The 288358-nt window shown below is 45.2% G+C and overlaps 1 protein-coding gene and 1 non-coding gene across 2 annotated transcripts; both read left to right on the top strand.

Moving 5' to 3' along the window:
* Window positions 1–777: 777 nt before the first annotated feature.
* On the top strand, window positions 778–917 carry LOC146859827 (U4 spliceosomal RNA). The gene has a single exon (XR_014979413.1). It is a non-coding gene; the product is annotated as a U4 spliceosomal RNA (small nuclear RNA).
* A 72135-nt stretch (window positions 918–73052) lies between these two features.
* On the top strand, window positions 73053–275718 carry NTPCR (nucleoside-triphosphatase, cancer-related). Its single transcript, XM_085643571.1, has 5 exons — window positions 73053–73204; window positions 130858–131020; window positions 137572–137668; window positions 165303–165512; window positions 275324–275718. The coding sequence occupies exons 1-5, from the start codon at window positions 73171–73173 to the stop codon at window positions 275390–275392; spliced, it is 573 nt and encodes a 190-aa protein (XP_085499697.1). The 5' UTR covers window positions 73053–73170; the 3' UTR covers window positions 275393–275718.
* Window positions 275719–288358: the final 12640 nt, after the last annotated feature.

Below are 288358 nucleotides of genomic sequence, written 5' to 3'. Positions count from 1 at the left end.
AAACCAATTAAGCAATGCTTGTAGTAAGTAGCGCTGCTGTTCTGGAAGAAACTGGAACTTCGTACTGCTCCAAGCTGACCGGCTTTCCATGTAATTTTATTTATACCGCTGCTGTCTGGTTGCCAAAGGTTTATTGGGGACATGTCGGTAGCTGGTCAGAAAGCAACTCTGCCCAGTGCTCTCTATTGGCTTTTTGTTGCTTTCTATTCAGTGGTTGTATTTGTTTTAGTCTGTCCAACTACTCTTTCCTCTCCCATGAAGCATAGACCCCTACCTTCATTGTATTAAGGAGAGAGGTTCTACACCCGGAGTCCGCTCACCCCGGCGAGCCTTGAACAGTCTGGGCTGCACCGTGATGGTTTGTCACATACCTACATTCACTTCAGAGCGGCTATAAGATGTCCCAAGTTTGAGAGGAGCTTGAAGGCGCTTACCTTCCGATCCTTTATACCGGCTTCGCTGGCCGAGACTAGAGCAAGCCTTCCTAACGTAAACCTTGCCTGCCCTGAGGGAGCAATAAGCACCCCACTCAGTCTCCTGAAGAGTTCTTATAATTGCACCATAGGAATTCAAGTTCAAGGCGTGGGCACGTCCTCTGTACCAACATACCAAGAAATGCTAATTAGCATATGAGCCCCCAGAATCCTCTGCGCACATCACGTTCTTTTTATGAGGCTTACAGGTAATAGAGTAGTACAGTTCAGAGTATTCCAGCTCGCAGTAAGAATAATTGTTGTCTGTCTCTGGGTGATGTGTATAGACGACATTTGTTTCTTTAGCTTTGCGCAGTGGCAGTATCGTAGTTAATGAGGTGTAACAGAGGCATGATTATTGCTTATTGAAAACTTTACCCAATACCCCGCTGTGGCGACTTGAAATATAGTCGACATTGCAATTATTTTTGGTTTCCACGGAGGCTGATAATACTTGTCTAAAACAGAGAAGACCTAAATAAATCGTTCTGAGTTTATTCAGAGATTACAGATATTATACCAGTATGTTAAAAGTTATTCATATGTTTTTAAATCAAGCTTCTACAAATTAATACTTTGTAGCGTAATGTATTATTTATACCTCTGTGTTAGCACTTCCAGGTGGAATTTGTGACCTCCCATCTTTGGGCACCAGAGGTGGCCAATAGCCGGCGGTAGAGCCCTCTCTTCTCAGTAACCAACAGCACCGGACACCACCGGTAGCTGTGTGCCTCTATCACCGACCCCCGGGGTTACTCACAGACTCTCTCACAGACACTCAGACTCTCTTACAGACACTCACACTCTCTCACAGACACTCTCACAGACACTCTCACAGACTCTCTGCGCCTCTATCACCGACCCCTGGGGTTACTCACAGACACTCTCACAGACTCTCTCTCACAGACTCTCTCTCACAGACTGTCTCTCACAGACACTCTCTCAGACACTCTCTCAGACACTCTCTCAGACACTCACTCTCTCACAGACACTCTCTCACAGACTCTCTCATAGACTCTCTCACAGACACTCTCTCACAGACTCCAACAGACACTCTCTCACAGATACTCTCTCACAGACACTCACACTCTCTCACAGACACTCACACTCTCTCACAGACACTCTCTCACAGACACACTCTCACAGACTCCTACAGACACTCTCTCACAGACTCTCACAGACACTTTCTCTCAGACTCCCTCTCGCAGACTCCCTCTCCCACTCTCTCACTGACTGACTCACTCTCTCTCACTGACTCACTCACTCTCTCTCACTGACTGACTCTCTCTATCTCTCTCACTGAGTGACTCTCTCTCTCACTGACTGACTCACTCTCGCTCTCTCACGGACTCTCTCTCTCTCATGGACTCTCTCACGGACTTTCTCACTGACTGACTCTCTCTCACTGACTGACTCTCTCTCTCTCTCACTGACTGACTCTCTCTCACTGACACTCTCTCTCACTGACTGACTCACTCTCTCACTCTCATTCACTCTCACTGACTGACTCTCACTCTCACTGACTGACTCTCTCACTGACTCTCACTCTCTCAATGACTGACTAACTCTCTCACTCTCACTGACTTACTGACTCTCTCACTCACTCTCACTGACTGACTGACTGACCTTCACCCGCCTGTTATTTATGCCCCCCATAACAAAAAAAAACACAAGCAACCACTGGAACAGACAGATACAAGTTGCTAGCATTGAAAGGACAAAAAAAACTCAAGACGTTATTTTTAATACTTTTTGAATATGGTCGTTTAGTTGTACATAATGCTTTTTTGGTCATATCTAAGGTAACAAAAATGCTTCTGACACTTCTTTATTATAACTTTTCAGCATGCTGCAAACTTCTGAACAGCATAGGTAAAGTCAATATCTCTGGCTAAACACTTATAAGTTCCCAAAGGCGAGACCTATTGGCTATGCCAATGCTTGTTTTTCTCTTACTGAAGCTTGAGAAACCATGTTCTCGATACAGCTGCTAATGCTTGTTGCACAAGAAAAGCGCTTTAGGTACAACAAGTCTGTTTAGGCCGAGGTGAAAGACCTCTGGGGTTGAAAGATCACGGTTCGTCTTCTTAGAACGCACTGTGGCGGGAACGAGGCACATTTCGTGAAATACAGGGACACTTATTCATCGCTTGAGGCCGCTTAATCACGGTGTTTGGCTCCAGTGTGCCTTTCACTACCAGTTACCGGCCTTATCGGTTTATGGCCGCTATCTCGTGTATTGCTGATAACCAGTGAGCAATATACAGGCTGTGACAGGACCTGCAGCGGAACAGAGGCGAAGATTATCGAGTCAGCAATTAATACCTGATTAATAGCCGAAGCCAATCAATACTGCAAGTAATTAAGAGTCAATAGGAACATGGATCATCTCAGACAGCCTGGCTACACCCAGACGAGCTGCACTGCCAGAGAGAGGTTACTCGGGCCTCCTCCATGAAAGACATATGCATGTAGTATCTGTCACCAGGAGGCCTTTATAGACATCTAAAACAGAATGAGCCATTCCGCTGTGTCCAATGTCTCTGGCTTTTATCTCACTGATAGCGAGATTGCACTCAGAAAACAAGCCCAAGACAGTAGCCATCATCTCCGCATTCCGCAGCTTTCTACCAGTGAGCAAAGATGAGCAGGATAAAGAGACTCTGTGCACCACGGGGAGGCAAGCAAGGATAGATGCTGTTCTGCCCTATACACCCACATCCCTTCCATATACACCTTGCACATGCAGAGGGTGTTATTTACCCGTGAAATGTGCATATCATCCATTGGAAGGGACTAGAGCAGTATAGATTCAGGCTCATTGCCTTCCCTCTCGTTTGTAACCAGAGCACATTTTTAGCTGGACTTTGCAGGAGCAGCATCAAACATCTCTGAGTTAGAGACGTGCCTAGTGTTTATGGAGTAGTCAGTTCATGAATTGCAATCAGGGTCCACAACAGGTTCAAAATTAGCTGACTGACAGAATGGCAGTTTTCTCTAAAACTATGTTACTCAATATATAATTAAATACTCATCTCTTCTTTTTGCTGCAAAAAATCAAAGAGAATAATTCAGTATTTCACATACATTTTCCAAACAACAGTCCCCAATTCATACACAACACATTTTTTTCCTGAGAATTACACAAAACTAAGCATGCTTCATATGCATAGAAAATGGTGACGATGCGTAACATGTTCTCATACTGCCATTTCACAATTCTTTTGACATTTACAAACGACTCGGCCTTTGTCTCAGGCAAAATCCCAAAACACTGGATTTCCTGATTAGGGTAAGATAAGTAAACCCTAATTTAAGCCCTTTACATGTCAATCAATCAGGTATTACTTATGGAGCACAGCTTGTCACCCAAGAGGGTATTCAGGCGCTTGCGGTGGGTATCAGTCGAAGAGCTAGGTCTTGAGCCTTTTCCTGAAGTCGGTCAACGAAGAGGCAGTGTGGAGGTGGAGGGGGCATTTCAGACTTTGGCAGCGAAATAGCATCCTCCAGAGCAGCATATGCGAGGTATATGTGTGAGGGTGAGGTGTGAGAAGCAGAGGTTCCTGGGAGGTTGGTGGAAATGCAGGCGATGGGTCATTGGAAATGGAAGGCTTTGCAGGCATGGATCAGGAGCTTTGTTGGACTTGGCCCTTTTTGCAGGGTCATCCCTAAACTTTTTGCCTTTCTCCTAGCCTTTTTTCTGACATGATGTTGGTGGTTTTAGGACTCTGGGTACTTTAGCACTGCTGTCCAGTGTAAAGTGCGTGTGCTCTCTGTGGTAAATATGGTAAGATTGGTCTACACCTGTTTGGCCTATTTAATTTACCTGTCAGTCCCTTGTAAAGTGGTATCTCATATACACAGGGATGGTGGATTAAATGCTACTAAGGGGCTTGCAGAGCTGATTGCGCCACCCACCAAAGTAGCCTTTCAAACCTATCTCAGTCCTCTGCCATTGCAGGGCCTGGGTGCGCAGTGTCATTGCCGCTGTGACGTGGCACCTAAAGTGTGTGCCATGTCCGTGACCCTCTTGTTACTACATGTCAGTCACCCCTAAGGTAGGCCCTAGCTAGCCCTATGGGCAGGGTGCATTGTAGGTAAAAGATAGGACAGGTACCTTAAGTGTGTGACATGTCCTGGTGGTGACAAACAGCCATTTTGGTTTCTCACCACTGTGGGGCTGCCCTCCCATAGGAATGCATTGGGGATTCCATGATAAGTGTTTCAGTGGTAATTCTTGATATGAGAGGAGCAGCGTGGTCAAGTTTAGTATGTTTGAAATAGTAATAATAAATGCTACGCAATGGTGTGCGCAGATTTATTATGACTATGTTAGAAATGCCACTTTTAGAAGTTGGCATTTCTGTGTGCTATGTGTCTGCCTACCTGATGTGAATTGATTGCATGTCTGGCTTTTGACTGACATGCATGTCTTGCTGGTGAGGTGTGTGTGGCTCCAGGAGTGGCTGGGTGAGTCAGCACTAGGCTGAATGGGACACCTGCATTTGGAGTAGTGGGAGGCGTAGTCCCTGGTCCCTGAATAGGCCTGTGCCTAGCCCGTACAATGCTGGCTCCGCCCCCCCTTTGGTGTGTCTGATAACGAGCCCCCACCTGACAAATGGGAAGAGGAGCCTTGTAAACAAAGTGCTCCAATTCCCCCCTGAACCAGTTGCATCTGGTTCCCCCAAACCCTGTACTGCAGACAATGGACTGTGTGATATAAATGTAGGAGCTGTGACCCCATGTTTGGCTGTGCTGTTCCTGGGCTACTGGGGAGTGCTGCCGCTGGGGGCCCAGGAGCAACCGCCTTGGGGGCTTGACTCCCTGCTGGAGGACTCTGTGTGCTGGCCTCCCTGGGCCCAGCTGTGCCCCTTAGACCTTTTCCTTGGATTTTACAGGACCTTTTGGCTTCTAGCGCCTCGTGAGCACTATACTTTCATTACCCAAGAGGAGAGGGCTGGGGCTTTGCATCGCGGAGTTGCATCTCCTTTAGGGGGAATCCCGATGTGGGAATTACCCCCGCATTAGTGCCCAGCGGAGTGGGAGCCCACCCCGCTATATGCATATTTTCAGGGCGGGTGCCCAACCCGCCTTCTGGTGCCTTTGGAGTGGGTGCCTACCCCGCGTTTCTGCAGTCTAAAGGAGCTGGTGCCCACCCTGCTGTCATGCTTATTTCACATGTGCCCACCACGCATTGAGGATCTGTTTGACGAGCGGTTACCCACCCCGCTGTCATGCTTATTTCGCGGGTGCCACCCCGCATTGAGGATTTGCTTGACAAGCAGGTGCTCACCCTGCCTGGCTGCCGAAAAGAGGAGCCGCCGAGAGAAATCACCGCCACGACCCGGGACAGCCAACTCAGGAGTCAGGTGCCTGCTGCCTGATGGTGGGCGGGGCCAATCCACAGAAGCAGAGGCCGCCAGAAGGGAGGAGAGGGACGGCAGCTGAGCAGCGGGGCTCCCGTGGTGAAGGGAGAGCCCCGCGTGTGCTGCACCGGCCAGAAAAAGCGGCTCCCCGCCTTTGCCCCAGTGAGAGAAACGAAGAGAGAGGCTCCAAGGAAGGCGGGACCCACCGAGGCACATTGTCAGTGCCTGGCGACCATCGAATGACCAGCGAAGCCAGCAGAATCATCCACTGAGCCCCGGTGAGTGGGGGCTCAGTTGTAACCCTGTTGGGGGGGGGGTGTCGGGGCACATTGTCGATGCCCGCCCTACGTGGCCTATCTGAGGACCCCGTGAGTGCCCGTGTGGTTTTCACAGCTGCTCCGCCTGATAGTGGGCAGCTGCAGCATTTGGGGGCACTTTTGAGTGTATAGAGTCCCCGAGTGGGGCTCAGGCGGCACAGTAGTGCCAGTGCCTCATTTTGTTTCTCAGTTGCGCCGCCGTAGTGGGCAACTGCAACTTGGGGGCATTTGTGTTTGCAACAGAAGAGGGGTGAGAATCACCAAAGCGCAGTGCACCCTTTGTGTTTGCTGCTGAGGCAGCCAGGGTGCCTTTTGCGAGGTCTCTCTTAGAGCCCTGACATTTCTGGACAGAGGTCATTTGAGCTCAGAGGAAGGCCAGTCGAACTGGTGTAAGTTTAGAGTGATACCAATGCATAATGTGTTTATGCCCAGTTTTCAGGCCTACTATATTTGCATAGCAGGTTCACGCAAGATGCAATGTTAACAGTCATGACTGGTTGTTTTACTGGAATGTGATGTGACGTATGTCCAGTGTTTAGGCATAATGTGTTTAGGCCTAATGTGATGTTGCATAATGTATCTATGGTGATGAATATGACATAATGTGTTTATGTTTAGGATGTTTATGCATAATGTGTTTATGCTGGTGAGGCCTAATGCGTAATGTGTTTATGCTAATGAGGTTTGGACCTAATGTGATTTATTGCCTAATGTCATGCTATGATATTTTAGGATGGTGTCTAATGCTACTATGATAATGCTTAGGCCATTATGGTACCAGTAGTTACTGGTTGTGTTTTGCATTTACTTACCTGTTCTGATGGTTCTGACCGTGTCTTGATTGCCCTGGTCCTGTATATAATCTCCTGTGAATATTGCCTAGTGCCAGTTGGCACAGTGTAAATGTGTGATTATGTTTCTAATGTGTTTATGATAATACAAAGGCTATTTTTGATATAACCTTGTGTGGAGTTTCTTTTGTGGTGTACCTAGTGAGTTGCTGCTGTGTGTGTGTGTTGCGCAAACGCTTTACACATTGCCTCTGGGATAAGCCTGACTGCTCGTGCCAAGCTACCAAGGGGGTGAGCAGGGGTTATCTTCAGCGTGTAACTCCCTTGCCCTGACTAGAGTGGTGGTTTCTGCCTGGCTTTGGCGCAAGCGAATCGGGAGCCAGTGGAGGTCCTTCAGGTGTTCAGTGATGTGGGTCCTCTTGGGCAGATTGAGGATGAGTCTGGCAGCTGCGTTCTGGATCATCTGGAGCCTCTGCATGAGCTTGGTGGCGATGCCTGCATAGAGTGCGTTGCTGTACTCCTGTCGGCTGTTGATGAGGGCCTATATCACCTTCTTACTTGTGCAGATGGAAAGCCACATGTAGAATTTGTGGAGCGTGTGGAAGCAGGCTGAGGAAACAGAGTTGACCAGATATATCATGAAGAGTTCATAAGTTGAGAATGATACTGAGGTTGCGGGCATGGTCTTTCGGCGTGGGGGTGGTCCGAGGTCCGATGGCCACCAGGAGTTGTTCCAGAGGGCGTTGTTTCTGCCAAAGATCAGAACTTCAGTTTTGTCTGTGTTAAGCTTCAGACAGTTGTCTCTCTGGGGTCTGTTGAGAGCGAGGGGACGAGCTGCATGCTATCGACATAGGAGATGATGTTGATGTTGTGCGATCTGACAGTGTCTGTGAGTGGTGTCATGTAGACGTTGAAGAGTGTTGGGCTAAGGGATGAGCCTTGGGGGACGCCACAGATGGTGTGCTTGCCTTACGAGGTGAAGAGAGGGAGGCATACTCTCTGGGTGTGATGTCTGATTCCAATCTACCGTAGTCGATCGATGAGTGTGTGGTGGAAGACATGTTGAAGGCTGTGGAGAGGTTGAGTAGGCTCGGTGCAGTGGATTCTCCTCTGTGTAGTAGGGTGCGGATGTCATCCATGGCGGTGATCATAGCTGTCTCGGTGCTGTGGTTGGCTCTGAAGCCTGACTTTGATGGGGCTAGTAGGTTGTTTCTCTTCACGTGTGTTTGGTGAGTTGGAGGTTGGTGGCTTTTCTCTAGGACTGTGGAGGGTAAAGGAGCAGTGAGATTGGATGGTAGTTCCGGAGCTTGCTATTTTTACATAAATGTATTTAATTCCTTTTAGTATCCAGATCCACACAACTGATATTATGCCCTAATGATGACCTCCTAAAATTCATTGTATCCCCTATGACTACCTTAGGTCGAAATGCGTTGGCAGCAACTTAAGGAACGAAAGGGAGCATTTTCCACATTACTTGGCTATTTCAGTAAAAGAATCCTCAAATGAACTATGAAAAGTTTTTTAATTGAATAAGCGGCAATGATAGCATAAAATCTGTGTTTTTCATTCTCATGTTTTAATAAGGAAATACACTGAATGTTTTGAGCACGTGTTTGGATTGGTTGCATATAGCTTATTCATATCATAGCTTTTTCTGGATCCTTGATGATGTCTTGATATTATTTTGTGATACTTTTTGTACATTGTTGTGGCTATCTTTGTCCTTGGAAGGATAGGATTTTACAGGAGCCAGTTAACTTGATGATAATGATTGAATGTTTGTAAATAAGAATTCAATGAATTCTAAAAACACACTGGATTGATTTGTATGTTCTGTTTTCTGCAATAATTTATTGATCTATGTCCAAGTGTGGTTCTGTTATTAAATTTATCTACAAGATATAGCACATTCCTGTCCTTTTTGCCAGCGCGCAAGCAGGATCCGGGCACCAACGCAGGCACCCTTGCACCATGATGCAAGTGTGTTTGCGTTGTTGGTATGGTTTTTTTTGTGCAGAAAGGGACACCTTCCTGCACAAAACAATCAAAGGAGGCATTTCTTGTTCTATGTGTGCTACAAAATGCAGCACATATGTAAAGAGGAAAAAACGAAGAGAAAAGTAAGAATTTCTCCTCGTTGCGCCTGCTTTGGGAAGGCATTAGTATTGGGATGCCCCAAATTTATGCTATTTTGTAAATGTGGGTCAGTGTAAAAAACGTTGGGGCATATTAACAAGGGCTTTTTCTCCGCTTTTTTGGCTTTAAAAGCCAAAGAAGCGGAGATAAAAATATCGCCCTATCAACAACAGGGTGCGAACAAGCAAAATCGCATGTTAGCACCCTTTTGCACTACGCTTCCCTTTGCATCTCTAATGAGATGCAAAGTGGGCATTCCAGAGCAAAATAATAGGAGAAATGTTGCTAAGCGACATTTCTCCTATTATCAAGCTTCACGCTAACCCTGTTAGAGACTAAAAAAGCAGCGCTAACCACGGTTAACGCTGGTTTTTTACGTCTGCTAATTTTCAGATTTAGCCATGTAATCCAATGGGAGGTGGATTACATGGATAAGTCCATAATGGGCTATCAACAAGGATATCCCTATCCTTGTAGTTTTATCGCTGCATTATCAGCGATAACCTCCCAAAATGCCGCTATCGCTGGATTTTTTATCGCCTAGGCAGTTAGCTTTGTTAATAACACGATAACCAGGCGATATTATCCAGCGATAGCGGGCGTTAAAGAAATTAACGCTAATCGCCCTTAGCGTTAATTTTCTCTGTTCCTTGTTAAAATGCCCCCATGGCTGTTGCATGGGAACACCCACAGCAACACTCATAAAACTCCCTTGCCACATAGAGTAAGGCATTGTTTTACTCCATATTTTCAAGGCCAAGAAAAGCCATGGTGGCTTTGCGTGGTCTTGTAAATATGGGCTGGCACACTGCGTCTCCAGAGCATCACAAAAGTGACGTTCCAGCGGTGTAAAAGTACTGCAGGGGCTTTGTAAACATTATCCAGGGTTTTGTTTTGTGTTACGGAGTAAAATGTATATTTCCCCTCTCCTTCCACAGAATGTCCAAATTATGCCCTCTCCATTTAGTTCCTAATTCCACCCTCACTGAATTTGGTTGAATTGGGTGCAGCAGACCACAAAACAGATAGTAGATGTCTTAGGGGAACGAGACATGCCAGGTTTGCAGAGAAAATTCCGAATTTTGCCATATGCTCCAGAAATTGTGAGTAAATTTAGCACACATCCCTGCTTTCAGGCAGGGTCGAGTGAACACAGATAGAGGCACGTTTCATATGTTCATGTGAAGAATTGCTTTGTAGTTGCTAGCAGATAACATTTTTCTTAACCACAGATGATACTACATTAAAAGTATCAGTTAATGTCCCCCTCAGTTTTTCATTTTTTGAACTAATGATACTTGGTGGGGGCTGTCAGTTAAGTCACTAACTGCCCGTCAGTCGATGCAAAATTGCAGTCCTACTTCTATGTTCTTGGGATGCTCCCATTTTTTCTTTTCAGCATGTAGTTGCCTTGAGGAATCTGCGTGTGCATCTGTATCTATCTATCTAGGCACGGCTATAGGCGCTAGCTGCACCACAATTAGATTAGTCACAGCCATACATGTACGACACAAAACCACTTGCAACATAGGCCATAACGGGCTCACACCTTCCATGCATCCATACACCAGTACTAATTGTTGACTCCTATCTCTCACTCGTCTCTGCATTTCACACATAGAAGCATAGTCAGGACACTGCACGAGCACTGGTCATCGTTTACCACATTAAAGTTAAGACTCCCAGGGGCATGTTTACTACGAAGTGGCCGAGCATGGTGTTAGCCTCCTTGGCTTAACGCAATGCTCCGCAAATTTAGCAGCCTAGCGCCAACGCAGGCACCCTTGCACCATGGTGCAAAGGTGTCTGCGTTGGGAGGAATATTGTTTATGTGCAGAAAGGTGTTCCTACCTGTACATAAACAATCTTTTAATGGCGTTTTGTCACTTCCATGTGTGCAGCACATATAGAAGTTACAAAACGTCATTTTTTAAAAAAAAGATTGTTTATGTGCAGGAAGGGTCACCTTCATGCACATAAACAATCAATGCTTTTGCTGTTTCTATGTGTGCTGCACAACGCAGCACACATGAAAACAGCACGCTTAGAAACAGCAAAAACAAGGAGATATAAAGCATTTGTCCTTGTTACGCCTGTTTAAGACCAGGATTTCCCTGGTCCTAATTTTAGTACTTCCTCCTATTTACACTGCCCTTGTAAATAGGAGGCAGCATCAAATTCAGTGGGGGTTGCGGTTGAACGCCCACCGTAACACCCATCGCCCTTCCCTTTCCGGCTAAGTATAGCGTGAAAGGGTGCCTTATTTACAAGGCAGCGTTAAGCCACATTATTCAACTTTTTGTTTTTACTGATTTTTTTACACATAAATACAGGAAGAAAACAATGTGTTTCCTGTCCGTATCTATTTTAAAAAGTGGAAAATAATGAAAATTGTGGTTGTAAAGAGTACATTTCCATGCTGTCTGTTGTAAGTTCCAAGACAACAGATGAGCAGATAGTTAGCACGGAGAGTTAAAAAAACAGGTTAAGATATCTTTAAATACAGGCATTGGTTAAAATAAATTACCTGTTGGTGTAGTGTTTTGCTATTTTTGGCTACTAAATGTGTAAAAACGTGACAGGCATGAAATTATGAATGCATGTTGATCAGTTAAATAAATGTGAAAATGTACCAATTATGACTCCACTTCTTCGCAACCCACAAAATAAATATGGTTAAATACTAATATGATGGGCAAAACAAAAATGTGGATAAATACAGATGGAAATGTTGAAAAAAATAAATACCATAAAACCAGGAACCCTAATTAAAATGCAGTCGATGCTGCCATGGAGCAGCGTGCTGCATCTCCAAAAGCTCTCTTGCGCCTCCTCTGGAATTTGAGGCCACATATAAATGCCTCTACAAGCAATATGTAACAATACAGCAAGAGTTATAGCCTGAGGAGACAGAAAAACAAGGATATACCGCCACCTAGTGGCCCCATACAGAGACATTGTTTTCTGCAATGGTACATACAATTCCTGTTTCCTTTTCAATCCATCAGAATATAATGTGTGATTCAATTTACCTTCTAGTCTCTTCCCACCTCTTCCCATCTACACACCCTGTTGGACTGCATGGCCCAATGTGGCCAGTGATGATGAATGTAGGAGATATGTCATAGAGTGGGAGTCTGCATTACCCGCTGGCGCGGGGGACAGAGATTTTTTAAAGCATGGGCAAATGGGTTCTGGCCTAAGGACTCAGCCTATAGGGGCACCTCTGATAGAAACAGTTGTTTTCTTCAGAGCCTTGCTCTGATGAACATGAATAATTAATAAAACGATTTTTTTAAATACCATTTTACTATCATTTATTTTTAACGTGAGAGATGTGTGAGAGTCTCTACAGGCGCATTTTGCAGAGAAATATTGGGGGAGATTTACGCTGAGTTTGCCGCATCACAAAAGTGACACACAATCTTTTTTTTCCAATTTACTTTACAGCGCTAAACAATGTGAAAGTAACGCAAAGCAGCGAAGACAGCAGCTTTGCATTACTTAGCTCCTTGGGGGCGTACCATGGGTGGAGCTTGGGCATTCCCATCCAACCACCCAAGGTTTCTGACACCAAGCCCAATTTACTAAATAAAGTTGACAGGGTTTGGAAAAGTGCGGACTATAAGGCAGCGCGCCATTAGGATGCGGGCCCCCGGGATCCCGGTCACGCCCCCGTGGCTCCTGGAGGGATGATCGACGAGAAGTACTTCCGGGTCAACACCGACGTAACTTCCTGCTGGGGCCGGTAATGGGGGGGGAGGGGGCGACGGGCCTATTTAGGGTGCATTGCCCTGCCCCTCGTCCTCTCTTCCTTACTGCGCTGGCCCCGTGTGCTATGGACTGCGCGAATCTAATGAGTGAATCGATGGGCGTCGGAGTTTCTCTTTCTTTTTTTCTAGTTCTTAGTGTCTTCCAGGGCAGTGAGCGTCGGGAAGCTGGCCCGGTTGGGAAAGGTTAATCAGTGAGTGCGATAGCAGCGTTCTTAGCATGTGACAGGGTTAGCCTAGTAGGGTGGGGGGACTGCATTCCATTGGCATGGGTGAGTCCCCCAGTCTTCCCCTACCGCCTTTGTTGTTGTAAGGCAGTCCGATTCGGGGATTGCGTCGGGGGTCTTGGTTGGGTCATTTCCGGGCGGGAACCGGCTCATGCGGGTGCCCGCTTGCTTGGCGAATAGTTGCTGGCCAGAGCTCTCGAGCATAGACACTACTACGGGGGCTCAGGTGGGATTGTTCGGTCTTCCTCTGGCTACGCAGTTCCATGTTTGACTGATTGAGGGTAAAACGCTTTCTAAGCAAAGCCCACAAGCATCAAGAAACAGGCCTCCTGGTTTTTCTAATGTTTTCCCAGGTGGCAATACATCCGTTGTGGGGAATAAGCATGGATAACTAGCGTCGCTTTTGTTAATTTGGGCTGAATGAGCGGGTGTACTGATTCCAACAGTGAGTGTGGTTGTGCATTACGGGCTTAGGTGGTGAGATGCTGGCTTCAATGTCGGGGTACCTTCCCCCTACATTACCAACCGCAAGATAGTTCCCCAATTAATGCTTAAAGGAAATTGCAGCCTTTCAAATAAACTCAAGCAGCTGCGAGGAAATCATGTCAAATTGTGGCATAACGTGTAACAGTGTACAGACTAGGTGGCTGCACTACAGGAAAGCTAGTCCCTGTCTGCCAGATTTCGATCATGTGGCTAAGTGAAAACATCGGACTTGGCACACCAAGAAATAGGGGTGAGCCCCCACCCACCTTTTTGGGATAGAGTTCGTCAGGGACACCCAGCAGGTGGGGATAGGGCCTAAGCACTTGATAGTCATGAGGGTGGTCGTTCGGTAACGCAAGGGGCGACCGCAAGTGCTCCCATACCGTCATTACCAATCGGTGGTTAGTTAATAATTTAGCCAAAGTGGTTGGTGCCGAAATTTATTTGAGGACGTTTAGTGCGCTACATGGCCTCGGTGTGCACTACGAGGGGATGGTCATGGCAATTTGTATATTAGGCTTCTGTGAGGGGGCATCTCCAGCATCGGGTTGGCATATATAACGCAAGGCATAAGGTTGAAGAAGGGGATGAGGATGCCTAAGCAGTAAGGGCATCAGGAACTTCGGGCGTAGGAGATCAGAGTAGATAGTGAACACCGAAACGGCGGAACAGTGAAGGGGGAATACTGTCCTAGATGCACACGTTAGGGGTCTTACAAATACACTGCCCATGTTCATCCCTGGTTCCCCTCCCCTCGGCTGCATGATTGCCTCCTGTGGAGAGCGGTCGGGGGCTAGGGTGGGGCTACGGAATTTACGCAGGCACGCTTGCTGGTGGGAGCAATCTGTGTTACTTGCTTTCACGAGTCAGAGGCGCCTTTATCATGGGATACGCCATGCGTACCAGTGTTTATTGGGCAGCATGTTCTGGTTACGGAATTCCTTTTCTATCACCTTCAGAGGGCCAGTTGGTCGTCTACCTTTCATGGGATAGTTGGGGAGGTATTGTCCGGCGGTGCCACTCATCTAAACATCAGTTAATCCGGTGGGTATTAACCGCACCTCTTCTGCGTTCAATAATTTGAAGGCTGAACCCAGCTTACTGCAGGCTCAGACATGTTATGTATTGATGGCGTGATGTCGTTTACCATGGCCGGGCCAGTAACCCTCCCCGTTCATTTTAACAGTGCATGCGAGGCACTCTTACGTAGCCATTCAATTTTGGTTTGAGTCTCTGGTTCAGCCAATAAGATGGATTAGCTGCTGGTAGCGGGTTCGAGGGTACAATTCGGGTGCATGCGGGTAGTTGGCGCTGCCCCATTCCTTGCGTAGGGTAGATGCAGTCAACCCGGCCATGATGGGGGGTCCTCAGGAAAAGGCTGAATGTTTGTGTCCGGGTATAGGGGCGGGCACTGGGACACTGTCAGTTTGCTGTTTTGTGTCCTGAGCAGCGATATCAGTCTGAGAAGAGGCTTTGCTGATTCCAGCTGAACACATAACAAACACGAATTCAGGGGCTATTGGGCCTCCATTCAGGCAGCAGCTCAGATAACTAGGTTGTCAACCTCCCTTTCGGGGGTAGGGGTCCGGCCCTATCACAGTCGTTAGGACCCTTGCTCCGTGAGTGCACTCAGAAGTCATGACTGGCAGTGCTTGGGCATTCCAGGACCTTTGAGTGTCGGGGGGGAGAGGAAAGCCCCACCCCCTCCTTTGCCCTATCGGAGGCCCACTTGGGTGGCGTATTATGGGGATCACAAAGCAGGCTTCGATCTTAGGTGAGAGCCCAACAGAATGGGGTCACTTTCTTCGCCAAGCTTAGGGGCCTCAGAGTGAGGGCATTGGCTTCTTAAGGAGCATGATCTTAGCGAGATAGCAAGATACATGGGTGCCCTCCACTCAGGGGCAGGCCTCCGGCAGAAGTACCTTATTTCCCACTGCAGGTGCAGGGGCATTTTAGGGGGTTTTCAGCAAACTACAAGGGGCACCGCAACTCAGGGTAATTGGGGGGGGGGGGTCTGCAGTTCCTAGAAACTCTGTTGGTATGTAGACAAGCTCACTTCCTAGGGGAGGTGCTTACCTGAGCATACTAGGAGGGGACGGTAGTTGAGCCCGAATCTGCTCAAGGCATGCATGCATGCCCACATGTCAGGGGCAGCCGGGTGCAGGGTTTGTGCATAGCATCTTTGGATCTAGCCCTGTATCGCTCGTGAGCAGTGGCGGAGTGAGTTGAAGCTGGGGGCTGTGAGAATTCCTCCCTCGGGTGAATGGCTTTGTAGACCTTCAGTTCACACACAGCGACAGCTGGTGGAAGAGCGCATGTGCCATGGGGGGCTGCAGTTTCCTGGGTGGGATATCCTACATTAAGAGGTAATAATAAGGGTGGACTGTGTCCCCGGGCCACAATGGAAGCCCTGTAGGGGTTGCCCACATTGGGATATGATGTGTCCTAGATAGCGTGGTCCCTTAGTGCCGGGACGAAATTAGGGGCCAGGACTATGGTCAAATAACACCATTAATGATTCGGCCAAGTGCTAAAAGGCTGGAATGGCCTAGCAGTGCCCGGGGCAGGGGCCTACCTGGTACTGCGACCACAAATTGGGCATGGGAATCGTATGGTTTGATGCAACGGTGGGCACGTGGCTACCTGGGACCCTGACTGATGGAGCCGGGCGTCTGAATTGGACATGGCTCTGAGGCGGTGCATTATTGGAATTGGTGGTGCAGCAGTGGTCTGGTGGTGGGGAGGGCGAAGGGCGGTTGGCCCTGGTCACCCTTGTGGCGGTAATGAGGCCACATAAATTGCCATTCATTGTTAAGGGGACTCCGCCTGCATACACCCTAGGCCAGCACTGAGGGGGAGATACAGTAAAGCTCACCCCAGAGAGTATGGAGAAACCGGCAGGGGGCAAGAGCGCCAGTTTATAATCTAGGGCATGGGGCATTCCCCCCCTGGTAATTCCCTATGAGCCCCGATGGGCAGCCTGGTGGTGGAGGGGTGGGCCCCTCAGGTGGCGGACAAGGACCAGAGGGCAGGGGCTCTCCTCTCAAGGACGCAGGTGGGTTGCACCTTGCGTGGCTCTCAGTTGGGGGGATGCGAGCCAGAAGGCCCCTTAGTGCTAGAGCGATAGAGAACATTCTTTGTCGATAAAATTAAGTTCTGTCATTTCTTTGGATAAATTATGAAGTTATGATCAACATAAATACGGAATGTCATACAGCGATCAAAGATGATAAATCTGTCGTATGAAATTTGAATCTTAATTGATTATATATATTGTCATGTTTATATGTGATGGTTTATAATAAACATGGCCTCTTTTACCCACAGATCTGGCGTCAAAGTCTTGATTTGTGGGTTTGATGGGGGCGGGGTCGGGAACAATCTGGGGGTCCTTGTCCTATGGAAAAGCGCGGACTATAAGGCAGCGTGCCATTAGGATGCGGGCTCCCGGGATCCCGGTCACGCCCCCGTGGCTCCTGGAGGGGTGATTGGTCACTGCGATCGACGAGAAGTGCTTCCGGGTCAACACCGACATAACTTCCTGCTGGGGCCGGTAATGTGGAGGGGGGGGGGAAGGGGGCGGCGGGCCTATTTAGGGTGCATTCCCCTGCCCCTCGCCCTCTCTTCCTTACTGCGTCAGCCCCGTATGCTATGGACTGCGTGAATCTCCCACCCACCCATCCCTATAGGTAGAGCTAGGGAAGGTGTTGGAAGTGGAATGAGGAGTGGCGGTAATGAGGCCACATAAATTGCCTTACATTGTTAAGGGGACTCCGCCTGCATACGTCCTAGGCCAGCACTGAGGGGGAGACACGGTAAGTTCACCCCACAAAGTATGGAGACACCGGCTGGGAGCAAGGGCGCCAGTTTATAATCTAGGGCATGGGGCATCCGCCCCTGGTTATTCCCTACGAGCCCCGATGGGCAGCCTGATGGTGGAGGGTGGGCCCCTCAGGTGGCGGACAAGGACCAGAGGGCAGGGGCTCACCTCTCAAGGACGCAGGTGGTTTGCGCCTTGCGTGGCTCTCAGTTGAGAGGATGCGAGCCAGAAGGCCCCTTAGTGCTGGAGCGATAGAGAACATTCTTTGTCGATAAAATTAAGTTCTGTCATTTCTTTGGATAAATTATGAAGTTATGATCAACATAAATACGGAATGTCATACAGCGATCAAAGATGATAAATCTGTCGTATGAAATTTGAATCTTAATTGATTATATATATTGTCATGTTTATATGTGATGGTTTATAATAAACATGGCCTCTTTTACCCACAGATCTGGCGTCAAAGTCTTGATTTGTGGGTTTGATGGGGGCGGGGTCGGGAACAATCTGGGGGTCCTTGTCCTATGGAAAAGCGCGGACTATAAGGCAGCGTGCCATTAGGATGCGGGCTCCCGGGATCCCGGTCACGCCCCCGTGGCTCCTGGAGGGGTGATTGGTCACTGCGATCGACGAGAAGTGCTTCCGGGTCAACACCGACATAACTTCCTGCTGGGGCCGGTAATGTGGAGGGGGGGGGGAAGGGGGCGGCGGGCCTATTTAGGGTGCATTCCCCTGCCCCTCGCCCTCTCTTCCTTACTGCGTCAGCCCCGTATGCTATGGACTGCGTGAATCTCCCACCCACCCATCCCTATAGGTAGAGCTAGGGAAGGTGTTGGAAGTGGAATGAGGAGTGGCGGTAATGAGGCCACATAAATTGCCTTACATTGTTAAGGGGACTCCGCCTGCATACGTCCTAGGCCAGCACTGAGGGGGAGACACGGTAAGTTCACCCCACAAAGTATGGAGACACCGGCTGGGAGCAAGGGCGCCAGTTTATAATCTAGGGCATGGGGCATCCGCCCCTGGTTATTCCCTACGAGCCCCGATGGGCAGCCTGATGGTGGAGGGTGGGCCCCTCAGGTGGCGGACAAGGACCAGAGGGCAGGGGCTCACCTCTCAAGGACGCAGGTGGTTTGCGCCTTGCGTGGCTCTCAGTTGAGAGGATGCGAGCCAGAAGGCCCCTTGGTGCTGGAGCGATAGAGAACATTCTTTGTCGATAAAATTAAGTTCTGTCATTTCTTTGGATAAATTATGAAGTTATGATCAACTTAAAGACGGAATGTCATATAGCGATCAAAGATGATAAATCTGTCGTATGAAATTTGAATCTTAATTGATGATATATATTGTCATGTTTATATGTGATGGTTTATAATAAACATGGCCTCTTTTACCCGCAGCTCTGGCGTCAAAGTCTTGATTTGTGGGTTTGATGGGTGCGGGGCCGGGAACAATCTGGGGGGTCCGTGTCCTATAGCATCAGAAAAGTGTGTCTTTTTGAAGTAGGCCCAAGGCAGGCGAAATTCTTTAATTTCTCCTTCATTCTCCGACTTTGTACGTGTGCTGCACTGTACAGCACACATACAAAGAGGGAAAAGGGTTAAAGTCAGTCCATGCATAGTATTTTGCACTTGAAGGGCCCCCTTTCATTAAAAAACCTATGATAGACTCACTGAGACAGCCTGCACCATAGCGCAAAGGTGTCTACATGGCGCAAGCAGAGCCGGACTGGCTGTAGCGGGCACCGGGCGTTTTTGCCGGTGGGCCGCCAGGGTGGGGGCTGGTTTTGGGCCCTTGGAGGACGTTTTTGTTACTGGGGGCCAACAAAATTGGCACCCTGTAACAAAATTGGCCGAAACCGGCCCTTGCAAACAGCTCGGCCGCACCCTCCTAACACCCGCAGGGAGGGCCTGCCGAGCTGTTTGCCAGGGTCGGTTTCAGTTCCTAGTCCGGCCCTGGGCTCCAGGCAGCTGACTGCAGCACGGGTGCAAGGGAGAGGGGTGGAGAGTGCCATATTTCAATAAATTTGGCACTCTCCTCTGCTTTTCACGCAGCACAGCATTTGCGGCTGCTTCACTGTGCTGCATGATAAAGTGGTAAATCTGCCTGTTGTCTTAATGATTCATTTAACAGCCATAAAAAAGTTTTTTACATCAAAACAGGACCTCTCATATGAAAAATGGGTGCCACAGATATCATTTGCAGTAATATTTATTAGCGGCTTCTGTGTTACAATATTAAAACCAGAGGCCACTATCCCTGAATATCGGAAGTAAATACAATTAAGAATTTGGATGAGAGCGCCTCTTCACTGCCTGTAACTTGGCAAAAGAGGGCATGACAGAGCTGTAATTGGATCATAAAGTCAACTTTGTTTCAAACAGAGGGTCCTAAAATACGTTTAACACAGGGCCCCCAAAATCCTTAATATGTACCTGACAGGGGACTCACCCACATTAATTTCCTGACCTTTTCACACCTGGAGCTTCAGTTATACCCTTAAACACCTACTGCACCTAGAAGCTGCTAAAACATAGCATCCCTCACAAAGCAAGATGTTATGGGAGGAGAGGAGATGTGGTTTAAAGTTAGAGCTGCCTACAAATATGCACCGTACACCTTTCGTGTAAAGATGTATGTTTCTCACGAAAAGCACTCTGATGCCATTGGGTCAAGTTCGCTCTCTATAAATAAATGCAATTGAAAACAGCAATAACTGGGGTTCGCAAACGTAAAACAGATAAGGGGTTGTCCAATTTTTTCACAAAGCGTTTAACCTCATACAATGAGTTGACCGGAGACTGAGATAGTTTAAAAAAAACAGAATAACAGAAAACATAATTACATAATAATATATGAACTACAACTTAATCACCCCAATAATCTGAGTACAGAGCTTGATGTTAAGACGGGTGTGGTGGATTGGTACTGGGAGGGTGGAAATACAAGGAGACTGTATGATTGTAAATGTTAACATTCAACATCTGGCCACAAGCTTATTATTTGGGAATCTGAGCGCCCGGGTGAAATCTGGTAACATTGTTCTGCTGCCTTTGGGCTTGTTCTACAAACCTAATGATCAAGCAATCTGGGTTTCTCTTAGGGCGCCTAATATCCCCAGGGGGGGATACACGCAGCCCCAACAGCATCAGACAGGGGCCCGATGAACCTGTCCACTTTTCCTGGTATATTATCTACATACAACCGTTTGATTTTTTGCAGATGTAGATTGACTTTGAGAATGCTCCCTCTCAGTGTGAGCCCAGAGAGGAGGTGCTATAACAGGGAGGACGACTGGGGAAGAAGTGCCTTTGAACACCCCAAAAGTAATTTGACCATACTTAGTTGGAATATTGCAGGGTTAAGCTCATTATTAGAGGATGAACGGGGGGCGAACCTATGCAAAACATTTGGGATATTGTGTTTTCAAGAAACCTGGGATACAGAGGGGATTTATTGCCTTCTGGGCTAATGCAGAGGCCTTCGTGCATGGTAGAGCAAAGGGGGGAGCCTGGCAACATTCATACGTTTAGGGCTAGATTGTTGCACAGAACAAATAGCATTTGATTCCAGAATTATCCTGGATGTGTTATTATATTTTCCCAGGATCACTGACATAATATCGATACCAACAATATCGAATACAAACAATATCGTTGTCAAAATATCGAGTACAATAATATCGAGTCACAATACTTATTTATAAATAAACTATAATATCGAGTACACAATATCGTCTAAATAAAATATTGTATCTAATAATATCGAATTCATAAATATCATTAACAAAAATATCGTCAAACATCAAATTATAGTGTAACTAACAAAATTATCGAAAACCATAATATAGACAAGCAAAATATTTGATTTTTCACTATATCGACTACCTAAAAACTGCTAAATAAAATATAGTTTTAGCAGATAATGTACATTAGCATTATAACACATGACTAAACACTTAAATAACATGAGTATTTTTTTACAAACACATGTACATATAAAAAATCAAATATCATACACAATAAAACTTTAATTACTAACATAAAAGCTTTTCAAATTATCATACTTGCATTATATCAAACTCAAAACAATCTTTTATACATTTAAAACTGAAAATAATAACATCACTTTGTACTAATAAGCTACTAATTAGCGTTTCCCTTATATGGAAACAAACAGCCAAAACAATAAAAAAGATTCATGTAGACCAATGAATATCCCCCTTTTTAAATTCAACCAATGAAATGAAGCAACTAATTAAATAAACACTATAAAAATACTACATTTCTGCATCACTTTCACACTACTAACCGAAAATAAAGAGGAATGTGAAACGCTGCTCAACTGTATCCTGAAAGAATATTTCTACGCCAAAAGAATTTTTCACAACTACACAAGTAAGTTAAACTGTATTTAAAGTATAAAAAGACTACTAAGCTACAGCTCAAAATATTTCTAACACACAATTTACTATCCTTTATTTAATTATATTCATGTCTCCTCTACAGATATTTTCTAAACACAACAAGATATTTTCTACATACCCACCAGTCAAATATTGATCAATGTAAGTTTTATTTCTTTTCCCTCACACCTAGAAAAATGATTAAAACAAAATTTTCTACAATATATTTTATTTCTTTTTTATCTCCTCTACAGAAAACTACAAAACCATCCAAAAGTATTTTCAACACAAGAACCTACTTTAAAAAATAAAAAAGTAAGTATATAATTCACAATCATTAAACACCTTGAAATAGCCACCCAAACATAACTTTTCCCATAAAACCCTATCACATATAAAAAAATTAATACAACTATTAACATCTTTTTTTCTCTTACCAACAGAAAATACTTCTTCTAAATTGAACAGGAAGCTTGAAACCATCTTCTGAACATTTGTGGGCACATCAAACTAAACATTGTAAGTGTATTCACTCAAATGTAAATATATTTAACAAATATGTATCATTTTATATATTTACAACATTGTTTTTTTAATCTCCCCTAGCATAACACAGAACAACATGACTGAAGGTGCAGAATTTATAATGTCCCCAAAAAATAAATTGTTGTTATGTTATATGGGGTATGTGTATACACAAGAAGAGCAAAATGGTCTCAAAATGTTTTGGAAGTGCAGCAAATACTACTCAAACAAATGCAATGGTAGAGCTATTACTCAAGAAACTACTGTTCTTTCAGTAAAAGAACATAATCACCCCCCCAATATAACTGAGATTGAGGTTAGAAATGCTCTGAAAAGTATTAAAGAAGCAAGTACTAGTACTGATAAACCCACCACCCAAAAACTCAAAGAGGAATTATTAAAAATACCTCAACATGCATCATGACAATTACCCTCAATACTTTGTTTAAAAAGAACAATTTCCAGACAGAAAAAAGTAACAACAAGTACTCTACCTACCCCTAAATTCTTCGAAGAAGTAGTAATTCCCCCAGAATTAAGCATTACTCACACTAAAGAACCATTTCTTTTTTTTGATAACAAATGCCCTGAGAAAAGAATAATGATGTTTGCTACCACAAACAATTTAGTGAAATTACAACAATGTCACACCTGGATGATGGATGGAACTTTCAAAGTCTGTCCAAAACCATTTTACCAACTCTACACAGTGCATGGATTGTACCAGCATTCTAACATTCCATTCATCTATGCCCTATTACCAAATAAACAGCAGACTACATACATAGATATCCTAACTAAAATAAAACAAGAAACCAATAATTATAGTCCACAAAAAATAATTACTGATTTCAAATTAGCCATGATAAATGCTATACTAAAATATTATCCACACTCAGCAATACAAGGTTGCTATTATCATTTTAACCAGAGTAGTACATTCGCCTACCAGGTTAAAAAACTAATAGCACTAGCAAATGTACCTGTAACAGATGTAGCAGAGCACTATAATATTCTAATAGAAAGCCCCTATTACAAAAGAAATGAAGACAAATTAAACCAACTCCTAGACTACTTTGAGGACACCTGGGTGGGAAGATCACACAGATCAGGGCATAGAAGACAACCAAAGTTCCACATTCCTTGGTGGAATGTCTACCTAAGTACCTTAAATAAAGAAGCCAAAACAAATAATAGCGTTGAAGGATGGCATAATGCCTTCCCAGCAACTACAACCAGAGGAAAACCTACCCTACAAAAACTCCTGGAATGTATACAAAAAGAACAAAGCTACCAAGAAATACAGATGCAACAATCTGTAACTCAAATTGGTCCTAACTAAGCAAACTAAACAAATGTTTGAGCTACTACAAAGTCAGGTCAGCCTATACCCATCAACAAGAAGCCTAGACTACCTATCGCTAATAGCCAAAACCATCTTATAAAATACCGATCCACAGCTAATAAACTAAATTAGTTGACACAACAAACACTTACACACATATATTAGTACTATATTTCCACAAATAATATGTATTTGTCATATACAATATTTATACATATATTAAATATATATATACAATTAAATATTATTTCTCAAAATATTATATATATAACAATAATTTATAATAACATTTCCCACCCAAACAATTAACAAAAAAGAAACTTACGATTGATTGAGCCATATAAGATGAATGCCAACAAGTAATAATCCTTGCATTTGTCTGTCAATCCATGGTAATAATAAAAATGACCCCAAAAAAATGCAAAAATTCAAGAGGTCCAATACAAATCCATCCTTGACAAATCCAATAACTCAAAACCTTCAAAAATCCGAAAAAGATATAAAAATGTTTAAAAAAACGCTCCAGAAAATCCCGAAAAAAGAAAGTGTGATAACTTTATTAGTTGAATCAAGTAAAACACACTTTAATAACAAACAAAACGCGTCTCTCTCTCCAGCATAACATCCAAACACTGAAAAACACGAAAATGTTTCAAAATAGTAAAAAAACGCTCCAGGAAATCCCGAAAAAAAGTGTGATAACAATATTAATTCAATCAACTAAACCACACCTTAAAAAAAAAAGCGTCTTTCTCTCCAACGGAACATTGATGAAAATTAACCTGAAAAAAAGTGGAAAACCTACCCACCCACACAAATACACCCAAATACATTCATAAAATACTATAACATCAGTTTAAAACAACACATATTTACTCACATTCTGAACTATAAACACTAGGGTGCCGATTCCGATCCTGGACAAACCGGGTACGAACCGTCGGACGGACATTTTCTCCGCCCGACTCGTACCCGGGAAAAACACCTTACAAACCCGCAAGTACGAATCGTACAGAAACACCATTTCCGTACGAATCGTAAAAAACACCGACCGGCAAAAAAACACATACAAATCGGATCCGGGACACCGCGTACGCGACATTCGCACGGAGTCAGGCATCGTTTTACGGATCAGCAAGTACGATTCGTACCCACAGCACTTCGCACGGAAATGTTTTTACGGGACCCAAAAAGTGCCGGAAAAGCTAAGTACGCCGCGATGCACCACGAAAAGGGGGCCCGGTACGCACCGTACCCCCATCCCTACACGTCCGCTCCGTACCCCAGCATCCCCCATGTCCGCACCATACCCCCACCCCCCGTAGGGTAGGTATGGAGCGTACTCCCACCCCCCATAGGGTAGGTACGGAGCGTATCCCCACCCCCGTACGTACGGAGCATACCACCACCCCCCCGTATGTACAGGGCGTACCCCCCGTATGTACGGTGCGTACCACCACCCCCCGTATGTATGGGGCATACCCCCCGTATGTACGGGGGGGTGGTGGTATGCCGCGTATGCGGGCACATGTTTGGACGTCACCATGCTTGCCATGGGAGTTCGCTCCGTACGGTGTTTTTTACATACGGTTGTGCATTCGGACAGACGGGATGGATCGTACTTGCGCGCTCGGACTTCAGTTTCCCGATTCGTACGTAAAACTGTCCGGGGACGTGTCGGACACTCTTTCCAACCCGAGGACGTGTCGGGGAATTTTCCCAATGCGATTCGTATGGATTTTTTAACATACGGATCGTACTTGCCAGTTTGTACGGGACTTGTACGATTCGTACGTAAAAAAATCCGGATACGATTCGGACGGGGAATATTTTTAACGGATTGGAATCGGCACCATAGTCTCAAACACTAAATCACAACACCTGACTAAAACACAACTAACACCTACAACACACCACAAACACGACGATCTAACAAGAAATATACTATATATATCCTAACTACACTTAAACATAAGTATTTAGTAACATATAATACTTAAAATTCCCCTTACCTTACTGAACGCGACGCAGCTTCCAACCGCGAGCTTCTCCACTCCAAAATGACCCAAAAGAACATAACGCGGTTACAAAATAGTCCCAGTAAAAAAAAAAATATCTGCTTAAATCACTTTAAAAAAAATAATACAGTGAAGAAAAGCATAGTAATGAACTGTAATCATTACAAAAAAAATTCTTAATCTTCAAAAATTACTTTGTAATTATTTATACTTAATAAAATTATATTCATAATGAATATAAATACATATGTATTATTATTATAATTCATTACTTTGCTTTTATAACTCTACACATTATTAAAAATTCTTATTAATTAATGACAACATTCTAATAAAAAGTACCTGTTAAAAAAAAAGATTTTGACATTATGTAAAAATTTTATAATTAATAATATTAATATTTGATATAATAATATTATTAATTAAATTTAGGATGACATGCCATAAGTATATCATTTTGTCAATTTGTAAATATTGTCAACAACACCATTATAATCTCAAAACATTATTCTGAAATAAAATAGCCAATGATTTATTTTATGTATAAATGCTATAAAACATTTTCTAGAGAAATACTCTAAATATAAGTTTTTTTAAGACAATTGTTAAAAATGTTTATTTTGTAAATGATCAATACTTATGTTATAAAATGTGATTATATCAAGAAATGCTGTTTTCCTTAAAACATTACTTAAATTAATAAAAAATATTATTTTCATAAAGTCTACTAATGTATACTCCATTCTGTAAATAAAAATAACAAAAAAATCTTTCTACTTTCTTCCACACAAATAAAGCTTGTTCAAAAAAAAATGTCTCATTATTGTGTAAAAGATTTATTAGTATATAATGTTTTACTTACATATATTTTTTAATAATTATTTATTTTTTAATATTCTAATAAATAACTATTTTCAAATATTAAATAATAAAATATACTTCATTGACACAATACAAATACATACTAACTGCACATAATATACATATCTTATAGTAATAAAATTTGAATAAAATATGTTATAATATTTCTACAATTAATAATATAAATGGTTTAAATCCCCACAAAATTACATAAACATAATATAAATCTTAAAGTCAGGGAAGGTGGTGGACACTAACCCTATATAATTTACTAATACCAGTACAGATTGATTAATGTCAAGAAAGGTGCTGGACACTAACCATATATAATTTACTATTCCCACTCCACTTAACATAAACTCAAGAAAGTTGCTGGACACTAACCCTACATAACTTACTATTCCCACACCAGTTATGTTAAAGTCAGGGAAGGTGATGGACACTAACCCTATATAATTTACTATTCCCACTCCAATTACATTAAAGTCAGGAAAGGTGCTGGACACTAACCCTATATAATTTACTATTCCCACTCCAGTTAACATAAAGTCAGGTAAGTTAATGGACACTAACCCTATATAATTTAATATTCCCACTCCAGTTAGGTTAAAATCATGGAAATTGCTACACACTAACCTTACATAATTTACTAATCCAACTCCACTTAACATAAAGTCAGGTAAGGTGCTGGACACTAACCCTGTAGAATTTACTATTCACACCCCAGTTAACATAAAATAATGGAAGGTGCTGGACAGTAACCTTATATAATTTACTATTCCCACTCCACTTAACATAAAGTCAAGGAAGGTGCTGCACACTAACCCTATATAATTTACTATTCCCACTCCAGTTAACATAAAGTCAGGGAAGATGCTGGACACTAACACTACATAATTTACTATTCCCACTGCAGTTATCTTAAAGTCAGGGAAGGTGCTGGACACTAACCCTATATAAGTTACTATTCCAACTCCATTTAGATAAAAGTCAGAAAAGGTGCTAGACACTAACCCTATATAATTTACTATTCCCACTCCAGTAAAAATAAAGTCAGGGAAGGTGCTGGACTCTAACCCTATATAATTTAGTATTCCCACTCCACTTAGGTTAAAGTTAAGGAATGTTCTGGACATTAACCCTATATCTAACCTACTATTCTCACTTCACTTAACATTAAATCCAAGAAGGTGCTGCACAGCAAATATATATATAGTTTACAATTCCCACTCCAGTTATTTGAAAGTTAGGGAATTTGCAGAACATTAACCATATACATTTTACTATTCCCACAGAATTATTTTTTTATTAGTGGTAATATACTAGTCAGTAAACATATATAAATAATAATTCACAACCCAAACATTATTCATTTATATTGAAATACAATACTATAGAAATTAATAAAATATCATTTAGAGTACATCACTATATTCCAATGTAAAACATACATTTTACTACTCTATTATTTTGTTATTTGTGATCTATAATTATAAATATTACATATTTTTATAAAAAATATACCCACCTTTAGCCCTTATTTACCCATTATCCCAGTCCTCTAACTAAATTTTTTATTAAAAATTATAATTAAATTCATCAATATATAATATCAAGATTACTATGCATTTTACAATTTTTTAAAAACTTGAAATTATAAATTTAAAATATATAATTTCTAATTTAAATATAAATTTTGCTTTTTTATAATATTTATATTTATAAATTTCTTATTTTATATCGGAGTTTATACCATTATTTTTAAAACACTCCCCACCTTCATCCCCTATTAACCCAAATCCTGCTCCTCAAACAAAATAATTACTTAAAAGTTTAATTAACATTTATAACTCTAAATTCTCAATCTTTCTATAAATTTTCAAATATATTTTTCACATTTACTTACAATTTTAAATGATATAATTTCGAAATTATTTTTAAATTTCTAAATGTTTAATTATTTAAAATTCTAAATTTTGTAATTTATATGTTAATTTATATAAATATTTTTTAAAACACTCCCCACCCTTATCACCTAATAACCCAACAGCCCGCTCCTAAAACATATTTTACATAAAATTATTTAAATTAATTAATTATAATATTTAAACAATTTAAGTAATAATACATAAAATATAACTTTTTATTAAGTCGATATATAGCAAATCGATATTTTACACATTCTATATATTATTTTTCGATATTTCTCACAACACTAATAAATCGATATTATCTACAAACGATATTCCTACATCGATAATTTATACTTCGATATTTTAAACATAAAAATGTAAGCGATATTTATTACTACGATATTCTATACTTCGATATTAGGGAAATATCGATATTTGGACTTCGATATTATTCTTATTCGATATTTCCAATTCGATATTATGTCTATTTACCATTTTCCCCACAATGAATGGGGTGCTGGTAATCAATATTTATAATTCACCATCTGCAAAGATAGCTTTGGACATAGAGCTGAGAAGTTTTTCTGATAAAACACTATTAGAGTGGTCCTTTTCGTTATTAGTTCTGCGGGTTGGAGATTTCAATTTACACCCTTGCAAGACATGTGTTGAGTAGAGGAGGGATCAAGCCCATAGTGAGATCAGTGGCATTGCACAGGCCCCCGCAGTGCAGGGGGGCCCAGAGCTGCAGGAGGCCCCCTCAGCACAGTCCTCTGTCCTGAGAGCTCCGGGTGTAATCCACAGCGGGGGCCCCTCCATGTACATTGCAGGAGGGACCCCTCAAGATCCGTTACGCACGTGAGTGAGATCTGGCAGCAGATACATTTTAGGCACTCAGGTCAGGGAGATAATTTTAACCTTTGGGTCTCAGAATTTTACTTTATCAATCTTTTATCTTAAGAAGAGCTTGTCTTCCCTATGGCAGTCCCGACTTTTATGGGTAGAGGTAGTAATACAAATATCAACTATATTTTTGCGCTTGATTCAGTCTCTGGTGGGATTTAGATAGTATGGAGTATATTTAGCGACCATAACCTAATTACGTCAGAATTTGGTTGGTGTGATTTTACAGCTAAGTCTCCAATCATCTATAAAGACCCACTTACACTCAAAACACAAGGGAGGCTAAATGCAGCCCTTAAATCAAAAGCAAGGTCACAATGCGCCGCAAAAGTGGCTAGGAGAGCTAATGCATTCGCTCGCAGGAATAGAATAAGTGCCCTGTAGAGAGAAACATGGGATAAACTTAAGTAGGCCTGCAGATCTAGAAACAGCGCAGCCTTCTGAAAAGTTGTTAACCAGCCATTATTTAACGAGGGAACAGTACCGGATTTAGGCCTAACTATACCGGCGCAAAAGTGGGTAGATCATTTTGGTCACATATATGCGGGTGACATCAACTTTAATCCTACAGTTCCTTTGGTCAAAGAAACTACTATTTATTTTGAGTTGCAAGAGGTGAGGGATGACATATTGGAATTAACACCTGGGAAGGCTCCAGACCCAGCTGGAGTTCCAGGTGACCTTTCTAAATCATGTGTAGATCTGTGGGCCCCATTAATTACCCACCATTTGAATGTGGCAGCACGAGGCGATATTCCCTCATCATGGAAGCAATCGGTTATAGTACCTATTTTTTAAAAATGGAACTGAGCGGATCCAGTGTGCTATCATCCAATCTACCTGATAGAAGCAGAAGTAAAAGTTTTGGGTAGGGTCTTGAGGAAGCGATTAACAGACTTGGCTAATAATAAGAATATCTTGTCAGAAATTCAATATGGGTTTAGACCAGGTCGAGGCACCATAGAATAAAACTTAAATGTATATCTTTTGGTCAATAAATACACAGTAGCCAAAAGGGAAAGTATACATCTAGCCTTCATGGACCTTGGCACAGTGGTGAGATCTAAACTGTGGTCTGTGCTGAGTGACATGTGTGTGGCTGAGACCCTAGTGGCCGTTTTACATGATTTGCGCACAGGGCTTGAAGCATCAGTATGATACGGCCCACTGGGTGAATGTGCTGAGCGCTTTAAGTTAGGAAAGGGGGTCCGGCAGGGATGTATTTTAGCACCTATGGTTTTTATTGTATACATTAATCAATTAGGTCAGTTTTAAGGGGAACACTGCAACGATGTGCCAAAGGTAGAACATAGAATGGTCCCTGCCTTGCTGTATGCAGATGATTCTGTTCTTACCTTCCGCACAGCTAATGGCATACAACTTTTGTTGTGCCGATTTGACAACTTTATGGAAAATCGGGGCCTACAAAATGTGCTATTCTAAATCATTCACTATGATAATAGGACCTCGAAATACTAAAACTAAAACCTACGCAATGAAGGATCATTTAATTTTCTTGTAAAAAGACTCGCAGCCAACGCGTTTCGTTCCACACTGGAACTTCTTCAAGGCTGAAAACATGCAACATGACCACATTTAAATAACAGCAACACCACAGAACATCACATGACACAACGATATATTCTATCTGGTAGTTGATTATTTTATATCTACCAGAGACGAAAAGTACATCAATTAATAAGAGTTGCTGAAAAAAGAGATGAAAAAACGGACAAAAAAGACAATTTTACAAAAATAGCAACATTACAACATATATATCATAAATAAATGAAGTACAAGACAATATTTATTTCACATATATCTTATACCATAAAATTACTGCATACACGTATATAAACAAAAGGTATATATACAAAAAATTAGGACATCGTCAGCACCGATATTAAGGTACCTATCCCTAGTGTATGGCTGTGAGGAATTGATTTATATATGAGGCAAGAAATCATTCCCCAGAAAATAACCACAAAACTACTATACAAGAAGAAAGAGAGAAAGAAAAGAAGGGGGGGATAGAAAATAAAAGAAGAGAGGAAAAGAGAGAAAGGAAAGAAGAAAATATAAAGGAGGGATGAAAAAGAAAAAAAGAAAAAAAGAGGGGAAAGGGGTGGGACGCGACGGGGAGAGAGGGGGAAGGAAAGCGAAAATGAAAGAATGTGTGGGGGGAAAGGTTAAAACCCAGTAAAAGTAGTCAACCAATAAGCAAAATGTAAGAAAAAACATCAAAAAACTAGCTTCTGTTGGAACAAACCATGTAGTTAACAAAGCAGTGTGATGGTATCCCACATGTGTGGGGTTATGAATATAAATAAAAAATATAGCAAAAACGAGACAGCCCAATATCACAAATATGACGTGCTAGTAGTGTCTCACAGTAATAGGCGTGGACTTACCATGGAGCCGTCACTCTGATCACTATGGTCACCTTTTACAGCTACCCATGCTGTCGCGGTGATCCTTCCTGTTTCTAACTCGAATATTAGACGAAGCCGCATTATTTTCTTACCATTTGTAAGTCCACGCCTATTACTGTGAGACACTACTAGCACGTCATATTTGTGATATTGGGCTGTCTCGTTTTTTTTACAAAAAAGTATCAGAGGACTTATATGCACTGGAAATATCCAGTAAATATAAGCCCAAACCAACGGAGAATATCTCCAAATCTGATAGACTGGCCTTAAAACAACTTAGGGAGGATACTACAGTTGTGATACGCGAAGCAGATAAGGGCGGCAATATAGTCATTATGAACCGCCTTGACTATCTGGGTGAAATCAATCGCCAACTTAGCGACACTTCGTGCTATAAGCGCATTGCGCATAATCCAATTTCCAATTTAATTGTTAATATCAATGCCAGGCTCAGTGAGTGGAAAGATGTTTGCCTCATTTCTGAGGATGAATACAGATACCTCAGAGTGGATTGTCCATCATATCATTGTATTTATGCTTTACCTAAAATACACAAGGGGGGCCCCTTTCCACCGGGGAGACCTATTATCTCTGGAGTAGGTTCATCGACTGAGAACCTTTCTAAATTCGTGGACACGAAACTACAAAAATATGTGGTGGACCTTCCGTCATATATTAAGGACAGTAAGGACATCTTGGTAAAATTTAAAAACTTCCAATGGTCAGAAGAGCTTTTGTTTGTCACCTTAGATGTCACGAGCTTATATACTTGCATTGATAAACAATTTGGTATTATGGCCATGCGCTCTTTCCTGGATAGGGAAGGCGCGGATTTTTACCAACATAATGAAATGATTGTCGAAATGGTTGACATTATTTTGATGAACAATTTTTTCCTGCATGATTGTAATTGGTACCAACAGACCAAGGGCGTTGCGATGGGTTCCGGGTTTGCTCCCTCGTACGCTTGCCTCTTTATGGGGTGGTACGAGAAAGAGCATGCCTGGGCCCGGGTGGCCTCCCCCTGGACTGAATTTATTGTGTTCTGGGGGAGGTACATCGATGATGTCATCTGCCTTTGGTCGGGGTCTGTTGATATGTTGCACCAATACTTTAATTATCTTAATGATAATGTGTTTAATGTCAGATTTACCATGTCCTATCACAAGGATAATATCAACTTTCTAGACATAAACTTTTACATCAAGGATGGGGTGATACAAAGCAGATTATTCAGAAAAGAAACGGCATGTAATGCGCTGTTACACGCATCCAGTGCCCATGCCAATTCGGTTATTAATAACATCCCCTATGGCGAAATGACACGCATTCGGAGGAACTGCAGTACCGAGGAGGATTTCCTTTACAATCTAAAGACAACAAGGAAAAGATTTGAAAACAGAGGTTATAACACCAAAGTACTAGATAAAGCTGAGTATAGAATCCTTGGTAAAAATAGAGACTCCACACTACTTGACGTGCCTAAGGCACTAAAGAAAATAAAAACTGATAACAGATTGAGATTTGTTACCAAATACACCACCCATAGTAACGGCATTTTTAATGCCCTACGAAAAAACTGGCATCTCCTTTCCTCTGTTGCAGGATTAAAAGACTCCATTTCCGAAACGCCTGGCATTACATATAAAAGAGGTACCTCCTTGAGAAACCAACTATGCCCCAGCTATGTCATGTCCCCCACAAACAATGCTAATTGGATACCTGAAAAACCCAAAGGTTTTTTTACGTGTGGGTGTTGCAACATTTGTGGAAATGGAAAGAATAAAACCAAGTCTTTTTCACACAATAGTCCACGGGTTTACACCATCAGCCACTTTATTAACTGCAATACGACTTTTGTGGTTTATATTCTGGGATGTGATTGCAATATCATATATGTAGGCAGCACCATAAGATGTCTAAAAACCCGCATACAGGAACACAGGAGGGCCCTTCTGAATAGGGACACGAGATATCCCATTACTGAGCATTATAATGCCAAACATACTGGGGCTAACAATTTTTGGTTTTATGTCATTGACCATGTACCTCTGGGTAAGAGGGGTTCTGATCGGGGACTGGCACTGAGAAAACTAGAATCCAAATGGATTTGCCGTCTACGCGCCACTATACTGGGACACAACTCCGATTCAGAGATGCATTATTTTTTGTAATTCAAATATAGCCTCTGTGATTCTCCCCTCCGCCAAATAAAACATTAATAAACTACCACACTGCCCATGGACTCACAATCGTGTGGGGGATAAGCCTTTGTTGCATATAACCAACCTCGCCCTAGTTGGGCAGATATATGTGGGGTCCTCTCTTCTTCCTTTCTTTCTTCCTCTTTTTCTCTTTCTCTTTATTTTGTATCATTATTATTCTTCTTCTCTTTTACATATTATTTTCTACTTTCCATTATTCACTTGCTATTTTTTCCCTAAGTAATTTTCAATTTCAGCTATTTAATTTCATCCGTGTAAACTTTATAGTGTTTATCTCTTCAGCATTTTTATTTTCCTTGTAACCATCTTATTACGATGGATTAGCATGTCTTTCTTCTCTTTTTTCCTTTTATAGATTCACTTATTATTATTTTTGTTACATATGCAGTTCCACATGCTTTGCTCGATATCTGTATCTTATTCACAATGTTTATACATTCTTTCCTTCATGATGTTCTTCAAATTCTATGGGCGGGGGTTTTTATTCTGCAGAGGATGGAATTTAAACATTTGTTTGATTTATTCTTTTTATTGTACTTCGACCCTAGTCTGCGGTCGTGACTCTTGCATTTTTCCATCCTGTACCACTTCTCAGATGGCTTATTATACCAGTCCATCATGGCGGCTGGATTCTACTGTGTTTTCTCTGTATCACATGATTCGTGATGTCAGATGCCCCAAGACGTCAGGTGACCGACTCTCCCTATGCGCGCCTGACGCTTTACTTTTAAACATGGCCCGATGCTGTTTCCCCCAGCTTCCGGCACTTTGCTGTTACTTGTTCCGAGGACGGGTTGGGGACAGTGGATTCCGAGGTACGAGCGGCTTGGGTTCTGTGTATTTTTGGATTTTAATAGGAGCAACTTAACTTTTAAGCAGATTTGTCTTTAGTCATTTTGTGACGGTTTTCTTCCTTATACGCTAGTTCTTACATAGAAACGCATGCACTGCCACTTCTTGGATGGTGCGTGCGTTATGTAACGATTAGTATTTCACTGCAGGAAGTTTCCCCCCCTATTAGTGCACTGATATGTGTGTATTGTGTTCTTGGGTGGTGCTCATATTGCACAGCTGCCGCCGAGTGATTCACCCCTCGAGATTCGCTTATCCCAGCCGACTGTTTATTTTATTTTATTTTTGTTGCTCCCTCTCTCCTTCGCTACTATGGCGTGCCTTGTGCCGTTTTGAGATGTATGTTGGATATGTTCTCCTAACGGGCATTGCGTGGTGCACACAGCAGGCGTTTGGGTGCTTACTTCTGATAAAACTCTTTACTTTTGGCATGTTACTTGCACTCAAGCATTTGAGACTTTGTGTACCTTTTTGTATTACATATTTATAAATGTGTTTTATTATTGTGGTACCGTTCGATAAGATTTGTGTGGGCGGACCCCCTCGAAGTTTGTGTTTATATATTTTTAAAACATTATCGGCTACTTGCACCATATATATATTATAAAAACTGTTCTTAGCCTAAAGGTGCAAATAGCATATTAATTTCACGTTATACTTTTCCTTTTAGAATATTGGAATCCTTTGAAACTTGTGTGCTCGTATCATGGAGCCGTCTCTCTGATCACTATGGTCACCTTTTACAGCTACCCATGCTGTCGCGGTGATCCTTCCTGTTTCTAACTCGAATATTAGACGAAGCCGCATTATTTTCTTACCATTGGTAAGTCCACGCCTATTACTGTGAGACACTACTAGCACGTCGTATTTGTGATATTGGGCTGTCTCGTTTTTGCTATATTTTTTATTTATATTTATAACCCCACACATGTGGGATACCATCACACTGCTTTGTTAGCTACATGGTTTGTTTCAACAGAAGCTAGTTTTTTGATGTTTTTTCTTACATTTTGCTTATTGGTTGACTACTTTTACTGGGTTTTAACCTTTCCCCCCACACATTCTTTCATTTTCGCTTTCCTTCCCCCTCTCTCCCCGTCGCGTCCCACCCCTTTCCCCTCTTTTTTTCTTTTTTTCTTTTTCATCCCTCCTTTATATTTTCTTCTTTCCTTTCTCTCTTTTCCTCTCTTCTTTTATTTTTCTATTCCCCCCCTTCTTTTCTTTCTCTCTCGCTTCTTGTATAGTAGTTTTGTGGTTATTTTCTGGGGAATGATTTCTTGCCTCATATATAAATCAATTCCTCACAGCCATACACTAGGGATAGGTACCTTAATATCGGTGCTGACGATGTCCTAATTTTTTGTATATATACCTTTTGTTTATATACGTGTATGCAGTAATTTTATGGTATAAGATATATGTGAAATAAATATTGTCTTGTACTTCATTTATTTATGATATATATGTTGTAATGTTGCTATTTTTGTAAAATTGTCTTTTTTGTCCGTTTTTTCATCTCTTTTTTCAGCAACTCTTATTAATTGATGTACTTTTCGTCTCTGGTAGATATAAAATAATCAACTACCAGATAGAATATATCGTTGTGTCATGTGATGTTCTGTGGTGTTGCTGTTATTTAAATGTGGTCATGTTGCATGTTTTCAGCCTTGAAGAAGTTCCAGTGTGGAACGAAATGCGTTGGCTGCGAGTCTTTTTACAAGAAAATTAAAAGAATACTTCAAAAAATATTGTTTGGACCTGGACTTTTTACTGGTGCACCTTCCTCTTCTGCTCTATCTTACACAACTGGTCTCCAGTGGAGTCGATCTACGGCGTGCTCCTGGAAGATTTGTGCACAGGAACTGAATTTTTAACTAAAAATTTGGGATTTAAAGTGCTTAACTTATGGTCAGCCGTAGTTTGTTCTTTTGCATAACGCAATGAAGGATCATGTTATAGGAAAGGAGGATAAATCCTGCTACTTAGGCATCTTGTTGGATGGAAAATTGTCCTCGGATTCCTTATGGAAAGCACACATCCAGTCTTTTAATAGGGTCGCCTTCAGTATTGATGCCTTCCCTAGGCAACTAGGCTAGAGCCATCTAAAGTCTTAATTACACCTTTATAATGAAAAAGTGTGTTCCAACTGTATCCTTTGGTGCGGAGATTTAGGGCTATAAGTATTCTATTCCTATACAAGTGGCTGAAATGCATTTTTTGAAAATCTGTTACAAATTCAGCAGAATGTACTTGCAGAAATAGTGCATGATGAAATAGGTGCAGGCTTTATTGATGATTGGATACATTTGTGCCCTATACTTTTATGGCTTCGATATGGGTCAAAAACAAATTGGAATTCAACAGATTGATTCTGAGAGATTGTCTGAATATGGAACATTGCCTGCGAAAACCTTGATTAAGTTAAATAAAAACAACACTAACAAATTTGGGTAAACCACATCTTTTTTATTCTCCAGAGGCAATTTCTCAATCAGATATAGCATGGATTAAGAGAGGATCTAAGGTACATACTCATGAAATTAGAACCTTAGGTTCACAGCATAAACTTTGCTAAACACATTATGTTATGTTGAAATCTATAAAAAAAAATTGAACTTTACCTAAAACTGCCTATGGCGTTATGCACAGAAGGTTTTTAACATACTTCCATCTGAATATGTTGCCTCAACTACTAGAGGGATTGCACAAGACATCAGATCCCCCCCTCTTGTATATGTGATGTGTCTTCTGCACTAGACACTAAGCACATTGTTTTCATTTGCCCTAATATGCCGCCCTGCGACATAAATATATTCGTCCATTACTCAAGCCTTTGAATTTTCAGCAAGCCAGACCAGCTCTCTTATAGCTGCAATTTTTAGATAATATTAAAGTGTGTTGGTATTTATCCAGATTTTTAGCAGGGGTGTATTGCGCTTGTGTTTGCTATTGTAATTTTGTTGATTTTTATGCTATAGTCATGAATTTATTGATGTTTTTATTGTATTTTTATGATTGGTGATGCTAATTGAAATAAAGGGCTAATGAGTACATTACTATTGATTTGAATTCCAATTTTAAGGGTAAATAAATAAATCTTTGCCTAATATTAGCACACATACACTCTTCAGGCCTTTTAGGAGGCTTAACCCTCCTGCCCAATGAGCTAAACCTTTCTGGACCTGAACCCTCATGAAGATCAGGTGCTTCCCATTCTCAGGCTCAGTTTGCTCTGGGGCACTTTGGATATCCTCAGACTGAAGACTCACAGAAAACCTCTCACCAGAGCTGACCATCATATTGCCAGAATCTGCCATAAGTGAATTAGAGTCACCAAGGTCACCATACACCCTGCTTTCCATTTCCTCATCCAAAAGGTCCCCAAACGACCTCCTTCCACTCTGGAAGTCTCCTCTCTCACTCCTTCAACATCTTCCTTTGCAATCACAGTTTTGCCTGTGTGCTATACATGTCCATCTTCCACCATCACAGCATTATTCATCACCTTGACAACCTTTCTAGGTTCACTGAACACACAATCTCCCTTAGAAACTCTTTTACTAGATTTCCCTCATGGTTCGACACTCAATTGTTCCTCCTTCACACCATGTTTGGTAATGTGACAGATTTTATACTTGTCCTGTGCAGCATTAACTACTCTTCTAATGGCAGCTGGTTTCACTGGTTTCCCTTCATCCAACCAGTATTTTTCTTAGAATATGAATTGTGCCATCTAATAATAGCAATGGAGCTTTCACCTGTAAAATCTTGTTTGGTAGCCCTATACACCCACAACATATTTTTATTTCAGACGCTCAATCCTTACCAATACACTTCACAAGTTATATGGTTGCTTGAAAAATGTGATTCACTCTCTACGAAGCACCTTTACCAATGGGGTGATATAATGAAGTAAACTTGTGCCTAATCCAAGGAAAAACTCTAAAAATTGGACCATCTCACAGGACTTGAACTGTACAACATTGTCAGTTAGAATTGAAGTGGGTAGACTCTCTATCACAAAAATTCCATCCGAAAATCTTTCGCATGCTGTTTTATCAATTCTATCCATGATCTTTATTTATTTTTTAAAGTGAGTCAATCGACACAGTTATGTATTGTACGTGCCATCTTCCCAATGAAGCGGCCCCATCAAATGTAAAGCCCCATCTTCCCTAAGTAATAAAGGATGCTCTATGAGACAAAGAGGCAGTCTCACAGTGGCGGCTTCTCCGCTAAGGCCGAGTAGCGCCACCCCACAGGCTTTAGCAGTGAAAAAAGGAAAAATAAAATTATAATAACTCACGTTATTATCATTTCATTTGTTCCTGTTGCAGTGTCTCAGTGGGACGGGCAGATCTGGTCTGCTCTCAGAGCAGGGGGAGGAGTGGTGAGTATTATGTAAGTGCACATGAATGTTTGACCGGCTCTCTAGGGCAGGCCAAACATTCATGCGCACTTCGCATGTTCTCCATGCAGGCTGCATTACAGCCTACATGGACAACATGCTCAGGCTCCCATTCCCTGGCTGAGCGCTGAACCACGGTGCTCAGACCAATCACAATGCTGCATTGCATGGGGAGCCTGGGAGTCCGGGTGCTTCCTGCTTCCTGTTCCTGCAGAAGAAACCAGGAAGAGGACGAAGGAGAAGCGGCAGCGGACGGCCAGCCTGCCGGCCAGCAGGTATGTGATTTCTTTTTCACGTTTTTTAACCGTCATTCCCACCTCTCCACCCCACTGCTGCTTCCAGGGAGCAGCCACCCCAGCCGTCTCAAAGTCTTCTTGATCTTGTCAACATTTTTGCACTCCACATAATTGTGTTGCAATGCCCATGTGGCCTTCATGGCGCAAACAAATAGTTCTACAATTTAACTGGTGGAATCACTTTATTCCCACTCTATAACAAGCATTGGCATAGCCAATAGGTCTCCCCTTTGGGACCATATAAGTGTTTAGCCAGAGATAGTGGCTTTGTCTATGTCTTTTAGCTGTGTTGTAGAGCAGTGTGGCTTCTTTACAGCATGTTGAAAAGTTATAATAAAAAAGTGTTATAAGCATTTTTGTTACCTTATAGATAACCGAGAAGACATTGTGTATAGCTGAACGACCCTATTAAAAAAAGAATTAAACATAAAAAATGTCTTCTTTTTTTTTTTCCTTGTAATGCGGGCAACTTCTTCCTGCCTGACCTAATTCTTGTTTGTTATAGGTTTTTTAGTTGTGTTTGGCAAAAACAATTTAGGGTGGATGTTGGGAAACAGTATCTGAATTACAAAATGAGCAGTGGACGGATATTAGTGGGGAATCAACAGATGCCAGATCCAAGGACAAACTGAGGTGTTGGTGTGCTGGTGCAGAGGTGATGCTTAGTTGATACTGAGTGGTACTGAGGTGGTGCTGAGTGATGCAGAGGTGGTGTTGAGTGATGCTATGGTGCTGAGTTATGCTGAGGTGGTGGTGCTCTACTGGTGCTCAGGTAGTGCTAAGCTGGTGCTCAGGTGATGCTGAGTGATTATGAGTTGGTGCTGTGCTGAGGTGATGCTGCGTTGATGCTCAGTTGGTGCTGAATTGCTGTTGGGGTGGCGCTGTGCTGGTGCGGAGGTGGGGCTAGCCTTGTGGTGGTACACTGATGCAGAGGTGGTGCTGATGTAGAGGTAGAGCTGCGCTGGTGTTGAGGTGGTGACCCAATTGCTTACGTTGTGTTTTCAAGAACAGTGGTAAAAAACGTGAAAATGTTCGGTAAAAGTAAACATTTAAACCAAGCCCTTCTACTGTTATGCACACACACACACACACACACACACACGGGCGTGAACGGTCCATGTAGAGTGCGGAAATCCCTTATCCCTCTGCTTTCCGCACCATGCTGTGTTCTCTAGTAAACAAATTAATTTTTGTACAGACAAAAAATGCATGCATAAACCTCGCAGGAAAATGGCACCGCGATGAGTATTAGAGCTGTGTTAGTCATCAAAGAGAGCAGGGCAGATATCTATTTTTCAACGTCTCATACAATAAGGATTGCTGATGTAGAGGCAGCACCTGCATTGTCACACTGCACTCACATGCCCTACAAAGAGAGAACGCTTTGCTTAAAGCGCTATTGCCCAACTCCGCATTTCAGTCACTTCTGTCTGTGAACAAAAGGCATTGTTTCAGGTTTATTTTTATTTTTAAAAACTTTAATGTGAATAAAAGCTCTGCCTAACACCGGGATCTCCTGTGAGCACAGCAGAAATAAACCCACAGCAGGAAGTTGTGATTGATGAGAAATAATGACGGCTCATGGGTGTGCCAAGAGACCCAGGACCTGGTGTGTGTCTGCTAGATGTGTGGGTAGCTGGCTGTGTTTTAATTGTATGTATGCACGTCTGACTGTATGTGTGTGCGTACCTAACCCTATGTTTGGTACACCACCAACCTTGGCACTCTCTGGAGGCCCCATGTGTAAGATGGTAGCCAGTGTTCCAGAGACTGTTTGTACTCCAAAAATACCCAAATGCCAAATGTGTAGAGTTTGTGTGCATCATACATGCTAAAGAATTTCAGTAACTGATGGACTTCTTTGGTTTCTTTATATTGGAGAATAAGAGATTGATTTGCAGGTAGGTATGTACAAGGATGAACTGATGTCGACTACTACATGAGCGGAGAGACTGGCTGGTGGGACTCTAGTCAGCATAGCCAAACAACCATAGAGGAAGAGAGAAAGCAAGGGTGGTATTTAAGAGAAAGAAGACAGACATACATAGAACGAGCTGGGCAAGAGAGGAAGAGGTGTGTAGAGAGAGGTGGACTAGCACCCCAACAGAAAGACTAGCACCCACATCCCAAGAGACTTGCAGGTAGAGAGAAAGACAACGACAGAGGGAGCAGCTGACAGAATGCTTACAGCATGTGCTTCTGAGTCACTAATGCCATACTATGTTAAGAAAAACTCCCACCTCAACTATATCCTTTTACTAAAGGCTAATATAAGCTCTATGGGCTACCCACTGCTCTACATACAAACCAAACCTTTGTTTTTATTATTATTTTTTTCATTTTATAGTGCTGTTTAATTCATTTTTTTGCTGTTGTCTACGAAAATGTTTTTTATTCTAATATTTGCTTTGATAATACAAAAGTTAAAAACATATTAGTGAAAACACCAAACATTATTAAAGTGCAGAAATACATTTGTACACTTTCAATATACACATCATATTTGCATCATAGATAAATAACATTTACATACACATTAGAAACAATTCGTATAGCCACATAATCCAGGAAAATGGGCCCTCAAGAAGTTACAGGATGATACTGAGATTACCATCAAACTCTGTGACAAGGGAGGCGGGCTAGTTGTCATGGACACACAAGATTACAATAAAAAGATGCAAACTATTTTAACAGTCCCTGCACATTATAGATCAGTTTGTCCGTCCATGCTGTCCAAACTCAATATCCAGATCTGTACCTTCACCAAAAAAGCTCTTGAAGAAGGAGACATCCATCAGAAAGAATATTCATTCCTTAAATAAGATTCACCTGGTGACGCCAGCCCTTTATGAAGTACCTAAAACCCATAAAAATGTTCACAATCTGTCTTTGCTCCTGATTATCTCATCTATCAACTCTAGGACTGAGCCTCTGTCTAAATACCATGATGCCTTTTTATGCCCCCTGGCTCGTGACTGTCAGTCATATATCCGAGATACAGGGGACGTAATAGCTAAAATAGAAAACAGGCCATTCAATTCAGAATGTGAATTCCTGGTCACGTTAGATATCGAGGCGCTCTATACCAATATACCGCAACAACAAGCCATTGAGTCTGTAGCAGCTCTGCTCAGTAGAACTACAAGGGAAAGACCTGATAAGCTCATTGTAGAGGGCCTTGAGATAGTACTCTGGAACAACTGCTTTGAGTTCAAAGGTGATAGCTACCAGCAAATAAAGGGGACAAGCATGGGAGCGTCATGTGCTCCCAGCATAACTAATATTTGTATGGGCGAATATGGACGAAAGCACATATATAATGAAGCAGCGACGTTTTTTGAAAATGTGAAACTGTGGCAGAGATTCATAGGTGACATCTTTTCTGTCTGGGGAGGAGCAGAATGTGCCCTACAACACATCATCTCATGGCTCCATCTCAATGATAACAACCTTAAATTTACTGCCCACTAAACCAGTGAGAAATTAGAATTTTTGGACATACTGATCTCAGGCCTTACAGGAATACTACAAGTTGGCTTTTATAGAAAACCAACAGCCAAAAATACTATCTTACAACATGACAGTCTCCATCCAAATTGCCAAAAGGGCTCCTTCCCGTTTGGTGAATTTTTAAGGATTAGGCGCAACCGCTCGAATATCAAAGAATATGATGCCCATGGTGAGCAACTCAAAAAAAGACTTCTGGACAGAGGGTACCCTAAATGCCTCAAAAGAGCTAGATATTATAATCGAGAGGCTCTCCTCTCAGCAACCATCAGAAAAAGGAAGATAAATGTGTATGTGAATCAATCACTAGACTTTGAACTTCAAAGTGAAAAAGATCTTGGATAAAAATTGGAACATAGTAAATGCTAATGATGATCAGGACAAACTACAAAGACCTGTAGTAGCACACTGCAGGGATGCTAATCTTAAAGACAAGCCGGCACACACCTGGGACAGACACAGAAATAATCTAACCCAGAGGTCCATTACGGGCCTACCGCTGATCAGGGGTAACCACAAGAGTGGCACTTGCTTAGCATGTGACTCAGCTCTAGTCACAGAACACTGGGACTATAGAGCCCATATGGGTACCCTAAAGGATATGACCAATTTTAGGAGTCACAACGTTGTGTACCTTAAAAGTTGCCCTTGCAATTTGGGCTACATTGGCGAAACAGGCAGGAAATTCAGGATTCATTACTCAGAACACAAGTCTGCGATCAGGACTACAACATTTACCTTAGTAATGGTCCAACATTGTTATGACCACAAACACACAAAAAATGACCTCAAATGGCTCATCCTAGAAAAGGTGAGACGTAAATTAGGCAGCTCCGTAGTTGAGACATGCAAACAGAGAGAGACCTTTTGGATATTTACTCTCAACACAGTAAAAGAAGGGCTTAATGAGGAAAAGTAACTTGATCCCCACCTACTGGTAAGTGCATAGCCTCTACCAGTAGATCAGAAAGCAATATACATTATTTATATAAGCTGTATCCACTCATAAGATAAAGCTAGGGCGATCCACCGTAGCCGGATTGGGCCCATTACCTATTTTGTCGTGCCTTACAATCTTCTGTTGGCTTACACTAAGTCTATGTACTAACATATAGAAGGACCAGTACGTAGATATGCATATTGCATACATATGCAGGTAGATACTTTGGATTAACCTTGCCCTTAGTATACATATATGGCTACCTGCGGGAATCGAACGGTGTACGGTTCCTACTTACAGATTTCCATCTACGCTGGATTCAGGATTGGCTATAGGTGGCTATAAGCGGTACATCTTGTTGCCTGTAAATGCTCTTGTTTTACTTGGGATATGTGAGAATTCCAATACTGCTCAAAATGGTGCTGGGGGACTCCACTTATGATCACACTGCCAGGCACATAATGTGGCTTCATTTATACAATAGGGGTTTGTAACCACTGATTCACAGTGGCAGTTAGGGGCGGCATCATTAATTAATCTGTTTCACAAGCCATTTCTCGTTAGGATTATGTTCATGCATCTTGCAGTAGGTATACCTATCACCCCATATACCACACAAAGTGGACCAATCAGCAGAGGCAGTGTCATGTTGGATCATACCCGCACTCAGGTGAAGGGAATCTAGAGGCGTTAGGATGCCATTATATTCTTTGGTGATTCTCACACTTTCCAGGACATCCTCATCGGTATAGGACATTATTAAGTGATCTATCCATCCATTTTTTTCTAGTATTATTTTCTAGAACTATTGTAGCACGCCGTTTCTTACTAAAGGGAATTACAACCAGGACATTCCATGTACTGACTCGGATATGCCGATGAAGAAGCACATACTGTAATCCTTGGTCTATCCATCTGCAAGCCATTCTTCTATCGAATTAGAAGGCTGACATTGTGCACCGTGGTTGAAATTACAGTGTATTATTACTTTAAATTCAGTGTAAAACGCTCAGAGTAGCCCTAATGAGTATCTTTTTCCATGCCAACAGTGTTCCATATATTGCGTTCGGACTCTAACCAATGGGCAAACATGCTATGTGGATGATTGAACTGCCCCCCCTCCCCCCGTCCCCCCTCACCTGACGGGTAAAATAAAATTCAATCTCTGCAAACACATCTTTGTGCTTTGCTTAGGAGAAACTGCCCGCCAACAGATTTAGCACATCTATCAATTGCATCAACACCTGCACTCAGCTTCCCCCACCACAGATTGTCCCCGCACTTTGACTGAATTACAAAACATGCGCCAGAGACCTCTGCTTAAGCCAGAGCTTGCACTTAGTCTGAGTGATACGCTCGCAAGTGAATTGGAAACATCCATGAAGGAAAAACAGGAATTCGTATTGGTCAAGTTCACATTTTTAAGAATTAGTCACTAACAGCACATTTAAATGTACAGATTGAATTTTACCTACCAAAGAGTGTGTGTATTTTGCTTAATGTAGATATTTGCATCGATTTTGAATGTGCATTTATTCTGGGTACTGATTGCACACAACAAATACAAGCGAGCGGCAACGAGAGGCTGGAAACAAAAAGTAGTGCATTGAAACAATATATATATATATGGACACTTGTGAAAGGATCCATGTAGCAGGGTCAATAGCCAGGGTGGTAACAAACCAGCCACAAGGCGGGACAAATGCACACTGTTCACCAATGAAAGCAATGGGATTTCTAAAGGCAATGCAAGCAGCCAACGGAAAAGTGGTGGGCATGTGTGGGTGTGCCAAACTTCACTAAGGGATTTCTGTGTGCCTCGCAGAGCAGCGCACGCGCGCTGACTCTAAGCTTGACCAAAAAACCATCCTTCCATACTCAATACATTACAAACTTCCCAAAAAGCTCTGTGATTGGAACTCAGTCTATTCTTTCCACTTTAACCAGTTTCTCCTCACTACTTGTAAAATACCACCTGTACCCTTAACGTCATTCATGTTCAACGGTCTTTTATTTACCCTGCTGAATGTCTGACACACACGCCATACTGAAATCATTCCACCCATCCACATCCACTTCCACCACAGGAACCAACATCCTACTGAGAAGTCAGCAGTTAAATATTGCCCTCCTGGTCCACACACTACATCATCCTAAAAATCCTGAAGTCACATGGATAATCTAGCAATCCTTGCAGAATCCTTAGTGAGGCCTCCTGTAGGGGTGGGCGGAATTTGCAGAATTGCGTTACGCAAATCTCCGCGAAACGGTAAAAAATCTCTGCGAAAACGCAGAAATTCCGCGAACACGCGGAATTGCTTGTTCGCGATGTTTTTTTCCTGTTCACAATTGCTGTTTGCGTGCTCGGGGAGAAATATCTCGCGAACACGCATTTTGAGATCGCGAACAAGCAAAAATTTCGCGAAATCACGGAAAGCAGACATTTTAGAAATTTCGCGTTCTCCGCGGAACGCGAAATTATGCAAATTCCGCAAATTCCGTGAGCGGAACGGAATTTACCGCCCAGGCCTAGCCTCCTGTAGTGAGTAATTTAATATGGTTTGTGGTCATATATAAGTACAAATCTTCTCCCTAGCTATATTTCTGAACATACACATACACAAACTAGTGTCTCCTTCTCAATTATCAAGTATTTCTCTTGACAGGACACAGAGAGTGTGATGAATGAGCAATCCGCACTTCTTCTCCACTTGCATCCAGTAAGCACTACTCTACCATTAGCCACAGAAGTCAGTGGTCACAAATGCGCAGTACAGGGATTGTACCCTTGCAAATTAGGAACTTTGCTAATCGCATCCTTAATTTCTTTAAAAGCAACTTAGCGTTCCTTAACCCAGAAAAACTTGGCTTTATTTGTCAACAATGACATCATGTGGTAGGTTCTGTCACAATATAGCCTTATAGTCCGCTGCCGATGGTTATACAAATTGTTAAAGGCCTTTTACCAGAGTTATAGGCCCGAGCTGCAGGGTATAGCCCAAGGCAAAAGGGCTATATTGCTATCAGAACATTACAACCACTAGAGATAGAATGTTTCAAAATAAAAAGGGAGAAACAGAAAGACAAACATTGGAATGTTGGAGTAGAAGGTTTATACCGGCCGTTCTAAGCCTGGAGCAACGTCATTGTCTTCAATGGAGCTCTCAACATTCCAATGTTCTAAATGTTCTCAATACATTTGTTGACTAGAACTCAGTCATTTCTAGAAATGACATAATATTATCCTTTGGCTGTAGCACTGTTGCCATTCTATATAGCCTCCGCTCATCTTTCTTCCAGCGTAATGCCATCATTGCTAGTGTTATGCCCAAACAAGTGGCATTTTGATTGTCACTTGCTAATTTCTCCCAAAAGTCCTTTTTTCCCCATAAATATCCTTTACGTTACACAATTTTGCATCATGATGTTTGTTGTCTTTCCCAGCCACCAAGATGCCATATTGGATGCAAACTCCCCCCAGCCTATCAGCAAACAGTACCATCAGCAACCTTTGGAAGACAGATCGAGCTGACGCGCGACTTGTTAATGCTGAAATGAAGAAGTCTTCAAAGAACGGAAAAGTCGGTCATCGGGAACTTTCATATTTTTTCTCAAATGTCTTTAGAAATGTTTTTTTAAACTATTTTTTGTAGTTTGACTATCACAAGCAACCAGTACTTGTTCAGCACTGTTGGTGTCCAGAACTATATGTACTGCCCTTTGATCCTTCTGTCCCAGGACCAATGGGCTTTCTGCAGCCGCATATAACTTGCACCATCCCTTCCTAACTTTAACCTTAAAAACAAGTGATCTATAACCCAGGATATCTATTTCTTCACCAGTATAACTTTCAGGGCTTTTATCAGATGGGTCTAGAATGATATCTCCCAATTATATGACTGCATTCATCATTTCAAACTTTTCTGGCAATGATCCCGTAAGGCGATCCTTAGTTTGCTGCCACTTGGAGTGGCCACGAAGAGTTTCTTTAAGCGGTGATGCAGCTCTTTACTTTTCTCCTTTTCTCTATTGCTTTTCCCTTCAGATATTTTGTTCACAATTTCACCTACGTTTGTGTTGGAAGGTTATAAAATGGCTTTTGCACACCTTTTAGACAATTCTGTATTTTTTCACTAGAGCTATTATGTCTTTTAAAGAAGAATTCAAACTGGCCTAAAGTATTTCTTGAATGCTTTGGTTCTTTGTATACAAGGCAACTTAATTCAGTATAAATTTGTCATGTGATGTACCAAACCTGCAGTTTAATGCTAGATTTTTAATGCAGACAAATTACCATCTATTGTCTTATTTGCTTCTGTTGAAAAAAGTTATAATGCAGAACTGCAAGGCATACAATTGGGGAAAATGTTCATCAAAGTCATGAATGACATTGGCAGAAACATCAGTGCCCTCTGTACCTCATTCTTACCTTTGTGTCTGATTGTAAATCCTTAGTCCTCCAGGACCTAATCTCCCCCAACAGTTGGTGTTTTTTTCATTTCAGACAATACCTTCCAATCATCTTCGATCGCTCTGATATAATTTAAACAAAATCTTTCTATTCAGACCATGACATAAGAGAGTGACATGGTAACAAAAGAAATTCTCTAGGTGGGTTTAAGTTTGTGTGAGGAGCAGTACTGCTGGTCCAACAACTCCTTAAGTACCCAATAAACAATAGTGGATTTAAACTACTTGCCCAACAATAAGATATTAAGGCCCACATTTATTATGAAGTTGCGTCGCTTTAGCACCACGAAATGGGGTGCATCTGCGATTTAACTCTTAAGTGTGATTTATCGAGCCGTGGGGCATATTATCAAGCCAGGCGATAAAATTATCGCCGCTTTAGCGGCAGAAAACTGCCAATAAAACGGCGATAATGGGATTGATAATATGCTCTATGGAATTCCAATTGAAGCCCAGTTTAGATGTGAAGGACGTCTAACATGGGCTTCAATTGGAATTCCATAGAGCATATTATCAAGCCCATTATCGCTGTTTTAGCGGCAATTTTCTGCCGCTAAAGCGGCGATAATTTTATCGCCTGGCTTGATAATATTCCCTTCACGCATGGCCACTTTACGTGGCTCTGAGTGTCTTGGTAATTCCAGAGTAGGGCAACGCAGCAGCAAATTGCTTGTTGCATTTCTCTGCCCCAGAAGGCGTTTTATAGGTGGTGCGTGGGTGTTCCCATGTACGACACCCATCAATTTTGATTCATTCCCAGAGTTACCATAAGTGGTAGACCTGGGAATGCACCAAAAGTGCTACGTCTCCCAGGCGAGGCATAATGAAAGCCACATGTTATTTCTCCTCGATTTTAACTCTTTCGATGTGTGCAGCATTCTGTGTTCTGATTGCTTTTATGCTGAAAGGTAAACATTCCTACACAAAATCAATTCTGCTTCCAATGCAGGCACTCTTGCACCACGGTACAACACTGCCTGCATTGGCGCTGAGCAGCACCTGTTGCGCTAGCGCTGGGAAAAGATAGAAATGCACAATATTATGTTAATATGACGCATTCCTGCCTATGTCATGTTGCGCATGCGCAGCATGGTGTCTTGCAGCGCCGCGCTGCATCACATATTGATAAATAATGACCCAAACAGCTTTGTTTTTTATGAGTTAGCTTGTTGTTCAACAGTAATTACACTAAACAGAAATGTTTATCCCCAAAATGACCACAAGATGTCACCCTCGTCACATAAAATGACCTCATTTTCATGATCCTCATTTTCGATTACATGTATATGATGAAAAAGGTGGCAACAATTCTGTTTGGCCCTTAGTGATTCCATGAGGGTAAAAATAAGTGAACCACAAATGGAATTCCATATTCAGATCACTTTCTGGATACTCATGGGAGGTAGGCCTGTTCTGATGCCCTTTACCTTTTTGGGGTCATATTTGAAATAGTGTGGCGAAGGATACAAGGGATGGTTTCATGAATTCACAGCTCTTTTTCGAGGTGTCTCTTAGCCACAGGTGTGCAAGGTGGCAGAGACATTGGACACGCCCAGGACGTGGTGCATGCCAGATTGGAGAGTGCGATGTTAGCGGTGATTACATTTATGACCGGTTTAAAAATTCTGGCTGTGTAAGGACTACAAGCATCTCGGAGGCTTACCTGTAATCAGCGGCGTAGCGTGGGTTGCCAGCTCCCGGGGCACGGCAAGTATTGCGCCTCCTACCCGTGCCGCGAGCAAAATGTAAAAAAAAAAAAAAAAATCGGCAGCAAGACACCTGCTGCCGGTATGTTTTTTCTTTGCGCCCGGGGCAACCGCACCTGTGGCTCCACACACGCTCCGCCCTTGCCTGAAAAAGGCTTTTAGTTGGTATGCCCCAACAATCGTACTCCCCCTTCTACAAGAACATTAGAGTGGCCATGGGTGCCATCTTTTTAGTGACCAAGCACGAACGTGGCTGGCTGCCCATGAAGCACTGAGCCCTTAGCCAATGCCAAGCCTGTCTGTGCTGGGAGGCCTGCCAGGACATACATAGCAACATGCCAGACAAGTGCAGCGCCTAGCATTAGATGATCGATTTATGGTGCATCAGCACACTGTATTGCACTGGGCCTCGATGATGGGAGACTCCCAGGACTGGAAATGGCAGTACAGAGCACCCAGGGATTTAGCTATCATTAGGACAGCAGGTGCAGTGGCACCGTGGCCACAATTTTATTGACTACCCAACTGGATGGCAGGGGTTCGATTTTCCAAGCTGCATTTCTCCGTTGAACGTGGAGGGCAGACCTGATTTTGGATCCACAGATTGACTGGCAAGGATCTCCTTGTAGACGAGGCACTGCCCAGGGCACCTCTGGGTGCCACACTCTTACTATGAGAATTACCTGCTCGAATGAGCAATTCACATATGATTATAGCCTTGTATTCACCCGGCGCCAGATGACGGCCATTGACCAGGAGCCTCTGGGCAGTGTAACCTCAACGCCCTAAGTGACTCAAAAGTAAATATACCTGAAAAGGGAATTTATGCACCCGTAATGTAAATTACAGAATTCTAGGCGGATACATTTGAATATCGGGGATGTTTTTCATTGAGTGATTAGGAATTACATCAAATAGACAGCGAGAGTGATGTCAAGTTCTCTGTGATGTCACTCAGGAGCCCGTCATAAAAAACATCCCCTTTATTCATTGTTATCCATCTACACTGTTACATTATATATTGGTATCCAACCCATCCACTACTGAGAAGAGTCTTCTCGAAATGTGGCATTTTAAATATATATATTTATAGATATCACCCAGTTGTTCTGAGTGACATCAATAGACAATGAGAGCGGTGCTCAAGTTGTCTGTGATGTCACTCAGAAGCTTGTCATTAAAAAAATCCCTTTTATTTATTGTTATCCATGCTTGCATGCTTGTATTAGGGCCAACTGCACCTATGTTATGCCAGTGAACACAGGCCCCATTAATATGCTGAACACTAATCCAAAAAGTCTTTGCTAAAGGATGAGCGTAGCGGTGGCCCCCCATTAGGGCAGAGGAGCACCACCGCCCCGTCACCAACAGCAAATAAAACAATAATGAACTGGTTTTAAAACCATTTTATTATCGTTTTACTTTATTTCCCCTGGACCCACCCCCAGGACTCTGATGAGTCTTGGGGGCGGATCCAGGAAGATGACACTGTGGTGGGGGAGGGGTGGGCACTCCCTTCACTGCGCAAGCGGGTTTGGCCAGCTGTCTCACGCTGGCCAAACCCTCATGCGCAGTGAAGCTTTCTCCAGCCCCAGCTGCATTGCCGTGGCTTCCATGCAGCATCATGATTGGCTGTAGTGCTGGCTGGCAGCCTGTCCCAGAAGCAGGAAGAGCGCGATAGAGCGGACGGCGGAGGCGGCGGCGATCAGGTAAGTTCATTTTTTTCTATGTTTGTCTTGTCTCCCAAACCCCTCTGAGCTCCCTCCTCCGGTTCGCCCCACCACTTTGGCAGGGGATGGGCCATTGCTGGATGAGAGCAGACATACTCAGCAGGTACAAATAACAGAGGTAAAATTAGATGTGCAAAGGTAACTGAACATGACCTGTTTGCGACAACATACACGTAGTTGCAAACCCTTATTGACTGATTTGCGCCCCACGACAATAAAGTACACACCCTTTTAAGTGTGGCCTAAATACAGCGTTAGCTGTCTTACCAGGCTCAAGTACAGAAAGAAAGGCTTCAACCCAATTTGTCCATTGGGCTGCCCAAATGTCACTCAAACTATTTTTCCTGCCACAACAGCACAGAGCACAGGACAATGGGTCAGCGAACTTTAAAAAAGGGATGCCTTTTTTTGCGAGTTTGCATTCTGCTTGTACATATGTATACATTCAGCGCCAGATGATAAATTTGAAGACCCTTGGGAAATTGACTCATTATCATAAACCTGCTTGGCATATTCACCTAACCTATGAAAAAGAACCACAAACCATTAAAAAATCGATAGTGCATATGCAAATGTATATGGCATAGCCATACCTTTATGAAGGACATTTGAAGTAAATGCATCTGACTGGAGAGAGACCTCTAGTAATGAAATGAGGTACAGCTTTGGGAAAGACTATTCAGGCTTTTTCTTCTGACGTAAGAGTAACACATTGCCCCCCCCCCCCCCCCCCAGGCTTCTCCATACCTATGACCTCCATGTTGCTTAAATCCATCTATGCCTAAAAAAAAAGAAATATAGCTTTTACGCTATATAGCTATATATATATATATATATATATATATATATATATATATAAATAATATATATATATATATATATCAGATTTCCTATGGAAACACGGTCCTAACTATAACTATCTACTGGCGACCACCAGTAGATAATATATATATATATTTTATTTTACTTACCGATGCAACTTGGATCAAAAAATAAAAATAAAAAAAACACCTATGTCATTAGGTAGATGTGCACATGCGTGTTGTTTGCACCCTAAAAATGTGGCAGGTGGACTTGTCATAGAGCTTTTTTTAGTTTACTTTTTAGCCATGCCTCACAGCATCGCTAAAATACACTGTAAAATCCAATAGGTCCCAAAGGTAAGAAGCATTGGCTTTACCAATGCTTGTCTTATCTATGGATTGGGGTTGGTTACACCATCTAGGGAAATGTGTCACCTTTTTAAATACCTGAATGCAACAGCCAACAACTGAAAAGCGACCAGCTAACCTTTCGAATGTATCACGCTCTGCCTTGCAGCATGCATTCAGCCATCTTACCAACTTTTTATCTGCATAAGCTAGCAACCTTTTGCTTAAAATGTTCACCTTTTCCACGCATTGAACCACATTCTTTCAGTAGGAGCTCGTCAACATTTATCCAGCTTTGACACAAACTTACCGTTTTACAGTTCTAAAGTGCATCTGTGTCACCAGTACCCAATCACCAATCAGATTTACAGATACTGTACCAATCATTAGCAGGTCTCATCCACTCTAGACAATTTTTAATATATTCATTATTATGCCCTGATTAAAGCTACAATCACAGTTTTATTTCTCAGTGCACTTAAATTTTAAACAATTCCATTATGGTATAGACAATGCATTTCGGGTCACGTATCGATCCCTCCACAGGGGTTTCGAAGCGTATGTGTCAGCGCCGGTCAAACCTGGCGAAGTGTCAGGTGTTAACCTATTTAAAGCTACCACACATAGGTGAGTACACAACACTCCTGTGAGTACACTGCACACATGCCAATATAGGTGCTTTCTTGGTTATGTAAGAAGCTGGCTTTGATTTCCTTTCTTCCCACCTGAAGATGCTTCTGCCTAACCTCGGAACCTATTTTAAGGCCCTGCAATGACTTAACTATTTTGTTGCTCTTATTTCATTTCTAGACCTATAATACCGAAGTTAAAAGAGCATCAAGAAGACAGAGGGAGTACGTATTAAGCATGGTTGTGTTGCAGGGATTCTGCACAAACACAGAACCATGCGTAGGATTATGGGACCTTAGTGCATAGGGACTGAGTCATCCTACCGCCTTAGTACCCATGAGCCCAGGACTGACTAGGTATAGTGTCTCACTTGCTCTCCTACTCACTCACAGAGATAAATGACTCCCCAGAACACAACACTCCCGCCTTTCTCAGGTATCGGTGTTGCAGAACACACCCTTCGCTCGCACACTTGTACTTGTCCACAGTAAGATCTGACAGAGAGACGAACAAGTTTAAAATATTTATTATAACTAACGTGCTCTAATATGTAGTATACTTGCCACAATAAGCAAGAAAATGCATAACACAAATATGGTCAGCATAACAATTTGTCCATAAATCATGAAAGGAGCTGTCATTATGAAAAGACAGTATAGCCCACCCTCCCTCCCCTTGTAGAGAAGCAGAGTGATTATATAATAGAAGGTCTCTGGGCGTTATCTGCAGACCCCGTACCTCAGTCTGTAGATGGTAGATCTAAATCATGCGTGCTGTTTTGCTCTTCTCCCTGGAAAGGTCCCTCTCTAAGTGTGTGCTTCCCATTCGTGTATACCAATAAGACCAAAGTACGTTCTCCCAAACAACAGCTGCATCGGTATGTTTTTTCTAGGTGCTAGGGCCTGACCAGAACATAATAACAAGTGGCATAGTTGATCAACCTTGCTCACAATATTCAGACAAAATCCCAGGAACCTGTAGAGTGTGAACACAGTGATTGGTTCTCATGTGAAAATGGCAAAAGAGGCATTTGCAAAATAAACTTGTGTAGTAACGTGCGCAAAGCAGTGGACAGTCTCTAGCGTGCTCATGCTAACATAGAAAAGACAACAATGTCCCCGTGGGCCATGTGACAGTTGCACGTTACCAGTTCTATCAATGTTAAGTATGGAAAAATGGTAATATAATTATATACTTTTAGGATTGCAAAAAATGACTCTTTCTTAAATCTAAATCAAACCCACAAATTCGAAAAATAAAAAAGTCAGAGGTATCTTTAGAACTGAATACCACTATAAATGCCAGTGCATGATCACCCTCATTAATTTATAAGGTACTTGAGAAATAGTATATAGATTAACTAAGAGTATTCATTAATATTATCACCTATAACACATGATCACTTCTCACCTGTACAAAGATAAATTGAAAAAACAAGCATCCGTGCAGTGTCCTCACAGGAGTGTTGTGTAATCACCTATTTAATTAGGGTACAATCAATATATTAAAAATTGTCCTTGTCATTATATCTCCCTACTACAGCCTTGAGAAAGCCCCTGGCTGGCATGCCATAGTAAAGGGTGAAACACAGGTTGGCTGCATCAGGATCAGGATCAGGAGGGTTTAACACATCTGAAACAAGTGTAACTTCCTGGATAAGTGGGCTACATCAGGACCAAAAGTGTATAACACTACGGAAATGTGAGTCAGAATATATCACAGTGAAGCAACAAGAATTGTATCATTCATATCTGAGTACAGGTTGATACCATGGAAAATTGTATGAAGAATCACTAAGGCACATTTTCACTGATTATAGACAATACATTTTTTTCCGACGAATACTCAAATTGAAGTTTGTCTCTCTGTAATATTTAATGTCTTTTTTTTTAATTCACATTTTTCCTTTCTTCTTTTCAAATACTAATCAATTGTGTTGTTATGTATTTTTCCCACTGGGACAATGTATACATTGGGACAAACACACTCCATACTACAAAAGATTTGCAGAAAGTCAAGTACTTTATACATTCCAGTGTTTGTTCAAAATGTAGTTTTGTGAGACACAAGGGCATATCTACAAGCCCTACTGCCAGAAGAGCGTCACTTTTTGTATGCTCCAGTGGCGCTGTGTGCTGGCCCATATTTAAAAGGTCTTGCAAAGCCACTTTGCATTGCTTTACACAGCCTTGTAAATATAGCCCTCTTTCATGCAGCATTCTGTTTAGAAGAGGTGTGTCATGGGTGTTGCTGTAGGTGTTTCCATGCAACACCTATAGCTTTCTGACGCTGCCCCAGATATACAAGGATGGTAAATCTGAGGCAGCACCAAAAACTAACGCCTTTCAAGGGGAAGCGTTATAGTGGCGCAATGAGGAGAAATACTTTTATTTGTCCCTATTTCTCCTCTTTTTTCTCTTTCTATTTTGCAACACACATAGAAGGAGCAAAACGGCATTCATGATTGTTTTTATGCAGGAATGTGTCCCTTCCTGCACAAACACATTAATTCCCGCAACACAGGCACCCTTGCCTTCATTGGCCCACAGCAGCCTTTTTAGCACAGGGGGGAGCACACAGGTGTGCTGTATTCCTGTAAATACGGCCCATCCTTGCATTTTTTAAATGGCACTGCTCAGTGCAGCAAATTTGCTTGCGACTCTGTGCTGCGCCATTGCATTGTAAATGTGTCCCCACAATTTCCAAGTTGCCTCAGTTCCCAGAAAGACAGAGATAAGTAAGTCTAGGCCGGACAGAAATGGGTGTATTCAGAGTTTGGTGAGATAGTAGAATTTTGCAAAAACTGCAGCTCTTGCAACCCACCAAAATTGTGGTTCCCCAGCCTCAGCTGTGGGAAGTGCGGATTATACATTACATAGAGCCGGCAATCAATTAAAGGCAGCAAGACCACAACCCCAGCATCACCACCCTTCATGCACCAGGGGTCAAGGTGCAAATGCATATTTTTCGTGTCTTGATGCTGAGCAGCGAAAACAAACATGCCTGGTGAACCCTAACATCAGAAGCAACGAATGTAGAGCAAAGGTGCTCTGTGGCAAGGTCATTGCCATTTTGTTTTTCAGAAATAAATTCCTTTTTCTTAAAGTGCTTCTACTATAATTTTGGCAAACAGAGCCTCTCCTGGGACCTGAGGTCCACCAACAGGGCTCAGGTGAGGCTATCTGCAGGCCTGGCAGGCCGGTAGACCACTCTCTGGGCTGTAAATAGACAACTAAGTGTAGAAAACCATAAAATACAATTGTCAATTGATAATTTATTTATTGAGCAGGGCGTGGATTTACCTTCAATGTCGTCTTGGGAGGAGGAAAAAGGCACATGTGACCTGCTTCAGGCATAGCCCCCACTCGGGCTACGCTACCAAAGAATTGGTCGCCCAGCGCTTATCTTTGGGGTCAGTTGATGTGGCATGTCAAGCCTTCCTAATGCACCCCAAGAGACACTTCTTGAGGTGCTGCATCTTACTATGAGGTTAGGAACCCATTGAAGAAAAGCCTACCTCCTTTCCTTCTTTCAAACTTCCAAAAGAAGGCGATAGATCCCTTTCCAGAGTGGCTTTGGCTGCATTTTATGCACAAATCCTACTATTTGTGCATGGACTTGTGGATGAGCTGACTGGACAGTGCATTAAAGGCTCAAAAGCCTTCACTTCAATGGTGGAGGCTCTCATGTTTCTAGGTCAGACCGCATGTGTAACACCGTCCAAGACAACACACAAACTGTAGAGAGATGTGGGTGGTCTCTGACCGAGGGGGCTTAAGTGGGCTTCAAGAGATCAGCAAGTGAATGGCGCCCTTCAAGCAAACAAGTGCCCCCAGAGCAGGGCACCTTAAAGCAACAGTAACACTGAGCATGTTTTCAAGGATTCAAGGACGCCAGCTCCTTCCTCGGCTTCACCCGGGCCCCCTCCTGGGACCCGGGACTTCGATCTGGAGCCTGCGAGGCTCTGGGCCAGCGCGGGGTAGGCTCCCGCCGGGCGCCGCTTCAGAGGCAGCCTTCCTGTCCCGGCCGGGCTTCGATGCAGCTCCGCCCACGTCCCGGCCGGCTGCCTCTCCCCGGGCCGCAGCAGTGATTTGGCGCAATCTTCTCCCTGCGGGGGCAACCCGGGGTAAGCTCCCGTTTTCAAATAAGGCGCCGATACGGGGTGGGCTCCCGTTCCATCAAAGGTGCATGCAGAGCGCCGCCATGACGTGGGGTAGGCTCCCGCGGCACTGGCAAATCAACAGTTCTCCCGGGCCACACCGCGCTACCGGGTCACGGGGTATAGCGCTTACCAAGAGCTAGGTAGCCCCCTCAGCTCCAGGACATAAGGCGATGCGCCTTTTCTCCGAGGCGCTCCACACGTAGCACCCTCCATTTCAAGCGCTAGGCAGCCCCCTCAGCTCCAGGGGCATCGGGCAGCTGGGATTACAACACTCACCAGCAGAGCACAATCCATGCCACTGTAGCGCCCACCGGATATAGCACTCCCCTTCCACAGGCAGCTTGTAAATAGCGCTCTCTATCCGCAGGGACTGCAGTCCGGGTCCTACGAGGCGCTTGTTGGCTCCTGCGCCCTTGGTTGAGGGTTTCTCAAGGGGAGGGGGAAGTTGAGTTGGTGGCTGAAGGCGGACTAATTAGTCTCTGCCCGTCGTCCCTGGGTTCTCCCCTCGCTGGGCCAGATCGGTGGGTTAGTTCAGGATCCCTCACTCACTTAAAAGGCAGCACCTAAGCCCTGTCACTTTCAGAGGCATAGGTCCCTGACTAAACCCTACCACCTAAAACTCCTGCGTAGGCTTCTCCAGGTCTGCGTTGCCCCAACTATAGCTTTCCCTCGCCCTGGGGACAGTAGAGGGGGGTAGATAGGCTCAGGGCCCAGCACACAGGCCCATGTGGCGGTAACCCCTGGCAGCAGGTCCCCTCTCTCTCAGGTCCACCCTCTGACTGTGCACATGGCAGCCCAGCTCCGCCCTTTATACGCCCCTCACCCCACCTTCCAGACAGTGCCAGAAGCTTCTAGAAGCGTCTGGGGAGACTGGCTCTAACTGGCCTAGGGGGAGGGGTAGAGCACCCTGGGTGCCAGGCTTCCCTCCAAAAGCTGGGGTTGCTGGGAAATAACCACTAGACTGTTAACCCAGCTCAGTCAAACGGCGCAACCACACAGCTTTGGCATCCATTTTAAGTTACATGTTTAAAATGGGGAAACTCAGTCTGCGTACATTATCACACAGCTTCAATCTTTGCATTTACACATCATGCGATTTCCCAGAAAAGCGAAAAATTTCGGGGAAAAAGGGCCAAGTCCAACAGGCTTGATGATAGGCCCTGGTGAATTCCCATAGGAGTCCATGTTCTAGTGTGAACATGGGCTTCTATGGGAATTCACAGGGGCATATTATCAAGCCATAGTTTCCTGCCGCTAAGGCAGTGATAATTTCAACACTTATCTTGGTAATATGTCCGTAGGTTTGCGCAATTGTTAGATTTGAAGATCTAGCTTTGCCAGACATGAAGAGTTGTTAAATTTGCAAGAGAAAATAGTACATGCCATGCGTTGACGTGGGGTGGGGGAGGGTGGTGGGTATTATTGACAGGGAGATGTGTGAATGCAGGTAAGGTGCCTTTAGATGACTGGATGGATTTCATGGTGCGCCCTGCATCGCATTTTGCAATGGGGGGCACACAACTAAGGAGCAAATTATCAGGGACGGCATTACAAATGATCGGCACTTGAGCGGCAGAGAACTGCCGCTTAAGTGGCGATAATGGTCTTGATAATATGCCCTGGGGAAATCCAATAGAAGTCCATGTTCTGGTGTGACCATGGGCTTCTATTGGAATTCTCCAGGGCATATTTTCAGGGCCATTATCGCCACTTTAGTGGCAGCTTTCTGCCGCTCAAGCGGCTATTATTTTAACGCCGTCCTTGGTAATATGCCCCATAATCCGTATTTTGGTGTGACATTGCATGTGTTGTCGGTATGCAGTCACTCATTACTTTCTCATCTTGCTGTACACAGTGCTGCATAGCATGTACAGGCAAGGGGGCATTTTTGTAGTACAGGCATGAGGTTGTCACAATGTCCCCCTTGCCTCATCACCACAGTTATCCAACTCTTCTTCAGAAGCCCGCAACTCCCATGTGCCAAAATGAGTATGCAGTGTGAATGTGACTGGTCACGTGCACGAGTAAGCTTGCCAGCGACAGGCTCAGCACACCTGCAACATTGCACATGTGTCTGGCTCGTGTGCAAGGTTGTGTGTGGCCCTCCAAGTCACACTTGTTGGCCAAGCACATCCTTGCACACAAGTCAGCCACATGTGCTATTTTGCAGGTGTGCTGGTCTTGCTGTTGGCATGCTTACACGTGCGCATGATCAGTCACATTCACACTGCATACTCATTTTGGCACATGTGAGTTGCAGCCTTGAGGAGATGATTTGTATATGGTTTGTGATGGTGCAAGGGGTGCATTTTGGCAGCATGCTGCGTCTCTATGTGATGTGGCATTTTGGTATGTGATGTGGCATTTATTTTATGGTCTGATGATGTAGCTAGACTGTGTTTTTCTGACGTTTCAGTGCACATTTCAATGTCAGTGTGTCCGTCAAAGTGTGTCTAGCAATGTTTATGTGTGTCAATGCCACCATGCACAGGGCTATCTGGGACCTGGACCACAGTAATTGTGGCTATGCAATGCTATTTATTATACATGTGTGCCATTGTGGCCAATCACCCCCGTCTAACCCACTCCATAGTTTGTACTCTCCCTGTGGTTGTGTCTGTTGACCTGCAGCGGTGTCCCTACCCGGCACTCCAATCACCGTCTCCTCAGTGATGACTTGCGCCACCATTTCTTCCTGCTCATCCAGCTTCAGCTGCGGCACGGGGCTACCACCTCCGGTGGCCATGGCTGCCCTCTGGTTGGCGGCCATCTTCTCCTTGGTGTTCTTCTTGCTGTCGTTCCAGCGCTTTTTTACCTCCTCCACAGTCCTCCTCTTCCTCTCTCCCACAGCATTGACCTTAGCTGTGATCTCCTCCCAGATGTGTTTCTTTCGGGACAATAGCACTGTCCTCCGTATAAACAGCTCCGGCTGGTGTTCAGCCACCAGGCTATACAGGACCTGATGAAGAACTAGGATTTTAATCCCAGCGGCGCAGGGGACACGCCCTCAGTCTTCGGGTTCACCTGTCTTAGAGTACAGAGACACGGGATTCTTCTGGTGACATCAAAGATCATATTTATTAGCGGCAGCCAGTAACAGAGATCCTAGAAGTACAACACGGTGTATGTTCTCAGGAGACTGCTCAACATAATAGAGCGGAGCGTCGTCTTTTATGCCAAAAACCACATTCCTGGCTAGCATCAATTACTCACAAACTTGACCAATCAGAGGATGATATTTACAGAGGCATCACATAACGACAAACCCACTTTCAGTTATCCAACCCACCGCCAATGACAAGGCATACATCCAGCATTCTTGCTCGAACAGGCCGACGGGCCCATCATAAAAGACCTCAACCCAAATCAATAATTAGGCCATAAGGCCATAAAAGTAAGGAGTAGAAACAGATGAGGAGAAAGATAGAGGGGTGTGTGCGCGTGCCATAGAATCAATAATGTCCTGCTCTTTGATCTCTATCTGACCAGCTGCTTAACAAGGTACTGGCTCAACAAGTTTAGCCTCGGGCAACAGGGTCAGTTGACTCAGGTCAAACTGAAGTCAACACGAGCTCAAACTAAGGTGTATGCGTCCCTAGAGGCTCGCTTGGCCACAGTCATCCTGTAGTAGTTAGCCTATGTGAGGGCAACCACAAAATGGCAGTTATAAACAAAATGGAACCCACAGGTGCAGACTAGATCGTTAAATACGCAGTGAATCCATCGGTGTAGCATGACGAAAATGCTTACGCGCACCGCACTTGTCAGTCGCGGTTCGCTGATACCAAAATCATCACGATACGACAACCTTCATTAAATGGGTTCAGAATTCACGGAACCACAGACCCTCCTTTTGCCCTTACATAGGCAATAACCTAAACTCACGTCAATCTGAATCCAGGTCTATGTTCATCAGATCATTAAGATGTTGCTGTAGCATCATCCTGGTACTTAGTAACTCTCTCTGGACAGGTCTCCTCGAACACGAGGTAGCAAAAAGGCCACATATTACGGGAGCACACTGTACACAAAGACAGAACAGGAAGAGGGTAGCTAATACCATCCCAATGACCATCAGGATCTTCCATCCCCAAGTGGATAACAATCCCCAGAACCATTCCATAATCGACCAATCTCCTTTGTCCACATGTATGGACTCGGAGATCTTATGTAACTTGGAGATGGCTTGGAAAACTGTCGGAGCATTATCTGGGATGAAAACACAACAGCTCGATTGGATCAATTTACAGACCCCCCCTCTATCTGCAAGTATGACATCCAACGCAACTCTGTTCTGAAGAGTCATAAGGCGATCCGACTGGAGCTCAGCAGTCAAGTTACTAAGGGCGCCGGCAGTTTCGACTATGGTGGACTCAATCACTCTGGTCAATTGCCATATGTTCCTGCTGTTAACCATAGGTCCCCAAAATGGCAGAAAACCCTTCACGGAATCTCCCAATTCTTGTCCTGCGGTATCTTCGTTACTGAAGACGCCTCTAACGACTCTCGTTTTGTGGTAATCTGCCGCAGCTGTAAATGTAGGGGGCAACAAGAACGAGACAAAACATGTGCCCGAGAAATCAGGGGGCAACCATGTATATGCTCTGTCATGGCAAATGAAGTAGGTGCCCTTAGCTGCTAAAAACGATGGGGAAGTCTGGGACGCAAAAACATATGTCTCAGTGCAAACACTCTTCCCTAGCTGAGCTCTAGGATTCTTGCCATTTCCTTGCAGACAGTAATGACCCCGATGGGGTACTATCTAGATCGGGGAGGATCTCTTCTCTCGCTGGTTCCCACTCAGACTAACTCCATATCCAGTGACGTTCCATCCGATATACGCTAGTGTCTCATCTCTCGGGATAGCCTCATAAGAGCTCATTCCTCTAATCATGTCGACTATTCCCTTGACCAGAGCACTATTCTTCGGGCTATCTTTCAGAGAACGTAGGGGGTTAACTTCACGGGCATAAATGAACATTGTTCTGTATGCCCACACAGAACCATTGTAGCTAAATGGCAGGGCCAGGTAAGGAATACCTTTCTCGGCAGTATGGGGCATAAGGCCACACACCCAACAATTAGTTGTGTTCACTACTAGCTGGTGTTGGTGCAGAAGCTGAACAAAGGAATTATTAGCGAATTCCATTATCCTAATGGACTCATGTTCAGGCAGAGGGTGAAAAGAATGCGAAGAAACAGTAGGAGGAGGCATAGGTTGTGTAGTGGGCATGAATGTCGCTTGAATAGAGAATGTCACATTCCCAATTAAAAACATTATTAAACTAAACAGTATAAACAGACATAATATTAAAAAACGTTTTCTACTCATTATTATACACATTTTGCTCTTGAAGCTCATTTTTTAGTAGGTCTCTCCATCTCGAAAAACTCCATCCTCTAATCGTGCTGCTCGCGGCGGATGGGTGTTCTGTGCTAAAGAATGCGCCTGTCGGTCCAGGGAACGCCCTGAGACCAACCAGAACCGTCGACCTAACGTCTTCGGCTTGCACTCCAAGGACTTGGCACCGCGACCCTACAGCTGAACCCGGATGGTGGTTCGAAAAACAAAAATCAAAAAAAAGTTTCTCGGATAGGAGCCAACCAAAAGAATAGCAAAGAAGGGACTCAGTTTGTCATTCGTCCCACGACTCTCGGTCGCAAGTTATAGCGCTCTTTACCAGGCAATGTCTGTTCTCGGAAGAGTAACTCAGGTTCAAAAGTGTTCAAATGATTTGAGGGAGGTACAACTCCTTGGAGAAGTTCGTCGCTCTCTGGCTCAATGTCTGTTCCAATCAAACGGGCATCGCTAACAGGCAGAAAACGAGGCACGGTCTCAGTCTCAGACTCAGGAAGTCCTCTTTGGACCCACCGGTCGTACGGCAGAGGCAAAGAGACCCTCTTACAATGTACGCCGTGAATCCAGTTCTTTTTACCGTGCACTCGTACCGCAGAACGGGTGGACAATAACACCAGATACGGTCCTATTCAGTGGGGCTGCTCGTTCCGGGTTCGCTGGAAGTTCTTCACGAGCACCCACGCGCCAGGTTCAAGGGTGTGCCCTGGATCTTCAGAAACCTGTGGCAAAGTATCATGAACCTGTTGATGCAGAACACGCAATTTAGCCGTCAATTCTTACAGGTAGTCAAGCAACACAGGGTGTTCTATCTCACTAAATTTTGTCGGCCGCGGCACTCCCCAAATATTTGCCGGGCGACCGAACACAACCTCATAAGGACTCAGACCCATTCGCGAATGCACAGTCATTCTTGTGGACAGAAGGGCTAACGGCAAAGCATCAGGCCATTGTAGACCAGTGCTCGCTTGAATTTTGGCCAATTTCAATTTTAACGTGCCATTGTAGCACTCAACTAGACCAGCTGACTGGGGATGATTGGCAGCGTGGAACTTCTGCCGGATACCCAACCCATCACACACTCTCTTCATCACTTGATGCCGCAGTCGTATCACCGTTCGGAAGTTTAAAACACGAACCATCAACCCATAATGTACCATCACATTCTGCAAGGGGAGTGTCCCTAAGGTCTATCCTCCCTTTCGTTTCTTCCTCAGTCCTGAGCAAACAATCATGCTGTTCTGTATCATTTGTCTCAGTTGAAATCGGCAACAATGTGGCTGGATTCAACGTGTTGCATCTTTTTATATGTACATGACTTGCTAACAAGGTCAATTCGTAACCTGACAATCGAGCACTAGTTAAGTGCTGTGTCTTGGTACGGTTCAACAAGGTATCCACTGCATGTGAACCATCACAGTCAGTGTATTGTTCATCACCAGACCAGCGGACTGTCGGATTGAAACAGCCGCTGCCGCTGTAGCTCTCAAACAACTCGGCAACGCTCTAGATACCGGATCTAAAGTCGACGAAAAATAAGCACATGGACGTTGCCTATCGCCAAACTGTTGAGTCAAAACTGACAATGCACATCCCTCTCTCTCGTGGACATACAATGTGCAATGTTTACTGTAATCAGGGCTACCCAACACAGGAGCTGAACACAGGGCGTCACGCAATTCTGAAAAACTCTTCTGACATTCGTCAGTCCAGGGAATAGGATTCGGGGTATCCTTAACAGTAAGAGCTATCAAAGGTTTTGCAAGCAAGGAAAAATTAGCAATCCACTGTCTACAGTACGATGTGATACCTAGAAATGCACGCACTTCTCTCTGTGTCGTAGGCAAACTCATTTTCGCAATCGCTTGGATTCTCTCTGGGGTCAATCTTCTTCCCTCCTTCGATAAGAGGTGACCTAAGTAGGTAACTTCTTGTCGGCAATACTGCAACTTCGACAGAGAAACTTTATGATGGAATTCAGACAAGTGACGTAACAACGACACAGTAGCCTCTCTACAAGTCTCTTCATTTTCAGCGGCGACTAAAAGATCGTCAACATACTGAATAAGGGCAGCACCATTGGGTAAAACCAACGAATCAAGTTGCGTCTTTAAAGCTTGACTATAGATCGATGAACTCTCACAATAGCCTTGAGGAGCGCGTTTAAACCTGAAGCTTCGGCCTCCTAAAGAGAAGCCAAAAATATCTCTACTCTCTGCAGCAATCGGGATGCTGAAGAAAGCATTCTTCAAATCAATCACCGAAAACCACGTGGCTGTAGCCGGAATCAAAGTCAGTAGAGCGGTGATATCAGGCACAACAGGAAATTGTGGAACAACGATCTTATTCACCTCGCGAAGATCGATCACAAACCTATATACAGGAGGCTGAGAAAAATCAGTTTGTTTCAGAACCGGCAAAACCGGACTATTGCACACATTACCTCTTGTTTCCTCAATCAAATCTTTCTCAATCAGATCAGAGAGGATCGCCAAAAGTGCTTTTTTCACCATCACTTGAGATACGATACTGTGGAATGCGTGGTAATCTAGCAATCGCCTTCAATGTCACAACATATGGTGGAATCTCCAAAAGACCCACATCATTAGGACCAGTAGCCCAAAGAGAATCAGGAAGAGAAGACAATTCAGCTGGAAGTCAGTCTTTAGACAAATACATCGGAGAGATCACTCTCTTTCCCAATGTAAGCTGTACTCCTGAAGGAGAACAATAAAGCGTCGCATACAATCTCTTCAACAAGTCCAAGCCCAACAAGTTCTCACCACAACCTGTCGTCAGAATGAGGGGTGCTTCGAAGTCACAAGGTCCAACAGAAAGAGACAAAGGACTAGAAATCGGATTGCTAACCGGGGCGCCAGAAAAACCTACTGAAACATTCGTTAAGCCAGACAAAGGTGCGCCAGGGAGTTTGGTGTGCATGATAGAACTTTTCGCAGCACCAGTATCCAACAGAAAAGGTTCAGACAACCCTGATGCAGTCACTTCAACATAAGGTCCACTCTGATCCACTGGAACTGAAACAACTCCCTTTCTTTGTCTGTGCCTGTCCTAGCAATCATTACCTTCCATACTTTCTCCTTCAACGTAATAATCGTCCGCATAATACTGAGCCGTCCTACCAGACGCACCATTCTATTGATCAAAACAATTCATTGAATTCTGCGGAGGCAAGGAACGCGCAATCTGAGGCACACCACGTCCTCGACCTCGCGGAGCTTGTTGAACACCTCAACCTCTCATAAAAGAAACACCATTTGTACGCTGTATTAATCTTGGGCAATTATTCTTGAAGTGACCTTCTTCTTTGCAATACGCACACTGATTGGGGCCTACAAGGAAACGCGGTTGAGAAGACTCGACCATTTGCGAGCTTCTCTGATAGTGTGGTGGTTGCTGATAATCACGCTGGGTATTGCGGGGCGGGTATGCTTGCTGCAGAAGAACCTTTGTCTTAAATTCCTTAATCTTTTTGTCCGCTTTCTCTATCTCATCTTTATTTCTATTCTCATAGTACTGGGCAGTAGCCAATATCTGCGCTGATGAAGAAACAGCCCAAGCACTTTCAGAATCCTTCAACCTATTGCACAACTCGGGAAGCAAATTATGCACAAACTTGTCAACGAACAACCTTTGACCACCTTCTGTACCCATGTCTTGACCAATGTGGTCTACAAATGTCTCTTCAAATCTAGTGAAAAAGTCGGACACAGTTTCGTCCTTCTTCTGCTTGCACGCAGACAATTTGTCCCAATTCACACGTGTAGCAGGCATCAAAGTCTTCATATAATCAATAATTCTACCAGGGAGATCAGCTATCACATTTTCGGGTTTAGCACCACCTATTTGTCTTTCATCTGTAGTTCTAAGATTATTCCATGTATCACCTAATTCCTGCACATGATCCGTATGACGGATCTTACTCCATATAGGCTGTGGAACAACATTCCCAAATAACATATCTATATCAGCCAAATTCATAACACAGGAACTCGCAGTTTGAGTTAGCTCCTTATAAAACCCCGCAGCATTTTTACGTGGATCAGGCTGAGTCTGCTTTAGAGCTAGTACTTCGGCACGCTTCCATGGAACATGTACCCAAACCCGCTGGAAATGTGCCAGAACAGGTGGATTAGCATTCGCATCACCAGGTCTCCAAACGGGAGGAACCTCACGCATCGGATATTGACGTGCCTTTCTCCTAACTGAAGAATCAGGCTCAAATAATGACTTAGAAGGAAAATCGCTCCTAAATGACAGCAATGTCGCGACTGCTCTTTTTTACGTCGAGACCCACTATAGTTCCTTTCTCGAACTCGGACTGCACACAGAACAACTCAGGCGGAGCCCGCCCTACCTCACTATCTTCCCACTGTTCACGGAGGAAAGAACACATCACATCAAATACATATCTTTGGGTCGGTGCTTCCCATTGATGGAAAACATTCGTAACACTCTCCAGATCATAGTGTGAAGGATAGTTAACCCATTTACGTGCCAAGTGATCCAGCACTGTCCGTTCATCCGGACCAGGCAATTGACTACGCAATTGCTTACGCTCTACAACAGGAGACATACCTAATGAACCCATTAGAGGGGAGAAAAAACTAGCAACCACATCAGTCATTCTCCGTCGGGCAGAAGGAGAAGGTGACAAAAGAACAGAGGACAAAGCGGAATGAGAAGGAACCGAAGTCGGAATAGTGACAGAAGGGGCAGACAACACAGGTATAGAGGTAGTAGACGAAGGAGGTAGCAAAGACGGCGGCCCTTGAGAAGGCTGCGCCGAAGCAATAGTAGTAGCCAGCAAAGGGAGAGCTGGCTGTTGAGGAACCGCTGGGGGTAAAACAACCGGAGGTTGCGCAACTACAAGTTGCGGAGTTGCAGTAGCACTCTGAGCATAAGGGGGTGGCGAACTTAATAGATGCGACATTAAAGGATCTTTCACAAGATCTTCCTTTTCTTCTTGCTGTTGAGGTGGCAAAACTGGATAACATTTGTCTACCGCTAATTTACGTTGCCTAAGCCTCTGTTCGCTTTCCTGCTCTTCCTCATTATCCCTAAACTGTATCGCAGCCTGCAGCATCAACATACCTTGTGCACGTTTATTTCGTTTCGCTAACTTAATTTCCTTTTGTTTAGATTCCTTTCGCCAAATGCGGAAGGAGTCGAACATTGCCGGCCGGGCTTTCTTTTTGAAGAGTCTGACTTCTAAATTATCTAAGATTTCCGTGTCGTAGCTACCATATTGGGGCCACTTTAGGACACCATCTTTCCTAGTATACCAAATCCATACCTCATTATACGTGATGGGGCCCTCGCCGTGTTTCAAATAGAGCTCATAGTTCGGAGTACCAATCGGAGGCACCGGACAAGAGTCCTCCAATCGGCAATCCTTTTTACAACCATAACAAAATATCTTTCCAAGTCTGCTATGACCAGGCATCTTCGCTCACTAGTCTAGCTTCAAACTTCAAGGGAATATCAGAAACGATAGCCTCGTGAATACACGAGTCCCTCGGCTTTGGGGCCTGCAGGTACCAAATCAAAGCGATCCCGAAGGATATCAAATCAAAGCGATCCCGAAGGATACCAAATCAAAACAATCCCGAAGGATACCAAAACAAACTGGGAGACGCTCCACTCATACTTAACTGAAATATCGATGACGTCGCCAGAAGACCCGTCTATCGTCTCGCTTTACAAATCATCAAAGGGCTCCAAGACAGGGCGACAGTCAGGGCAGCAGTCCCTCGTAGCTGTCGGAATGCGGGGAACTTCGCAGCAAAGACTTTCGGACCACAACGACATACAGGGGTCGATGAAGTGGTAGGCCTCCCTCCAGAATTTCCACACAAAGCTCCTCACGATCTTCAGGCTTGGACCGGTACCGCTGAAGTCGCCTCGAGTTGGGCGCCAAGAGAAGAACTAGGATTTTAATCCCAGCGGCGCAGGGGACACGCCCTCAGTCTTCGGGTTCACCTGTCTTAGAGTACAGAGACACAGGATTCTTCTGGTGACATCAAAGATCATATTTATTAGCTGCAGCCAGTAACAGAGATCCTAGAAGTACAACACGGTGTATGTTCTCAGGAGACTGCTCAACATAATAGAGCGGAGCGTCGTCTTTTATGCCAAAAACCACATTCCTGGCTAGCATCAATTACTCACAAACTTGACCAATCAGAGGATGATATTTACAGAGGCATCACATAACGACAAACCCACTTTCAGTTATCCAACCCACCGCCAATGACAAGGCATAAATCCAGCATTCTTGCTCGAACAGGCCGGACGGGCCCATCATAAAAGACCTCAACCCAAATCAATAATTAGGCCATAAGGCCATAAAAGTAAGGAGCTGAAACAGATGAGGAGAAAGATAGAGGGGGTGTGTGCGCGTGCCATAGAATAAATAATGTCCTGCTCTTTTATCTCTATCTGACCAGCTGCTTAACAAGGTACTGGCTCAACAAGATTAGCCTCGGGCAACAGGGTCAGTTGACTCAGGTCAAACTGAAGTCAACACGAGCTCAAACTAAGGTGTATGCGTCCCTAGAGGCTCGCTTGGCCACAGTCATCCTGTAGTTGTTAGCCTATGTGAGGGCAACCACAAAATGGCGGTTAGAAACAAAATGGAACCCACGGGTGCAGACTAGATCGTTAAATACACAGTGAATCCATCGGTGTAGCATGACGAAAATGCTTACGCGCACCACACTTGTCAGTCGCGGTTCGCTGATACCAAAATCATCACGATACGACAACCTTCATTAAATGGGTTCAGAATTCACGGAACCACACTGATTATCCTGGTGGCTGAACCTGGGGTTCCTCCTCCTCTTTTCCTTCCCTTGGCTCTCTCCCTGCTCCTCTTGGCTGACTGCGGGGTTCGCTGTGGTCTCTGTGCTTGGCCCCGCTTCCTCCATGTCTCAGGTCTGGTCTCTGGTCACTGGAATCCATTTTTTTTTTTTGCCTGCTTGGGGGCCTTTTATAGTGCATTTTCCCGCTTGCTGCATGCAAAATGCAGGCCTGTTGTCAATTGTCAGGCTGATTTTGGAGATAATTTTCTTATCTCTACTTTTCGCGGCTTAGCGTGCGTTTTTTTAACGCCGGCGCTAAGCAAGCGGCGCCTTGTTAATACGTCGCTACTGCAGCGATAAACAGAGGACTTCGACGGCGATAGTTTTTAGCGCTAACAGCGCTTAGCGATAATTATCGCTATTTGTTGTTGAAATGCCCCTTAGTCCCTGCTGCCTGGGAGGAACTAAAGGGGAAAAGGAGGGACAAAGAGGCAGGACTGACCACTAGCATGCAGTCATTTTTAAAGGGCACTGAAACAAACAAATTAGCCCTCAGAAGAAGTATATACTAAAGTATATACAAGAGGTCTCGAATGCTCGACCGAAAAAGTAATTCTGAATGTGCGCACAATGTGCTGAAAATGACAAGCACCGATGAGGGACGGCAAGTCAAATTGCCACCATTGCGACAATTAAAAGTGAGATTTTGCATGGCGTGCAGAAAATAAACACAAAAACTGCCCCCCATTGATGTGAGTGGTGTGTGGTGCCCACCGCTGCCATTGCACTGAGGGAGGGCAGAAGTCAAATTTCCGTGATTGTGACAACTGTGAAAGCTTGCATGGCGTTTAGAATATAAATGCAAAAATAACAGTTGATGGACAGAATGCAGAACAATGACATACATTCACCCCAGTACAGAGATCTGGGCCTAAATCCATCGTTTTTTTGATCACCATGCCATTCCAGTTTTGACCCAGCCATATGCAAATCAGTCTTGACCCTGTGCCTTATGGGAACAGTCCAGCCTGAACTGCCAAGCCAGGTCCTCCATGGACTGGAAACAAGCATCCTAGACCCGGTTTCAGGGTTTCACTTCTCTTCAGCCAGGATAGCTTAATTCCAGAGGTATGGAGAGCACGGGACTCACGTCCGAGCATACCCGTCCCACTCGGGGTGACAAATGCAAAAACAACAGTTGATGGACAGAATGCAGAACAATGTCATACATTCACCCCAGTACAGAGATCTGGGTCTAAATCCATCGTTTTTTTGCTCACCATGCCATTCCAGTTTTGACCCAGCCATATGCAAATCAGTCTTGACCCTGTGCCTCATGGGAACAGTCCAGCCCGAACAGCCAAGCCAGGTCCTCCCTGGACTGGAAACAAGCATCCTAGGACCGGTTTCGGGGTTTCACCCCTCTTCAGCCAGTATAGCTTGATTCCAGTGGCATGGAGAGCACAGGACTCACGTCTGAGCATACCTGGGCTGGACTGTTCCCATGAGGCACAGGGTCAGACTGATTTGCATAGAGCCATGTATGAACTGGGGTGGTGGAGTGAGCTAAAGAATGATGATGGATTAAATCCAGATCAGTTGACTGGGGGTGAGAGTTTGATTTGCTCAAACGCTCCGTCCATCATCCCCTTTGGTATCGCTTTGTTCGCCCTAAGTTGGCAGGGTATGCCCAGACGTGGGTCCCTTGCTCGCTTTGCCCCTGGATTCAAGATAGCATGGCTGATGAGGGTTGTGAACCCAAAACCAGTCCCAGGATGCTTGTTTCTGGTTCAGGGAAGACATGGCTTGGCAGTTTGGGCTGGACTGTTCCCATAAGGCACAGGGTCAGACTGATTTGCATATGGCCATGTATGATCTGGGGTGGTTGAGTGAGCTAATGAATGATGATGGATTAAACCCAGATCAGTTGACTGGTGGTGAGTGTTTGATTTGCTCAAACGCTCAGTCCATCATCCCCTTTGGTATCGCTTTATTCAGAATATAAACACAAGAAGCGCCTTTCATTGCTGCGAGTGGTGTGTGTGGCGCAGAACAGCGAAAGTCAAAATGCCAGCATTGCGACAAAGAAGCAAAAGTGAATGTGTTGTACATTCACACTTATGAATTATTTATATATAGTTTCTTCCATTTCCTTTATTGTTTTCTAGTTGTTCATTTGCATTATTTCCCCTTCTTCCTATCACATCCCTTATTGTCATGATGTCATCTTAGAACCCTGACTAGGTACTTATGTGATAGTTGGAATGTTGGTTATTCCAGCCTTTAGTCGCTGATCTGCGGACGACTTGTTCTCCTCTGTATGCCTGTGGGTCTTTATATTGTATTCATATTATTTTAATAAACTCTACATGATATCATCTACTTCGTTCTTCCTTCCACAACAGAATGCTTGCATGGCGCATTGGCGCTCAGAAAATAAACACCAGAAGCGCCCACCATTGGCGCTCAGAAAATAAACACCAGAAACGCCCACCATTGCCGCAAGAGGTGTGTGTGGCACCCACCGTTGCCATTGCACGGACGAGAGAGGGCGAAAATCAAATTTCCACCATTGTGACAATTAAAAGTGAAAGAGCGCATTGCGCACAGGAAATAAACACAAGAAGGGCCCGCCATTGCCGCGAATGATGGGTGTGGGGCGGGACAGCGAAAGCTTAATTGCCGACATTGTGACAAAGAAATAAAAGGATTGCACTGACGAGGGACGGCGAAAGTGACTGAGCATCGCGCTAGTACGTTCAGAAGCGTAGACTACCCTAGAACGCATCTAAGGACAAAAAGAAATGGGGCAAAAACGTTTTTGGCGGTATTTATGAGCCGAAAAAAATTCCTGCTTCCATAAAAAGAGCGTGCTTTCCCTTAAGTTTTTGAAGCGAGGACTGCTGTTCGGATGCCTGGAGGCTGGAGCTCGACCTTGGAAGTCGATGAATTTATCTTCCGGTCTTTTCTCAGTTTGGTACCCGGGGGACGTGCAAGGTGCCCCGAGGGAACTAGTCGGCACTAGTACCCCAGGGGAGCCAATCAGAGGTTAATATTGGTTTCGGTCTATAATGAAGTTTTGAGAGGGTAAGAAGCTGAAGGTCTCAGAATAATCGGGAGTCATGCTCAAACACGTTTTTCTCACCGGACCGCCAGGTACTGACAGCTCTTTGGTTCTGCTCTCGATAGACTTCGGTTCGGAGGTAGTGCAGGTGTGTTGTGCTGTCTGCAGATATAGGAGGTGGGCTCAAGCTGACCCATAACACTGAGCGAGCAGACCGGGGTGGAACTGGTACAGAACATTGGTCAGGCTGTAATTGGATAGCTAAGAAAGCGAAGAACCATGTTTGCATTTTGGGGCAGTTTTGAAAGACACGCTCTATTGGTGTTTAGGTATGGGAGACTGCTTGGATTTGATCTTGTTACAAGGCAAGGTTTGTTTTAATATCAGAGAAATTAACAATAAAAACCAGCCCAGCAGACCGCAAAACTTCCAACAAACCGGTCCACATACTGTCTGTCAGGCTAGACGTCGGGCAGTGTCTGATTGCTCCAAAGGTTAGACCGACCCTGGGTTGAGCAGACTAGCACAGCTGCTTTTCATTTGTGACGTAAATATCAGACTTGTTGTTGGCTCGCTGTGATATATTTTTCCAGTTGATTACGATAGGGGTTGAACTGCTTGATTGCACCGCCCCCTCCTTCGTTTTCCAAAGCTTATCGGTGGTCACTATGCAAACCAGGTCACTGCTGTCTACTAGTAATTTGGGTGTAAACAGTTTGTAGCTATATTAGAATATTCCAGTCCAAATGATAGGGCCATTTTGAAACCTTGTAAGAAATAGTTATCGCATAAAATTGAAGTTCACATTTTCAGAAACAGTTGAGACTCCATAAAAGTAGCCAATGAGAATTTTTTTTTGTTTTATCCGTATCGCTGACCACATGAAGGACAATCTGCTAAACTGTGTTGTCATAAATTTATTTTAAGTGTAAGGAGTTTTTGGACCCCATCGTTGTTATGATCTCTGACTTTAATCAGAGGAAAATTAGACACAGCATCAGCCCAAACACTTAAACGGAATAACATCAGTTTGGCAGAAAGCGAGATCTTTGCCTAAAAACTGTGTTTTTTGTGATTTCGTATAATTTTGTTCAGTAGTTTTCTAGAAATTAAGGTTAAAAAAATATATTTATATGAAGTCGTGGAGGATCCGCAGAGCTGACAGATCCCATGCCCCCCTTATTAAATTAATTGGTTCAGGAGGATGGGGCCTGAGGTTGCTCAGGGAGGGGGGCCACTCGTCTCTTCCACTAGTAAATACATTTTGCTTCCCCGAGGCCTGGCCCATACTGCCGATGGAAGGGTTAAAATATGTCTGAACCTGCAATTTTACATTTTTTTTTATTTTGCCTCATATCCTCTGTGAATTTGCTGTAAAAAATGAACTTATGTTTTTGGCCTGCTTGGGGGGGGATTAATTCTTCTAGGCTCTTCCACGGTGCCTAGGGTACCCCTACCTTGCCTCCTCTATCTTTTTAGGTCTCGTCTGGCGTTAGCAGCGCGCATGTGCTGCTCTCGCCATGTGTGGACCTTTTGGAATCAATACGGATTCCAAAGCGTTCACGCGGGCGTACAGAAGATGTGCACATTAGGACTGGATTCTTCACTGGCGGCGTGACACACTAGGGACTTTTTTTTGGGCTCGGCAAATGGGCGCGATGTGAGTCAAACGGTGGGGGAGGGGACCCGCTCGGGCCTGCAGCAGAAGGCCTCTATGCTCATTCCCGGGCCAGCTTCCTGTTTCTATTCTAGTCACTGCAGCAGAGCACGACTTCCTGCCTCCTCCTCTCCTATGCAGCTTCAGGGCCGTGCTTCCTATCACTAGGGCCTTTTGTTTCACACTAACGTGAGAGATCACAGGCGCCGTCAAAGCCTGGGCGCTTTGCTCAGGAGTCGCTGGTGCAAGCTGATCGTGCACATTGACACTGTTTGTTTGTAAAATAAGTGTTGAAGATCCTGATGAGGTAGATGCAAAATGCACTCTTACAGAAATCTCAAGGTTTCGTGTGAGGCAGATAAAGCTGGGCGATACTTAAAGTGCCACGGACTGTGCCCCTGCTCTGCCGAGCAGTTAGTTATCCGGGTTCTCTCTGGTGCTAGTCATCTCCATAGTGAATAGCTTAGGGTGGGATTTTGTTTTGGTTTGGAAAAGACATACTGTTGTCTTACAAATAACTTACAGTTTCATACAGCCCGCCCATTGCTTACCATTAGTTCTGTTTATTGTCACTCCGATTTGCTAGCGTTTTATATGAGGACTTTCATTGTCCAACCTGTGTTTGTCCCTTCTATGGAGCACATTCTCTTACTCTACCACCGTTTTGGTTGGACTGTATCCTTACACTGTTGACATTTAGGGAACTACTATTTTTTCTGTTAGCTAAAGTACTCTTTGAGAGATGTATGCTCTTCTATTGGACTTGTCGCTCCGTGTTGCTGTCGGTCATTGCAGACTCGGATGCCTCTCCCGTGTGACTCTCTGCCATTCTAACACTCTCCTTGTTGCTTTCCCCCCACGTTGCTTTCCCCTGTGTGCTTCCCCCCCTTGGCCCGGCTATTAATAATATTTTTTTGGAGAGTGAGCGGGTAAATGTAAATGTAAATGTATGTGTCTTGTAAAGCGCACTGCTGCCCTGAGGCGTCGTGGCGCTGTAGACCGCTGGGGAACCCGTCCTGGCTATCCCTGTGAGATGGTCCCTCCTGGGTATCTCCAAGGTGAAACCAGGCATCCCCAGCGAATGTGTGGGGCCGTTGTGGAGATGAGGCAAGCTAATGCCCAGAGTTGCCGAGTGTGTTCCTGGTTAGAGTAGGTACCGAGGCGAGAATTATCGAGTCCGTTTTGACCCTGGTCCACGACCCTGCCGCATCGGGAATTGAACCCTGGTCCCTGGCCGATTCTCTGCTTGCGGATCTGCCGCCTCTAACCAGTGAGCCACACCTCTCCACGTAGTGTAGAGGAACAGGCAGTAAATTGCTGCCGGGCCGTCTAAAAAACAAAAAAATCCCACTTTTATACTACTTATTTATTTTACCTCGGACCGATAAATAAAAAAAATTGCGTATTTCCTTTTATATGTGTAATTATGCTAGCACGCGCCCATGTTATTAAATAGGTTCACGCATGTGGGCAAGCAAGCGCAGTAAATGGCTCAGATGCAGCATGCGCCCTTGTTTTCCTTTTGGCAATGCTGTTCAGCATCTTGCCTATGCTGTACAACATTGCCAAGAGGGATTGAGAAAGCCAAAAGGTACCACAATTGAGACCTATTGGCTTTACCAATGCTTGTTGGATTTAGGACGCACATAGTTTGCACCTGATTTGAAACTCATAGCAGCACTTAAAATTAGCCTGTGTTTTCTAGAAGACAGCGTTCTAGTATTAAAAGGAAAATAACAGGCTGTGCTGAGCACTTGACCGGCATTCGAATATTTCCATGGTGTTGGCGTGGTTTCTTTTTTTTTTTTTATATAGCGCAAACTCGACCCGAAGGTAACAGAGCACTTGAGCACCAGCTGCATTACAGACGGACACATTCATTTAAGGCATGTGTAGATTAAGTGATATGTGCAGTCACAGTACAACTCAACAAAACAATTACATAACACACCACATACATCAATCCACACCACACAATTCCACATCAACAGAACAGCACATACTTAACACTACATACCACTCCACAACACAAAATATCATTCCACATAATAACACTTCATAACACACACTCCCACTCCACATAATTCCACTACACTGAATACATAATTAATATATATATATATATATATATATATATATATATATATATATATATAAATATATAATATAAACTCCAAGAAAAATGGAATGTCGACGCCGTGTCGTTTGGAAAATAATTTTATGTCTGTTGAAAAGAGTCAGACGCGTTTCGCCTGCGCAGCAGGCTTGCTCACCAACAACTGCACTAAAGTTTTTTCCCACCATATACACTCGTGAATCAGTTCCGTGTCACATGGTAAACTACTGCTATAGACAGTGAAGACATACTCGTAGTTTTCTGAATATCGCGTAAATTAAACTTGTTTACGTTTTTTCTCTCAATATGTCGGAAATTCAGTTATGTGGCTAATACACATCATAATAACAGAAACCGTAATCATTTCAATACTCAATTGATGCTGAAATACATTTCTTTGGTGAAATTGATTATTGGCGTATATGTTTAGAATGACATCGTAAACTTTCAAATGCTGTTATAAGTGGCTCATATTATGACCAGACCAATAATTATTGTTGACATTTAATGTCTCTAGTGAGACTAATCAATTGCCCAAGAATGGCAGAACAATGTCATTCAGTAGAGTCGGTTCATCGACGACCTCTTCGTTATATGGAAGGGGGATATCACCAGTGCAGAAAATTTTGTGAGGAGTTTACAATCGAATCAATTGAACTTAAAATTTACCAGTGTTATCAGCAGTGTAGAGGTAAATTTCTTAGATTTGACTGTGTATATACACAAAGGCAAATTGCACACAAAATTATTTCGCAAACCCACTGATGGTAACACGTTACTACACGCCACAAGCTTTCACCCAGTTAATTTGGTAAGAAGCATTCCCTATGGTGAATGTCTTCGAGCCATGAGGAACTGCAGCATTAAAGATGATCTGGAGGCGGAAATTGAATGTCTTAAAAACAGATTTTCTGCTAGAGGATACTCAGAGGAATGCATTACCTCATCTGTATATAGATCCACAAAGCAATCAAGGGAAGAACTACTCTTTAAATCCAGCAAGAAAGAGAGCAGGAAGACAGGGCATTCCCTTTGTAGGATGATAACCACATTCAACAACCAACACAAGGAGTTACGCCATATTTTACAAAAACATTGGCATATTATCTGGAATGATCCAATTTTAAAAAAATGTGTTCAGAGAAAACCCCTCATCACCTTTAGAAGGGCTCGTTCGTTAAGACAAGCACTAGTCAGCAATATGTTACCTTCTGCTACACAGTCTAAGACCAAAGGCACATGGTTAACCAGAAAAAATGGATTCATTAAGTGCACGAAATGTAAGGCCTGCACTTTTGGGAAGAATACCACCAGTTATGTTTCCGGCTTCACGAAGAGGGAGCAGAAAATCAAGGGACAGTTCTCTTGTAAGACAGAGTTTGCTGTCTACGTGCTACAATGCCCTTGTGGCTTGAGGTACGTAGGCAGCACTATTTTGCAGGTGCATAAGCGGGTGCTACAACACCTGCGGGCTATAAAGAATGCGGACCAATCTTATTCGGTTGCCCGTCACTTCAGTCAAGTGCACAATAAAGATGTGAGTGGTCTGACATATTTTGTCATAGAAGCTGTACCAATCAATATTAGAGGGGGTGATCGGCAGAAAACCCTTCGAAGACTAGAATCTAGTTATATTATTAAACCTAATACAAAAACTCCTATGGGGTTAAACGTGGAAGAAGATTTACACACGTACTTATGAACACTCTTCACGATCCTACATTCCCTTTTTTAAATCTGCAAAAGATTTTAATTGGTTTAGGTTTTCACTTTTTCACAAATATGAAATAATGTGAAGATATGTCAATATGAGGCAATACATACATTGTGGCACACACTCAGGAACTGCTAGGATGTTGACAGACCTTTGTGCGCACTGGCGCGTTGATATCTTTCAGAAAAATAGTATGATAACCCACTGGGGTAGTATCATATGTAATAAATGTTGAATATTTGTGACGCACTAACTAATGTAGAAGGACCAAAAATGTTTATTTTGCGGCACGAGCCGATTGATTAGTCTCACTAGAGACATTAAATGTCAACAATAATTATTGGTCTGGTCATTATATGAGCCACTTATAACAGCATTTGAAAGTTTACGATGTCATTCTAAACATTTACGCCAATAATCAATTTCACCAAAGAAATGTATTTCAGCATCAATTGAGTATTGAAATGATTACGGTTTCTGTTATTATGATGTGTATTAGCCACATAACTGAATTTCCTACATATTGAGAGAAAAAACGTAAACAAGTTTAATTTACGCGATATTCAGAAAACTACGAGTATGTCTTCACTGTCTATAGCAGTAGTTTACCATGTGACACGGAACTGATTCACGAGTGTATATGGTGGGAAAAAACTTTATTGGAGTTGTTGGTGAGCAAGCCTGCTGCGCAGGCGAAACGCGTCTGACTCTTTTCAACTGACATAAAATTATTTTCCAAACGACACGGCGTCGACATTCCATTTTTCTTGGAGTTTATATTACATTACTGGACCGGGCTTCGGAGGTCCATCAACGTCGACGCGCCTTGCGTTCAGGAGGTGGCGGGTTGCAGAAGCAAGTTTGAACCGAATATATATATATATATATATTCACTGAAAAAACCATGGGTTTCACTCACGTTATAGTTAGGAATTAGCATTTAAAAAACCTTGCAAATTCACTGAAAAAACCATGGGTTTCACACACGTTATAGTTAGGAATTAGCATTTAAAAAACCTTAGAAATTCAATGAAAAAACCACAGGTTTCACACATGTTATAGTTAGCTGGACATTTCACTCGTAAAAAACCATTGAAATTCCCCCGTTATAGTTAGTTCAGCTAACTATAACTCGCGCGCCCGCAATGCACTACTGATGACGTCACATATTACATCACTCATGACATGGTCACTGACATCACTCATGACATCACTGATGACATCTCAAATGACATCACTGATGACATCATCCAGTGATTGTGTGTTTTTCTGAAAATTAAATATGTTTTATATTTATGTATATCTCAAGGTCAATGGAAGAATAAATGGGTATATAAGTGTCTAAATGGATGCTTTTTAAAAAAAAAAAAATTTGTGTAACTGACTGATTAAGTGTATCATAGTGAATACATGGCTTACTGAGTAATCTTTAAATATGAAAATATCTGTATCAGTTTCTTACTTTGTGTATAAGTGGCTGCATGGGTTGGTGAGTAGCTACATGAGTGTCTATATAGGTTATTAGTTGTTTTTTTATCAGTATGAGTGTCTGAGTTTCTGTATGGTTCGGTGGGGGGTATTACTTAGTGCATAGGTGCATGAATGAGTGACTCACTGTTTGTATGTGTTGAATACAGCATGTGTGCAGGACTGTATGGGTGGATGAGTGTGTGCATGGGTGTGTTAGTGAGTGAATGACTGTCTCTATAGTGTCTTTATGAGTACCTACATATGTTTTAAACTAGTATATGTGACTATTGGTGTATATAAGTGAGTATATGTGAGAGTGAGAGATTGGAAGAGTTCCTGTATGAATAAGTATGTGTTTTTATAAGTTATTGTTTAAAAGAGTAAGTATATGTAAGTTTCTGTAGAAGTAAGTGTGGTGGTGTGTGTATAACTGTATATGCAAGTAAATGGATGTTTGATTCTTTATTAGCATGAGTGACTATGTGTGGGAGTAACTCTATGGATGAGTGGCGTTGTGTAACAGGATGTATAGGTGTATGAATACATATGATGAGTGAGTACATGTATGAGTGACTGTAGAGGACTGTTGGTGAATGACTGTATGTGAATGTGGTTCTTAGAATTACTGAATAGGTTGTTGTAACTGATATTGATATGTTCATTATTTTGAACATTTTAGTTTCTATTTTTGAATGTGTGTTTCAATGGTTATATTAGGGGAAGAGGAGGTCTGCCACTCTATCACAAGGATGATGTCATCAGTGATGTCATCAGTGATGTCATTTGAGATGTCATCAGTGATGTCATGAGTGATGTCAGTGACCATGTCATGAGTGATGTAATATGTGACGTCATCAGTAGTGCATTGCGGGCGCGCGAGTTATAGTTAGCTGAACTAACTATAACGGGGGAATTTCAATGGTTTTTTACGAGTGAAATGTCCAGCTAACTATAACATGTGTGAAACCTGTGGTTTTTTCATTGAATTTCTAAGGTTTTTTAAATGCTAATTCCTAACTATAACGTGTGTGAAACCCATGGTTTTTTCAGTGAATTTGCAAGGTTTTTTAAATGCTAATTCCTAACTATAATGTGAGTGAAACCCATGGTTTTTTCAGTGAATTTGCAAGGTTTTTTAAATGCTAATTTTTTTTTTTTTTTTCTTTTTTTTTTTACATATTTTTATTTTAATTTTCTATCCTTTTTTAAAGACTATGGTTAAATTTTAAAAATTCTACAATATGTTTTTATTTTACCATTTTTATAAAATAAACAGGTAAGATTTATTAGTATAACATATTATTTTTTTTTTCCTTTTTTTTTTTTTATTTTTTTTTTTAACGTGCGCGTACGGTAAGCGCACGTCTTGCTTTAATTACGTTAGATTTCTACGCTGTTTGCGTTCATTTACGCAATTTGCGTAGACGCACGTCACGCGCGCACAGCACGTAACGCGTACGCTGCACGCGCACGTTACGCGGAAGTGAAGGGGCGTGCCTGTTTTGCGCATGCGCGCGTGCGCGTGTCTTTTTTACGCGCATGCGTACTTTTGCCGTAAGCGCTCCGTAAGCGTACCGTAAGCGTAACGTACGCGCACGGTAGATCATGTGATCAAGAAACAAGACTTTTGATTGGTTTTTACAACTTTCAGTTCTAGAACTCTCCTACACCACACCCATTCCCCTCATTTCTGCTTGTGATCCCTTAGGAGAAGGAGCTGGGTTGTCTTTGTGATACGATGGCAGAACAGCAGAGCCCTTCTGAGAGTGAGGCCAGCAGCACTACCTTGAGGCAGAGAACGAGGAAACAAAAGACCTCTTTCATATGGGAGTATTTTTCTTTTCCAGAGGGCCAGCAAAAGGTAAATGCACCCTTAGTGACTTGTAAGCTGTGTAAGCATGTACTTTCAAGAGGGAATCCCAACAAGAAGTATTCCTTCGGGAATCACACCATGTTGAGACACCTTAAGGATGTACACAGAAGGACACATGCTCGACATACTGAAGGTAACCCTTCAGTAAGTCAACCAAGCACATCCACAGCAGCTCAGCCTGGACCACCATCTGCAGGGCCGAGTCCATCTTCGGCAGGTCAGGTGAGCCCTTCATCTGTGGGGGGAGCATCTCCTTTTTCTCGTCCTCTGGAAATTAACCCTCGGTTTCTGAGGGTTGAAATACGGTGCGCCACTTGTCATGATCTAATTTGTCATAGGGAGACCAGTATTTCCCTAGTGAACAATAAAATAGATCAGCACATTTGTCGTACCGACTAATATTCCCATTCTTTCTTTCCTCTGTCCCTGCATGAACACAACGGCTCTTTTAAGAGCCAACCTTACCTTTCAACTTTTTTTAATATATTTTTTTTAACTTTTTTTTTTTTTTTTTTTTTTACCGTACGCGTACGGTACGCGTAATTATTATTTTTTTTTTTTAAAAACACTAAAAATCAATTATCACATTACAAGGTGCTTGAGAGACTACAATGAAAAACTGAAAATGTGATTGTGGAGAAGTGGAAAAAAGGGACCATGAAATTTTTGACTTACCATACCCACTCAAAAAAATATTTATTCATTTAAATTTGTTTTTAATTGCTTTAAAAATGGTTCTAGTTTTCGAAAATTTTCTATCTCAATCTGAAAAAAAAGAAAAAAGTATTAATATTTAATAAAACATTTTATAATACAGTACACATATTTACATATTTTTCCCCAAAAAATTTTGCCTTTTTTTTGCTGTTTTCAGAATATATTGCATTTCACTATAAATTGTGAAAGCAATTGCATTCATCATTTAACAGCGGGCAAAAAAAAAATTAACAATCTCAAAGATTGTTTTAAAAAAGCCCACAATCTCTTTTTGCATAAACATAACTTTATAGAAATGCATAATATTCTTAAAAAATATCATCTAATATCAATACTTATTTCTTTAAAATACCGTCTGATATTTTTGTTTCAGAAGTATAATCACAAAAATATATCTCAAATAACTCCACAATACATCTGGTTCCATTTCCTTTAGGCCAAATAGTAATTTTAAAATTCTTTTTTGATTAAATTTCCAATGGTAATCCAATAAAAATCTAAAGTTTAAATTGTACAGATCTCACCGATTCTCTGTAACATTTTGGTTTCCGAAAGATTTATTAATAATTAAATAAGTCCACAATAGAATTGTTTACCTTTCCGCATGGCCAAATAGTAATTTTAAAAATCTTTTTTGAATAAATTTCCAATGGCAATCCAATAACATTCCAAAATTTAAATTGTGCAGATGTTACAGATTTTTTCTAAATTTTTGGTTTTCCAAAGCTTCATTAAAAATTGAAAAAGTCCACATTAAAATTGGTTACCTTTCCATTAGGCCAAATGATAATTTGTAAAATCATTTTTTTTGAAAATTCCAATGGTAATCCAATAAAATGGTAAAATTGTTTTGTCCAGATGTTGCCAAATCTCTCTAAAATTTAGGTTTCAGGAAGATTAGATAGGAATTTGCTAAATCAAAAGGCAAACGTTGCTTAAAAATCAATTGGGAATCATTACACAGTGTCCAGCCTTTTTCACATTTAAGATAAACTGTGTAATGACCAGAAGTTACAGTAGGTCCATCATGGAAAATTATTGCAACTGTTACAAAAGTTTTTCCTGAAATTGATAATTGCTGTCCTGTAAACTTCTTTATTAAAGTATCTAATTTTGAACCATCAGCTTTACAGCGTTGCATCATTAACATTACATACTGTCCGTATTCCTTTAAAATTAACGTTGAAAACATGTCAGATTGACACTCACTGCATTCCATGCTATGATTAGCATCTTTAACTAATTTAGCAAAAGTGACTGTTTTACTTTCTGGCAATGTTAAATAAATAAACCTTTCAGAATCAACATTAGAGCCACATATATTATAACAGTTTTCACAACTATGTTCCCATTTATAAGAGAGACCAAATACATTTTCAATGGGAACCCCTTCTTCTTCCAGTACCTGAAGAAAAAACATCAAGAATTCCTGTGCGTCTTGCTGTACATTTTGAGAAAACTGTGTTCGTCCTGAACATACATCTAAAACTTTTCTAATTTCAGTAGCACTTTCTATTTGAGTTTTATCATTACTCAGCTTTTGAAAAGGGAGACTCAACTCAGAACAGAATCTTTTTCCCTGATTTACTATTATCTGCTCTTGCACACTTTCCAGATAAAATGCAACATTCAGCACTACATTAGCGTAGCAGTTGACACCAGAGCTATTTTCAAAATGACATCCTACAACCTGTTCTTCATTTTCCTTTTTCTTTTTGCTTGCAATTACATCACTCCTCTTTTTTTTCCTCCTCTCTACATCTTCATTACAGATATTCTCATTTCTCCTTTTACGAGAAACTACACGTTTCTCCAACACAGGATACTGACCTAAATGAGGAGCATAGCTTCTTCTTAATCTATTATACTCCTTTACACAATTTGCATCAGCACTAACTTTTGAGTCATCAAAGTCTATCATGAATAAACCTGATAATGTTTTCACTCGTGACAAAGCAACATATGCCATACCTTCTTTGAACACAGTTGAACCAATGTTCACAAATGCACAATCTACAGTCAATCCTTGAGACTTGTGAATAGTTACAGCATATGCTAGAGAAAATGGAAACTGCTTCCTACGTACATATAAGTCTTTCACAAGCATGAAACGAACTGAACAACGACAAATGTCTTTAACTTCTTCTATCTGATCAAATTTTATTTTTAAACATTCAATTCCATCTTTTTTCTGATAATTAATAAAACCCACAACTCTTCCCATAGCTCCATTAACTAAACCTTTTTCAACATCCAAATTTCTCCTTAAAAATACTCTACAGTTCATGCAAACATATAGATTTTTTTCTAATCCAGCTGTTTTGGAAATGTTCTTCTCTAGTGAATCCAATTTATTTTTCAGTGTGCCTGTTAATGTGACAGTAATTCTTCCATCCTCAATTTTGTCCACTGCTTCCAATTTCCTGATATCTTCCTTTTCCAATTTCAAAAGCTCCTCATTGAATATTGAGCATTCACGTAGAGTTGGCATTAAGCAGATGACACTTTTCTTTTCTGCAATGTTCTTGTATATGTTCTCTGCAACTATTTCTTCCTTTGGAAATAAATTATGTAGCAGCCGACTCTGTAATGCTTTCGTGCCAGCTTCAGTGAGTAGTCCAATTCTGATATCTTTCAGAATACTTCCATATTCTTCATCGTTTGCTTGCCTCATATTAGTAGTAAGTTCCTTGTACTCAAAGAAGGACCAAATATTTGCATTACCGATGCTTCCCAATGACTTCTTCGTGTCTTCATGTGTCACAGTATTAAACACTGGTTGTCCTTTAACTGGAGTAAGTTGCAAAAGATCTCCAAAAACTATGACGTGTTTTCCTCCAAATAACACGTCATAGTCTGTCTTCAGAATTTGCTGCATTCTTAAATGCACAAAGGCAAGCATTAAGTTTGATACCATGCTCACCTCATCAATAATGAGAACTTGCATCTTCTTCAATACTCTTGAAACTTCCGAGCATGCTTCTCCAGTTAGCTTGTTGTATTGTATTTTGTTCTCATGCTCCACTGGTAACATTAGCAAATGATGTAAAGTGATTCCTTTTATGTTATATGCTGCTAACCCAGTTGGAGCAGTAACCACACAAGACAAAGTAGAATCCATTTTTTGCTGTAGGTAGCTTCTGATGACTTTTATAAGGAAACTTTTTCCAGTTCCAGCTTGTCCGCTTACATACATCCTGATTGGATGAAATGATGTGCATGAGCACTCTTTTTTTTCATGTAGAAATCCGTGATCAATTTTGTTTCTGATCTCTTCATAAAATTGTTGCTGCTCTTCGTTCAGTTGTCTTTCCAAATTTTGTAAGTCTATAAATTCTTCTTGAGCTTGATTCATAGCCGTTTCCACTTCATTCATGGCTATTGATGCTTCATTTTCAACGATTGGTTGTCCTAGGGGATCTTGACTGAGTGTTCCTGAACTTTGGCTGTCCTGAGAACTGTCTCTAGCTATTTCTGCTGCAATTGTAGTTTCCTGTTCAATTTCTTCATTTAACATTTGCAGATAAGTTGAGAATGTACTGCATTGTATGCTGTCTTTGCAAGCATTAAAAGAATCTTCATAGCTATGAAATTCTCCCAGTAGTTCATCCTCTGTACGCCATGGTTTAAACAGCTGTAAAAGAGCCAAGTAGTAAAATTCCTTTTTGTCAGTAGTGTCGCAACTCAGCTTCCTGTGATTTATCAAACTTCCTTTTGTTTGCTTCACCAAACATCCTTCCTCACCAATGACTTTATATTTTCCATTGTTGATGTCTTCTGTGGCTTTCCGTGAATAAATGTAGTTCTGCAGCACTTCATAGAGACACATGTTCTCCAGATGATGACTTCTCTTGGGATAATATGTGTCCAACATGTTTGATTTCAAAATATCTGTACTTTCTGGGTCATTCTCGGCCAAATATTCAATTTCTCCAACAGATTTCAGTACCCGATTTCTCATTGCTGCAAGGCCTAAACTTGCCCAAATTATTCTTCTTGATTTCGAGTAGAGACTTGCAGAAGATAACCTATCTGAACATTCGTAGGATCCAATTTCTCGATGCGATAACATCTTCAAACTGAAACTGTACAGCTTCTTACTGACAGTTTTCTCGTGAGAAATCTCTTCCCACATTTCCTTCAATTCTGTTTTTTCTGATTTCGTAATGTAAGACGTTACATATCGAGCAACAGCAATGGAATTGTCAGCTACATACTGTATATCCATGTTAGCATTCCACATGGATAAAATGACTGGGTTGTAGTCATTTATATTTTTTGATTCTTCTTTTCTTTTAAGGTTGTAGGTATTCTTAGGTGATTTTCTTGTGATAGTATGTCTCACAGATGACATAAAACTGTTTACTCTTCCATTTGAAAGAACAGGTCTAGGAAATCCAAATCGACATTTAGTGTAGTATTTATCTTTGCTCTTGTATTTCCGTCGACAGTATTTTCCACACCGATGACTTTGGAAACGTAAAACTTGCTCCTTTAACTTTTTCTCTTCTGTGTTTTTTGGTATAGCACATGTTGCATATTCTTCAATGTAAGATAACACTGCTTCATCAGCATCTGTTCCAAACTTTGGGGCATCCTTGATCCACAACAGCATATGAATATGAGGAGCACCTCTTGCCTGGTACTCTTTTCTCCAAAAGAAATCCACTACTTTTCCTAGAGGTGGATTTTTTTTATTGCAGATGAACGACATCATAGCCTCAAATCTATGATTGAAATATCTGCAAACATTAACCAGATCCAATGAGCACAGTTCTCCTGCTGTCTTGTATTCGATGTTTTTAATGTTTGAATTTGCCTCTCGTAGAAAATCCAGTAAATCATCCCAAGCGTACTCAGCACAGCTTAGGGTAACGAACCATGTTGGTGTTCCTAAATTCCGTAACATGCATTTTAATTCACCATGGCGTCTGTACCAATATTCATTTGTCCCACGCTGACAAGCCATCAGATTGATCAGTTGTGTTTCCAAATGATCATCTCGGTGCTGCACTTTCTCCATAAAATCCTTAGCAGACACATTTTGTAAATGTACTCCACTTTTTAAAATGTGATTTACTGCATAAGACAGTGCAGACAAGTCGCTTTCAAATAAAAGATGGAACAAATAAGGAATACTTTGTCGAAATCTGGGATCTTCAGCATATAGTCTTGTAGTCCGATACTCAGAAGCTGGAATCTGTTCCGGACGTTCATCGTATCGTCCTCCTTTTCCTTTAGGAAACAGCTGGGGAAAACATCGAGCTTCCAAGCTCTCCTCCCATACACTCACGGGAGTTCCTTTTGCTTTCTTCATCTGAAACAGATCAATATTGTCTCCCATAACTTCTTTTGAATGAAGAGGATGTATGCTAAAATGTTCATAAATTTCTTCTTCCTTTGACTTGTCCACTTTTTCAATTTGTCCAGTTGGTGTTTCTGTGTCTTCTTGTAAATCTTCTTCTTCTTCTTCTTCTATATAAATTGATTCATACCATTTGTTATTCCTTTTCAAATACAAATTTGCTCTTTGTACTTTCCGTACATCTACCAGCTCCTGCCAAATCTTCTTATTCTTTGTAGGTACACCATTAACCAGAATAATTAATGGTTCAGTTTCCAAAGTATCCGCATCAATAGTTTCCATATTTTTTTTCAAATCCAAGGGCAAATACACCACTCTACCTTTTAAACCTCTCAGTAAATCTGAAGGAGGTAATTTACCAGTTTTGGGCTCCATACGTACTATGGTCTGGAACGGATGAACACATTGAATGAGTATAGACTCATATGTATTTAATTCAGAAAGTTCAGCAGGAATAGCATCCAATTCTAAATTATTATGTACAGCTCTGGTCTGCATTCTATTTTCCTCTAACTTGTTGTAACAGTATTTACAAATACGCTGATCTTCACCCAATTCAAAACAATTTTCAAGAAATATATATGTGGCAAAATCCTTCCACTTATAATTATCTTCATTTTCACTCTTTCTGTAGAGATCAACATTCCTAGTTTGTTTTCTATAATGAGTTCTGCGGCAACAAATACAAGTAATATTTGGTCTTTCATTAGAGATTATTGCAAATTTTGTTATGTGATCATTAAATGTCTTACTTACAGAGGGTTCTACATTCTCTTCCACTTCTTCCTCATTTACTGTGTCCTTTTCTGCACTGTTTTGTTCAGGACCAAAGTAACAAAACTGAATTTCATCAACAACCTTCTCTACATCTGATACCGATCCACGGAACAGAGCCCTATTCAATTCATCTAACTTTATTACTGGACTTTTAGCAAAATACAACCGTCTCACAAACTTTCTCATTTCAGTATGATGAACAGCCAGCATCCTAAAATGATGGAAAACACTATTACACACTTTTCTAGATAGACAAGCCAGAGAATGACCCTGCAAACCAGTATTCTCTCTCACTCTGCATGGATCTAGACTTTGAAGCACCTTAATCTTCTGTTTTACACTTTTTTTACTATATTCTCTTAGAAACTCACGAAATTTATCAATAGATTCCTGACGCACAGTGCAAATACTACTACAATTCCAAGTGTACACTGGGGCTTTAGGACGTCTCCCCATAGCCTCATCCGCCATCACTTGTACCTCATCTCTTGGAACCATTATCTCCTTCTCCATTATGCAACCATTTTTCACTTCGTAAGCACGACCTCTGGTGTCAACTGCATGCAGCAAACTATTACTTTGAAAATAGCTCTCTTCATTAAAAAAAGGTTCACTACTTGAACTATGCATCCATTTTCCTAAAAACACTTTACAAAAGTTTGTTCTGTTCACTACTCTTTTCCTTTTGCTTTGTGATTTCAGTACATTAACCATTTTATCTAATGTACGCATCCTATTCAAAATTAAAATGAATAGTTTCCTTTTTAATTCTAATGCCTTTGCTGCAATGGCTTCAATTTCTTTTTTTCTCTTATAAAACTTAGCCTTTTGCTTATATTTCTTCACATCCTTTATCAAATTGGACATAACTCTTCTCTGAAACATTTTTCTACGTATCTCTTTAAATGCTGTTTTTCTGTTTAAGTTAATCTTTTTAGTTGCAGAAGGTATATTTGCATTAACTAAATTCTCAATTTTTTCCTGTCCTTTTCTATTGAAAACATTCTTTCCAGTACAGACATTTTGTACATTTTTCCTTTTTTTGAATATGTTCTTTAAAAAATTTTTTGTCTGCTTACCAGAAGATTTTTTCTTTTTCCCAACATGAGCATCTCCAACTAACTTAGGTCCTCCAGTTGTCTTCAAATATAGGTTTTTTCTGTGGTCTTTCTTTACTCTGGATTTTGTAGGCATCTTAAATTTTGTTCACTGCTCTTCAGCAATACCTGAAAAAAACTAAAAAAAAATTCCTTTATTTTATTTAAATATATTACTACATTTTTTATGTTCTTTAGAAATCTTAAAATACTATAAACCCCTTTCCTATAAATGAAAATCACAATAACACCTTCACCAATTAAATATCTAAAAACAATTCCTGTGTGCACACAGAGTCATGCTTTGAAATTAGGCAGAAAACGAAATTTCTTTGCCAATTGCAAAGCATACTTTCTACTACTTTTTAGGCAAGTGATAAACACTTTTACAGACTGACACATTATGAATCCACTTTTCAGATTCTTAAAAAAGCACATGTCCAAACTGCTTTTTCAGACCAGCACCATGTGTAACCTGGGTAACTGACTACACTCCAGCAAGGGCAACCAGCCTTAGTGATGCTGAATGTATTTGCATTACTGACTGAAACCTCAAACCCCACTCGCTTGTGAATACTGTGCATGATTCCACAGGGTAAGCAGCTGGGTGTGTGCTAAGAGTCTGCTTCTGCACCAAAAAATGGCTCCCCCTTTCCATCTAATGCAACTGTGAAATCACCAGAGCAATACGCAATAAATCTCTGCCTGTAATTCCTATATGCACACAGAGTCATGTTTTCACATTAGTCACAAAACGAAATTTCTTTGCCATTTTGAAAGCACACTTACTACTCTTTTTTTTGGCAAGTGATAAACACTTTTACAGTCTGTCACATTTTGAATCCACTTTTCAGATTCTTAAAAAAGCACATGTCCAAACTGCTTTCTCAGACCAGCACCATGTGTAACCTGGGTGACTGCCTACACTCCAGCAAGGGCAACCAGCCTTACTGATGCTGTATGTATTTGCATTACTGAGTCCAACCTCAAACCCTTAAAGTATTCTTTATTTTTACCAGTACACCTTAATTTATCGTGAAAACATAGTCCATATTATTTTACATGTTCCTCACATTTAAATTTCTCCCAAAACAGAAAATAATAAACACAACTTCAACAAAAGGAATTCCATTTCTATTATTCATTTCTTAATTTACCATATACATCCCCTCTCAAACTCTAAACTCACCTTTAAAATTAGTTAGCTGTGAAAGAAATGTGGCACTCAAACAGCAGATTATCAGAGCCAGGATCTCTGTTCTTTACACCTCTCTCCTCTCAGCAGAACCAGATAATGGCAAACTTTCCCTCTCTTTTTCCACACATATACATGTTAATTTCAAATCTCAGTGCTTCCCCCTTTTTTTCAAATGTAATCACACATTTCTATTGGTTGAAAACCAACCCTTTTCCAAAAAGTACCCTTCCCCCAACTTGACTTCTGCCTAGTACCCTTCCCCCAACTTGACTTCTGCCTGCTACCATAGCAACAGCTCATGGAACACTGCTGTGTGGAGTTAGGTCAGAAGTTCACCAAACAATGTTTCAATTCCACAGAGCAAGAGTGCTTGACTTTTCAAACCTAACAGCAAATCCATAGTACTGTTCTTTGGTAACACATTTTTCTGTACCAATACAAAACATGCTTCTATTAATTTACACATACAGCCTAGTTTTTATTCTAGAATGGTATGAAACAGCCAATCAGTTCTTTTTTTTATGAAAAAAATATGTATGCCTCCATTTCCAAACTGTCTTTCATTTCTTTTTACCATTCTACTGAATTACACCTCCTGAGTGCATCCAGTTCTCCTTTGAAGATGTTCACAGTGTGGATTGTAGGGCACAGCTATGTCTTCTGGAGTGAAAAGTATGCAGAGAAAACAGATATGGTGAGAGACCTTGCTTTGCCAAATGTAGACATTAAATGGATTGGTCAGAGAGGGTTAAAGTGGCACCAATTGATGCCATTGGTGAAATCCTTCATGCAAATCCAACACCCTGACCTCAAAATAGTGCACTGTGGTGGCAATGACCTAGGCACTTTGACTGAGGTAGGTCTGGAAATGCTTATGAAGGACACCTTTGCACAACTGTTTTCACTTTTCCCTAAAACTGCCTTTGTGTTTTCTAACATATGCCAAAGGCAAAAATGGAACTGGTCCAATCATTTCTGTCCGCAGATTGACAAAGCAAGAAAGCACGTCAACAAATCTGTTTCTGCTTTCCTCCGTGACTATGGTATGGGTTCCATTTACCACAACAACTTGCGTTACGACATGCAAGACATTTATAGAGGAGATGATGTGCACTTCAATGATGAAGGGAACAGAGTCTTCCTCTTGAACCTTAGACTCTGCATCGGTACTTACTTGTAGGTACCACTAAAAAATCACTTCATAAACACAACGGCTCTTTTTAGAGCCCCCTAATATCTAAACTCTTAAATCTGCATTTCATTTATTTTATTTTATTTTTTTTCTACCGTACGCGTACGTTGAGCTTACCGTACGCGTACCCCGCGATTTTTTTTAAAATCAATAAATGTTTTCTTTGTACTTTTCTGTCCTTCTTTGACCCCCTTACAAATGTTAGGGGGTCTGTAACTCTCCTCCTTGCCCCCTTTTCAAGATATCACTCTTTTTTTTCTGAGTGAAACACACGAAATGGCGGCCGCCGCTTCCTGGTTTTGACCAATTCGAATGTTTACTAAGATCTAAGAGCCAATCAGAATCGCGCTCGCGCACGCCACCGTACGCGTACGGTAAGCGCACCGTAAGCGCACCGTAAGCTGGCTCAGATGTATATATTTATTTAAAGGCTATTTTCTCAGAATCTACTGAACAGATTTACACCAAACCTACAAAAGGCACTTCCTTGACCTGAGGACTACCTCTCTGCCAAATTTCTAGTAATTCTGTTCAGCCGTTCGGGCTGTAGCTGTGTCTAAAGGTCCTATGGAAAAATGCATGGGAAAAACGCGTTTTGGGACCCCCCTTTTATCTCAGCCCCCGCTTGATGAATCCCCCCGAGACTTTCAGGGTAGGAGCGGAGCGTAGCGCCCCACCTATTTTGAAAAATTCACGAGGATTCGTCAACCGGCGCCAAAGTTATTCAAAATAGAATGTTGCGGATTTCCTATGGAAACGTGGTCCTAACTATAACTACCTACTGGCGACCGCCAGTAGGTAATATATATATATATATATATATATATAAGGTCCGCAAAGCAATGAAGACGCGCTCTCAGGACTCCAAGGAGGATATTTATTGCAGGTACAGGTTACGCGTTTCGGAAGACAAGCTTGTCTTCCGAAACGCGTAACCTGTACCTGCAATAAATATCCTCCTTGGAGTCCTGAGAGCGCGTCTTCATTGCTTTGCGGACCTCATCTGAAATTGCCAGCTGTGCCTTACTGGCTTTACGCGCCACCGATCCACGGGCGAAGCTTCCAGGAAAGGTGAAACTCATTATATTATATATATATATATATATATATATATATATATATATATATATATCAAACAGCTCACCATGCCACATAATTCCACTACACCAATCCACTTACCACCACACAGTTCCACGCCACACAACCAACTAATCCAATCCACATACTTCCCCTGCACGCCACATACATACACTCCATAACGCATAGGTAAAATTCATTTCCATTTACAATGCCGATAGCTCTAACCCAAACAAATGTGAAACCGATTGCATTTCCAATGCTTTTGTTTTTTAGACGCTACGTTTTCCTTCCTGTTTTAGCACTCTATCAGATTGCATGTTATTCAGCTGGCTCCATCGTGTTGTATATTCCCCCTTCGAACCCTTTCCTCTCTTCAGTGTCGCTACCTATGTTGGTGTCCGGTTGTTGTTTTCCCCTACTCACTCACTCACTCTCCCTCCCTCCCTCATTTGATTGTTGCCTTGCCCCACCCTCCCTCTTTCCGTTGTAGCCTGCTTCCATTCTTTTATTGTTGCCTCTGCAGCAGTCACAACCAACGCAACGTAACTTGCGTGTGAGGAGGTTTATGCTGCTACATATCGGAAAGGCTTTTCACCATAAGCAACTTGTGCTTCTTGCGGACGGAGAGATGCGAGTGGGATTAGGGGGATGACTGGCAGCAGGGCCGGCGCTAGGCTTGGGCAATGTGGGCTGCTGCCCAGGGCCCCACTTTCACCTTATCCACATTGGGCCCTGCATCAGTTGTTCACAGACCATAGCACACTTCTCACATGTATTTCTGCCCACACTGTGTGCTCCTCTTGTGCCCCCCCTTCCATGTACTATTTAGCAGCCAGGTGTGGCTCGGCCTCGCACTTCTAATGGCAAGGTAGATTATCTAGAGAGGTGGGGTGACAATTAACACCCTGCACAGAAGGTCAGGGGTGGGTTGGAGGAAATAGCAGCCACACTGTCTCTGCAGCTCATGAGGGTGCCTCATTTGTTGCCTAAGTCACAATCACTGCAAGGCCTAAGGAAGGGGCCCACTACCCTGGGCCTTGCACCACTACTTGATTGCTGCGAGGCCCAAGAGAGGGCCCCCTACTCAGGGCATTGCAGGGGTATACAATGGCTGTGTTACCAAGGAGAGGGGAACTTCAACCCTGGGCCTTGCAGTTATGGTATTGTGCTATGAGGCCCAGGAGAGGTGTGAACTTCCTGGGGCCTTAGCACTAGACGAGGGCTGCCACAGGCAGAGAAGAAGGGCCTCTCCTTCTGTTCCTCGCAGAGCTACAGAATGTCTGAGAGGCCTAGGAAGGTTTATAGATAGCTGCCAAGTTTTCAATCTGCCTATTTGCCATTTCCATGTTTTCGTTGTGCTCATGTGTGACATTTTGTCTAGTAAAAAATCAGTTGCACACTGGGATATGTAATTTTGTGTGCCAATTAAAGACGGGCTTCCCCGCCTTGGGATGTAAGTGATATTGGCTAACAGGGGCAGATTTGCCAGTGAGCATATATATAAATCTTATAGTTTGATGATTTAACAATTAGTTTGCGCCTTCAGTAAGGGATGGTCCATGCATTTCCTAGTGTGACAAAATGCAGTTATTTCCACTAACTTATGTGGAACAATGCAAACTGTGTAGAGTATTGAACGCTACTGATGAACATGGAAACTGTGCTCTATTCACAAAGGAAATAAAACATGGTTGATAGACGTTATTTCAAAAGGGTGTGATGTGCCTTTGTTTTTTGTGTATGGTACAACTTCTACAGGTTAACATACTGTCTAGTGCAGCAGGATAGATATCCTGCAAAATAACGACTACTTTGGATGAAAACATTATAGTTTATGCATTCCTATCTAGAAAAATAGATATGTTCTATACCGTGAGTATATTCTTTTACATTCAAATTATTCTCCAGTTTCAAAACCTCTACACATATGGGCCATAGAAAGACTGCTAAACCTGGCAAAGAAATTTGAGAATAATTTCTATTTTTCTTTTTTCATCAAAGTGATAAAGCTTTGTTTTTCTGGACCAGCTGAACCGCACGCCATTTGGAAAAATAGAGTGGAGCCTAGGAGACGGAGGTCATAGAGATCTTGGGGGGGCTATGGTGTTTGCCTGGAGATGCATACAGTTTAGCGTGCTTGGGAAGTAAGGAGCTGCATGGTGTGCTGGTACACGTGTTTAAAAAATTCCATTCACACTCCTGCCCACGCCTCAGAGCAGCTCTGCTCAAACAGTCAGTAGGACATTTGGTAATTCACATTACTGTGCAAAGACGAGCCGGGGTGTTTGTTAGCCAAATCACACAACAACAGTGCTAACAGAGGGAGGAGCCCTTATGTTATCAAGCCATAATCCTCAACCATCACCTATACCCTGAGAGCCATTTCTATATGCTGAGTTGTCGGCCTGCCAAATGCCACACATTTGCATGACTGCCTGCACCTAGCGCTACCTGGCAGACGCTGCTATTATCTTAATTGTCCTCGTTCTGTCGTTTATTTTACTTATAATTTGACTCACTTTGACCCCGCTTTTTAACTAGTTCAGAATTGCGTAAGATAGTCTCTAGTCGCCCCTACCTGTGCTTCTGCTCCCGGAGTCATAAGTCATAAGTCATAAAATTTATATAGCGCACTACATACCCAGAGGGTTTCAAGGCGCTTGGGGAGGGGAGGGGGGTTATTTGTCAAATATCCACGTTTTAAGTTGTTTTCTGAACGCTAGGTGATTCTGGGTGAGCACAATAATAATAAAACTTGGCTGCTTTCACCGCCATTTCGGCGGCCCGGTCCCCGCGCTCTGTTCGCCTGGGGCGCCATCTTGGGTTGGTTTGGGAAGCACTCTGCAGCCATTTGCTGGCACCGTCACGTGATCGGGCTAGAGGCTGTATCCAGAGCGCATATTTAAGGTGGGTGTGAGGGAACTTCGTTCTTAATATCGCCTGCACCTAGCGCTACCTGGCAGACGCTGCTATTATCTTAATTGTCCTCGTTCTGTCGTTTATTTTACTTATAATTTGACTCACTTTGACCCCGCTTTTTAACTAGTTCAGAATTGCGTAAGATAGTCTCTAGTCGCCCCTACCTGTGCTTCTGCTCCCGGACCGCATCCTTGCACAATAAAACTTGGCTGCTTTCACCGCCATTTCGGCGGCCCGGTCCCCGCGCTCTGTTTGCCTGGGGCGCCATCTTGGGTTGGTGTGGGAAGCACTCTGCAGCCATTTGCTGGCACCGTCACGTGATCGGGCTAGAGCGCTACTTTATTGGTTGGTCATGACGCGCAGCGTGTACGCGCATCGGGGACGCCATAGTGACGCCGGAGTCACGCCAGAGTCCAGCCCGTCTGCGCCCGTCCGCGCTGAGGACGCGCTGGGTGGCTGGACTCCGGACTTGAATGGGGTTGCTGCCTCCTCACGGAGATATACGCATCAGGAGATGCTACGCCTGAAACCTTGCTACATGAGATGTTCGCACATCTGTGAACCAGACGATCTTCTTCGTCCCCTACTATGTGATTATCACTATACGTGTCCACCGGGCAATCCCGCTTCCTCCCCCTGTCACCTCCCATGTAATCCCCCTGTCGTTAATAGCCCCAGGACAGTGGGAGTAGAAGGCATATTGATCAATAGTCGCTCCTTGGTCAAAAATAAAATAATGTTTAGAGAGATGGTCTTGGATAGAAAGCCGGCATTAGTGTTTATCACTGAAACTTGGGCTAAAGATTCATCTGGCCCTGATCTGATTGAAGCGGTCCCGGAAGGATACTGCCTGGCTAGATTAGATAGACAGGGACGAATGGGAGGGGGGATAGCCATTCTCTATCAAGATCACCTGCAATGCCATACAGTGCCTATACCTGATCTTCAGGATGGCGTTCAGGCTCTCTTTTTTGTGATAAAGGAAGGGCGTTGCCCTCTTTTCAATGGAATGCTATTGTATCGACCTCCTGGCCCGAGGACCAACTTTTTGTGCAATCTTCTTCAGTACTTGGAGCCCTACTTTGGTCGAGAAAATCTCTCCATTCTTGGGGATTTCAATTACCATTTAGAAAGGCTTGATCTAACAGATACTTCGTGTCTTATTGATGCCCTGGCGTCTTGTGGACTCACGCAGCGAGTCCACGGGGCTACCCATCGTGCAGGCCATATTCTAGATGGTATCTTCTCCAACGACCATCGTTTGATTGTTAAGGATCCGGTACATCTGTCCTGGTCCGATCATCTTGCGGTTCCATTCCTGCTGGAATGCCCTCAGATGGATGGTAGCAAAATAGGGAAACACATCATGGGAACTGGCAGAAATTTCAGAAACATCAGTGCTGATTCCCTTACTCCTTGGGCTGGTAGTCTCTCTACCGCGGGCTTGGATAGTGTCCAGACCGCGGTCGGCCATTTTGAACGGGTTATTACTGAGGCCCTGAATGAACTGGCTCCATTACAGACCCGTCGTCGAGCCAGGAAGAGACCCTCTGCCCCATGGTACTCGGAATCCCTTAGACTTCTCAGGCAAGAAGTGAGGAGGATGGAGAGGCTTTGGCATGCTAGCTGGGATCTTAAGAATAAGGAAGCTCATAGGCTCCTGGTCAGGAAATATAAGGCTGAGATTGTGCAGGCCAAACAAAACTACTTCGTGGCCATGACAACTTCCCTTTCCTCACCGAAGGAGCTCTTTAGAATTATTGACTCTTTGGTCAACCTACAAACATCTGATCCAGTCATCCCCTCGCAAGATTTGTGTGACAAAATTGCTTCCTTTTTTCACACAAAAATACAAGATATCCATCTAGCTCTCGAGATATAAAAAGCTTCGATCAGTGGGCCCTCCGTATTGGTTGAGGGGGATAGGACCATATCTGACATCTCCTCATTGATTATTCTCGACTCCTTCCCCCGCTGGTCCTACAAGATCTGGAGATCTTGCTCGACAAAACTAATTCTGGCTCCCCCTTAGACATCTGCCCTTTGAAGATCATCAAGCAGTGTAGGGAATCTCTCCTACCGCCTCTACTAGAAATTATGAATCGATGTATGAGAGATGGCATCTTCCCCTTGGAGTGGAAGAGTGCAGTAGTTAAACCTCTGCTAAAGAAAGCTTCCCTTGATCCGGAGGTCCTAAAAAACTTCCGTCCGATCTCCCTGCTTCCAGCCCCTGCGAAGATGCTTGAGGCACATCTTAACAAGCATCTCGCTGCCTTTTTGGAAGGCTCGTGCTGCTTGGACTTTTCCCAACACGGATTCAGGAGGGAACATAGTACTGAGTCGGCCCTCACCATTGTGCTTGATAAGATCCGCACTAGAGTAGATGGTGGCCAGACCACCCTCCTGGTCCTGTTAGATCTAACTGCAGCCTTCGACACCCTCTCCCCCTCAATACTTATACACCGTCTGAGGGAGGTGGGGGTGAGGGACGCAGCTTTAGATCTGATGACCTCCTTCCTTAATGGAAGGGAACAAAGAGTCAAGCTGGGAGAGTTCCTATCTCCATCCCGACCGGTGCTCTGTGGGGTCCCGCAGGGGTCGGCTCTTAGTCCGACCCTATTCAACATCTACGTGACCCCACTGGCCAGATTAATTAGAACTTTCGGGATGGAGGTAGTCTCTTATGCAGATGATACCCAGATCCTCGTCTCTCTCTCCCATTCAGATGTGCCAACTGCCTCCAATTTTAGAACTTGTATGGAGGCAGTTGGTCAGTGGATGGTTCAAAATTCGCTTAAGCTGAATGGGGAGAAGACTGAGGTGATGGTGTTTGGAGGGAATCAGAACACCTGGTCAGCCAGCTGGTGGCCTGATTCGCTGGGAGTATGCCCTTCCCCCACGATATCTGCTAGGAATCTTGGGGTGATGATAGATCCTGCCCTGAATATGGGCGGACAGGTCAGTAGAACCATCTCTACCTGTTGGGGCTTAATTCACACCCTGCGAAGAATCAGGAAGTATCTTTCCCTACAGTCCAGAAAACAAATAGCTGTCGCTCTCATCGGCTCACGACTGGACTACTGTAATGCGCTGTACGCAGGGCTTAATAGGAGCCTACTACAGCGCCTGCAGGTAGTCCAGAACGCCGCCGCTAGATTTGTTCTGGATGTCCCCAGACGCTCCTCGGCCACTCTGGCTAAGAGAACACTGCACTGGCTACCGGTAGAATACCGAATACGGTTTAAAGTTTTATGTATGACGTACAGAGCCATTGCAAGGAATAATGACATGGGAGTTGGTTCTATCATCTCCCATTATATTCCTGGAAGGGACTTGCGTTCCTCCAGGAAATTGCTCCTGACAGTCCCCCGTATACGAAGAGCCAAGTGGGGTGGTAGGGCTTTTTCCACTCTGGCTCCTAAATGATGGAATGATCTTTCTTTGGAACTCAGGTTGTTGCCTTCCCTACAGAGATTCCGAAGCGCCCTCAAAACTTGCCTCTTCCTGCAAGCCTATGTGTAAGGTGGTACACTGATATTTTATCTCTTTTTAATAGGCGCCTTGATACCTGCGGGTTATTGTCTTGCGCAATATAAATTTTTAATCAATCATTTAATCATGACTGGATGCAGGTCTGGCGTGGATGCTGTAACATATTCTATAATGCGTGGCACTTGACAGGGCTGTTCATTGACTTGTGGCTTTCCATTACAGATGGCAACACTACTGCCTGTAGAGGTAGGTAAGATTACAAATTAACAAGGAGAGCAAAACCAAGGGTCTAGCTTGGCTCCAAGAGCCCTGCTCGAGGCAAGCCATAAATATGTTAGTCATGTATTTCGAGCAAAACCATCAAGTAAAAATACAAGAGTCTCTCCAAGTTTCTAAAAAGTGTATTTCTTTAACATAGCGGAAGAGTTTCACCTTAGCCCTCCATAATAGCATTTAAAGGTATTCTGGTTTTAGATTGCACAATACAGGTGCGAGATGGGCATCTTTTTCTCCTGTTTTACACAAAAGGTTATTGCTTTGTTTGTATTCTTCACGCACAAGGTTACACCATAGGTGGCACCCATAAGACATGAAAGCGTGGCTCGTTTTGGGCATGAGGGTTCAAGAGGACCTCGAGTTGAGCCAGTGCTGGGCTTCCGGCTTGAGCCATTAGTGGCTTGACCACCTCTACCATTGGTCTGTGCTTATGTGATATCAACTCATAAGGCTGCAGATTCCTACTTCATTTGGCAGCACTACTGCCCTGTGTATAATTTCTTAGGAGATAAACAAGTCAGTGGGGTAGTTCCTCTTATGGGGCTCATTCAACCCTATGTATTGTGGAATCTCTGGTCTGATCCTCAGAATCACAATGGACCTGAGTTGTCAGATCATGGAGCCCTCACACACCCAATAGAGTGTCATGCTTCATCATAGGGTACTCCTAGTCAAGCCTGCGCTGCAGTGCCTGACGGGCATGGGGGCTCTTTATCAGAGATCTTTTTGATCCTTAGACTCCGTTAGATTTCATGCATGTGAGGGGTCATAAAATAGGGCGGCGAAGAAAAGATGTGGTTAAAAGAGTCTAGGGAAGCCTAGGATTTTTAAAAATTATTAAAGTGACAGAGTAAAAAGAAAGGTGCTCTCTTGGGGTCACAGTGGGTCTTAATAGCTAATAAGTAGGAAACGTGATCGGGTTGACATGTTTCCTGCCCTGTTTGCTTGGAGGGTCAATTGGCATTTCATCAGGACCTAGTAATTAATCCTACCCTATGTGTAATAATATACAGACGCTTGCAATAGTAATGGGGTCCCACTTGAGTATACAATACTGCACCTGTGTTGATGCGGTGGGGTACACTCCACCTGAGAAAAGAAAAACGGAATGTGTGTGAATGTCAAAAAGGAATACCTTCATACTCGAGTAACCTTGGCACTTTCTATATGTCATGGTCATTATAGTTTAGACCTTCCTTAATGGAATATGTGCTCCATTGTTGAGCTACAAACAATTTATTAGTTAAAATCGTCAAATATGTATCAGATGATGCATTTTTCAGCAAATATTACAGAACCAGAATTATATAGAAAACATATGTAAACTAGGATATTTTGCCGTTCATGCTTGAACTGCTCTTGTGGAAAAAGGGAGGAGAAGTGCTGATGACAGAAGCTGCATGGCCAAGAGACATATGGTTTGTGCATCCACTTTTAAGTGTATTTCACCTGAAAGCACATGCCCTGTTTGTAGGCTTGCTGCATTTCTTCTCTTAATAGAGTGCAGCTGCGGGGTGATTGTGTGCCTTTGTTAACTTTAATCGCAGCACCCGTCATGTGCTGCAATTAACATGAAAACCTTTAAAACAAGCATTAGCATAGACAATAGGTCTCGCCTTTGGGACCTTATAAGTGTTTAGCCATTCAACAGTTGCATAACTAAATACTTATAAGGACCCAAAAGCGAGACCTATTGGCTATGCAAAGCGGCCGGGAAAGTGAAAGTAATCGCGGTAAAGCGCGGCGCGCGCACCCGCGCACATGCACTGTAGCTCTAGGCTGGCCTGGTAGCACTTTTTGGAGCCCTCTCAATAAGTCTCGTCATACCAGCGCATGCGCTGGGTCAGGCGAGACCTAAAAAAGGCACATAATCACCATGAAGCACAGCTCTATTAAGAGAAGAAATGCAGCAAGTCTACAAACCCAGCGTGTACCTTCAGGTGAATCTAAAAGCACGGTGTGCTTGGTGCTGCATTTCTTTTGGTTTATCTCTGGGAGGTGTATTGTATCATGTTGCTGTAGAGAAATGCTCAGTGAAGAGCTCCTACTGTTCCAATTTTTTTTAATCAGAAAAGTCGCTTTTCTGTTAGCTGCACAGCTTTCTTTGGACGTTACGGGCAGTGCAGCTCACTGATGATCAAAGGCCACAGCAGGGATCGGAGACGGACCCCCTTCATCCAAGTCGGTCCCTGGCTCGTGACCTACAAGGGCCGGCTGCAATGTCACACTGATCCCAGCCTGAGCACATCCGCCCCTCCCAGCCCAGTATTGTGTACTTCTGTTTAAAGTATTAATGTTAATCGCAGCTCGTGCCGGGCGCTGCAATTAACACGAATTCTTAAACAAAAGCACATAATGAGCCCCGCTCTCGGGGGATGTGTGTGCACGACACACACATGGCACTGCGTGCTCGGGGGCACCGAGGGGAACACTGGTCAGGAGCACTCGATTCCTTATTGCACAACAGTAATACAAACATTAACAAAATCCACTGTCTGAGCACAACTGGAGGGAAGGGGCATTCCTTTGAAATAGCAGTAGGTTACATTAGTTTAAGCAGTGCTTCCTCAGTACCATTCTACATTGATGGTAAACGCAAACATCAGTTAAGTCTCACCTTTCCGTCTCCCATCAGTAGGAAACTTTTGCATGTCGCCTGAGTGGGGGGACAACGACAATCCCCCAGCTCCCCACAAATACCGACCATTGAGGGCCATGGAGCAGCCAGAGGAATAAACTAGCCAATATGTCGGAGTGCTTTGTAAAGGAGTTATCGCATAGGGCGAAAAAGGTACCCCGTTAGGCTGCAAGAGAATCTTTGCATTTCTGAAACTCGTGTAGTAACCCCTCCCACAGGGCTTCTATAGGGACCTTCCGCAATCCCTGGACCTCCTCCTGTCTCAGTGTCACTGCTTCAGCCTTGCCGCATTTAATGGTGGTCACATACTAGTGTTGCATATTCGAGAGATTGTGTGCTTTCCAGTGCATTGCTATGGACCGCAGGGCTATGAGGAGGGACAGGTCTAGGAATCTATTATTTACCACATTCGTTTTCTTTCATGTGAATATGTCCAGTAGTGTCCCCTCCATAGTGAGGAGTACCTCCTGACCCGACACCTTGGATTGTGCTGCAGTAAATCCTCGCCATAGGATCAAAGCCGCGGGGCAGATCCAAAGCATGTGTGCCAAGTTGGCATTCGATGCCCGGCAACAGGTGAAGTATGGCTAAAACCTAAACACTCTCTATATAAGCTTTCATGGGTGCGATAGGCACGTTGTAGGTTGTTGTGTTGTATGTATTGGAACTTGGCATTTCTGGACACCTTCCTTTGGTAGTGTAGAACCTTGTCCCATTCTTTGGACATGAAATCACAGCCTATGTCTTTTTCCCAGCAGCGGCACCTCGCCTTCAGCGCATCAGAGGTGGTGTGTGCTCGTGCAAACAATGTGATGAGCCTTTCTCCGTTGCCCATGATATGGAGAGTGTGCACTAGCGGGTGCTGTTCTGGTTCCGAATCCCACGGATCTGCATGACCTCGGCCAGAGGAACATCCTTCTCCTACTTCCCTGCGAAGACCTGGAGCTCTCTACCTCTACATCTCAGGCAATCGCCTTCGCCGCCTCAATTCAGGAAGGCCTGGCTCTTAGACTGAACTGCAGAAACCGCACCCTCCTCCAGGTGCCTTGAGACCCTAACGGATGATTGGCCATGCTCTATAAGAACCTTGATTGATTGAGTTCAAAATGCCTCATAGCCTTCCTATCTCAGCCACCTGCCGACCATGCGCTAGTAAATGACCAGCCAGTAATTCGTATTCCTCTCACAACTGGTCAACGGGGATTAGTACACCCTCGCGAAATAGGTCGCCCAGTCTAACCACTCCTGCTAATGACCAGGCCACCACTCCCTCTCGCCCAAATGTTGCACTGAGGGGCGCTATGTCGTGTAGGCTAACGACTGAAAAGTATGGGGGGTCGATGGCATGAGTCTGAGCCCCCTGCGGTAGCTCTCATAGGCCATTCCCATCCGGTTATTAGACTCCATGGGGGCTCTAGCTCGTGGGAGCAGCATGTTGGCTATTACTATCTGTGTCCGAGCTACTGATGACAGGACCAGCTCCTCCGTCAGTCGCTCTGGCAGCCATCTCACTGGCCACAGCAGTCGGGCTGCCAAATAATAATGCTCAAAGTTGGGTGCCCCCAGTCCTCCTTTACCTACAGGCAATTGCAGCTTCCTCAGTGCCACTCGTCTCCTTCCCCTATGGAAGGTCATCTAAAAAATGATTCTGTTCTGAGTCAAAAGCTTCCATAGTTGTTTGGTACAGTGAGGTGAAATGTGTTACCAACTCTTTATGTATTTCATGCTGAGTATATTTCATTATCCCATCTGCTAGAAATGGGGGTCTCTAGTTGGCACCTTTGTCTAAATAGGGACCCTTGTTCCTAGTCAGGATAAGGGAGTTACACTCCTAAAATAACCTCTGCTCACCCCCTCTGTAACTTGTCACGGGCAGTCAGGCTTATCTTAGAGGCAGTTTGTAAAACATTTGCACATAACCAACAGTAATACAGTGTAAGGACACCACACCAGTTTAGAAAAATATCCAATATTTTTATATACCTGAGACAAGACCAGTTATCAAAATTACCGTGAAATACAGTTCGATAGCTCCGTCTGGGGCTATCACGGCGTTGTGAACACATATATCCAAACCGTTCTGGCTGACCGCGGCGTCGCGGGCCAGTTACGGTGTCGGGAAGACCCACAGAACAGTACCTTTAGAAATGCAGGACATCGGTGACCTCTCGATGAGCTTCAGAAAGCACGGCGTTGGTTCCGGAGGTCGGTGCAGGAGTTGCCGGGCCCTTGAAGTCACACGTGAACTCCTCGCGGTTGAAGTCAGGAGCGCTGGAGTCGGGAGGCATCGGGTGCTGCGGTGCTGATGTGTGGTGTATGATGCCCTCAGGTCGCGGTGCGAGCAGCTGCTCAGTGGCGGCATCAGATGTTGTTGTCTGTGAGACCGGGGTCACGGTGCGAAGTGATGCGGTGCTAGGAGGTCACGGTGCAGGCAGCGGCGGCGTCGTTTCTGAAGCGCTGTCGTCGGCCGATGAACTGGAGTCTATAGCACCGGCATCATTTGACCAAGACTTTGGTGCGGGATGTGGGCGGTCGTCGTGTAACTTTACGAGCGGTGCCCTCGTACTATGCTGCAAGCAGCAGCGTCGTTTTCGGCATGGAGCGTCGTCGTCTGGGATACCAAGGAGGCAGAGTGCGGTGCCCACAGGTCGTGGTGCGAGCAATGGTACGGTGGCAGCGTCATCAGGCGTCATCGGTGAGACCAGGGTCACGGTGCCCTCTGCAGTGCCTTCAGGACACGGATTTGGCAGCGGTGTTGTAGTCGGCGTCGGGTTGATTTTTCTTCTGTTGCAGCACAAAACACACAGTCCCCAGTGCTGAGGGGAGAAGAACTTGAAGTCTTTGCTATTTCTGAGACTTCTTGAATAGGGGCAAGCTCTCCCTCAAGCCCTCGAAGAAACTTACAAAAATAGATTGCAGAAAGTTCAGTCCAGTCCTTTCACTGCCCAAGACTGAAGCAGCCACTGCAGGCCAACAGAGCAAAGCACTCAGCAAAGTGGTAGTTCCTCCTCACAGCTTCTCCAGCACTTCTTCTTGGCAGTCTTCTTGGTCCAACAGAGTTCTAAAGTTCAGGGGTTTTGGCTTCAATTTTTATAGCCCAAAATCCTTTGTGCTCTCAGGCAGAGAGTGTCTGTGCCCAGCCAGAATCAGTTCTGCCCTCTCTGGTGTGGCTTCATAGCATGAGGTGGAGACGGCATTTTCAGAGGCAGACCAGGCCCATTCAGGTGCAAGGAAATCTCCTTCCCCTACTCTAAATGCAGCCGAGGTCTATTCAGCCCTTTCCTGACCCTCCTAGACTATCTGGAGCCACTGCTTCTCCCCAGCCCGTGTCATCCAGAGCCCAGACAGTCAATCCACAAACCCAGCAAAGGCCTGCTGGATGGCTGAACAAGAGAATAGCTACCTTCTAAAAGTGTTATTTTCAAACCCAGAATGTAAAAATCACCTTAACTAAAAGATGCATCTTTAGATTCTGAGTTCAGGCATGCTAAACTTTATTTTCCTACCTAGTTCCCAGGGCCAGTTGTGTTTATAAGATGTTATACGCAAACTCTCAATTCTGTTCTATGGGGGACAGGTAGCCTTGCAATAGTGAAAAAGGAAATGGGCAGTAATTCACTATCAGGACATGCCACACTCACCAGGGCAGGTCCTACCTTTCACATACACTGCACCCTGCACACAGGGGTACCTTGGGCCTACCTTTGGGGTGACTGACATGGAAGAAAAGGGAAGGTTCGGGCCTGGCAAGTGGGTGCACTTGCCAAGTCAACATGGCAGTACCAGACTGCACGCAGGCTCTGCAATGGCAGGCCAGAGTTACATTTACGGGCTGTTTGTCTGGGTGGCACAATCCAGTGTTGCAGCCCACTAACAGCATTTAATTTACAGGCCCTGGCACACTCAGTGCACTTTAATAGGGACTGACAAATAAATCAAATAGGCCAATCATGGAAACATCAATCCATAACACATTTTACCACGGAAGCACTTGCACTTTACTACTGATCAGCAGTGAGAAATGTGTGCAGTAACACTAAGCCAGCAACAACAGAGTCAAAACCGGGAGGTCAGAAAGCAAAAACTCAGATGCCAAGTCTATCACCATCCTACGACTGTAATGCCACTGTGGACATGCAGGAGAGATTCTGCCGGATCATCCATACATGTAAGGTGCCTGAGCCGTCCGCTTTTGCAAGTGTCTTGACTGAGTGCGCGGCATAGTTCAGGCAACTCAGCCTTTCAATCAATTCTGCGTGCTTCGAACTAGCCGTTGCTAACCCTGGGGAGTGTGCTAATTCAGTGGATTCTTGCATCTCCAATGACAGCAGCTCGCACCCACCTCCTGAAGCTCTGCCTCCTCATCCAACAGCCCAGACCCAGACAACTCTCCTGCCCATCACTTTAAAGCGGTACAAAAGGGGGTGGTGATGGACGGAGCATCAGAACCAATCAAACACTCACACCCAGTCAACAGATCTGGGTTTGATCCATCACCGTTCTTTAGCCCACTCTGCCACCCCAGTTCAGACATGGCCATATCACTTTAAAAGCAACCCATTTGCTAGTGGTGAGGGTGCCAAAATAGTCCTCAGTTGCCAATCAGATAGATTCTCGAAATGGTGCATCCTCAAGCAAAACAGGTTTAAGACGCCACTTTGGAATTGGAGGCCACAGTGTATCCCACCCAACATCATGAAATGTAGGTTGTGATCCGAGCGCGTACGTCCTAAATATTCAGTTTATTTTATGTATGGCAATAAGTTGAGTGTGCTTAGGAATCTATCCAGCCGAACATGTAAAGTATGTGGAGCGGAATGGCAGTGTCCGCTAGCTATCTCTTTGTACGCTGATGATTTGGCGATATATGTCAGGGAACCCGGTTCTCATTTAGAAGTTCTCATAAAAGAATATGTGCGATTTGAATTGTATTCAGGCCTGTTAATTAATTGGGCTAAGTCAGTAATACTTCCGTTAAATGACAGTACAGTTCCCCATGTGATGGAATATCCCATGCAGTGGTGCAACGAGCCCATCAAGTATGTAGGGATCTGGATACACAGGGACTCCAAATTAGTTATACAAAATAACAATGGCAAATCAATTTCGAATCTGGAGGACCAGTACGGTGCTGGATAAGACTCCCACTCTCCCTTGCTGATAGAATAGCACTGATGAAGATGGTGGTGCTCCCTAAATTTCTATATTTATTCACTAATATCCCCATATGCGTGACACTCCGGTTCTTTGTCATGCTTCGATCCCTGTTAGTCCAACTAGCTTGGGTGGGACGACAGCCCGGGTTTAAGTGGGAGACGTTAACACTCCCGTATAATCAGGGAGGATTTGCAGCCCCTGACATCCAATTGTATTACTTATGTGCGCAAGCGCATTTTTTATTATTGGCGCCAACCTCCGAATTACATTCCGCACGTAGCTGTGGAAAGCGATGCGGTACACCTGATTCCTCTTAGGGCTATGATTTCTAACAACAATATTATTTTCACGTGTGGGGAAATCGACACAGTGCATGCATGGAAAGCACTTGGCCGTAGTGGGCAGATAGAACCATTATATGCTCCTGCCATGCCGCTTGAACATCACTCGGATATCTCAGTTGCAGGGGAGGTGGGCTCATTGATGACTTTGAAGGCAGCTGGGCTATGCCCGCTGGGTGACAAGTTCATAGACTCCTCTGAATTACAAGTGGAGGGCGCTATCTCCCCTGTGCTCCTTTTTAGGTCTCGCTCTCGAGACCTATTGTCGCCGAGATGCCTCTCAAGGGAGACAGACCAGGGCACGCGCAGCGATTGGGGTCAGGGTCTGTGGACGCGCCTGCGCAGACGCACACACACAGACACGCGCGCGCGCATAAACCCCGCCGCTGCCGACACTCCTCCCACCCTTCCCACCCTCCCGAAATATCATTTTCTGTTTCTTCCCCCTTGCACTCTCTTGCTGTTGGTCTGCCCTTCTCCGGTGATGCTCTTCACCTCCTCCGCTGCTGCTTCCGCTGCCCCGGACCCTCCATGCTTCTTTCCTTGGGTTTGTTTTGTTTATGTCCTACCTGGCGGGTTCCCGGAAAGCGCGTGACTCCCCCTGGTCACGTGTGACTTTACAGTCCAATTGCAAGACCCCGGCAGCAGGCGTGGGCCAATCACTAGCCGCCTGCTACATGGGCAGCCAATCACAGACAGACTGGGTGACTGCATGTCCTCTAACTGGCGCTTCAGCCGGAGAACGAGAGGACCATCCCCCGCACGCCCAGCTAGATTCTTCACCGAGGCAGGTTATTTGTGCCTTTCTGCCCTCTGTTCCACTCAATTTTCCCTCTTTTTTTGTGCCTTTCTGTCCTCTGTTCCACTCGTTTCCCTCTTGTTTTGTGCCTTTCTGCCCTCTGCTCCTCTCGTTTTTTCTGCCCTCTGTTCCACTCGTTTTTTTGCGCCCTTCTGCCCTCTGTGCCACAAGTTTTTCCCTCGTGTTTTGTGCCTTTCTGCCCTCTGTTCCTCTCGTTTTTTTTGTGCCCCTCGTTTTTTTTCCCTTTTGTGTCCCTTTTGCCCTCTGTCCCACTGATTTCCCCGCCGCTGTGGACCCCTTCCAACACTACACATTCACCTAAGGATTGTGTGTGTGTGGGTCGGTGTGTGGCTCTTTTGTGCCCTTCTGCGCCACTCGTTTTTGTGCCTTTTTTTGTGCATTTCTGTCCTCTGTTCCACTCGTTTTCCCTCTTTTTTTGTTCCTTTCTGCCCTCTGCTCCTCTCGTTTTTGTGCCCTTCTGCCCTCTGTGCCACTCGTTTTTGTGCCTTTCTGCCCTCTGTGCCACTCGTTTTTCTCTCTTTTTTTGTGCATTGCTGTCCTCTGTTCCACTCGTTTTTCCTCTTTTTTTTGTTCCTTTCTGCCCTCTGCTCCTCTCGTTTTTGTGCCCTTCTGCCCTCTGTGCCACTCGTTTTTGTGCCTTTCTGCCCTCTGTGCCACTCGTTTTTCCCTCTTTTTTTGTGCCTTTCTGCCCTCTGTGCCTCTCGTTTTTCCCTCTTTTTTTGTGCCTTTCTGTCCTCTGTTCCACTCGTTTTCCCTCTTTTTTTTGTTCCTTTCTGCCCTCTGCTCCTCTCGTTTTTGTGCCCTTCTGCCCTCTGTGCCACTCGTTTTTGTGCCTTTCTGCCCTCTGTGCCACTCGTTTTTCCCTCTCGTTTTTGTGCCCTTCTGCCTCTGTTCCACTCGTTTTTTTGTGCCTTTCTGCCCTCTGCTCCTCTCGTCTTTTGTGCCCTTCTGCCCTCCGTGCCACTGGTTTTTGTGCCTTTCTGCCCTCTGTGCCACTCGTTTTCCACTCTTTTTTGTGCCTTTCTGTCCTCTGTTCCACTCGTTTCCCTCATTTTTTGTGCCTTTCTGCCCTCTGCTCCTCTCGTTGTTTGTGCCCTCTGTTCCACTCGTTTTTTTGTGCCCTTCTGCCCTCTGTTCCTCTCGTTTTTCTGTGCCCTTCTGCGCCACTCGTTTTTTCCCTTTTGTGCCCCTTTTGCCCTCTGTCCCACTCGTTTCCCCATCGCTGTGCCCCCTGTGGACCCCTTCCAACACTACATATTCACCAAAGGATTGTGTGTGTGGGGCTCGGTGTGTGTGTGTGTGTGTGTGTGTGTATAGCAGCAATAGGTCTCGCCTTTGCGAGAGCTAAAGCTATTGGCATTGTAAATGACTATGCCATTTATTTATCTGTTTTCAAAACCAACGCATAAATAAAAAAGTTTGTCATTTACAATACCAATAGCTCCAACTTACTCAAAAGGCGAGACCATTGCATTGTAAATGCTTGTTTTATATGTAGTAGACTCCGAGCAGCACTTCGTACACTATACCCACACTTCCCAGAAGAACCAAGAGCCTTAGGAGCACTTCAATTGGCACTCGCAACACCTGCGTGGTATCATTTAATTATGCGTTTATACAATGCGTCACAAATTAATACACAAGCGCTGGCAGAGGGACCGCTGGCCAAGTGGAGCACCACTCCTCCAACGCCACTTAGTATGGAGGACTGGACAGAGTGCTGCAGCCTGACAGGGCAACTGAGAGCGAATGGTAACCTTCGAATTATACATTTTAAATATCTACACCAATTGTATTACACACCAGCACAGCTCTTTAAATTTGGCTTACTTGAGACAGCGGAGTGTATTAGGTGTAAAGCACCAGTAGCAGATTACATGCATCTAGCGTGGGTATGCCCTAAGATCCAGACATACTGGGAGAAAGTCATAAACACTCTTAATGAAATGGTTCAGGAGTGGGTGGAGTGTGCCCCTCAGGCCTGCTTGCTGGGACTGACTGAATCTGTGCACCTATCCCACCCCAAACTACTAGCAATTGCCCTCCTATTCGCAAAACTGAGGGTTTCAGTTCACTGGGGAGGGAGGGGGGGCGGCACCAAATTATGAGCATTGGATCCAAGACATGACTTATTGTCAGGATCAGCTTACATGTTATGCAGAAGAACTTCCACAGGCTTCCAGGCCCCTGGATGTGTGGGAACCCTTTGCTGTGTATTTGTTGTCCAAAGCTGCTGTATAATGTAAGCGTGTGAAATATATATCGGGAAAAGGGGCTTCGACATATTGTGCCCTGGCTGTGGGGGACTCTGGATTGATGTAATGAAGCTTTACATAAATAGTATAACAGATTACTCTGTATTGAACATGGCTATGTTATATTGTTGTTTATAAAACAACTACAAATAGGGTCTAAGGGAAAATGTTTAAAGACCTTAACGGATTTTTAATCCCCCTTTCTTAATATTTAATTACAATGAAAAAATCCGAGGTCTATAGCTAAGCAACTCTAGATACAATTCAAAAAAGTTGCCACTTAGCAATTGCTCCAGGAGATAAAAATTGAGTAAGCATACAAAATACCAAGTGCAAAAGGTGAAGGACAGAAAAGATGAGAGAAAGATCTTAATAGGGATAGTTAGCATCCCATCATTACACTCTCAAAGTGCCCAGTGTCATCATCTGGGGTACCAACCAACTCTTCTCGACAACCTCTTATAGCATAGAGGAGATATGAAAGAGTCGTATCCTCTTATCAAGTATGAATCAAGGAAAAGAGGAAAAAACTTACTGCTAAGATGCAGTGTAAATTTCTAGGAATTGTTTTTTTTAAGTGTTTTTTAAAATAGAATAAGCCAAAGACAAACAACAAGTATATATTTCTTGCTTGTGTCTAGTCAATCGCATTCCTATCTAAAAGCTGTGTATGAAAAAAATGAAAAAGAAGGAGCAGTTGTAAATAGTTACTGCTCCTGTTTACTGGTCGACATGTTTCAGCCTTCGGGAAGACTATCCCTGGCTTTCTTCAGGACCTCATTCACAAAACTTCCAGTGGTAGGCTTCGCAAGAAATAATGGGTTACTACTGTACCCTCAATAGCTGTCTTCAACTTCTCAATGTAAATTTTGATGTATTCAAACATCTGACAACAACAAAAAAGGTGTGTTTAAAATTTAGTTATACAATTAATCACATAGCATTATGCATCTGCGCCTTTTGACACCATTTACAAAGGTATCTTGAAAACATAAAATAATGCTTACCAATACATTTTGAGGAAAAGACCTCACCTCGCTTGGCACCAGCTCAAGTCAAGAGAAAGGCCCCGCTCTGAAAAATAAACATGAGCCAATGAGAAAAATGTGCAATCGCTTATTTCAAAAAGCAGAATGCAAAAAACGCTTGGACAGGTCCTTTTCAATATTCAAAAATAGGGCCTGTCAGAAAAACAACAAATGGCATTTGAGGACAAAAGTCCGCGGTCAGGCACAGAGGACAGTGCAACAACTCAAAATACTCCAAGGACACACCAAGAAAATGGAGAAAGAAATAGGGCCTATCTGGCTTATGATGTACAAAGAGTAGCGGCCCTAACAAACTAACAAGTCATCACTATTTAAGAGTGGGAGCTGCATCTTTTGGCAGCATGATTAAATAATTATTCGATCTCGTTTACTCATTAATTTGGGCACGGTAGTCACAGAAAAACAATAATAATGTGGTTGAAAAAGTATTTTAAATGGCACAGTAGATATTAGACAAAGTTCGAAACATGGTTTTAAGAAACATCCGTAACTCAAAAGCGCCAAAAATTTTTAATAAAATACGTTCAAATCATTTAAGAAAACCACAGGGAAGTGTTGTATATCCATACCTGTCCGTCGGTACCTCCGACAGGGACTCGTGCTGGGATGGAGGTACCGGACGTGACGAATCAGCTTACATTTATACCGTTACAAAGTATCAACAGCTGTAAGTAATCTGGAATCGAAAGCCGGTGGAACTTCCGGCGCTTGAAACATTACGTATGTAAAAACTACAGGATGACGTCATAATGGCTGGTAGTTGTAGTTTTTTGTGTCGCTGCGCGTTGTTGTTGGTATATTTACAGGACTTATGTTCAATTTTAACTGTGTTTACGTTGTAACATCAAATGGAGAGTGATTGGGTATAGCAGCTAATGTGGAGCCTAATTAAGAAGAAATAACCCCTGATGATCAAAAGTTATAAAAATTTAGAATTAATATGGCACATCTCCTGTATATAAACGCCTATAGAAGTAGATGAGGCGGGGAAAAAGACCGCCGATGTATATCATTATCATATATTTTCCGCAAAGAAAATATCAATGCTAAGAAATGGCGTCGCTGCTATCAATAACAGCTAAGGCGTGACGAATCAACATCCTGTTTATATCGTAACAGAGTGTCATCAGGTGTACAGGTTTTGTGATCGAAAGCCAGGGGAGTTTTCCACATTCGGTAAATGCGTGTGTGGAAGAACTACAGAGTGACGTCATCGTAACTGATACTGGTAATTTGCTTGTCTAAATACGTATTAGATTTTAAACAAGAGGAAAAATTATTTTGAATGCAAGTTCTTATAGAGGAGGCAGCGAAGAGACTCTCTACAATTATCAAATCAATTGTAAAACATGATTAAATTCTCAAAAGTGCATTATCTTAAACACTTACAGTAATATCATGTGAAGGTGTCAAGAATTCCTGTCATGCGAGGGGAGGAAAACGGTAACCAGCGAAAACGGACTACATCTCCCAGGATGCTTAGCGGTTGAGAGGTTATGTAAACAGGAGAGCTGTTACATAACTCAAGGAAAACACGCCCTTATGTAAACAGGAGAGCTGTTACATAACTCAAGGAAAACACGCCCTTATGTAAACAGGAGAGCTGTTACATAACTCAAGGAAAACACGCCCTATAAAGAGAGGAACCGGGAGGTACAACGCTGTCGGATATTGTGTTTACACCGACGTACCTGCTTAGTGAAGAGCAGTGTTCCGGAGTGGTGCTCCACTAAGGCAAGAACGGAGGTAGGTCGAGTCGTTACTCCCTGGGCCGTGTCTTGCCCCATCGTCACCTGTGAAGGACCCGGAAGCTCTACCGGATAACCATTGAGCTTCGCTTTTTGACTCGGCTGAGTCAAAGCGCAGTGGCGCTTTTGCTGGTTGGAGTCGTAACTCCCAGCCCGACCAGAGATACAGGGACTGCCAGCTGTAAACGCACACCAGGAGGTGTTTGCCGCGTTACAGACTCGGAAGTCCACGGGATCGATCGAGCGGCTGCTCTCGATTCAGTCTTCTTTGCTTGTGATTGGGGTATCGGTGACGCATCACCAGGAGGTGACTCCGCGTCCCGGTGCAGTCTGAGGAAGAGGTTGAGCGGCTGCTCCCTTCAGGTAGAGACCCCGGCTGGGTGTTTCCCTGACTCCTCGATTCTCCCCAACACTCTTCGTTCCCCTCACAGCCTACCGATTGGCATTGTCGGCCATTTCATTTCTGCCCTCTGTTGGCATACGCCGGGATCGGCGTATATGCAGAGGACGGTTAGGACCATCCGTGCTGTGGGCTGGTAACGTACTTAGCCTGGAGGATTCCAGTGACTATAACCTTTGTTTATTCCTTGTATTATTTTTGCCTTCATTAAAATAACTAAACCTTCACAAGTGGTTGCGTTCTCATTCTCGTGTCTGTTAAACAATCCTGAGACGTTCAGGGCGTTACAGAAGGACAATTTGCTAGATGTAAAAAGTGCTGATATCAGGGCTATGCCTATAAATAATCTTTTATAGGAAAAAATCCAACTTTGCATATTCTATTATGTAGTGCAGTTACTCCAGACAACTATATCTCTTACTTCTTGTGTAGAGACATCCATGGTATTGCGTCATTGAGACCGCATGCATCACTGGACAATTTGAATATCCATCTTTGTTCTCGTAAAAGCAGAAAATTGGACACATCACTGATATGTGGTGGAATGTAAGGTTTTTCTAACACAGTCCACTTAAAATCTTCTGCTTTGTGTCCCTGTTCGAAGAAGTGTTTAGTGAGATATTGTTGTTTATAACTGAAAATGCTCAATAAATTAAAAAAAAGTATGTGGAGCGGAATAGTAAGAATATATCCTGGCATTGGGATTACGGTGTCTTCACACGTCGGTCAGTCCCCAACTTCTTGCCTAGGCCTCTTGCATCTGAGCCCCTGTGGATGCCGTCATTCTGCACGGTGGTGGGAATGAACGGTCAAGGGCTATGTCCAGTATGCTATTAAAATCTTCCCCTATTACGCTGGGTATATTGCACTGTATGGAGAGCACTGATGACAGTGAGGTCCAGTAGGGCCACTGCTCTGTGTCAGGTGCATATATAGTGCCTAGCAGAAGGCATCTCCCGTCTAGCTTACCTTTAAGAAATACATATCTACCCTCGGAATCCATGATCACGTCTTCCACTAGGAGGGGGGTGCTTGGGCAGACCCAAATGAATACTCCACGGGCGAACGCTGAGTAGTTTGTGGCAAAGACTTGCCCCCGCCATCTATGCTGCAGCCTACTTGTTTCTGTGTCTGTTAAGTGAGATTCTTGGAGGAGGGCTATCTGTACATTGTACCATTTGAGGTATGCGTATACTGCGTATCTGCGGGATGGGGTGCATAAGCCCCGGACATTCCAGGTCATTATACGTTGTGTTGCCATTCAATCGGTATGATCAGACACTTAATTCGAGAGTGGTGGGCTGAGTGCCAAATAGTTTGTCTGGAAATAGCGTCCAGGGTTAGTATACTTTGGATGTAATAGGGCCCGGGAGGACCAAATATAAAACTCAACACCAACATGACAGTCTTGTAGTACCAAAAGAGCAGACCTCACAACCGTGCGGGGCTGCCCAAACTGTGAGTAGAACTCAAACGAAACAAAAAATCCTCCTTAGATTGTGTGGGAGCGGGAGTACGAAGTTTAGTCACCTGTTGTCACCTGTTGCTTAGAGTTATCAATACCCTCCATGGTGTCCCATGTATCTACAAGCGTGTACAACCACCCGAGCGTGCCGTCATCTGAGGAGGTGTTCTTCCCCTCCCCCCTTACCCTCATCCCCCTCCCAGCGCCCCCAGACCAACCAAAAGCTTTTATATTCTGTACTGACAACTATGAAATATTGCATAGGACAGCATACAGCCATTCAAACGATACAGTTCCCATTATATGAGTCCCTAGGCCGTTTGCGGGTTGACTTCTGGCTAATTTAGTTTCAGAGGGGCAAGCTATCGAGGAGCCTTCATCATCGGACGACCGAACTCATACCCCTTCTCTGTCAGAATCTTTGGTCAGGCCTGATATCTGTTCTGCCTCCCGTACAGCCTGTTGGCACTCCTTGATGATTTGCTCCAGGTTCGGCACTGCAATCAACTTTAATGTGCATGTTTCGCCAGATCTTCGTGCACGAGTCCTCTGACTGTTGGCCTGGGGCCTGAGAATTCCCTGCTGCCTCCAGCCAGTCCCAGGTGACCTGTGGTGTGTCGAAGAACCTGGTATTGCCATCCGTTACTATACCCAGCTTCGCTGGAAAAAGCAAGGAGTGTTGAATGTCCAGCTGCTGTAGTTGTTGCTTTACTGCTAAAAAGGAGCTGGGCTGACATTGCACTACAACAGCGTAATTGGGGAAAAACATCACTTTGGCGTTCTCTACACTGATTTCTTTCAGCTTTTGTGTTTCTCGCAGAATGGAGTCCCTGTCCCGGTAGTGGAGTACCTTGAAGAGAAACGGGTGGGGGTGGGACCCAGGAGCTGGCTTCCTCAGTGGAACTCGATGTGCCCTTTCAATCGAGAAGAATGGCGACAGGGATGTTGCTGGCAGGATTTCCTGTATCCATTTTTCAGTGAACCCCACTGCATCCTGACTTTCCACGCCCTCCGTCAGTCCAATGAAGTGTACAATGTTACACCTGGACCCTCCTTCTGCATCTTCTATCTTATCCTCTAGGTGGCGGAGCCTGTTTTCATATTCCCTCATCTGCTTCTCCAGTATGTTTGTGATTGGTTGTACTTCCGGTAGGGTTTGTTCAACAGTGGTGATGCGTTCTGATAATTTCTTGTGGTCCGCATGAAGGAGCATTCGATCTGCCACTACATTGTCAATTTTGGAATCCAAAGAGATTCTGGACCTCTCTATTTTGGAGTATCGCATCAAACATGTCACCCTGCTGTGAGGTCTGCGGGGTGTGAGAGTCCTGTTGGTCTGCCTCCATGACTGAGGAGGACCTGGTAGAGGTTCTGGAATACGTTCCCATGGTGTACCCCAATTAAGAGTTCCAGTGGTAATGGTCGTTTCTGCTATGCTCGCTCAGAGCTGTGGAGTCCACCCTGGCTGTCTGTCCTGATTGTGTCTGGTTCTCTCGTGTGAGTACAAGAGAGGAGAGGTTCTGCAGAACAAAAGTCAAGGGACTGTATGTTACAGGTAGGCTTGACAACACACCTGTCCCATGTGTTCCTGTAATTAAGTCCCGCTTTAATAATATATCTTTATAGAGAATGCGCCAGTTATGTGAAGCAATGACCTGGATTTACAATAGACAATTCCTGGCACCCCCTCTCCTTCCAGATGTCTTGTTGTGGGGATAGTGCCGGAAGTGTGAGAGGCCAAGGAGGCTGTTGTGTAGATTTCTCCTGGTATGTTATTTTCAGTTGTGTGCTCTTAATCTCTAGTCTGCCGCCAAATTCAGTGTCTCTTGACCGGCAAAGCCCCAGTCGCCTGCCCCTCGCCGTCCCCTCTGTTGGCAGGTGTTAATGCCCAGCATGCAAGTAGTAAAGTCTAGGCACATGCCTGGGCACGTTTTAAACCTGAGTGTTCCGCTCCAGTAATGGGAGCCATTTCTGATATCCAGTACCCAAGAGGCGCACCCAGGCTACGGTAGGTGCTGCAGTGACGCTCCTGCACGGGGCCAAATCCACAATCGTGTGCAGAAGCGGCTGTCGGTTCCAGTGCTACTTTCCACCGCACATACCTGTATCGTGTGTCTGTTTTCGGCTCTCAACCGCTCCTGCTCAGCTCCGTCGAACTTCAGACGGCTGTAACCTCGCGGCCTCACGGACTCGTTCCCAAGCCGCGCACGACTCCGCTCTTCATAGGGGCCCAGGTAAGCGCTAGCAGCCCTTGTCACATATGGAAGTGGCCCAGGGGAGGGAGCACCTCAGCAACCCCGCAACGCGAAGCCTCTGACAGCAGGTGGCCTCCGTCCGGGCTAGCGGTTTGTGCAGACCTGATGAGCTCAGCCCCCTCGCAGATCTGATGGTGTAAGCTGGTGCCGAGGTCTCCGTCACAGCTTCCACTTGCCGTACGGCCTCACGGACTCGTCTCCGCTCCGCGCACCACTCTGCTCTCCTCCAGGGGCCCAGGTAAGCACCCGTGGCCTTTATAACACATAACAGTGGTATGGGGGTGCTTCGGTACCTCTGCAACACGGAGCCTCCGACAGCAGGCTGCATCTGTCAGGGCAAGCTGTTTCTGTAGGTTGGATGAGCTCAGCCTACTCTCAAGTCCGACGGCGTAGCTTGGTGCCACGGCCTCCCACACAGCTTCATTTGCTGCGAGGCATCAGGCACAGCTCGGGTCATTGGGTGATTGTCCGCAGGCTGCAGAAATGTCAGATAATTCGGGTGCGCTGCAGAGCGGCACTACGGCATGTCCACCAACTTGCTCTGGCAAGCCACGCGCCCTTCAAGCCGGTGCTGAATATGGCTCATTTGGTGGTGAGCAAGCTTTGAACCAGCATATTCCTTGCCTCCGGTCCTGACATAGAATGAAAATTGTTCCTAACTGTAGTGTAGGAAAGTTTCAATCCTATTTAGGACACGACGGCGAGGATTATCCCACCTGGCAAGAAGGTTCTTTCCTCTTCCTGGAGCCCACTATAAGGAGTAACTACCAGGACTTTATGATGGTGTACACCTGTGATGTTATTTTCTGAAGAATCTGTTGATGATCTTTCTTGGCATTGACCTCTGTGGCTAGTCAAGATGTCACAACCTGGCCTGGTCCTTCTCTCTTATTTCTGGATCGGATGGTGCTAAACTGGAACAATAAGAAAGTAGCTGAGGATTAATTTGCATGAAGAAAGAGGGATATTGGAGCCAAGAGTGAACTATTACAGGCTCAACTGCATCCTGATTAGCTATCTTATAGACTGCAGTTGCATCATGATTGGTTGTGTTTTGGGCTATGTTCCCAGTGATTCATGGTTTTTCGCCTTCAGATGGAAAGTTAAAATTGTTGTTCTAAATAAGGCTGCTAAAGCGGAGAGAGAAGAGCATAATCCTCACCTCCGTGTCCTTATTAGACCTGAAAGAGTCCTTGCGAACGTTGCACCAGTGCGTTTGCTGGCTCACGAGTGTTAGCTATCTGGTTTTCGAACGTTGACAAAGCATGATAACTAATAGAAAGATTAACCTTGCTTTCGCAACCTGGCTAAAGACTAGTTTAATATTGACGTTTGATCAAGTATGTTTGTTGCAAGCCTATTAGGAAGCTCCTGTTCATGATAATATTGTGGTGCTGATGTAGATATTAGCTAGGGACTAGAAAAGAAGGAATTTCATCATAAAGTAACATCATCCAAACATTGCCATCTGTTATGTTCCTAATTTGTGTCATTTTTACATCTATGGCATTCATTCTATTCACCATTATTTAGATATCTGTCTTTACAGAGATCACAAGGTAGTTCAAGCCAGCTCCCATTGTTAAAAGTAATAACAGCAAAACCTTTACCAATCACCTCTTATGAAAGTGAGGCACTGAGCGGTAGAGATGCGGTAATTCTAAACACAATTCTTGTAAAAACATTTAGATCCTTTTTCTTCTCCCCTGCAAAGCCTCGCCGGCCCAGACAAGGCTAGATTTGGATTATTACATCAAAGTATCGCAACAAAAAAAACCTTATATTAACCTCTTTGGCGCTCATGACGAGCCCAGCTCGGCATGAGGCACAGTAGAGCTGTGCTCATGACGAGCTGTGCTCGTCCTAACTGTCGCGGCCCGCCCACGTGCTGTGCGGGAGAATCAATCAGTGGGCGGGGTCGTGACGAGCACAGCTCGTCATGAGCACAGCTCCACTGTGCCTCATGACGAGCTGGGCTCGTCACGAGCACAGTGCCACCGCCGCTGCCCCACCCCCCGTCACGCCGTGGGAGAATTACCCCCGCGTGGAAGGGGTTAAAGTTTGGAAAAGAATAAAATTAAACATTTCAAATCATCTATGCCAAGTCCTTTGGCAAGAAGTTCAAACAAATTCAAAATCGTGGAATCTTGGAAGTATCTAAATCTGGCATCCCATCCCCCCTTAGTCCTTTAACTCCCCCGGAGTCCTTTAAAAAAAACATCAATGGACTAATGAAAAAAATCTCAATGTTAAAAGATAGAGTCCCCTGCACCTAGATCACATTACTGGATGATACTGAATGAATATAAAATCCTTAATCCACAGCCCTATTTAGAGACTGGATGGTCAATGCAGCTAAAGAATGGCTTTATTAGAGCTCAATTTAGACTTCTCCCAGGCCTTGCTCACGCAATGCCTTGGCTGTGGATCACAAAAACCACATGTTGCAGACTGCAAAAGTGGAGAGGAAGACATCATTCACTTAGCATGTTTTTGCCCTGTGTTGGACTTGGCCCTTCCTGGAAGAAAGACGTGGGCTACTAAGGATACCTTTTAACCAGCTGGGAATTCGTACGTGCAGGCAAGCTGTGATTGCATGCTTTAAAACATCAGATACATCGCTAAACTGTGTATTTACAAAGTTCTTGAACCTAGTAACAGAAATATTGGACTCGCACAATGCTATCTTGGTTTGAATTTACTGCTAGTGACTGAATATTTATTTAAACATAGCTTAGAATTACAGTTCTCTTGTAGGGGATTTCTGTGTATAGTCAAAAGCACTTGAATAGTCCCGCCCACGTGCAGGGACCCCGGAGCACTTTCTTAGATATATCTTCTTAAGTAGATAGTTTTCGCCTTTCTTCAGGAAGGCCTGCAAAGACACTTAAGAGATAGGAAGATCATAATGCAGCCTAACTAAATAGGCTACACTGGCAATTACTTTATCTTGAAGTGAAAAAAGATAGCCAGTAAACTTGAATTTTGCAACGTTATGGATATTAATACACAGAGAAAACTCCCCTTCACACAACCCCTTTTTTCATGATAGAGATGAAAGGGTTGAACAGAGAAGCCCCCATAGAATGCCATTATATGTCTGAAAATAGTAGCCGTGCCTTTAGGAGTCTCCTGAGACCATCAGTATCCCATGATGCACAGCCAGTGGCAATTACTTTAGTTCTTTTTTCCGGCTCCTTTTAACAGGACCCTGGAGCATTGAGCTCAGCCAATTTTGGTGTTTTTCATCAAAAATCACTTCAGAATTTGACTTTTTAGAGTTTTACTCGACGTATTTTTTCTGACAGGAATGCCACAGTTTTCAGTCAAAAATGCCATCCCTTTTTGATAAGTGTCCAGACTGTGGAAGAAAGAAGGCCAAGTCTGACTCTCACAGAGTGTATATCCTTTGCCTGCCTGCTTCTCATGTTGTTGATGCCTGTTCCATTTGTAAAATCTTTTCCAGGCGCACCCTGCGTGTCAGGGAGAAGATTTGGCTGCAAGGTGTGGAGGGAAGAAGAAAACAGCTGGCCAAGTTAACATGTGGGACTTCAGGGCGAGGAGAGGATCAGTCCTCTACCAGAACTCTGTCTTCAGCCTCTGGGGGGCTCCCCAGTAGAAGAAGGGCTGAAAAACTATGCCGGGCCAGGTCGACTTCGAAAGCAGGTATTGCACCGACCTGCTCGCTGTCGACTCAGGGCTCTGGGTCGATACGACTTCGACGTTCCACGTTGAGAAGAAGATACGCAAAAGAAGTTGTGGAACCAAGGGTGAAACTCTCTTGTTTGCCATCGAGAGCCCCTACACCGAGGAGGTCGCGGCCGAGGACAATGTCGATGCTCCATCGCTGATCGACGGTGACTCACCATCGTCGGTCGTCGTCGAGTAATCACCGGCACTCGCCGTCAAAGTAATTGACGTGCACCAAAAAGAAGTCACCGACAGTTGCCGTCGATGAGTCACAGGTGATCAACGCCCAGAAGACACCGTCGATCTTCAACTCGATCGATGTTGAGTATGTCGACGTCGAAAGGAAGTTCTCGGTTGAGAGGACGTCGAAGGTCACCGTCGGCAAGTAGATCGACGTTGAGGGGGAAGGCTGGATCTTATGGTGAATCTATAGCTCCTTCCTTCCTTCATGTGGCTCGTAAGAAGAGGAGGTTAATTTATTCTTCAGATTCGGAATATTCAAGGACATATTCCCCAACTAGGTCACCAGCTCAGTCTTCACATCCACAAGATGATCCGCCGCCTCCTCCTCCTTTGCCTCCAACGCCACCTCCTCTGCCTCCTCCTCCACCGCCTCCACCTCCACCTCCTGGGACCACAACACCTCCTGCACCTCGAAGACCTAGGTCTAGGTCCCATGCGAGGGATTGTTCTCGCAGCCATAAACACTCCTCAACTCGATCTCATCGCCGACATCATGAGAGATCTCCCTCCTGACACACCAGGGGCACTTCCTCAACAAGTACTGGGAGATATTCCCCGACATTATTGGATTCTCCTCCTCAAAGAGTTTCTTCTATTGATGACATCACTACTTTCCAAGAGGTTTTGGTGCGAGGAGCTCCAAACGAAACATACCAATGTCCACTCCGATTCCATCAATCTCTATAATTTTTGAGATTCTATAGCAGAGACAAGCCTCTCGTCCATTGCTTCCTCTGGTGCCTGGCTTAATGGAACCAGCCAATGGAATTATTTCTCACTCCTTCTTCCATTAAATCAGCTCCTTCAAGACTACAGAAAAAGTATCGTCCTCCAAAGCAGGATCCCACTTTTCTCCGGACAGACCCTACTTCAGATTCTGTTATTGTAGTGGCAGCTAAAAAACAACATACTACGGCTCCAACATCCACAGTTCCAACTGATAAGGAGAGCTGTAAGATATATTCAGTGGGGAGGAAGGTATGCAACACAGCAGCGACCTCTATGAAGGCTGCTAGTGCCACAACCCTGGTGGGCAGGTACAACCGGGCACTATGGGAGTCTCTTCAGCAGTTTGCAGAACACCTACCTAGGGACAAAAGTGAGGATTTTAATAAAATCCTAAATGAAGGACTTTTGGTGTCTAACCAAGTTATTAGTGCACCGGTGGACACATCCATTCTGTCTGCCCATGGATATTGACACAGGGTGGCACTCAGAAGACATTCATGGCTTCGCTTAACCTCTCTGAAACCTAAAGCACAACAGTGTATCATGAATCTGCCTTTTTCAGGAACAACCCATTTTGGATCTCATGCGGATGAAGGGATGGCCCGAATGAAGGCTGAGATGGAGACACTGAAGGCTGTGGGTCTTGGAAAAACCCAAAGACCAGCGAAATCTTTCCACCCTTTTCAACACGGATACTCTTCTCAGAGGTTTCAAAGGTACCAGGACGACAGACCAATACACAACAGTCGTACCCAACAGTCTTTCCAACCTTTCCATAAACGATAATCAAGAGGAAGATCAGAACAGCAACCTGCACAAGGAAATAAGGCACCTGCTGGTTCTATGCCCTGAATCCTATCTTCCACCTCTTCTGTTACCCATTCTGGTAGGGGGAAGCATTCAACATTTCCAGGCAGAGTGGCAAAAAATAACACCGGAAAATTTGGTTCTGAATATTGTTCACAATTCATACTCTTTCATCAGCCCTCCACCATCAATCCCTCCAACACAGTCACGATTCCAACTGTGGCAATTACAAATGGATGCCGACATTATCTTGCAAAAAAGGGCAATAGAACCTGTTCCTCCTTTACAACGAGGAAAAGGACTGTATTCAAGGTTCTTTCTAGTCAAAAAGGACAAGAACGAGTTCAGACCCATTCTCGATTTAAGAAAGGCAAACAAGTAGATTTGAAGAGAAAAATTCAGAATGTTGGTGTTATACCAGATCTACCCTCAACTTCATGGGGGGAATTGGTTATGCGCAATAGACCTGCAAGACGCATACTTCCATATTCCCATAATAAGGAAGCATCGCAAGTTCCTGAGGTTCACGGTGGGGAGCAACCACTATCAATGCTGTGTCCTCCCATTTGGCCTGAAGTCAGCCCCCAGGACTTTTTCCAAGTGCATGGCGGTGATTGCTGCCCATCTGAGGAAGCACAAAGTGTTTGTCTACCCCTACCTAGACGACTGGCTGATCAAGGCATCCACGTGTCAGGAGGCTCAACTACATTTCATTTAGACCGCCAACCTTCTCCTTTGTTTGGGTCTTCACATCAATCAAGCAAATTCTGTCTCGACCCCTGTACCGTTGCCTTCAATACCTGAGAGCAACCATCGATACTCGCACGGCAAATGTGTATCCTTCGGAGGAGCGATGCTTCTCGAACCTTCAGAAGGCTCAGGCTCTCATGACCACATTCTTTGCAACTGTGAGGAAGGTCTCCTCTCTTCTGGGATCCATGGCATCTTCCTCACTCCGAATGCGCGTTTCCACATGAGACCTCTGCAGGAATGTCTGGAGGACCAGCGGGACCAGAGAATAGGAGATTAGGATGACCGGATTCAACTGTCACAACATGCCCTCCAGTCCATCAGATGGTGGTGTTTTCCCAACAAGCTCCTACAGGGGATTCCCTTCCACAAGGAGATACCGACGCAAACCTTAGTAACGGATGCTTCTCTTCTAGGCTGGGGTGCACATACAGATCACCGTCAGATTCAGGGCAAATGGTCCACAAAGGAATCCACTTTCCACATCAATCTACTAGAGCTACGAGCAGTCCATTTGGCTCTGAAAGCGTTACAGCCATCATTCCGTGCCAGCTCCCTACTTGTCCAGACGGACAATACAACAGCAATGTTCTACCTCAACAAGCAGGGGGGCTCGAGATCCAGACCGTTATCTCTGGAAGCCCAGACCATCTGGAATTGGCTCTTAGCCAGAAATCTGACCATAATAGCAGCTCACCTCCCAGGTGTTCAAAAAGCTCAGTCCGACGCTCTAAGCAGACTTCTTCAGAAAAATCACAAATTGGTATTAAATGACGATGTGGTGCGAGATATATTCAAAAGATGGGGTACTCCAGAGGTCGATTTATTGCCACCGCAAAAAACAACAAATGCCAGAACTCGCCTCAAAGTTCTACCAACCGGGAACTATGGGGAATGCCCTATGGATTAACTGGTCAGGCAGATTTCTCTATGCCTTTCCTTCAATTCCCCCTGATCCCAGCAGTCTTCATCAAACTCTGACAGTCACGGGCCAAGATGATCCTCATAGCCCCATAGTGGCCACGTCAGTGGTGGTTCACAGACCTTCTTCACCGCATCTCAGGCTGCCATGCATATCAGACCTACTAACACAATTCGGAGGACAGATGGTGCACCCCAATCCCTCATCATTGAATTTGGCGGCATGGCTCCTGAGTTAGTGCAGTATGGACACTTGAACTTACCTCAGGACTGCATGAACATTCTTAAGGAAGCTAAAAGGCCATCCACACGCTCCGCTTATGCGTATAAGTGGAAGAAATTCTGTATCTAGTGTTCATCGAAGAATGAAGATCCTACTTCTTGTCAGGAAGATATCATCCTTCTATACTTACTTCATCTCTCACAATCTGGCCTTCAATTTGCTTTCATTAAGGTTCACCTAGCAGCTCTGAGTGCTTACAGGAAATGCCCTTCACAAACCTCCTTTTTTTAAATCCCTGTAATTAAAGATTTCTTGGAAGGTTTGAAGAAAGTTTTTCCTCCCATCAGACATCCTTCTCCTCCTTGGGAGCTTAATGTAGTTCTTTCTCGACTGATGCAAGAGCCCTTTGAACCCATTCGTAAGGCTACTCTTCAGCATCTGTCTTGGAAGACTGCTTTCCTTGTGGCTATCACTTCTGCCCGCAGGGTAAGCGACATCCAGGCACTGTGTTGTCAAGAACCATACACGGTTTTCCATTCATCTAAAGTGGTCATGAGGACACATAGGAAATTCCTTCCTAAAGTAATTTCGGATTTCCATGTGAATCAAACTATTTCTCTGCCTACATTTTTTCAGCAGCCTTCTTCTCCTGCGGGGAGAGCGCTTCATTTTCCAGATGTTAGAACGGTTTTGAAGTTTTATTTAGAAAAAACTAAAGATAACAGGATATCAGATCAGTTATTTGTAAACCTTGGCTCTCTCCGTACTGGTCTAGCGACTTCCAAACAATCCATCAACAGGTGGATTGTTTCATGTATTCTGCTTTGTTACCAGACACAAAACTCTTGTTAGTAAGCCTAGGGCCCACTCTACCAGAGGAAAGGCTGCTATTGCGGCTTTACTTCGTAATATACCCATTTCTGAGATTTGTAAGGCTGATACCTGGAAGTCAGTCCATACATTGACAAAACACTACTGTCTGGACTCTGATGCCAAGGCAGATGCTCAGGTCGGACAGGTTTCCTGCGGAACCTGTTTGCTTAAACTTACATGTTAAATCTCTGTTTCTTCCACCGCGTGTGTGTTTATGGGATGTGCTTGCTAGTCTATTCAAGTGCTTATGACTATACACGGATATCCCCTACAAGAGAAGGAATAGTTTCTTACCTGTAACTCCAGTTCTCTTGTAGGGGTATTTCCGTGATAAGTCATAAGCAACCCTCCCTCCTCCCCAATGGAATAAACAGACATATTCATAACTTAGAATAGGCATACACTTCTCTACGCCTTCAAAAAGAACTGAAGTAACTGCCACTGGCTGTGCATCATGGGATACTGGTGGTCTCTGGAGACTCCTAAAGGCACAGCTTCTATTTTCAGACATATAATGGCATCCTATGGGGGCTTCTCTATCCAACCCTTTCATCTCCATCATGAAAAAAGGGGGTTTCTGAAGGGGAGTTTTCTCTGTGCATTAAACTCCACAAAGTTGCAAATTTTAAGTTTACTGGCTATCTTTTTTCACTTGAAGATGAAGTAATGGCCAGTGTAGCATAGTTAGGCTGCATTCTTGTCTTTCTATCTCTTAAGTGTCTTTGCAGGCCTTCCTGAAGAAAGGCGGAAAATATTGACTTAAGAAGATATATCTAAGGAAGTTCTCTGGAGTCTCCGCACGTGGGAGGGATTATTCAAGTGCTTATGACTTATCGCGGAAATACCCCTACAAGAGAACTGGAGTTACAGGTAAGAAACTATTCCATCTGCTGTTTAAGGAACACTCAAGTATTATTGCTGGTTTAGTAACCTAATTATAGGAGGTGCTATCTAATATATATATATATATATATATATATATATATATATATATATATATATATATATATATATATATATATATATATATATATATATATATATATATATATATATATGCTTAGTTTGCACTTTTTGACAGCATGTCTAGCATATGAGATGCTATTCATCATACATATTAATAAGATGATTATTGTTTACATTCTTGGCAGCAATTGTTGTCTTAGTAGTTGCTTGCATTTTACAAATTATGTTTAACAGCAATCCTGGACTCTTTTACTCAATTGTGCAAATTGATGGTTTGATTATTTTTTCCATATAAGAGGCCTGGGAAGCACTGTGCGAAGCAAGTAGATTAAACGATAATAATAAATTGTGGAGGTTAATAAATTCTGCCCCACTGAGCGAAGGCACTGGTCCAAGGATTGTGGTCGAAAACCCAGAGGACGACTGGATTAAACACTACTCTGCTATTTATGCTGCACAGTTCACCCCTAATTGTATGACCAACAATGATAATGCAGGCACCGTAAAGCTACCAGCTATTGCCCTTTTTACCCTAGATGAGGTGATTGAGACAATAGCTTCTAGCAAAGGGGGCAAAGCACCAGGCCCTGATGCTGTTCCGGTGGCTCTGTATAAAGCAAACATTCCGTTGTGGGGCTCAATTTTAACTATTGTTCTAAAAGCTTGCTGTACATCAGTATTCCACCCAACTTGGGTGAAATCTATAATAGTTCCCATTTATTAAAAAAAAGGGAATTTGTCACAACCCTTCCTGCTACAGGCCGATCTCGCTTCTTGCCTCCCTGGTCAAAACAGTTGGCAGAATAATCTTGAACAGATTACAAAAGTAGGCTGAAAGTAAGGGGGTGTTGAATGATTTACAATATGGGTTTCGCACTGGAGTAGGGACTATTGAACAGAGCCTCAATCTGTCCATTCTCATAGAGAAGTACATGGAGATCAAAGGCGGTAACCTGTATTTGGTTTTATTTTTACCTCTCCTCCGCCTTTGACTATGTAAATCACTCAAATCTCTGGGCAGTCATGGGTGAGATGGGTGTGGATTCTGAGACAATTTGTTTTTTATGGGACCTATACTCAGGTGCCAAGGCCAGGATTAGATATGGAATCCACGGCGAATGTACACAGTTGTTCAGCATAGGAAGAGGAGTGAGTCAGGGCAGTGTCCTTGCACCTTTTTTGTTTTCACTTTATATCAACAACGTGGGCACTGCTCTGGAACGATTACCAAAAGATATGGCCCAGGTGGGACACCACCCTGTGCTCGCACTTCTCTATGCTGACGACGCCGTACTGATGACGCGCAGCCCAATTTCAATGCAGCGGGAGGGTACTTAATGACTTTGTCAAATAAATACAGGATCTTGACCTACATGTAATCCAGACCTTTGTAGTGAAGTGTGGGAAGAAATCGGAGGGGGGGGGGGGGTCCCGAACTATGAGAATACAGGATACATCCATCGAATTTACCAACACTTTCTCATATCTTGGCGTGTTATTTGACAAAGGTGGATCATGGAGCCAAGCCATTAATACAAAGTCGCTGCTCTATAGAAGGGCCTGCATTGCCTTACGCAAATTTGCTTAAAGATTAGGTACTAATCCACCAAGGGAAATGCTCACCATCTATAAGGGAAAATGCGTTAGAAAAGCAGTTTATGAGGCAGGCATATGGGGACACGTAAACTGCACGACTATACAATTAGTGGAGAACGAATTTCTAAGATATTTACTCACCACTCCCAAATCCGCACCAACTTTTGTTTGTTATACCGAGTTGGGACTATCATTCCTTGCGGATTTAATTAAGATCCAACCGCTCCTGCTATGGCATAAAGTATGGACATCTGAGTATACAGTTTTGAATCTACTTGTCTAAACTCATTTAATTATACGAAAACTTCCTGGTTAAAGTATGTCGAATGTTTTTGTAAGGACCTAGGCCACCCTGAATATTTTAATAAGCCTGAAAGTTTAGTGAATTTGAACAGGAAAGATCTAAAAGCTGATTGCTTAGCACATCTGGAGAACCACAGGTTGTCCACGGAACTTGTAAAACCCTCAGTTCAAAGAAATCAGCTAATCTTAACCAGTTACGATATGCAACTATATCTGCGGGAGTTTACACACCAAAAGCATAGATATGTCCAAACTCGTTTCAGGATACCTTCCATTGCATGGTTACGTTTCCTGAACTAAATAACTGGTCCCTCATGTTATCGAATTGTCCCTGCGATCATGCCTCATGCCAGACAACTATGCATGTTTTTCTTTTTTGTAAATTTTGTAAAAAATGGAGGAAGCTCTACATATTAAGCTATTTGAAGCATCTAGACTTTCATAAATGTTGGCCAGCATAATTATTTCTACAATCACTATCAGCAATTAATATTTGCGTAAGAATTTCATCTTTTCTGTGGAGTGTTCTCTATGCTAGGAAGTCTGTTTTAACAACTCTGTGATATGTTGGCTATTGAAACACTGTAATGTACAGGTGTTGGATCGGCGGGCCCAGTTTTTAGGTTCTTACCATCTTGTATGTTTTGCTCTAGACCTTACATCTAGAATTTTTTAATCAACACGATCTAATATTATTTTTAGACGATTTTTAAGCAAATATGGTAAGCAATATTTTTATTTACGTAGGTCATTTTAAATATATTTTACACACTGTCTCTATATATGAGTTTATATGATATGTAATATACCTGAGAGTATATATTTAATACTCATATTGTATATTTGTATTGTGCTTTTATGGTCTAATATTTTAGATCGAATAAGATGATGATGATGATTGTATAATATGATTGTTTTATGATCTTATATTGTAAGATTTTAATTAATCAACAATAAAATGTACTTGACTGATAACTGCAATTACTCCTCTTTTATATACTCTGCTCCAGTCTTTATATAAAGCGTTCTTAAAGTTATAATGTGGATGTCTTGTGTGTATGTATTCTTTGGGAAAGGTATTCCAGTAACCCACAAATTCATAAAATATATTCCTGTCTGTTAGGATTGATCTTTACCCAATATGCATTATCTTCAGGCAAGTTGTGGGAGCCACAGCCTGACTGTCTACCCCGCTCATGGTGGGAAGTGGGTTCAAACTTGTTCTTGCCAAAGAGCTAAGGAAAGTCTAACTGACCATATTTATAGGCAGAGGTGGACCTGTGAAAACATATCCTGTTCCCCTGAGGCACATCACATTACACACATATCTAAGCAATCCTCTCTCTCCTCCCATAAAGAGAGAATTAATGCACAAGAGATCCATTGAGAAACCTCTTCAGAGGAACCCCTGCTTTAGCATGTCCCATCACAGGTAGGTTTTTCTCTCACGGGTCCTCTCAGACACAAATTGACACCTTCCAACAAATCTATGCTAGCTATCTTTCACAGATACCATAAGCTGAAATATTTGTTTTACCAATAACAAGACCAATAGTTTAATTCTGTTTTGTAGGAGTTGGAAAGACTACATTGGTCCAGAAAACAATTGAAGCACTAAAGTCCTCTGGCATTCCAATTGACGGATTTTACACAGAAGAAGTCAGACAAAGTGGGAAGAGAATAGGGTTTGATGTTGTCACTTTGTCTGGAAAGCGAGGAACATTATCCAGAGTGGGGTAAGATTATTATAGTGTATGTATTCAATGTCTTATGTAGATTTCATATCTTTATGTTTCACTGAATATTATACGCTGCAGTTCAGCATTATGGTACCAAACCTATGCCTTCAGCAGTAACAACTGCTATTATATATAATTTAAAAGTCTAACATATGAATATCTGAACTGTGGCTAGTTTTGTACACACCCATGAACTTGAATGACATCCCTAATAAAATCAGGCTTAACACACCCTACCTAATCTTGAAAGATAACCTAAAACAAATACACAAAGATTGTTTGAAAAAACACGTATATTCTCTTCCATTGTATCATCATATTCTTTTCAAACTTAACTTCTGTGTGTTAAACTACACAATCTCCTTCAAAGTGATCTGATGTCTTAAGAGTCCCTGCAATAGAAAAGTATACATCAATTAATCAAATTAGTATCTGTTTTTGACTTTGGCTAGTCCACCACACTTCCTTCTTTCATCCCCACCCTTATCCTTCCAAAGAGGAGGAGCGACTGCATAGCTTGGACCCCAGGTATGCAGTGTCCGGTGACATCAACTTCATTCAATTTGGGAGAATGAATAAACCACTTTTTAACCAAATGCTCCATTTTGCATAGGTTTGTCCTCTGTATCAAGATCTGATGTGTCTTGGTCAAAGAATACTCTCCAGAGGACATTCTTACCCATTTCACTAAGGCATGGCTGCTTAGCTAAGAATGTTGGAGAACAAGAGGAGACAAGCACCTTCCCTTCCTAAGCTGGACAGTCAGAGGACAGCTAGATCCCTTTATAAAATAAAAAAATGTCAATGCTAAAACAAACCCCTTCAATTCTGTCAACAAGAAGACTAAAACACTCTAAACACTTATTCAGAATACTCAGAGGTGGTAATAATTCCCCTCTCTCAATCAGATTTTATGACCCTTCTGTCAATTCGGAAAGAATGAATAATGTCTTTGATCAAAAAGTGAAATCCAGTGAGCTATTGCTGCCTGACCTCCCAGATGAAAATACATTTTGCTGAAAATCCATGGGTATATGGTACCATGTTGACTTAGTCTAGATTGGTGAATTATAAAAAAAAATATAATGAATGCCAAAAATTGTATCACTTCAAGGGATCCAGCACAGATGAGCATTGCTAAAGACTTGGCATTCCACCTGTTACCTCATTTGACTAATCTGGTGAACCTCTTTTTGAAATGAGGGGTGCTACCCGATTGCTTTAAGATTATCAAGTTACCCCATTTCTTAAAAAACCCACTGCGTATGCGAGGGATCTTAATAACTTTCACCCTGCTTCAGGTTTTCCCTTTTTTCTAAAATGTTATTGAGAACTGTGTTGCAACACATTATTGTAATGATTTATGTGATGAGTGCCAATCATGTTTCAGACAAGGGTGCTGCATGGAGACTGCCTTGCTCTAGGTAATTATTGACACACTCCACATCCTTGGTTTGTGTGGCTCCTTAAGCCTGGTCTTTCTCATGCTATCTGCTTCAGTTGATACAGTGAATTACTTTAAGCTCATTAAGACTGTAAAAACATGTATGGACATTGATGTCGTTCTCAGTGGGTTCACCTATTACTTGAATAATAAGCTGCATTATCTTGCAAGCACAGATACTTACATAGGACTGATACATTACTTTCGTAAATCCCCAACATTCATAAAGGAACTCACAATAGCACTATCCTTTTCCTGCAGCACTTCCAGATTTTCAAATTCTTTGCTTCCAGTCCTTCACATCACTACTTCACTGTCTACATTCAAGGCTGACCTGAAAGTTCCTCTCTTCCAAGCAAAATATTAAATCTGACGAAACTATACCTGCTAACCCAATTATACCTGCGACCCTGTATGGCTGCTTTTACTCTGACCACTTTCTGAAGCCTTTTTCAACTTCTCTTTAGATTACTCACCTTCCCACTCTACCTTGTACTCTAACTGCGCTCCACAAATGGACATAATACCCCTTACTCAACCCTGGCCTATCTCCGTTGCTTGAAATCAATGGAGACGTCAGATACACTATACAACTTACTTGGCCTACGCCAGGGGCACGCTAGTGTGGATCCATGCAGGGGTATCATTCCAACATGTGGGTGACTTAATTGATCCAGAGGGCAGATATATAGTGGTCATGAGCCGCCTGGAGGGCAGGGATGTAGTTATCATATATGCACCTATTACCGATCAGGACGCTTTCCTGACGGGTCCCATACTTAGTCCACCCAACCATAATGGGGGGGGGGGGGATTTTAACTGTGTAACGGAGCCCCAGACATTTAGGTATCACCCTCCGTTGCGAAACTCCCAGACCTTCAGAGTAGCCCTCACTTTTACAGACTGGCAGCTGGGGACTAATTGACTCTTGGAGACAGATGCACCCTCAAGCTCGAGATTACTACTTCTCGAGTTTACACGAGCTCCACATTCGCCTGGACACATTCCTCTGCACCCTTGATTTACATAGTCTGGTCTATTCCACAGAGTACTTTGGCCGAACAATTTCAGACCACAATCCTATACTCTTACACTTGCGATGGGCCCGTCCTAGACTCTGCATCCCAACATGGTGACTAAAACCAGAGTCATTGGAAGATCAGGTATTTTGAAAGATAGATAGGCGTAAAATAAGTCAGTACTTTGGGGACAATGCTGGCACGGCCTCATCTCCTCTGGTGGAATGGGACGTTTTCAAAGCGATAATTCGAGGCTAATGCATAGCAGAATCAAAGGGAGTTAGGAGCACTTTACTGGCGGAGATGCGCGACGTGGAATAAGAAATGTGGGACGTTGTGACCCTAGTCCTGGAAACCCAGACCTGCAGCATGCGCTCTTAGAAGCTAAGGAAAAAGTGGTGGCCCAGGTCGAAAGGCTCAGGTGCTTGACTTTAGACAGTATATGGAGCAACACATGCTGAATGGGATAGATCTGGATCCCTGCTAGCCTGGTTGGCCAACCCATCGAAGTGCAGATCGAACTCGAGATTAATGTCCTCCTTTCTCAGTATAACTAGGAATTACCCAAAAACATTGCACTGCACGATGCAGACGCAATGCGAGCTTTCCTGAAGGCGCTCCACCTCTCGCGCAAAACAGTAGAGGAAGTGGAGGAGCTTGGTGGGAACATCACTCCACAGGAGATAAAGGAGGCAATTAGAAATATGGCACGTGATAAGATGCTGGGAACAGTGAGGTTCCTGGCTGAATTTTACACGGCCTATTCTGAAGAGCTGTCTCCCAGGCTGGTGGACTTCTACAGTGCGCCCAGGAATTCTGAATATCTACATGATACCACCAGAGAGTTGCTCATAGTCCCCAAAGACAGGAAAGCAACGTATGATTGCACAACTTACAGACCACTCTTGATGTAAAAGATCGATTACAAGATCTTGAGCAGAATCTTGGGGACAAGGTTCCTCCCATTCATGACTAAATTGGTCCTTCCTGATCAAGAGGGATTCATACCTGGCCTCAACATGGCCCTCAATATCAGGCATCTCTTGTCCTTGTTGGAGGCTGATGGCTATGCCCATGAGGACACAGCAGTGTTTACTGTGGATATAGAAAAGCCCTTTGACAGCCAGGAATGCGGATATCTGTACGGTGTGATGTCCGATATGCGGTTAGGTAAGAACTTTGTGATATGGACTGAGCTGCTCTACTCAGACACAATTGCTAGGTTCTGCACGGAATTGCCCATAGCTGAAGGTTATACAGTGGACTGTGGGACGCAACAGGGGCGTTCACTGTCACCCCTGTTATTCGCATTCGCTATGGAGCCTTTGGCTGGCTACACAAGAATGGGGAACGGGTATCGGGGACTACAAGTTGGAGGACATTGCCACCGCATAGCTTTCTATGCGGATGATTTATTGATTTTCCTTAAAAATACGGTGAAGGACCTAGACTGGGCCAAGACCATGCTGAAATGCTGCTGTCCCTGTTGGATCTGAACGTGAGCTAGCATAAATCAAGATTATTCCCAATTGTATCCGTAGAGATCCTCCGGAGGGGTTAAATCAACTACAATGGGAGCCCCAATGCCTGTCTTATCTGGGTGTTAAGGTCTATCATGACCGAGCCAACCTGTGGGATGGAAATGTGGGGCTGGAAATCAGATCACTCATCTTGAACATGGAATTCTGCAAGATGTTATCGCTATCAGTGGCGGGCCATTTAGGTCTCTTAAAGATGGTGGCACTCTTGCACCTGATGTACTACTTTGGGATGCTCCCACTCTGGGTCCCACAGGCAGTGTTCCTCAAGCTTGATTCCTTAGTCATCGCTTTTCTATGGAGTAAGGTCCGTAGGAGAGTAGAGCTCTTTGTGTTGCAACGCCGTGCGATGGCCAGAGGTTTGACTTTGAGACATAATATATTGCAACCCAACTTCATTGGTATGTCCAGTGGCTGGTGGGTAGACGAGACCCGGATAAAGTCTTGGAGCCCTTTGTCGCAAGGCTTCCTGGCTTCACCAGAATGCTGCTGCGGTTGAGGTGTTTTTCAACCATGGACAAGGTGATCGCCAAGTGCTGGAATAGGTGCCTGCAAAAAGCACATAGTAAAATCCCATATTCTCCTGATCTGCCTATAACTATGTTAGCCGGACTGCCCCATGGTGGACACTGGGGGCGGGGGGGGGGGGCGAAGACTGGGCTGCGGTTGAAGCGATGATAGTGGGAGACTTATTTAGAGAGACAGAACTACTCCCATTTGAAGCGTTTCGCTTAGACTTCGACCTACCGTGGGGCCACTTCTGCCTGCATAGGCTGGTTACAACGGTGTTCTGTAAGCCCTTGAACACTGGTCCCGCTCAACCGCATGTGCTCAAAAGTGCCGCTATTTAGCTCTCTCTCTGCTGGCACTATTAAAACCTTTTTTTGCCTCTACAGGACAAACCCGGGCGCACTGACTGACTGATTCAGCGCCTGCAGTCACGCTGGGTGGCAGATCTGGGCATCCCCATCACTGGCAGGGATTGAGACTCCATTCTAGATAGATTAGCAACGTTATCAAGAAATACCCGAATTAAACTGATTAATTACCCCACAGAGCAGACCTCACTCCGGAGCGCATAAGTACATACTTTCATGTAGCTGATGCAGCTAGTCCACTATGCAGGGAGGTGGGAGCTGACCTTTTGCATAGTCTGGTCCTGCCCCTCGCTGCTTAGTTTCTGGGAGGAGGTCGCCCAGACGATTGCAGATGTTATTGAGAAAGATGTTCCTTGCTCCCCTGTCCATTGCCTCCTAGGTTGGTTCCCACACACTTCCAAGACCAAGGTCACGAGTACATTTCCGGGCCTGGCTTTTATATTGGCAAAGCGAGAAATCGCGAAGAATTGGAAATCGCCTGAGGGGCCTCGAGTTCCGTATGGCAGAGGGAAATGGAGAAGTGGGCAGGATGTGAGCAGAGAGTACTCCTGAGGGAAGCCAGGCAAGGGAAAGGCACTTTGGATAAGGCCCATGCCTACGAAGCTCTAGTGGATAGCGTCACTGACCCAGAACCCACCACCCCATCGGGCCACCCGCGGGCTCTTCTAGGCCTGGCACGCACTAGAGCTCATCACACTGGTAGGAACTTCACTGACGCTCCCCGCCCCTTGGCCCTACACTGAAGGGGACTGCACGCGCTGCTTAGACCCTGCCTACTTCATTGGTGCTGTCGAGGGTTTAATATAAAGTAACAGCAAATGTACGCCCCTCCAGGCGACTCATGGGGAGGGCTATGTTCAAGTTATATTAAGGGCTGCCTAATGGTACATGCTAAACGGTGCCTGTCTTCCCTTTGTATCCACATTTATTTTTCACGTGAAAAACTAATGTCTGTACGATGTAAGTAATGTAAAATCCCAATAAAAGGTGTTTTTAAAAAGCGAATGTGTGTTGTCTGTGCAGCAGTTGCAGCAAATAATACACTTACAGTAACCCAGAACTATCGGTGCGTGTTTTGTGTATGCTTTTCAAACAGGCATCACACGTCCATCCTGGACTGGATCAATCCCAGCAGATGGAAACTAATACAGCCGATTTCACCAGGACAACAAATGGCCAGGAATCCCACGATTTTAAAATGTATATTACACAACGAAGAACTTTAGCCCTGTTAGCTAGTGCTTGGGTTACTACTGGGATGTCATCAGACACGTACCCAGTTACGCATACATTGTTATTAGGATGACATTTGGTTCTCCCCTTTAAGGGAGGCCAGCATTGACAGGCCTAATAACTGTTCTTTTTGGGAAGATTGTACCTGTGACCAATGTTAATTAGAAGTGTCCGCAAGAACGTAAAGTAACTTATGTGCTAAACTTTTTTTTATCTCTTATTAGAGCACTATCAGTGGTAATCGCAATGTGGTAATTTTTTTAAGCTATTGTAAAATCTGGAATGTGAATGGGTTCATGAATTGGCCTCAATCCCTGGCTTGCGCCTTGTGCTAGCTCCAATAAACCGAGCCACTTGCTAATCCGATCTGAACCAAAAAGACTGAAGTATATTTGGTATGGTTTTCATGATACTAAACATGCAATGTATTTCTTAGGTCTAGTTCTCGAAGTGGAAGGCCGGAATGTCGTGTTGGACAGTACGTTGTGGACCTTTCTGCATTTGAGGACCTTGCTCTTCCAGTGCTGAGGAACGTGAGTAAAATGTTGACAGACACCGTTCTTTTTTAACAATTGAATGAACGAAGTACTTTTAAGTGCACTGGCCTCCTAGCGCTAGGTCGGAAGCATGGCATTTTTCAAGCGGCATGAGTAGCAGGTCTTGAGAGCGTTAGGTAAAACATTATAGATTTCTATCGATCAGTGACATTGGCAATATTTTTTTCTAAAAAAAAAAAAAACTGATTCATCACACAAAGAAATAGATTTGCAAATTTACATAAAATGGAATCACAGTAATAATAGTGCTGTATCACATATTTGTTTGTCTTGGGTCTCTTCTGTTCCTAATAAATGGGTTGCCTGCCACTTAGTGCCGGGATGGAAACTGCTTCTCGTGGCCATTACTGCAAATACTTAAAATTATTCACATTAATGCTGTATGTCTTGCACAAAGTTGCACCCTTGCAGTGCCAGCCTTAGGATATTGTGGGCCTGTGCAGATTATACTATACGGGCACCCCATGACACTAGTCAAATTGTTTTTCATTGCTAATCATTTTATTTTAGTAGATTGTTAACAATTACAAGCAAATTTTAACTATAAAAGTGCAGCCGTAATAAAATAGCTTATAATGCTACTTCATCCCAAAAGGGAACTTTCCTTGCTCTCTGACCTGCAAATTCTTTAGTCGAGAGTGTGTCCAGCTTAATGTTCAACTGATATCAGTGCCAGGCCAGTCAGCCGGTCTGGGACATTGAAGAGCAGAAGTAATTCTTAATAATTTTCAACTTTGAGAAGGATCATTCCCAGAATTTACTGTGACAGGAACTGTCAAAAACAATCTATGAATGATGTTTAAATTGGGATAAATGTCATGCAAGTGGTTGTCATGCATGTTTTTGAGAACAGAGAGCAGATGCAGTACATGCTTCATCTGTATCAGGATGGTTCTCTTGTACAGAATGTGGAAGCTTTTAATTTCTGTGATGAGTTCATCCCCAGCAATGTCTTCTTTAAAATATGTAGCTGCATCTTTGCACTTTTACTTGAGCTCTCCAGTTTCCAAAGGTTTACCTGATCTGACTTGGTGCACACATCCATATCTGTCATTAACTGTTACCATTTCTTCAAAGCGTTCTTTGAGTTTGCTGATTGCCTGATCAACAATGACATTGGAGTATTCAGTTTTGAATTTTCTTCTACTATAATTACTGGATCATCTTCTCCTTCATAATCAAAATATTGTGTCTTCCTTCTTGTCCTCTTTTCAATCTCAAAGCTGGTCTCCACTGGATCATCAAACATTGAGGCTATCTCAGAGGCAACTTCAATTGCTTTATCACATCCTGTGTCACGATACTCTCTCATGTAATCCCCAGTACTTTTCAGCAGAGCTATGGCAACATCTAAATGCATGTCAATACTTTGCATTATTTTTCTAACTTCATGAATTTGACCTAAAAGTTCAAACCGACAAGAAATGGAAATGAGTGACCTTCATTCTGTAAACTCTGGGTCTCAGAGAATGTCTGCCCATCAAGATTAGGAACAATCAGAACTTTTATTAATGCTCTGTGAAAATTGGGGGCACAGTTGAACAGAACTTTCATTCTCTCAAGTCTGCTCTCCCATCGTGTTTATGATGGCTTCTATACAACTGCAGTACTCACACAAGAGGTAACTATGGCCTACCTTTTTGTTGATGCAGAAAACGTGGTATATTCTCTGTAAATACCCAAAGAAAGGCAGCGCTGTAGTTGCTAACTTGTTACATTCCCTGGGAAATTTTCTGAAACATTTTCAGGCAGTCTGCTAAGTGAGGATGTGAAACATGCACACTATTGATGATGAAATTGTCGACTTTTTAAAATTCTGGGCAAACTTGCAGCATTCTGGTTATTGGCCCCTGAGTTTGTGGTTCTGAAGCCTTAGTGAGTTTCACTGAGGAGTCTATAGTACATTGAAAACACTTGGAAAGGTGGCAGGACCTGAACTACGGTGCCCTGTAGATGATGGGTAGATCCTACACCACATTCGACAGCTTGAGCTCCTATTCTAAGGTGAAAAACAGCTGACCTCACGCAGCCTGTGCTTTAAAATGTGCGACACCCCAGGCTACAAGCTAAAACAACAAGATCTGCATCATTCCTGATGCATGTTAAAATAAGTTGCTTGAACTTCTCACATTGCAAATGTTGGGGAAATGTTACTGGATATGAATGAATTGAGAAATGCGTTCAAAAATAGCTCTGACCCATGGCAGGGTGCCATTCACAATGTACAGTGCACACATCTGCTTTTTTTACCTCCTGTGCGCATTTGAAAACTCAAAAAGGAGCTAGCAGTGCCATAACCAGTGTTTACAGAAACCATGAAAAGCCTCCCGCTATCTGCGGGACATGTCAGTTTACAGATGTGCCTGAGGCGCACACACTCCCTTCCGCCTCCTTGCTCCATTGTTCGTTCTTTTGTTGCCTCAACAGCTGACTTCAGCTGAGAGCGCTGGCCGACGAGAGCACCGGCGCTGAGGGGCAGGCACTTTGACGTCGATGGTAAATTTATGTGACATTTTCTGAGACTTTTCGTCCCCCCCCCCCCCCCCCCCCAGCCAAATTGTGAGGACTGTGCGGGATCACTGACAGAATATCGACATCAAAAATATCGTGGTACAAAAATATCGATGCAAAAATATTGTTGTCAAGAATATCGAAGTCCTATCTACATAATAGTAAGTACAAAAATATAGAGAAAAAAAATCGTTCCCTAAAATATCGTTGCTAAAAATATCGTTTTTTTAAGTTTAAAAAATAATGTAAAATAAAAGAAATATATATAATTAAAAAAAATAGTTAGAATTATATGAAAATGTTTAAAATTATAATTATTACATATAGGGGCCGATTCCGATCCTGTAAAAAGGCAGTACGAATTGTCGTAGGGAGCGTTTTCTCCGTACGACTCGTACCAGGTAAACTCATCTTACAACCTAGAAAGCCTTTTTCTGTACGAATCGTACAAAAGACCATACCGGTAAAAAAAACCAACGATTTTGGTGCGGAACTGCTTTTACGCGAGGTCCGCACGCATTTAAGCAGCGTTTATCAGCCCAGCAAGTACGATTCGTCTCTACGTCACTACATACGGCTCTTTGATTACGGGAGCAAAAAACAGCCGGGAAAGCAGAATCCTATGCAACGGAGCCCCGGTACGCAACGTACAGCCATGAACCCCATCGTACGTGTCATCCAATGAAAATGTGCTTTCTGTAAATGACACTGCACTACTACCGCATGCTTTCATAATATATTTATTAAAAGTGAGTTTTTAAACATGAACTGAGAAACATTCCTGCCCATGCCCTGATGACAATGCTATTAGTAAACTAAGATTCAACTCAGGGGTCATGTTTGGGCTACATTCTTATTTTGCATGGAGAAAACATTTAGTCTAGTAAATCAAAGCAAATAGGTTTTTTGTACAGCAGGAATGCTGAACTCAAATATTGGAAGGTGATCTCATATGTGATTATGAAGAAAAAGGTTGTTCTGCAAAATAAAATATTTGGCTAGGATGACCTAATGAGACCAATTTATGGGTCAAGTACATTACAGTTAGGTCGAGTAGATTATTCAAGTTACTAGACCTGCAGATCTCGTAATATTTTTATGAATTTTCAAAGCCTGTATATAAATGAGCAGACTAAGTAAGTGTGCAATTTGCCAATACCAAAAAAAGAGAAATTTCAATGTAATCATTTTTACCACATGGTCAGTGCACAATACATATGTTAACTTCACAAATTCAACATCAACAGTTGTCCCCAAAATGGAAGAATCAAAAATAGTAGTAGAATTACCACCCAACTCTAATCTATATTGGTCCATAAATGTATGTGGTGACTACCATGAGGCTGCATTGCAAATGTCTTCTATTCATACACCCTTAAATGCACCCAGGATATAGAAATGCCTCTAGTAGATCTAATCTGATTCTAGTTGACTAACAAACCCTGAAACTCATAAGCAAGAAGAATTGTCTGCTTGTTCCACCTGCTCAGAGTGAAGTTAGATGGTTTGAGACCACTTTTTGCTGGACCAAAGATGACAAACACGCTGCCCAGTTTCCTGAAAAGGTCTGTTCTTTTGTCATATATTAATATAGCCCTTTTCACATCTACAAATGTAACCGTTTTGTCCTCTACTGACTTGGATAAATAAAACTGGCAAAACTAGTTCTCTAGATTGATGGAAAGGAGAATGAAAATTTGAAATAAACTTGAGGTTAGGCCTCAAAACAACCCTGTATGAAAATTTTTTGAGAAAGTGCTCAGATCTCAAAAACGATCCCAGTTCTCATATTCTCTTAGCTGATAAAATGACTACAAGACAAAAAAACATTAAAAGTGACAAATTTAAGCTCCACTTACTCTAGGGCAATGGTCTTCAAACTTTTTAATGCTTCGTACCTGTAGCGATCACCAGCGCCAGAGCGCCGACGTTGGACCAACAGAGAAGAAAGCGCGAAAGAAACTACGTTTCCCAGCAGGCCCCGGGGCGCAAGTCCCGGAAAGGGCTACTTAAGCACTTCCACGGGAAGCGGAAGGAGCTTGTCAACTGTTTTCAGTGGAGACCTGTGGCGGAGGGTATTCCCCGCCGGATTTCAGCTAGAAGACTTTTCAGCGCTTCGAGCAGAGGACAGCCCCGTTCCACCTAGAGGGTGGCGCCGAGTGGAGACGCTATTCGACACGGAACCAGCGAATCAGATAAGGTAACCCGGGAGAGACGCCTGAGAGCTCTCTTCCCGAGTCCGCTTCCTTCTTAACTTTGGTTACTCCGAGACCCGCACTCGTGTGCTGGTTCCATCCCGTTAGGAGACTCCGGACGCACGCGGTGCGTGTACCTTGTGTCCCCTGGTATTTCTTTACGAGTGTGAAGCAACACTCCTTCCCGGAGCACGATCGAGACTACGGACGCACGCTGTGCGTGTACGTTGTGCCCCCTGGTATTACTTACGAGTGTGACTCAACACTCCTTCCCGGAGCACGATTCGAAACATTGCGAGCCGTGCTCGCGTATTGTTTCGTTACCTACAGGACCAGCGGTGGCAGACATTCCTGTTTCCCCAAGAGACGCTATCGAGAACTTACCCCTCGAGGAATTCCCGTATTGCAGATACGTTGTGCTACTTCCCAGCCACCTGTGTCGTAACAGGTGGGTACTTTACCAGGAAAACGGGAAGCGGAGTCCGTCTGTGTACCGTTCATCCCTGCAGCATTGACTCTCGCTTTCTCATCCCTGCAGGTTGTCCGTAGCCCCGGAGAGTCTTCCTACCGTCCTGCCACGTCTCTGAAGGGATCCTCCTCCTCCCGGTCCTGTGTGTTTTCCTTTCCCCCGGAGTCCAGCCCTCGGCAGTCGAGTTCCGTTCTCCTGCCGGGGTTGCACTTCTGGGGATTTGGGGATCTTATCTACAATCATCGTCCCTGCTGAGCTCAAGACAGCAGGTCAGTGGTGTGTGCTAGTGTGAGCTACTGACAGTCTGACAGCCTTGACAGATTGACAAGCCCACGTTTGCACTCAGCCTGGACGATGGATACTAACGTGGTGCTGACCTCGTTGTTAGACAGCCTAACGGCGCTGCAGCAAGAGGTGCAGACCACCCGGTTAGAGAACCAGAGTGTACAGAGAGAGATGAGCTCGTTACGAAGGGAGGTGGCGGGTCTTTCGCGTAGGAGCCCCGGGGAAGGTTCATACATCAGACCAGCTACTCTACAACCACCTCCTGCCCATCCCGTAGATACCAGAGGGGGTTTTTTCACGGCCACTACATATCCCCCCACAACCGCAGACACGGTGCCCACGGTCCATGTATTGCAAAACACTGGTATCCCTTTAGCCCCCCCGGAGCGCTTCTATGGGGACCCTAAGAAGTTTGAAACCTTCCTGAACCAATGCAGACTGCATTTCCTTTGCAAACCAGCCGTGTTTCAAGGAGAAGCCGCTAAGACGGCGTTCATGATGTCTTACATGGGGGGTAACGCCGCAAGTTGGACCATCCCGTTAATGGAAAAAAATGATCCGGTGTTGCACCATTTTCCAGATTTTTGCCTAGCCTTAAGGAGATTGTTCGATCGGAAGTCCCACATGCTGTCTTTGGATCGGGAACTCCTCACCTTGAAGCAGGGATCTCAAGACTTACTGACGTACGTTACCACCTTCAATCGGTTGGTCGTAGAAACCGAGTGGCCCCCTGAAAAACGACTCACCCTGTTCTACCAAGGGCTGCGAGGGGAACTGAAGGACGTCTTGGCACAAGTGGTGCAACTACCGCCAACATGCGAAGAACTTATAGACTTAACGGTACAGCTCGACCACCGCCTCCTGGAGAGAAAAGGTGACAAGAGCCGAGGCGAGATGAAGTATTCTTTCCCAAGACCAAAGGACCCGGCGGGCGAACCACCGAAAACCGTAGAGGGGCCTGAGCCAATGCAGTTGGGTGGAATCAGGGGCCCTCTTACGTCCGAGGAAAGAGACAAACGTCGACGAATGAAGTTGTGCCTGTATTGCGGAAAAGGGGGGCATTTTATTATGGAATGCCGGGCCCGCACCCCGCTCAACAGCAGACCTACCATTCCCAGGGTACAGGCCACATTCAGACAAGATGAACCGGCGGAAAACTAAGAAGCCCAAGTCAGAAGGAGGTCTCTGAATTGGGTAGGACACAGGAAATGATCTCCTCTATCCTAGCGAATACCTTACAACCAGCTGTGGCTCATTTGAATCTGGGAGTATCACTATGGCTCACTTCCCGGGATGTGCTGGAAACGGATGCCCTGTTGGACTCCGGAGCAACGGGCAATTATATCGATCAGGGATATGCCCACCGACTCGGACTACCTTACGAGAAGAAAGAGGTACCTGAACTAGTCAAAGCGGTTGATGGGACGACCCTCTCTTCCGGGCCAGTGAAGTATCGGACGCGGGCTCTTCGGATGGTGGTGGGGTCGGACCATTACGAATGTATCCGATTTGACCTCATCGACGCTCCCCAGTTCCGGCTCATCCTGGGCATGCCCTGGTTGACGTTACACGACCCAGTAATCAGTTGGACTGATCGCACCGTCACCCTGACTTCAGTGTATTGTCAAGAACATTGTAAGTATCAAGAAGAAGAACCGGATCACGAAGAAACCCCAGCCACGCACTTAGCGGCAGTAGGTCCCCAAGAACGATACTGTTGTGCCATAACCCTGCCGGAGACCTATCAAGAGTATCGGGAGATCTTCGATAAACAAAAAGCGACTAGATTGCCTCCTCATCGGGAGTATGACTGCCGGATTGAGCTCATTGCCGGAGCAAACATCCCCTGCAGCCGGGTGTACGCCCTGACGGAACCTGAGACGCTATACCTCAAGAAATACTTAGACGACAACTTGGCATCCGGATTTATCAGACACTCTTCCTCACCAGCATCCTCCCCCCTATTCTTCATCCCGAAGAAAGACTGCGAAGAATTGAGGACGTGTATCGATTACCGCGCCCTCAATAGGATCACGATAAAGAATCGGTACCCTCTTCCCCTCATCCCAGTACTTCTGGATCAATTAAAAGGAGCACATTACTTCACCAAGCTCGACCTCCGCGGAGCATATCATCTGGTGCGAGTCCGAAAAGGCGATGAGTGGAAGACCGCCTTCCGAACTAAGTTCGGTCTGTTCGAATATCGGGTGATGCCTTTCGGACTCTGCAACGCCCCGGCGGTCTTCCAGTTCTTCATGGATGAGGTACTGCGTGGATATCTGGATGTATTCTGCGTGGTGTACATTGATGACATCTTAATCTATTCCGCTACCCTCCCAGAACACATCACTCACGTCCAAGCCATCTTGGAGCGACTGCAACAGCATTCCTTATATGCTAAACTTGAAAAATGTCTCTTTCACGCTCAGGAGGTCGCGTTTTTGGGCTACATCATCAATTCCCAAGGGTTCCAAATGGAAACGGGTAAGGTGGAAGCCATCACCCAGTGGAAAACCCCGCAGAATGTCAAAGCCGTGCAAAGCTTTCTCGGTTTTGCCAACTTTTATCGACGATTTATTCAAGACTTTTCGAGGATAATCCGCCCCATTTCCCAACTGCTACGGAAAAACGTCCCGTTTAAGTGGGGAGAGGAAGCAGACCGAGCATTCCAGATGTTGAAGGACAGATTCACCCGGGCTCCCATCCTACGTCACCCAGACCCACAACTTCCATTCATTCTAGAAACAGACGCATCGCAACACGCCCTGGGAGGGGTACTCTCACAGCGACATCCGGTTAACGGACAGCTCCACCCTGTCGCGTTTTATTCCAAGAAGCTTACACCCAGTGAGATAAATTACACTATCTCCGACAAGGAACTACTAGCAATCAAGAGGGCGTGCGAAGAATGGCGACACTACCTGTTAGGAGCCTTGCACACGGTGGAAATTTATACAGATCACCGCAATCTTCTGTTTCTGAAAACCGCAAAGGCGCTGACACCTCGGCAGTTACGGTGGACTTTATTCTTTTCCGATTATGATTTTGTCATCAAATACCGATCCGGACCTCAAAACGGGAAGGCAGATGCCCTCTCTCGTATCGGAGAATGGGGGAATGAAGCCGCCATAACCCCGCAGAATCCACCGCTCATCCTCACCGAAACCCCATCACCCAGTGAGGTCATAGCTCTCATTACTTCCCAAGACTTTCTCGAAGATGTGAGAGTGACAGTAGCGGACCTAGATGTACCCGCATGGATCCAAGAAGAAGCAGAGCACCGATCCGAAGTAGACGGACTAGCCTATCACTATCATGCACTATACGTACCACACAAGACCCAGCAACAACAAGTCCTGACGTGGAGTCACGATTCGGTCCTAGGAGGACACCTAGGAATCCATAAGACCATTGCCTGTGTGGAACGCTCCTTTTGGTGGCCCGGACTGCGGAGAGATGTAAAGGAATACATCCAGGGCTGTGCCATCTGTATGCAGGGGAAGGCCATTCATACAAAACCAGTGGGCCTCCTGCAAACCTTGCCTACTCCCCCACGACCCTGGCACACCATATCCATGGACTTCATCGTGGAGATGCCCCCCTGTGACGATAAAACAGTCATCTTGGTTCTGGTTGATCACTTAACGAAGATGGGCCATTTCATATCGCTGAAGAGGCTACCCACATCCTCAGAGCTCGCTATCGTGTTTCTCCAACATGTGGTCCGGGCTCATGGAATCCCGAACGTCTTGATAACTGACAGGGGCACGCAGTTCACGTCACGCTTCTGGAAGTCCTTATGCAACACGTTACACATAGAGGCACAACTCTCCTCCAGCTACCACCCACAGACCGATGGAAAGACCGAACGCCTGAATCAAACCCTTGAGCAATACCTCCGCTGCTTCACCCTGCAAAACCCCATACACTGGCCAACCTTGTTATGGGTAGCCGAATTCGCCTATAACAATGCCAAACATACCACACTAGGATGCTCTCCGTTTTATTGCACTTATGGGTATCACCCCAACATGCTTCCATTTGAATGGCCCGTACACTCCCCCATACCCAGCATCCACGAGCACCATGCACATCTCAGGGCGGTCCTACTAGAAGTCAAGCAAAATCTAGCCACCGCACAAACCATGCAAAAGACCTATGCGGATAGGAAAAGAACCACGGAGCCAGAGTATCAAGTGGGGGACAAGGTATGGCTCTCAACAAAAAATCTGCATTTAAAGGGGGTGGATAAACTGAAACCAAGATATGTGGGTCCCTATAGCATAGAGGAGATAATTAATCCCGTGGCTATGCGACTCTCGTTGCCTAGTTCTTGGAAAATCCACCCCGTTTTCCATGTGTCCCTGCTCCAGCCCTGTCCCAGCAGTACCCGTTTATCGTCCAGACCACCGCCTATTACCATAGACGGACAAGAATAGTACGAGGTAGAAGTAATTCTGGATTCCCGACAGGTGCGGGGGAGGGTTCAATACCTGGTCGACTGGAAGGGTTTTGGGGTGGAGGATAGGACATGGGAACCTGAGGAGAACCTACATTGCCCTGAGTTGTTGGAGCAGTTTCATGAAGAACATCCAGGCAAACCCGGACGACCGCCGAGTCGTCGGTCCTTGAGAAGGGGTACTGTAGCGATCACCAGCGCCAGAGCGCCGACGTTGGACCAACAGAGAAGAAAGCGCGAAAGAAACTACGTTTCCCAGCAGGCCCCGGGGCGCAAGTCCCGGAAAGGGCTACTTAAGCACTTCCGCGGGAAGCGGAAGGTGCTTGTCAACTGTTTTCAGTGGAGACCTGTGGCGGAGGGTATTCCCCGCCGGATTTCAGCTAGAAGACTTTTCAGCGCTTCGAGCAGAGGACAGCCCCGTTCCACCTAGAGGGTGGCGCCGAGTGGAGACGCTATTCGACACGGAACCAGCGAATCAGATAAGGTAACCCGGGAGAGACGCCTGAGAGCTCTCTTCCCGAGTCCGCTTCCTTCTTAACTTTGGTTACTCCGAGACCCGCACTCGTGTGCTGGTTCCATCCCGTTAGGAGACTCCGGACGCACGCGGTGCGTGTACCTTGTGTCCCCTGGTATTTCTTTACGAGTGTGAAGCAACACTCCTTCCCGGAGCACGATCGAGACTACGGACGCACGCTGTGCGTGTACGTTGTGCCCCCTGGTATTACTTACGAGTGTGACTCAACACTCCTTCCCGGAGCACGATTCGAAACATTGCGAGCCGTGCTCGCGTATTGTTTCGTTACCTACAGGACCAGCGGTGGCAGACATTCCTGTTTCCCCAAGAGACGCTATCGAGAACTTACCCCTCGAGGAATTCCCGTATTGCAGATACGTTGTGCTACTTCCCAGCCACCTGTGTCGTAACAGGTGGGTACTTTACCAGGAAAACGGGAAGCGGAGTCCGTCTGTGTACCGTTCATCCCTGCAGCATTGACTCTCGCTTTCTCATCCCTGCAGGTTGTCCGTAGCCCCGGAGAGTCTTCCTACCGTCCTGCCACATCTCTGAAGGGATCCTCCTCCTCCCGGTCCTGTGTGTTTTCCTTTCCCCCGGAGTCCAGCCCTCGGCAGTCGAGTTCCGTTCTCCTGCCGGGGTTGCACTTCTGGGGATTTGGGGATCTTATCTACAATCATCGTCCCTGCTGAGCTCAAGACAGCAGGTCAGTGGTGTGTGCTAGTGTGAGCTACTGACAGTCTGACAGCCTTGACAGTACCCCCCAGTGAAAAAATAAAATTAATTGGGCCTGCTCAGAGGTTTTCACAATTATTCTATTACATTGGCAATGTTTAAATATGTTTTGCCTTATTTAAACACACAACATATTTAAACATTGCAGTTACATTCTGTAACCGTTTAAAAAATGACATCCAAATACATGATTGTCATACATACTATTCTAGTCAGGCAGGCCTTACTAACCTGTAAAAGTATCCACAGTGTGAACATTATGGTGGTGGGGGTTTTGAAGAACATTTGGAGTCCCTTTCCTTTTGACATATACTCCCAGCTAGGATTTTAATGACAGAAGATGTTAGCGATGGCCCATAACAGAGGAGCTTACTGATGCTCATCCCCCCCTGCTTAAAACAGAGCACTGCTATCAGCATAATTCTTCTTTTAGCTAGAGCCTGGTGCCCCCCCGGGATCGATTGAGGCCCCCCAGTTTGAAGACCCCTTTTCTAGGGGCTGAAAATGTGGGGGGGGCTGAGGGGTCTTTAACAATAATGTTAAGTCCCATGATGAAACTGGACACAAGTCATGGTCTTCTCAGAGAAATGCTCTTCATCTTTCTGAATACCAAAGGTTCCAGATGACCTGAATGTGGACTCTTAAGGGCTTTTACCGCTGCCCAGTGAGCTCGGAGGGATGCAGTGGCGAGATCTAATTCAAAACCATCTGATAAGAAATCCAAGAACTTAATTGAATCCCCTGCTGCGCAGTTATAACCCCTTTCCATATATAATTTGTCAAAGCTTATTCAATACGTGGAGTATATTTTTAGAGCGGCTGGGTGTCTATACTTCTGGATAAATTGTACCACATCTGCAGAACAACAGCTGATTCTGCTGCTTGAAACATTTTCTGAATCGCTGTGAGAGAAGGAGTCTCTGACAATTCAGTTTGACTCTTGTCTGTTGTGGGTCTTCTCCTTAGCATTGCCTGGCCCGTTCATAGCGAGTATCAAAGAGATTGACAAAAGTTCCTACTTCCTTCCTGCCGGTCACTTTTATAAAACATATGCTGAAAACTTAATCCCTGTCTTAAAATCAACGTACGAGCAAGCCCGTGATTCAGGCACTCTTCCGCCCTCCATGCGGGAGGCTTTAATTACAGCACTTTTAAAACCTGGTAAGGCAGCTGATATATGTGAGTCTTACAGACCCTTATCTTTGATTAATTGTGACGTAAAAATCCTTGCCAAGGTCTTAGCCAATCAGCTCAGTCTTCTCATGACCTCCCTAGTGCTGCCTGATCAGTCTGGCTTCATACCAGGAAGAGCAACCTCACACATTGTGTGCACTCTCTTTTCATTATTACAAGACATCAACCCCAATCTGACTGCGGTGGCTGTCTTTTTAGACTCCACCAAGGCATTTGATTCTCTGGAATGGGACTATCTACAGACAGTATTGAGGCGCATGGGTTTCCCATCTTTGTTTCTCTCATGGATATTTCTCTTTTACAACTAGCTAATAGCGAGGGTTAAAATAAACAACAAGTGCTCTCCTTACTTTCCTATCTCCTGCGTCACTATGCAGGGATGCCCGCTATCCCTCTTGCTATTTGCTTTAGCTGTGGAGCCAGTACCAGCTGAGCTCCAACTGCATCATTGGGAGTATGTGATTTGGTATCTGTTAGATTTGGGGGTCTCTATTTGGCACAGGTAGGTACTTGTGACAAATAGGGACCCTTGGCTCTAGTCAGGGTAAGGGGGTACATTCCTAAAATAACCCCTGCTCACCCCCTTGGTAGCTTGGCACGAGCAGACAGGCTTATCTCAGAGGCAGTGTGTAAAGCATTTGTGACCACATACAGTAATCCAGTGACAACACTACAAATGGACACCACACAGGTTTTATATAAAAAATAAGTATACTTTATATAGATTTACCACAAGACCATAAACGACAAAAATACACAATCCTATTACTTTAAGATGGTAGTTTTTAGCTTAGTTTAGTTCAGTTCTTAAGATGCGACACTTTGCGTCAATGTACCTTACGATGCGTTGCGCTTCCACGACAAGCAATGTCGCAGCGATGGAAATGCGGCAAGTTCTGGTGCAAAGAAATAAAGACGTGAAGATCTTCCAGATGCGGATGCGAGAAGTTCTTGGTTCGATGCGTGGACTGCAGCGGCGACACCCTTGTTCAGAAGTGCGACAGCAACAGCTCCAACTGCGACACTCTTCTCCCACGATGCGTGAAGCTTCCGCACGATGCGACAACTACAGCGGCAACATCCTTGTTCAGAAATGCGATAGCAGCAGCTCCGACGGCGGCGCGCTTCTCGGGGATGCGAGGCGCTTTCTCTGATGCGGTGCAATACGACAGTTCCAGCGGCGACACCCTTGTTCCGAAGTGCGACGGCAGGCAACAGCGATGGCGACACGCTTCTTCCTCATTGCAAGACTCTTCTCTCGATGCGGTGCAGTGCGACAACTCCAGCGGTGACACCCTTGTTCAGAAGTGCGACGGCAGCAGCAGCGACACAATTCCTCTTTGTTGCGAGACGCTTCTCTCGATGCGGTGCAGTGCGACAACTCCAGCGGCGACACCCTTATTCAGAAGTGCGACGGCAGCAGCAGCGACGGCGACACGCTTCTGCTTCGTTGAGTCGCGCTTCCAGCACCTTGCGACACGCAGTCCCTCAGAAGGCCCAAAACAGCAGCAGGCACTTCCAAAGAACTCTGGGGAGCTGGGGGTTGAAGTCTGTTGTCCCTGAGACTTCAGCAGGAGGCAAGCTCTGTTCCAAGCCCTTGGAGATCCTTACAAGTTGAAATAAGCACACAAAGTCTCTTCTCCTTCCTTTGGCAGTCAGGCAAACCACTGCAGGCCAATTCCCCAAGCAGCACTTCAGCTTAGGGATAGTCTCTCCTCAGTTTCTTCAGGTTCCGCTCCTCCGTAAAGGTTTCTTCTTGTTCCAAAAGTGATCTAAATTCTTGGGATCAGGGTCCCACTACTTATATCCCAAAATCCTTTGTTCTCTGAGGGGAGAGGGGCCTTTGCCCAGTCCAAACCAGTTCCTGAGCACTCTGTTTACCAGACTTCTCCTTTCCTTTCACAGTGTAGGGCAGAAACATCAGACGCCCCACAGGAGGTGGAGCCAGCATTGTGGAGGGAAAGCCCAGCCCTGGAGCACTTTGTTGACATGATTCCTTGTCTCCTTTCACAGTGCAGGGCAGAGACATCAGACACACCACAGGTGTTGGAGCCAACACTGTGGAGGGAAAGCACAGCCCTATTCAGGTCCCAGGTGCAACTCCTCCCACTCATCTACATGGAGATCTCTCTATTCAGCCCTGTGCTGACTCACCCTGTCTCCGGGAATTTCCCAGCCCTGTCACTCAAACTCCAGACAGGAGAGGCAGGTTTGAATGGTTAGACAGGAAAATACCTACTTTCTAAAAGTGGTATTTTCAAACACAGAATGTTAAAAACCAACTTCACTAAAAGATGTATTTTATCATTCTGAGTTCAGGCATACTAAATTCGAATTTCTACCATGTTCCCTGAGTCACTTTAGGGTTATAAAATGTAATAACCAAACTGCCCATTCTGGCCTATGGAGAACAGGTAGCCTTGCAATAGTGAAAAACGAAAATGGCTGTAATTCAATATTAGGACATGCCACACACATCAGGGCATGTCCTACCTTATACTTAGAATGCACCCTGCCCTTGGGCCTACCATAGGGGTGTCTGATATGAAGAAAAGGGAAGGTTTAGGGTCTGGCAAGTGGGTGCACTTGCCCAGTCAGCATGACAGTACCAGACTGCACACAGGTTCTGCAATGGCAGACCTTAGACACATTTTACAAGGCTGTTTCTGTGGGTGGCACAACCAGTGCTGCAAGCCCACTAGCAGCATTTGGATGCACACGCCCTGGGCACACTCAGTGCACTGTACTAGGGTCTGACAAGTAAACCAAATCAGTCAATTATGGAATCACCAATCCATACATCAATTTACAATAGGGAGAGCATATGCATTTTAGCACTGATCAGCAGTGGTAAAGTGCCCAGAGTCATAAAACAGCCAACAACAGGTCAGACAAAATACAGGAGGAAGGCAAAAAGTTCAGGGATGACCCTGCAAAAAGGGCCAAGTCCAACAGTATCCTACTAGACATCTGTTGGTATCCCTTTACGCCGACGATATCACCTTATACATGAGAGACCCCCCAGGTGAGCCTCAGCCCAAATCTCCGGGAATTCATCAGCTATGGAGGGTGTTCTGGTGTTACGATTAATTGGAAGAAATCCTAGATCTTCTCCCTTACCCCCAACACCATTTCCATGCCCTTATCTCTAGAGGGCCGTATATCATTAATGAAGATGGTTATATTACCCAAACTGCTATACTTCTTTATTAATATCCTATATAACCCTGGCCGTCAATTTTTGAGATCGCTACAGATGCATCTCATCCGGCTAACTTGGGGAAGCAAACAGTCTAGACTTCGTTGGCATGTATTGGTACATCCTTTATCGAAAGGGGATTTGAAGCTTCAGATTTCAAAATATACTTTCTCTGTGCTCAGGCACATTTTTCTGCAAATTGCTTCCACCCTTCCCCCTACATGCCCCATCTGGCGATAGAACAGGGGTACATGACACCAATTCCAACAATCACTTTTTGGGACATGCCCCCAGGAAACAGGAACAGCTTTCACAACGGTGGCCAGTACCTCCACATCCTGACAGAAACTGTCTAAACGGATCAACTTACCCATGCTATATTCCCCGCACTTGAGGTATCGTAACAGCTCCCGGTAACACATTAAGCGAGTTGCAGACAGATGCTTTTGAGGGTTGGAATCCACACATGGGGGGACTTATATAAAGAGGGAAACTTCTTGAACAGAGAGGCTTTTTTCAGAGGCACTGCTCCAACCCCGATGGATGCATTCTTGTATATTCGGCTGAGGCATAACGTCAAGGCAGCTACTCCTGATTTCCCAAGAGAACCCCCCCACACTTACCCCTTGCATATGTTACTGCAAACACCTGACCTCACACACATAATCTCCCGGTTATACTAAAGAGTTCAAGGAGACGAAATGGAGGTTGGGGTACGATTGGGATGGGAGGCTGAGTTGGGAGTTATCCTCCGTGTAATGCTGTCAACAGACGGGAAAGATAACGGCCAGTAGCCGATTGCGCATAAAACACTATACGTATCTACTATACTTCAGCTAGGCTACATCGCTACTGACTACGCACCGACAGGTGTGATAGATGCGGGGCAGAGGGTGCTGACTTCCTTCATCTGGCGTGGACATGCCTCTCGGTTAATAGTTATTGGACACAGGTAGCTGACGCCCTGTTACAAATGATAAATTCACAGCAGCAACTCACGTCACTTGTGGCATTACTGGAATACACTGAGAATGTTGAGGCGTCGGCTAGACGCTACGTATTGCTTGGATGGTTACTGGCTAAACGAAGGGTGGCATGCAGATAGAGGCGGGGAAGGGCTTCCAAATTCAGGGAGTGGATTAAAGATTTACTGTTTTGCCAGGAATAAATGTCTAAATATTTTGAACTGTTGCCACCGTCCTTTAAGCCGAAGGACATATGAGATCCCTTAAAATCATACATGGTTCGAGGCATGTGGGCTGCTGAATTCATATCTGTGCATAGATCGCCGCCTAGTGTTGGGTCCGGATGTTTGCACGTTGTTGTCCTGGAAGAGTCTTCGAAGTATCCTTGGATAGGTGACTCCTCCCCTGGACTCCAGTGCGCATGGGCATCCTCTCCATCCTCAGATTGTTTTTTTCTGCCATTGGGTTCGGATGTGCTTATCTTGACTCAAGTTAGGAAAAACTCTTTTCAGGCCAAAAGGCCTCTAGTTCGCGTCGGTACTGTTCCCGATCGGTATCGATAGTATCTTTGTTAGTTTACTAACTTCCAGAACCAACTTTTTCGCATCTTACCCGACCATCGACCCGACATCGACGATGGAATCGAGGACACCATTCAAGCGGTGCCCTGTATGCAATGCGAAATATCCACACATCGACGTCCATCCGGTGTGCAACAAATGCCTTTCACCGGATCACGACGAATCTACATGCATGGCCTGTGCCCGATTTCGATCCAAGAAGACTCTCCGGAATCGACGAGCGGCGAGACTCGAGGTGCAGCAAGCGGCACCGGCCCCGGCCGACATCTTCAGCGCCGAGACCGAAGATGTCGAAGAAGTGGAGAACCTACCCTCCAGCCCCGCTTCCGAACATGACTCCGGATCGGAAGATGTCGACGAAACACTCTTTCGCAGAGATGAAGACGACACCGAGGTAGGAGACTACAATGAGGCCTTAGGGGCCGAAGAGAGTAGCTCCGATGACGAGCAAGGCCTACCCGTTCAGACTGAGGAAATCCCAGTGCAACAGTCTATGGCACCGGTCGAGGGATCGCCTTCGGGCCTTACCCAAGACCTATCCCGCAGTTCTTCGGCCCCGCCCTCGGGCCCGGCCTCGGACATTCAGCGGCAGCCATTAATGCCCAAACCGGCTGGTTTCCCTTCTTCGAAACCGAAACCAAAAGCTGTATTGGTTCAACTGAAACCGAAACCGAAAGTGGCGCTGGTCGGATCGAGGCCCTCCACACCTTCGACGCCAGCAAAACCCGTCGGCGCCGAGCGCAACAAACGAGACTTCGGTGCCGAGCTCGAAGCGGCCGACGTCGGAGTCGACATACGGAAAAAGACCTTCGGTGCCACCAAACCTACTCGGCTCCCGGCACCGACGCTATCGGCTCCGACCTCAAAGGTCAAACTACCTGCCGCGTCTCACACCGCTTCGACGGCACCACTAAAGCCACACTCATCGAAGGCGTCGACGGCCATTCCCGCCCCTCGACTCCACGACTCACCGGCGCCGAAAAAGTCCACGCCCGCCTCCACAGAACCGGTCGGCGCAAAGGAATCAAGGGCGCTCCAGGTGCCACCCGTTGCTGCGCAGCGCACCAAAAATAAAAATGTCCTCCAGGACACTTCGGGCTCCGAGCCAATAAAAGCTCCAACAGCCTCTTCGGCACCAGCCAACATTACTTTTGGCCTGCCACCATCCACGGCCCCGAAACTGTTCCAAATCAGGACACGGGTCACCCACACCACGATCACGCCTGCCGAACACTCTGCGGAGACGTCTCCATCGCATATCATCGACGCCGACACCGGCAGGATGATTATCCACAAAAGGAGAATAACTTCTGAGCCAGCTTTGGACTCCTTCCGGATCCCACTTAAGAGAAAGCTGCCAGTGGCTTCAGAACCAGTTCTTTACGAACCTTTCCATTCACCCTACCAGGATCCACAATCCTTCTCTCCCACACACTCCGACACGGATGCGTTGGAGGACTACATGGGTGACCAAGTCCCCTACCCCGGAGGGATGGACCCTGATGGCCAACAGGACCCTGATCAAGCTTGGGATGACCCTGTAGACCCAGGTGCACCTATGGATGCACAGGACCCGCAACTCTATGGAGCAAAAACATCTCCCACAGAGGACACTGCCGCGTTCAACGCTCTAATTGAACGTGCTGCGGCCAATCATGGGGTGCAACTTCACTCGGACACCATCGAGGACGACTTTCTCATGGATACTTTCGCATCCTCAGAAAGGAATATAAAGACTCTGCCCATGTTAAAGGGGGTCCTCAAGCCAGCAAAGGACATCTTCAAAGAACCCGCCAGGGCAAGAGTGATAAACCCCAGGATCGACAAAAAATACAGATCAACGCCTGGGGACCCTACTTACATTAGAGGCCAATTACCTCTGGATTCCATTGTCGTTGCGAATGCTCGCAAGAGGGCACACTCGCAAACAACAGGTGATGCTCCTCCCCCGGACAAAGAGTCCAAGGTGCTAGAGACCTCTGGCAAACGGGTTGCCGCCCAAGCAGCTAACATATGGCGCATTGCCAATACTCAAGCGCTCCTCGCTCGCTATGATCGAGCGCACTACGACACATTAGAGCAACTACTCCAACATCTCCCTGACCAATACAAAGAAGGTGCAGAGATCCTCATCAGGGAGGGACAACTGCTCACAAATGCATCCATTAAGTGTGCACTGGATGCCGCGGATACAGCTGCCAGAGCCATAAACACTAGCGTCATGTTGCGACGACACGCCTGGTTGCGAATCTCCGGATTCAAACCAGAGGTACAAAATAACATCCTCAACCAACCTGTCAACCCCGACTACTTATTCGGCCCGGAGGTTGACACTACCCTAGAGAAAATAAAAAAGGACACGGACACTGCAATGTCCATGGGGGCCCTACAGACGCAGTCCTTTCGGAGCGGCTCCTTTCGTCGCCCCGGAAATAGAGGAGCAGGTAGAGGACAGGGGTCACAGCAAACATACAACAAGGGCAACACACAAAACACCTACGATAAAAACACCCGGGGTGGATATCGTGGCTCCAGCACAAAGGGCAGAGGACGCGGCTACGGCAACACCAGGTCCTCTCCCAAGAACAAGCAGTGACGCCCTCTCCCTTCCTCCCGACCACATAACACCTGTCGGGGGAAGGCTACAAAGGTTCCTGTCCACGTGGAACTCCATCACCACGGACAGGTGGGTCAAAGATATTGTCAAATACGGTTACTGTCTAGAACTAACCTCCACTCCACCCACCATACCTCCAAAAAACCGTCCTATGTCCTCAGAGCACTTAACGCTCTTGCAGCAGGAGGTGCAAAGCATGGTTCTAAAAGGCGCAATCGAGGTCGTACCCGTCCACGAGCAAGGTACGGGGGTGTACTCCCTGTACTTTTTAATACCGAAAAAGGACGGGTCACTCAGGCCTATATTAGACCTGAGACCCCTGAACCAGTACATTCTTTCCGAGCATTTTCACATGCTCACTCTACAGCAAGTCCTCCCGCTGCTCAAGCAGGGAGACTTTCTGGCCACACTGGACCTCAAGGATGCGTATTTCCACATACCCATTCACCCCTCACATGAGAAATACCTCAGGTTCACTGTTCAAGGGCAGCACTACCAATTCAAAGTCCTTCCCTTCGGCGTGACAACAGCACCCAGGGTGTTCACAAAGTGCCTAGCTACTGTGGCGGCACATCTACGGAGGCAGCACATACACGTCTACCCTTACCTGGACGACTGGCTCGTTCAAGCGAAGTCAGCCCAGCAATGTGCCAGCCACATGTCCCGCACCATCCACCTCCTTCACAGTCTGGGGTTCTCACTAAATTACCCAAAATCCCATCTCCAGCCCGCACACGTACAACAGTACCTCGGTGCGACTATAGACACTCTGGCGGCCACAGCTCAGCCAAATTTAGTGAGAATCAACAGCATGCAAATGCTGATTTCCATGTTCAAACCACAACACTCCCTTCCCGCGCGAGTGTTCATGCAGTTGATAGGCATGATGGCCTCCTGCATCTTCATAGTCCCACACGCGAGACTACATATGCGCCCGCTTCAGGAGTGCTTAGCACGTCAGTGGAATCAGGCTCAAGGACAGCTGAAAGACCTAGTGTTGGTGAGCGGTCGGGCATACAACTCTCTGCATTGGTGGAATCCACAAAACCTTTGCAAGGGCCGACCGTTCCAAGAGCCTGTCCCACAGATAATACTGACGGCGGACGCGTCTCTCCAGGGATGGGGAGCTCATGTACTCCATTACACAGTGCAGGGACTATGAACACAACAACAAAAGAAGATGCACATCAACCTTCTAGAGCTGATGGCAATCTTCCTCGCTATGAAAGCATTCAAAGTACACTTGTGCAACAAAGTCGTGTTGATCCGGACGGACAACATGACTGCAATGTACTACATACAGAAGCAGGGAGGAACACACTCTCCACAGTTGTCTCATCTGGCTCAGAGCCTGTGGAAGTGGGCCATTCAGAGGAACATGTTCCTCATGGCAGAACACCTCCCCGGCAAGGACAACCAGATGGCGGATCTGCTCAGCAGACACAGCCACCAGATGCATGAGTGGGAGTTACACCCATCAGTACTCCAACCGTACTTCCAGCAGTGGGGTCATCCAGAGATAGACCTATTCGCGACAAGCGAACATGCAAAATGCCAAAGCTTTGCCGCCAGGTTCCCACATCCGCAGTCGCAGGGCAATGCGATATGGATGAACTGGTCCGGCAGATTTGCGTACGCTTTTCCCCCAGCACCGCTGATACCGCTGGTGGCACGCAAACTCAGACAACACTCACTGACACTCGTCCTGGTTGCTCCAACGGGGGCACGCCAGCCATGGTACACCACCTTTCTCGAACTTGCCGTGGTGCCGCATCAAAGGCTGCGGATCAAACCCGCGCATTTGACGCAGAACCATGGAGAGATTCAGCACCCAGATCCGCAACAGCTGAACCTGGCAATCTGGCTCCTGAAGTCCTAGAGTTTGGCTACCTAAACCTGCCACCTGACTGTATGGACATCATTAAGGAGGCCAGGAGACCCACTACCAGAGCTTGCTATGCAGCCAAATGGAAGAGGTTCGTCATTTATTGCAATAATAATGACATTAACCCGCTAGACGCATCCATCCAAAACATTATTTGTTACCTATTACACCTATACCGATGCAATCTGGCGTACACCTCTATACGTGTCCATTTGACCGCAATCTCAGCCTATCTACAAACCAGGCAACACCTCTCTCTATTCAGAGTGCCTGCCATCAAAGCATTCTTGGAAGGAATCAAACGAGTCATTCCACCTACCCACCCACCAGCCCCAATGTGGAACCTCAACTTGGTCCTCACACGCCTGATGGGTCCACCCTTTGAACCTCTACACTCATGTGAGATTCAATTCCTTACCTGGAAAGTAGCTTTCCTAGTAGCGATAACTTCTTTACGAAGAGTTAGTGAACTCCAGGCACTAACCGTCCAAGAGCCATTCATACAGGTTCACGCCAACAGGGTCGTACTACATACCAACCCCAAATTCATGCCTAAGGTGGTATTGCAGTTCCATATGAATCAAACTATTGAACTGCCTGTTTTCTTTCAAAACCCACAAACTGTCGCAGAAAGGGCGCTCCATACACTAGATGTAAAAAGGGCCCTCATGTATTATATCGACAGGACCAAACCCTTTAGAAAAACAAATCAACTTTTCGTTGCCTTTGCCCCACACCACAAAGGTAACGCTATCTCCAAAGCAGGAATAGCCAGATGGATCGTTAAATGTATTCAAATTTGCTATCAAAAGGCTAAACGCACTTTAACGATTCCCCCTCGAGCCCACTCAACACGTAAGTTAGGGGCCTCCATGGCTTTCCTAGGAAACATTCCTTTGCATGACATATGTAGAGCAGCCACCTGGTCCACTACACATACATTTACCAAACACTATTGTGTAGATGTGCAATCAAAACAGCAGGCAGCTGTAGGACAGGCTGTTCTCAAAACTCTTTTTCAGACCGCTGCAGCTGGCACCGGTAGCCACCGCTAATAAGAGGGCACTGCTATATATTCTATGCACAGATATGAATTCAGCAGCCCACATGCCTCGAACTGAATATTCTACTTACCAGTATGCATCTGTTCTTGGCATGTAGGGCTGCTGACATTCATATCGCCCTCCCTCCTCCCCGGCGCCTGTAGCAGCTGCAGCTCTCAGAATTACTGTAAGCATGGTCATCACTTTCTGTATCTACTCCATCACGGCCACAATGGCGAAAAACAATCTGAGGATGGAGAGGATGCCCATGCGCACTGTAGTCCAGGGGAGGAGTCACCTATCCAAGGATACTTCGAAGACTCTTCCAGGACAACAACGTGCAAACATCCGGACCCAACACTAGGCGGCGATCTATGCACAGATATGAATGTCAGCAGCCTACATGCCAAGAACAGATGCATACTGGTAAGTAGCATATTCATTATTACACTCTCTGGAACTGGGGGATGTCGATAACTCTGATCTCTGTTGAGACTGAGAGACCAGGGTAGCGCGGATTGGGTGGATGGCGGAGGGGTGGGACATTCACAGGTGGTTTCCGGGATGATCATTGGGGAGGCTGACCCACGGATGGCTATCGCTACAACCTCTTCTGCTTTCTCTAACTGAGAGAATACAGGATGGCGACAAACGGCCTAATATGGGCAAGACATGTAACCAATGAAATTATGTGCACACATATTATTCTTTGCTAATGTTGCTTTGCTGAGCTAGTGAGATTGTATTTTGTTAAAAATGCCAATGAAGAATTCTTTAAAAAAAGAAAAAAGTTCCTGCTTCCTTAGTTAGCAATGTGATTGGACTGTTGCCTAGCAACTACAGAGGCTGCAGGTAGTGGCGTAGTATGAGCGGGGCCACCGGGGCAGTTGCCCTGGGTGCAAAATTATTTGGGGCACAACATTTTAAATGAAAAATAATTTATGGTGGAATGGACTCAGGAAGTGCGAACGGTCCACGGGTTGAGGGATTAGGAGGCTCAATACTTCCCTTGCCCCGGGCACTGGCAACCCATTCTACACCGCATGCTGCAGGCGGCTCGTGTACACATGCTTATGCTTCAAGCAGCATTCTGAAGCAGATTCTTCAACTGTGAATACTGCCTTGATTTTTAAATCTCCCCACGTTTCTCTACAGCAGGACCTTAAATATTTAACGACTATGAGACTGATGAAGCAGGGCCCTGAGCTGTAAATAAACGGGCTCAATTTCAATCAGGGAAGACTGTAAACGAGTCCCTTATAGCGCAACCTCTTTGCCTGGCTGTCTTAGCCTGCTAGAGCACAGCCTCAACTAGTAGTGCTCAAAAACACTTTTACCTGTTTGATTGAAGGTCTGATCCCAGACAGCTGAAAAAACAGCAGGAAGGACTGTTAGACTTACCTTTTCTAATGTGACTCTAGAAGAAGAGGAAGTCAGCCATATTGAAGGAATGGGAAGACTGCTTAACTGCATGTACTTTTTGCTTTGAAGGGTCTTTCCATTGGAGCTAATGCTCACTTTGTTACGACTGTGACAAGAAAGGTGGACAAGCATGTTAGACCTGGCATCATTGGCGTGGGTTTACCCTGTATTTTTGCCCTTGCCTCCTGTTATTTTGCTGTGTGTTGGACATCATTTTTGCTGGTCTAGATGCTTTGGGTACTTTGCCACTGCTGTTCAGTGCCAAAGAGCAAGTGCTCCCTGTAAATTGTGTTTATGGATTGGTGATTCCATGATTGGCATATTTACTAGTCAGTCCCTAGTACAGTGCATTGTATGTGCCCAGGGCCTGTAAATCAAATGCTGCTAGTGGACCTGCTTAGCAACAACAATATGCCTCCCAGACCTTAGATTCAAGTTTTGTTTAGGAATAGGAATCTACACAAGTTTTCCTATTCAGGTTCACATAATGAACTCTTTGACTTGTATTAATTTTTAAGAGATAAGTGGCGCCCCGTGCTTGTTTCTCAAAATAACATCTTTAACACAAAATTCTTTGGTCAGGAGTTTGCCAAGTGGATTCTTATCATCGTTTCTTTTTTTTATATATACACACAAATATTCACATATGCAATGGTTATTTACAAGCTACACTGTGACAATACCAAACAAATGGTCTGTGACATCACTTGAGACAATGTATGTCACTGCAACTTACATGTATACACAAGTTGACATGTATACTACATTTACACAAATTGACACATAATTCAACAATGCATATATACACCATATATTTACAAATACTTCACACCTCGCAATTTTTGAGGATAAGTCCTAGATGTGATTAAGCATCTAATGTTTTTACAGGTATCCTTCTACTTATTGTCGTAGGGACCTGATTCCCTTAGGTCCTCCCTCCGATTTACATAATGACACTGTACTATGGCCCTTGGGAGGTCAGAGCTTTTGATATTATACTAATATATCGTCCTGAATTACGTATTTCTTTTATAGTGCCACCTGTGAACTGACCTTCGCAGGAAATGCTAGCTCTTGGCCTCAAAATAGGATACGCTGACGCGTTTCGACCTTCGGTGGACCTGGGTTGTTGTGTGGAAGGTCTTCTTCATGGCAAGCATTCTTATGGGACACGTATTCCTGCTCAAATGAGGGTTTGATCCTTAAGGTGAGGTCTGTTCTTTACATGGAAGGCTGTCTTCCATGGCAGGTATTGTTGGCTGTACGCCTAGTCAAGTGACTTCTGTAACTTTGTTTCAATCAATTGTACAGCCGCACACAATGCTTCTTTTCTCCTTCCGTTTAGGCTCCAACTGTTAATGCACTTCTCGAGGCTTGCTGTATTTCCAAAGCACTGATTGTGTCACCCAAATAAGCAGCCTGTAAATGTAACTCAGACTTGCCACTGCAGTGTCTGTGCGCAGTTTGGTACTGCCATGTCGACATGGCAAGTGAACCCACTTTCCAGGCCCTAACCTTCCCTTTCCTTACATATTAGTCACCCCTAAGGTAGGCCCAAGGTACCCCTGTGGGCAGGGTGCAGTGTATGTCAAAGATAGGACATGCCCTGATGTGTGTGGCATGTCCTGATAGTGAAATACTGCCAATTTAGTTTTTCACTATTAAAAGGCTATTTGTCCCATAGGATAGAATGGGAGTGCATTTATAACATCTTATGAATATAACTTCCCATTGGAACAAGATGGGTGATAAAGTTTAGGATGCCTGAACTCAGAATATAAAGATGCAACTTTTAGTGAGGATAATTTTTACATTCTGTGTTTGAAAATACCACTTCCAGAAAGTAAACATTTTCTTGCTGAGCCATCCTGTGTTCCTCTGCTAGGTGTGTGTATTGACTGTCTGGCTTTTGAGTGACAGGGGCTGGGGATGTGCATTCTGTTCAGACAGCCACATGAGGGGGGGGGGAGGTGTGTCCTGCCTTTCGAAAGTGGAGGGTGGAGGATGGCCCTATGTCAGGGCGGGGCTGAATAGAACTGGGCTGCATTTAGAGTGCGGGGAGGAGATTTCTTTCACACCTGAATGGACCTGGTCTGCCTTTGACAGTGCTGTCTACACCTCCTGCCAGGAAGCTGCACCAGAGAGGACAGAACTGGTTTTGGTTGGGCAAAGAGCTTCTCTGCCACCAGAGAACAAAGGATTTTGTGCTATAAAAAGTGGGGCCCAGACCCCAGACTTTTAGATTACTTCTGGGATTCAAGAGGAACCTTTGCCAAGGAGAAGACCATGAGAAACTGAGGAGAAGTACTGCCCCTTTGCTGTGTGCTGTCTGGGGTTGGCCTGCAGTGGCTGTTTCTGCCAATGAAAGGACCAGGACTTTGCTGTGTGCTGTATCTCCTGCTTGAGGAAGACCTCCAAGAGCTTGAAGTTGAGCGTGCCTCCTTTTTTTGAAATCTCAGGGATACAAAGACTTCACCCCCAGCTCCCCTGAACTTCCTTGCTGGGAGTTCTAACCTGCCAGGAGGTGCCTGTTGATGTTTTGGGCCTCTGGAGGTTGTTTCTGCTGTTGGCAGCTGGGAACGTAAGGCAACGTCGAGTAGCGCAACACATCTGCACCTGTTTCCGACGCATCAGCAAAGAAACCGACGCGGCGCCTGCCTGCAGCTTGAGAAATCGCCACATGGAGTGCACATATCTACGAAGGCCGAGATCACTGCACTGTTTCTGACGCAGGCCCAGCTGTGTGGCTGCAAGAACCATCGCACAGTGGGACCGTGGCTGCAGAGACCGATGTATCTCCGATCCTCACGCATCGTATCTGTGCTCCACACCTGCAAGAACACTGGGCTGCAATAAGAAACTGATGCATCACCTCCCTGCACAGTAAGAAACCGACGCATCACCGCCCCTGCGTGGCAGTAAGGCACCGACGCATCACCTTCCCTGGGCATAAGGAACTGACGCATTATCTTCCCTGTGACAGTTTCTGTTTGTGCGCGTGACGCATCCAAGGTACTTTGTGTGAAGAGTGTCGCATCTGCAATTTGCTTTGAACAGAACTGTTTCTACCTTTTGAGAGTCATATTTTGATTACTGTATTTTGGATTTTTGTTGTTTTGGTCTTGTGTAGTTTAGATAAAGATTCCATATTTTTCTAAACTGGTTTGGTGTCCATTTGTAATGTTTCCACTGTATTACTGTATATGTGCACAATTGCTTTACACACTGCCTCTGAGATAAGCCTGTCTGCTCTTGCCAAGCTACCAAGGGGATGAGCAGGGGTTATTTTATAAGCGTATCCACCCCTTACCCTGACTAGGAAGAAGGGTCCCTATTTTGTCAAAGGTACAAACCATTGCCAACTAGAGACCCCCATTTCTAAAAAAACAGGTAATAAAAATTCTTCCAATAAAAGTGCATATAATTTGTGGAAAACTCTTGTGTTTGTTTGTTGAAAAGACACCTGTTGTGTGTTGTGCAATTTGTTTTTCTTTTTTGCTTATCAGTTCTTCTGTTAATTGTTGTTTATTTTTCCTCAGGTTAAAACTGGCAGTAGCAGCAACAAAACTGTATGTGTTTTGGATGAAATTGGTAAAATGGAACTCTTTAGTCAATCATTTATTCAACTTGTGCAAGAGATTCTGAACAAAGATTGTGTTGTGGTATTGGGTACCATACCAGTACCTAAGACGAAGCCACTGGTTCTTGTGGAAGAAATAAAAAAGCGAAGGGATGTGAAGATATTCTATGTAAGTGTTATGAAAGACGTTTATTTATTTTGTCAATACTTTGTATTAGCTTTATGAGGTTCCTTTAAAAAATATATTTTCATGTATTCCAAACACTGACTGTTAATTGCACAGGCTTATTTACTAAGACTTTAGTCTGTCACAGGTTTTTTAATAACGTAATTTGTATTGTTTCTGCTATGTATGCATATATCTGATACCTATGCATTATATTCTTATTCCTACTTAGCCAATGTCCTCGTTGTGAGAAAGTGCCCTCTTTCCGCACAGTTTGCCCCCACCTTTTGCTGAATTGCTGATGTGCTTTGACTTGTGTACCCAGTGTGTGACGTTGGCCTGGTATATGCTGTACACTAATTAAAGTGGGCAGCTTGCACCTGTCCAAACGACCCTTATGATGTATGAGGTCAAAGATAACCTTTAGAAAGCTATTCTAGTGTAGGCTGTGGAGAGCAGCCTTCAGGCTTAATCTTGAAGGAAAGTAAAGCAGCTTGTTTTACCAGAATATCACCTTTAGTATTAACTAAATGAAAGGAGAACTACACAGTAGTCATAAAAATAGGTATTTATTTATATAACACTCTCTAGTATCCTCCACACTGGGGTACAACACAAACCACACAATACTTTAGCAAAAAAACAGTCGTAAGTAGCACAATACACAGTGGGCTTCAGGGGGAGACCAAACCATATACTAAAATAGTGGTATAAGGACCACGTCTGGAGTCGGGACAGTGTCTAGAACACGTAGAATCGCTGGGACCCCAAGGAACCACCCAAGGTGAGTAGACAGGGACCCCACGGAGGATGGGTGCACTGTGTTAACACGACTGCAGACTCCGTACAATTCTATGGAGAAGTCGCGGTTGCAATTTTAAGGTTTAAGGATCCTTCTCAGTGGACTTTGAGGAAACCCTTTGGAACTTAGGAGGTTGGAGAGCCACCCCACCCATGGATACCAGAATACCCGAGTTATCTATCCCAGGAGAGCCGGGTGCATAGGTCTGGAGTGGTGTCAGAAACCGCTGTCGTTTTCAATGGAGGGTTGCAAAGAAGAGCTGCTGCCGGGAATGAAGAAAGTGTCCGCTGGAATCCAAGGCTGGATTCATGATGGAAGGAACCTGAAAACAGAGGGGACATAGTCTGGGTCACTTCAGGGTGACCAGGGGCTCAGTGGACGAATGCCCACTGATGTCGGGTGCTTCAGGTCCGAAGAAAGGATACTTGACTCTGCAGCCACAAGGACCAGGAGACATCAGTGACGACCAGGAGCCAGGTGCGAGCTGTCCCACGAAGGATGTCAGGTGCTGAGGGGTAGGTGTCCGGCTGGAGCACCAACAAGCCTTGGCAACAGCAACCCACGCAGGAAGGTCAAGCAGGTTTCGGTGTAGACCAGCAAAGTCCAGGGGATTCACCAAGCAGTGGGGAGTCAGGGCACATCTGGAGCAACCGGGAAAGCCCAATTCAAGAGGACCCTCAGGAGGACCCACAGGCCTAATGACCAGGAGTCGTGAGGGGACCTCGAGCAAGATCACAAAGTACCAGGCCACAGAGCACTTGGTGCGAGGAGGCCAGAGTTCTTTGGTGGAAATACTGCTCTGGGTCAGGACTACATGGAGTCCAATGCACAAGCTCGGAATCGCCAACAAGCATATGCACTTGCAAAAGTACGCAGTGCAGAGGGGTTCGTGTTATGTGGTCCCCACGAAGGATACTGGCCTCAAACTTGGTGAGAGGGCAGCTCGACCTCAAGGAACTTCGGAACCCACCTCCTGTGTTGCTTGAGCCTTCGGAGTCCGCAGGAGCTCAGGATCAGCAGACCGGTCAGTTGGTTACGGTGCCTGCGAATGCAGGGGAGTGACTCCTTCACCCCAAGGGAGATTGTTCAGATGTCCTTAATGCTCCACAGGTCCTGCACGGAGCCTGTATGGGGCAAGGACACAGATGATGCTTTGGACGAAGAGGGAGACGAAGTCGGGCCCAGTCGAAATCCAGCGAAGTCCAGAGTGTCCAGACCGTCAAAGGTCAGTGGTTTGTTGTTGCAGGTCCAACAGCCAGGTAAGCCCTTATGTACCCACAAGAGAGGGTTGGACAGATTCAAGGGACCCTCCTAGGGGAGGGTCAGGACAGAGGGGAGGTTACTCCCATGTCCTTTGTCCAGTTTTGCAACAGAGCAAGAGTCAACGGCTCCCAGAAATGGTTGGAGCTGGACTATGCACAGGGACACCAAGTGTGCCCCAGATACAGACTTTCAGGCACTTTAGAAGTGCACCCACCCAGCCCCAATACACTACATCCTGTCTGGGAGGTGGTCACACCTCCCTGTGACAGGATCCTATTGTCCAGCCTTCCCCTGCTCGAGCAGGGCAGAAATTTGTCTCTGGTCAGCAGCAACCATTTTGTGTTTCACGGGTTGAGAAGGCTGGCACCGGAAAGACCAGTGACCCCACAAAGCTCGCTTCAGAAGGGTGGGATCATACCTCCACACCTTACCGGTGTGGAGGTATGATTCCAAGGTGTTTGATACCAGACACAACATGTTTTGTTTCAGCCGTTTTCGAGATGGCATTTCCTGCGAGGTTATAATGCACCTCTACCAATGTATCTGGCTGAGTCACAGACAACCAGGAAGAATGGTCTCCGAAGGCTGCAGAGAGGCCCTGTTCATACAGGGATACCCTCTCACGTAAAACCCAACACCCTGCCTTCAGGATTGTTAAGGCCTGATATTGGGGTGACTTATAGGTTGTAAGTGTAGTGACCTATAGATATAGTGAATCTATATCTAAAGTGAGTGGTGCAAGCACCATTTTACACCGGCTGCAATGGCAGACATGTAGTTCCATTTTGCATGGCCTCTCGTGGGTCGCATAATACATGCTTCAGCCATGGGAGGCTTCTGGGGTGCCTATGCCCTGGGTACACGGGTACCATATACTAGGGACTTATAAGGGTACACCAGTATCCAATCTGGAGCGTACCAAAGTACATGGCATAACATTTTAAGTTGAAATCAGATAGACTGGGGTCCTAATTAGCAGGATCCCTGTCAGACTAGTCAAAACAGTGTAACATCAAGCAAAAAGTGAGGGAAACCATAAGAAGCAGATCCTACTTTCCTACACCCAGGGACTATGTTCTTGCCCTAAAACTGCATTGAAGCCTAAACCTAATTGGCATCTCTGGCCGCAGGTCAGTCCCTGGTAAATGGTACCTCAGGTACCAAGGGCACTGTGACCAGAGAAGGCCTCTAAGGGCTGCAGCACTTATTGTGCTACCCTTAGAGGTCCTGTACCCTCACACTCACACACTGCCTTTGCAGGCTGCGTGTTTTGGTGCAGAACAAAGTGAAGAGTTGACATGGCACACATCCTTGTGTGCCATGCCTACAACCTACTGCCCTGGCATAGGTCAGTTACTCCTCTAGCTGGGTACACTATACCAGTGGTGAGGATACAGGTGCATGAGCCTTGTACCCCTACAGTGTCTAATTCCATTCTTAGACATCGTAAGTGCAGTGCTCCCATTAAGAGTATATGGTGCTGGGAGTTTGTCATTACGAACTCCACAGCACCATAATGGCTACTCTGAAAACTTTGGTTTGGTATCAAACTTCTCAGCATATTAAACCCTTACTGATTCCAGTGTGGGATTTAATGAAAAATGCACAGAGGGCCCTTTAGAGATGCCCCCTGAAAATGAACCTACCACTAGCGTCCAGGCTGAGTGGCTGCTTTCAGCTACCACCACCAGACATGTTTCTGGACCCCTGGGTCCAGAGGTTGCTGCTCTCTAGGGCCTGAAAGAGTGCACATCCTTGGACGAGGTGCCAAGCCTCCGTCCCCAGGATGGGCGGGGTTCACAAAGGGGAAGCTTCAAAGGCTTGCCGCCTTTGTGAGCTTCCCCAGGCTGCTTTCAGCAACTGGTCCCCACTGGTTCTGACCCCCACTTTGGGCGGGAGAACCAGCGGGAAAAACAAGTGAGGAAGAGAGGTGTGCCCACCTCTGCCAACTCCACCCCTCAGGTGGGGGAGGCAAGGTGAAGCACAACTCTCAGTCCCCGCCATCTTGCAGATGGGGAGACTCAGCCAACCCTTCCCACTGGAGGGTGCAGAATAGGGGGTGCACCCACCCCAGGGAAGGGTCCCATTGGTTCCTAACTTTTACCTACCTGTAATGCCCCTAAATCTAGAATTTAGTGGGACCCCTGAACCTTGCTTCCTCAGACAAGAACCTGCAACAAGAAAAGAAGGACTGAACAGCCATGCCGAAGCTAACAAGAGGAAGACGCCCACTGACTGGGCCCCAGCCCTACTGGCGTTTCTCCACCTCGAACCTGCTCCTGCGAAATCCCAGTGTGTCCGGCAGCCAGCAACCTGGAAACCCTGGAGGACCTTCCTGCCTTCAACCACAAAAACTTTGTCTCCCGTGAACACCGGATTTGTTCATCTGCAACCTCTGTCCCCGACCGGAAACCGCATATCCGCACCACTCCGCACCCGCCGTCCAAAGCCCGAGCTCAAGTGGGCAAACACCATGAAGAGGTCCCCCCGGCAATCCTGCCCCGAGATCCGGCAACTCTGACCTGCCTCAAGCCACTAGCAGACGCCTGCAGCCTAAATCCGGAAGGTCGCCCCAACCGCGACCAGGAGCTGGTAAGAAAATCCGACCCCTAAAGGCACCCCTTCACTGACGCCCCACGGCCTTGGGTGGCCAAACCGATGGTGCCTAACCAACCCCCAACTTCCCAACTTACCTCTCAAAGTGGTGGTCACACCCAGAAGACCTTAGTCCCCAAGCCTGCAGTGTCTTTGCAAACCGGAGGTTCCCTATTGCAAACAACACGGCGCCCGACGTCGAAACAGCACTCTGCACCCTTCCGCCCTAGTGCCGCTGAGGGTGCACCTGTGGTGCTACTTTGTTTCCTCATTTGCCCTGAGCTAAAGTCTTAAGAGCTTTGCTCACCCAACCAACTGGCCTGCTAGTCAGTAGCCACCAACTGGTGGCCCCCTATCCCCCTTTGAATATCATTGGGCCTCAGCACTCTGTACCCGGTGCCCTAGTGCAGCTGAGGGTGTAACAAGAGAGCATCCCTGACCCTGGGGGACCCCCAGAACCTAAACTCCCACTACCAAATCTTCGTTTTAAACCGATAACACTATTTTCCTCCATAGGATAACATTGACTGTTTTTTGTGGAAAAGTTTCTAAGTGTGGAGTTTGAAAACCTAAAGAAATTCTTTAAAATTGTACTGTTTAACAAAAATGATTTTACTTACCTGTTTAAAGGAAATGTCCCAGAGTAGTATCTAGGTGTACTACTCTGTGTAAGAAAAGTAATCCAAGAAGTAACTTACCAGGTATTTTACTGAAAAGCTCATTCAAGGGACATAGGTACTGTATTTACAAAGTATTGCATTTCTCTGCAACCATACTGTAAGTCATAACAAGTGCAAATGCAATTACAATGCAAACTGTTTACAAAAAGCATTACTACTGTAAAGTATTTATTGCATACCTGTGCCAGGCTTGCTTGGTTCTAGAGAATAAAATAACTACAAGAATATTTTTTATACAAAAACAATTGGTCTGAAATTCAGTCTTTGAGTGTCTAAATTCATTTGCTGACTGAGTGTGTACAACAAATGCCTAGCACTGTCCTCTGATACTGCCTTACTGATCGACCTCTGCCTATCTTTGGGGTTCCACTGAACTCTGTGCACACTATACCTCACTTTGGTATAGTATATACAGGGCTAGCTTCCTACACTCGTATTCTTTTTGTTTCACTCAGCTTCACCTGCTGCATTAGAGAATTGTCAATCAGTCCAACTCTCTTTATTTTGGTAAAATACCATAAAAGAAGAAACACAGGTACAAAGCATCGCCCATTTCGATAAGGAGACAGGGCAAGACATTAGATAAGACTTAACAAGAGAATTAAAAATTAAAAGTCACTAAAAGGGTAAAATAACATGTGATAACATTTTTTAAAGTATCTTACTAGTGAATCATACATCAGAGGTGCTTTCCAACCACAGAACAGTTAGTGTGCAAATTAGGCAAAATCTTTTGTCTAATGTGCATGTGCATTATAGGGAAAAAGCGATCACTGGCCGTGGACATTTAGAAAAGACATTTGCAAGATAAATCATCACAGTAAAGGCAGAAAACCGAAAAAAATAGGCGGCAGTCAAAAGTGTGCATTAGATAAGGTCAAAATTAATAAATGGCTATTCACATTCACAGAAATGCAGGAGGAAGCAACAGAAATGCAGAAAGGGGCACAAGGGGTGCAGAAAGAAGCAAGAGAGCTGCAGAAAAAGGAAGGGAAGTACAGAAAGAAACAAGCAAGGTGCAGAAAGAGGCAAGAAAAGTGAAAAAGAGGCAAGAGGGCTGCAGAAAGAGGCAAGAGAGGTGCAGAAAGAGGGAAGAGGGTGCAGAAAGAGGCATGTGAAGTGCATAAATAAGCAACAGTGGTGTAGAAAGAGGCAAGAGAGGTGAGAAAGAAGCAAAGTCGGAGCAAAAGGAAGGGAGGTGCAGAAAGTGGAAGAATTGTGCAGAAAGAAGCAAGATAAATGCAGAAAAAGAAAGATAGGTGCAGAAAGAGGCAAGAGAAATGCAGAAAGAGGCAATAGAGATGCAGAAATGGGTAGCCAGAAAGTGCTTAAGTCTGCAAGGCAACACTACAGCGGTTCTCAGAAGTAGGCCAAGGGGCTGTCTGTGCCCTTCTGATTGCCCATGAATGGCCTAAGAATGTTGCAGTTGCGCACACAAAATGTTGTGATGGATCAGATTGCAGTATGGGCAGGGCCTCACTAGAATCTCTGGTACCAAGCTGCCTGCAAACCGGAGTCAACCATTTGCTCCTAGGTTTTGTGTATGCTGTGCAGGCAAAGAAGAAATGGCCAAAAGTTTGGTGCAGGCAAGAGCAACAGGGACAGCCCTTCTGCTGTGCTCTATTGGCCAACCAAGAGTTTGTAAGAGCATTAACTGGCAAGCTGCCATTCCTAAACTGGATATACAACTTCCTATCAGCCGGCACTTTGATGATATCAAAATAGCTTTTGAGAGTGCAGCTGGTTTTGAGGTCTCTGAATTTATCAGTCAATCTGCCCTGAGTGCCATCTGTATATGCTTTACACTCAACCCAATCCCAATATAGTAACTTAATCTGCCGTCTGTTCTGGGTAGGAGGGCAGGTAATGCTATAGCCAGAGAGGCCAAGGCAGGAGTAAAGACTTTTAACATGTTTGATCCATCCTATGTTGTTCGCTCTGTCTATGGCACAGACCTCCTCAAAGGCCGCAGCATAAGATGACATCTCTGGGGTAGAGACCATCCGCTGCCAGAACAACAGAGTGCGAAGCTTCGCAATATCACTAATAGGTTTAATGCCCATATCGAGCAGAAATGGGCAAAGGGGTGTGCTTTGTGAAAGAGAGGTCAGGTGTCTGAGAAACTTATTCTCCTGGGTAGTCAAATCGCTTGCTCTTTCCATGCTCCAGAGCTCAGCTCCATAAAGAGCACTGCACACGGCCTTGCAGCTATAAAGTTTCAGGGCTGTTGCAATAGGCTTAGTTTAAGAAAGACAGTGCTCCTTGCGAAGAGCTCCAGTTGCCTGGGAAAACTTAAGATAGGCCTTATTGAGATGGTTCTTCCAGGCCATGTCCTCCGCCAATTTAATTCACAGGTAGTCAAAAGAGCTCACTCTCACTAGTGCAGTAGAGCCTAAAAAGAATTTTCCCTTGAAGGACTTGTGGGGATTCAGTAGCATGAGCTTGGTTTTGGAAGTATTTATTTCCAACCCCTCTTGTCGCAAAAGAGATTGAATTGGTTTAAAGGTTTTTGCAAGCCCATCAGGGTCTTTGAGACGAGTAAAGTATCGTCTGCGAACAAAAGGGTGGCAATTCTCTGCTTGGCCAGGGAGGGGGCGTCCGCTGGGGTGGCTGATAAGAGTTTGGCAACCCCATTGATGTAAAGTGAGAATAAGGTTGGGGCCAGAACGCAGCCTTGGCGGTCCCCACGCTGTACACTAATGGAGTCAGTAACCTGTCCATGGTTGACCCATCTAACCCTAAAAAAGTTCTCTTCATGAAGCCTGACTAGAAGACTGAGAATGTTCAACAGCATACCCATGTCCCTGAGCACCCACCATAAATTGTCCCTGGGAACTAGATCAAAGGCATATTTCTGGTCTATAAATGCGATGTATAAGCTCCCTTTGCCCAGCAAAACTATCTTCCAATAGATCATAAGGAGACGAAAGACCTGATCGACTGTGCCGGTTTTCCGTCTAAAGCCCACCTGGAGAGAAGAGAGAATGTCATTCTCCTCCATCCAATTCGTGATTTTCGCTAGTAGTGATCGACCGAGGACTTTCTGGACGCAGTCGATCAGGCTGATCGGTCGATGGTTGAAAGGGTTAGACCTGTCGCCCTTTTTGACGATAGTGATCACTTCCGCCCCCTTCCAAGATTCTGGAATCCTCCCTCCTCCCGTGATGTCATTGGCCAGGGTCAGGATGTATGTTGCCCAGTTTTCCCTATCAGAGCGGAAAAGATCTCCTGGGATGCCATTCGGCCCAGGGGCTTTGGCGGGTACAATTGCATCCAGATAGGTCAGTATTTCATCTCTGGTGAATACAAGATCATGTGATAATTGAAGTGGTTCGTGCACTACAGATTCATTGTCAAAATTTTCAAGGATTGAGTACAGGGCTCCGATATGGTCTTGCTACTCTATGGCTGGGATGTTATTGGCCAGAGGAGGGGACCTCTCATTATTACTCTTACCCACGAGTGTCCAAAACAGCCTGGCATCTGGGTGCGAGATGGATTCCCCAAGCTCTTCCCACCTCCTTTCATCCCATTCCCTCTTGGCCTTGAGTTGCGCCAGTTTGTATAGGCCCCTCAGTTCTCGGATTAGTGGAATGTCCTTTTTCCTTAGAGCTGAGGACAGACGTTTTTTTAAAGATCTGCACTCTTTTGAGAACTATACGGTCTTATTGGTCGATTTCACCTGATTTGGGCGGGCCTTAGATGGGGGAACAGTAAAATTTAACGCCCGGAGGTTGAAGAACGAGGAATGTAAATCACTGCAGCTAATGGGACTGGTCATATAATTTGTCTGGGGAGACAACACCCCTAGATGACTTTCTAGATTGTGTTTAAGAATACTAAGTTTGTGTTTATCCGCCACAATTGTGGGCCATTTAAGCCGGCGTTTGTCAATGGAGGGAGTCACCTCCAATGTAGCTAGGAGAACGGCAGCAAGTCTATTCTTTTCACCCCAAGGGTGCTCCATTGTCAGACTCAAAGGGTTGTGATCGCTCTCACATGTCTGGGTTATTGACATGTCCAATACAATGGGCCATAACGTGAGGTCCAATAGTATATAGTCTATCCTGCTTGAACCATTTGGCCCAACAAAAGTAATTCCTCCTCTTTCATTGGAAATAGTCCTTCCATTTGCTGCCCGAAGCCAGTGTGCCAAAGTTAGGGAGGTCAGCTGAAGAGCTGCTTATGTCCACTTCTTTTTTTATGGTAGCTCCAAGGGAGGAACCAGCCAGTTGTTATCTTCTTCATTGACTTTGAGGATATCTTGCCAATCAAGGGTCTCGAAGGTTACATTGAAGTCACCTCCAACAATCATGGGATGGTCAGCCTGGTTTGTGTCCAGTACCTCAGCTAGGACCTGCAGGGTTAGGGATTTACCAGCTCTTGGGCTCTTTGCATAGTCATTAAAAATGTCAATGCACTTGCCCAAAGGGCCTTTAAGTCTAACCCAGAGAATATCACAGTTGTTAGTAGGGAGTTCCTTGAAGGCGCAGTTTAGTGTAGTACTAATCAAATTGAGGAGCCCTCCGGAAGAGTGGCCGTGTTCAGAAGGGATTGCCGGTTCGTGCAAGATTACAAAACCTGGGATATAAGTAGGACTCAAGCTCCAGGTTTCCTGCAGGATGCAAATTTCGTGAGAGTTAATAAACTCAAGCCAGTGGGGGAGATCTGGGTTCCCCCTCATGCTCGGAGGAACAGTCTATAGGGTAATATGCGGCATAGGGCAGGTAGCATTTTGGTTGTTAAGAGGACGCAGACCTTTCCCTTTGAACTCTGGGGCAGTCAATCGTTCTGTGAAAGAGACGAAAGCGGTATGTCCCTGGGTGGCAGTACTCTATTTTTAGAAGTGGGCGCGCAGGGAAAGGTGTTCATTTTCAGTTGAATATTGGTGGTGGGTGGGGAACAAGATTTGGCTTCCAGAGCGACTAGGTTATGTACTAAGTTCTCACTTGTAAGGGTGAGCTCGACTGCATCAACAGTGTTGTTGTTCCAGAGGCATCTTCTTGCCCTCACAATATCGTCCCTGATCACTGACCGGCTGCCCCTTACATGCCTGATCCAGTGAAAAGCTTTGTTCTTAAGGGCTTCCCCCAACTCATAATTGTTGTTAACTTTGGAGACATTGGTCATGTAGATGGTACATTGGGGGGCATGATGGAGGATTGGATGGGACCTGAGAAGTGCCCTTAAAAGTGGGAACACCTAGCTATGGCTTGAGGTCTGATAGATAGGTTCTTTCGCTGTGGTCGCCATTGGCCTGGTCGTCCCCCTGTTGTTTCCCCTGGAGCCAGCTAAAGATTTATCGTGGGGGCTGGTGAATTACAAAGATCCCCTTCTTGGTGACTTGGGTTACAGTTCAGATGAACAGAGTTAGTAATAGGAGTGTTGCGTGTTATTGGTAGGTTAGAGGTGATAGACTGGTTGAGACATATAGGCGTGATAGTACCCCGAGGACCCAGGGATTGTACTAATTCCAGATTACTGCGATTGGGAGATAAAGTTTGGAAATAAGGGTGTTCAGAGCCCTTACTGTTTCCTTGAGGGCTGTGATTTCCCTCTGAAGTTTGAGGATGGTTGGTGATGTCCCGATGTCTACCACCCTACAATCAAAATAGCGAGTATTAGTTATCATCCCGCAGGGTGCTATGACTGTGGTGCCCGAATGCTCCCTTGAGGTTGATGAGATTTAATTGGCTATCTCATCCACAAGGGGTGCAAATCTGTTTCTCAAGGTAAGATCTGTAAGGGCCCTACCTTGGCTGTCGCTTGGGTTACTCTGGGGGCTAGATGGGGTGAGTTGATGGCTTTGAGGGCTTCTGGTGGCCGTTTGGTGCTAGCTGCCTTTTTGAATAGACTAAAAATGCTGCCAGAGCCTGTGTTGGCCTGTAAAGTAGCAGGAAGGGTAGATGGTTGGGGAACCTCAGGGGAGGGTACAGGTGCCTTGAGTAATCCTTCACAATCATTCAGTATGCTGTCTATTTGATCTAATACACTGTCCCCGCGTGCCCCATCTCTCTCTGGCCCATGACTGGTAATCCGAGTCCGTTTCTTGGATTTCTTCTTATGGGCGCCTCCCAACCCTCCCTCAGTCACTTTCCTTTTACCCATTTACACCAAACTTTATAGTAGATACGAAAAAAGCTGTGTGGGACTAGGTGAAATCAAGTCACAGTGCCTTTGAGTGCGGAGAATGCCGTGGACCAGGAGTCTTGGATTGGTAAATGTTAGATGAATGGCCCAGCCCAGCCTCCTCTGGGCTCTAACGGGCGCAGACGGTCCCGCTCTTGGCCCAGGCAATGCACGGGTACGCGGGAGCCCTGTTCAGCTTTTAACCTCTTCAGTGCCCATGACGAGATAGTCTCGTCATGGAGCACGGTCGCGCTGTGCCCATGACGAGACTATCTCGTCATGAACCCCACCCACTAATAAAACACCCGGCACAGGAGGGGGAAAGGGCGTGGCACAGAAGGGGTTAAGCTCCTCCTGGCGCTTAAAGGACACATAAGTGGTTTTGACGCGATGGAATTTGGGAGATGGGAGTCCCCTGAAGATGCGGGCAAGGCTGCTGCTGCGGCGATATGAGAGTGTCGTATCTGCTGTATGCCAGTGTACGGACTCATAGTTCCGACTTTACAACTCTTAAAGTAGAGAAACAGTGGAGATATATTCCTTATCAAAACATAAGAGTAACAAGAAAAAAGAACTAGAGTATTTAGTTTTATCCATGAAGTATCTGATTCGGTAGCCAATCTTTGTGTTTACCATCATTTGTGCTTATATTCCAAAGAACCTACTTTTGATTCTGGAGAAATCACCGACATTTCTGGATTGAGTAGCTAACTTATTAAAGCGCCTATATTCTGTTTTAAGTTACGTTCTTTGCATTGATTTCCTTTTACCCTTACTTGACCCCTCCTCCTCCGTTTAAAGTACTCTAGGCACTTTATTTGTCTTTTTTGCCCTCATCACTAAACTCAGTCATGATTACATTCCACAGCTGTGCAGATTAGTTTTCTTAGCCCTCCTTTTGTGTCCATGTGGAGTAGGCTACATTCACATTCTACCCATTTCAAACCTACCTGCTGCCATTTTAGGCTGCATCTTACTTAGCCTTTTCAGCTTCTCTGCCTTTTGGCTAAAACAAACGCCGAGACTTTAAATCTGCCGTGGTCTTCCTTTCCTTGGGGCGTGGGTATGCATCTAGCAGACCGGCTTCTGGAGTGTAATCAGTTCGTCTATCTGTGGTATTGTTGACTAAACTCGTGAAGATTTTATCCCAGTAAATTTCATATGGAAAAAGTCTGTATCTATGTCGTTGCTACTAGGCCAGCTCTCCTGTGCATTTCGGTAGATTTTATTAACTTTCTTTGGGCGTAATATATGTCCTGTGTAGATAGTAGTGTATTTATGTAAACCTGGCATTTCTAGATATTCGTGGTGCTTTCGCCAAAAAGTGCTTCGACTGCATCTCCTCCCTCTATTTTATTACCATTGTCCGCGGCGCACTTTCTTTCAATTTACCCAGTGACTCTCGGCTTATGTAAGATGTCCTTGAATTCCAATGTTATCACTTGAACTTCTCCAGTTGGTGTTCATATTAATTATAGCCCCAGATTGTTTTGCCAGTGTCTGCTTCCTACTTTGTCGTTCAAATTACCCAGTGACCCTTTCGCCCAGTGTAAAATGACCTTGTATACTAAAGTTACCCCCTGAGCTTCGCCAGTTGTTGTTGATATTAATTATGGCCCCAGATTGTTTCGCCCAAGTTCGTTTCCCACGTTGTCTTTCAAATTACCCAGTGACCCTTTTGCCTGGTGTAAGATGACCTTGTATACTACAGTTATCACTTGAACTTTAACCTTCATTGTGCATATTAATTGTGGCCGCAGTGAGTAGGCGTTTCTTATTGGCCAGTCTCTCATGTTTTCTTATGGTGTCGCCTGCTGCCCTGTGTAATCGAAAATCCCCCTTTGCCCCCTTGAAATCCTGTAATTATCGACCAACTCTTGAAAATTCCTGAGTAAACCTCCCCTATAAAGGTCTCCCAACTGAATCATTCCATCGTCTTTCCATGCCCTTAACCCTTTCCAGTTACCTCTTTGATGTAATCTTTTCAACCGCCGTAGGGGAAAGTCGAGCGCAAAGGGAGAATTGAACTTTGGTCCTTTTTCAGTAATGTGTGTTTGGAAATAATTATTATCCTTGGTTGCTTGCCTGTTCCTTGCTTTGTCCCCAAGAGTATTGCTTCCAGGTCCATTATGTAGGTGTAATCAATCTGCCCTTCAGTTACTGGTAATCTTTAGTTCATCCACCTTGTTACCAATTGTAGCTGCGCTTTGAGCTTTGCTTATCCTGTCCTTCCTCTTTTGGAGCACCAAATATCTCCTGATCAATCACACTTCTTGAGTGTTCGCTGCTAGGCTTTTCCCACCCCGTCCGTGCTAAGCCTTTTCAGGCTATTCGGGGTAGTTTGTGCTTAGTAGTAAAAAATACTTTATTGCATTAATCATTTGATTACAATAAATAGAAAATAAGCAGGCATAACAAATAAAATAAAACCATCACATATTCACCATACGTAGTATCATAAAAAAGATATACATAGGTCGTAATACCTATCTTTACATCTATATACAGATCTGATAAAAAAACCATCTAGTCAGTTAATGTTTTATAAACCTGTTCTAAAAACTGTACCATCCTACTGATTGCTCTTTGCCCTGTGAGCCTAAAACAATAACGTATAGCCTCTGTAGTTGTTCTTAATTTGGCATTATTAAACATGGGGCGTAAATATAACATCCGTGTAGGCAATAGTCTCGGGCAAATGCATATTAAATGTTCAAGAGTTTCCTTGTCGGTTCCACAAAGCCGACATCCCTGAGTATCTTTAAGGGCTTTATTCCAATTCACTTCAACTCCCTTATCGGAATATAGAATTGTCTGAACCTTACGTATTTCCATTTAGTGTAGCTGATCAAATTCCATCTCAAGTATTCTTGAGCCTCCAAGGTATATGTGTCAATTAATAGGTCAGTGTGTTTATATTTCCCAGCTTGTAGGCGATCTAAATTCCACTATGTTAGCTTTAATGTTTTACCTATTAATTTTTTTCTGCACATCGCTAGTCATTCGTCCCATCTCCTGAGTACCAGGCAGTTCATAAGAGTCTATTTCCATCATTATAGTAGTTTGTGCATAGGCCCCTGTAACATTTTGCCCACATATGGTATCCACGCCAATTTTGCGTCCTTTTCTTCCAACATCATAGGGATTCTAAAAGTACCCATGGCTTACAGATTCCTCTGGGGGTACTAAGAAATTAGCCAAAATATAGCTACATTTATTTTATTTAATTTTTTTAAATGGGAAAAAAGGGCGACAGATGAAAGTGTCTGTTTTTTTTTCCCTGCAAATGGTATCAACAAAGGGGTTGTGGTTAACCTTGGGCGGACAACTACACTACGCTCGCGTAGTTTGTGCTACTTCGCACTACACGAATTGCACGTAGCACAGTGCAAAAACGCGTAGCGTAGTTGGCATTCTTTGCTCGCTCGCGGTCCTCAATGTCAAGTTGGCGACCGCGAGCGAGCAAAATGACATCCCAGCGAGACTTTTTCTCGTTCACGATCAGCAACATCAAGGTGCCGATCGCGAGCGTGGAAAATAAACTTCACGGCGAGATTCTCAACGTGGGGAGGTCAGGTTTCACATTGCGAGTGGTTGCGTATGCTCGCGATCGCTCGCTATGAGAAACTACCAGTCCGCGTTGAGAAAGCTGCTACTCGAGTAAAAATCTACTCCAGCGGCAGAAAACGCCAGCTCGCACTATGCAAGATACCGTTTTCAATGATTGCATAGTGCGGACAAGTATACAGCACTGTGCAATCATCGCGAAAAGCGCACTACGCAGTTCGCGTAGTGCTATGCGTATCTCGCGTAGTGCGAAATGCACTTTGCGTAGCTACGCGTAGCGCTACTATGCGAACTACGCCCAGGGTTAGTTGTGGTGCTGAAATCACAATTTTCGCAGCTTTCAGGGACAATCCAGAAACCAAAAATCTTTACACAGTTTTGGCATTTTTCTGGGACATAGCCTATTTTTGCTATTTTTTGCTATACATTTTAGAAAAGTAGACAAAATTCTGAATTTAGCAAGGGGTCGTTTGTGTAGATCCTTCAAGGTTTCTTTATATAAACAAACAGTTGAGTATAGAGAAAATTGGTTGTAAAAAAATAGCCATTTGTGTCAACGTTTTCACCTGTAACTTCTTCTAATTATGACAGCTGTTTGAAAGCAATATACTGTTACATCCACTCGACCTTTCTGGTTGTGGGGATATATAGGACTTGTAGGTTCACCAAGAACCCGATGAACCCAGAGCCAATAACTGAGCAGTGTCTTGCAATGGTTTTTTATTATGTTCCGGGTATATAGCAATTAATTTGGGAAAATATATACATGGAAAAATCGGTATGAAATACACCTATGTATTTCTGAAATTGGAACAAAATATAGAGTTTAGAAACAGTAGATAGTTGCACAATTCCGAAATTGTGAGTACCCCTACTAGCATTAGACTTATAGGTCGTTTTTCAAAATGACTTATTTTTACACATTTCGATGCATTTCTGCCTTCCAAATGAAAGACAGTCAATAGGTAATTTGTGTTACCCAAAGTCTCCCTATGAAAATGGTACCTCACTTGTGTGGGTAGGCCTAGTGCCCGCGACAGGAAACGGCTCAAAACGCAAGGTGGACACACTTTATTTTTACAGTGAAAACTGACCCTTTTTTTGCAAAGTGCCTAGCTGTAGATTTTTAACCATAGATCTGCCGGCACCTAGGGAAACCTAGCAAACCTAGACATTTTTGAAAACTAAACACCCAGGGGAAGCCAGGATGGGGTAATTTGACTGACTCTCACCAGGTTATATTACCCTAAATCCCTAGCAAACCTAAAAACTTGTAAAAAAAAATAATAATAATTTCCTCACATTTCTGTACTGGAAAGTTCTGGGATCTGTGTGGATCCACAAAATTCCACAAAATTCCACCCACCCCGTGTTCCTTAAAGTCTTCAAAGAAAAATGGTACCTCACTTGTGTGGGTAGGCCTAGTGCCAGCGACAGGAAACGGCACAAAACGCAACGTGGACACACCAAATGTTCAGAGTGAAAACTGACCCTTTTTTTGCAAAATGCCTAGCTGTAGATTTTGAACCCTAACTCTGCCAGCACTTACGGAAACCTAGCAAACTTATACATTTTTGAAAAACAGACACCAGGATAGGGTGACTTGACTAGCTCTCACCAGGTTCTGTTACCCAGAATCCCTTGCAAACCTAAACATTTGTCAAAACATTTTCCTCACATTTCTGTGGTGGACAGTTCTGGAATCTGCGTGGATCCACACATTTCCTACCACCCAGCGTTCCCCCAAATCTTCTGATAAAAATGATACCTCACACGTGTGGGTGGGTCAAGTACCCGCGACAGGCAAGAGGCCAAAACATATTGAGGAGACAACAAAATGACCTATCACAAAACAAACTGGTTTTGCGGGGGGGGGGGGTCACCTGGGTTTTTTAAAAATACGTTTTTAGCCAATTCTGCATGGGACACTCACACAAGTGAGGTGTCATTTTACTCGGGACACTGAGGAGAATGCTGTGGGGTAGGATATTTGTGCCGGAACGGGGATTCCACCCACAAATATGTGGAAAATGTGTTTTTTTCAGCTAGATTTGAGGTTTGCAAGGGATTCTGGGTAGGGAAACGTAGGGGGTCCACGCAAGCCATACCTCATTGGACTCCCCAGGGTGTCTAGCTTTCAGAAATGTGTGGGGTTGGTAGGTTTCCCTAGATAGCGGTGAGCCCGAGGCCAAAAAAACAGGTGCCCCCCTCCAAAAACCAGTTAGTTCGACGTCTCCACAGTACGATTTGGACCATTTCCTATTGCAGCCACTATGCCTACCCACACATGTGAGGTACCATTTTTATCTGGAGACCTGGGGGCACGTCAGTGCCGGACTGGGAACTGAAAGCAGCCCTGGCAAATTTTGACAGACCAACCCCCATCCAGCACGTAGCGGGCGAGAGCAGCGAGCGAGCCCGCCTACTGCTAGGAGGTTTTGTGGGGGTTCTCCACCCAAGAAAATTTGGGAAAAAGACAGACCAAAATGGTGAATTTTACAACACATTTTCCATTATATATTCAATTGTATCAACTTTCAAAGCACAGTAAATAGTAGATGATGACCTTAAAGAGCACCAGGTTACCCACCTACTCACATCATGGACCCATAGACATTCTTTCAGAGAGCACCAAAAATAGACACGAGTAGTGAATCAGAGAGAACAAAGTAAAAGTGAGACCAGCCCCCACATGGTGTGTAGCGAGCAAGCGCAGCGAGCGAGCCCGACGACTACCAGGGGGGTTTGTGGGGATTCTACCCCCAAGAATTGTTTTTGAAAAAGACAGACCAAAATAGTGAATTTTCCAGCACATTTTCCATTACAGATTCAATTGTATCAACTTTCAAAGCACAGTAAATAGTAGATGATGACCTTAAAGAGCACCTGGTGACATATGTAGTAAAAGGGAATATTGACACATGTTTAAATAGGCTACTTACGTGGGTGGCACAATAAGTGTTGCAGGCCCACTAGCAACATTTAATTTACAGTCCCTGGGTACATGTAGAACCACATTTCTAGGGATTTACAAGTAAATTAAATGTGTCAATTCTGTGTAAGCCACTTTTACCATGTTTAAAAGAAAGAGCGCAAGCACTTGAATGGTGGTAAAGTGCACTGAGCCCTAAGAGCCAACAAAAATGGCCTTTTTTGATGTAATAAAACAGAGCAACCCTGAATTTAATTTGGAGGAATTTGAGGCCGACATGGACTTATCTAACCATGTCTCAGCAGTCAGTATGAACAATATCTATCTAAAAAACACTTCACAAGGGAGGCCTGTGGAAGACTAGTGCTACAGCTCACCATCCTTGAAGAGCTTCTCCCCATGAAGTCCCAGTATAATTTTGAATGTTTAACACAGGAGAGAGTTTACGGATGCATATGCTTTAAAGTTCTTTTAAAGTATTCTGAGTGTTATGTGAAGCAGATTAGCAGATACGTATGTCCATTTACTTTGAGGAGTTAATAATTGGCATATTTCACTGCCATTGTATCAGCAGCAAATAGTTACAGACCCTACCACCAACCATTTAGCTCAACCGTGAACATGAAGCATAGGTTGTCCTCAAGGGCACTTATGTGACAATTCACTTGCGTGACAACTTGTAGGACACTTTATGACAGGCATGTACTTTACATATGCATCGCATGTGCGCAGCATTTTGAATCTCAAAAGAAGAACCTGGAGGGGACTACGGAGAGTAATCCCATTTAAATGGATGAATATATGGATGGATGAAGGGCTGAATGAATGGATAGATGGATGGATGCCTGAATGAATGGATAGATGGATGGATAGATGAGCTTTGATGAGAGGACAAAGATGTCTGTGAAGGACATTGTAAGAGTTTGGCCCGACAGCTTTATCACAGTAAATCTAAGATAAAATCCTCGCAGGTTCAAAATACAAACAGTGCACCATCATATATTATAATCGCACAGCCTATGCACACATTGTGTTAATGCATTCAAATAAACAATCTGGGTTTACAATCCGACAGATCTGTTCCATCTCCCACCCGTACAAAGCCGAATAAAAGCATAGTAGCCATCTCCACTTCTTGTTAGGGCGGACAGAATGCCTGCGTGCACCAAATCAAAAAACGTAATTATGATGATTGTCACATTGCCATGGTATTTAAAATGATCACTTGCCCTTAGAAGGGTAGACACTTCCTCTACGTCTATAAGGTCACCTGCTATCAGCATATACATCGTTTTCTGCCATTAAACTAAGAAATCAGACGTGTCCCCACATATATCCCATATATGCATATCTGGGCAAAGATCAATCAGTGTCTTCTATGGATATTAAAATATTATCCTAATTTAGCAAAATCCTGTCTTCCTTGGATGTCCCTTCACCGACAAAACTGATCTACACAATAGCACCGGACCCATGCAACTGTTTGTTCAATAACCTGTGTAAACAGAAGGTGCAGGAGGGGGCACCACTGCCTTAGTTGTGCGCCTTTGGATGGGGCAGGAGGAAGACAGACAAGGTCCTATTAACCCAGACCGCCGCCCAGGTGTCCTTATTAAGGACCCTCACATGCCTCTGAAAACGTTTACCAAAATTCATTTGGGCCTGACTGGTAGTTGGAACAAGACCAGTGCATTGAGTCAAAGCCTTATTAAAATCAAGACAAGGGCCTGCTCTTATTACAGTACTGGGATCATTCCAGGGTGCCAATTAGACATCTTAGTTTAGAGAGAGTGTCTCATACTGCGACCGGGTATAAAGGCTACTATGGCGTTCTGGTCACTGTGTATCAGTGAGTGACTGAGCAGCTTTGCACAATCTAGTTGCCAGAATTTTGTCCTAGATTTTAGCTTCCAGGTTAGGTTAAGGAAAGTGATGAGCCAACAGGAGAAGCATTGTGCTGGGGGGGCGTCCAGGATAACTAAAATTGTTGCAGCACATGAATCATAAGGCAGTGTCCCTGCCTGCGCTGGCTGGCCCCAGTGAGTGAGTACTGAGTAGCCCTCAAACTACACGATGCTATCCCCGCCCCCAGACCCTCTCGTGGCTCTAATCATCAGAGGTGCAGCTTGGGCGAAGCCGGAGATAGACTGCTACACTGTGGCCCTTCAGAAACACTCTGTGTAAGGGTAGGAGCCGTCTATGTGAGTGACCTGGTGTTGCCTCGATGCCTTTTCCTTCTGCTTCGCCCAGAAACACCGTTTTGGCTGATTGAAGGGAGTTGGTGTTTCTGGGCGAAGCAGAAGGAAAAGGCATTGAGGCATTACCAGAGTAGTGTACACGTCATCATCGTCGCTACCGCTCCTCATGGATAGCCTAGAGCCAGGCCAGCCACAGGGCAGGGGAGCACATCACAATTCACAGAGCACTGGCAAACATTCAGAGGAAACTTAAATAGTGTTTATTCGTTCGTGGGGGCACCATGCTAAACCTGTCATGTCACTTAAAAATGAAAGCAGCAAGATGCTTTGTTTATCTGTAAAATATGCTTTGTGTGGCATGTAAGTTAGAACTCTGCATTGCACGGTGAAGGCCAAAGGGAAGGGGGCGCCTGGACGCTGTCGGCAAGTGGTGGTGCATAGCCAGTGAATTCCTTGTGTGTGACTTGGCTAAGCGATAACACAGTTTAAACATGCGTCCATACACAGGGCCCCTATCTTTGACATGTTCAGATCCAAAGATACCAATATCTGTTGTTCTGAGAGTGGTGGGGTGTGGCAATGAGGCAGATATGTACATTTAAAAAAAAAATGGATTCTCCAAAAACAAGTGATCAGGCATGGAAAAAATGTACAAATCTTTAAAATGCCGCTATACTGTGGAAGATAAAGGAATGCGTGAGACTCTCCGGTGGATGGATTTGGTGGCAGTCAAATCAATTTTAAGGGGAAAGTCACTAATATACTAACAGGTATTAAAAGACATCACTAATAGTGGTGAATCACATAAATGGTGGAACACAATGATGGAGGGAGAACTCTTGCACATGCAAAACCATCAGTGCTGGGCATCATTCACCACGGAATGAAGGCATCACCACGAGAACCAGCAGAGCTCCCACTGAAGTGCTGGTTTGATGGCTGCTGCTTTCGATTTGCAATTTAAGCACACACCTGAGAGGAAAAAGCTTACCACCTCGCCCCGCCCTTGCTCACAATAAATCCACTGTGCTGCGGAACCAGGCCGGGGCCTACCCCCTTTCTCTCCCCCTTAGTCCTCGCTTACTGTAGTAACATTGTGCTCACTTAGCCCCATTTCCTTGGCTGATATAGCCTTAGCCATAACAGGCCAGCATTTCCCTGTATGTCCTTCAAGCAAGTTACTACTTTTCAACTCTTAATCTGAGCATCCGGCAGAACCGACCCCATCAAAGACATTATCCCCCTGCACCCAAGCCTTCCTGTGCACTCCCCCTGGTATGTGTGTGGCCTTCACCCCACCACCTCCGAATGACACTTGAATCTGCGCTGTGCTATCTCCGGGTGTTTGTGTGCACCAGCATTGCCTTGATATCCCTAGCCATACCGCAAGTTAAAGCAGCCCTGCCCGATCACGCCTACCCCTAACCAGGCCTTTTGCTTTTAATTTTGAGCCCGGTCGCGATGGCGACGCGGCTGCACCCCAGCCCAGACAGTGACCTGCCCATGAATCAGGGATTACAACAGTCAGCATACAATTTAAATGACTGGACGGTCCTGACTAGACTCACCTGCAGACAGGGGGGCTAGAAATAATTTTGTGCCTCGCTCTTTTTCTCAGTCGTCTCTCTCTGGCCTCTGTGATCACGAAATGCCTGCCTCCTTGACCTCGTCTCACCATCACGCGCACTTTGCGCGAGCCCGGCCCCAATGCGCATGACCATCATCCAGACCCCACCCTAAGGGGGTAACTAAACCTCCGCTTGCCACGCGCAGACGTGGGGGCCGGGCGGAGACATCTGCGTGCTGCGCGCTGCATGGATCTGCAGCAGCAGGTGCATTTATTTAATACATTATTCATCATGAATAGCCTAAATCGGACACAGCCGGTGTGCACGCGCCGTGCGGTGCAGCACCAGCAGCATAGCATTAATTATGCAGATTTAGACTTGAAGTTGATTAGTTGTGCTGCTACTGAGCTGACGTGGGTCGGTCACGGACCAGGGTCCAAATCGGCCCCAGCAACAAAACCGGCCCTCTGTCACAAAATTGGCCCCCACCCCATCTAGCCTACCGGGGATTGCCCGGTGCCCGGAATTACCAGTCCGGCCCTGGGGCACATTGAGTGGTAGGAAATTTGTGTCAGCCTGGTGATCCTACAACTTTCTCACACAGAAATGTGAGAAAAAAATGATTTTTTCAACAAAATTTGAGGTTTGCAGGGGATTCTGTTTAGGGAAATGGGGGACCCGCACAAGCCATACCCTGCTGGACTCCTCCGGGTGTCTAGTTTTCAGAAATGTGTGGGTTTGGTAGGTTTCCCTAGATGGCCGCCGAGCACGGGGCCAAAAACTCATGGGACCCCCCTTGCAAAACCAGGTTGTTTTGTGATAGGTAATTTTGATGCTGCCTTAATAGGTTTTGGACCCTTGCCTGTCGCAGGTACTTGACCCACCCGCACAAGTGAGGTACCAATTTTCTCGGAAGACTTTGGGGCATGCGGGGTGGGTGGAAGTTTGTGGATCCATGCAGATCCCAGAACTTTCCATCACAAAAATGTGAGGAATATGTGTTTTTTTTAAAACTAAGTTCGAGGTTTGCAAGGGATTCTGGGTAATATAACCTAGTGAGAGCCACACAGGTCACCCCATCCTGGATTCCCCTCAGTGTCTAGTTAAAAAAAATATATAGGTTTGCTGTGTTTCCCTAGGTGCCGGCTGTGCTAGGACCCAAAATCCACAAGTAGGCACATTCCGAAAAAAAGTCAGTGTCTTGTGGGCTTTCTGCCGCCCTGGGGAGGGGGGAAATCAGGGGCTATTGCCCCGATATGCCTCCGCCGAGGAGGGCAGAAAGACTGGGGCTATTCTTTTGGGGAGTCGGGGGCATTGGGATGCACATTCTGGTCAGCCCCCACCCGTGCGTACAAAAAAGCCAGCATAATCGCTGGTAAATAGTGGGCTTTCTGCACCCCCCCGGGGGGGGGGGGGGGAGACCAGGGGCTACTACCCCCATCTGCCTCCCAGACAGAAAGACTGTGACATATTTTTGGGGTGGGTGGGGGCATTGGCATGTCCATTCTTGGTAGCCCCCACCCGAACTTTGGAAAAAAAGATCCCTGGTGGCTAGTGGGCTTTCTGCTCCCCCGGGGGGTGCAGATAAGGTGCTATTGCCCCATCTGCCTCCCGGGGGGGGGGGCAGAAAGACTGTAGCAATGTTTGTGGGTGGGAGTATTGACATGCCCACTCTGGGCAGCCCCCACCCCTACCTATATATAAAAAAAAAAAATCCTTGGCGCTTAGTGGGCTTTATGCCCCCCCCGGGGGGCAGATCAGGGGCTACAGCCCCCATCTGCCTCCCATTGGGGTAGAAAGACTGGAATTCAGTGGGGGGGATAGGTGGGGGCATTGACATGCCCATCTTGGGAAACCCCCACCCCTAAATTCATCTGGGGCTAAAAACCTGGTGTCAAGTGAGCTTTCTGCCCCCCCCGGGGGGGGCAGATTGGGGGTTACTGTCCCGAACTGTCCCCCAAGGGGGCAGCAGACAGAATGTTCTTTTGCGGAGGGGGCATTGCCATGCCGATTTTGGGCAGCCCCCACCTTAATTATAATGTAAAAAAAAATCCCTGGTATCTAGTGGGCTTTCTGCCCCCCTGGAGGGGCAGATTGGGGGTTACTGCCCCATCTGCCCCTGGGGGGGCAGAAAGACTAAATGTGCCCAAATAAATATGGGGGGGGCAAAGGCCCTTGCCCAAGGGGCCCCTCCCCCCTCCCTGGTGCCTAGTGGGTGGATCCCTGCTTGGGGATCGCCCTCCTGGGGTAATCCCCAAGCACGGATCCACTAGGAAGGGGTACCATTGGAAAGGGGAGATTCTCCTCTTTCCAACGATACCTCTCTTGACTTTCTACGTGCTCAGGGAGTGAGATAGCCCCCTGAGCACGTAGAAAGCAAAACTGAAATGCGCCTCTTGGCTAATTTCAGTTTCGGTTTCACTGAAATGACGTCAGCGCAACATGCGCGCTGATCTTCATTTCAGGGAAACCAGGTGGGAGGGGCCTCGGGTGCCGGGGAAGCTCTTCCCCAGCTCCCGAGGTTTTTAGGGGGAGGGGGGGGAGGTAAAGGGAATCCCTCTGGTGCCCGCACCAGAGGGATTCCCTGTGCAATGGCGTCGGACGAGCTGGAGCCGTCCGCACATGAGCACTGATGCGTCGGACGGCTCCAGCACGTCCGACGCATCCAAGGGGTTAAACATTTGGAACTCTGCTAGCAAAATACACTGCTGAAGATGGGTGGTCTCTAGGGGCTTAGTTCAAGGAGTATCTGATACATTTCAAAATCAAATTCACAGTTCGTTGTGGCTTGGACATTACTGATTCCATCAGATGGGCCCTTGGCACCAGTGTCGCTGCGATCCACAGGGTTTTCAGGCAATGTCCAGTTGTCTCTCATGTACATGCCGTTTAATGGGACTCACCTGTTTGGGGACAAGGTAGACTCCGTCGCTGAACATTTCAAGGAGAGCAGGGCCACCGCATGCTCCCTGGGCTTATATGCCTCACCACCCCAGCTGCATCTGCTCTACAGCTCCATTTGCGGTTTCGGCAGAGATACCCTATACCTCCAGCCAATCCAACCAATCCAACCTCCACAAGGCATCCAACAGATGTGCGGTCGAGGCTGTGATGCTCACTACCTATGCGGTCAAGGGTCCGCCTAGTCCACTATCCCGTCCGTTGCAGCCCCAACTGCCAAACCCCTTTAGCGTACTCTTAGTGGAGCACACTTGTTTAGCAAAACAGGCTTGGGTCCTTATACTACCTGGACTAGACCACACAACTAATGTTAAACAAACATAGTGTCCAGATAGACCATTCGTGGTAAATGAATATTGAAACGAAACCTTAGATAGCACTGTAGTGTAGTTCCTATTTCCCTAATAGGCTCTGCGCATTGGAATAATATACACTATAGTTTTAGCATAGGACTGAGGTCAGTATGCCCCTATCGAGTATATTAAACTTAATTACTTTGTGTGCCAGCTAACTCAGAGGCCACTAGAAACTCTTTGTGTGATCAAGAAGGGAGTCGTTTCTGGCAACTGCATAAACATGACAACTTTGCTTCCCTGTAGAATCGGAATACTCTCAGAATCGTGGAAACAATAGATAACAGTTACACTCAGCAAATCGTGCATGCTTAGTTTCTGCAGAGCTTCCACAGAAAGAGTAGACGGGCGTTTCAATAAAAGGATTTATTGAACAGACTTATTTCTCGTGTAAGAGATATGTGCTGTTACAATCATAAGACAGTATGCAAGATATATTATGTGCAGCGTAAACAGTAGAAAGAAATAATACTGCGCTAGCATTATCTTTTAGCTATGACACATATATTCATATACACAAATAACATAGGCTAAAAATGCAAGTACTCATACGATGCGTTCATTACTAATTCTACCCCAGTGTACCTAAGTGTAGGACAAGGTGCTGTATGCTATAGTCTGGTATACTAAGTTTGTATGCCAAGTTTGTATGCCAAGAGTCCCTCTAGGTTCTAGTCAGCTCCATACCTTAAGAATGAGAGAGGTTGGAATCTCTATCCGGTTCTCAAATTCTAACACCCCGCGAAGGGAGTCAGAACACTGGAAGCTGGATTCTCTGCGAGCAGGGATGACAGCGTCTTGTCAGTGCATCAGGCCGGGACACGGCTCCTCTAAGTCGAGGTCTCTACTTTGCTTGCCGCCGTGGCGAGCATTATCAAGTCTTGCAGCCGAGCCTTGGCTTGCCATGGTAAGGGAAGGTATATTTATACCTGGAAGGTGCTTAGGAATGTTTGCATTGACGTAAAGTCGGGCCGAGGAAGACGTCATGAATGTACTCTTAGGGTATAACAGTTCATGCATAATAAATGAGTTCTTGGAGAAATCAATAATCCTGGGCTAGGGAAACTCCCAAGAGCTTAAGGGTCTGTTTTCTAAGGACTCGTTGTGATGTTGGGGTGGACGGATGTAGGTGACCTTGCTTGTATTTGGATAGCATGGCTAATGCCTAAATAAGGACTGGGATCCTATTCCTATATAAGGGCAATGTGAATTGTGCCTATATATGCACATGTATCAGGAAAACCCATATACGGACACCTAAAGCAGAATACAACACCCACTCCATTGTCGAAGGAACGATTGTACTAAATGCTAAACAATTAAATGCTAAACATTAAAATTGAATACCACATGTTGCTGAAACATTTGTAAATGCATACTAAAATAAGTCTTTGTTATAAAAAAGAAATTTTAGCTAGACATGAAATGCAAAGGTGCTATACATAAAAAAACAGTTGTTCATTTTAAGCATATGTTTACAAAAGATGCTAGATGAACGAACATGAATATATACATATGATGAAGTGGTACATATTATATTAAAAAAATCAAACTCCATTTCATGTCATGGTACATAAATGAAATTGTGGTGAATAAAGGTGACAATGTGTCCCTGGAAGTGTTGTAAGAAGTCTGTTCTCTATGAATAGTTCTGCTGTAAGCAGACTGAATCAAATTGCCATGTATTTTCAAATTTAGAATAAAAAAAGGTCAAATCTAGGAAGCGTTCCAAGTATTCTGTTCTGTTTTGAAAATATTGAGGCCAAATTCATAGCATCCCTGATACACTGTGAGCCGAACCAAAGTCAGTGCAAGGGTCTGGTTAAAACATGAAATCCTCTACTCCTGGAGACAAAAGATCGTCTACCGATATCGGTGACAGTTGGAATACCTCGTTTAGAAGATTAACTGCACATATATGTGAAGCATCGCCAGTAGCAATGTTCGTTTCTGATGTTACCTGTGTGCCTGTTGAGTCATCTCGTACCTCAGCACTTGCATGTTGCATCTGTGAGATCTCAACGAATGCCGTCATCAGGATTGGTAGCCTCTGGGGACAACACAGAGCATGGGCCGTTATCGGGTCCAGCAGAGTATCGATATCCATTGGCATGACTGATGGGAGTGTTAGACAGATGTCTAGCACGCATTCTTCACCGCAAAGCAGGCAGTGTAGAACAGGTGAGATGCAATCTTTCCAGATTGGTTTGAATGACAGAAACCATGTTGTATTTAATTCTCGTAGACGAGGTAAGCCCAAAAGTTGTACTATGCGCTCACGACACTTCCGTTCTAGGAGAGCTTGCTCCAAGTTGCTGGGAGTGACGCCAGTGGATTGGCTTGCATTAGCGTAGTATTAGGAATAAAAATAGTATTCCTGCAACGAGTGCTAGAATAAGTGGCAGACCACCAAACACCGAGTGCATGAAGATTGGAATGATTCCGAGGACTGCCTGAAAAGGTGTTCACAGTCCAGAACATATGCTCTTAAATACATGTACAATGCCGCTCGTATCAGACATGTTGAAGATATGTTCCATCATTCCTACGAAATGTATAGGGCAGTTTGTACTTATTAAAGCCTGTATCTCAGCCGAAGTCCTTGCAATTTGTAGATCATAGGTTTCTTTGGCCGAGGTCAAAGGCACGGTTTGTTGTAAAAGCATGGTTTTCATTCTGCTTAAAGTATCAAATCATTTAGAAGAAACATTCCATGAAGGCCATAAAGGCGACTCCCTGACTGTGTCTATTTGGGGGAACAATACTTGCATACAGCAAGTCACCCTGGCACTAACTGTTATGGGATTCCTGGCAGCATGCCACAGCAACTCTGATCATTCAACATGAGGTAACTCCCATTCGAAAGTTGGCCAAACGTTGGTTTAATCACAACAGCTGGTGTACCCAGCAGGTGGCAGGACAGGTTTGCCACAGAACAATTACAAGCCCAATGTAAACTAATATCCCGACAAATGAGTAACCCACTCAGTGCATTTTCACAGTGTGTACAGCTAATAAACACTTCACGACCCCCACTCCAAACATCTGTGTGTGTATGGTAAATCCCAGGATGTCTTAATGTATTCTTTACCCAACCTTTCATATTTGCCTGCTTGCATTTGTTTGAGGCAATACTGAAAATGGAAAGTTGTAACAGGCAGAGTTATTTTGCCATGAATGATCCATTCTGTAGCCGGTTTTTCTGCTACCGTAAATGGCAATTTTTCCAGTTGTATGCTTTGCTCCCCTTTGTGCCAGTTCGAGCTATTTAACAGTGAGTTTGTATTCTGTAAATAGAGACGACGTGTTGATGAAACGCCAAGGCACATAGCCTGCACGCAAGTTTTGTAGCGTCCAGCCTAATAACATAATAGAACGTAATTGAGATTGGCCTTGTTGCAGCACGGCTAAATCTTGTTCCAGTATGCCGATAGCAGAGGATACAATGTTGCCCAGTGAATATATCCTGGATGACAGTCGTTAACCCATAGTCGACCACAGCGAGAGATTTCTCTAAATTAATACCATCAATTTCTCGTATTCTTTCTCAATCAATCAATCAATCAATCATGGAACTTATATCGCGCACTACTCACCCGTAAGGGTCTCAAGGCGCTTGGGGAAGGGGGTCTGCTACTGCTCGAACAGCCAGGTCTTGAGCTGTTTCATGAAGGCCAGGTGGTCCTGGGTCATCCGCAGGTGGACGGGTAGGGAGTTCCAAGTCTTAGCTGCCAGGTAGGAGAATGACCTTCCTCCAGCGGTGGCTCTCTGGATGCGAGGGACGACGGCGAGGGCGAGGTTAGCGGAACGTAGCCGGCGGGTGGGCGTGTAGAAGGTGAGGCGGCTGTTGAGGTACCCTGGGCCTAGGTCGTGGAGGGACTTGTGTGCGTGGGTGAGGAGTCTGAACGTGATCCTCTTGTTGACCGGGAGCCAGTGCAGGTCTCTCAGGTGGCACGAGATGTGGCTGCGTCGGGGGACGTCCAGGATGAGTCGGGCGGAGGCGTTCTGAATACGCTGAAGTCTTTTCTGAAGCTTGGCCGTAGTACCGGCGTAGAGGGTGTTACCGTAGTCTAGTCTGCTGGTGACGAGAGTGTGGGTGACCGTCTTCCTGGTCTCGGTTGGGATCCATCGGAAGATCTTTCGGAGCATGCGGAGGTTGTGGAAGCAAGCTGAGGAGACGGCGTTGACTTGTCTGGTCATCGATAGGGAGGAGTCCAGTATGACGCCCAAGTTGCGTGCGTGGTCCGTCGGTTCAGGTGCGGTGCCTAGTGCCGGGGGCCACCAGGAGTCGTCCCATGCGGAGGGTGATGGTCCCAGGATGAGGACTTCTGTCTTGTCCGTGTTCAGTTTCAGGCGGCTGATGTTCATCCATTCAGCGACGTCTGTCATCCCTTCGTGCAGGCTGGCTTTGGCGGTGTCGGGGTCTCTGGTGAGGGAGAGAATTAGCTGGGTGTCATCGGCGTAGGAAATGATGTTGAGGTTGTGTTGGCGTGTGATGGCAGCGAGGGGTTTCATGTAGATGTTGAAGAGAGTGGGGCTGAGCGACGATCCTTGCGGGACGCCGCAGATGACTTCGGTGGCCTCGGAGCGGAACGGAGGGAGGCGTACTCTCTGTGTTCTGCCGGAGAGGTATGAGATGATCCATTCCAGAGCCTTCCCTTGGATGCCGGTGTCGTTGAGGCGTTGGACTAGTGTGCGGTGGCAGACAGTGTCAAATGCTGCGGAGAGGTCTAGGAGGATGAGTGCCGCTGTTTCGCCGTTGTCGAGCAGGGCTCGGATGTCGTCGGTGGCTGCGATGAGGGCGGTCTCGGTGCTGTGGTTGGCTCTGAATCCGGACTGTGATGGGTCGAGGGATCCGTTCGTCTCGAGGAAGGCTGCCAGTTGCTTGTTGACGACCTTCTCGATGACTTTGGCGGGGAAAGGAAGGAGCGAGATGGGGCGGAAGTTCTTGAGGTCGGTCGGGTCCGCTGTTGGTTTCTTCAGCAGAGCGCTGAGTTCGGCGTGCTTCCAGCTCTCCGGGAAAGTTGCTGTGTTGAAGGAGGTGTTGATGATGTCTCGGAGGTGGGGTGCGATGGTAGAGGCTGCCTTGTTGAAAACATGATGGGGGCACGGGTCGGTCGGAGATCCGGAGTGGATGGTGTTCATCATGCGTGACGTGTCTTCGGGGGTCACCTCGGTCCATGTCTGGAGGGTGGCGGCAGGGTGCGAAGGTACGACCGATGGGTGCGGGGGTGAAATGTCGAAGCTGTTGTGGATGTTGGCGATCTTGCGGTGGAAGTACGAGGCGAGGGAGTCGCAGAGGTCCTGTGAGGGAGTGATGTCGTTGTTGCCGGTGCTGGGGTTGGAGAACTCCTTGACGATGTTGAAGAGCTCCTTGCTGTCATGGGCGTTCTTGTCCAGTCGTTCCCGCAGAGATTTCTTCTTGGTGGTGCGGATGAGCTGGTGATGTCTGCGAGTGGCGAGTTTCAGTGCTGTTCTGTTGTCGGCGGTCTTGTTGAGGAGCCAGGCCTTCTCGAGGGTGCGGCAGGCCTTCTTGGAGTCCTTAAGTTCGTCGGTGAACCAGGGGGCCTTCTTGCTTCTGGGCCTGGTGAGGGGGTTCTTCAGTGGCGCGAGGTCGTCGGCACAGGAGGTCAGCCACTGCGTGAGGTCGAGGGCAGCTGTGTTAGGGTCCGTGGTCCTGACAGGTGGGCTCTGGCTGAGGGAGGTGGCGAGCTGGTCGGCGGTGATCTTGCTCCAGTTTCTGTGGGGAGCCTGCTTCGGGTGATGGTGGACCGTGTTCTTTCTGAAGCTGAAATGGACGCAGCTGTGGTCGGTCCAGTGAAGTCCGGTGGAGTGGCTGAAGGTGACGTGCTTGCTGGACGAGAAGAGTGGGTCGAGCGTGTGGCCGGCGAAGTGGGTGGGGGTGTTGACCAGTTGCTGAAGTCCGAGGTTGGCGAGGTTATCCAGCAGGGCGGTGGTGTTGCGGTCATTGTTGCTCTCCAGGTGGAAGTTGAGGTCCCCGAGGAGGATGTAGTCGGCGGAGGGGAGGGCGTGAGGGCTGATGAAGTCGGCGATGTCTTCGCAGAACTGTGCGCGTGGTCCCGGGGGTCTGTAGATGAGGGTGCCTCTGAGGGTAGTCTTGGGGTCAGTGTGGATCTGGAAGTGCAGGTATTCGGCGGCGTTGAATACGTCGATGGAGTCAGTCGAGATGCGAATGGTGCTCTTGTGTACGATGGCGATGCCTCCTCCGGTCTGGTTGACGCGATCCTTCCTGATGATCTTGTAGCCGTCCGGGATGGCAATGGCGATGTCGGGGGCTGAAGAGTCGTTCATCCAGGTTTCCGTGAGGAAGGCGACGTCTGGAGATGCAGTGTCGAGGAGGTTCCAGAGTTCCACGGCGTGTCTGTGGACGGAGCGGGTGTTGAGCAGGATGCACTTGAGGTGGTTGCTGTTGTCCGTCTTGGTGGGCGTGGTGCTTGTTTGGAGGCAAGAGAAGTTGCAGGATCGGCAGGCGAAGGGTCCATGGGTGCGTCGCGGGGACGCTCGGTAGCAACCGGGGGCTCGGGCGGTTTTGAGTGCGATGAGCGTAGCGAAGTCGTAGGTCCTGCGGGGGGACTGGCGGGCGCGGGGACCAGGGGGTCTGGCGCTGGGCGCGGTCCAGGCGCGGACGGGCGCAGACGGGCTTACCTTTGGCGCACCTTCGGCGCTCAATCGGCACTCCCGCTGCGCGCGTCCGCTGCGCGGTCGCTGAGGGGGGCGTCATAAATAAGGAGCCGGGAGGGAGGGTCAGCGGGAGGCGGGAGCGGGGTGGCCAATGGGCAGGGAGGGGGGGCGGGACTGAAGGAGGAGGCGGGAGTGGGAGTGTGCGCCTGGGGCAGCGGCGCCGAGAAAACGGCGGGAAAATCGGCGGGAAGCGACGGAGCCCAAGGAGTGACCAGGTAAGTGGCGGTGGTCAGCGGGCGTGAGGAGTGAAGGTAGCGGCGTGGGTGGCGACCAGGAAGCAGCAGGCGGTACCTGGGAGGCGGCGGAGGCGAGATGCAGGCAGCGGCGTCAGGTAGGTGGTGAGGAGCGGCAAACAGGCGTCAGGCAGCGGAGGCAGGTAGGTAGCAGCAGTGGGAGGGAGCGTCCGTCTGTGCAGGCACAGGGGGTCTGCTTGTGTAACCTTCCATATTTCATTATAAGCAGCATAGATGCCAGCATATATGAAACGTTTTTGACACGGTTTTCTTGGTCCTAGCAAGAAATCCCTAAGGTCTGCGCCTTCTTTAAGTAAACATAAGTGTTGTTTCACTTCCTCAAGTGTAGATTTCAGTAACTAATCAAGGCACAATTTTCCTACACTGTATGTTACTACCCCTGGATGCTGTCTTTGAACATAAAGTGGGTCTGGCCTATTGATAGTAAATCCCTGTATTCTATTCAGGAATCTTTCTTGACAGATGTTTGTGTCTGTGGGCCAGAGCAACCATTTTTCCCATTCAGGATCTGATCTGTTGTGTTGTAGTATGGTGTCTACTGTGATTGCTTCCTGTAAAGTGCTATTACTTGCAGGTGTTGGCACAGAAGGTGTATTCATGTCCTTGATCTTGGCTAATCCTAGGCAAGATGTTTGTTGCACAGTGTCATTCAAAAACATTATTTGCTGTGGGATGATGAAGGCTCTAAACAAAGCTTCCATCCCCTGCATTTGCCAATCTTTCGAACCCCAGACAGATTTTGTGTCGATTGTATATTTCCAAAAGTCAAACCTTTGTCTAGACAGTTGGGAAATAAAGGCTGCGGAAAAAATCTTTTTAGTATTGGTTAACATACTTTTCTGTCCTGTTTTGTTTACATTTCTATAGAAAAATGTTTCTGGATCAGATGTATTGCATCCTGAAAAATATGGAAACTTATTTACAAATGTTTTTCGAACTACCCTTTGGTGGTGTAGGACAATGTTCCCATTGGTTAAACATAAACACATTTGTAGGTGTTGTAGATTTATGCAAGAAATGATGACCATAGTGGTTATAACAATAAAGCTGTTCGTAGTCTGATGAACCCTCTAAGTATTCATTGTTAGAAAATACAGCAGACCTTTCTAGATCAGACTTCATGTTATTAACAGTCTCGGTGTCCCAATCATCAGAATAGGTACTAGAGGTAATAAAGTCACTTAATGAAATGTTAAATAAGTGTGGAATCCTCAAAAGTTCAGACGGGCCGAATATATCATAATCGGTTTTGTCCCCAACTACACCATCTTGTATAGGAACGGCTGTGATGGTCACTGCTGACAAGTCTCTTGCTTCACAATGGGATTATTTCTTTGGCTTTAAAAGTAAGTTCACATGTTTACTTTCAGTGTTCAAATGAAGATATCTGCCATTCACAAGCACGCTTATAGTCATTACTAAAGCTAGCCAAAGCAGAAAGAAAAATATTCCAGAAATAATCCATAGTTCAATTCATGGTGAAACCAGATATGTCTCTTTCAGAAAATGAAAAAAAGTCTTGTACTTGTTCTTTGGAAATATTTTGGGCTGGCGTTGTTTTGGGCTCACTTGGATCCTCAGAAAACGTATCAAAGTTAGCCAGAAGCAGTTCGATCAATTGTTGAAATTGTATCAGGATTAGTTGAAATGGCTGGAACCAGTTGGTCACGTGTTACATTGGTGTAGACAGGCTTGTCTGGACGAACTGTTATTTGAGTTTCAAGAGGGATGAGTTCCATAAGCATGGTTGCATAGTCCTTCATCTGTTACTCCTGAATCCCCGATGGTGATGAGCCTTTCAGTCTGAACTTCTGGGATGATAGTGAGTGAAGTGCGTTTGCTACTAGGTCGGAGTCCACAAGGCCTGCTGGTTAGTATTGGCCACATAGTGTGGTTTGATGAGGTCTATTGACACAAATCTTTTCACCTTTCTTCCAGCAAGGGGCGGCAGAAGTACTGTTCTTGTTCCGTGGATAGCTAGGACAGGTACCAGTTGTCTGTAAGAAGGCCCAAATTCCTTCTTGTCCGCAATCTTCACTCTGACCAGATCCCCAAGCTTTGGGATCCAGACAGGCCTTGCTGTGATGGCTGGTTTTTCCCCAGTGGTGGTTGGCTTCAGGAATACGTTGCTTTGTTTCTATCTTAGTTCATTTAGATCCTGTAAAACCGCCAAACGATCTGTGATATCAAAGGGCTTATTTTCCACCACTGTGCCTTTACATTCGAGATCAGGAACCCACGTTCTTGTCCCAAATAGGACCTCATATGGAGTGGCCCCCCCTAAAGAACTTTTTGGCGAATTGTTTAATGAGCGTTGGACCCCATAAAGATGCTTGACCCACCCATCACCCGAACCTAATACTTTAGCTGTTATAGACTGCTTTATGTCCCGGTTTTTCATTTCCACAACAGAATTTCCCTCAGGATGAAACGGAGAGGAGTACCGCAAATCTACACCCAAACTGTCCATGGCTTCTTTGTAAGCCTGAGAGCTAAACGCAGGGCCCTGGTCAGAATGTAGTGTGCCAATTGCATATGTGCCAATAAAGACTCGCAAATCTTTTATAACAGTTTGAGCGTCAGCCGAGCGCTGAAGCCACATCCATAGGAACCTTGATTTAGTGTTTTTGGGATTGCATTTTTCCAAATGGACGCCTGCACTAGATAGTCTAATGCTGTCTAACAATGGTGACTGTGCTGGGCAGGCCACTTCGTAGTCTTGTGTCTGGTGGCATTCTACACTACGCTGTCTAATGCAGTCTATGCAGTTATTGATGTAGATGTGAATAAGTGTATTCATTCCAGGCCACCAGTACCTCTCTTTTAATGTTAATATTGTTTTAGAGATCCCCTGATGTGACAGACCCCTCCCCCCCCCCCCCCCCCAAGATGTGCTTCATAAATCAAAGCTGCTCTACGTTACTTGTTTGGAATTACCCTATCCCCCACTCCAGGGATTCGAGCAAAGGGAACGTTGTTAGCATCAATTACATAAGAGTACTTGAGTGGAAATTTTTTCGCTAACGCTGCACCACTGCCTTTGCTTAAAGCATTGACAGCCAGCAATATCTCACTGTCTATTTTTGTTTTTGGACGAGTGGCCCCAGTTACGATAGCCGTTTGCACAGCCCCCTTCGCGGCTTCATCAGCCAATGAATTCCCTGCAACGTGAACGCCAACACGTTGAGGACTCAGCATGTGTATCACATGAGAATTTTGTAGTCCGTTTCGCAACTGAACTACTTGTTCCCAAAGCGTTTTATGTTTTATTGTACCACCTTTTGAATTTTGAATCCGTTTTGAAGCCAATTCTTTAAATATTCATTATATGACTGAACTTAGTAAAAAGAATCGCACACTATAAGTGTGGGGAATTCGCGATCCGTATTTTCGAGTGCCAGTTTGAATGCTTGTAGTTCAGCTCACTGAGCTGTACAATCTCCTAGAGATTGAGTTTTAGTGACCATAGGTCTGAAGATACCATCTCGCATGCGACCTTTAACGATTGCGCATGCTGCACTGTAAGCTTGCTTACTCCCTGTAGCGGGTTGTGCTGATCCGTCAGTATAAATTATAAATTCGTACTGATCAAGAGGAAGAATCTCAGTGGGCAGAGGACATTCAAGTTCATATTGTAAGAATGCTTGTGTTTTTAAATCAGGATCCAATACATATTCAACATCTGTTGCAGCAAGAGAATTAACCCATTGTATCTATCTTGGATGTAAACCTTTGCATTTGGAATGCTCGCTTTTGTAACCGCCTCTAAGGCTGGTCCTGGAGTCACGACAATAATGTGTTCCCCTGAGCTAGAGCTCTTTCTTTTGCTACAGCGGTTTGAACTGCTGTCAGAATTTTTTCTGTTTAAGTGAAGCGCATTTCTGCTTGTGTATACAAATGTGATTTGTATGCAATAGATACATTTTCACCCTCTGTGGTAAATATTTCATTACCGGTACTATTTTTTATGCGGTAAAGTCTAGTAAGAATAACTCAGTAAATATAAGAGGCAGAATCCGTGGTATTAGAGGTTCTAAAAGGCTTTATTCCTATACAAAGGAATACAATTCGAATTGCAGGCTTCAAATTCCATCACCACGAAAGTTCAGGAAGGAAGGGCATACATTATTGACAGATAATCAGTTTTATAGGAAATGCATTACAGTGAAACAGATGCAGGAGGCGTAACAGCTGATAATACAGATAAAATGTGCATACGTAACTAATAGAGGCGGACATATAGGCGTAACTTAGATAGCGTCATTATACATGATGTCACAAGTGGGTGGATCCATAAGAGAATCCTGCAATGTCAGCAGAAATATTTGGCAGAGATGCGCGCGCAGCCGCAGGACGTGTGATTGACGTGCAACTAGAGGGTGAAGGGGACTTGACATTTAGCTCTACATGTGGAGACAGAAGTCTGGGGGGTCATGTCAACCTAATCCCAAATCATATCTAATATCCTATGTTTAAAGAACTGTGTTATCCAAAAGGAAAGGTCTCTAGGATAGAATCTATCCTATACTGACTGTTAGTGCGTGTACAAGCGTCTAAGTGTCTACATGAGATGCGAGGGGGCAGGAATATTCCATGGTAACAGGGGCTATGAATTACTTGCATGAGGACAGCGAGGCCTGGCCCTTTGCACGGTAGCTGGAGGAATGTTTACCTAAACTACTAGACAGGAATGCATCGGATGAGGAGCGAGCAGATAATCTTGAAGGTGAAACACAGTTTTTGGCAGGCAACAGGCTGGATCAGGCACCGTTAGCCGCGCAGGGAGTAGGACAAAGTTCATGGATGCAGATGCGGGCTAAGACTGGAGCTTTCAGAGGCAGAAGGCAGGAAAAGGCTTGATGACAGAATTCAGGGCCTACTCGCCTGAATCTGTAAAATGTGGAGAGTGAACCACATAAAGTCGGTGGCCTTTCATACTTAGGAATGGAATATCTGACCCATTCATGGCGGATCTGAAAGAGGACATGTTGACGGTGGACGCACATGTATTTGCGTCTTCAAAACTGGAACTGGAGGGAACATACATGTACTTATAGCATGCACATGGAGCCGTTGGGGTCTACGATAGGGGACATAACTGATCACAAAATTCATATTTCCTCATTCCCTCCTTGTCCCCTACGGACCCTCAGGAGATATTGATCTTCATCAATCCATCGATCTGTTCATATAGCATCATTTGTTCTTCTTTCTTCTTCCGGGATCTTGAACGAAAACTTGGATGTGGGATACACGATGTGGCACACAGACCACAAATCGCTGGCCCACATTGTAGACATAAGCAGCAACTGAATAGTATGAGAAAGCCAATACCTAGGAAGGATAGGATTCTCCATCCCCAGGCTGACAACACGCTCCAAAACCAACCGGACCAAGTCCAGGTGCCTGGACTCTGGTGTATCTGGCTCATAATCTTATGAAGGCGAGTTATGGCTTTATATACTGACGGCGAATTTTCTGGTATGAAAACGCAGCAACTTGATCCGATGACCCTACAAGCTCCGCCCCTATCGGCCAGGATGACGTCAAGGACAAGACGATTTTGAAGCACAACAATCCGCATAGCAGACTGCTCTTCTGTTAAATTGCCTAAGGCGGAAGTAGTCTCGTTCACTACTGCTTCAAGGGTTCTGGTTAATCTACGTATCAGCTTACTATTAGTGACTGTACCTATATAGGGAAAGAAACCTTTATTGAAATCTGTGTATTGCTCCCATGCTGTTTCAGTGTAATCGACAATTGGGAGATCTCTCTGCTGTCTATTGTGTACTAAATGGGTATTTCTGTGATAATCAGGAGGAGCTAGGAAAACAGGTGGCAGAAGGAATGCTATGTAACAGGTACCATCCCAATCTAGAGGTAGACGTATATATGCGGTCTGGCCACATATGAAGTAGGAATGACGGGAAGCTCTAAATGTAGACTTGCCTTGATCACTGAATTTTATTACAGCGGTGCATTTACTATGGCCCATGTGTATGGAACCATTCTTTCTTACACATAATTCCCCTTTAACTGGGAATACTGACATGGCGGGCAAGATTGGTGTAGTTTCAGATTCAACGTTCAGGATCATGAGGTTAAGTGTAAAATTACCTAATCCATATACTTCATTTTCTAGATCAGTTCCTGTTCTTTTGGGAAGTCCCTCCTTGTTAGGGTAGCAGATTTTAAGCAAAACTAGGTTCAGGTTTCCCCATACCCAGTTGTCTTGATAAACTGCGGAATTTGAATCTAGGGAATTAATCAAACTAAACCATGCTCCACAGGAGCCATTGTGTGTGAACGGATATGGAAAGAGGGGCAAAACTCCCTTATAGTTCTGATAGGGAGGGAGTCGGCCACATATCCAACAATTTGTGGCATTGCTGGTCTAATGGGAATGATGTAACATACTAATGAATGTGTTGTTGCGCAGCGCAAATCTATAGGACAACTCATGCGGAGGTAATTCGCTAAAAGAATGTTCTGCAGTTACATTGTAAACACGCTTAAAAATAGGGTAATACATGTGCAATAGTATGCTGGAAATGATGATCAGAAGACTTAGAAAAAACAAAATTAATAATGTTACTGTGCAGTGACTACGAAGTGATTTACAATACGCATGCTTTTTAAGCTGCATCTGTTGATTTCTTTCTCTATTCCGGTCTAGAGGATACATGTCAGAGACAAATTCAACCGATTCACCTTGGAGAGGACTTAAACAATCAAATTGTCTGACTTGCTAGACCTTAATTTTAGTTTATAAAGTTCCGTTTTTGATTGATCAACCAAGGGAAGCTTAGAGTCTGTCTGTGAGGGAATGCAGGGTTGAGTATTCACACTGGATGGTAGTCCATAAAATTTCTTGATATGACTCGAGTGCAACCACCCTTTACGTCCCTCGATCTTCACGGCTGTCCTTGTGGTTAGTAGAACCAGCTTTGGCGATTTCCACCTAGGCTCCAGTTGGGTTTTCCGGTCGAAATTCCGGACCAGAACCAGGTCGCCTGGAACCACGTCATGGGGCTTCACCTCAGTATTATCGGGAAAAGCTGCAGCTACCTGTGAACGACAAGATTGTAGTGCAGACATCAAGGAAGCCAGGTAATCTGTCAGCATATTACAGTCAACATCAGTGATTTTGCGAGGTATAGGCGTCCCCCACATATTTGGTGGTCTACCGAAGATCACCTCGTACGGGGATAGCCCTGTTCGAGAATGTGCTACCATTCTCATGTAAAAGAGCGCAACTGGTAAGGCTACTATCCAATCGACTCCTTTTTCTCTACATATTTTGGACAATCTAATTTTCAGAGTTTGATTATGGCGTTCCACGAGACCTGCTGCCTCGGGATGTCGGACACATTGAAATTTCCATTGGTAGCCTAACAAAAGGGAAACTTGTTTCATTAGTTCGGATGAGAACGGCTGGCCGTTATCTGAGTAGACAACACGTGGTAAACCGTACTGTGGGAAGAATTCTCGAACTAACTGTTTGGCAGTAGTCGGGGCAGTGTAATCTGAAACCGGGTAGGCTTCTGTCCAACGGGAAAGAGCACAGACAACTACGAGAACATATTTGAATCCTCGACATCGTTCCATCTGGATATAATCCATCTGGAGGACTTCAAAAGCATGATTGGGAGGTTGAAATCCACCCTGCTCTACGGGGATGCTTTTACCTGGATTAAACTGACAACATATCATACAGGTACGAACTTTTTGTTTAGCTGCTGCTCGCAAGTGTTTGTTGAACCAAATGTGTTGAATGCTGTCCAGCATAGCTTTTTCTCCTAGGTGCGCTGGACTATGTATTGTGCTAATGATGACTTGAACCATGGAGTCGGGAAGAAACCATATAGATTTTTCCTTCGTCAACCATCCTTGATCCGCTTGGATCCCTCCTAATTCAGTCCATTTCTTTATTTCTTCTGGTGTAGCATGTGTCTGTATGTCAATTACATCAAGGGCGGGATCCTTAACTGTCATGCAATGTGTTGGTGTCGGAACTATTGTCTTTGTCGCGTCAGTTGTATGAGCCTGGTTCTGAGCAGTCTGTTTAGCTGTTCTGTCAGCTAGGTCATTACCCTGAGAAATGATATCGGTAACTTTTGTATGGGCTTTGCATTTCATAATCGATATTGCAGTAGGTAGATGAATCACGTCTAATAGGGCTTGAATGAGGGGTCCGTGTTGTATGTGGGCACCGTGAGAAGTTAAATAACCTCTCTCTCGCCACAGTACGCCGAAGTCATGGACGACTCCGAATGCATAACGTGAATCTGTGTATATGTTGACTTTCTTATTTTTGGCTTGAGTACAGGCTTGTGTCAGAGCGATGAGCTCTGCTGCTTGAGCTGACAAAGTGTCAATACAATTTGTTTCAATGACTTCAGTGTCTGTTGTGACTGCGTAAGCGGCCACTAACTCTCCTGTATTTGTTCTCATACATGACCCATCTACATACAATGTCAAGTCTGGATCTGACAAAGGGATATCTGTCAAGTCTTGTCTGGGTTTCGTCGTGATAGTAATGACTTCGACACAATCATGTGCCAATGGATCTGTTCCGCCCACTGGTAACAGTGTGGCAGGATTTAACGTATTACAACGTCTGATTTCTATGTGTGGCTGAAACAATGTCAATTCGTAACCAGTGAGTCTCGCTATAGTCAAGTGTTGTGTTTGTGTGCGGTTCAAGAGAACCTCTACTGCGTGTGGTACTTGTACTGTCAATTGGTGTCCTAACACTATGGCATCGCTTTGTCTGATTGCTAAAGCTGTTGCTGCCACTGATTTCAGGCACGTAGGAAGAGCCTGAGCTACTGGATCTAATGTACTAGAGAAATAAGCACATGGTTTGTGTGATCCTGCTTGTTCCTGAGTGAGTACTGACAAGGCAGTACCTTCGCGTTCTGTAACAAAGAGTGTAAACTGTTTACTGTAGCATGGTGTTGCTAAAACAGGTGCTTGGCATAAAGCTTTCTTTAAGCTTTCAAAGGCATGTGTATGTTCTGGAAACCAAGGGAGGACAGTCGATGTGGCTGCCTCCTGTGTTGTCAACTGGATGAGTGGTTTTGCTAGAAATGCATATTGAGGGATCCACTGCCTACAGTATGAAGTGAGACCTATAAAAGCCCGCACCTCTTTTTGTGTCTTGGGTGGTGACATGTTAGCAATTAACTGGATGCGGTCGGGTGTAAGCTGCCTTCCCTCCTTGGACAGCGAGTGCCCAAGGTAAACAACTCGCTGGACACAGAATTGCAGCTTAGAAGGGGATACCCTGTGCCCCCTGTCGGCCAGAAATTTTAAAACCGTCAGTGACGCTTTTTCACATTCAGGTTCGCTTCGGGCGGTGATCAGCAGATCATCGACATATTGAAGCAAGGCAGTGTTAACTGGCATGTGGATACTGTCAAGTTCTCGTTTCAGTGCTTGGCTATAGATGCTGGGGCTTTCTGTAAATCCTTGAGGTGCGCGTGTGAATTTAAAACTTCGTCCATTTAAACTGAATCCGAACAGATATTGACTTTCCGGATCTATTGGGACGCTAAAGAAAGCATTCTTGAGATCAATTACAGTGAAGAACGTTGCTTCTGAGTCAATAGCTGTTAGTAATGAAGAGATATCTGGGACCACAGGGTATTGTGGTACAATACATTTATTTAATTCGCGCAGATCAATAACTAATCGATATACTGGTGGTGCTTTTGGATCCGTTCTTTTAAGAATCGGAATTATCGGGGAATTACATACATTGGAGTCAGTTTCGACAACCACTCCTTGTGCAATGAGCTCGTCAATGATTTGCAGCAAAGCCACAACAGCATCTGGTGGTAACTTGTATTGTCGCATTCGTGGTAGTACTACTCCTGTTTTCAGTGTGACTCGATATGGTGTAATGTTCATGCAACCAACATCAGTGGGGCCTTGTGCCCATAAATGTGTAGGTAAATTCTGCAGCCGGTGATCCATGTCTCTAGACACGTAGTGACCTTTAAAGTCACGCAAAAATAATCGTACTCCTTCCGGAGAACAACATATTATAGCTCCTAGAGCTTTCAATGTTTTTATACCTAACAAGTTTTCTGGACATGATTTAGTAAGCAATAAATCTGTAGTACGTGTCAATGGACCAACCGTCAGTGGAAGAGGTTGTGTTACTTCATTAATGATAGGTTTTCCTGAGAATCCAAGGGAAATATTCTGTGAGCCTGAGAGGGGTGCCCCTGGAACTTCACTGCGTCTTATGGTTGTTCTGCTTGCCCCTGTATCAAGTAAAAACTTTCTGTCTTCCCCTAATAGTTCACTATGTACATAAGGTCCCTCTTGGTCTACAGGAACCTCAATAAGGGGTAAGCCAACTTCCCTCTCTAGGCTATTTCATGTGTATCGCTGATAATCTGGATAATCTGCTTGTGCATACTGATACATCTGTTGTGTTGTTGCTTGTGTTGCAGCAATAGGCTGCGTTTGTGGTGGTGCTACGGTCTGTTGTGGAGCTGCCTGTTGCGGAGCTAGCTGTTGCGGAGCTAACCTAGGTTGTGCATGCTGAGGGATTTGTTGTTGATTCTGATCCTGTCTAGGTGGACGTGGTCTCTCCTGGGTTCTACCTGTGGCAATATTATGTTTCAGGACTGGACAATCGTGTATATAATGACCTTGTTGTTTACAATAGTTGCATGTCCCTTTCGTTGGACCTGCGGAATCACCCTTTTTATGACCATCAGCTGGAACTGACTGAGCAACAAGCATTTTCATTTTTGTATCCTTCATACGTCTTTGTTCGTGTTCTTGTTCTTCTCTAATTCTATTGTGGTGATATTGTAACATCTGTAACATCTGTGACGGGGTATTACCTTGCCAGGTACTTTCGAATTTCAATACTATATTCTTGACTTGTGGTAGGGAATTTTCAACTAATTTTGTCACAAACAGATGTGGATATGACTCACTACTGGCTTTTATGCCACTATTTATACCAAAACATTTTTCAAATCGGGAATAGAAATCACTAGTGTCTTCATCTTGCTTTTGTTTACAGGCGGAGATTGCACCCCAGTCTTCCTTTTTCGTAGTTAATAAACGTGGCAGTACCTGCACTAGTAATCCTGGTAGTGCTGTAGTCTTTTCCCCAAGCCCTGATCCTGCAGCTCGGGCCTTTTCTTCGTTTTCTAATGCTGTCCAATCTATCTTTTGGTCTCCCACCTCCCATTCCTTTTCTTTGAGTTTCTCGTAAACACCGGCGGGTAATAGGACTTTTAATATTTTCATAGTGTCGGGGTAGGTATACTCTCCCATGAGTAACATGTCTTTTATCTCACGGTGGAAACCTGCTGGATCCTTGTCATGGCTGGGTACTACTTTCTTCATTTCTAATAATTCGATTTTAGTTATAGGCGTGTACACAAACACGCGTGTAAAGTTATTACCTTCACCTCTGATTGGGTGTACTTCGCGTAACGGATTCTGTCTATCTATGTGATACATTTTTCTTCCCATAATGGGAACTGGAACGTGTTCTGGGCATACGAAAGTTATATACTGGTTTCGGAATTCTAGAATTTCATTAATTAAATCAGTACCTGACCCTCTCCATTTATTCGTGAGTAGTTCTGTCAATATGTCAGGTAAGGGTCCTGGATCGGAGTGTTGGCTTTTATATAATATAAGGAGGTGTTGAATCAGGTATATACTAGCTAAACGCTGTTCGTATGGGTCAAGATTCAGAAATGTGTGTGCTAGTGCATCATCATTGTATTCGCTGGGACTATCAGCCCATTGTACTGCTGACCTGGCTAATTCTTGTTCGTCCATGGAATCGAGCATGTGGTACCCCCTTCGATCTCGGAGTAATTTATCAGCGGCTTGGAATAGGTGTTCAGGGGATCTTGTATTTAACATAGGGTTTGGAAAATGTCTATTATATTCTGGACGTATCGGACGTATCGGGTCATTAAAACCTCTGGTATTATTATGGGGTCTTCCTCTACCTACATAAGCTATCGTATCTAATTGTTCTGATTCTTGCTCCTCCTCTTCCTCTGATTCAACTCTGTCTGCTTCTCGTCTTTCTTTATGTATTCGTTCTACTTCCTTGCGGATCTTTCGATACATGGCGATTATACACGCCTGTCTATCATGTTTCTCTTCTGATATGTTCTGACCCCATTTGGCAAGTTTTTGCATGGTATCATGATCTGCCCCAGGCCTGTCTTGGTTTCTAATCACGCAATTTATGAAAAAACGTAGTAGTTGTCTTTGTACATCCACTTTCTGGTATTCCATAGCTTCGTTAATACTCTCTGGACCTCGCCCTGTTTGGACAAAGCGATATATATTGTCTAGGTGTTCAACCATTCCTGGTATCGTCATTAAATACAATGTAGCTCGTCGTATACGTAGTGATGATATGAGCAATTTGTCCTGTCTACCTGGCACTGGATCGTATCTACAATCCACAAGCTGTTCTTTAAACATGTCGGATGTCGCTAGTTGGGGTGTACGTTGGAGTGCTAAATCTCTAAGGGTCTGTTTATTTCGCGGCGGGGTGGCAAACATGTCTGTCGTACCTCCTGTAGCACCATCTGAGGGCAAGAAAGGATTCGTTGGACGTAGGATAGAGATTGTAGATGCGGGAAAAACTGTAGAAACGGACGGACCTGTGGGAATGGGCGTAGGAGTTTGTAGTTGCGGGGATACAGACGGATGCTCTTGGTGTTGAACACCATCGGCAAGTGGTGTGTGTGGTATGGTATTAGCATACTCGGGAGCTACGTCATGTAAATAGGAGGAAAGAAAAACGTCCTTTGCTGTTTTGGGATGGGTTTTGGGATGTGCTTTTATCGGGAGCAATGGAGGAGTTAAGTCTTTTGGTATTTCCGGGGTAGCCTTAGGTAACCCTTCGGCCAGAAGAGGATACATACCATTCATAAGAGTATTTCTTTGTCTATCTACTTGTTCTGATTTTACTCGGGTACCTTCCTCAATTAATAGATTTTCTCGGGTTTTATTTGAATTCTCTCTACCTTTCTCTTCCTGTCTGAGCGCTTTTTCTGTACGTCTATATGATTCTTTACGCCATAATTCAATGGCATCTTTCTGTGACTGTCTGGCTTTCTTTTTCCATAATTCTTCTTCTACTCTCATGATGCTATCTGCATCCCAGGTCCCCGCTGCGGGCCATCTCTGACTCTCTGGTAACTCTTTGGTGTAGTCCACCCATAAATCAAGAAATAATACGGCATCTAGGCCATGCTTATGATACATGAAGTATCCTGGAGTGTCCCTAGGTGGAATGGGAACAGCTTCTTCGAGTACACCTTTTCTAGTTTTGATCTGTCTTAGTTTCGAAAAGAGCGGCATTTTTAGATCTGGTTACTTAACCTTAAACACATGTAATACAGTAAAACACAATGAGGAACAATCATTCACACTACAATATATAAAACGTATTTAGAACATTTAACATTTAACAGTTTTAACGAACGATGATAACTAATAGAAAACTAGTTACTGACATAATACTGACACTAGATAATACTTATTTATATGCAAGACATACTATATATACTGCTAAACAGTACAGATACACTGCTAAAACAGTGCAGACCGGATTTGTGTACCCAAACCCGTCTTGACCGGCACAGACTATGTGCACGTTAAATGCCTCCCCGGTAATGGTACTCACCGGGTAGCTCGGAACGGAAGGCCTCGGAACGGAACTGAAACTGGGCCGGACTGGACTCGACTCGACTGGACTCGGAACCTCGGAACCTGGTGGGCCTCTGTATACCTCGGATCTTGCTCTCTCAGCTAGGCTCTGGTCGGGATACTTCGCACTTCTCACCGCCTCGTCTGGGTGTTGATCGCAGCCTCAGTCGCCCCCGCTTGGCCGGAGGGAGATACAGGAAATCCTGCAGGTACGCGTTTTTGTCCGTTCAGCTGCGGCAGGAGACCGGGCCTGCAACGCACCTCCGGCGCGTGAGATGAGAAAGTGTCCCTGTTCGGGCGCCAATTTATGTGGTAAATATTTCATTACCGGTACTATTTTTTATGCGGTAAAGTCTAGTAAGAATAACTCAGTAAATATAAGAGGCAGAATCCGTGGTATTAGAGGTTCTAAAAGGCTTTATTCCTATACAAAGGAATACAATTCGAATTGCAGGCTTCAAATTCCATCACCACGAAAGTTCAGGAAGGAAGGGCATACATTATTGACAGATAATCAGTTTTATAGGAAATGCATTACAGTGAAACAGATGCAGGAGGCGTAACAGCTGATAATACAGATAAAATGTGCATACGTAACTAATAGAGGCGGACATATAGGCGTAACTTAGATAGCGTCATTATACATGATGTCACAAGTGTGTTGTAAATTGAAACAACGATGTGATTAAGCATTTACTAAAGACATTAATTCCCCTTTTATAGATCGTGTTTTCTCTGTTATGTTGACCGAAGCTTGGGCTCCATTTTGTATTGTCATGCTTCCTCGTGTTCCCCACGAGAAGAGTCCAACCTCTGTGTTAGTTGCTCTTGCAATCTGCCTAGTAACAGTCTATAAATAGCTCCTTTTGTCCATCTGGCACATGCCCAGACTTGACCACATCTGTTATCAGTTAGCCTTGCTTGACCATGTTTTCGCGGGCTCAAGGAGTGCGTTAGCTCCGCCCACATATTGATTCAGTATCGAAAATGACCATAAATGGTAATGTTCTTCGGCCTCATGTTGTATCCACCCACTTATGAGCCCCTCTGTTGTGTATAAAAGGGGACCATGTACGAAGGTTCTTTGTGCTACTCTATGCAATACCGAAGAGTGTTGTGTGGATTGTAGGACCACCCTTAAGGGTTAATAAATGCTGTCTTTGTACTTTGCAGTTTCCGTGCCAACTTCCTTATAGATTCCATTACAGGAGAGCGAACCCTTGTGTCCTGCGGGCCTAGCTGGGGCCTGTATTCATCAATTGGCGCCCGTCACGTGGGGCTCATCGGCGACTCGGATGCTCGAAGGACTGGTCGCGACGAAGGTGAGGAATTGAGCCGGGGACGTGATCACTGCCGGCGGCGCCTTAGCCCTGGCATCCCAAGGTTTTTCTTCCTTCCCTTCCGAGCTGACCGTCTGGGTGGCGCCGGTCCTCGACTGAGACCTCTTCTGTCGGTCTTGCCGTGAAAGCCGTTTGGGCGATTGTGGAGCTTGGCAGTTGGAATCTGGACTCTTGATTGGTAAGAACCGGTGTACGGTACTTGCTCCGAGTTTTTGAAGCCTGATCTGGCTATTTGAGTTTGATTTGTGATGACTAGTCATATTTTGTATTTGTCTTTGTGAATATATATGCGTTGCAACACATATAGGCAGGTAATGTGGAGAGATTTCTCCGGAGCTGTGTAACTTTGAACGGCGCAACGATTAAGTGCCATTTTTCTATAATATTGCATATTTTGCATTATTTCTGAGCATGCCTGCTTTCAGCGCACTCCGTAAGTGGTGTTGCTGTTTTGGGAACCGGTTGAACCTCGAGGAATCTGCTCCAGCTCCCCCAGAGGGGACTCCTAATAGGGATATGTATGTGAAGCATGGTCTTTCTTCCATAATGTACAGCACAGTATGGAGGAAATATACAAAAAAAGATCCTGAGTTGCGATGGCCTTTGTATGGATCGTTTGATATACGTAAGATTGAGTATGTGGAACAGTGTATGTGTAAGCGGCGTGCTCGTCAGGATATGTTTGAGTGTGTGCGGTTGTGGGTGAAGGAGGTGCGTGAGCGAGAGAAACGTGAGAAAGCGCTGTTTGATAAGGAACAACGGAAGAATGATCATGTGCGAGCACAGGAAGCGAAGCGTCGGGAGGACAGAGAGCAGACGGACAGGCAAGAGAAGGAGCGTAGGCTGCAAGTTTCGGGACAATACGCTGTTCGGCAGCCACTTTATCCTGTCCTTAATAATCTTGATGATGATTTTTATTTACTAGATCGCTCTCCGCCCCCTTATGTCGGCGCATCTGCTCCGAGGCCGCAAGATTCTGTCCCGGGTACGGGTAAGGTAGATACGCGGTCCATGTTATCAGCCGAGCAAATGGCTCAGCTTCGGCAAATTTCCTTCCGTGCACTTAACGGCAAGATATCCATAGAGGAATTATTCCATACTTGGGGGCCGTGGCAGGAGAGAGATAAATTGTATTTTCTGGGTCATTTTGCGGAGGAAGTGATTGATGCCTTCCGGAAACGTTCTGGTGTTTTTGAGCCCGACGAAGTGTCATCGGATGCTAAAGCATTGCGTAATGGTGTTTTCTCTTTTTCTAAGGCTCCAGATATGGCTCGGCGGCTGTTCGCCTTGCGGGACGAGGTGCTGGTCTTTAAAGAGAAAGCGCGCCAGCGAGCAGGGGAGGAGAAGCAATCGGATTCGTGCACAACAGAGGGCCACTCATCCACCTCCCAGTCAGATAAGGATGACATAGTGCATGTTAAACCAATGCGAGAGGCGGCGCCTTTGTATGTTCCTCCTAAAGGAGCGGGGACTAGCTCGGACATTACCTCCGCCGATGCTAAGGGATATTTTGTGTATAATTGGGTTTACACTCCATGGCATAGGGCTGATGTTATGGCATTGAAGAATGCGCTGCCCGACCCCCGCAAGAATCCAGCGGCCTTCTATGAAGAAGTCGAGGGGGCCTTGAATTCTTGCGTTATGACTTTAGCAGATATAGATTTGTTCTTTGGGCTTATTCTACCACCAGATATGTGGCGATCTGTGCAAAAGGTAGATGATGTTGCCACTTTTAAGGCTCGATGGTCTGAACTGGAAGATGAGGATAGGGAGAGGAAGCCTGCGCAGAAACCGCCCCAGAATATTTTAGATCTCCCTGCTGCTATTGTGGCTAAGTTGAAGACAATTATCCCCCCTAAAAAGATTGACTGGAATATGTTAGCTGCATGTAAACAGAAAGTTGACGAGTCAGTTGCGGACTTCTTTACGCGCTTTGAGGAGACGTTTCACGATTTTAGTGGACAGTCGCTTACCGACGATACGGGACGCCACCTTTTCGCGGATAAATATGTGGCTAATCTGCTGCCGGCAGTTGCGGCCCGTCTAAAAGCGAGTGAAAGTTCTTGGTCTTCCGCTACACCGACGGCCCTCCTGACTATCGCCCAGTATTATGAGCGTCAGGAGCAAGAAGCGAAGGGCCAGGAGGAAAAGAAATCGAAAGAGTTGAAAACAAAGGTGATGCTGGCACAAGTCTATGGCCCGCCCCGACGGGGTAGTAATAGAGGTAGGGGAGGATCTTATGGTCCTCCCTTGGGCCGGTCTGATTTGAATAGGAATCAATGTGCGTATTGTAAGCAATCGGGTCATTGGGCTAGGGACTGCCCGGTGTTGCATGCATCGCGTCAGGGGCATACCCCCGGTGGCCCGCGAGGTAGAGGGGGTTTCTCCAACTTCCGAGGGAATTCTAACGAACAGGCTCGTTTTGACTCTGCTGGGCAGCACCGAGATAGATCAAATGTTTTCGATCGCCAGCATCAGTATCAAGCGTCAGAGATTGACCGGTCGGGGTACCATGACACTCAGCATGCATAGGAATGCGTTGGATGGGGGTTAGAATCAGTTGAGGTGCCAGTCGATCAGAAGGGCCCTTATGTATCGGCTGAGGTTTTGGGCTCTACTGATCAGTTCCTAGTGGATACTGGAGCGACACGTAGTGCGCTATCTAAGCAATTGGTTCCGGGGGCTCCCCCATCCGGCTTAATGGTCACATCGGTAGGGTTCGACGGTACACTCTCCCGAAGCCCTCTTTCACAGCCCCTCATGTTTAAGGTTGATTCTTTTTCTGCACCTTGTCCGTTTCTGCTTGCCCCGTACACACCGGACAACATTATGGGTCTTGATATGCTAAAGCATTTTAGGGCTACGATCCGCTGCTCCCCTGCTGGTGTGCGGGTAATATTGAATGACAATTACCCCCGATCTGAACGGATGTGTACGATGTCAGAGGATGCGCTGTTATCTACCCTCCCTCGTGCTTTGTGGGCGACTTCGGATACTGATGTAGGACAAATGGTGATTCCACCGGTCCACATTAGCGTCCAGGAGGGGGCGGTGTTACCACGCCTCCCACAGTACCGTATTTCCCAGGAGGGGGAGGAGGCTCTCACACAGATAGTGCAGGATTTGATAGCGGTAGGAGTAGTGGAGGAAGTCCCCTATAACATTTGTAACAGTCCGATTCTTCCCATATTGAAAAAGGATACGGATGCCAGAGTTTATCGATTCATAATTGATTTGAGAGAGGTGAACAAGATCGTGATACCTCAATACCCAGTGGTTTCTGATATCACGACATTGCTTACCTTGGTCCCGCCTACGGCGACCATGTTCTCAGTGATTGATTTGAAAAATGCCTTCTTTTCCATTCCCATTCACCCTGATAGCCGATATCTTTTTGGGTTTACATTAAATAATAGATCTTATCGTTTCTGTAGGATTCCTCAGGGCTATACAGAAAGCCCTAGCATTTATAGTCAGGCGTTGAAACGACAATTGGATTCCTTTGCTCTGCTCGAGGGTGTCGCCCTCATTCAATATGTTGATGACATCTTGCTGGCGGCTGACACCCTGGAGTTGTGTGAAAAAAGTACGTTATCCTTACTTTCCTTTTTAGCGTCCCACAATCATAAGGTATCTAGGAAGAAATTGCAATTCTGTAGACCAAAGGTGACTTATTTGGGTCACCTTTTGTCTAAGGAGGGACGTGCACTCACACCGGATCGTATCCAAGTAATTTTGGATACACCGAGACCGTCCACACAGAAGGATGTGCGTGCATTTTTGGGCCTTGTTTCTTTTTGTAGACAGTGGATATTGGGGTTTTCGCACATAGCTAAGCCATTGTTAGCCCTTTTGACAAAGGACACGCCTACCCCAATCCCTTGGTCAGATGAGTGTGATACTGCTTTTCAGCAACTACGACAGGCCCTTTGTTCAGCACCAGTGTTAGGGACCCCTGATTATGCAAAACCCTTTTCGTTGTATGTGCATGAGAAAGATGGATGTGCATTGTCAGTTTTAGTGCAGATGCACGGCGATAAGCAGCGCCCTTGTGCATATTTTTCGGCTGTACTTGATCCTGTCGCCCGAGCATTACCAGGGTGTTTTCGCTCGGTTGCGGCGACAGCTGTGTCAATACGCCAAAGCGAGGGAATTGTGTTATCTCATAAGCTGTTGGTATTAGTTCCCCATGCTGTTGATGCCCTGCTTAATCAAACAAAGACGCAGCATTTGACCAGTGCCCGTTTAACGGGATATGAGTTGACACTTTTGGCTCCTCATATTACGTTGAAAAGGTGCGTAACGTTAAACCCGGCAACATTGTTGCCATACCCCGAAACCCAGCCTGAGGCGCGGAAAGCGCATGATTGTATTCTCGTGACTGAGGAACAAACAAAGGGTCGTATTGATCTCCAGGATACGCCCTTTCCAGATGTAGATGGAGAACTGTGGGTGGATGGATCCTGTCTGAAGCTACCAGATGGTACGACTTCAGCAGCATATGCAATTACCACATTACAAACGATAGTGGAGACAGCACGCATACCACAGAAATCAGCTCAAGCAGCGGAACTGATAGCATTAACACGAGCATGTGAGCTCAGTACAGGACTGTGTGTGAATGTTTATACAGATAGCCGCTATGCCTTCGGAGTAGCGCATGACTTCGGCCTACTCTGGAAGGAGAGAGGGTTTTTAACGTCACATGGAGTACAGATAATGCATGGAGAGTTAGTTCATAACCTTTTAACTGCATTGACATACCCAAAGAAAATTGCCATCGTTAAGTGTAGCGCCCATAGGAAAGTGGTTGATAAAGTTGGAGAAGGGAATGCGTTAGCGGATCGAGTAGCACGGGAGACTGCGATGCAGCCCGGTACTACTGCCATGTATGTAGTAAAGTCACAGGTGGAGAGATGGCATGATGCGAAGGAGGAAGTGCGAGAAATGCAAAGGACCGCTTCTGACAAAGAGCGGGAACAATGGGCTAGCGAGGGAGAACTGGATGACGAGGGTTGCTGGAGAAATAAGCAGATGGATAGATGGAAATTACCCACGGCTTTTGTACAGCCGATGGTTCAGATGGCACATGGGCTAGCACATGTTGGAGCTTCCGCAATTGTGAAATTGCTTACCCAAGTCTGGGAGCATCCAGAGATTGCTAGCACAGCAAAGAGGGTAGTGCAGACCTGTATGATCTGCCTGAGGTACAACCCAGGAAAGGGTACTCGAACTCCAGCAGGAGGGTTTGTGACACCCACTGCACCTTTTGAGGTTCTGCAGATGGATTATATCCAATTGGAGCGCTGTAATAATCTGAAGTATGTTCTAGTAGTGGTCTGCGCTTTCAGCAAATGGGTTGAATCGTACCCTACGAAAGACAATACTGCAATGACTACTGCGAAGCTGCTGCTGAAAGAGTTCTTTCCTCGATATGGCGTCTGTAGACTTCTGTGGAGTGATAATGGCCCTCACTTTGTAGCGGATGTTATAAAGTATGTCTTGAAGGGCCTAGGCATCACTCAGAAGTTCCACGCCGTGTTTCACCCTCAGTCTGCAGGCCTAGTTGAGAAGTATAATGGTACACTGAAGCTTAAGATCGCTAAAATTCAAGCTTCAACGTCTTTGACTTGGCCAGACGCTCTGCCACTGGCGTTATTGTCAATTAGATCGGTACCACACTCTCGAACTGGCCTTACACCTTATGAAATCGTTTTCGGACGCCCAATGAATATTTGGGGTCCACCAAGACCTAAGGCTGTGTATGATGTACCTTGTGTAATGATGAGCGATTATCTGGCACAGTTAACGGATAACTTGGTTTCTATCCATCAACAGGTCCGAGAGGCGCTCCCTGATCGGTCTACCGGTGAAGGACATGGTCTCCGGCCTGGGGACCACGTGATGGTGAAAGTTTTCGACAGGACGAACAGCTTGGAACCGAGATGGGTGGGCCCTGAGCAGGTCCTCCTCGCAACGAGGACGGCTGTGCGAGTCTCCAACTGAAAGAATTGGATCCACTCTCTGCACTGTAGGAAGGTGCCGCCTGGATTGGTGGAACCTGCCGTGCTGACCGATCAACGAGAAATCTTGGCTGCAGAGACAGGCCGTGCTGCGGAGCCAAACGCCACTGAGGAGCTCTTTCCGGACCACGCGACTCCTGGAGGAAGGCGATATCATCTTCGACCAAGGAAGTGAGTTTCCCAGTACCGGGACATACTGTCAGAACGGCCCTTGGGTTAGTGAAACGGAGAGCCGATGAGGCAAGGGGGGGGGGATCAGCCCTGCATTAGTGTAGCGACACCCGTCTTGGCCCGCTGGTGAAGAAATCAACCGCTGCCCAAGGGGAAGAGTTCTGACAGACTTTTAGTTTCAGGAAGATATTGGGTTTCATTTTTACCTTGACATGGAGAAAAAGAAAATCCTTTGTGCATTAGGGTTCATGTTGACAGTAGCCATTGTTGGGATAACCACATGGTTCGTGGAGGATGTAACTCCCGCTCGGAAGATTTTTGTGTTGACAACTCCGGTGCCTGAGGAGCACTACTTTTATACATTACCGTATCAAGAGTTGAAGCATCGACAATCTTACTTGAATAACACTTTCATCCAGATGTTGCATCATACCCACGTTGCTACGAATGCTACGAACTGTTGGATATGTGGGATGATGCCAGCTCATCAGAAGAAAGGAGGAACGCCATTTATACCACTTCCTTTCTCTCATAATGGCTCTTGTAGAGCATGGTATACTTTGCTTTTTGCCACTCGGAAACCGACAGTGGGACGATTGCTTTTTAGACTTAATAAAGAATGCCATCAAGACAAAAATGGGTATCCACAAGCGAATGGGACAATTTGGGAGTGGGAAGAGTACCGACCAGACAATGAATCCATTCCCTACATTTTCACGAACACAAGAGACACTGCGGGAAAAGACAAATTTGTGATCCAAGTAGCACAAGCTCAAGCGGACCTGTGTGTCCAGAGTGTGGGTTCCATCCCTGTTGGTGTTAGTGATTGCATTACTGTTTTGAATATTGATGGGTTGAACAATAGTACCTTCTTGGCCTCCCATAATACGTATTTTGTGTGTGGAAATAAAGGTTATTACCGTCTGCCGGCTGGGTGGTCTGGGGTATGCTATGTATCATTTCTATTACCTCCTGTATTCCTAGCACCCGCATCTTATCATAAGGATCTGAAATTATTGAATAATGTGACTGTAAATAGGTATAAACGTACTTTATCAATTGATGATGTAGATCAGACTGATACCAGTCTGCAACAGTATATTGATTTTAACTTAGGACTGTTTTTCTTTGTTGGAGCTGCCCTGAACAGTAGGAAGATCCGAAGATTAACAAGAGTGGTAGAAGCTGTGACAAATCAGACTGCTGCTGCTCTTGGGAATCTTACGGAGGAATTGCAGATCACTAGAATTGTTGCATTGCAGAATCGTATGGTATTAGACGTTATGCTAGCTGACAGAGGAGGAGCATGTAAAATTATTGGAAGTAGCTGTTGTGTGTTTATCCCTGATCATACGCCATCAGTTTATAATGCCATCAATAAACTGCATAAAATTGCAGCTGAGATCCATACAGAAAACGGCACTTGGTCCTTTTCTGGATGGTTTTGGGCGTTAATTACTGCCTGGGGATGGAAGGTTTTAACTGGTCTCTGCATTATTGTGGCGGTTCTGTTTTTGTGCTGTATCTGCGTTCAATGTGGTCCCTTGCTCTGCTCATTATGTGTATCATTCTGTATCCCTGATAAGAAAGCTATTGCCGATGTTGCCCACCAAAAACGTTTAGCTAAAGAAGTTGAAGAAATGATGACAATTGACATATATGATGATTACCCTAACAAACCGGATGTCTTCAGTAAATGCTGAAAGGGTCGTCTGTTGTAAATTGAAACAACGATGTGATTAAGCATTTACTAAAGACATTAATTCCCCTTTTATAGATCGTGTTTTCTCTGTTATGTTGACCGAAGCTTGGGCTCCATTTTGTATTGTCATGCTTCCTCGTGTTCCCCACGAGAAGAGTCCAACCTCTGTGTTAGTTGCTCTTGCAATCTCCCTAGTAACAGTCTATAAATAGCTCCTTTTGTCCATCTGGCACATGCCCAGACTTGACCACATCTGTTATCAGTTAGCCTTGCTTGACCATGTTTTCGCGGGCTCAAGGAGTGCGTTAGCTCCGCCCACATATTGATTCAGTATCGAAAATGACCATAAATGGTAATGTTCTTCGGCCTCATGTTGTATCCACCCACTTATGAGCCCCTCTGTTGTGTATAAAAGGGGACCATGTACGAAGGTTCTTTGTGCTACTCTATGCAATACCGAAGAGTGTTGTGTGGATTGTAGGACCACCCTTAAGGGTTAATAAATGCTGTCTTTGTACTTTGCAGTTTCTGTGCCAACTTCCTTATAGATTCCATTACAGGAGAGCGAACCCTTGTGTCCTGCGGGCCTAGCTGGGGCCTGTATTCATCAAGTGGGTGGATCCATAAGAGAATCCTGCAATGTCAGCAGAAATATTTGGCAGAGATGCGCGCGCAGCCGCATGACGTGTGATTGACGTGCAACTAGAGGGTGAAGGGGACTTGACATTTAACTCTACATGTGGAGACAGAAGTCTGGGGGGTCATGTCAACCTAATCCCAAATCATATCTAATATCCTATGTTTAAAGAACTGTGTTATCCAAAAGGAAAGGTCTCTAGGATAGAATCTATTCTATACTGACTGTTAGTGCGTGTACAAGCGTCTAAGTGTCTACATGAGATGCGAGGGGGCAGGAATATTCCATGGTAACAGGGGCTATGAATTACTTGCATGAGGACAGCGAGGCCTGGCCCTTTGCACGGTAGCTGGAGGAATGTTTACCTAAACTACTAGACAGGAATGCATCGGATGAGGAGCGAGCAGATAATCTTGAAGGTGAAACACAGTTTTTGGCAGGCAACAGGCTGGATCAGGCACCGTTAGCCGCGCAGGGAGTAGGACAAAGTTCATGGATGCAGATGCGGGCTAAGACTGGAGCTTTCAGAGGCAGAAGGCAGGAAAAGGCTTGATGACAGAATTCAGGGCCTACTCGCCTGAATCTGTAAAATGTGGAGAGTGAACCACATAAAGTCGGTGGCCTTTCATACTTAGGAATGGAATATCTGACCCATTCATGGCGGATCTGAAAGAGGACATGTTGACGGTGGACGCACATGTATTTGCGTCTTCAAAACTGGAACTGGAGGGAACATACATGTACTTATAGCATGCACATGGAGCCGTTGGGGTCTACGATAGGGGACATAACTGATCACAAAATTCATATTTCGTCACCTCATTTAATGTTAAATAGGTGAATCAGCATTGACCTGAAATTATTCGTATCACTAAATTACGTGTATTTACGCGTGTTTGTAAAAGATTTGTTGCTAACATGTTAGCTTGAAGTGAACACAATATTTCTGTGTGTTCTTGTGTCCAATCTTTGATTGAAAAATCAGGTTTGATTAATTTGTAGAGAGGTTTAATCCTTTCTGCGTAATTTAGAATGTATTTTCTTCCAAAATTTAGGAAACCTAGAATCGACTGTAAATATTTCGGTGTTTTTTGAGGTTGTAGCAGCGCACACTTTTCTAAAAGGTTAGCTGCCAGGCTTTTGCCTTAACTTGTAAGCTCATATCCTAGGAAAAGGACATTGAGATAGGCAATTCTAGATTTCTCAAAGTTGAATGTATAGCCCTCAGAGGCAAAGCACGGTATAATGGTACTCACCCTATTCAAGTGCCTATCTAGGTCATTGTCTGTCAGATAGATGTTATCAACATATGACAATGCCTCATCATCATAAATTTGTAGCAACCATGTTACTGTTGCTGAGAATAACCCCGGGCTGTTCTTAAACCCTTGTGGGAGTCGACACAAGTGACTCTGGGTTCCCATTATTGAAAAAGCTGTTAAGTACCTGCTTTCAGGTGCTATGTTTTGACAAAAGAAACCATTTGAAATATCTAATGTGGTTTTATAGTTTTTTACGCACAATGTTATTTATTAATGCTGTACTATGTGCATTTTGCACTGCAAATGTTTTAGAACAAGTGTTTAAGTGATACTATAATCCAAAACTAGACGATATGTATTGTCTGGTTTGGATACAGGAAACAAAGGATTGTTCATTGAGGAGGTGCATGTTTGAATCACTCCTTGGTATTCAAGTTGAGCTAAGATCTCCCTGACCTGTTTTTTAGCTTCTTGCTTTATTGGGTACTGCCTTTGTGCAGTAGGTTGATTTTTTAACTGTATTTTGTGGTGAGGTGAGTCCTCATCCCATCCTACATGATTTTTGTATAATGCTGGGGCCTGGGCAACTGCCCATTTCCTGGCATAAGTGTATCTTAAGTGAATTGGAATATGGTTGGAGAAGGCTGGCATAATGATGTCCTCGCCATGTGGGCACTCCCTGACAAATTCTGGTGGCCAGTCCTGTTCTGCTAGAAGTATATCATAACCCCTTGAAAGATTCTCCCAAAAGAGTGCTTTCACTTTTCTTGGTATGTCTCCCTCCATCCGGAGTGTTATTTCATATAACCTTTGTGGAGTACTAACCCTGGTGTCTACAGTCTCTACTGTTATGTACTTATTCAAGTCCACTATCTCTAGAAATTCCTTCAGGTTCTGGCAAGCTATTGTTACTTCTGCTGCACTGTCCAGCATTGTCTGAGCCCATTCTCCGTTCTTGAGCTGTGTTCTCAGTATCCTCGGCATGTCTGATCTTCAGACCTGCTACCTTTTTCTTGGTGAATTGAGGTTTTGATTTATTTTTCTGAACGTGTTGATAGTCTTTGGACTTCACGCGTTCTTCTTTGTGTTCTGACCGTCCTCTTCTTTCGAATGACTGTGATGATATCTGAAACGTACGAGAGGAATATGTATCAGTATCCTGATACCTGTCAGGTTTTCTCAAATTATCCCTATTCCTGAGGTTATACCTCCTTTCAGAGGGCTCCTTTTGAGGAGACCTACCTCGGGATTGAGAACGTTTCTCTTTTGAATTTCGTTTATTAGTTTCCCACTTTTTAGAAGATGTAGGATCATGTTTAATAGAGTCCTTCTCAGGACCTTCAGACAGTTTTGTTTTCAACTGTGTAATTCTATTAATTCTTGTATTTGATTAAGTAATTCTTCATCTGACATCTCTTCGATGTCAGGATGAGGTGTGCAGCTGGCTAAAATTGGCCATGTTGCTCCTGGTCTACCTAGTGGACCGAGCCTGGTAATGTTTTTGTGATGTTTTAGGGTGCCTTTAAACCAGAGATCATGCTCCTGGTATGTGAGTGGAATTTCAATATCCTCGAAGGTAATATATTCCTCAGGTGGATCACCTTCTTTAAAGAGGTGAAACACTTTTGTTATTGGATTTGATTTTGGGAATACTATTCATGAATAGAATACCTCTGTCTGAAAAGATTTGTGTGCCTCTATCACGAAAGCTGCTCTACCACCTCTTGGTGTTAGGCCATGTTGTATACGTTTTCGAGTTATCGCTCTTCTTATATTCGGATGGATAGGAATCGCATCCTCATCAGTTTCATTAAAACCGGTAGAATTTACAATGATATGTAATGCGTCCTCGGCTGGAACAGCCTCAGCATTATCCCCGAAATTGGACATTGATTTTTGAAAAATGTAGAACAAGTTTCAAGGAAACAAAGATAAGGTGCACAATATTTTGGAACACTGTATCCTTCAACGTTGAACAAAACAAACAGCTAATATAGGATTTTTGTCCCTATTTAGTTTTGGAGGATACTTAACTTTACCCACTCCAAACGTCTTTGGAGTATGTGAGTAGGGGTCTCTGAGAAAAGCACAACTGAGTTACTTCAGTATCTAGCGTTAAATTACTGCCTTACCAAACGTTGGGCGCCATGTAGTGTAGTTCTTATTTCCCTAATAGGCTCTGTGCATTGGAATAATATACACTATAGTTTTGGCATAGGACTGAGGTCAGTATGCCCCTATCGAGTATATTAAACTTAATTACTTTGTTTGCCAGCTAATTCAGAGGCCACTAGAAACTCCTTATGAAACAAGAAGGGAGTAGTTTCTGGCAACCGCATAAACACGACAACTTTGTTTCCCTGTAGAATCGGAATACTCTCCGAATCGTGGAAACAATAGATAACAGTTTCACTCAGCTAATCGTGCATGCTTAGTTTCTGCAGAGCTTACACAGAAAGAGTAGACGGGTGTTTCAATAAAAGGATTTATTGAACAGTCTTATTTCTCGTGTAAGAGATATGTGCTGTTACAATCATAAGGCAGTATGCAAGATATATTATGTACAGCGTAAACAGTAGAAAGCAATAATACTGCGCTAGCATTAACTTTTAGCTATGACACATATATTCATATACACAAATAACATAGGCTAAAAATGCGAGTACTCATACGATGCGTTCACTTACTAATTCTACCCCAGTGTACCCAAGTGTAGGACAAGGTAAGAAATAGGTGCTGTATGCTATAGTCTGGTATACTAAGTTTGTTTGCCAAGTTTGTATGCCAAGAGTCCCTCTAGGTTCAAGTCAGTTCCATACCTTAAGAATGAGAGAGGTTGGAATCTCTATGCGGTTCTCGAATTCTAACGCCCCGCGAAGGGAGTCAGAACACTGGAAGCTGGATTCTCTTCGAGCAGCGATAACAGCGTCTTGTCAGTGCATCAGGCCGGGACACGGACTCCTCTAAGTCGAGGTCTCCTCCTTGCTTGCCGCTGTGGCGAGCAGTATCAAGTCTTGCAGCCGAGCCGTGGCTTGCCATGGTAAGGGAAGGTATATTTATACCTGGAATGTGCTTAGGAATGTTTGCATTGACGTAAAGTCGGGCAGAGGAAGACGTCATGAATGAACCCTTAGGGTATAGCGGTTCATGCATATTAAATGAGTTCTTATAGAAATCAATAATCCTGGGCCAGGAAAACTCCCAACAGCTTAAGGGTCTGTTTTCTAAGAACTCGTTGTGACATTGGGGTGGACGGATGTAGGTGACCATGCCTGTATTTGGATAGCATGGCTAATGCCTATATAAGGACTGGGATCCTATGCCTATATAAGGGCAATGTGAATTGTGTCTATATAAGGACATGTATCAGGAAAACCTATACGGACACCTAATGCAGAATACAACAGCTCTTCCAAAGTACATGTGATTTATTTCACTTTACTTTAGAAATTTTTAAGGAACAGCATGTCCTAACATTCTTTTCATGTCATATATCGGACAACACTTTTTGTTTTGACACATAAACAAAATCATATGGTGTAATATTCAAAGCATCATACATAGATTAAATAGTGAAACAACACAGTGAAACACATTGAGACACATTTACATTAAATATACAAAATATACAATGTGAACAGAGCGACCAGTCCTGGTTTGAACTACCACTAGGCGGACATTTAAGTATTTGTGGACTGAAGCAGCAGCCTAAAGTCCTGCCTGTGTACAAAGCTAAGGGTATGTTGAATTGGGAAGGGTGTTGTCGAAAAAGGGAAAATTAAATCAAGAACATTCCCTCGTGGCACACCCAAAATCGCTTAACTCATTACCATGAGCCAACGCATTTCAGACCCCATGTCATTCTGGGTTTCTCCTCAGGACTAGGACTTGGTCTTGGGAACTGTGAAGGGAATAATGATAAACATGTATTATAATAGTGAAACCCTGTTCTCCTACTGCCACTCCCTAGTAGAGTAAAACTCTGTGATTAAGTACCTGTAAGTTAGTCAGGGAGACAGCTGTTATATGAATCAGGGATGCATGGTTTTCATAAGTAAAACACTGCAAATGTCAACAGAATGTGTTTTAATCTACTTCTCTGTAATCACACGTACTTTGGATGTGCCATCCAAGGTTTTGTTTCAATATTCATTTACCACTAATGGTCTATCTAGACACTATGTTTGTTTAACATTTAGTGGAGCACGGGCACCTGGTGGGAGGCAGGATCCAATGATTGGGAGAGGTTGTAGCCTTACTGCTGGACCGGTCGACCTCGAAGCTGGGGAACCGGGTTCGAGTCTCGGCAACGGCCCACAACATCCTGTGATTCTGGGCAAATCTGATGTTATACGTGGGCTCTGCAATGTGATCTGAAGCTCCATTGGGCCCACAATGTAGAGGACTTCTCTGACCATGTTCAGATTTCACTGTAGACTGCAAAGGATCTTTAGTGGTGGTTACTGGACTGCCACCGGGTCAATAGGAGACCCCGCTCCCTTCTCCACCCAGAGCTGACAATTGTGATGATGCATCACTTCTGGGTTGGGGTGGTCATGGGGAGGGGTGGAGATCAGAGGCTGCAGGTCTACGGTGGACTCCCGTCTCCATATCAACTTTCTGAAGCTGAGAGGCATCCACTCGATGTTAAATGCCTTCTTTCCATCCATCTAGGGGAAGCTGGTTCAGGTGCTCCCAGACAATACCACCAACATATGGTAAGCAACAAAAAGAGAGAGGTGGGGTCACAGAGCCTGTACCAGGAGGCCTAGCGCCTCTGGAAATGGCTGGACAACCAAGGAGTTTATCGAGTGGTGAACCATTTGGCAGGCTACCTGAAAGCCAGGGCAGACAAACTCAGCAGTTGGTGCTTACCAGATTACGAGTGACAGGTACACCTGGTGTGGTGCACGGTCCCTTCTGTGCATGGAAAGAACCGTGTCTGGATCTATTCGCCAATGCCGAGAACGCACAATATCAGCACTTGTGCGTGTTGGATTTTCCAAAGTGTCTACTGCTCCGACATGCATTCCACTTTGAGTGGACGTCAGGACTCCTGTATACCTTTTCGCAGATCCCACTATGTGTTCTGAGTTCTCAAGATGAGGACCGGCCCAAGTCCTCCTTGTGTCCCGGAACTGGGCTCAGAGTATGGTATTCAGAACTCCTGGGCTTAAGCATCGGTCTTCGGATCAAGCTGCCCCTTCGGGAAGCTCTGATGTGGCAGTACAGGGCAGGGTTCTGCACCTAGACCTTTCAAATCCTCACCTTCATGCTTGGAGATTGAGGGCAAATGCTGAACACATTCGACCTATCTTCTGGAGGTAGTTGATCTTATCTTAGCAGCCAGGATTCCCTCAACAAAACTGGTGTGCACATATCATTGGTTCATATTTATGGCTTGGTGCGGCACATGGCAGATAGACCCCTCCAGATAAAGTAATCAGACATTTTATTTGTTTTGATCCTAGCCCAGCAAGGTTTTCCTCTGGGCCTAGTTAAAGGGTACTTTTTGGCTCTTTTGCCTATTTTGCAGTTGCCAGCCTTCATTGTTTAAGGTTCCAGTTTTTAAAGCATTAAATGGTTACAACATTTGTTTCTTCCCTTTTCCTTTGTCACGCTACAGTGTGACCTTAACTTGGTCCATACATTTCCTGATGCTCACTCTCTTTGAGCCAGTTCACAGATGCCCCTTTCTAATTCTCACCTTCAAGACAAACTCTTTAAATAAACCTGCTGTACACCACCTTCTTGGGTGAGCACGTCTCTGAGGCCTACGGGGCTGGCATCCACGAGTATCTCTGTCCGCTTGGCGGGATTAAAGTACACCAGCATGGTGTGGTCATGGAGCACATGCTTCACGGCTTAGAAGGCGGCTTCTTCGCTCTGGCCCCATTGCCACATAGCATCAGTTCGGGTGAGGTCCCGGAGCGGCTCTGCGATGATGGCCAAGTCTGGAATGAACCGGCCACATTATGTGGCCATCCCTAGGAAACTGCGTACTTCAGCTACTGTTTGGGGCGCTAATGCGTGCTTAATGGCCTGGGATTTCCGGGGGGTTTACTTGGATCCTTTCTTGTGTGAAGGTGTAACCGAAGAACTCTAGGCGTTGCTGGAACAGTAGGCATTTCTCCCTGTGTAGGGTGACCCCGTGATCCTGAAGTCTTTTCAGGGTGGCTCTCACGTGCTGATAGTGTTCTTCTGCCATTTGCAAGTGGATGAGTATATCATCACTTATGTTTTGTACGCCTGGGAGCCCGACCAGGATCTCCTTGACCGCATTCTGGAAGATTTCGGCTGCTGATGATATACCGAAGTTGAGGCGCTTGTATCGCCTCAGTCGTAGATGCGTGCTGCACGAGGTTATGTATTGGCTCTCTTTTGCAAGCACTAATTGGTGGTATCCAGCGTTCAGATCCAACATTGAAAACCATCTGGACCCATTTAGGTCAGCCACAATGTCATCTATGTCGGTGTTATGTGGCGTTCCCGATGAATGGCCTTGTTGGGGAGGCGCATGTCAATACAGAGTCTTATCTTCCCTGGTTGGCGAAGTTTTTCTGCAATCACCATGGGAGATACCCAGGGTATGGGTCCAGAGACCTTTTCTATGACCCCCTGATCCTCTAGCTTCTGCAACTCTTCTTCCACTAATGGTCGGAGGTGGAAGGGAATCCTGTGTCTCAATGCCGTCGGTGCGACTGTCGGGTCTATATGTAGTTTGATTGGGGCTTTCTTGATCCGGCCTAGTCCTTGACAGGTCCTCAAACGGACTGTGCAGTTCTTTGGTCTGGTCCACTTGTACGTTCCTGGCGAATGTTAACAGTCCTAGGTCTTCTGCCACATGGCTGCTCAGTAGAGTGTCAGCTTCCTGGTTGATGAAATGGATGTTAATTGGGATCTCCGTGCCTTCTGACCGCACTGGTACGGTCATTTTGCTTCAGAGGGGCAAAAGTGAATCGCTCCCGTAGGTGAAGATCTTGGTCTTTGACGGCTGGAGCTCCGGTTTTGGCTTTAATTTGTTATACTGTTGTATCCCCATGTCGGTGACTGACGCCCCTCACAGCGTTGACTTCTGATCCGTCTATGTGCATCGGGGCTGAGGACGTCGTCGCCTTTTCAGCGCCTGAGTAAAAGAGACTAGGTATGTCTCCCCTTCTTCGTCCGACGATGATTCGTCTGCGTGGTATAAGGTTTGTTCTTTCCTTTTTCCCCTCTGACAGGGATGACCGCAAGATGTTCGACATCTGACGGACCATCCTCCGTACTTGCTTGGGTCTTTCCCCCTCTTTCTGCTGTGCCGCCTTCCTGCACACTGAGGCGAAATGGTTTGCGATGCCACAGTTGGTGCACATCTTCCCTTGCACCGGGCACGATTGCGGTGTGTGTTCCTCATACCCACACTGGCCTTTTGGGTGTGGTGGTGGGCTGTCTCTCGAGCAGTAGGTACTGTCTTGCATCCTGACCGCATCAGCGCGTTCGGTCTTGACGGTGACGCTCTTTTCCGTGTTGCGCATCAGGGCGAGGTCCATTTCCTCCGCTCGCGCGGCTGACAGGTTGTGGGATCATGCTAACACCAGTATGTCGTTCATCGGTATATTCGACTGTCTTAGGATGAGGCCTCGCAGGACTGTGCTGCGGATTCCAAGTATTAGTTGAGCCCTGATTTCCTCTGCGGCCCTGTCTCCCACGAGGTGAGTACAGGCCAACTCCCTCAGTCTTGCGTGGAAAGAGTCAACTGATTATCCTTCCCTCTGTCTGGCTTGTCTTAGTTTGAAATGCTCAAAGTCCGGATTCAGTTGAGGGTCGAAAAGAGCGTACAGAGCACTTACTGCTGCAGCATAGTCCTCTGGGGGATGGTGTTGGGGGAGATGTTTAAAGAGTAAATAGATCTCCTCACCTGTATAGTGGAAGAGCAATGAGCGCTTGACGGCACTGTTCGTTTCTCGGGTGGCGATGCAATAGTTTTCTAGGCGGCCAAGCCAGACCTGCCATCTTGGAGATGCCGTGGCGGGGTCAGCTGACTCACTGAAAGGAGGCAGAACTCCTGTAGGTGGGTGTTGTATTGTAGCCCTCGCTGGGGCTTGTGCTCCCTCTCCTTGATCCCTCATGGCGCCGGCAAAATATGCGACTAGGTGTCGCAGCAAGGGTACTGGGCTGTACTGGATGTCTTCGAGGCACTGGCCGGCATGACAGGTACTGTGGGGCCTTGTATGACTAATGTTTGTTAGTGCGATGCATTGGCACGTGGTCAGGCCTTGCCAAGGGGACGCACGCTTGGACTGTGCCACCGCACTCCATGCGATGAGGCTGATGTTTGCTGCGACGCGTTGCTGCTAGGTGCTGGGAGGCCAAAGACTGCTCTGTTTTACTGGTCTTATGCCCCAAACAAGGTCTCCTGCCTCGTTGACAATCCTCTGCTGCTCCGTTGAGGAGTTTGTGGCACCCTGCTGCTCCGCAGGTCTGCCGTCTGTGCAGCTTATGTGGGCGTGGGGTCAACTTGCAGCACGTGTGCTGCAGGTGTACAGGAGTGTGGGTTGCTCCATCCTCATCGCTAGTGTTACACTGCAGGTGCTTTAGGTAGTGCTCAGGCTGGGCCGCGGTGCGCTGCGCCTCCCCGGCAGTACTTGCACACTCACACCGTGGTATACTTGGCGCGGACTGCCTTACGTGGCTCCGCCCACATTTATTTATACAACTGCGCTCCGCCTTCCGGCGTGAGCGCGAGGGTGAACATTTCCGGAGCGTGCGCCGGCAGGGTAAACTAGCACGTTAACTGTTACAGCAGCGAGAGGGAACTGACATAATCTCCCTTGAGAAAGGGGCCTGGCCTTGTGGGCGCGTAGATTGGCAGGCACCCAGCCTGTCCCACATGCACTGTGCTTCTCTCCTTGGGTGGGATTTCCCCGAAGGAAAAGAGCTGAGGGAGAGGCGAGCTGAGGAGGTTGGCCCACAGGACTGTCAGACTAGCCCTACATGGAGGTAGAGGGGGAGAACTTGCTTCATCTGTCTTTTGGGGGGAGTTTTGGCCCGGGGATAGCCGATCAGACAGTTTGACCTGCATACATTAGCACTGCCCCACTTAGCCTGAGACGGGCCTACCCGAGAGAGGAAGCCTACTAGCAAACAACGGAGGTCTAGAGACTTGAGCCCCCCACTCATCAGAGACTTGATTCTTTTATAGGAGAACCCTGTGGCATGATCCTCTTGCAGTGCCTGACCATAGCAGTACAAACCTATAATTGAATATGAGGTGGGGGCGGCCCTTGCACTACACGGGGACCCTGGTTGCGCCTTGAGGTTGGGCTAGGGCCGAAGGTGCCCTCGATCCTTGCCTCCTGGGGCCTGCTGCCACCCAGGCCTTGACTGGAGCAAGTAGCCCTGGCTCAGGAGATGAAGATACCTGAGCCTACTGTAGGAGGGATCTGAAGAGCGACAGCACACAAACTGAGAATATCCCAACCTACACTGCCCAAGTGCTCTGAGGAGGCTGTGGTTTATGTGGGATAACCCATTTCTACCTGACGCATGTTGAACAATTATATTTGGGGACCTTTGGCGATCTGTGCCGCAATTAGTTTTCTGCAACGCGTGACGAATCTACTGCCCTAGCTCACGACTTGCGGGATGCCTTAGCTCAGGCCCCCGCGCTGTACTGCCATAACCCTAAGAAACTCCTGCTGACTACTCCTAGAACCACCCACCACTTGGCCTGCCTAACCTATGGCGGCCATGGGCAACCCTACTAAGAGAAATAGAGTCCCTATAGTGTTTTTTACACGCAGGAGGAAACAGTACTCTCCAAGAGTTCAAATTTGTTTGATTCGAATGCCGCCCTCTAGTTATAATCATTAGAGAACAAGCAAGCAAAGGACCACATGTATATAAAAGATATCATAAAAATGTATTAAAAGATAAAGACAAATTCACTTTTAGCCACTTTATGTTTAGGAAGATGCCTTCCTCTTCCTCCTATTGTAGGTTACAATCTAAGTTTTATTGACCTCTCATGATTATCACAAATAGACAAACTGTACTCTACTAAATGTAGTCAATACGGATATTTAGAAAGAATACAAAAAATGCAATAGTAAATCAGTACAGATATTAAAAATAATGCAATCATGCAATTTATTTTATTCTTGTCAATGGGGTTGTTAAAAGAGTCGATGCGGCGTTTCGGTGATTTCTTTACATTTAGCACCTTCTTCAGGACTAACAACGTTAAACATAAATCTTTCTGTCTGTAGAGATTCTCTCTTGTTTGGGATAGTGTATAAGTATTATATCTTTAGTTCGCTACCACCATATGTGTCTTGGTCTTATGTCCCCGTAATCTCTGTTTAAATTCGTTAGAGCCACAGTTTCGATTTCTTCTAAATCAGTGGATACGGGTTTTATGGATATGTTCTCTTTTCGTGAGGAGACATCAAGCATCTATATATCTCTTTGTTTTTACTCCATAAATTCCTGGACTCAGATTAGATGACCCGAATTTAGTTCTTCTCTCAAGATTCCCACTGGGTTTTTGTCTATATACGCTTTCTCAATTGGCGCTTTAATGCTTGAGGTAATGACGATTCCATTTTGATACAGTCCGATTAAAGCTCCTGCGGCCTCCCTGCTCCAATGAATTTCCGGGAATGTTCTTGTGATAGGCAACCACCACTCAGAAAAAAGACCAGGACCCTGGAGATGCTACGGGACAGGTGCAAGATGCAAACTTACCATTGCACGTACTGGGATCAGATGAGAGCCTCACTTTACAGGACGTTATTTTGGCCATCACTTCTTCTCGTAAGGCACTGGAGGCTAATATGGACAGCCTTTGGTCTTATCAGGGCCTACTTTGCGATGATCACAGATGCCTTGCAGAGAGAGTCACCGCAGCTGACCAAATAGTAGCAGACATTCTGTGTTTTCGCACTGACCGCCGGCTGCACTGAGCGAGTGAGTGGAGAGGATGACGCGGTACTACTGCCTGCCGGCTCCCGCGGCTCCCGCTCACCTTGCCGTTCTTTTTCTCTGTGCCCCTATGCACTGTCGAGTTGCTGATTTACGGCTCTCAGCCCCACGGCCCCCCTGCTCCCCCCCTGCGGCCGCCGCCACTGAACTTGCTCTTAGTCCCTGCACAGAGACCACAACGATTCGCCAACGGACGAACAGTCAAGAGTGGCCGAGCGCGACCCCCCCTAGTGTGCTCCTGGCAACTATATAACACCAGGCCGCCACCGCTGCTACCGCAGTATTCATCTGACACTGGATGAGCTGAAGCTGCAAGCTCACGTGGCATTGTGCAACAGAGAACGGTGGGCTGCAGGTACAGTGGTAGGTAGGGGTTTGATTTGGGGGTTGTGGGCAGCGAGTGTGGCCGTCATTAGCGGGCAGCTGCCAAGAGTGTGCCGCGGTAGAAGCGGCCCAACTAGGTTGGGTGCAGCTTGCGGCTCCATCCTGAGTGACCTGCTCGCATGGCCCCTCTGACCTACCATTCCAACCACATCTCCCCGTCCTCAGGGGGTACAGCATTCACTGAGATATTATATTGTAGTGGCAATCACGGAGCGCGTGCAGTCCATCTACTACTTAGTGTGGAGTGGATTGTACGCATCCAAATGGTTCAACAGAGAAACTAAGGAATCTGCAATTTAAAAAATCCGATATTATTGGTATTTATTCTCAGCCTGGTGGAAAAGCCAGGAAGGAGAGCGACTGGCCTAAACACTCAGACCACCATATCAACCAGCTACCATTCAGGCAATGCGAAATGAGATCAGGCAGGGTTAGAAAGCAACCCAAGCCGAAGCAAAAATCTAAAAGTACCAAGATTCCATTGGGAAACTCGACAGAACCATCTCTAACCCCTGGAGCTACATTAATATCACCAACATACTCAATCTTTGGATCAATGAATCAATCAATGAATCTCATTGGAAAATTCATGTTCCTGTAAGATCCAACAGCAGTCATTTATTCTACACCAGGCAAAATCACAGGTTTTCCTAAACCTCTGACGCCGTATAAATGAAAACCTATACAGAATGAGGTTTCAATGGGTAATGCAGGTACAATACCGATAGTAACCGAGGAAAGAGTAGATTCAAGCCATCACCACCAGCTAAACCCAAAGAACGGTGTGAAAAAAAAAAAAATCAGCATTGTATCCGTAATAGGCACATCATCCAGGCACAAGTGCATACGACCAGTACAACCCAGTCCATGCCTAGGTTTGAACCAGCAACAGATAAAACCTTGGAAGTTACATGCAATATCGGCGAAACTGGTAAACACAATGGTATCTCCACTCCTAGACAACAACCAGTTAAAATTAACACCCAGGCCCTTCCTAATTCTGTACAAAATCATAGTGATTCCTGGATTGAGTCTCTCTCAATAACAAACCACATACACTTAATGCCGGCAATTGGAACCATCACTATGAACCCATGTCAGACACAACTTACACTTCAATTGGGAGAGCAGGAGCAATCATTAATAGAAATATCAAGCCTTAATGAGCTCATTGAAAATGTTACAATAAGCCCTGCAGATAATAATCATATTACATATAAAACAAATAACGAGCAAAAGCACAATCGGGAGGATACATCTGACAAAGATAACAAAGATCAACGCGCAATTTTAAAGAACACAGAAGTTTCCCAGTTATCTGGAATCATCATCACGAATCAAGCAACAAACATACAAGGTAGTAAGAAACTAATTTCTCTACATGAAGTCCAACAACAATCAATAATAGAAATATCGAGCTCGCTTGAACACTCCAAAAAGGTGTCATAGGCCAGCAAATAACAATAACGGTAACAAAAAAAACAATACTAAACATGAAGACACCCCTGACAAATGTTGTACACCCAAACCTGCTGGATTCACATTAAAGCCTAATTCTCAAATATATTCCAACACCAGTCAAGAGGCAATGGAAAGGAGTTATAAAATGGATGGAAAAATAGAAGATCTCACAATCCTGCATACCTCTCTATTAAAAACGCACTTAATATGCAGTCAGATAAGCTGATGAACACCATAGCAGATTATATTGCCGGTATAAACATCAAATTGGATTCATTGACAAGCCAAATTATTGCTAAAAGCAGCACTCCCATACCAGCGCCTGTAACTGTATGTGCTGAAAAATAGTCGAAAAATTAGGTGAACTACCAAGTATCTTAATGAACATTCTAAAGGAATTTAAACAGCCCACCGAGCCATCAGTTACAACGCATAGTTGCTACAGACATATCCAACTGGAATAAGTTATAATCAATGGTAACGCATAATAAAGCAGTGGCGGCTCCAGTGAATGGGCAAACAATGCCCAAACCTTCATTTTCGCTAAAAATTCACAATAACAATTTTCTATTAACGGATAAAGGGACTCACGGAGAAGTAATGAATGACAATGTTTTAATTATAGAAGCACCACCATTACCATCTGTTGCCTTTGACCATGGGCCAACAAACTACCCCACTGTCCGTACACCTCCAGCCGCTCTCACAAAAAGACAGAAAAAGTGTGCTACTAAGGCCAGAAAGCACCTCCATAATAATAAGGAATTAGGCCATCAGGTGAACGGCCTCTATCCAATTTTTAACTTTAAGGAGAAAAAAAATCAGTCCTCAACTGTCATTGCAATAGATAGCAGACATAAAGAAGTAGAGGTGAAGCTTCTCGAAGATCAACAGGTGACGTTGGAAACATCAAATCTAACAGTTGGGGAATCATTTATTTCGAATAAATCAGCCGTTTAAAAAAAAAAAAGCACACGAGACCTGCATGGGGGATGGACCCGTGTCAAACGCAGCACCCTCAGCAACAAGGAATTCTAAGGATAGTAAAAAGTTGCCATCCACGAATAACACAAGAGCTATTGATGGCACATCAAATAGAATCAGCAGTGGTGGTACCAACTTATGGCAGATAACTGCTACAAAAAACGTAGAAGAGGCTGTTCCAAGATACAACAGTCTAGTTCATGATTTACGTCCTCACTTGGAGACAAATATCGACCGAGAAATCATATTACAGAAAAGGTTCCAGCCTGGTAGAGAACTGAGTGATCCGGTGTTGATAAGAATTAATCCTCAGATCGCTAAAGAGCAAGGCCTTGACCCGAATGGGCAGTTGCTCAGCCCTCATGTTTCAATCAAGAACCAATGATCGAACACAACATTTAAACAATCAGGTATTATTAACCCCACGTTATACTTCACAAGGCTCACAAGACTACTTAAACAGACGAAACGTCCGGAGCCTAACGGTAGCTATTCCAGCATTAAAGCGTCTAACTACAAATGTTCTGCTATCAATAGAGTTTATCCAAAAGGAGGGCAACAAAGGAAGGGGAAAAACCTTGTAGACTTGGAAGTCTGAGGATATAGTTTTAGCCATTTCAAATCACGCTCCCCAATTTGAGGCTAGGGGTATATCTTTGTCTAGTCCGATTAAAAAAAAAAAGGGTACCCACTACCCCTGCTACAGCAACATAGAGTCACGCCCAATCATTCCTGCATATAGTCTGTTCAATCTGTACTACGCGGCGCAAGAGGTGAAGAGGACAATAAGGACCCTCTACTGTAAGCACGAAGAGAATTACCCAGACGAATGAACAGCAGAGATGAGCATTGGCCGATAAACATCTTGTCATGGAATATAGCAGGGGCAAAGCTCGACCTGCAGAATAATGTACCCCCAGAGTACTGGAATAACTACAAAATAGTAGTGCTCCAGGAAACATGGCTAATAACTCCAGCCCACGGCGTATTCTTCATATTGTAAAGGCTACAAGGACCCAGCGATATGGGAGACCAAAGGGTGGCCAAGCAGTCTGCATCCCGACAATTCTAAACATTACTTCTGCCCAATTGCCCAACACAACAACAGACATGGAAATTATAAAAATGGACCTTGGATTCAACAAAAATGCACAAACAATTATTCTTATCAACCTTATGCGCACCGAAAGCATAAGATTAAAAAAGAACTATTCAAAACCTTAATTGCAACCATATAGGAACTCGAGTTCGAGCATCCCACATGGGAAATAATTCTAACAGGAGATTTCAATTCAAACTTGATATATACTCCAGAGAAAGACGACCAGTTAACTACAGCTAATGCAATATGGGCAGTACAAAATCAAGGGCGCCCCATCTCCGCACGGACTGATCGAAATGAGCAACAACTAGTGACAGACTTGGAGCATCTGGGGATGCGAGTACTAAATGGGAGAGTGGCTCAGGATAGACCGGCAATCTCCACTTACTACGGCCCCAATGTTAGCTCTATCTAAGATTATACAATTGTCACATTACCACTGCTAGTACAAATAAAGGCATTTTCAATTATATACTCCACAGAAAGCGATCATTCCAGTCAACACCAGCACTGCTAACCTCATTTCCAAGGCACCTGGATGCGGTACCCGAGATCAGAACTACAACCACAATAATTCTTAAAAGATTTCGTTGGACTAGTAGTACACTTCCCCAAATTGCAAAGTGGGCAAAGGAACTGTGGGCATCTCAAGACTCAAAAAAAGGCCCGATGATAGAAACCTGGGTCACCTTTTTAACAAATCTCCTCAAGGATGCTAAAACAACAAATCTACATCGAAGCACAACGCACAACGAATGCAGATTCTTGAGTCTGACAGCTAAAACGTAAGGAAAAATCCACGAGCTGCTATCAGATCCACAAGGTGTAACCGCATCAAAAATTAAACGGGAGTAAATAAAACAACTTAAAAATCGGTTCAAAAACAAATCTGGGAGGATAATAGAATGCAGCAGGACATTTTTTGGTCAAACCTTTTGTATAATGCTAGGAGATTACACCCCAAAGCCTTTTGGGATCAAGTAAATTCCCTGGCAAGAACACCAAAAGTAATAAATATGACATGCGTAACAGAACAATCCTGGGCAGATCATCTAACCGCCACATTCTGAATAACATATGAGAGAGCGAGTGCCTTGCAGGTATCCCCTTATTTCCAGCCTGCAAAGGAACAAACTACATTTACGCATGCAAGCTCAGCTATTCATGAAGCACAAACACAAATAACCGAGGTTGCAGGAACAAAAATAAAGGTGGATTAAATGCATATTACAATCAATACCTCCAAGGACGCAGGAAGCATAAATCATTCATTCATATACTACTCACATGATGAAATTGTAAAAGTAAAAGGCAGGTTAGACAGCGCCCCAGGCCCGAACGGCATATCGCAGGCAATGTATAAACAAGATCCCAATTTTTGGGCTGCACCATCATCCCGCCTGTTTGATGAGGTGAGCTCCATAAACCGCCTGCCAGAGAGCTGAAGAGGCTTAATAATAAATCCATTATTTAAGGTTGGGGAGCGAACTGACCCAGCCAACTACCGTCTGATAGCCTTAATTGATGCAGAAGCAAAGTATTATGCCTCATTAATCCTGGCAGATCTAATAAGCTTGTCCAAAAGCAACAAAATAATTCTCATCAACCAGTCTGGCTTCCGGCATGGTACAGGCACCATTATGAATGTACTCACGCTGAGTCTAATGGCAGACAAAAGCTTACGACAACGAAATAACCTGTTTTTATGCTTAATTGATTTTAAAGCTGCATTCGATCGAGTCATTAGAGGCATTCTATGGCATAAGCTGAAGCATTGGGGCCTGCCAGAAAGAATACTACGACCGATAATTGAATTATACTCGGATACGTGGATGCAAGTGATAATAGCCGATGTGACGAGGCTCTCCAGAACAATTTACACGAAGGAGGGCCTAAATCAAGGATGCGTTCTAGCGCCACACCTATTTAATCTAGTCATGCCTGATTTTTCACCTAGGCTTGATGAAATCAACTCGCATCCCCCTCGCTTGGGAACTCTGCGGATTACACATTTATCTTACGCCGACGATACAGTCCTAGCAAGTCACACTAGTATTGGCCTCCAAAGAGCGATAGACGAGTTGGGGAACTTCGCTAGGAAGAACCTGCTGGAGGTAAACGTTATAAAAACTAAAGCTATGATTATAATTCGAGCCATCCATAAACAATTTAAACTGAGCAAGGTGAACCTGGAAGTAGTTGGTAGCTACAAATATCTAGGGATACATTTGGATAAAAGACTAACTTTTCAAAAACAGAATGAGGCAATATAAAAAAAGGGAAATGGCCTAACATTTGCATTTTGCTCAATATCAAAGTTTAAAAGGTCCCTCTTTCGCACTAGCTATCATGAAAGCAAAACTTCTACCCACTTTAGCATATGGAAGTGAAGTTCAGCATGGAAAAGACGCTACAACGCTAGATAGTCTCCAAACACGAGCATATTAAAAAGTATTCTCACTTCCACATACCGCCTCACAGGCGCAGGTCCTGTTAGAATTTGGGCAACAACAGCAACAGCTGCACTGAAGATATGTCACAATAAAAGTCTGGTACAAAGTTTGGCGCTACCGACAAAACGAGATCAACAATGCCCTCTGGAATGCGTTACTAGGCGACCTACAATCTGTCTACTCCAAATATCTTCAAACATCTTTACAGTCCATTAGGATGGTAGACCTTTGGCAGAAGAATCCTCCATTTACTACCTTTCAGCAAATCTTGAAGAAGGAGTCAAAGCAACACTCGCTACTAGAGAATAAAGCCATCCTAAGTAAGCGAGCCACGCATGGATCGTTCTGCAATCCTATATAAAATTGCAACCAGCGTCATATTTGGGTCAGCTGTTTTCTTCCTATTTAAAGTCCAGGTTTTAGCAAAACGTTTTGGTAAGCTGCCATCTAATGCAGACCAGCCAAGTTGGAAATATCAGGGCCCAAAGACATGTAATCTTTGTGGATCACCAACGCAGGATTTTATTCATTTAGTTTGCATCTGCCCAGCTTTGAATGAATGAATGAAGATGTTCTTGTATAGCGCATGGCTACCCGGAAGCATCCCAGCGCTGCGGAGAGGGCCAAGGAGAAGATGGAGTTTAAGGGAATAGCCAGGTCTTAAGTTGTTTCCTAAATGACAGATGGTTGGCTTCCTTACGGATGGAAAGAGGAAGGGTGTTCCAGAGTTTCGGGGCATTATAGGATAGCAGGCGACCTCCTGATCGAGCCTTTCTAATTCTGGGGACTACCGCAAGATGAAGTTGATCTGAGCGGAGGTTTCTTGTGGGTTTGTAAGGTTTGAGAAGGTTTTTGATAGCAGGGGGGCCTTTGTTGTGAAGTATTTTATGTGCAATACAGAGGGTCTTGAAGTGGATTCTTTCCTGTATAGGTAGCCAATGAAGTGTGTGCAGGGCGGGCTTGGCTGAGCTACGGCTGTTAGTTTCAGTGAGAAGCCTGGCGGCTGAATTCTGGACAGTCTGTAGTTTGGCAATCACTGCTTTTGGTGCCCCCAGATAGAGGGCATTGCCATAGTCCAGCCTGGAGAGAACAAGTGCCTGAACCACAAGCCTTCTTGAGTGGGTGGGTAGAAGGGGGAGTACTTTCCGTAGCGTGCGGAGTATACCATAGCAGGTGGCCGCCGTTTTCCTTGCTTGAGTTCTTAGGGTAAGCTCATGATCTAACCATACGCCCAAACTTTTTATTTCTTGTTTGGGTAGTGGTGCAGGTCCCATGCATAATGGCCAGGATATGCTTGGATTAAGGCCAGCTTGATTACCCAGTAGCATAATCTCTGTTTTATCGCCATTGAGCTTAAGATGGGAGAGGCTCATCCAGTTGTTAATTTCTTTGAGGCATAAACAGAGATTGCTATGGGACTGGTCTTCCTGATTCAGAGCCACGATGAGCTGAGTATCATCTGCGTAGGTGACCAGCTGGATTCCAAACGGGGAGACTATCTGAGCCAATGGGGACATGTATACGTTAAAAAGGGTAGGGCTTTAAGCCAGGAATGCCGGAAATTGCTAAAGGGACTATTCAACGCAAGAGGTATTCGTTCCTGTAGAACTGCAATATTAAAATGTCCACCAAGTTAGATCTGTGCAAATGTAACTGCTAATTTAACTATCATTGAACACAGTATCATATAATGTTAAGAGAGTAGCACAATGGCACTTTAGATACTAGGTTTTATGTGTTAGTTAAGTCTTATCAGATTTTTTATTTGTAACAGGATGTAGTGCAAACTTCTATGATAAGATTTTTTTTTTCCTCTTTTAATAAGTGTAATGTAATGGGTATTTTAATGATGCTATGCATTTTGACCTATTGTCACATTGTTATGGTTTTAATTAACTAAACTATATAAAATGTATTCTGGTTCTGATTGTGACATACTGTCGGCTCTACCCTCGACTGCCGAGAAGATGACCACTATGGTGTCTAAAATACGTACATTGGAACTGCCGGCAGAGGATGCTGAAAATCGCTCTTGTCAAAACACTATCAGGGTGGTGGGATTGCCCAAAAAAAAATTAAGGTTCTAATATGGTGGATTACCCAGCAAATGGCTGAAGGAGGAGGTCGTGACGGTGGGCTCTCTACCTTTGTTGCGCTCAAGCTGGCTCATCGAGTACCAATCAAGTCGCCATTGCCGAGACTGGTCGTGCCCAGCTATTATATTATAAAGATCGGGACCATGTCCTAACGCAAGCCAGACGCAGAGGAGATTTGGAATTGGACAACACAATAATAAGGATCTTACCAGACTTTGAGGGAATTGCAAAGACGGAGGGCCTCCTTTCAAGATGCGAAGAAGAGACTACAACAACTAGGACTCGCTTATGCCATGTTGTCCCCAGCCCGCCTGAGAGTAGTGAAACCAGAAGGAACCACATTTTTTCCTTTTCCACAGAAGATCTGGGACTGACTACATCAACAGCCACACCCGGGGCCCATTCAGAGTCTACGGGTGCGGTATGGACACTGATCCCGCTCAAAGTGAAGAAAATCACCATGTAGCACTGCAGCTCCCTCGCCGGCTGAGGCGATACTAGAAAGACAACAGGCGATGGAAGTGCTGGCGTTATTGAGTGAAGGTGGTGATGAAGCTGGACTGCACACACCTGACGGAGAGAACATTACAAGAGACTCGTACTCTGACCTCAGTTCCATTGTCTCTACAGCCTCCAGGTGACCCCAAGATCAACATACAACATCATCTAGCGGCTAGGGCATAGTGATAACATGGCAAGGAACAGAAATTGCAGATCTACTAACACACTGTAAGGACCGGAGAGATGTACTTTTGGTCTTGTCCTGGGCTGGAGACGATGCTTGTGACCTCTGTACTGTACGGAGGGATTGCTGCAGACGAGGATCTCGTGGCCAGCCCCTACTAGATACCTCCAGGGATCTACCCGTGGTCAATTGTTCAAATCTTTTGTTTGGATGGGGATAGCAACCTACTTGTCCTGGGGTGTGGGTGTTGGGTTTATTTTTTTGGGTTGGACTGTTTGGGATTTTTGAAATGGGTTGGGGACGCCTAGAGGGCTGTGACCTTGCCATTGTGAATGTTTATGCCCCAATCATAGATCAGAGTGCCTTCATAGAAGGCTTGTCAAGGCCCCTAGCGTCGCACTTAACGAGGCCAACCATCCTCGGGGAAGACTTTAAGTTCGTTGCGTACACACGACTTGATAGATCAAACCCACCGCTGCGGGGCTCCCAAACTAACCACATTGCTAGAGCATTCACACACTGGCAGAGACACTGAGGGCTTACTGACTCATGGAGACAGATGCAGCCACACAAAAGGGACTACTTTTTCTATTCTCTCCATAAGGTCCATGTCAGGCTTGATACATTTATTTGTACCCTGGATGTCCACAGATCGGTCTGCATTGTCGATTACTTAGCCCACATGATCTCGCCTCATAACCCCATACTGCAACATATTCAATAGACCTGCGCTCTCCCGGCCATTCCCACTTGGCAACTAAAACCCAAATCATTAGAAGAGCAAGGGTTCCATGAGACAATCACAACTAAATTGACACAATACTTTGATAACAATAACACAGCATCCTCGCCCCAAGAAGTATGGGACACCTTTAAAACAGTCGTACGGGGTCACTGCATTGTAGAATCAAAGGGAATCAGACACACCTTGCAGGGAGAGGTTAGGACAGGGGAGGAACACCTAAGAAGCCTAGAAAGGCACAGACAAAGGCACCCATAAATACAACCTTAGTGTTGGAGGCTAAGGAGGCCCTAGCTACCCAGACTGAGTGGCTCAGGTGTTTTGACTTTAAACAATACATGTACAGAACCCATGATGAGCGAGACAAGTCTGTGTTCCTCTTGGCCTGGCTGGTCAATCTGACTAAACTGGGAACGCCCATAATAGAAGTAGATACGGTGGGAGGCGGAAAAATGTATTCCCAGGAGGAGATCAACTCCCACTTTACCCATTATTACACGACCCTCTACAAAAGCACTACACCTCACAACAGGACAGAGACACAGACCTACCTGTGCAGCTTAAATCTAACATGTTTGAAGAGGCGGAGGAGCTAGGGGGACATAATGCCTGAGGAGAGAAAGGGCGCCATCAAAACAATGGCAAAAAATAAGACTCCTGGAACAGATGGATTTTCAGCAGTTTTTTATGCTGCCTACTCCGAGGAATTAACACCCAAATTGGTGGCCCTCTGTGCTACAACCAAGGGTGCTGGACGCTTGCCAGATACCAAATACGAAGTGCTTATAGTAGCCGGGAAAGCCTGCAACAGTTTGAACAGCGCATAGGCCGCTTTAGGTGTTAAACATAGATTATAAGCTACTTAGTCGGGAACTGACAAGTAGACTGCTGCCTTCCATGACTAAACTAATACACCCTGACCCGCAGGATTCAATACCGGCACCAATATCAGAAGGTTTCTGGCTGTACTAGAAGCTGGAGAACACCATCCAGCAAATGCTGCGATATTCGCTGTCGACATAGAAAGCACATTTGCTAGCCTGGAGTGGTACTATCTGTATGAGGTGATGCTCCATATGGGACTGGGCCAAAACTTCCTCGCTTGGACAAAATTGCTTCATACTGACCCGACTGCTAGAGTCCGTACGAGAACGGTCATATCAGGAAGGTATTGTGTGGGACGGGGTACGTGGCTGCCCTCTGTCCCCCCCCCCTGCTTTTTGGGCTGGCCATGGAACCTTTGGCTTGTTATGCGAGACTGGGTCAGGCGTATCATGGACTTGCCGTTCAGGATCAACAACATAGCATAGCACTAAATGCGGATGACCTCCTGATCTTTCGCTGAAACACCGAAGAGGATCTGCTGGGGGCCAGGTCCATGTTAAAAAACTTTGGACTCTTATCTGGCTTAAAAGTGAACTTGCAGAAATCCAGGCTCTTTCCGGTGTTGGCACATGGAGCCCCTCCTGGGGGTTGGAGAGACTGCAATGGGAACCTCAATGTCTGGTGTACCTGGGGGTTAAGATACACCGTGATCTTTGAGATCTCCTAAAGGGCAACATAGGCCGCGCCATTCGCTCCCTCCGGTCTCCTTTAGATTTCTGCAAGACCTTGACGCTTTCTGTGGCAGGCTGAATAGCTCTGCTAAAGATGGTGGAGCTTCCTTACCTCTTATACTATTTCAGCACACTCCTGGTATGGCTCTGTTAGACCGGTCAGCCCTTTGGCAGTTCCCTCCTCATTTTATTATTTTTGTCCTTTCCCCCTTCTCTTTTTTTTTTCTGTCTACCAAACTTTTTGGGTGCTGATGTAGAGGTTCTGGGCGCCTCATCCTCACCACCTGAGGGAGAGGCGCAAGGTGCTCCACTGAGGAAACTAGATGAGAGAGGTTAGAGTTACAAAATGGTGGTTCCAACTGTCACCTCTGCGCTTGGGCCATGACTGCCAAGGGAGGTTCCGGAACCTTCTGGGCCCCTCTGGCTAGTCAGGCCCCAGGTGATAAATAGAGGTGACAGCTGGGCGGCCATTTTAGGATAGGTGAGGACTGCGGAAGGCTCAGGAGTAAGGCGCCTGTGTGAGGAGGTGGTTGTACTTAAAGGGGAACGGACAGGTCCAAGGGTCTGCACAGAGTCCTAAACCTAGTAACATCACCCCTAACCTTGTGACCGGTCCCTGAATGCAGTCAGTGAGCTGGAGGAACAGCGTAATACCGGGATTTTCGCTAGGGGCAAGAGCCCATGAAGGGTGTCTAGGATTGTTGTCTAGGACCAACTCATCCCGCGTACCTCTCTGGCAGGAGAGGAAGAATTAGACTGGCCTTTGCGGTAACCCCCCCTTATCCCTAATTGTTAAGAAGTTGAACGTAGTCCGTAGCAAGAGGACTGGGCCATATTGTTTCAACTGTACCGGAGCCTTCCTGGTAGCGTGAAGTGCAGCGCAAGACCCCCCCCTTCCCCCCGTAATATACTGCGACGAGTCCCTACCTGAAACGGACCCCATCGCCACCCCGTGATCGTCGGGTGGCCGGTGGTCCTTTGAGTGGACTTGCGGTGCCCCGTGGGCTGGAGAGGTGAGGGGCTGGGAGCCAGCGACGCCGCTGAAACTCTGAGGAGAGTCGCATCAGGAAGCAGGCAGGAAAGGGGGGCGGGTCCGGCCCGGAGGCCGCCGTCCTCCGATCACGTGAAAGGGGGCCGAAGCGCCGCCCTTCGCTGACGAGAGTGAGGAAGACTACGCACTGCACTGGCTTTAGAGGCAGAGTACGGGAAACGTCCAGGTCCCCAACTTGAGTTCACCGCGGCTGGCTGTCAGGAAGCCGTAGCGGAGTGAGGCACTGATCCGGAAGGGGGGAGTGGGGATCTGTGGAAGTTCCCGGATTCTCGCCATCCATGTGGGAAAGAACACCTCGCCAAAGAAAAGATCCGTCTCTCACAGTGTGAGGGGAAATCAGTTCCAGTTCCGGCGGGACTCCTGGAGCGGAGGACAACGGGACTGTACCGTAAGCTGGGCCTTGAAGAGAGGGGAGGGGGAGAGAGAGTTCCGTGAGGCCTACAGCTGGGCTCAGTATACGTCATAATTATACCCTTTTTAGTCTCTCGGAAGCCGAGACCCCCTAGGAGACAAACACAGACCTCGATGAGATTAAAGCCTATGTAATGTTGTGATGAAATGAAATGTATGAAATATTTATTAACCTCTAGCTGCCAGGGTTGTGACAATGGCTACAATGGAATGCATTAGTAAACGATGCTAAAGTAAGTTGCTGTTAGGCAACCTAGAGAACATCCACTAAGGATCAGGAGGTACAGTTAAAGGAGTCGTGTCAGTAGAACCTTGTATAGACTGTATAATCAACTGATGTGTTGAAGGATGTAAAATCTTGGAGGGTGTGCAATAGGGGAGTGGTTACTGAGCAGGGTTACAAGGGGAATTAGACGTCCTTCCAGAGTCCAGGTGCTGTGCATAGGCCACAGGGAGAGTGGTAGTGAGGTGCCAAGTTGGAAATAATATTTCATGTTGAAAGTTGTTAAGTCATACCTGGAAATGCCATTCGTAAATGAAACAGTGTGTTAAGATTATAAAAAAACATTGGAAGAAAAGTTTATCTTGTACAGTAAGGTCCGGTTTTGCCTTAGAATATAGAGGAACGTTCAAATGCAAATGAAATGAAATGGTTCAGGTTGTAATGTCAAATTGAAAACCGGGTTTTAATAAGAAAGAAATGATATAAAGCCTTACAGTTAACCTTACACCTAATCGGTGTAGAGTCCTTTTTGAGTGGTGCTGCGCAAGATTGCGAGCTGAGTAGGATGCAGGCATGAGAGGCCAAGTGGAGATGTGAGCCTGTTGACCTGAGCCAAGCTACCCCTAGGACGTAGGTCCAACAGGCTCCCACAGGCACTATTTAAAGACCTCAACTTATTAATAGTTGCCTTCTTATGGGGAGCGAGCCACAGACGGGTGGCTTTGGCCACAGTGCAACACTCAACGTCAACTGGGGGACTGCCCGCCCCTGACTTTGAAGCGTATTACATTGCAGCACAACTGCAATGGTAGTTACAATGGATGGCAATCAAGAGGGACACAGACAGAACCCACAACCCCTTGCTGATCTTACCAACGTGTTCCTTGGGGTGCGACGCACCACCACTGGAGATGTCCAGGAACTTCAGGTGGTCACTAGATGTTGGAATTGCTGCCTACAAAAAATGCATAGCAAGGTTCCATATTCTCTAAACATTCCCCTCACCATGCTGTGAGAATTGCCCCAAGGCAGAGACTTCCACCCAGTGGGTGGAAGCAGGGGTGAGAAGAGTGAGAGATCTGTTTAGAGACTTGGCAGTGCTCCCATTTTAGGCGTACCGGGTGGTATTTGAACTGCCGCAGGGACACTTCCTCCTTCATAGGGCGATCAAGACGGCACTGCGGAAACTTTGGGGCGCCGGTCCCTCTGAACCGAGCGCACATCGGAGCTGCCACTGAATGGCTCTATCCGTGGGCACCATAAAGTTGGTCTTATGCTTATATAAGGCAATACAGGAGGACCTTCACCGTCCACTTGAGCACTTGCAATGGGTAGAAGACCTGGGAACCCCCATTGAGGCTAAACAATGGTACACTATCCTAGAGACAACCTTGAAGGTATCCAAAAATGCGCGCCTCAAGCGTATCAACTATTACGTCGTCCACAGATAGTACTTAACCCCAGAGCACATCCTGTGGTATTTTCACATGGCTGAAGCAGCTTGCCCCAAATTTAGGGTTCAGGGGGTACATTTTTTACAAATGTTCTGGACTTGCCCTCACTTGGTGCCTTTTCGTAGGAGGTTACAGCTATAATTGCAACTGTCATAAAAAAATGTCCCCAACACCCCGGGCCATTGCCTATTGGGATGGTTGCCACGCACAGTTAGAGCTAAGATTAAAAACAAATACTAGGACCTAGCGCTCATCCTGTCCAAGAGGGAAATCGTGAGGCACAAGAAGACACCGAGTGGACCCTGAGTAGCTGCATGGAGGAGGGAGATGGTGAAGTGGGCTGGCTGTGAGGAGAGATCACTTCTATGGTAGGCCAGGCGAGGAGTGGGCACAATTGGTGCAGCCCAAGCTTGGGACTCACTGCTGGATAGCTTCATTAATCCTTAATCTGACACTCCCTTAATATCACCCACGGGATCCCCGACATCCGTCTCCCAGGGAGAACCTCCACGCAACTAGAGAAGACTAAAGGAACACAGTTTCCCTCATAGTGCACTGTGGCCCACCTCTCTCCTGACACCCTACAGCAGAGCGCTAGCAGAGGTCACACGCTGATATGCACACATGACGTAGTACCGACTCAGGGGGGGGATTGTGATTGTTCTATTACAGCGGGGGGAATGGAAGTAAATATTATCTGTTGCTATCTCCGACTGGATATTGTACACGAGAAACGTGCTTATGAATGTAACGTGTATCTTGAAAAAACCCAATCTAATATGTTTTTTAAAAAAGGGAACTAGTGTAAAGCATTTAACAGTACCAAACAACAAAATAATGAAGCCATGCGACACAAAACTAATATGGCACCAATTTCTAAAAGTAGATTATATTTTTATGGATTTTTAGAATCCAAGATGAGTAAAATACACCGGAGGGTTCCGGAGGTATAGATTGTTAAAGAAACAAGCATTTGCAACTGTACAGTTTGAAAACTTTTGAAAAGTTTGTAAAAGTTAGTTTGACTACTCTGGCCCATCTTGGGAAACCAAATCTGACAGGGAGAAGGTCTAGGGGGCCTGTGGGGTAGATTTTGAGAGTTAGAGCCCATGTGAAAGTACACCACAGAATAGTGAAGATCCAATAAATATTGAAAATAAGTCCTTTATTACATTTCTTCAGTGAAAAAAGGATAAAGTTCAGCCAACGCGTTTTGTTCCGATTCATCATGGAACTTCATCAGGGCTGAAAATAACCTACAGACTACAAAGAATATAAACAATACATTATACAACCAATATACAAATTACAGACAAACATAAGTAGAACATTAAATAAAAAACTATGGTTCTATGGACAAAAATCCTATCATGGACCCACTTCATATTTCATAGACTGGCACATACATGCATAATACATCAAACATTAGGCACAAAACCAGAGCGACCTCTGACCCTGTTTACCAGGCAGGTCGCTCCCCTCACCGCCACGCAGCCCCCTGTGTGACCACTGACCGCTGCTGCATTGTGTCTGCCTGCGTTAGAGTGACTGTGCCCTCCATCTCTTCTGTACCCACGAGTGAGTGATTCTCCCCCACTGTACCTGTGTATTTTGCTGCCTTGATTGTCCCCCTCTCCTTTGGTGCCCAGATTGTGTCCCTTTTTTCTTCTGTCTTTCCCCGCGTCTCCCCCTCGCCGCCCGTTTCCCGCTGCCGCGTCCCGTAGCTCCGCCCCCCTCGCACCCTATTGGCTGCCGCGTCTCATAGCTCCGCCCCCCTCGCACCCTATTGGCCGCCCCGCTCCCACCTCCCAGCTGCTCCTCCCTCCCTCTCCCGCTCATATGGAGGCCGCTGGCGCGCCGAAGGCGCGCCTAAGACAAGCCCGTCTACGCCCGTCCGCGCCTGGCCCGCGCCTAGCGCCAGACCCCCTGGCCCCCGCAGATGCCAGCCCACCCGCAAGACCTACAACGCCGCCACTCTCATCGCACTCAACACCGGCCGGAGCCCCGGCTGCTGCAGAGCCACCCCAAGACGCACCCACGGACCCTTCACCTGCCAATCCTGCAAGTTCTCCTGCATCCGGACCCGTACCGCACCCGCCAAGCCTAGCACCAACAGCAACCACCTGAAGCACCTGAAGTGCATCCTGCTCAACACCCGCTCCGTCCACAGGCACGCAGTGGAACTCTGGAACCTGCTCGACGCCACATGCCCAGACGTCGCCTTCCTCACGGAAACCTGGATGAACGCCTCCTGAGCACCCGACATCGCCATCGCCATCCCGGACGGATACAAGATCACCCGGAGGGACCGCGCCAACCAGAATGGAGGAGGCATCGCCATCGTCCACAAGAACACCATCCGCATCACAACCAACTCCGAAGACACCCTCACAGCCGCCGAACACCTGCACTTCCAGATCCACACCGGCCCCAAGACCACCCTCAGAGGCACCCTCATCTACAGACCCGGGACCATGAACTTTAAAGCAATCCATCATGGAATGAATATCAGATAAGTTATAATTTTTGGCAACATCTACTACAGAAGTGAATTTGAACTATATTCACCATAATGCACAGCGTGTTAAAGCCCAGAGGGGCGGACATTTAAAGAGGCGCAGGTGTGCGTGAAATCATGCTGCCATTTGTTCTTGCCTACACCAGTGATCAAGGGCGATTGATGCCTGAAACATGTTTGGAAGATTCGAGGCTTTTTGAACAAAATGCTTAAAAGGACATTGTATGCAAACCTGGCCTGCCAATAAAATGGTTTTACTTACACGACGTGTGAGGCTCTCAACGCGCAGTAGTTTTTTGGTGGATTTATATATATATATGTCTGCTCCAATACACCGTTGTAGGTGCATTTGCGGATGGGTGCTTTGATTGCGGCGGTGTACTGCGAAAATATCCACGCTCCTTCTTCCCCACACCGATTCACCAAGGAAGATCACTCACGGGAGTGATGTTTTTAGAGTCTGTTTATTGAGAGCAAAACAGACGCATTTCGGCGATTGCCTTTCTCTATGTTATGCTGTTCTCACAACACCGGGCAGAACCATGTTTTTTTATATATGCATTCCAAATCATTTACCTCGTGGATGTTAAGAAACATAGGTGATGGACATTGCCTCTAAATTCATTATGGTCGCCATATTGGAGTGGTATTTTAACATTTCATGTTAATCTTGAAATAATATTCACATTTACAATTTTTAACACATTTTCCTGTCTCTATGAAAAAAACAGTGTCATGATCAAGATCGGCCTCACTCCATTTTACTAATCTCTTGTATAGAATACAGATTCAGGATGCGAGGATATAGTGAGGAACTACTTGAAAGTACACTCAATAAGGTAAATATGATATCCAGACATGATCTGCTTAAAAATAAATTTATGACATCATCACATGAGGAAGCAGTAACAAAATTCAGAATGATAACTACATTTTCGGATAATGCTAATCAGTTGAGGAAAATTCTGAGAAAAAACTGGCATATCCTTAAATCGGATGGAGTTATCGGTTCAGATTTACCTGCCACACCACAAATAACTTTATAAAATGCAAAATCAGTTAGGGATTTTTTAGATAACTGATTGTGGATTGGGCCTGCCCATCACAAAAGCCCAAGGTACCAAGTGCTCTCAAAGGAAAGGAAAGGTTCTCATAACTCCTGTAACCCCTTAGTCCTACGTGTTAATCGCAAGTGAAATGGAATCAAAGGGCTCTACGGCCAATGGTCATATCATTAAGCCATCACCCAACCAGGCTTTATTCTGAGATTTTCACAGGGGCAATTCCACCCACTCGTGTGCTTGAAATTAATCATACATGTATGCGAGAATGCTGATTCAACAGTTCACTTAACTAGAAAACCAGAACAAGTGCTCATAAACCATGGGTCACATTGCAATCCCTTGCAGACCCCCATATACACCATAAGAGGAGTTAGAAAATCTGCAGTAACTCCACTGTCAAAAGTCATCTAGATGCATTAACATCCTGGGTTATTCCAACTTCATCGAAAGGGCAAATGCCACACCATGGCGTGCTGGAAAATAATCAAAAGCGAATGCAGAATGTAAGCCCGTAGCTCCACAATTCAAAAAGGGGAGAGCGGACCTTTCATACGCTACAGGTCCCCGTGAACTACCAACAGAGAGCCCCATTGCACCTCTTGTTCGCTTACTATAATACGTATCTTGTGTGCCCATAGGTGCTGGAAAAACCGAGAACCAAACCCTGTGCCATAGCTGTGCACTCTTATACGGCCTTGAGCTTGTTAAAAGGTTAAGCGAGATGACCCCGAAACATAGACAAGAGGGCCCTAGCATAAACAGCGCCTAACAATAGCTGAAAGTGGCAGCAATCAAATAATGTCTAATGGAATAAAGCATCCAATTCTAAGCGATTAAAAATACCACAAAAATGTTTTTCATAGTATAAATGTTTTACCGTATTAGCCCATATGTATTGGGAAACCCAGAACCAGCAACCCACGCCATTAGGACCCTTGACCCTGCTCCCAGGCAGGTCGCTCCCCACACCGCAACAGCACCACCTGTTGTACCCGTGACTCAGCTCGCTGCTGCTGCCTCTGATGCGAGTTCGAGGCCTAGGTTTTCTCCCTTGTATCTGCTCAGTATTTTTTGACTGCTTGTCCTTATTTTGCCTTAATTTCCTGTTTTCCCCCCTGTAATTGTCTGTGCGTGTCGTTGCTTTGCCTTAATTTCCTCGTCGGTTTTTCCCACCGCTGCATCCCTGCAGACCCGCCCCCCTGCGCGCCCATTCGCTGCCCCGCTCCCACCTCCCAGCTGCTCCTCCCTCCCACCTCCCCTTATATGGCAGCTGCTGCGCGGCCGCTGGCGTGCCTAAGGCACGCCTGAGGCAAGCCCGTCTGCGCCCGTCCGCGCCTGGACCGCACCCAGTGCCAGAACCCCTGTTCCCCACGAAAGCCACAACGCCCGTCTCAGCTACGAGGCCAGCACCCTCCACACAATCAACGCTGGACAAACTCACACCTGCTTCCTGGCCACCCCGAAGCGCACCCATGGACCCTTCACCTGCCGGAACTGCAGCTTCACCAGCATCCAACCCGCCATTCCTCCCCATAAGACAGGTCACAACCGCCTCATGAACACCCGCTCCGCATGCAAACACGCCGTCGAAATCGTGGGACCTGCTCGACACATCGTCCCCGTACGGCGCCTTCCTGACTGAAATGAACGACTCCTCGGCACCAGACATCGCCATAGCCATCCCAGACGGCTACAAGATCACCCACAGAGACCGCCCCAATGGAATAGGAGGGGGGATCGCCATCATCCACAAGTCCACCCTCAAGGTCTCGACCAACTCCGACGACACCCGCAGCACTGCCGAACACCTGCACTTTCAGATCCACACCGATCCCAACTCCACCCTCAGAGGAACTCTGATCTACAGACCCCCCGGACCCCGACCACAGTTCAGCGACTCCATCGCTGACTTTATCAGCATGCACGCCCTCGCCTCCACAGACTACATCCTCCTCGGAGACCTGAACTTTCATCTTGAGAACAACAACGACACCAACTCCACCACCCTGATCGACAACCTCACCAACCTCGGACTCAGACAGCTCGTGACAACGCCCACCCACATCGCCGGCCACACGCTTGATCCAATCTTCTCCACAAGCTCCCACGTCTCCTTCAGCCACTCCACCGAACTCCACTGGACCGACCATTGCTTCATCCACTTCACATTCCAGAAACCCACAACGCACCACTGCACCCAACAGATCCCCCGCCGCAGCTGGAGCAAAATCACTGAAGACCAGCTAAACACCACCCTCGCCAGAAGGCCACGCTCTGACCCCGCCGCCAACAACCTCAGACGCTGGATCGACGACTGCGCCAACACCCTCGCCCCGATCAAGAATCCCTCCAACAGACGCACCAACAACAATGCCAGATGGTTCACCGCGGACCTCCAGACCTCCAAACAAAACTGCTGAAAACTGGAGAGGAAATGGCGCCATGAACCGACACCAGAGACCCAAACAGCCCACAAGAACGCCATGCGCCAACACCATCACCTCATCAGATCCACCAAAAAGACCTCCTTCTAGGACCGCCTAGACAACAACGCACACAACAGCAAAGAGCTCTTCAACATTGTGAAGGAACTCTCCAACCCCAGCTCCAACACCAACAACATCCCACCATCGCAAGACCTGTGCAACTCCCTTGCCTCCTTCTTCCACTGCAAGATCGCAGACATCCACGACAGCTTCGACAACCAGACCACCACTGCACCCAACGACACCTCCGACCCCTAAGGCCACCACCCACAGCGACCCCCTGCTCGCCTGGACTAACATCAACGATGACGACGCCATCAAAATCATGAGCAACATCCACTCCGGCTCCCCGTCAGACCCTTTGCCCCCACCACATCTTCAACAAGGCCAGCGCCAACATCACACCCCATCTCCGCTAGGCCATCAACATCTCCTTCGAGACCGTGACCTTCCCGGAGAGCTCGAAGCACGCCGAGATCAACGCCTTGCTCAAGACACCCAAGGCAGACCCGAGGGACCTCAAGAACTTTCAGCCCATCTCCCTGCTTCCGTTCCCGGCAAAGGTCATCGAAAAAAACATCAACAAACAGCTGACCCGCTACCTCGAGGAGAACCTCACACTGGACCTGTCACAGTCCGGATTCCGCAGCAACCACAGCACCGAAACAACCCTCATCGCCGCCACTGATGACATCAGGGCCCTACTGGACAACGGCGAGACCGCGGCCCTCATCCTTCTGGACCTGTCAGCTGCCTTCGACACTGTCTGCCACCGCACCCTACGCACTCGCCTGCACGACGCAGGAGTCCGAGGCAAAGCACTGAACTGGACCACCTCCTTCCCCTCCGGCAGAACACAGAGCGTCCACCTCCCCCCCTTCCGATCCGAAGCCTCCAAGATCATCTGCGGCGTACCACAAGGATCATCCCTCACCCCGACATTGTTCAACATCTACATGGCCCGCTCGCCCACGTTGCCAGACTACATGACATCAACATCATCTCCTATGCCAACGACACACAGCTGATCCTCTCCCTCACCAACGACCCCCTCACCGCCAAAACCAACCTCCACGAAAGAATGAAAGCAGTCGCCGAATGGATGAAGAACAGCCGTCTGAAGCTGAACTCCGACAAGACAGAGGTCCTCATCCTCGGCTCTACCCCCTCAGCCTGGGACGACTCCTGGTGACCGACTGCCCAGGGAACCGCACCGACACCCACCGACCACGCACGCAACCTGGGATTCATCCTCGACTCAACACTCTCCATGACCAAGCAAGTCAACGCCATCTTGTCCTCCTGTTTCAACACCCTCCGCATGCTCCGAAAGATCTACAGGTGGATCCCCACCAACACAAGAAAAACGGTCATCCAGGCCCTCGTCAGCAGCAGGCTGGACTACAGAAATGCTCTCTACGCGGGAGCCCCTGCCAAACTGCTGAAACGACTGCAACGCATACAGAACGCCTCTGCACGCCTGACCCTCGACATCCCTCGCCACAGCCACATCACACCCCACCTAAGAGACCTTCACTGGCTCCCCATCAACAAGAGGATCACCTTCAAGCTCCTCACCCACGCTCACAAGGCACTCCACGACACCGGACCAGCATACCTCAACAGACGACTCACCTTCCACACCCCGAACCGCCAGCTCCGCTCCGCCGACCGCGCCCTGGCTACCGTCCCTTGCATCTGAAGAGCGACCACCGGGGGCAGATCTTTCTCCTACCTCGTCACCAAAACCTGGAACACCCTCCCCAGCCTCCTGCGGCAGACCGAAGACCTACTAACCTTCAGGAGGTTACTCAAGACCTGGCTCTTCGAGCAGTAGCAGCATCCCACCACCCCCCAGCGCCTTGAGACCCTCACGGGTGAATAGCGCGCTCTACAAATGGATTGATTGATTGATAGATATGTATCAGGACCTTATGTAAATAGCTTAAGAAAACGTGACGCTGCAACAAACCGGAGTCCAAAAGGAAAGAAATCTAAAACATAAAAACGCAGTGGCCACCTTTTAGCGTATATGTATTAAGACCCATTACATATGGGTCTTAAAGTTAGAGATGTACAACACATCAATATAAACAAATCCAAAGGGAAAAAAGTGTATTCACATAGAAACGCTGTGGCCATCTTTTAACTTGAAGCGATCACATCAAGAACAATATTATCCATTGTCAAGGCTTCAAAACACCCCATCCTAACAACATTCACAACCGATATAACACTCCCAAGCATGCATTGAGCCTAAAGCAAAATTAAATGAAAATTGTAAAGCAATTCCAATTTGAAAACAAACGTGAAAAGAGCATATACAAACATGTATAACAACATTAATAAAATATACAGAAGGAACCCATTTACCATGATCTCTAGAATTGCCCGTATATCCATACGGTGAATAACCTACAAGTTTTTGCCATCTGTGACCTAAGGTCAACAATCAGTAAAATCAACAATAAAATGGTAGAATATACAGGGGTGTAGGAGACACAAAATTTCTGGGGGGGACAGGGACGGCCTTGGGGACTTTCAATTGACCCTATAAAAATTGCACGTGGTCCGTGAGCCGCAGAGTCTGATAAACGTATACAATCATACTTTTGATGGAAAATAGAAAGGCAGGCATGTAATCATAGTGTGCAAGTAGGTTTTATTGTCATTTACAACTTACCCTACATTCTGCAAAGTAATTACCTTAAATGTGAAAAAACATGTTTGTGTTTATTAGGGTTCTGTGTGTTAAGGGTTTTAAAGAGGTTTTAGGGTTCAGATGCAGGTTAAGAAAGAGGAAAGTAAGACCAGTAAATGTGTTTTTAGCATTCAGACGTGGGTAAGGGTGCCGGGTACTAAGGGGTTTTAGGGTTCAGTGTTGGATAGTGATAAATGGTATTAAGGGTATTTTAGGTTTCAATTGGCAGGTAGAGGTAAGAGGCGGTAGGAGGTGTTGGAAATGTTCCCTTTTTGCAGGTCCACCCCAATTTTCTTTTTGGCCAATGTGCAGAGCTCTATTTTACTGGCTATGGAACTCTGTGCACTTTACCCCTGATCACCATTGATAAAATGCTTGTGCTCATTCTTTCAACATGGTAAAGTCGGTACACTCCTGTTTGGAATATTTACCTTATCTATAAGTCCCTAATATATGGTACTCACAGTTCATCTAGGGCCTGTAAGTTAAATGTCACCAGTGGGCTGCAGCACTCACTGTGATAACTACTATAGTGACAGAGTAAAGCATGCTTCCAGGCTTGCCACTGAAGACTGGTTTTGCTGCTTTAAACTGTCAATTTGGCCTGTCAAACTAAACCCTTTAGCAGGCCTAACCCGTCCTTTTAAATATTAATACGTCACCACTAAGGTAGGCCTTATTGCCCAGAGGGTATGGTACATGGTATTTAAAAGTAGGACATGTAGAAGCTCAGTATTTCATATTCCATTACATCGAAAAATCATAAAAGCTATTTTCTCTGTAGCAAGGCTGGTTGCTTCCATAAAGAAACAAGGGATTACATTATAACACCTTATAATGCTAATTTAAGATTGGTAATAGTTACATAAATATTTCAAGGACTCTTTTTAATAGTTAAACAAAATCCAATTAAATGGTTAAGTTGAATATTCTCAAATTAGTATGAAAAAAGGTACTTTTGAAAAATTACATTTTGCCTGCCTAAAGCCTCTAGAGCCCTTTCTGTGAGTATTCAACAGTCACCTGTCAGCTTGGTGGCTCCCCTGTGGGGAACAGTGTACTGCTCCCAGGACAGGAACAATGAACATTGGGTGTGGGCAAGTATTTTCCTCCACCTTGACAGGATTGTCTGGGGCCTGTGTTCAGTCCCAGAGTGCACTTCAAACGGTTGGCCAAGCAAGGGCCTTAATAAATATTTTATCAGGGTCCTCCACTGTCACAGGCAGATGTAGCTCACAACTGGGACCACCTTCCTTTTGTCCTTCTAGTCAGCCAGGCATCAGAGAGCTGCTCCAGAAGTGGCTTAGAGAGACCACTGGGTTAGAGCTGTGAGAATTCTCTTTGACATTGGTGTGTCAAATCTTGCTTGAATGTCACTTCCTGCATGGCAGGTCTGCTTGAGTTTAACATATAACATTTGGATGTGTACTACAAAGAAGGGAAACATAATGGCAAAACATGTTGTGGGTATCTACGGTCTGGCTGTTGAAACCTCAGCTTTTATTTTACCAGACTTCAGTCTCTCTGTTGAATGTGGGACAGAAACTGCCTAAAACTGGATTTTAGTGTTAGATGACACTGGGTTTACCATAGTATATTCACTACGCACACCCACAGGCATCAGAGCTCAAGTTTAGTGTGGCAGCAGACTTCAGCCATCCTGAAAATGCCCAACCTTATGTCATTGGTTGGGGCATACCCTGGTATCATTCACAACCATTAACTTGAGCCTGGCATTGACGTAAATTCTCCAGCAACCCACTTCAGAACACTCATTTACCTGTGGAAAATCAGAAGGGCGTTTAACCTGCTGTCTGAGACCTGAGAAGAGCCCTAAAGGAGTGGACCTACTCACTCTTGTACCAAGACAAAGAAGTGAACTCCAAGGGTCATACGGCTGACCTCCTGTTCAAGCTACAGAGATGCAGCAAGCTACAAGAGGCCTTTGCTGCATCTGCCCAGCTGATTAGTGGCACCTCAACCTGGAATTTTCTCTGCCTGCCATCTTGTCCATCTTTAACCCCTTCAGTGCCCGCCCCTTTCCCCGCCCTGTGCCGGCCGTTTCATTAGCGGGCGGGGTTTATGACGAGCTGGTCTCGTCATGGGCACAGCGCAACCGCGGCCCATGACGAGACCAGCTCGTCACGGGCATTGAAGAGGTTAAGTGCCTTCCCTGGTGTCCTGGGGGGATTTAGAAGTGTACTCATTGGGTGGATTGGGACTTGAAAGACTAAAGTCAGAAGATAAAATCTTTGACAGGACAAACCTCGCTGGTACATCTGACCTGTGCTACATTGCGGTCCGTGTCAGATTGCGCCTAGGTCCCTATCTATCATGACCATTGACATTCATTAGCACTTTAAGCTTCTTGGTGCTATTTTACTTAAAACTTTAAAAATCATATCTCCAGTTCTCCTTATTGGGTTTTTTCATGTGGGTGTGTTTTTGTTTATTACATTTTACTCTATTTTTCTAATTTTGGCAGTTTTGTTGGTTTGCATTTTAACATTATTACTGCCTAAATACTTTACACATTGCCTCTAGGTTAATAGCTACCAGTGGGTTACCGCAGGTTTTATTAGTGACATGAACTGTGATTATTACATGAGGTGGGTACTTATACCCCTCAGATACTTTTTGACAAGCGGGGTTTAGGGATTAGAAGCAGGTAGTGGTAAAGGGAAGTAAAGCTTTTTGTAGCAAGAAGTGGTAAAGGGTTTTTAGAGTTCAGGGGTGGGTAAAGGGAGGTAAGGTGTTTTTATGGGGTAGGACTTGTAGAGGTAAACAGAGGTAAGAGGCTTATAGGGTTCAGTGGTGGGTAGAGATAAAAAGCAGTATGGTGATTTTAGGCTTTAGTTGTGGGTAGAGGTAGAGGTAAGTAAGGAGTATTTAGGGTTTAGGTGGGTAGAGGTAAAAGGAGTAAGGGGGGTTTAGGGTTCAGAGGTGGGTAGTGGCAAAAGGAGGAAAGGGATTTTTAGGTGTCATGGGATGAAAAAGTTAAAGGGTGCCTGCCACAGGAATTTTAGGGTTCAGGGGTGGGTATAGTAAAGGGAAGTCAGAGATGTTTAGTGTTCTGGGACAGGTAGAGGAAAAAGGAGGTAAGGGGTTTCTAGGGTTCGGGGTGGATAGAAGTAAAGGGAGGGGAGGAGTTTTAGGATTCAGAGGTGGGTAGAGGTAAAAAGCTTTTAAGATTCAGTGGCGGTAGAGGAAAAGGGCAGTGAGGGGGTTTTAAGGTTCAGGAGGGTTCAGAAGTGGGTAGAGGTAAAGGGTGATAAGGATTTTGGGGGGATTAAAGGAAAGTAGCGGTAAAGGGAGTTAAAAGCTTTTCATGGTTAAGGGTTGAGTAGAGGTAAAGGTAGGTAAGGGATTTTTAAGGTTCAGGGAAGAGAAGAGGTAAGGGATACTAAGGGGGTTTTAGGGTTCAAGGGTGGTAGAGGTAAGGATTTTTAGGATTATGGGGCAGATAGAGTTTACTCTACTCCATGACATATACATTTGAGATTTTAAACCGTAGGAAAAAGTAAGGTAATACCGCTGGCCTTGTCCATAGAATTAAACAAGGCTCTTTACAATCAATGGTTCACCCTAGCCCATTACTATACCCACTTGCACCTCCACGAATAACCTGGGCTGTTTTTTCATTAAGATGAAACGTAAATACATTTACAAACCATCAGTATCACAGCCTCAAACTATATGCCAACAGGTGTCTTTTAATGCAAGCAGTAGCTTCCAATTAGCAAGAGAGAGGTTAAACAAAATGGCAAGCTTTTAATGCATGCCTGCAGAGCAGCCCTACTGAGTATCCCATGTATGGCTTTTAAACGTGTATGGCTTGTACAAACCTTAACCTGTTTTAGAAATGTTTAACTACTTTAGACCTTACCAGGAGAACAATTCTGTTATAACCTTTGCAAAGGGAATGGCCCCTTAGTGCCAAGGTTCATTTGTTTTGACCCCAATGCATGCCTCCAACCCCAAAGAGAAAGGTAGACCCCCCACTGGTGAGATAGGGAGGTTCTGAACTGCTACAAGCTAACCCTGGTGAGTGAGATTCAGAGACGGGACAGGCTGCCTTGATGCAAGGCCTGTGGGGCTGGTAGCTATATACCAGCAAAGGTGACTGGAAACAACAGCACCTGCACATGCAGACACGCACAGGAGCATACTTGCGTTCCCTCGCTCCTACATATCAGTTGATACATTTCTTTTTACAAGTATTCATCTTTGCTTATGTCTGCTCTGCTGTGCCTTGATTGCCACACGCTCTGCTTCACTGTCATTTTTTCACCCCTTTACACCTCAGCCTGGCTACAGAGATGTCCTGGTGCAGCCTGCTGCAGCATCATGTTGTCATTGCTTAGGTTTCCTGTGAATAGGGTAAGCAGCAGATTCTGCCTTGGAGACCGACATGCCTCTCAGCAGCACCTTTATATTCCACTGAGCTCAGGTTGCTTTGCAATCCTGATGAGTACCAGTGAGTAACGGCCCATTTAAAGCTCTGGTAATAGGGTTTAAGTCTTCAGTGGTGGGTAGCGGTAAAGGGTTTTTAGGGTTCAGATTTGGGTAGAAGTAAAGCTGGGTAAGGGGTTTTAGGGTTCGATATTGCGTAGAAGCAAAAGGAGTTGAGGGGTTTTAGGGTTTAGGGAGAAAAATGGGAGAAGGGGTAAGGGATTTAAATAAAATGGTGGGATTTGGGGGTTTTAAATCGCCAAAACAAAGAAAAAACGGAAAATAAAGTACAGTGGAGTTGGCCGTGCTGACATGCTAACTAACAATTTATTTCAGATCCACAGCAGATGTTAGCAGCGAGTTTTTATCTTGATTTTCCATCTTGTCAGAGATGGGTGCTTTGGTCATTGCGCTGCGTAAGGTTGATGCCAGATTCCCTAAGACAATCAGCCTGATGTTCTTAGCCCCATTTTGCCGGGCTCCTTTTTAATAAAGTGAGGTTTGAGTTATTCATAAAGCTCTTGTCAACACCTCACCTGATGATCTGGCTCATGCCTTCTTCTGGGGACAAGCATCACCAGGGCTGCAGCTTCCTCAGTGCCCTGCAGGCTCTTATTCAAGTTACAGATAGGGAAGTGCTGAGAAGGGGCTGGGCACCAGATGATCCTTGGCCAGCCAGCCAGCAGGTGGTGCATGAAGATCCCAGTCTTCGCAATAGCCTGTGCAGAATACAGACAGCAAATACATGTTTCTCCTCCTATCTCTTTGTTCTCACCTGTGAGGGTAGAAAGCAGCTGTACCAGGACGCTTTGAAGGTGCTCTGTGAGCGGTGGCAGGTCAAGAGCACTGCCTTGATCTGTAGACCTTTCACTTGCTAATGGCTTGCTAACAGCCGTTCAAAAGGTTTAGATAAGTGGGAAAGTTCTTCTGTCCCCTTCATTGTTGTGTTATGTCCATATACAATTGCTTGTAGCTGGCATATCCATTTGGCCTCTGTTTGCCTCATAAGTAGAGATCCCTTTCTCCACCTCGGGCACTTGCAACAATATGCTCAATTCCATGGAACCAGAAACTATGGTCATTGGGGTGGACAGCTTTGTAATGTTCAGAAATAGGGTATCTCATATCCCCATTAATTATGGCTCTGCAGTGGTCCTGTATGTGTAATTTGAGGCAACGGTATGTACTGCCCACATAGATCATATTGCATTTACAGCCTAACACATACACAACAAAACTTGTATTACAGTTGATAAAATGTCTGACATTATATTGCTGTGATGTGTTAAAACTGAAGTGCTTGGTTTTATTCCTTCCAAAGGGACAAATATTGCAATAATTACATACAAAAAAATCCCAGATTTGGGTGGTAACCATACCACTCTATTGCGTTGTTGTAATATAGCTGGGGCACAGGCTGTCTCTTAATGTGGAGCCCCTTCTGTAGATTACCAATGGGCATCTGGCTATTGAATCATGTAGGCCAGGAATGTCCAATAACAAGTGCCAGTTCTTTCTTAGAATATTAAAGATCTTGTCACTATGTGTAGTGTATCTGGTGATAAACACCAGTTTTCTATTTTGAGCATCACCACATCTCTTCTTGTTTTTTCACTGTCTAACCTGTAATGTCACATCCCTCTCGAGCTGCTGTATCCTTGCTTCTGCATTTTTTAATACACTCAATTCATAGCCTCTTCTATAAAAACACTTTTTAGTATCTATGATGTTAGCCTTGAAATTGATATCCTCACTACAGTTTCTTCTCACGTGAGCCATTTCGCCATAGGGAATATTTAGAATTACTGATCTTGTGTGTGCACTAGATTCATGCAGAACCCCATTACAAGCTGTTTCCTTACGGAACATGGCACTGTGTAACACTTAATCCTTAACATAAAACTGGATGTCCAAGAAATTAATTTTCTCTCTGTGGTGAGCCATGGTTAATCTAACATTATAGGTTTGTTGTTCAGAAAGGTAAAGTATTCAGAAAGGGCCTCATCACACCCAGTCCACAGGCAGATGATGTCATCAATGTACCTCCCCAAAAGACTATGGGCCAGATGAACGACAGCAAAAGTAGCGAGTCTTTTGCGACTCGCAATTTGCGAAACGCTTTTTTTGATGTATAACAGTGATGTTCTCACTGTTAGCGATTCCAAATGGCCTCATGAGCCTCTCGCAATTTGCGACCCTATTGGGAATGGTCAGCCTCACAGGGAAGGTGGCCTGCTGGGGTCAGCAGACCACCATGTCTGTGACTGCTTTTCAATAAAGCAGTTTTTTTAAAAAATGCAGCCCGTTTTCCTTAAAGGAAAATGGGTTGCATTTAAAAAAAGAAAATTAAATGTTTTTGTTTAATTTTTTACGGGCTGTCAGTGGTCCTTGGGTCCACTGCCTGCCCTTACAAAATATTTTCCCCTGGGTTTGCGAAGGAGAAGGGGCCCCCTGGGGGCCCCTTCGCGACCCCATTAGCACCCTCTTGAAGAGGGTGGTAATTTGAGAGTGTTTTGCGCCCACAATTGCGAACGTAAAACATTCGTGCATGGGCTTGCGTTCGCTATTAGGAAGGGAACGCCCCTTCCTAATAACGACTCGCAATACACTGTTTTGCGACTCGCAAATTTTTGCCAGTCAGAAAATAGCCTTTGTTACATTGCCCATGCTGTTTTTGCATGCGCAAACGGGTTCGCAAACCCGTTTGCGCATGCAAAAACGGTCGAACAACTGGCCCTATATGTTTGGTCCAGGGGGAGGCACTTTTTCCCCAGGCATGCTTCGTCGCATACCAGCCCATAAAGAGACGGGCATAAGAGGGAGCAAACCGGCAGCTACTGGTCTCCGTGTACAGCGGTCCTTGCAAAATCCCTGGGTCTGACTCACTCGGGTGCAACTTTTGACCATCCAGGATTGGTCTCTTGGGGCACCCAACAGCAGCTAGCAGCAAATCTTCTGTGGTGGCTAGCAACTTGGCGGTGTGGGCTACTTCAGCTGTGCTGACCTTGTTGCGAGTTCCAGGGGGGGTCACTCCACTATTACTCGGAGTCACTGCTTTGGTCTAGGGCTGGGGCATGGGTTTACCCTGAGCCAGGACCCATAGGCACAGTCCTTTTTTCGCTAGCCCAAGATGCATCAGCTGCAGTCCAGCAGACAGTGCAGCCTCTCTTTGTGCAGTCCAAGGGCAGCAGGGCAGTCATTCTTTGGTCCTTGTTCCAGTTCCAACAGGATCTGAGGTGGAGGGTGCCATATTTATTCCAAGACAGCTCCTGGGGGAATGATGCTGTCATTAGCCAGTGGGCTACCAGGTCACCTCCCTCTTGGTGATGACTTTCCGGCTATGTGTAGCTACTAGCAATCCTAGAGTGCACTATTCTGTCCCCTCTCAAGATGTCTGGACCCTTCCTGCTCTGTCCCCGTCACCAGCCTGTTTACCTGAACAAAGAGCAGCCCCTCAGGAGTGTGAACGCTGTCTGCTCCCCTAAGGATGCCTCGTCTTTGAAGCTCGCCTTTTGGGTTAACACCCTGGTTGGTTTCCTGAGAAAGGGAGGTAACACCTCACACTGTAGCAGGCTACTATTGTTCCTAAGCCTGGGAGTCATTCACACTACTCCCCAGGCGGGCAGAATGCAGTCTGTTGACCAGTGCCCATGTGAGGCCACTGGACAACTGGGTTACAGAGTGGAAACTTTCTTAAAGTTGCATGTCTTTAATAGTAACATTAAATTTGACCTGGGCACCAGGTCGGGTTTAATGCCACGATTAATTTGATACCTTACAGTACTCAACTTGGTGGTCCCACTCATAAATTAGCTAGGCTGAGGGGTCAGCTGGTAACCCTGTGTTAGCCAAAGGGGCTACTAGTCTTTCCACAGCAAAACTGCAATTTAGATGTGTTGTTGTTAAGACGTATATAAGCTACATGACCTACTTAATAATATACAGCTCCCTGCCTTCGAGCTCTATAGGCCTTCCTTAAGGGAGACTTAAATATGTTGTTAAGGGAAGTAGGGGCTTTGCCATTATTTTAAATGGCAAAGTCAAATTAGCAGTGTTACCACTGCCCTTCTAGTCTGCAGTGGCAGACTGGGAGCCATTTTATACATTGTCATACACAGGGTGGCACAAGCAGTGCTGCAGCCCTTGGTGGGGACACTGCCTTACGTGCCCTATGCACCCTGAGTAACATATACCAGGGACTTTTAAGTAAGTCAGTTCTTGCCAATTGGGGATAGCCAATTTGGCATTAACTTTGTAGTGGGAGAGAGCACTGACACTGAGGTCTGATTAGCTGGCCTCAGAGTCGATAAACCAGCAGGATCAGTCCAAAAAGTGGGGTGGGAAAACCTGCAAAAAGAACCATTGTCTTGAAAATCCGACCACAGGAGAACCATGAACAGTTAGATGGCAGACTGGCAGAAAGGCACATTTTGGCCCAGGAAGGAAAATGCTAACATTCAGAAAGTGGTGTTTTCAAAATAATAATATAAAACCTGACTTGACCATTAGACTGGATTTTAAATTACTATAATTTGAGCCCTTGAATCATAGTTCTAGCTATTCCCAAACTGATGTTATGCAATATAAGGTTGAAATTATAATGTAACCCGGTGCTTTTCTATGGAAGAGCAAGCCTCGGCACAGTGAAAAACAACTTTGGAGATTTTTCACTGGCAGGACATGTAAAACCTAAGTACATGCGCTCTATTTATAAAGTATCATGCACCCAGCCCTGAGGGCATTTAAGACCTAATTTAGGGGTGATTTATAAGTATTAAAATGGAATTTTTAGGCCTTTGCCAGGTCGAATTTGCAGTTTTAAAACTACACACTCTGCAGGCTGCAGGGAAGGTCTGAAGACATGTTTGGTATTGTCCCTTTAGTGGTGGCACAATAGGCGGTGCAGTCTACTACTGACAAACTTACATTCTTGGGTACACTGGCTACCATATACTAGGGACTTATAGTTAAATTAAATGTGTTTGGATTTTTAACCAATTCAGAAAGTTTGTAAGGAGCAGACCACATGCACTGGGGCCTGATTAACAGAGTACCAGTGTATAGAATCCAACAGCAACAGTTATAAAAACAAATGGGGGTGATCATGCAAAAAGAGGCATTTTGTTACATGCCTCCCCCTCCAGGCTAAAGACGAGGAACAACTTAACCATTCTCTTGGTAGTTCTCATCATCTAATTTGAAGAATCTGGAAAAGCCATCTGCATTGGCATGGACAGCTCCTGGTCTTTGTTCCACTGTAAAGTCCATAACCTGTAGGGAGACGGACGACCTCATAGTTTGGGGTTTTTCCCTCTGATCTGCATTATCCATTTCTGAGGCCTGTGCTCAGTTTGAATTTAAAAGTGAGTCCCAAACAGAAAAGGTCTCCGCTTCTTCAGGAACCAAACCACAGCAAATTTGTTCCTCTCGATGGCACTCTAACTCTGCTCTTTGGGGAAGAGTTGCATACTAACAAATGCAACTGGTTGATACTGGCCCTCATAATTTATCTCTGATAATACTGCCACAGTCCCATGTTCTGAAGCGTCTGTTTGGACCACAAGCTTTCTGCTAAATTCAGGTGCTAACAGATGTTGTGCACACGGCCTCTTTGGATGTCAAAGGTTTTTGACACGCTTTGGACCAAATTACCTTTTTGGGCTGTTTTTTTTTTTTTTTTTTAAGAGTTGTGGCAGGATGGCGGCAATGGTGTGAAACCCCTTTACTAATCTCCTGTAATACCCAGTCAGGCCCAGAAATGCTCTTGCGTGAGTTTTTGTTTTGGGAGGCTCCCAAGTCATGATGATTTGGATCTTGGGTTGGAGAGGTTCTACATGTTCTCCACCAACAAGGTGGGCTGTGTACACCATGGATCCCTGGGTCCCTGCTCTATCAGGCACTTGCTGGCCTTGACAGTAAGGCCTGCCTATCGCAGGGCCTGAAACACTACCCTGAGATGGGTCACGTGGTCCTGCCAGGTGGAGCTAAAGGCAGCTATATCATCAAGATATGCAATAAAGGCTTCCAACCCATACAGTACCTTGTGTAGGAAGCTGGCTTTTTTTAGGGTTGGCAGTCTAAGGACACACCATGCAAAAAGTCCAGACAACTCTTATATGGTTTACAGGGCTTACCTTAATAAATCCCAATGCTCTATTTGTGGTAGTGTGGTCAAGCAGCTTAGGCTTGTCAGAGAAATGTGTTAGGCATTTTTTGTACACTCATAGTCAAGAAATGGTTCACACACTCACTAAGTAATCCGAGAGAAATTTATAAAAATAAATGCGATTTTTATAGGAATTTAGACACCAAGATCTTTAGAATAACTTATGTACTTTCAAAATAGTAAAGCTGCTCAAATACTGTTTTCTGAGGTATGAGGAAACCATATCCTGCAAACAGATACTTGCAGTTGAAGTTCGGTGGTCCCATTTCGTACTTAAGGTGCTAGGGGTAAAGGCCCAAAGAACCACCAGCAGTTTTGGGTTACCTGCCCTGGGGTGGCCGTGTGCAGAGGGGTAGTTTGGGATGGTAGCCTCGAGTGCTGTACTGTAGAAGTCAATGGGGACCTGAAACAAAGGCTGCAAGGAGAGACTTGGGGGCCAGTCTGGGTGAACCCAAAGTGGGACTCAAGTCATGAGGACCCCTAAGCCAAGGGGAACCAGTCAGCAGTCATAGCCCCGGGTTGTGGAGCTCCGGTGCAAAGGGTCTTGACTGGCTGGCCACTGGAGTTGATGCTCTTAAAGTTTTGTCTGTCGGTTCTGCAGAGGGAAAGAAAACAAAACAGCAGGGCCACCCTGGCGATGCATCTCATCTGTCCTGAAGTCCCTTGTCATACAGAAAGGTTTCCAAGACTGTGGTGTCTGGTCTGGACAAAGAACAAGCCTTGGCTGGTGCAAGTGCCCTGGTACTCAGGGTTTTGGTGAAGCGGGGGCTCCTGGAGGGTCTAGCATCTCAAAATGTGGCAGAGAGACGGGGCAGACATTCTAGAGCCACAAAAAACTCCTCTTGAAATGTTATTCCCTTAGTGGGCCAGATGGGCAACAACACGAGGAACCAGGCAAATGCAGTTGGTGCCTGCAGATGCAGCCGAATGACTCCTCCACCCTAAGGGAGATAATAGCTGGTTGTTGAAGTGCTGGACAGTCGCCCAAGTGATGTGGATGATTCATAGCCACAGGACGAGTCGGGTCTTTACAATTGTCAAGGAGAAAGCGGCCAGGCAGGGTATGGCACCAATTTCTGTGCAGGTCCTTAGTTCTCGCGGCGTTACCTCTTGTCCTCTTAGGTGCCTAAGAAGTAGAATCCATCAGTCTGGTGTCGGATGGACCCCTCAATACTCAACTTAGGGGAATTTAGGGGAGTATATGGTAGTAGCCAATGGGCTACCTATCACTAGGGTGACTAAACCCCCAATATGACCACTTCTTGTGGGGAGTGGGCATAACCCTGACTTAGAAGTCTCTATTTTCACGGAAAATAAGATGGTGAAACCCTTCTTTGGCTGTCCACTTCAGGTAGCCCACCGTAGAGGTGTGACTAGCCTGTGAGTAAAACTCGCCTCCTGAATATCTAATTTCCTACTTGCTCTGGTGCCAAATGGGCGGAGGTTGGTGTTCCCCAGGTGCGGGGCGAAGCCGGGTTGCATACCAAAGGTGGCAAAGGCTTTGAAGCCTGTGGCCTTGATATCCTGGTTTACAAGCGATCCTGCTGGAGGAGGTTCGAGCACCTTTGCCGGGCAGGCATTATCCCTGAACTCTGAGAGCGCTGACTCTCCCTTTCAAGGGGTCAGAAACTCGTCTCTGGTTGCAGACTGAAAGGTACCATTCAGCCAACACACTAAAATACTAGTTGGGTTACAGGAGGTACCTCTAAGGTGTCCAGTATGTGCATGTCTTCATAAATCCTATACTGGCATCAGTATGGATTTATTAGGATGAGGTGTTTGATTCCAAACACTATTATTTTCAGTGAAGCAATTATGTAGCTAGGTAACTCGTATTTCCCCAGTGCCCAGTACATATCTTCAACATGGCTTCCTGATCACTTGCAATGACTAGTAATGGAACTATATGTAAATCAAGAGAGGGAGGTAGAGGAGAAATACAAAAGGACTCATCCTCCTATTGAACTTACCCGTAATCAAAGAGAGCCCATCCATCGCTTTCAGACTTTGTTTCTACTTCTGGTTTTAGAAAACAGAATGTTTTCTTTAGATAACCCTCACCACTAGGGTTTCCCCTTGTTAGAATGCTTCATAATTGGGTTGCGCCCGATCCGCTGCAGATCGGGGTGTGCTGCGACTTACGAATTACATGGGAGCACTTATGGTGTTGTCTCTAATAGATGAAGAGAATGTACATAAAAATAGGAGCGGGGGGTTTGTGAAGATTAAAAATACCTGTCTAGTAGGAAAATGTTTTTATTCGTTCCTCTAGCTGGTACGGTTAAAAATGGGGAAAAGAATGAAAAAGTCAAAATATATACATACAGCTCTGTATTGGTGTTATATCTTTGTGTTAGCAAGTAAGTGAAACCAGATTACCCCCATCTTTCCCCTTAGCAACGGAGATATTATACATCGGATACTGAACCGAGGGTGCTCTGAGACAGCAGTAATATGCTGTTAGCTTTTTAAGCAGTGTTTTTTAGGGTTTGTACACTCGTTTTTGGCTATGGGACTGAGTAAAGTTTTGTACAAACAGTATTGTTAGAGGGCAAATTTGTTAGGCCCTTACCTGCAGAAATCCAAAGTGTGGATTGAGCCTGTCTGCCTCCTAGGAGATTCTGAATTGAGGAGAGCCTTCCTGCCGAGAGCCTTCCAGCCCCGTGGGCTATAGCCAAAGCTTGCTGATTAGCTCCCTATTAACCCTCAGCCCTCCTCTCACACCTGCCCAGGCCCCTTAAGGGTTTGTTCGGTGAACCACAAAACATTCACCTCCATTTTGAGCGCTTCAGTTTCCCTGTGCCCAAGATTGCAGTGAACCAAGGACCAGTATGTTTTAAGAGGGCAGACTTGTGCTTCCTTTTACCCGAAATATAAAAAGTGATTTTCCGCTACCCGTGATTGCATAATTTTTCACCTGTTTTGTTTCGAAAATTGAGATTTTTACTTGCACTTGACTATTTCATTTTACCTATTGAATTGTGGGCTTTGCAGTCAAAAATCAGTTTTTTTTTCCATGTTGCCCATTTTCCCCTCAATTTTTTCTCCTGCGCATAGACCTGTGTGTTAAGCAATCCACCCCGGCTCCCGTTTTGTGTTCGGAAATGAGTGAAACCAGATTCCCACTTCTCCCCTTAGCAACAGAGATATTATTTATCAGAGATTGAACAGACAGTGCTCTGAGACAGCAGTAATCTGCTGTTAGCTGTATAAACTGTGTTTTTGGGGGATTATCACACTCGTTTTTGTCTAGGAGAGTGAGTAAAGTTTTTTACAAACAGTATTTTTAGAGGGCAAAGTTTGTTAGGCCCTTACTTTCAGAACTCCAAAGTGTGGATTGAGACTGTCTGTCTCCTAGGAGATTCTGTATTGAGGAGAGCCTTCCAGCCCCTTGGGCAGCAGCCAAAGCGTGCTGATTGGCTCCCTAGCTTCCCAGCAACCCTGAGCCCTCCTCTCACACCTACCCAGGACCCTTAAGGGTTTGTTGGGTGAACCTCAAAACATTCACCTCCATTTTGTGAGCTGCAGTTTCCCTGTGACCAAGATTGCAGTGAACCAAGGAACATGAGGTGATAAAAAGGCAGACTTGTGGTATCTCTTTCCTAAAATTGAAAACGCGATTTTCCTCTACCCGTGATTAAATCATTTTCACCTGTTTTGTTTAGAAATTTGAGGTTTTAGCTTGCCTGTGACCTTTTTATTTTTCCTGTTGAATTGTGGGCTTTGCAGTCCAAAATCTGTTGTTTTTCCACATTGTCCGTAACTACCTGATTATCCCTCCTAGCTTCTCCCTTGCTCTGTACTCAGACCTGTGTGCTAAGCAATGCATCCCAGCTCCCATTTTGTGTTTGCAAGTAAGTGAAACCAGATTTACCCCCCTTTACCCCTTAGCAACAGAGATATTATACATCTGAGACTGAACAGAGTGTGCTCTGAGACAGCAGTAATCTGCTGTTAGCTGTTTAATCTGTGTTTTGTAGGGGTTGTCACTCGTTTTTTCGCTATAGAACTGAGAAAAGTTTTGTACAAACAGTATTGTTAGAGGGCAAATTTGTTAGGCCCTTCCCTGCAGAACTCCAAAGTGTGGATTGAGCCTGTCTTTCGCCTATGAGAATATGAAATGAGGATCAGCTTCCAGCCCCCTAGGCAGCAGGCAAAGCTTGCTGACTGGCTCCCTAGCTCCCAAGCAACCCTGAGCCGCCCTCTCACACCCCTCCTCTCACACCTGCCCAGGCCTCTTAAGGGTTTGTTGGGTGAAGCTCAAAGCATTCACCTCCATTTTGTGAGCTGCAGTTTCCCTGTGCCCAAGATTGCAGTGAACCAAGGACTAGAAGGTGGTAGGTAGGTAGACTTGTGCTGTCTCTTTCCTGAAATTTAAAAAGCGATTTCCCTCTATCTGTGATTGCATCATTTACACCTGTTTTGCTTGTGGTTGTTACAGTTTAACAATTAAAGTTTTTCCTATCCGTGATTGCAACATTTTTCACCTGTTTTATTTAGAAATTTGAGGTTTTTACTTGCCCTTGACTTGCATTTTACCTGTTGAATTGTGGCCTTTGCAGTCCAAAATCTGTTGTTTTTTCATATTGCCCGTGACTGCCTGATTTTCCCTTCTAGGTACTCCCTTGCTCTGTGGTCAGACCTGTGTGTTAAGTATATCACCCCCAGCTCCCATTTTGCTTTAGCAAGTGAGTGAAACTAGATTACCCCTCTTCCCCCCTTAGCAACAGAGATATTATACATCAGAGACTGGACAGAGGGTGCTCTGAGACAGCACTTAATGTGATGTTAGCTGTTTAGGCTGTGTGTTTTAGGGATTGTACACTCGTTTTTTGGCTGCGAGAGTGAGTAAAGTTTTGTACAAACAGTAGTGTTAGAGGGCAAATTTTGTTAGGCCCTTACCTACAGAACACCAAAGTATGGATTGAGCCTGTCTGTCTCCTAGCCTAGGAGATTCTGAATTGAGGAGCAGCTTCCAGCCTCATGGGCAGCAGCCTAAGCTTGACTTTTAGCTCAGTAGCTTCCAAGCAACCCTGAGCCCTCCTGCTACACCTGCCCAGCTGCTTAAGGGTTTGTTGGGTGAACCCCAAAACATTCACCTCCATTTTGTGCGCTTCTGTTTCCCTGTGTCCAAGATTGCAGTGAACCAAGGACCAGTAGGTGTTAAGAAGGCAGGCTTGTGCTATCTTTTCCCAAAATTTAAAAAGCGATTTTCCGCTACCCGCTATTGCGTCATTTTTCACCTGTTTTGTTTAGAAAATTGAAATTTTTACTTGCCCGTGACTATTTCATTTTACCTATTGAATTGTGGGCTTTGCAGTCAAAAAACAGGATTATTGTCCACGTTGCCCGTTTACCCTTCTAGTTTCTCCCCTGATCTGTGCATAGACCTGTGTGTTAAGCAGTCCACCCCGGCTCCCGTTTGGGGTTAGGAAATGAGTGAAACCAGATTCCCTCTTCTCCCCTTAGCAACAGAGATATTATTCATCAGAGATTGAACAGACGGTGCTCTGAGACAACAGTAATTTGCTGTTAGCTGTTTAAACTGTGTTTTTGGGGGGGATTATCACACTCGTTTTTTGGCTAGGAGAGTAAGTAAAGTTTTGTACAAACCGTATTTTTAGAGGCCAAAGTTTGTTAGGTCCTTACCTTCAGAACTCCAAGCCTTTGAGCCTGTCTGTTTCCTAGGAGAGTCTGAATTGAGGAGAGCCTTCCAGCCCCGTGGGCAGCAGCCAAAGCTTGGCGATTGGCTCCCTAGGTCCCAAGCTACACTGAGCCCTCCTCTCACCTAAGGGTTTGTTGGGTAAACCTCAAAACATTCCCCTCCATTTTGTGAGTTGCAGTTTCCCTGTACCCAAGATTGCAGTGAACCAAGGAAAATGAGGTGATAAAAAGGCAGACTTGTGGTGTCTCTTTCCTGAAATTTAAAAAGTGATTTTCCTCTACCTGAGATTATGTCATTTTCACCCGTTTTCTTTAGAAATTTGAGGTTTTAACTTACCTGTGACTGTTTTATTTTTCCTGTTGAATTGTGGGCTTTGCAGTCCAAAATCTGTTGTTTTTTCACATTGCCCGTAACTACCTGAATATCCCTCCTAGCTTCTCCATTGCTCTGTTCTCAGACCTGTGTGTTAAGCATTCCCCCCACAGCTCCCATGTTGTGTTAGTAAGTGAGTGAAAGCAGATTGCCCCCCCATTCCTTCTTTAGCAACAAACATATTATACATCAGAGACTGAACAGCGGGTGCTCTGAGACAACAGTAGTCTGCTGTAAGCTGTTTAAGCTGTGTTGTTTAGGGATTGTACACTTGTTTGTTGGCTAGTAGAGTGAGTAAAATTTTGTACAAACAGTTTTGTTAGAGAGCAAAGTTTGTTAGGCCCTTACCTGTAGAACTCCAAAGAGTAGATTGAGCCTTTCTGTCTCCTAGGAGATTCTGAATTGAGGAGCTGCTTCGAGCCCCCTGGGCAGCAGCCTAAACTTACAGATTGGCTTCCTAGCTTCCAAGCTACCCTGAGCCTTCCTCTCACACTTGCCCAGGCCCCTTAAGGGTTTGTTGGGGGAACTCCAAAACATTCACCTTCATTTTGTGAGCTGCAATTTCCCCGTGCCCAAGATAGCATTGAACCAAGGATCAGAAGGTGGTAGGAAGGCAGACTTGTGCTGTCTCTTTCCTGAAATTTAGAAAGCGATTTTCTTCTTCCTGTGATTGCATCATTTTCACCTGTTTTACTTGTGAACTTTTACGAAGAAACATGGTCATAATTAGAATGGTCAGGTGTCATAATAGACAATATGATTGGTACATCAGCTCGATGTGCCTAAAATATACTGTGGCTATTGTAGGATGGACTAAATCCTATTGACTTCTATGAGACTTTTAGTTTTTTCACTGGTGCCATAAGAGCCATGAAAGAGGCTGCGCTGCTGTCCCCAGTCTCACTACTTTCACTGTGCGGAAACTGCTGCCTGAAAGGCTATTGTGCAAAGCACATGCACGGGCGGGTCCTCCGCTATGGTGGAGGAGCTTTGCCCCACTGCTGAAAGGCAGCAGATTAAAAATAAAGTGATTATAAAAAATGTTATCATTTTATTTGGAACTTTCTCCTCAGTCTGCCGAGTCGAGTGCAGGGAAGTGCCATCCTCTCTGTCTTAGCGTCCTAAGCTAGGTAGGAGGTGGAGTGGTAGGCGCACTTTAAGTGCACATGTCTGTTTGGCGGGCTGTCTTAGGCCGGCCAAACAGACATGCTCAATTAGCATTTCTCCACCTGGCTGTGTTGCACAGCCAAGTGGAGAACCAGCGCAGGCTCCCAGTCCCTAACGGAGCGGCATTACAGCCCGCTCAGGCCAGTCACAACGCTGCTCTCATGAGAGAGCAGGGTCGTGATTGGGTGGGGATGAGAGCAGAGAAGCATTGAGTTTGCGGGAGCATAGGAGCACCCGGGCGGCAGCAGATAAGTTCTTTTATGTTTCTTCTATTATTACCTCCCACGCCACCAAGTGTTATTAGCCGTAGCAGCTACTGAGCACATGAATAGTGGCAGGAGAGGGCCTCGTTTTCCTCTCTGTGTATGCCCTTGCTGACGGGGTTGTTGACTGTAATAGGACAAATGCTCTCACTCATACAGTGTCACATTGCAACCAATTAATAGGAGTCCTAAGGGCTAACCCAAAAGGCGGCTGGTATTGACAGCTGACCTATGGGCTATAGCCATCATTACGTATGCTGCTGTGTGGGTTGATACAAAATGTGTATAACAACTCAAAGAGCCAATGCTGAAGAAAGTTGAACAAAAACACCTCTCTATTTATGTAATATGAGGTATTATTTTGTATTACATCACGTCTGGATAGACAACTAATACTTTATCTAGCCCAGACCTAAAATCACTCTTTGTTAAAATATAAGTAGGTCAGTTATACGAAATGTTTTCCTGATGGAATGCTCAGCATTGAATCAGTGTTTCTCTTGGATAATTTTCTTTATTTCTTCTTCATCTACAGGTTACGAAAGAAAACAGGAATGATCTTTTGCAAGAAATACTAACCACAATCGAACACTGCAGAGAGTAGGAGCAGCAGAAATTAGGGAAACACTTGTTAATGCCTGGTGTTTGGTTCTTCACTTTATTTTGATGGATTGAGAATCATATTCCAACATTTGCTAGACCTTTTTTTTCATGTAACTTGTTGACATTTTTTATTCTCCAGATAAGCACTCCTAAACTAGGGTTGCTATTCAAACTGATGTATTTGGTGGGTCAGTTATGAAATGCATCATTTTGTATTGCTGAGTGATTTATTTGAATATTCAATTCATAGATTTGAAAGCTTTCGTAAAAACGTTATTTTGATATTTTAAGTTGCATGAAAGCAAAAATACAAGTAATTCAACTGAATACATGAGTGTGGAGATATTTAACTTTAACAAGTAGAGAAACACACAGTGTTGACTGTTAAGACAGCTGTATGTTTTTTTTTTTTAATTTCTTTATTGGTTTTTGCAGTATATGCACAAGATTTACAGCATGTTGACTTTATGCGTATAGTTGGCAGCAACACAACATCTTTTTTTTGGTCCAAACGTTAATGCAGAAAAACAATTGTCATCTGGAGCGTATGACAGGTGCATTCAATCAATCAATATGACTTTATTCGATCTTAAACATGAAGATCATAAAAGTGTACATAAAATACATTGTTCACATGTTAAAATTATGATGCATCACCATCAAATTTCAATAAAAACACAAAATGGAAAACAGATAGGAACCGTGTTAACCCCTTCGCTGCCAGGCCTTTTCCCCTCCTGTGCCACGCCCTTTTTTGGCTATTTGGGGTAGTGCGCGCTTAGACCCCTGTAACTTTTTGACCACATAAGGTATCCACGCTAATTTTGCGACCTTTTCTTCCAACATCATGGGGATTCTAAAGGTACTCAGGGTTTGTGGATTCTCCTAGAGGGGTCACAGAAATTAGCCAAAATAGAAATGTGTACAAAAGCAATAATGGATCCTGGAAAGCTATACATTTTCGAGAAGAAGACAAAATTCTGAATCCAGCAAGGGGTCATTTGTGTAGATCCATCAAGGTTTTTTTATAGAAACTAACAGTTAAATATAGGATAAATTGAAAATTAGTTGAAAAAAAAAAGCCTTTCGTGTCAACGTTTTCACCTGTAACTTCTTCTAATTATGACAGCTCTTTGAAAGCAATATACCATTACATCCGCTAGACATTACTGGTTGTGGGGATATATAGGACTTGTAGGTTCACCAAGAACCCGACGAACCCAGAGCCAAAAACTGAGCAGCAACTTGCAATGTTTTTTTATTATGTACCGGGTATATAGTAATTATTCTGTAAAAATGTGTACATGGAAAAATCGGTATGAAAGACACCTATGTATTTCTGAAATAAGAACAAAATATAGAGTTTAGAAACGGTAGATATTTGCACATTTCTGAAATTGGGAATACTCATACTAGCATGAGAATTATCAGTCATTTTTTAGAATGACTTCTTTTTTACACAATATCTTTCATTTGGAAGGCAGAAATGCATCGAAAGTCAATAGATTATAACAGTTCCTTTACAAAACTGAATTACCCTAAGTCTCCCGATAAAAATGGTACCTCACTTGTGTGGGTAGGCATAGTGCCCGCGACAGGAAACGGCACAAAACGCAACGTGACCACAACTCAATATCGCAGTGAAAATTTACCCTTTTTTGGCAAAGTGCCTAGCTCTAGTTTTTGAACCCTAGCTCTGCGGGTACCTTGGGAAACCTAGCAAACCTATACATTTTTGAAAACTAGACACCCAGGGGAATCCAGGATGGGGTGACTTGACTGCCTCCCAGCAGGGTCTGTTACCCAGAATCCCTTGCAAACCTAAAAAATTGTCCAAAAAAACACGTTTTCCACACATTTCTGTGGTGGAAAGTTCTGGAATCTGCGTGGATCCACAAATTTCCACCCACCTTGCGTTCCCCAAAGTCTTACGAGAAAAACGGTACCTCACTTGTGTGGGTCGGCCTAGTGCCCGCGACAGGAAACGGCGCAAAACGCAACGTGGTCACACCTCAATTTCGCAGTGATAAATGTCCCTTTTTTGGCAAAATGTCTAGCTGTAGTTTTTGAACCTAAGCTCTGCGGGCACCTTGGGAAACCTAGCAAACCTATACATTTTTGAAAACTAGACACCCAGGGGAATCCAGGATGGGGTGACTTGACTGCCTCCCACCAGGGTCTGTTACCCAGAATCCCTTGCAAACCTAAAAAATGGATTAAAAAAAACACATTTTCCCCACATTTCTGTGGTGGAAAGTTCTGGAATCTGCGTGGATCCACAAATTTCCACCCACCCCGCGTTCCCCAAAGTCTTACGAGAAAAACGGTACCTCACTTGTGTGGGTTGGCCTAGTGCCCACGACAGGAAACGGCGCAAAACGCAACGTGGTCACACCTCAATTTCGCAATGAAAAATGACCCTTTTTTGGCAAAATGTCTAGCTGTAGTTTTTGAACCCTAGCTCTGCGGGCACCTTGGGAAACCTAGCAAACCTATACATTTTTGAAAACTAGACACCCAGGGGAATCCAGGATGGGGTGACTTGACTGCTTCCCACCAGGGTCTGTTACCCAGAATCCCTTGCAAACCTAAAAAATTGACAAAAAAAAACACATTTTCCACATATTTCTGTGGTGGAAAGTTCCGGAATCTGCGTGGATCCACAAATTTCCACCCACCCCGCGTACCCCAAAGTCTTACGAGAAAAACGTTACCTCACTTGTGTGGGTCGGCCTAGTACCCGCGACAGGAAACGGCGCAAAACGCAACATGGTCACACCTCAATTTTGCAGTGAAAAATGACCCTTTTTTGGCAAAATGTCTAGCTGTAGTTTTTGAACCCTAGCTCTGCGGGCACCTTGGGAAACCTAGCAAACCTATACATTTTTGAAAACTAGACACCCGTGTGCTTCCAGGGAGGCATGGCTTGCGTGGATCCCCCAACGTTTCCTTACCCAGAATCCCCTGCAAACCTCAATTTTAGCTGAAAAAAATCACATTTTTCACACATTTTTGTGTGGGAAAGTTGAGGCATCACCGGGCTGACACAAATTTTCTACCACCCAGCGTTCCCCCGGGTCTCCCGGTAAAAACGGTGCATCACTCATGTGGGAGGCCCAAGTACCTGCGACTGGCAAGGCCCCAAAACGTATTGAGGCGACATGAAAATTGCCTACCTCAAAACGACCTGGTTTCGCAAGGGGGGTCACCTGGGTTTTTGGCCCGGTACTCGGCGGCCACCTAGGGAAACCTACCAAACCCACACATTTCTGAAAACTAGACACCTGGGGGATTCCAGGGAGGTATGGCTTGCGTGGATCCCCCAACGTTTCCTTACACAGAATGCCCTGCAAACCTCAAATTTAGCTGAAAAAAAACACCTTTTTCACACATTTTTGTGTGGGAAAGTTGTGGCATCACCGGGCTGACACAAATTTCCTACCACCCAGCGTTCCCCCGGGTCTCCCGATAAAAACGGTGCCTCACTCGTGTGGGAGGCACAAGTACCCGCGACAGGCAAGGCCCCAAAACGTATTGAGGCGACATGAAAATTGCCTGCCTCAAAACGATCTGGTTTTGCAAGGGGGGTCACCTTGGTTTTTGGCCCGGTGCTCAGCGGCCACCTAGGGGAATCTACCAAACCCACACATTTCTGAAAACTAGACACCCTGGGGATTCCAGGGAGGTATGGTTTGCGTGGATCCCCCAACGTTTCCTTACCCAGAATGCCCTGCAAACCTCAAATTTAGCTGAAAAAATCACCTTTTTCACACATTTTTGTGTGGGAAAGTTGAGGCATCACCGGGCTGACACAAATTTCCTACCACCCAGCGTTCCCCCGGGTCTCACGATAAAACGGTGCCTCACTCGTGTAGGAGGCCCAAGTACCCGCGACAGGCAAGGCCCCAAAACGTATTGAGGCAACATGAAAATTGCCTACCTCAAAATGACCTGGTTTTGCAAGGGGTGTCACCTGGGTTTTTGGCCCCGTGCTCGGCGGCCACCTAGGGGAACCTACCAAACCCACACATTTCTGAAAACTAGACACCCGGGGGATTCCAGGGCGTTATGGCTTGCGTGGATCCCCCAACGTTTCCTTACCCAGAATGCCCTGCAAACCTCAAATTTAGCTGAAAACATCACCTTTTTCACACATTTTTGTGTGGAAAAGTTGTGGCATCACCGGGCTGACACAAATTTCCTACCACACAGCGTTCCCCCGGGTCTCCCGATAAAAACGGTGCCTCACTCGTGTGGGAGGCCCAAGTACCCGCGACAGGCAAGGGTCCAAACCGTAGTCGCGGGTACTTGGGCCTCCCACACGAGTGAGGCACCGTTTTTATCGGGAGACCCGGCGGAACGCTGGGGCAGAAAGGCTGTAATGGTGGTGGGTGGGGGCATTGGCTTGCCCGTTGCGGGCAGCCCCCACCCTAAAAATAAAACTAAAAACTAATCCCTGGTGTTTAGTGGGCTTTCTGCCCCCCCCGGAGGGGCAGATTAGGGTCCAATGCCCCATCTGCCCCCCGGGGGGGGCAGAAAGACTGTAGTAATGGGGGGGGGGGGCATGGGCCTGCCCTTTTTGGGCAGCCCCCACCCCTATTTATTTTTTTACGCAACTTCCCTGGTGTCTAGTGGGCTTTTTATCCCCCCGGGGGGGCAGATTGGGGGCTAATGCCCCCATCTGCCCCCCAGGGGGGGCAAAAAGACTAAAATGCCCAAAAATACACAGGGTGGAGCAAAGGCCCTTGCCCAAGGGGCCGCTCCCCCCTCCCTGGTGTCTAGTGGGTGGGTCCCTGCTTGGGGAGTGCCCTCCTGTGGCGATCCCCAAGCAGGGATCCACTGGGGTGGGGTACCATTGGAAAGGGGAGATTCTCCCCTTTCCAACGATACCTCTCCCGTCTTTCTACGTGCTCAGGGGACTGAGATAGCCCCCCTGAGCACGTACAAAGTGAAACCTGAAATGAGCCTCTTGGCTCATTTCAGTTTCACTTTCACTGTAATGACGTCGGCGCGACGTGCACGCCGATCGTCATTGCAGTGAAAGGGGGGGGGGGGTGCCTCGGGTGCTGGGGAAGCTCTTCCCCAGCTCCCGAGGCTATTTGTGCAGAAAGGGAATCCCTCTGGTGCCCGCACCAGAGGGATTCCCTAGGGTATGCCTCATGACGAGCTGGACTCGTCATGGGCACAGCGCGACTGTGCTCCATGACGAGTCCAGCTCGTCATGGGCATACAAGGGGTTAAAATATTATCCAAAAGATTAACGAAAACGTGGAGAATTAATTCACTAGCTCATAAAGTGCTTAATGCAATACTGGAACAAACTCATTTGTGGACAGCAAACAGCGTGCCGTATGAAGTGCTAAACAGTGCCAAGTGCTATTAAAATATAATCTATCTACTCATTAATCTTCTTTTTGATAAAACCATACATAGATATGATGCAACACAGAAGTTTACATATGAGTTTGGGAGCATTTGGAGGAAAAATAAGGCTGGGCGACATTGTGCAAATTTATATTTTAAAAACAGCGGGTGACTATACATTTTCCGTGCACAAGAATAACATTTAAAGAAAAATATAAAATGAAGATTAGATTGGATAGATGTGCCATTTTAGGGACAGGCGCATTCATAGATTGTTTCCTGGACATTCATTAGAGTAGTAGCTAAGGAGGAAGAAATGAGGAATAAGTGGAGTAAAAACAACAGCATGCTGTCCAAAACAAATGCATCCAAAAAAGATAGACCCCCAGTCGGGCAAAATCATAACATTGACTATAGTTGGAAGATGAATACTACACAATAAGTGCACCTATGATTTTGCATTAGCACTTAAGCGGTGTGAACATGTCAAAGCACAAGAATGAAAAATTGATTATCAATCGTAAAGGAAAGTTCCAATTCTATTAAAGACACAGTTTATGCCACACTGCCTTAATTTTGTTAAAAAGTAGCCATTTTAAAAAACATAACTCTTCATTTCCCGTAATTAATAGGGAAAAGAAGAAGGAATACCCTGTCCAATCTGATTATCGAGTGTCCCTCTTGAGCCGCCATCTGCCTACGCTCATCCTCTTTCTTCCTGAGACCAAGGCTGTTAATGGAAATTTTCACTCCTATTTGGACGATTCCCATCCTGCAAGAATCAATGGTTCAAGATTCAGTCATCAGGATCACCACAGGCAAACTACAATCCATTACAAAATGTAATAATACATAACACCTCCATAAGATAGGATACTGTCTTCATAGAGAAACCGGATTACATATCATACATGTACTTTGATTCAAGACTTATTTACTTACATCCAAACGGATGACTCCTGCATCACTGGGAGGGCGCTGATCCAAGAGCAGAGGGTAGGCTAATCCTGGCCTCTGTGTCCCTAATAGAACTGAAACTTTCCTTTATGAATTCTAGGACATTTTTCATTCTGTGTCAAGCCCTGGAGGGGAGGATTATGCCAGCTTAAAATGTGTCTACCACCAGAGCCACAATGCAGGGAACTGGCTTGAAATGGAACCTCTTAAAGGTTGAATCCGTAGACCAGACTGCCGCATTCATGATATCCTCCAAGCGACCCCCAAGGGTGAATACTTTCAGAGCCATATCCCCTCTGGTAGAATGGTCTCCGAACACTTTAGTGTTGATCCCTGCTTCCTGCATGGCCCATCAAACCCACCGTGCAATTGTCGGGGAAGGGACCGCCCTATATGGTCTGCAAGGGGCAATGAGTAACTGCTGTTCCCCATGGGGCCGCAGTTCCTCAGTCATGGTTTCATATGTCTTGACACAACGAACAACACACAACTTTGGGGAGTCCGAAAAAGCCAGGTATGAAATGAGTCTAGAATTATACTTTTTGCGATGGTACACTTGAAGGGAGGCTCCATCCGGACTAAATGTCCGTCCTGTAATGTCCAGGGCATGGCGTCCGAGACCCTGCGGCAAGACACTAAACATAACAGCATGGCCAACTTTGCAGCCAACTGTTTTCAAGAAAGGTACTTGTTATGCATCCAGGAGAGGAAAAGGTGCAACACCATGTTAACATCCCAGAGGACTGAATATCTCGGCTCTCGAGGGAGGAACAATCTGATACCCCTGAGGAGTTTTTGCAACTATGGGTGCTCTCCCACTGGTCCTCCCCCAACCTGAGAATGACCAGATGAAATTCCAGACCGAAAGGTATTGATTGATCTATAGACCATCCCTTCTGCCACTAAAGAGGCCAAAACATTTAAGAAGTGGACAGTATCTGTTCCTACGGGACCCATTTCCTTTGCTTGCACCAACCCAACCACCAAGACCGAGCTGACTTGTATCGTTTGATTGTACCCTCCGCCCAGGCTCAGGAGAGGTTGTCCGCAGCATTGCGCGAAAGCTCTGGGACTTGCCATCATGACCTGTAAACCTCCACCCCATAAGCGGAGGGACCCATTGTTCAGCAGCAGGTGGGGATTCCCGGAAGGACCCCTGAGGAGACACTGATCTTGGGGTAGATGGATTGGAAAATCTCAAGTGAGTTCCAACAGGACCGAAACCAAACTTGCCACTTCCATATCGGGGTCACTACCACCAGGTCTGCCTGTTTGCGACAGGTCTGTACCGTGAGTCTTATTATCATGGCGAATGGAGGGAATGCATACCCTATGTCCCTGGACCAATGCTGGAGAAACGCGTAAGCCGCTTTTGCCCCGGTATCTGATCTCCAAATTAAGTACCGGGGAAACTCATGATCCACACAGGATGCAAAAAGGTCTATCGTAAATGGTCCCCACTGGCCCAAAAGAGCATGGAACACTCTTGGAAAAAGTTTCCACAAGCTTGTTTCCTTGAGATGTCATAACTGCCAATCCGCTACTTGGTTGGCGGAGCCCGGGAGATGTTCCACCACCACTGACATATGTTGGTTGAGACACTATTCCCAGAAACTTTTAGCAAGATCCAACAGAGCTTTTGTAAACTCTTTTGTCCATCTTCAAGACCACACAGATTTGGGCGCGTTACCCGGGTTCAACACTTCACCACGAAGGAACCCACCATCGGTCCTGGCCAGTTGATATGCAGGGTTCGCTCTGTGGCCATCATCCGCCTCCGATGGTGAACTCCCCAGAGCTTGTGCCCCAACCTGTGCCACTGGCATCAGACTCCATCACCAGATCTGGTTGCGAACTGAGGATCGTGCGCCCATTCCATAGTTCCATGTGTGTGAGCCACCACCGCAGCTCGTCCTTGGCCTTGTCCGAGGAGAATGAGTTGGGAGTACGTCAGGCCATGAAGCAGATGCAATACCTTCAGGCATGGCATGGCCCTGAAGTGAAGGGGACCAGGAAAAGTTGCCTGAATAGAGGAAGACAGGAAGCCGACTACCCTGGTGATCTGCCCGAAGAGATGTAGCAGGTTTTTTGAACGTCTTGCACTCTTAGCGGCTTATTTTGTCCATTTTTCTGGACAGAAGACTCAGGGTGGTGTCCACCAAGTTGATCACGAAGCCCAGGAAGATCAGTGATTGAGAAGGTTTATGATGAACCTGAGAGACTGGAGGAGATTCACTGCTGTGCGGAGGTGCACAGTCACAGTATGCGGGCATTGCACCATGGGGTGCATGTCGTCCAAGTGAACGATTATGCGGATCCCGGATACCCACAGATATTCGACCACTGTTTAAGCACCATGGTGAACACCGTGGAACAGATGATAACCCGAAGGGGAGAGAGTTTAACTTCGAAGGTTTGAGCTCCCCATTGGAATCGCAGTAACCGACAATGTGGGAATAATAGGATCAAAGCAAAACCAAAGGGGATATTGGACGCAGTGTTGAACATTGCAAGCACTCACTCCCAGTCAACTGATCTGGGTGTAATCCATCATCATTCTTTAGCTCACTCCGCCACACCAGTTCAGACATGGCCATATGCAAATCAGTCTGACCCTGTGCCTCATGGGAACAGTCCAGCCCGAACTGCCAAGCCAGGTCTTCCCTGGACAGGAAACAAGCCTCCTGAGACCGGTTTCTGGCTAATCAGGGAATATTGCGATCATCTGGCAAGTGTCCTTCAGATCCAGACATACCAGCCAATCGTTGGGCCTGAGGAGGTCTTGGTGGAAATGAATGCCCTCTATCTCGAAATGGTGGAAAACAAGGCATTTGTTGAATTCTCTGAGGTTGATTACTGGGCGCTGACCTCCATTCCACTTCTCTATGAGGAATAAGTTGCTTCATAAGCCCGAAGAATGGGCCGTGGACAGGGATATGGCTCCTTTGGATAGAAGTTCCTGAATCTCCTCCTGAATATAGCCGCCGGCCTCTCTGAGAAGTGGATAGGCTACGGTGGGCAAAGTTGGAAGAGGAGCCCTAGAAGTCTATATGGAAACCCTGGACTGTCTGCAGAACCCAAGTGTCGGAAGTAAGAGTGTTACAAAGATGCACAAAATGTGCCAACGGACCCCCCCCCCAAATGCTTATGAGAAATCAGATGAAGGCTCACCATGTGTGTTGGCGGAGGACCCAATTCTACAGGAGCACCCTTGGTATCCTCTGTGGCAAGGTACGCCTTGGGGGGATAGAAGCCTCCGAAATATGCGGGGTCCTATTGCTCCCTTCTAGAGGGCTGACCTCTACCGGGGCTTTGGGGTTGAGGGCGTCTGGCAGAGTGTCCCCTGCCATGGCCAGCCCCTGAGAAACCCAGGGGCGTGAAAACACACTTGATGCATGGTTGAAGCAAACTTCCCAAGCACCTTGACAAAATGTTCCCATAAGAGCCTGCCATGCGCCACCTGTTCTGCCTCTGAGGTGACTATTTCCCCTAACTTTGGATCCATCTTGATCAAGAGAGTTCTGCACCGCTCAGGGGATATGGGGCAATTGCCATTTCCCAAGAATATCACTGCCCACTGGGCCCAGCCAGAGAAAACCTCGAGAGGTAGATGCTCTAGGTCTGGTCGCACACGTATTTGGCCAGAAACGTGGCCATTCTAGGTTCAATTTTGGGCGCAGCTGCGACCCGGTCATCCAATGTGGGGCAGAGGCATTACTCTCGTAGGCAGTTGCAGATCTCTTGATTCAGGGGCTTGCGTAATCTCCTGGCCACATACGTGGCTACCTTCTCAGCTGGAGACCATTCAGCGGAGCGAGAGTTAAAGAGTGCCTCAGGGTCCAGCATGTCTGACCCCGCACCGTCAGGTTCGACTGCGTACGGGTCCACACTCAAAGGGGTGTTTTGCGGTCTCCAAGACAGGTCATCATCGGAGTCACCATCCGACCCCATGGGGGATTCGTCTGAGGCAGGGATGGCATGGGGTCAAAGGTTGGTGGCTGTGGGTCTTCTGAGTGGTCAGGTGTGGAAGTTGGGGGCAAGGCCTAGTCTAAAAAGGCCTTTAAAATCTGGAAAAAGCATCCAGATTTACCCCAGGGACCTGTGGGAATTTGTGTGGGTCTCAGAAGTGTTTGGGTTCAGCTTAGGAGGTAGGGCCCGGATAGGTCTTCCCTCTGAGGTAGAGGTTGTAAGCACTGCTGTGCTATGGCCAAAAGCTTCATCTCCAGATGTGCTACCGCGCCTGAGACCGCCTTATGTATGGAGGCGTCTGCCGCCTAGCAGAACTTGTCTGACACGTGTGGTCAGTGTATGAGTTCTTGTACATTTCTATGTCACCAGTAAGAAGAGGTTAGTATCCCATAAGGGCAATATTATATAGGGGGTAATATATAATCTGGGGGAACCCAAGAGTATACGGATAGTGAAGCTACAATCAGGTCAATAAAGATGCAGTAAGCTTCCTAGGACACCAATACAGCCTTGTAGTTACACTGGCTAATTATCGCAGCTTAGGTCAGTGTCCTTGAGACAGCGGCAGCACTGCTGTGTGAAATTTAATAAATACAGACCCGGGGGGGGGGGGGGCATAATGACTCCAGGAAGTGTGGGGCACACCCTGGTACAGACGCGCTGCTGTGAAACCACCGATGATGCGTTCCCCGATCCGCGCTTGCAGAGAAAGAGCCGCCCGCATCAGAAAACATGAGGTGCAGGGACACGCGCCCTATAGCAGCTGGAGGACCACTGCGCTCCTGAGCCATGGCTCTGCAGAACCAACCACTGAGGAGATTCTTAAGCAGCCGCGAAGAAGCAACAAAGTGTTCCTGCAGTCGCTACACAGCACAAAATGTACTACGTTAACAATGGCCAGAAGAAAATACAGCGAGACAATCAATAAAGCCAAAGCAAGCACTAACTCAAACAGGGGAAAGAGGTCCCATTACTCATGTTGGCTGCAGCAGAGAAGAAAGAGGATGAGCGCAGGCAGACGGAGGCTCGGGAGTGACACTCTATGATCTGATTGGACAGTGTATCTATCCCTTCTCCTTTTCCCTATCAGTTATGGTAAATGAAGTGGTGATTTGTGTTTTAAAATGGCTGCTGTTTAATAAAGTCAAGAATGTGTGGCATGATCTTTGCCTCTGAGTCCTGACATAGAATTAACAAACCCAGGGTTCAAGGCAGAGAGGATTTCACTTAGGGAGGGAGAGAGTCATATTTGGCGGCCACTTGATAGTTGAGCAACATGTCATCCCATTGCATGGAGATAAAATGTTTCCGGTGGCCTCTGGCCTCTTCTCTCCTCAGGGTGGTACCCTCCGCAGTAGCCTAAACCAACAGCAATTGCTGCCGAGCCATAGGTGTCAGAGCACAGGGAGCATTCCAGTTGCACGTATTAGCATGCTTGGGCAAAAACAGAGCTAAGTCTACCAAATGAGCTATCATTTTGTTGTTCATAGTACGTCAGTAGGAACCCAGGACACAAGCCTCACAACGCTGTAGGGAGGTCAAGTCTGTTGTCTGTGCAAGCTGCCCAGTGATCACTGACCAGGACTGTGACAATGAGGGACTTGACCATAAGGTGGCGCAAGTCAGCTCAGGGAGGTGTCAACAAGGGCAACAGGCATTCACCATGGGCAAAAACTCCTAAATATTGGCAGAAGATAAATACTCCCTGTGCAGCACAAAGAACTGGATGAGCATAAACCTTGCATTCCTGGAGATGGTGGCTGGGTAGACCAGCAATCTGCGCCCCACTCTTTGTCGGTTAAGGCTAGCCCAAGGTCTGCCTCCCATCTGTCCTGAAGAAAGGTGAGGGAAACCTGAGTATGCTCTCCAGTGGCCTTGGCCAACCAAATAAGGAGCCTCCACCCATTGTGTGGAGGTACTATACAACAGCATGAGTTGGTGAAGAAACTGCATAGTTAATAGATTTATCCAGCGTAACCGTATTCACTTAGTTAATAATGATATCCCGAGACACTCCTTTTTTGTAAATATGTTTTTTTTTAAATTAATTTTTATTAATTTACTTTATACTAGAGGCATTCTATACATAAACCAGGTAATGATACAGAAAAAGAAAAATAAGCAGTTGTACATATAAAATGAACTTCAATAACAATGACAAAATGGACTGGTTAGCCGAGATAAATTAATAAGATTTCATCAAAACTTCATTTATAATAATATCCCAAGAGCAAAATTAAATCAACCCCTGGATGTGTTGAAGAACAGCCAATGCTAATGTCATTCATGAAAAACTATAGTTACCTATCTTACATTTGTATCCATTCCGTTATTGGGGCCCAGATTTTACATCCCATATCTTTTTTCCTTCTCCCTTTGGTCTTCTATATTGATAACTCTAAGTTATAAGTGGCAAGTAGTCTTGACCACCAACTAAAAAAAGTTGGTGAGTCAGGACCAATCCAATCATTAGTTATACATGCACGAACCAGCGCCAAAGCAATAAATAAAATGTCCGATGCGGATCTCGATCTTAAATTACTAACTCTATCAGAGCCTACACCGATGATTCCTAGTTCCCCAGTAATTGTAATCGGAACTCCAAGAATTATACCTAAAAATTCTCAATCTCCTGTAAAAAAAGGCCTCAATCTTGGGAAGAAAAAAACATATGAAT

The sequence above is a fragment of the Triturus cristatus genome, chromosome 3_1 (assembly GCF_964204655.1).
Source record: "Triturus cristatus chromosome 3_1, aTriCri1.1, whole genome shotgun sequence".
Classification (NCBI taxonomy): domain Eukaryota; kingdom Metazoa; phylum Chordata; class Amphibia; order Caudata; family Salamandridae; genus Triturus; species Triturus cristatus.
Note: the sequence above shows the minus strand (reverse complement) of the source record. Positions and strands in the feature narration are given on the sequence as shown.

Excerpts from the sequence above, each read along its gene's own strand:
- NTPCR (XM_085643571.1), top strand. The coding sequence starts at position 73,171 with ATGCTCAAACACGTTTTTCTCACCGGACCGCCAG. Across the intron at positions 73,205-130,857 it reads TTTTCTCACCGGACCGCCAG|GAGTTGGAAAGACTACATTG; the intron begins GTACTGACAGCT and ends TCTGTTTTGTAG. Across the intron at positions 131,021-137,571 it reads GGAACATTATCCAGAGTGGG|GTCTAGTTCTCGAAGTGGAA; the intron begins GTAAGATTATTA and ends TGTATTTCTTAG.